Here is a 273,895-nt window from a genome sequence, read left to right on the forward strand (position 1 = left end):
CATCAAAAGAATGTGGTTGTTTTTATTCTGTCTGACGTCGGAGACCATTCTTCCGACGACTAATTTACGACAGGATGCATGACTCTAAGATGGATGGTTTAGATCTCAGAGACAGGTCGCATGTTAGCTTGATTACAATGTCTGGAAAAGATTCAAGATAGGTGTTGTGTGCGTGTATTTTTTAGAGGCGTTATTTAGTTGAGTACTAACAAGTGGAGTTGAATAAGATGGATAGAGCTATGTTCATATGTAATGTACATCACTCATAGCTTTACAGTTCATTAATAAATTCTATCTAGCATTACCATCATTGCCTCTATTCTTCTAATAAATAACCAACATCATAATTCAAAGGTCACCGTCATACACTGAATTTCAATATGCATTCTAAAACAATTGTGTTCAATTTTCATATAATTTCACATCTTTTCATTATTTCTCAGGTAGAATGATTACTTTAACTTTATTCATCCTAAACTCTTTCAAGTTTCACATCGATTTCTTCACAGATGTAAAGAGTAAGCCACCAAACCAAATCGTACAACATTGGAAGGACTGTAAATATTATAAGGTAGAGCCTCCTTTACTGAAAATATCAAAGTCAGTAAGAGCTACCTTCATTTTAGATTGGTGCGTATTTTTTCGAGAAAACTGTGATCGTTACATTTTCTTTTTCAAGGAAAATGTTTGAATTTATGAATTAAGGTAAAACAAAACAGTTTCATTTTCCTCCGTTTGTTATTGATTCTGAAGTTGCCCCAAATGTAACCGAAAATTAAGGAGTAATTATAGTTACATAATTAATCCTTATTCATAAAAAGATGCATGCAAAGTCTTTCATTTTTACTAGAAAAACTTGGTAAAGAGATTTTTTTCATTAAAAAGCGTGTATAAAGGGCATTTATATCAAGGAAACTCTCACTGTGCTTTTCTTTGACGTCACTTAAAAGAACATGCCCATCAAGAAAATACATTAATTTGTCACTACACTGTCACAAAAATGAACGTAAACTTCATTACTCAAAAAATTGCCCCCACCCCACCCCACCCCAAACACATTATGTTCGATCCCCAGATACTGTACATCTTAATATTTGAGCGCTATTGAAATGTTCGCGGATTCTGTATGCCTGACATCACACAATTTTCACAGATTCTGTATGCTTGACATCACACAATGTTCGCGGATTCTGTATACTTGACATCATACAGTGTACAGGGATTCGGTATGCTTGACATCACACAATGTTCGCGGATTCAGTATGCTTGACATCACACAATGTTCAGGGATTCTGTATGCTTGACATCACACAATGTTCACGGATTCTGTGTGCTTGACATCACACAATCTTCACGGATTCTGTATGCTTGACATCATACTATGTTCGCGGATTTTGTATGCTTTACATCACACAATATTCACGAATTCAGAATGCTTGACATCATACAATGTTCACGGATTCTGTATACTTGACATCATATCATATTCGCGGATTCACTATGCTTGACATGACACAATGTTCGCGGATTCTGTATGCTTGACATCACACAATGTTCAGGGATTCGGTATGCTTGACATCACACAATGTTCACGGATTCAGTATGCTTGACATCATACAATGTTCGCGGATTCAGTATGTTTGACATCACACAGTGTTCACGGATTCTGTATGCTTGACATCACACAATGTTCGCGGATTCAGTGTGCTTGACATCACACAATGTTCACCGATTATGTATGCTTGATATCATACAATGTTCGCGGATTCAGTATGCTTGACATCATACAGTGTTCGCGGATTCAGTGTGCTTGACATCACGCAGTGTTCAGGACTTCTGTATGCTTGACATCACACAATGTTCAGGGATTCGGTATGCTTGACATCACACAATGTGCGCGGATTCAGGATGCTTGACATCACACAATGTTCGCGGATTCTGTATGCTTGACATCACACAATGTTCGCGGATTCAGTATGCTTGACATCTCACAATGTTCACGGATTCTGCATGCTTGGGATTCTGTATGCTTGACATCATACAATGTTCAGGGATTCAGTATGCTTGACATCACACAATGTTCGCGGATTCTGTATGCTTGACATCATACAATGTTCGCGGATTCTGTATGTTTGACATCTCACAATGTTCAGGGATTCAGTATGCTTGACATCATACAATGCTCACGGATTCTGTATGCGTGACATCTCACAATGTTCGCGGATTCTGTATGCTTGACATCACACAATGTTCACGAATTATGTATGCTTGACATCGCACAATGTTCACGGATTCTGTATGCTTGACATCACACAATATTCACAGATTCTGTATGCTTGACATCAGACAATGCTCACAGATTCTGTATGCTTAACATCACACAATGTTCACGGATTCTGTATGCTTGACATCTCACAATGTTCACGGATTCAATATGCTTGACATCACACAATGTTCACGGATTCAGTACGCTTGACATCACACAATGTTCAGGGATTCTATATGCTTTACATCACACAATGCTCACGGGTTCTGTATGGTTGACATCACACAATGTTCACGGATTCTGTATGTGTGACATCATACAATATTCACGGATTCTGTATGCTTGACATCATACTATGTTCACGGATTCTGTATGATTGACATCATACGCGGATTCTGTATGCTTGACATCACACAATATTCGCGGATTCTGTATGCTTGACATCACACAATGTTCGCGGATTCTGTATGCTTGACATCGCACAATGTTCACGGATTCTGTATGCATGACATCATACAATGTTCGCGGATTCTATATACTTGACATCATACAATGCTCATGGATTCTGTATGCCTGACATCATACAATGTTCACGGATTCTGTATGCTTGACATCACATAATGTTCACGAATTATGTATGCTTGACATCATACAATGTTCACGGATTCTGTATGATAAAACATCATACAATATTCGCCATTAGTTTCTTTGCAACACAAATTATTCAGCTAACTGAGCAACAATTAGAGATGTTTTTTCTTTGTTTCTTACTGGCGAAAATTGTACGCTCGCGAAAATTGTATTATCGCCTTAATTATTCTTGTCATCGTCAGTGGAACTATTGGTATTATTATTAACTTAATAACATTTAGAAGTCTACCAAAAAATATACCCATAGGCAAGTCTCCCAAAAGATATACTCATAGGCAATTCTACTAAATAAATATACCCATAGGAAAGTCTACCAAAAAAACATACACATAGGCAAGTCCACCAGAAAAGCATACCCTTTGGCAAGTCTACCAAAATAACATACCCATCGGCAAGTCTACCAAAATAACATACCTATAGGCAAACCTACCGAAAAAAATACCCATAGGCAAGTCTACCCAAAAAAAACACCCACTGGCAAGTTTACCAATATTATCCTTTGTCTCACATGACCAAAGGAAAACTGCATAATGCATGAAATATAATGTTTTTAGATACGGGGGAAAACAGCGTCTGTATCATTTTCTTTTGAATGACGTCGTCGTAGTAATAGTATTAGTAGCAGGATTGGTGGTGGTAGTGAAGCTAGTAACGGAAGTAGTAGTAGTTCTCGTAATTGTTGTCGAGGTTGTTGATTCTGTTGTAGTTTCTCTTCAAAAATCAATTAGAGCATTTCGAGAAATCTCTGCCTTTCAACGTTACCAACCATTTGACAAATAGATTTCTATTTTTTTTTTTAAAATCACATTTTACAAATAGATTTCTTGTTAAGAAAAATTCCGCTGCATGAATAAATTCTGTTGTTAAACCGTATTTTCACCTATTAATTACATATGGTAATATTTATTTGGGGCATTACGGTTTCTAAGTGCCCCTTTTCAGCTGATTGAGCAGTAAATTGCTAACATGTGAACACATATAATAATAAATACAATATGGCCTACACGTTGGAAAGTAGGTAAATTACATAGATTGTATTTGATGTCGTTTAGGACACGTTAAGGATGTAGTCGTTAATTGGTTTTTATTGACCCGATAATTGAAAAATCTTTATAATAGCGCACTTATAAAAGTACCCACGCATTCCTCTGACATGACCGGAGGGATAATCTTTCATTTAAATAATGGCTGTTTTTGGTTAATCTGTAAGCTCCTGTTGACCATTAAACTGTACAAAACCCTGTCAATTTGGACTGTACAAAACCCTGTCAATTTGGGCTGTACAAACCCTGTCAATTTGGACTGTAAAACCCTGTCCATTTGGACTGTACAAAGCATTGTCAATTTGGACTGTACAAAGCAGTAAAAAATTTTACTGTACATAAATATGTCAATTTTTAAAACTTTCGTATGATGACCGTACACTATCATTATCCTGTATATACATCAAGATTATGAGGTACTTATTGTGCGTTTGTGCCTCTGTGTGTGTGTGTGTGTGTGTGTGTGTGTGTGTGTGTGTTTGATGCATCAACTCAACGGTTATGTCACGCCGAGATTCCATTTTTTTTATTGTGTATACACAAATCGATTTCTCGACAAATCAAAACAAATATACAGTATGTGTATACTGAGAAAAGCAGTTGAAAAAAGTTTAAAGCAACAAAAAAAATATCACATTTTTATGAAAGTTTTAAAAATACATACCTCTAATATAACCAGCACAGCGATACTTGTATTTTATCCTTGGTTTAATAGCATATGGTTGCTATGATCTGTCAAGTAAAGTTTAGACAAGTCGAGTGAAGTACCTTGTGCAGCGACACAGTGACTGGGTTTTAGATGAATTAATACTTGTGAAATTGTTCAAGCACAGTTTTAGTTATATCGACGCACATAGCTGGAATGGAATGCAAAAAAAAAAAATATGAATGAAATGGGTCGATTAAGAGTTCACAAATTAATTACGTTAAACATTGGTAGATAATTATATCGAGATATCACAGAAAACCCATTTAACCTTAACGTACTACGCAGACTTGAATCAGTTGTCTGAATGTAAGGGTCAATATGGGTAGATACGACCATACTCCATAGTGTCTGAATGTTATATGGGTAGATACGACCATACCCCATATTTTCTGAATGCAAGGTCAATATAGGTAGATATGACCATACTACATGGTGTCTGAATGTAATATGGGTAAATACGACCATACCCCATATTGTCTGAATGTAAGGTCAATATCGGTAGATATGACCATACTACATGGTGTCTGAATGTAATATGGGTAAATACGACCATACCCCATATTGTCTGAATGTAAGGTCAATATCGGTAGAGACGACCATACTCCATATTGTCTGAATGTTATATGGGTAGATACGACCATACCCCATATTGTCTGAATGTAAGGTCAATATAGGTAGATATGACCATACTACATGGTGTCTGAATGTAATATGGGTAGATACGACCATACCCCATATTGTCTGAATGCAAGGTCAATATAGGTAGATATGACCATACTACATGGTGTCTGAATGTAATATGGGTAGATACGACCATACCCCATATTGTCTGAATGTAAGGTCAATATCGGTAGAGACGACCATACTCCATATTGTCTAAATGTAAGGGTCAATATGGGTAGATGCGACCACACTCCATAGTGTCTAAACCTAAGGGTCAATATGGGTATATATAACTCTACTACATAGTGTCTGAATGTAAGGGGTCAGTAACGATAGATACGACCATACTCCATAGTGTCTAAATGTTAGGGTCCATATGGGTAGATGCGACCACACTCCATATTGTCTAAATGTAAGGGTCAATATGGGTATATATAACTCTACTACATAGTGTCTGAATGTAAGGGGTCAATAAGGATAGATACGACCATACTCCATAGTGTCTAAATGTTAGGGTCCATATGGGTAGATGCGACCACACTCCATAGTGTCTAAACCTAAGGGTCAATATGGGTATATATAACTCTACTACATAGTGTCTGAATGTAAGGGGTCAGTAAGGATAGATACGACCATACTCCATAGTGTCTAAATGTTAGGGTCCATATGGGTATACACAACTATACTCCAAAGTGTCTGAATGTAAGGGTCAATATGGATATATAAAACCATACTGCATAACACGAAAGAATGTCTCTATTATGAAAATAAAATTGAAATCATGTATGCGAATGTTGAACTTTTGAATTAAACCGTAAACTTTATTCCCTTAACAAACTGTATACCCTTTAGATGAGGATTTATTTATCTGCCCAACACAGCTGAAGTAAATGAACATTGAATTTAATATCTAAATATTAAATATACGTACTTAAACGTACAGAGTAACTCAAACAGGATTATAATGTATACTTCGATAAATAATGACTGATATAGCTCGTTTCTTCTGATGTATATTTTTTTCATTTCACTCAACATGTATTACCTTTATTTAAAATGTTACATGTGTTATGTAATTCGCGCAAGTGGCCAACACTTCCTTAATAAAGATAATGCATCACTACAGCCGATCCTGAATGATCCAATGGCAGGATTCGAACCAGCAATCTTCTGATCACGAGTCCCACACGCTAACCACCGAGCCCACTATGCTGTTAAATCCACTAATCATCGAATCGACTGGCACTCACATTTGAAACAAGTTCCTGTATGTACGTGTAGTGCATGTTAAGCTGAACGCTTTTTATTACAAATTGCTTGCATTCACTACATGGCTTGACAAGGATGTTCAATTATCACAGAGCATTACTTATTTTTTAAAAATGCTTTCAAAAATATGCAAACACCAGATGAATAGTAAATCATTTTTCATCCAAGAATAGGTTGATTACAGACAACCTATTATGGATAGATTCATTACTTATGTAGACCTAAGATTCCATTAAAAAGACTTTTACATGAAGATCAAATTCCTGACGAGGAAATTAATTAACATTTCCTTCGCTGCATAATTTAATAATATTGTCGATTAGTGTCAACACTAGTTCAGAATAAGCACAAACTACACGCACTGGTTTACCTTTACTGCTGGCTACCTCGACCTTGTTACGTATATCTGATTTAATTCATATTTATTTTAATTTTATTGTTTGTTTGTCAGCTTTAAAAAAAATGTATTTTTATTGTACATGCTATTATAATATAATCTTGTTTACGTGATTTGAATTTTTTCCAGAAAATCTGTTTGACCTAACTCTAATTGTAAACACCTAAGGCTGACCTGGTTCCCAACCTTAATTCAAAATTAGTAACAGGCACGTGAACAAGTTTTTTTTAATTTATTTTTATTGTGGGAATAATAAGAGTGAGATCGAGGCTGTGTTGGATACGTGACTCTCGACTTGTAAATAGTTTTTAGCGAAGTAAACAACTTTTTAAAAATTTTATTCTCAGAGTAAAATTATTGGCTTTTATCAAGGTCATACTGGGGCGACGTAATTTTTTTAATATGTAAACATGATAGTGTGACCCTCATACGGGCACCCATTCTGCGCCTCAGAATTACTGTATAATCATTGTTTTAGAGAAATAATCTCAGTCTGGGCTTAAAACACTTGATGTCAAGGTTTTCTTTTGTTGTGTCAGTCTGGAGTTATTTTAATGTCTATTTGAATTATTTGAATTCAAAAGAATAATTCTTTTTGTTCCTGGAAATATATGTGTGCTCTTTGAACAAAGACATTTCTTAAAAATTGTATTCGGATTTCCAACACCGGAGTGTTGTTTCTTGTGTTTCTTTAAGGAACTGTAGACAACAACACTGTACAGGATACATCATACGTCATCGTCTTCCATCTTTGATTCTTCGTCGGGACTTGAACTTGAATTCATTAGAACATTTCATTATTAGGACTTCTAAAATTGTATTCGTGGATTATTCTTAGATTAGTTTTGGATTTGATTCTTAAAAACCGTAAGTTCTTATTTTTTCATTTTTACAGTATTTGTCCAGGGAAATAAATAATTTGCTAATTTTTTCAAAGCTTGTTGTTTTCACTCTTTCTTGTGTTACTATTTATTCGAGCCTAAACACGTGGCATTATTCATATGCTTATATATTTTTTCTTCAAATTTTATCAAAATCAATGTGTTTTATTTTTTAAGTAACATTTCTCACATTAGCCAAGAATGTTAGTATTTTTCCGTGATTTATTCAGAAAACCCCTGCGAGCTCGGAGATATAGAGAGGGTCCAATCCGTCCTCCTACATGTCTCAAGAGGCGAGTGCTGAAAGCAAGTGTCGAGGTGGCTTGTGGGTAGCGTGTCACGCTTGTGATCGAAAGGTTGCAAGTTCGACTTAAATTCCCATATCAGCTCCTCGCCGGCTACAATGGGGTGTCCCTGAGCAAGGCACATTACTCCATTTGTCTTATCGCTGATTAATTTGATTGTGTTCATATGAAGTAAAACACCAAACTAAAACAAATTATCATATTTTTTTAAATGTCTCTCTTTGCTATGTTTTACATTGCAGTTCTTACCATTTCTTAATAGATCACCACTACTATCAACTACTATCAAAAGCCAGTTGCGATCTAATATTAGCTGACACACAGAGGCGCAAGCAGAATTGTTGTTGTTCTTTTTTTTTTGTTCTTTTTTTTGGACGGGGGGGGGGGACATGTAGTGGTCAACTTTTCAGTTTTATGGGTGTAGGCCATGTCATCTTTATAGATGAAATCCGGGGGTGGGGTGGATTTCCTTATTTTTAGGATGTCAATATTGTCATTAATAACAGTAGTAGTAGTAGTAATGGTAGTAGTAGCAGTAGGAGTAGTAGTACCCGGTTCTTAAGCTCAAGGCTGACGTTTTTAAAACCTGGCTACTCATGTCATAATAGATCAGTGTCAAAAGATCGATAACTACACATTAGTATCGATATCTATATAAAGTACACAAGAGAAATATGATCTGATGCATCGATTACGTCAGTCCTATTTATAGTCTTGTTAGCAATGTTGACAACTTTATTTTTAAGCTCTCAGTATAACTTTTAAAGATTTACGATAATAGGCGCCATGCATAATTTATATATTATGGTAGAGTAATAATAATAAAATTGCTGGTACTAGTAAAGGTTTTAGAGAACATTTTTTATGTAAAATCTTGAAATTTCATTATTAAATTCCTAAAACATCCAAGAACTGGACAAACTGAATTGAAAACAGCTTTCTCTGAAGCTGAAAAGGGTGGGGAGGATGGAAGAAATGTAAACGTATCATCTTTGGGAAGTCTGTAAATCGTGTACCTTTTGGTGCACCAATGAGAGAGAGAGAAAGACTAGAAAAATGTTAGTAACAGCTGCCTCGCATGGCGCTCAGTATTAAGCAATTTGTACTAGGACTGGTCAGCCTCGTTTCAGGATAATGTGACTGGGTGGGACATGATGCTACGTGTATATGGCATGATGCCCCAGTGCTATCCTGTGACTGAGTGGGATATAATGTTTCGTGTCTGCGGAAGGATGCCCCAGTGCTAGACACCACCATAAACTGACACACTGCAGACATCGTACCGATATGGCTGAAGTGTTCAAGATACGTTACATTTCCACCAAAATAGTAACACTCAAAATACCAGTAACATTACTTGTTTGTCTTCGCGGTCTTCTTTACCACTTGAAACAGTGAGTATTGTAATCTACAATTATTAGTGTTGACTCAGTTATTGTCTTCAACACATATTATCTTCCTGGATAAGCCAAACTCGAATGAAATACAAGTACAGATTGTTAGCATGTATTAAGGAGGCTTTGTTTGCACAAGCCAATGCTTCACCAGAGCTGCATATAGATTTAACATAACTTATAATAAATCCTACTGAAAGTTCGATATTCGAGAGAAATTCTATAGCATAAAGTTGACACAATGCCTACTTGATAGCTTGCTATATTTATTTAAAAAAGGCCGCTAACCAAGCTCCTCGAGGTGGTTAATTTCTGTCAACATTGGTCCTATAACGACCAATAACCAACAACAGAGAGAGAGAGAGAGAGAGAGAGAGAGATGTGCAAGCTAATCTGCGAATCGGCATAGATGATATGTATTATGATAGTGTCTGACATAATCATAAAAGACATTTTAATTCAGAAAAGGTTACTATATAAACAATATTTTAGAGAAAGGATAATCTCCGCAGATAAATCACCTCAGGTATTTATTATCACTGCTACATGTACGTTAGATCAATTTAACAACCGCATATTGCCATTACGAGCCATTAAGCACGCTGTGTTATGATAAATACGTGCCGTATATCTGATGACTTACCGCAAGGTAGTGAGCAAAACATTTATGGAGAGAAAAAAAATCACACAACTTTTATTTACTATATAGTATTTATTTATTTGACAATGTACTGTGGATGAAAATAATAAACTTCTTCCATCTACTCTATTTTATTTTATAACCATCTGATTTCCTTGTCCAATCTGTACTCATTTGATTGCAGGTTGTCCGCGCCTGTAGAGTGTTCCATAAACTCCAGATTTATCGCAAATTTTGTAAAGTAAAAGGTAATTTTGCCGAGTTATTTTTAAAAACATATCTATTACATTTTTTAAGAATCTATGCTAGTTTTTATTTAGTCTCTGTAAATTCACAAGTTTCAAATGTTTGTAACGAGTTAGAAGGGTGAATCTGATGTTTAAAATGTATGACCGAAGATAACAAGAAAGATCCTATGGAACGAGTTAATCTGTGTAATAGGTGGGTATGATTCTTGCAGTGATAATAGATGAGCTTGCCTTAATCTAATAATATAAACTTTTCATATGACAAATCAACATCTTTATGAAACATCTGCAATTGTCTGCATGAATGCAATATTGGAAATCTGAGACACACGAGACGATATTCTGCTCGACAATAATTACTAATATAAACTGAGAGATTCATCCAGTAGTTTGTACTTTCCTGGTATGTCTCTGGGATTAATGGTTATTTACCCAGCATATATCATCACATTATATGAATGAAAGTTTCACTTGTCCCAGTCCACCCAACCCCATTCGTACACAGCAAACACCAGACTTCTTGATTCGTATTTATTAATAAGTAGCAACATGGTTTTATATCAATACTTGTTTGTCTGATACTATTACATTATTTTATACACAATTTTCTTTGGATTGTTAATTAGATTAATCAGCATTGAAAATATGAAAATGCAGACTGAAATGCTGAATGTTGAATTTTCACTGGTGCTTTGATTTATATTAATCATATTTCTACAGCACATTCATTTAGGATCCGTATGTATGTATGTATGTATGTATGTATGTATGTATGTATGTATGTAAGTATGTATGTATGTATGTATGTATGTATGTGTGTCTGTATGTGTGTGTCTGTATGTCTGTCTGTCTGTGTGTATGTATGCATGTATGTATGTGTGTGTCTGTACGTCTGTCTGTCTGTGTGTGTATGTATGTATGCATGTATGTATGTATGTATGTATGTATGTATGTGTCTTTGTGCATCTTTATCAACAGTCCTGTCTGATCTAAGGCTTGCATACTACAGAGTCTGGCAATGTATATTCAGCACTGACTGAGAGCAAGGGATATGATTTTGATCCGCCAGTTTGCTTTCAATGATTCAAGAGTAATAATGGCGTGTATTCAGCACTTAAAAAAAACAAAACAATCCTGTTCTTGTGTTTGTGACCTTAATATCTATATCGAAAGCAATTTTGTTATCTGAGTTTGTGAAATACATAATTTTCTTCTCTGTAATGTGTTTTCGATGCTGAAATATATACATCCACCATGTGCAAATTATAGCGTCATATGTTTTGCCCATAACATCTGCTGAAATACCTATAAACCCTGCTGAAATACCTAAAAACAAGGCTGAAACGCTCCCACCCCAACCCTGCTGAAATGTAACATCATGTTAATGTAAAGCATGTGTAATATATATATATATATATATATATATATATATATATATATATATATATATATATATATATATATATATATATATATATATATATATATATGTGTGTGTGTGTGTGTGTGTGTGTGTGTAGCATTTGTCAACGTGTATGATATGGGTAGACTAAGAGACAAATGTGGCTATATGTCGTTATTTTTGGCGTGCAAAATATAAACAAACTCTCTCTCTCTCTCTCTCTCTCTCTCTCTCTCTCTCTCTCAATCACCACAGTAAACGAGATGCATTCAACAAAATGTTTTGACTTACCCATCTTCAGTGGTACTTGAAGAAAAATGGAGGGATCCGATGAGATACTGGTATAATGATGTTTTAAACGTCTTTAGTCTTCTTTGTAATTTTAGTTCTGGCTCAACAATACACTGCTTTATTTTGCTTCTGAATTCGGTTCAATTCGAACGTCAACATTTATCAACAGTCGTTCTGATTCCAATATCAGCAGATTGGTGTTAGTCATAGATGCCGATCTGAATTAAAAAATATATAAAAACTATTATCAGATGGAGTCGGTGATCGTGTGCTATCCTCTATACATGTGTCCTAATTTAAACAGGTAGCCTATCAAGAGGCTAGAACATTCTTGTCTATCACCCCGTGACCGTTTTACTCCGTTACCTTCACAACTATCATTTTCATTCACAGTTGGAAAATCTCAAGGCCCTCTGACACTTGTTCTTGATATGCTCATTTTTCTCTCATTTTTGACAATTATTACTTTGGCACAGTCTCTATGTTTCGCTTACTCTCAGAGTAATCAATTTCCCTGCTTTATTTATGATGATAACATCTACGGTATGATTTGACGCAGAGGATGAGATATTAATGTTTTATACTCTCTCAAATGTCATCACCAGTCCATTATTCCGTTTTGGCACGCACACAAGCAGTTAGCGGTATCGCTGAACACGGTCTCTCGCATCACGGACATAAATGACGAGTTCATAGGATTTAACTGGCCAGGTCACAGAGTCCTTTCAATCGAACGTTGTCCCACAAAACACTCCTAAGTCACAGGAAAGAAACTTGCCATAGTCACAATACTGTTTACTGATCCAGAGCATCAGCGGCCATTTTTATTTATATCAAACATCGTTGAAACTTTACACGGAAAGTAAACATTCGATGCACTTATTCTTTGTTACAGAAAGAAACAAAGATGAAAAGTTAATGTAAAATACTTTTTTTGTGTACTCCAAGTATATGAAAAAGTATTCCACAAATATGTACCACCCTTGATGCAAATGGAGGAAAATATCCCTACGAAAATTTGTCAAAATCATCTACGTGTAGTAAAAAAATGAAATTGAAAAGAGTATGACTTCTTTTGTCGAGACGAAATGGGAGGACTAACAAAGCGTATTTGTCTGAAATACCTCTGTAGCTTTACAACGATACTGCAAAGTATGTACGGAATCTGTCAGCTTATTCAGACGATAAAAATGAGCAGACGACAAAACCTGGAAAGCAGAAGATAAATTCTCAAATCAGTTTTTAAGTATACCAACACAAGCATGGTTGGATTATGTGCAACCGAGTTAAAAGTGCCAAAATGTCTAATCTCTTTACCTCACATTTAATGTCGTCTGCTTGAGGCATGTTTTATGTAACGTATGAATCACAAAGAAAAGTAGGCCCATGGGTAGGATATGTATTGAGAAGAATTAAAGACTTCAACATAAAGCAAACTTGACCATACATATTGTCAGTTTGTCCTCTTTAAATTCGTATGTCCTTGATAGTCATGAAAAAATGTCTCTTCTATTGAAGCCCGTTGAATAATATCTTTAGATGATGATAGACTAATCGATGACACTTTTCGGTTCCTTCGTGAGAAATAGTCTTCCTTTATGCCAAATTTTAATCTTCAGTCGCACAAATGAATTATCAAATTGGCAATAGATACTAATAGATCAATAAAGCAGAGAATGGACTCATTTGGGGAGAAAAAAATAACTTGTCACTCTTGAATTATATACAGTAGGGAGTCTTAAAACCTGCATGATATGATAATGATTGAATTTAACTATATATATATATATATATATATATATATATATATATATATATATATATATATATATATATACTGATTGCACGGCATGATAAACGTAAGGTATATACACAACAAACGGACGAGACAACCGTAATTCAAACACAATGCTTGAACAGGGTATACACATTGATAGCGTTCTAAATTTAAAATTTATATATGGGTAGAAGATTCAATGCCGCAATTAAGATTTTGGCTCCATACAAAGTATCTCGGATAACTCGTCATCTAACAAATACAAGAACAAGGCATCTTTTGTCCGCGATAAAACTCTCAGCGCATGTCTCCAGTTGCAGCATCCGTGTCTTACATTATTCTTAGTTATAGCTAAAAGTCTTTTTCTTTTTAAAAAAACAGTTAGGTTCTGATAGATTAGCATATGTTTTTACACATGAAATAAAAATGCTATTGACGCTGTCTGAATGCTACTTCATCAAATTTATTGAATCAGTTACAGGTTTTCATTTTAAGCATGCAACGATTTTGGAGCAAGAGAACGTATTAACATATTTTTTAAAAATCCACCCTTTTATATGTCTATTTGTTTTATACCGATATGATTTTGACGAGTATATCAGTATGATTGACGAGTATAAATCCATCGATCCATGCATCAGTTTGTTCATGCAATCTGTTCATCGCCGCTAAGTAAGCGCCTCTGCTAGCTAGCTAGCTATTCACTATTGTAGCAACTCTATGGTCGTAAGTTAAGTAAGAGAAGAGAGAGAGAGAGAGGAAACATGTTTTGTGAAATTCAACACATATTTGAATAGAAAATGGAAAATAAAAAATAACACAATATCGTGAATGAAATCCTAAATAATCCTAAAAGTTCTATCACTAGTTCAAAAGAATCAAGTAATGCAAATGAGTTCCAATGGTGTTCCAAATGATATCTAGTCGATTGTACTGGTGTGCCAATAGTCTTTATGTGTAACAAGGATACAATCCAAATGTCTGTAAAAGAAATCACAATAATTCCAAAAACAGCGGCCAAATTTGAGTGCTTTTTAATTCCAATGAATAATTTAAACAAATAAATTAACTCCACACGATTATTTGACTCCATTAAGACTGGCATTTATGTTTGGAATAACTTATTTTCAGTAAATCATCACTTGTATAAAAAAAAACTGAGACGTAATACCGAATGCCGAATAAGAGTAAAATAATCAATTCGAAATCACTCTAACTTGTCAACATTATCAAGTACTTTTAGGAGCTGGCCAATCAGGAAATAGGTCATCATGCTTTTTCTAGAAAACCCTTAACCTTGATTTATATCTCATCACTATGTTCACTTCTATCCTGAAACTATGTAATGTGTTTACTAAGATGACCTCATCTCAGAGTAAAAACCCAAAACTATAACAAAAATAGTATCTAATATGTTATTTACTAAATGACCCTTGCAATCTATGCTTATGAAAATTAACACACATAATATAGATATACATTACACTATACAGTTGTGGATATTATCCTAACGATTCCAAATACTTAGCTCCTTTCACGTATTATTTTTGATGACCGGCTAAGGTCAATCCAATATATACTCATTGGAGTACTTCAGTTGTTAAATATTCAGTTTCGGAGGTATGTAGATACTGCGCGTTGTCCGTCGCTTCAATTTAAACATTCGGAGAAAAATAAATCATGTATGTAGTCCACAGTCTCATACTATTGCCTAAATGGAAGCGATAAGTTTAGAACAACACTGAAACTTATAAACTTATAAATCCGACAGTTTCGCACCCATCTTTTCTCTCCTCCCATATATGTTACACCTCCAGGTCTTGAAATAAGTAAGAGAAAATGTGAAACCAGCAATGTAAGTAAAACCAAGAAGCAATTTATTGCTCATGGACAAAAGTTAAGTATACAAGTACACATACATAACATCATCCTTCCAATCAATATGGCCTGCGTTATTTTTTATCAATACTATGCAATGCATTATACATATTCTACTTTGAATGGAGCTACATAAGACGAAAATTTATTTCTATAAAAAAAAAATACATTGAACGACAGATTTGGATTTTTAAAGAGATGAAACGTCGTACTGTACACGTCTAATAGTTAAATCTCTCGGCAGTTAAATTGTTTGTGGTGTGGTTTGAGGTGGAGAAAACCATCAACCCTAATTGTAAGACAACTTAACACTGCAAGTCTCAAAATGCGGAATCAAACCTAGGAGTATATAGGTACAAAACGGAGATGTTACCATGGCACTAAAAAGACCCCAACTAATGCATAACATATTATTGTCAACTTCTAAGAGGATCATCCACGGCGATTTCTGTCTTAACTTGTTACGTGAAAATATAAATCATTGTCCTCTTGGTCCCGAGAAAACAAGAACAGTGTCACATAACGTGTTTCGTAAATTCTTCTAAAATTCACACATTTTTCCTGATTAAATGGAAGAAAATGTACTAAATCAAGGTCCGAAATTATCATTTGTCCACTCAATATTTTTAATGGCGGCTGAGGAAAGGCAAGTCACTTTTCCAAGGTGCTTGTTAGATTCGACGAGTGTCATTTTAAGCAGATCCAGTATTGTGTGCTGAGTAGACTGTTTAAAATTACCGTCTGTACTCGCTTGTAAGACGAGTCCAACTGCAAACTGCACAGACCCAAATCTGCGGTAGTATAATGCGGCGGCAGATCTGGATATGTGCAGTTAGTTAGGATTAATCTGTAAAACAAACAGCATAGACTCTGATCTGCAGGTTCATTATGCTATGGAAGATCAGGATCTTTGATATTTTCAATTTGACTCTCTTTATAAGCGAGTATATACGGTATGTCAAGTTCCAAGACACTTTAATTGCCTGATAAGTTATCCCTATCAATGCTCCCTTTTTACCAACTGGAAATAAATGTCCATGTTCCGCTAGTCCCCCAGATATCTAGAATGACTCTGCATCATACTGTATGCACCCGTATGCAGCGCGTACCCAACTGTATGCAGCTTACACCCAGATATGCCGTCCACATTTCACCGATTGTGAACATGTTTGACGTCGCATAATGCACCAACTGTGCACAGCTAAGATTCAATAACTCTGTTGTGTATAGTTTAGACCCGTGTCTGATGTCCCAAAACGCCAGGATTGTATATAATTTAGACCCGTATCTGATGTGCAATAATGCCGTGATCGTATACGGCTTGGATGCAGACATGTCGTCCAATAATGCCCAAATTATACCCAGATCAGACCCAGATCTGCTGTAGATAATACAGCGATTGTATAAAGCTTACACCCGTATATACTGTCGCACAATGTCCTGGTTGCATACAGCTTAGACCCAGGTGTGCCTCCGCATAATGTCTACATAAACCAGGATCTGCATTATTCTCTTGAAATCACTAGTGGAACGTACAAGTAGATTCCAACATGCTGGCATACTAGGATTTGCGCTAATCACAGGTGCTAGATATACACTGTAATGTAACTATTTTATTTCAAAATCGTTTCAGTCTAACGGCTATTAACACTTATATATGTACGGTCATTTTAGAGCTAAAATAAACAAAGGATTGAGGCTTATCCGGTGACTTGATTCAGGACTCAAAATCGCTTGCAAAGAAATCCATTATTTGTAGATCCGTTGGTAGATATAATAGGGATAACTACGTGTTTAAGCTGTCAGTGAGCAAGATCAGAGGTGCGATAGGAAATTTAGAATCTTGACAAGAAAGTTCATGGTTAAAGAAAAAGGAGCAGTTTATCTAAATGTGCTGATTTAGTCGATAAACGTCTGAAATCTATAAATCATGATCCAGTTACTTGACTGCTCTTCATAACATTAATTTTTCTGATAGGGGCCCCGAGTGGCCGAGTGGTCTAAAGCGCTCTCCGTTACGGATCACTGCCATCTCACCTCTGTCTGCGTGTGTTCGAGTCTCGGATTCAGCCAATGTGGGTATCTGAGAAAGCTTGCCAGTAGCTTCTCGTGGGTCGGTGGTTCTTTCTGGGGTTTTCCCGGGTTCTTCCTCTACCGTTAATACTGGCCGCCATGTATAGCCAATCGTGTGCTGAAAAATGGCGTCAAACCCCACAACAACAAATTCTTCTGATATTTTGCATTGAAAATATCATATTCTTAACTACTGTCACTGTTTTTCTCGGAGTAGCAATTTTCATGGATTTCGTGTTTGCTTTAGACCCCGAATTTGCAGGTCAATGAAAATCTGATTTTTATGAGGCAACAAAAGGACCTCATCCACTACCATGCATAAGTAATGACTTGCATGCGATGTTTTATACAACTGCAGAAATGGATCCACACGAAAATAAATGAATACCCTGTATGTTTGAATGAACACCCACCCACAACCTATCCATCCACCCACCCTCCCTCCCTCTCTCTCTCTCTCTCTCTCTCTCTCTCTCTCTCTCTCTGTCTGTCTATGTATGTATGTATGTATGTATGTATGTATGTATGTATGTATGTATGTATGTATGTATCTGTCTATCTATCTATTTATCTATCTATATATCTATCTATCCCCCTGCCAAAAATGGTTACTATAGTGATTTGATTATTCAATTTCAATAAAAGAATTTGTCAGATTATCATTCTAAATAGCTAGTTATGTAGTACTTATTTTATGTATTTATCCGTCTGTAATTAGTCTTTAACAATACTTCATACGTGTTGATGATAAATTCGTGTACACCAATTTTGAATAAACGACTACATATATCACGCTTATTTTATTTGTTGTGATCATAATCGTGCTTGTACGAAAAGCAAGGAGAAACATATGTAAAATGAAAACATGGAACTTTTGATTTCTGATGGTGATTAAACTACACAGCTTTCCTTACTTTCTTCTTCCTGCGAATGCTTTCATTAAAAGCAATGGAAATACTTGCAGCCCACAACCGGTCTATGAAATATAGGTACAAGATAAATGAATCGTTTTAAATATCACTTTAGAAAATATTGTATTATTCCTTTAGGAATGCGAGTTAAGGAATCTACATGTTTTGCGACATATACTAGGTGTATTGTCCAGACTAGCGTACTAACGCCAGGAATGCACTTTATGTGGTCATTTAAAAAGCGCCAGTGTGTGTACATTTTTGCTTTTAATTGTGCGTGCGTGTATATATTAAAATACGATCTTGTCAAATTGTGAGCAAGAAAAGCGTTGTGACAGTTTCTTTAATCGAGACTCAAGATGGTGTCAGGCATGTGCAGTTAAAAACTGGAGCATTACGTTTACAGTAGACACAGAACCACGTTTCACGTGCCTTTAAAATCGCTTTTTTTTTAAAAAAAAGTAGATGTCCATTATTACGGCTCTATGATCTTAAACTACGTAAGAGAAAAGAGGGTGAAACCAACAATTTTTGTACAATTCGATAAATATTTTTTCTAAAGAATTTGAAGCGAAAATTTAAATAGAACTTACGGAGTAGTGAATTATATCTCAAACAGTCTTAAAAGTTCTATCACAAAACCAAATGTATACAGTTCCAGATGAATTTCAGTGGTGTTATGATTAAATTTCGAATATTAATAAGCTGATGTGCCTATGGGCTTGAATGTGCTAATGTGTCTCGTCTAACTATATTGCTGTATCACAATGATATAATGCCAAATGTTCTTGAATAAATTCACAATAATCCCAAAATAGTGATTTTGTCAGAAAATCAAACAAGACTACTTTGTAATTCCAGCGATTAACTTAAAAAAAACCCAACAAATATTAACTGAAACACATCTAAAATTGGATCCTCTAAATACTGATGTTAAAAAAAGGGATGAATAATTTTGAAGTAAACAACATTGATATAAACAGACTATGACGCAGTAGCAGAACTAGGATGAGGGTCAACCTCCTTTGTAGAACATTAAAAGCTGTCAACAAGATCAGAAATTTCCAAGTGAAAAACTCATGGCCTAAGGTCAGACACAAGTAAACATGTCTACCTCCATTAATAATGATCTGACTATTTAATCTAAAATCACAGAGAAATATTATTTACGTATTGTGTTGTTTACAAAATAAATGTCACTAGTCAGGTAGGCTTTAAACTCGATTACTGACCGAAGTCAATCACACAATACAAATTAAATATATGTAACACTATTCTTTGCTTTCTTCGCGTACTAGCAGCTAAATAATAAAAAGCGAATCATAAGAACGAAGAAACTTGGATTAACCGAATACACAAAGAGGGTAAAGTTTAAAGCTGGAACTACTCTGCGACCGCAGGTTCGATTATTGATTTTGAACGGACAAGAGCAGGTGATCTCTCGCGCAAACTCGATAATTTCTTCCAGGTTTCATTGTTTCTTCCACGTCAGCTGGCAATCGATTTACTAAATTTATGAAATTTTCTCTTTGATTTCGGCGGTTTAAAATATTTTGCTTATATCATACTTCTAAAAATCTTTCAATTTTTCTCTTGGTGAGAAGACGAAGTACAAGTCAATACATTTTAACATCTGAAGATCTTCATAATCTTTATAAATGAGAGAAAGTTGACGAACTACTTAGATTTTTGACGTAGAATTGAATTTATAATGATTGCGTTCTAATCCTTGATGATTACTGAACGTTCAATGACAATTTGATTCTTGCCAATAACTTTACAAAACTACATCAATTTAATAAAGAATTGTGTAAAAGGGACCTGATCGTTATATCATTTTACAGATATTAGTGTACATTCGATGTACAGTAATCCGCATAACTTAAATACCCGCGTGTGTCGGCCATTCAATTCCGTACCATAGTTTTGCCTGTATGCGAATACGTACGGTAGTTGTCAGGAAAAAAGTATTAAAAAAATAAACAAAATCAAAATAAATAAAACTGAAAATACAAAAACGGTAGGGCTTTTCATTTCCAAGTTATTTTTTGTCTTCTTAGGAACAGATTGAAAGTTAAATCTGTACACAGAATGGAGTCTGACCTTCGAAATGTTGAACTAATTAACAGAAGCCAAATAAACTGTTACAACTGAGTATTGAATAAAAAAAATTAATGCAACACTTAGTCGTTATTTTAAAACGTTTCTTTCGAAGTCTAAAATAATTTTAGCACGGAATGTAAATTAACATAATTACGGCACTTAGGCAGGCAAGAAACATTGTTAAATATTGTTCACGTTGAAGGGGAGAGCAAGTGTCATTACGTCAAAGTTATCAGTATTTAATCTTATGGTAGGATTAAAACATAACGGGTAATGTCAAAAGAGTACTTGTGGTTTACAGGAAATTATATGATACAAACTGAGAAAAAATAATAGTTTTTATCTCCTTTTTAACTATATTTGGTAAAATAATACCAATTATGATTATGTTTAAATAAAGTTTGTTTGCGCGATGTTAGCATATAACGATGTCATCAATTACAGTGCTATGCCGATCCCACCATTGAATAATCCTTGCACATGGAAAAACACAAATGAAAGATTGCATACTTACGTACCAATATATGTACAATTTTTTTTTAAAAAAGACCGCAAGTGCCATAGTTATTCATTGTGTATTACTTGATCGTATTCATCTCACGAGTTAATAGATGTAGTTTTACTGCTGTTAGAAATTCTGACAAAACTTATCAGATTTGCCTGGTACAATAGCGTCAAAAAGCACACAAAGCAGTTTCTGTCGTATAAATCAATTATTTACTTCCTTTGCAATTTCTCCAATTTATTTAAATTGTCAACAGTGCCTGTTATTCCTATCGCTGATGGCTGTCACAACAATATTCATCAAAACAGATATTGATTAAATATAAATAAATAAATACTGTCTATAGCGGCGTTCAAGTCGGAACAAACTACAAACCGCTCCTGTAGATATAGGTCTATGAAGTTTGGTAGGAGTCTATACCTTTTGTTAGAAATAATCAGTAGAACAGCTCCTGGTCTGCCCACACACTGCACACGGCAGATCAAGGTCTATATTGTCAGCAGTGAGCGTAATTATTTGACACTCTAATCGGATGATTTTCGAACGTAATGTCGTCGACAACAGTGCTTTGAAAATGTAAATTTCGTCTTCCATTACAGTTATGAGATCCTAGGTCGCTATATTTGTTGTTGTTGTTGAAGGGTTTAGCGCCATTTTTCAGCACACGATAGGCTATACATGGCGGCCAGTATTAATGGTGGAGAAAGAACCCGGGAAAACCCCGGAAAGAACCACCGACCCACGAGAAGCTACTGGCAAGCTTTCTCACATAGGTCGCTATATAAATGTATCATATAGGATAATATTGGTGCAACTATTAAATAAATCTTTTGAAATCTTACTTGCTCTTTAGAAATCATACTTATAACACTGTCAGAATCAAACAAGTCATTTCTTCTTACCGTTACATTCGACTTGTGCAATAGCATATTGTACTAGAACGATAATTTAAAAAATAAATTAATATGTTGTATAGTACGAAAATTTGGAATCTGAACAGGAAATAGTCAACAAATGAACGAAACATTATATGGAATAATTAAGCCGCATAAAGTAACATATACTAACATACTTTATCCCAGATTTACAATGAAATACATCTTTTCAATTAGCAAAATGCATTTTTATAACTTCTTTTTACTTCATTTCAAAGTATTTGAAAATATTTTTGCCGAAAGATTGATTACATCAATATTGAACCATTCTGCTGCAGGTTAAACAGTTTTTACGCTACGTGCCAATCACTGACAAAAATTATCTGCAATCAGAAATTTGAAATTAGTTTATCTATTATTTATCGGTGAATTTCAGTCGTGTCAAAATTCAGACAATGCCACTTTTACACCAATGAGCGTAAATCCCAGTTTGGGCAGGTGGAGAGAGGGACGCGTTTAACGCGTTTGTTCTTGCACCAACAAGGTTTCAAAATAAGCTCCATCTGCGTGTTAATTATACAAATGATAGCTAAAATTCATCTCTTGAACTAAATATTTATCGGGTAATAAACCGAACTTGTTTTCCTTTTCTAATGTTTCAGTGGCCTGATATCGACACAGGGTGATGACTATAACCAGATGACTGCATGACACACACAAATCAATTTATGACCCGGAAAATTATTTTAAAGTATATAAATTAACGAGACATATTGCATTATGAAATCGTATTTGCGGCAGGCCCCAGTTCTAGACCACTACCAACTTCCACAAATGCAGACTTCGTAGTGATATGACTGAAAAACTGAAAATTACGTCAAAAATCTAATTCACACACACATACACACCTGTATATATACCGCACATACACATAGGCAAATGATCACCCTAGTTTGCATTCGAAATGGGAGTGTGCTATCCGTATTACAAGTTTCAGCAGCAGCAGTAGCAGCACCTTCGTAATCATCTTAATTTACCATCTAAATATTGTAATTTCAATATTATCGAAAGCAATTCGTGACTCCTTGACGGTTCATAACACGAGGTGACATAAGAGAGGCATATAATAAATTCTAAATATTTTGTTCTAACCTTTTTGCTTTTGCGAACCTGTCAATAAATTTAATACCCAATCGATAAACAAACATTCTTTAAAATAACCTGCAATCGCACATGCAGCACACCGGATAGTGGACTCTAACCCTAAACCCAAACATAAATGTCCAAATATCAAAAATGGGGTGGCATGGGTCAGAGGAAACTCGGACTAAATCGAAAGTTGGAACACATTATTTGACGACGTCACTGTTGTAAACATAAGAAGCCAATATCATGTTATGTCGCTATGTCGGATACGGTAGGTGATCCTTATATGATATATTCTCATTCTGCGTTTTATGTGATGCAGTACTCTGCTTAGCATTACGAATATTAATTCTTTAAAGGCATAACCGACGAACAAATGGGTTTGTCTTCAGCCCAAGTTTGCCCTTCGAAGTATTCATGCGCCAGAGTTTATCATCAATATAATGCACGCTTTTCTTCCCAGATCCACTTTAAAATAGCGGGTCTGCCCTTTTTCGTTCCCTTTCGAATCAATTTGTCCGCCACGTGCAATGTTGTTGTTATTAGATTAGTCACTATCAGAATTTGTCGAAGGTATCTCCACTTTGGGAACATTCCCGAAAACGAACGGAATTACAAGCAACTTCGGTGACTGAACCAATAAGTCTAAACTAAATATCAGAACGTCGTTTTAAGCTAGCATCTTAATTATTTCAAAGAACATTTGGGTCAAATAACTATTTTTTTAAACAAATAATTTCCTTCCTTCCAAATTTTAGTCAATTTGGAAGAATGGTGAAATTTATTAAAAACGGCGGCATTGGGGCTTTAGTTCGTCAGCTGTTTGTAACACATTGAATTGTTTGGAGCTCAGAAAGGTTTGTGCACGATGGGTCCAGCCAAATGTGAAAAGAGTGACCAAAGTCGTTTGAAAGAGAATGTCACAGGCAATTAAACATGGATTTACTTTTATAAACCCGATTCAAAAAAATTTAAAGGTTGCACTGGAAAAACGAGCAGAGAAAACAAAAAGCTCAACAAGTCGATCAAAAAAAGAGCGCTCTAAACGCATTAGTGTTTCTTTTGTCTCACTTAAAACATTCGTCCACACTTCGTACAGAAAATAGAACAGACAAGTCCTACTGGTTACAGCAGGTCCGCGGACAAGATTTGAAGGTCCTAGGAAAAGATCTCCAGTAGGCCCGTACAAGTTACAAATTGTGACGGCAGTGGCCCCCTGACCGTTGTGGGCCCAAGGAATTTCATCCTACCCTGTCCGTGACATTGGGTTACAGTCTACATGGCCTTGGATTCTGTACTCCTTTCAATCGGTTCTGCAAACATGGTTTCATGTTATCCAACTTTTGCATACTGCACATTCTTATCCACAGAGTCTACATCTATTTTCATCTTTCTGGCGACGTTTAGATCGTTTCTTGTGGACCAAAATATCCCTCTGGTTGCGTTGTCATTTGAAAGATGTAAGTGGTTGATTGGGTCGATTCATTGTAATCACCCTGACTGCAGGGGTGGTTTTAGGTGTTTCTTTAAAACAACGCATATTTGAATGTTGCGTGTAGTAATTTTTCTCTGTAGGCTTTTTCTTCTAGGGCTTTTAAGCAAATGCAGAAGGTCCATACGCTGAAAAGGAATGATTTCTGAAGACCTAAAGTGAACACGAACCACTCAAAGGGATTAATGCTCTACTGGCGTAAACTATAATCCAGGAATACACGGTGAGTCCTTCTTCTTTAATAGTTTATAAGTTACCTTAGGTGCAGTTTTAAGTAAATTATATTCTAAGAGAGAGAGAGAGAGAGAGAGAGAGAGAGAGAGAGAGAGAGAGATGTCATTGTGGCCATATTGTCATTAGGTTGGAACTATCTGCACTGACATCATAAAATGTTTTGAGGTGAAAATTTCATGTTGATACGACCTTGTGTTCACCAGCAGTAATACATTTTCAGGATTACTGCTAAGTGTCCATACTGACTGTAGGAACCAGTTTGTTTTAGGGCCAACGAGATATAAAAATCATTTACTGAAAAACACCATGTTGATATCATTTTGTATTCAGTTGTAGTGATATCAAGATTGTAAAGATATCTGCTGTCGTGGTCATACTGTATGTCCTAACAGCAACGTTTTCATTTAGACACAACTAGACATCATAGAAATCTTGAGGCGAAAACGCAATGTCAATATGACCTTTTGTACAGGAGGTGTAGCAATAGCAAAATTTTCAAGATGGCCTCTTTCGTGGCCACTTTGGATATCTGAGCTGGCCTACGATTATTTAGGACCAACGAGACCATGTGTGTGCGTGTGTGTGCGTGCGTGCGTATGTGTGTCAGTGTAAAGTTTCATTTTAATCCTTGAAGTAGTTCAGGCAGAGTAGCGATAACAAAACAAGTGTTACAGATGGACGGATGACAAACAGGTCATCCCATAAGCTATTCTGGTCTATAAACATTAGAACTAAAACTGACCACGTACCACTTGTAACGTTCCCAAAGAGACTACCAGTTATACATTATATTTTGAAGGCTTTCCACATCAGTTGTTAAGGAGGCCACTCTGTTGACAGAAGAGCTACCCCAGACACAATTTTCACAGACCAGGTCCCAAGAAAGTTTCCAAACAAGTTTTAAAAAAAACTTGCTCAAAGATTCTGTAGAAGCTAAACATTTATTTTCCACATAATTGCTTTAGAAACTCAGCGGGTGTTTGAGAACAAACTGGTCCTTTTGACACCGTCTCTACCGTACCTTTCTGAAGAAGGGTGGGCCCCTCTTCCCTTAGCCGCGCCAGATTTGAATTGTGGAAATGAATGGGGATCATTGACAGAGGAGATGTTCCCTAGAATGAAGCCAGTTTTCAGTTTTAGATGACCCATCAATCGTCCATTATGCTTAATCAGACCTCTGAAAAGAGAGCTAGCAGAGCACACACGCAAATTCTTGGAAGAGGAATGCACGACTGGAGAGGAAATGAGTCCGTATTGGTGCAGCCCCTTCCCGTTAGGGAGTGGGGCCCGCAAACGTCTTCCCTAGACTTTTCCTGCGACCTCGTCCAGCTGCAGAGGGATGAGAGTTAGGCTTGAGACCTCTGATTGGTTTCAAGGGGTTTTTAAACCATTTTTCAGCACATGAAAGACTATACATGACGGTCAGTATATTTGGTGGAGGAGGAACACGGGAATACCCTAGGAGAACCATCGTCCCATATCACTAATACGAGGTCAAAGCCTGGAAGTCCATTGCGTCATAGATAAAAAGGACAATTCACTTCCATGAAATGGATGCATCTACATCCCGCTGCTATTAACAAAGATCACAGGGAACTGAGGGTAGATGCCAAGCAATCCCGAACCAAAAAGGGTTTTAATTACCAGTGCCCAGTGCCTGACACCTAGAGAAGGGTCAGGCGTCTCTGATCTGATGGAGAAGCCCTCATCAAAACTTTGAGTGGGATTGTTGCTTTCCCCTTTCAGCAAACTCGTCATTATCGCCATCGTTGGGTTAAGGGATTTGAGAGAGTTGCTCCTCCATCATAATGGTGCGGTGTGGGAAGGAGGGTGATTACTTCTTCGTCATCACCGGCCTAAGGGCTGTGAAAGGGTGCTGCTACTCTTTCACGTGGGGGATGGGGGAGACTGGTTCTCTGCCTTAGTATTTTCTCATTTGAAAAGGGTTCCATATTCTCAAGGATCTAGTGTGCTCCTGAGATGGAGAGGAAGATAGTCCCTTTATCATATCTTTGTAAGCTGGTTTACTTTCAGCCATGTCCCATGTCTCTTCTAACAAAAACAACAGAATGGAATTTGTGCAAAACAGATATTTAGGTGTGTGTATCCCAAAGGGGATTCCAATGCCCATATTTAACTATACTCTGCGACATTTTGATCTTAAAAAATTTCCGAAACAGGAAACAACGAGTCCCTTGAAGGGACTGAATCTATAATGGGCTGAAAGAAATTCCTGGGATTTAAGACAACATTTCTTCCTTTTAACTGCTGGGTTTTGAACCATCCATGATATTCTTCAGCAATAACGAGATTTTTAAATTAGTTGATGTAGTCGACATATTGGATGTCAGACTGGCACCATTTTCATTTAGCACAAAGTAGACATCATCAGGAATCATTTGATGAAAACCCTTGTCAATCTGACCATTCATTCCGGGTCAGTAACAACAAAAATAATCTCAAGACGGCCATTGTGGCAGCTATACTGGATGACTGGCAGCATTTTCATTTAGGACCAACCAGATATAAGTATATCAGTCAATCTGCATTATTTTTCATTTATAACCAACAAGACAAGGTAAGATTTCTTCTGATCAAAACCCCATGTAGAAAACGATTTTCCATTTAAGAGAAGAAGCAAAAGGATTTTCGAGATGGCACCGTGGTGACCAACATACCATTTTAATTTCGGACCAAAAAAACAATGTAAAAAATTCTTCTGATCAAATCCCCATGTCAAAATGACTTGCCATTTAAGTGAAGAAGCAACAGTATTTTCGAGATGGTCACCATGGTGACCAAACTAGACGTCAGATCAGCATCGTTTTAATTTTAGACTAACAAGACTTCTAGTGAAAACCCCCAAGTTAATATGACCGTTTCTTCGAACAAACAATACAATTTTTACCAAGTCTGCCATGGTGGCCATACATACATATTTGCTGTGCATCATTTCCATTTTGGACCAAGCAGGCATCATATGACGTCTTTCCGTCAAAGCACGATATCAATATGATCAACCATCTAGAAGAAGTAGCGATATTAGGATTTAACAGAAGGCCATTGAGGTAATCGTACTGGTTGTCATATTGGCAAGATTTTCACTTATGACCGACTAGGCATCATAACAAGTCTTTCATTGAAAACGCCATGCTGACCTGATCGTTCATTCAGAAGTAGTGATAAAAACGATTTTCAAGATGCCACTGTGGTGGTCATACTGGATATCTGAACCTCACCATTTTCATGTAGGACCAACCAGACATCATAAGTTGTCTCTTAGTAAAAATCCGATGATAACATGACCATTTATTAGGAGGAAACAATAACAAGTTTATCAAAATGGCAGCAGTGGCAGCCAAAGCAGATATGCAAGTTGCATCAATTTCATTTAGGACAAAATACAGCAAGTACATAAAAACTTATTTTGTGACAATACTCATGTCACTAATACTTCTGTAAAAGACTTTTAAGATGGCTGTGGCAGCCATATTTGCATATTTGATATCAGATCAGAACTATTTTCATTAAGTACCAAGTAGAAGTCTTTCAATGAAAGCCACATGTTGATATAAACCATCCATTCAGAAGGATTAGTAATAACAAGATTTTCAAGATGGTGACTGTGTTGACCATATTACACATCGGATTGGCATCATTTTCATCTAGGGCCAAACAGATATCATAAGAAGTCTTCAAGTTAGATATCATAAGGAGTCTTCAATTTAGATATCATAAGGAGTCTTCAAGTTAGATATGGAGTCTTCAAGTTAGATATCATAAGGAGTCTTAAAATTAGATATCATAAGGAGTCTTCGAATTAAAACCCCATTTCAATATGACTTTCCAATCAGGAGGAGTAGTGGTAAGATTTTTAAGATGGCTGCAGTGGTTGCCATATTGGTTGTTCAAACAGGACCGTTTTCATTTAGGACCAACTAGACCATGAAATGAATGTGTGTGTGTAAAGTTTCAAAGCAATCCTCCAAGTGGTTTAGAAGAAGTAGTGATAACAAACTTGTGCAAATGGTCGGACAGACAACAATAAAAAAATTAATCCATACGCTCTTCTGATCTATAATCAGTACAGCTAATAAACCAAGCATATTTAAATAGTAATATAGTAATACTGAATGGTGTTAAGACCTCCATTTAACATATCTTTAACATGATCAATATATCAACTTTCAATATAGTATTAATGACCAGTGATGTGAAACCCACCAAAAGCCACTAATAAACAAAATGGCTATTTGATCATAATGAGTGCCTAATATTCATCATGTAATATTAGTCACAATACCATCAAACCACATATATCCAACATGTAAGTAGGCAATAATGGAAAGCCACACAAAATTGCAGAGATGAAAGGGAAGATGATGCATAACATATATGTTTGGGAACATTCCAATATAACTGAATTAAAGATAAAAATTGGAACACTTATGGGTTATGGCCTACCCTATTGCTGAAGGAGCAGGGTAACATAAAATGGCAATGCTGAAAATATTGGTACAAAAAATGCATCAAAGCTCTCAGGAGAGCTAATATGGTGATTAATTATACAATGGACTGAGGCTGTAAATACTCTAACAGTATGGAAAAACTGAACTGAATGCCAGAACACGTCTTGATACGACCGAGTAAAATATATATCTACCATGCATGGGCCAATGAAAAGGGGACAGACTGGGCTTGTTCTCCTTCTAATTCTGGACTTTCAAGATCTTTCCAACTAATGGAAAGATGAAATTTTTTCCTAAAGAGGATAATTTCAGTTCCGGAAAGGTGGGCAAAGCAACACAACAGTGATTGGTAATGTATTGTGGATATTTAAATTGGTATCCCATGAATTGTGAATTCATAATATTCTGCAAAAGATACAAATATCATTTTAAAGATATCAATATCTACAATGAATACACAATTTGTCTGAAAGCTAGACCAATGAAAAGTTAAAATTACTACCCACTGAAAAAGATAGGAGATTAAGATAGAGAGAGATGGATGTTGCTAGGTAAGATTGTTGATTTGATAGGCAAAGATTGTTGAAGGATATCTTTTAGAAGAAACAGAGGAAATAAGACACACTGAAAAAAGAAAGTTTTAAATAACTATAGTTAACTTACAAAAAAAGCATTGAATAAAACTTCAAGTATAAATATTATCTAATGTTACTGTATTAGAAGAATAAACTAGCTAGTAACATTTACACAAGTGTACAAGGTATTTTAATAATGCAAATGGCAACTAAACAAAACACTAATGCAACAAAAATACCTTAACATACAACTGAGAAATTTGATCACTACTGAGAAATTTGATATCTGAAAGATTCCAATAAACATTCAGTTACACATACTGCACCGTTGAGAAAATGGAATGGTCGGCAATTAACATTTACAGTGAGATGTTCTGGACAATTGTTTTATTGACAAGGTTTTAAAACTGTTGTACACCACAGGTGATGATTATTCATAATTATTTTAAATAACATTAAGGTAAAATTTGTCACACTGATTGCATAACATGCATGTGATTTTTAAATGAAAATACTAAATATTAAAAAAGTTAACCATGCTTTTCAAATTTTACGTCTAGTTTACACCAGTGTGATCCTCCCTCTATAAAGGCCATTTCTTAAATAAAGCCACTGATATAGAGATTTTAAAGACTTAGGCAGTTTGGGACAAGCACACAAATCTAGTTTATGGTCTTCTGCATACAACTTTACCTCACAAATCTATTAAAACTGGAAATGACACTCAAGGTTTTTCCTCCTTTGTTTAATCTCTTCAGAAATATATGCAATCAGTCATTTATAGAGGTGATGAAACAAGTTTTGCAAACGAATCATGGTTGTTTGTCATATTTACTCAAGCTAGTGCATTTATATAGTAGAATTGATCCATGCATGGTGATTCTGGTCATAAATGACAAGTGGCTGCACATGGCAAAGGTTACCCATATTTTACTGTATGACCAAACACAAAATTTATATAGAAGATATTTTCTGAAATTTTCTATAAAAAAAAAGATAATCAAAATTGGCCTATTGTCATTTTATTATTATTTTCCAGATGTGTAATGTGTACTATTCACATTATCTTTATAAACCAAACAATTGCTTGGGAGACCACAATAAAACTCAACTTGGGTAGAACAAATCCAGTGGCATATTTTAAGTCTTATTCAAAGTAACACACTTGCTTCTTTTTAAGATACGCAGAAATTATCAATGGAAGCACCTCAATGGAATAAACAACAATTTATCTAATATGACCTTAAACAGAGGGGTCTGTGTTGGAAATTCAAAGATAGGAGGAGACTGGCATTCAGAGGCCATAACTTCTTCAAATAACGATATCAACTAAATTAATCCAATGCTGCATCGACATTAAGTTGGGAGATAAATCTGGCTACATTCCAACATTCTTTAGTCAAGTAATGCTACACAAACCCAAGTTTGATGGACAGGCAATCTAAATAATGACACAGAAGTCTGATAATCAAATCTGTTGAGAACTTATCAATACAAAACTGCATACCAAGTTTGGTTAAAATCCCACATACTCAACCACACTAATGACAGATGTACAGTCTGACAGATGGACAAAGTAATTACTATAGGGTTCTGCTAACTTCACTGTGTGTGAACCTACAGGTTCGGCAATGGGGTTTTAGAGCACCTTTGAAAGTGGGAAACGTACAGGGCCAAGTTGCTTGCTGTATAGTGCTCACAATGTAGAGAAAGTTAACATCCATTAACACGTCTTTTATTTAAACTGGTATTTACTTTTTAGTACTATTAGGAAAACTATGTGATGGTCGAAGCAGACAGCTGATGAAAATGGCCACTTCTTTGTGGTGGAGAAATTTAGTCAAAATAGTTCCTGTTCTTGAAATATAGAAAAGAATTTTCAGTGTAGGTATTACAGTAACTAGTTTCTAAATGTGCACTTACAAAATCTTAAAATTAAAACATATTTTGGTATATCCTACTTTTCTATAATTTATCTCTGAGATGAGATTTATGTCTGGGGTATGAGATTCTATGAAATTTACATCTAGGGTATGAGATTCTATGAGATTCACATCTGAAGTTTTGATCAGTTGTATATTCTTAAGTTTAAATAAGCACCCACAATTCAGATATCAAAAAGAAGAAAATTGCACAATAAACTACCCTTAGGATATAGGTCTTATTTTCCATTTGTTTTTTCTAACAAGTATTATCAGGAGGTAAAGCTGAGAAAGACCTTTTCTTTTAATTCTGAACGTTTTACAAACATGCAAAGCTCAAAGAGAAACCAAACTTGAGATTTTTCTTTTGACTGCTATGGAAACAAAGCAGTTGGCATTTGTAAAGAAAACATAAAATGTTGTCAGTCCATACCTTAAGGAACAAATGAACAAAGTTCTATCAACATTCGCTCAGCAATATTAATGAAGATGAAAAAAGATATTCAAGTTTGATGGATGCACTGAAACACATTGGATATGTAAGTACAGACACAGGTCCAGTTACGCAAAAGAAAAAAAAAAAAAAATTAATATAATCATACTGGAATAAGGTCAGTGATTTAACTGAACTACAGTGAGCAATAACAACATAATTATTAAACTAAATTATTGTACATTTTGTACCCAAAATTAAACATAAAAAAAGTTTTTAAAAAGGATTTTTCAATGACCAGCTCAAGATGAAGGATGATGATGTTATAGTCATGCAAGAAGTATATATTAATGTAAAGCCAATACAAACACATATATACGCTGAGAAAACTTTTAACTCCTAAAGAATGACATGATAGTGTTTAAAAATTAAAAATTATACAAACTAAAGTTATAAAGAGTTGAAGGCAGCATGATTATACATTTATATGAGAAAATATAGCCACTAAAATGTAATTTAATTTTTGAGAAAATGTGTTCTGAGTTTAACGATCTTGATCTAATAAAAACTTTCTTGCATGTAATTGTCTGTTTGCCAATTTTATGCCCTCTCTGTTGTTTGACAGTATCAATCCATAACTATTATTATTTCTGTCTTTAAAAATTTCTTGAGAAGCTTGTATTTTTATTTTTGGGAAAAAATAGTACCTTTAAAGCAGCTTCAAAATTATATTTCCTCTTCAATTGTTTGTATACCTTCCCTCCAACTCCCCCCAAAAAGTGAAAAATGACAAATTACACAGTATTTATAACTTGTGGCATGTTAGTCATATTGCACAACATTATGGCCATACAGCTCCAACAGTAAGACATGATGCAAAGGATAATGGGAAATTACAATTTGCTGAACATCCAACATGAAACAGCACAGAGTCCATGACCTATCTTCTCTTAACATCCAACATGAAACAGCACAGAGCCCATGACCTATATTCTCTAAACCATCTGAGCAAATACTTCAAGCTCAAAGTCTCAAAACTTGTACAGTTTGGAAAATTAATTAGAATCTAGTTAGAATCATAGAACCTTCATGATTTTCTTCAGCTAAATCTCTTTCCTTCACTACTGCATTTCACTGATCTAATTATACCCAAGGTATCATTTCTGATGGGGGTGGGCTGACTTAAGTTTTGTGCTAAAATATTTAGCCAATAGGGCCACAGTTGCTGCCACATAATACCCTGGTAGATTGGAACTGACACAGTTTAGATAGAATGAACCTTGAGTAGACTGATCTCTTTCTGTATTATGGGACAGAAGATCTGATTCTATGTTATCTACAGATGGATGCAATCTATGTTATCTACAGTTGAATGCATTCTGTGTTATCTACAGTTGGATGCATTCTGTGTTATCTACAGTTGGATGCATTCTATGTTATCTACAGTTGGATGCATTCTGTGTTATCTACAGTTGAATACATTCTATGTTAAATACAGTTGGATGCATTCTATGTTATCTACAGTTGGATGCATTCTGTTGAAGAAAATATATTATAATGAAAGGCCAATAACAGTTTAACTCAATTAAGTTCTTATTGTAAGAAAGCAAACATAATGAAACCCAGTAAAAAAAACAAAAACAGGGAACCAGTAGCATAAATTGATTATTATCAAAGAAGCAAACATACTGATCATATAATAGTCTCCCTCAAAAAGAATGACCCTTTTATGTGAGAAAAAAATTTGCAGGAATTTAAAAAAAGTCTATTTCCCATCCCCTAAAATTATTCTTTTTCATTAGTAAGTATTGACAATATTTCAGATGTTCGCTAGAAATTCCAACATACCAGTTTTGGTAATAAAATTATTGTTTAAAATGTTGAACAGGTTTAAAAGGTAAATGCAGTACAAAATCATCATTATGGCCTGGAACTTGAAAATGATACAAAGTACAGAAGATCATTGAACTCATATACAAATGGTAAGTCTGGTTCACTCCAAATTGTTTATGTAATAAACTTTTTTTAAAAAAACAATTAAAAATGTGTTCTTCATGTTCAGCCCATAATCAAAGTATGGCTTTAAAATTAGTGACCCTAACCCCAAAGTCAAAAGGTTGTTGCAAAAATGAACTTACTTTCATAATGATTTTATTAAAAGTATGAATAAAATACATCAAGGGGTTTCCAGGATATAAGCAAATAAAAAACCTAGCATATTTTCTGATCCTGACCTTCACCCCAAGGTCAAAGAGATGACACTACATGTTGAAGAATGAATGGTTTTAGCTTCATGATATTTTAGGAAATGTAAACAAACACTTAAACCATAACCATAACACAAATTTTCTACAAATCTAACCTTGACCCTGGGATCAAAGGGGCAAACAAGAATGACAGAGAATTAACTGTTTTGGTGTCATAATGATTCATGCCAAAGATGATGAGAATCACTCAGAGGCTTTAAGAAACTTAGGCAAATAAAACACTTTAACCAAAATCTTAATGTGTTGATGCTGACACTGACCCTTAAAAGTGAATGCTACATCTTGCTTCCCACTAATGTGAAAATGTAAACATCCATTCATACTTGTTTGTGTTATCATACTCACATGACATTACAGATAAAATCCTGACTTAGGACTATGCAAGCTAGAACTTTGTACTTTAGCATCAGGAAAATTGCCTTAATTTATTTACATGCAGGTCTGCTGAATTTGCTTAAGTTGTCATCAAACAATTCTTTTAAACAGATCAGGTTAATTTTTAAGAACAATTCAAATGAAGTAAAACACAACTAGACTATTATATATTATATATAGAAATAGAAATAAAAAAGAAAATTGACTAAAAGGGTGTAGTATGTTTCTGAAATTAAATGCTTGATATACTTGTCTAGACACAGTGATAATAGTTAAAAGATTCAAGGTAAACTAGTTGGGTTGCATTTCAAAAGAAGCTTAAACCATGAATGTCATATTATAAAAAGGAGTATTACTAATAAATAAAATTTTCAATTTCAATATTTCCCAAAATTATAGTTGTTTAAGCATAGTACAGTTACCATCATATGAATATTAAAGCCCTTATAGACACAATCTAAAAAAACAAAATGGTAGAAAAATTCCCAAAAGAAATGAAAAAAAGTGTAATTACAATTTTCTACAACTGCTGTTTATTACATTACATGACAAGGCTAGGTGTACTATCTCAATGTCACACCAGTTTTATATATTTTTGTTATGACTCTTCAAGGAGAGTTGCAATTTTAGAAATGTTTAGTCCCACAGTAAAATTCCTTTTAATGTATCTAGTCAAGTATCCAAGCACCTTTAGGAAACCATTAATATACATCCTTGGTGAATTGCACTAAAAACATGCAGTAGAAATAGCTGGAAGAAAAAATTGGAATTATATGAAGCTAAGGATGGGTTGGCAGCTTGTTTGGAAGAATCCCTTTCATCTTGAAGTAATGGGTCACTTGTTGCGGTATTTCAGCCAGCACATGTCGGGCTAACTCCTGAGCTGAAACCTGAAAATAAAGTAAATAATTGTACTGTAAGGCAATTTTTTTAATGATTTCAAAATTTCCAAAAACTGAGCTGAATAGAAGAAGGTGAAAAAAGGCCATATTAGCTGATTATTTATCTGTAAAAATGTATGTTGCTAATATGTTGCATTAACTAAATTTGCAAATGATGCTGAAATATTAACACTAACCAAATTTTAACTGATCTACATGTCAAGCTTGACTGCAAGCTTTTAGTAAATTGATGTTGTGTGCAAAAACGATGTATAAACATACCAAGTAAGAAAATGACAACAGAACTTAAGTATTACAAACTTGAACACTTAGGTTAATCTGGGGTGTGGACAGACAGATGTAGAGACAAGCATGTGCACACCATAGTGATTGAAATGTCAAGCTTCAACAAAATCATAATAGAAAAATATTATTGCAACCCTGTTTAATAAATATGGATTCATTTAATTCTTTCATAGAAAAGAGTATTTATTTCAGTCCAGATTATAATATAATGTATGTATTATGGTTTATGATGAAAAGTATATACCCAAAACATTTTATGCCATCATCTCAGACTTTGTAAAATCGTGTTTTTTTAAATTACTCAGAATATCTGAGCATCCTTAGATTAAGTTACTGTATAAACTTTCTTAAAAGTTGGGACAAGCAGCAAGCAACATGGACCATGATCTGCCACTGCATAATACTCTGGCAGATTAGGGCCTATGTTTGTTCTAATGATTAGTCTTAACAAGCTCTATAGACCCAGATCTACTGACACATTATGCAACAGCAGATCTGGGTCTGTGCAGTTGGATCTGACATATGAGTGAATATATATGGCACAATAAAACTTGTCTTGAAAGATCATTGCTACATGAAACCACCTCTCTTGAGAGACCACAATCTTAATGCACAAATTTATTGATTACATAGCACACTGACCTGTTAAGAGAGACTACCTGTCTTCAGAGACCATAATTTCGTGACACAAGAGGCGTTCTTTCAAGATAGGTTCTACTGTATGTATAGTTTCCTAACTTCAGTGGTGAAACACTTCATAATCAGCTCAAGATAACAATCAAATTTAAAGATACTTATTAAACTACATGTATATCTAGACTCCTCGATTTTGACACACTCAAGCATTTACTTTCATGTACTGAGACATATACTTCCTTCATAGTGATAGCTCTCATTACTTTAAACATTAGTCATTTTACCAAAGCATGGATAACAAATGACAATGACATATACCCTCATATTCCTCTTAGCACACTTTCAAACAGATCCCTCGTCATAAAAATTGTGTATTACATCACTAATTTTGATGCACCGCAAAGAAGTCTTTCTTCCTGTGATACCAATGTACGTATGCTCCACTGCATTTAATAGACTGCAGAGCAGCATCAATAGCACATAGAAAACTAATCTTTATAGGAAAAATTAAATTAAGAAATTTAGAAATTTAGAATCCTAATGCTTTCTTATATTCAGCATAATTTTCATTTTGGAACAGACTTACCACAAAAGCTAAAATAATCAAACTGGGAAAAAACATTTTGGTTTTATGATAAAACTGTTTACTTGTGATAAAAAATATTAGATTTAGCATATGACTTTTTTCCAATACTTAAGTGGCAGTTTTGCATCCTTCATAAACTCATGCTTTTAAAAGGACAGATAATCACAGACAAAAATACAGAAAACAATGTTATAGAAGGTTTATTTTTCATTTAATGCAATTCTTACCATTATCAAGACAATTTTTTTTACAAATTGGTTAAATTAAGTTAAATATCAAGATCTTCTGAAAGGTGATTGAAAATCTAAGAAAAATTACTTATTATCAGTTACAAATTCCCACTACTATTTTTATTATAAAAACAAAGTATAGAGGATGCTGATTTTAATTATGAAATTATATCATAAAATTATGTTTCATGTAAGTTTTCCCACAATATAATAACAAACAAGCACCTCAGAATATCAGTAATGAAAGATGCAAATAAAACTTTATAACATTATATACAATTCTAAACCGTTACTGATGCAGTTATCTGCAGTGAGTCATGTGGCTAACATGTTTAGTTGCACACAAAATGCTTATTATGGTGGGCAGCTGATCTACCCCGTCAGAATATCTGATAAGAATTTGTATGAGGACTTAAAGATTGGAAAAAAGAGAATTGGTGGATTGCAGTTTTCTTCATCATAATCATCTTTGTCTCATTTCACAACTCCTGACAATACAAATTTTGACAATTATTTTGTGTGTGTGACTCGATTTTGATCAATGTAAACAAATGTTGTGGTTGTGATGTCATTGAGAGATGCATTCTCTTGAGAACTGTGAGTTTTTTATGACACTACATCAAAATGGGGTAGGTTCAAAATAGGGGGTGGGACGATAACACTTCCGCATATTCAGAATCTGCCAAAGTTATATGCTCAACAGAATTTTATGCTGATCAGCAACAAATAATTGTTCCACCACATTTTACAACTACAAAGTCTGCATGCTGGTGAAATAATAGAAATCAACTACAGTCAACAAGGTTGCATGCTTGTTAGTCACGTGTTGTTGAACCACTTCTTTTCACACTGACCCCTGGAACATTTTAGACACCCTTATTTCTTGCATCTCTTGAACATACTGTCAGCTGAATGGTCCTTGCAGTAAAATGTACAGAATATTTCTGAATCAGATCTTACGCTTGATGACTTTTGAAATCCATGTGGAAAAACACATCTCTATGTCCTGTGGCAATTTTGAAACATTTGGTTACAAATATCTGTTACCAAATACTGGCAAGTGTCCACATGGTACACTAGTGTGCTCAGGACAGATTTGTATTCAGAACAATTGCACATTTAAATGAAAAGGTGACATTAGACTCAAATTGTCCATCAGTATCAACACAGGTTTGAGGGGCTGATTTATCGGACTATGAGGAAGCAACCACACTAAAAACCTAACTCATTAAGTAACCAACTCTCTGTCCAATTGATTTGCTTCCTATGGGCAGTAACTCTTTATCCACAAGATACATCAACATACATGCCAATCCCAAGAAAGGCATAAGTATATTTATTACTAAAATAAGGGACAAAAACATATTCTGAGTACAAAAATTGTCATCTATGTATTACATGCCATAATTACAGAACACTGAATGAAAAATGTACATATAATTTTGCTAATAATTTGATCTTCAGTTGGTTAAAATCCTATCATAAAAGGGCAAAATCTTTGTGGATTAGTACCAGAATGCAAACACAGAATTGACTAATTATTTATATACAACATTCGCTTCAACCTGTCTAACTTTTGCTGAACAACCGTAAAGTCAAGTCCACAAATAAGCATAATGATGTGCTCCATCTGTGTACTTGTCTTGTTAAATCACTCTCATATTCTTCTTTTCAAATTGTAAAGTACTTTTGATTTGTCATTTTTCAGAGCTGACATGTTTTGACGTTTAAAACAATCCCTCTGCTCTAACATCTTTTAGTCGCACATACATGAATCACACTGATAAAGCCTGTTTTACTTAATATCTGGCACCATATTTTTAAGGTATAGACTGGTCCACTGCCTAAATATATTATCAATATAAATGAATCTTTGATGCTAAGTTTCATATTAGTGATACCCTTATGTTTTTTTGGAAATGTGTCATATACAGCTCATGTAAATAGAAAAATCAACAACACTTAGGTCTAGAATGGACAAATATACAATTATGCTATTCTTACACAGCAGTCTTCTGTTTACATAGAATATTTTCAAATTTATATGATGGGATTAAATTGTCCATTGTACCTACACTCTTCCACTGTCATCTCGAAAATAAAAACGATGAACACAATATTTTATTGCTTTATATTTTTTATAATTTTTTTTAATGTATCAAAAAAAGTGTAATCCACAGGTGATTGTAAGATGTAATTAGGTGAAAAAACTGCAATGATTACACCAAAAGCATAATGGTTAGCGTGTAAACATCAAGAAACATAAGATGAAAAATTATTAAGGTGAAAAAGAAGTGTAATGATTATGTCAAGAGTTTAATGGTTGGCATGTATGCATGTATGCATCAAGAAACAGATTTTTGTCACTTTGGGGTTCAAAATAAAGACTATATTTAGACTAGATGTAACAGGGTAAAAGATACATATTAAAAGCAGGTGGATGAAAATACAATCACTCAAGCATGAAAATTTGGTAAAAGTGACAGATTTTTTGCAGTGAATTACTCTTGCTGAAATGCATCAAAATATCAGTTTTCAAGAGTGTAGGTCCAAGAGTGTAGGTACAAGAGTGTAAGTCCAAGAGTGTAGGTACAAGAGTGTAGGTCCAAGAGTGTAGGTCGAAGAGTGTAGGTCGAAGAGTGTTGGTCCAAGAGTGTAGGCCCAAGCGTGTAGGTACAAGAGTGTAGGTACAAGAGTGTAGGTCCAAGAGTGTTGGTCCAAGAGTGTAGGCCCAAGAGTGCAGGTACAAGAGTGTAGGTCCAATAGTGTTGGTCCAAGATAATCAAGCATGACTATTTAGGTTGCAATGGCAGTGTTACTATTTTTAAGATGCATCCACAAACCAACTTTAAGAGTGTAACTAAGTTATATCCAAAATATGAAGGATGTAATGAACACATTGCTAAAAATACAGTAGTCAATCAACCATGAAAAACAGATCACAGTGATCTGTTGGTCTGAAAGAGTTAGTTACTCTCCACAAGATGCATCTACACGCTAAGTTTCACGAGACATGATATAAGATCAAAGATATGTATAGTAAAACAACTGAACAGCTGAAAAATGAAACATCACTTAAGTTTAAAACAAAGCGGTCTAAGTGACCTAAATATGGGGTGGTTGCCTCACTCTCCCTGAAATGCATCCACATACCAGGAGTGTATAAGTTCAAGATATTTAGGACTAAGATCTGTGCCTTCATGAGCATTAACAGACTAAGATCTGTGCCTTCATGAGCATTAACAGACTAAGATCTGTGCCTTCATGAGCATTAAAAGACTAAGATCTGTGCCTTCATGAGCATTAACAGACTAAGATCTGTGCCTTCATGAGCATTAACAGACTAAGATCTGTGCCTTCATGAGTATTAACAGACTAAGATCTGTGCCTTCATGAGCATTAACAGACAGATCTGTGCCTTCATGAGCATTAACAGACTAAGATCTGTGCCTTCATGAGCATTAACAGACTAAGATCTGTGCCTTCATGAGCATTAACAGACTAAGATCTGTGCCTTCATGAGCATTAACAGACTAAGATCTGTGCCTTCATGAGCATTAACAGACTAAGATCTGTGCCTTCATGAGCATTAACAGACTAAGATCTGTGCCTTCATGAGCATTAACAGACTAAGATCTGTGCCTTCATGAGCATTAACAGACTAAGATCTGTGCCTTCATGAGCATTAACAGACTAAGATCTGTGCCTTCATGAGCATTAACAGACTAAGATCTGTGCCTTCATGAGCATTAACAGACTAAGATCTGTGCCTTCATGAGCATTAACAGACTAAGATCTGTGCCTTCATGAGCATTAACAGACTAAGATCTGTGCCTTCATGAGCATTAACAGACTAAGATCTGTGCCTTCATGAGCATTAAAAGACTAAGATCTGTGCCTTCATGAGCATTAACAGACTAAGATCTGTGCCTTCATGAGCATTAACAGACTAAGATCTGTGCCTTCATGAGCATTAACAGACTAAGATCTGTGCCTTCATGAGCATTCTTATGAGGCTGTTAGATTTGTGAAATCAAAGTAAGTTATGATTGATTTCTCTGTGAAGAACTGGCATTAGCTCTAAATACTAAATAGCAATTTATAACTATGGTACAAATATTTGATGCCTGTCTACATAATGATCAATACCAAAGACAATATCTGGCACACACTGTTACATTTAAATTATTTTAGTAACTTTTTTTAACATGGTTAATCACTAATATTTCTGCAAATATAGTGAAAGTTAACATAAAATAAATATGCCAAAAAAACTTTACTTTTTCAGTTTCTAAGCCACAAGTTTCTAAAGTTCCAAATGTTCTGATCAATAGATATCATAGTGTCAGTTATTTTTGTGAGTCACAATTTTCATGGTTTGGGGAGAAGAAAAAATACATTTTTGTGGGTAATAAAATTCATGGTTTGGCCTGTCAAAATTTTCATCTTTGAAGGTAAATTAAATTTCATGAAGAAGAAAAAAGAGTTTAAAAAAACAAAACTATTTAAACAGACAACACATACTTCAATGGTTAAAATCATATTAATTACTACCTGTGTGTGCAAAAATCAAACACGTCTAACTCAACATCAAAGGAATCAATGCATCCAACAACATTAAATAGGTTTTTAAAGTACATGTGTATGTTCTCTTCTTTAATAGACTGTTAATAAAACTGCACCATCCATTACCGCTGACAAACTATGGCATTAACACAGTGACATAAGAATGGTAAAATTCAACTTGGTTGGATTCCCGATGGTTTGGATAATGTAATCATTCCACATATGAAATAAACACATGACTGATTGATCCTTGTTCCATGATGTGGATTTATCTTTATTCTCTCTAGAAATGAAACGCAGTAGGAAAATGGGGTGCGTCTTATCATATGTGGCTACTTTTTCATTGGTCTTTAAATTTTTGGTTTGAAGCAACAATGAAATCCATGAAAAATGTATTGACACTACAGTATACAAAGATCATTTTAAGACCTGATCCATCTAAAAGGAGAGTTAATAATAAAATTAATCACAGAGGATTGATCTTACTGTCAGGAAATAAAGAGGAATAAACAAAATCATGCGAGTCTTCTTACAGTTTTTGTTAGTTGAATGAAACAATCCTCTTACCCTTCATCAAATTAGGTCAAATAGGCATTAGTTATGCTGACGCCAATAAAATAATATATAATACTTACAGGTTGACTTACAGACTTAAAATCTCTGAAGGGAACAAACTGTACAATATCACGCTGAACTGGAGTCCCATTGGGAGCTCTCAATACACCATCATCCCCATCGAGGATTCGCATATCCGCAAAATCTGCCAGTCCCACTCCGACAATAATAATGGACATGGGGAGTGAAGAGGCATGCACAATGGCTTGTCGGGTGTTGTCCATATCTGTGATGACACCATCAGTCAAGAGCAACAATACAAAGTAACTCTGAAAACATAAGATTGTAATTTTTGTCAAGTCCTAAGAACAAATGGATAAAAATAATACATTACACGAACAAAGTTATCACAAAAAAAAGATTTTTTTAACCAAAGAGTAAGTTTGATGAGTAACAAAATGCCATAACATTTTCATCTCAACATAAAAGCCATACTTTCAATCTTTCTGATAACTGAAACCAGTTCCTATGTATAAAGTCTAAGACAAGCAGATGCATGAAGTCTAGACAGTGAGATTTTTTTCTTCTTTCTGTTACTATATTCACTATATCTGTGTTTGTAGCCTTTATTATATTTTTTACTTCTGGGCTATCAGAGCAGGCTGGAAAAAAGGAATCTGGCAATCGTGACAGGTAAGTAATACATCATTAAAATTAGACACTCCACCTGCAATTAATTTAAATGTCTGTAATATGTTACTTGTCACTATTGCATAGCAGAATTTGCCTGTGCAGGTGAAGGTTGATGGAATCAAAAGCTGGTAAAAAAAAAGGATACACTCAACCATTTGGTAGAAATGTCAACTACTGTTAAGTTGGTATCCACTTGGACCACTTTTTGTGCATGACAAAAGGCACTTAGGTAAATGCCACTGATCTGGTGATCCTAAGAATGAAGGCAGAAGGAGAAGTGTGTGGCCATCTTCTAAAGACAAATAAATTAGATAGGTCCATGACTTGAGCCTCAAGGGTTTTAATTTTCATGAATGAATGGTCCCTCTCAGTAAGGGACTGATAAACCTTCATGGCTGTTAGGATGATACACCTAGAAATAGCTTATGTCGAAATATCAGCAGAGATCTTTATAGGAAGGAAAATACACTACATACCCTTCCTTCTACCTTTAGACAAATAGAACTGTAAAGAACTAAATGGGCATAAGAGTTGATCTTTATCCTTTCCGTTATGAATATGACTAAGAATGGGTATCTCTATAAAGAGTGGAGCTACCAAAGATGCCTTTTTTTCTCTGAGAAAAACAAACTGGTTCTGAAAAGAGTGTGTGTGTGTGATTTGGATTGTTAACGTAACTTTAATCATTTTTCAATCATATCACTACAATGTCTACAGTGTGGAAGTTTATAATGATGCCTAGCACTGGGGCATCATGCTGCAAACACGTAGCAAGAGGTTCCACCAAATTAAATTATCCTGACTCCAGGCTGACCAGTCCTAACACTAACCTCTTAATGCTGAGCGCCTAGTGAGGCAGCTGTTAGTACCATTTTTTAAAGTCTTTGGTATGACTAAGTCAGGGATCGAACCAGCGATCTCCCACATCCAAGGCAGATGCTATAACACCACCAAAGTGGTCCACTTTTGAAAAGAGAACAATCAACTTGTAAACTAAAGCCGAAGCATGAACAGCCTTTTTCTACAGACTGGATATTAAGGTTGCTCCTTCATCTTGCAGAAACAAATGATAGCAGGAAAACAGACTTAAAGGGCTTTGTTGAACACCATAGCATGCGTTAGAGTGTGTGTGTGTGTGATTAGGATTTTTAACGTAGCTTTTACAATTTTTCATATCGCTATGACATCTGCAGTGTGGCAGTTTATAGTGATGTCTAGCACTGAGGCATCAAGCCTCAGACATGTAGCATGATGTCCCACCCAATCACATTATCCTGACACCAGGCCAACCAGTCCTAACACTAACCTCTTAATGTTGAGCGCCAAGTGAGGTAGCTGTTAGCACCATTTTAGTAAGTCTTTGGTATGACTCGGCCTGGGTTTGAAACCAGCATGTTTTAAAGATTCCATCTGGGCATTAGTGAGTGAGACATCAATTTCTGCAGCTCAAAATACCTAACAAGGTCAGGAATATGAGAATCAAAACCAATGGTCATCCCTGCTGGTCTAAAAATATTTCCCTCATTCCCAAATTGTTTATGTATAAGGTAGATTTGCTGACTTATTCATCTTCAAGTGGTGAACATAATATTTACCATGTTTTATGACAATCCGTCAAAAATTGGTATAATAAATAAACATAGTCTCTTGCTCATAGGTGATGTCATCCAAGATCTTGATATAATCGAATTTACATAGTTTTACAGAAATTGTTCTAATCTTTACATTTAGCCAGGTAACAAGGTCTGTCAATCAGATGCAATGTATCTCTGTGCTGATATCACTTACTTTAGGACCTGTATATGACAATGATAATATAAGTTTTGATATAAGATTACTTTTATTAATATCTGTATATGACAATGATAATATGAATTTTGATATAAGATTACCTCATTAATATCTGTATATGACCATGATAATATAAATTTTGATATAAGATTACCTCATTAATATCTGTAACGTTTGCTCTTAATTAAACTCATCCAAATCCTGACTATTTAACCAGTTTAATCAAAATCTGATCAGAAATGTAGTTGCAACACTGATGACAAACTCGTCAAACCAGAAGTCATTAAAATATTATGCATGAATTTCATCCATAATCATTTCAACCTAGATCTTGATGACAGGCCTCTTTACAAAGTAGTATCAAAATCCTATCAAAACCACTGGAGTGGTTAAAACACATCAGATACAAGGCCACTTCATAAATATATACACAGATCTTGGTCATAATGAAAATCACCAAACACCCTAACAATGTTAACCGATTTACCAATTATGCTTAAACTTGGGTCATAAATGAAGTCTCTCAAATTGTGTGCAAAATTACCTCATTTATATGCATTGATCTTACCCATAATATTTGCTGCATATATCTTGATGATAAAAGCCAAAATCAGATCATAATTGTGACATCCAGAGTGGTAATAAACTGGGCCAATCGGATGCAAAATCATTTCATTAATATGCATGGATCTTGGATCATTATTGGAACTCTCCAAGATCTTGAAGATAGAAGCATATATTCTAAATCTGTTCCAAACTGGGACACAAACATAACTTCCAGAGTGATAACAAGCTCAGCATGATTACAATATTAATATTCATGGATCATGCTGTTTGTCAAATGTATTCAAGATCTTGATGATACAAGCCCACACTTCAAGTTTGATCAAAACTAAATTAAAAAAAATGGAAACCAGCGTGTCAACAAGATCGGATAGATGACCATCATAATGACCTTACTGATTTAATATCATTTTAATTCAGCACTAACTAGACATCTTAAGAGGTCTTTTGGCGAAAACCCTGCATCAATGGGAGCATCCATTCAGGTGGAGTAGTGACAAGATTTTCAAGATGGCTGCCATGGTTTTCATGATGGCAGTCAGATTGGAACTATTTTCATTGGAAACAACAAACATTTTTGTTATTAGTCTTTTGGTTAATATGACTTTCTATTTATGAGGTAATAGTAATAACAAGATTTTCAAGCTGGCCACCATAACAGTCATGTTGGAGGTCAGATAATTACCTTTTTCATTTAGAACCAACTAGACAACATCAAATATTCTGCTAAATGCTCAATGCTGAAATGACTTTCCCAATCAGGAGAAGTAGCAATAACAATATTTTCAAGATGATTTATAACTAAACTTTGCAAGGCATGTTGGATGTAGGGTCAAACTATAAGCTCACTTGACTTTACAATATTTTCTGCTGTTCATTAACAGCTGGACAGTGGCTATCACAGCACATAATTCTTGAACAATATCATGAATGGTATCAAGTTTTGATCGTTGACAACAAGCACCACAAGTTTGGAAGTAATTTATCTCAAATCTCTCTTAGTCTATGGCAGAGTGAAGACAAGAGACCACTGTAAAGTAGTCTTGTTGTTTCATTATTGTGAACAAATATAATATTAACATCTGATCGCTGCACTAACCTATACCATCCATGGGCCTGTTGTACTAATCCAAAATGGACTGCAATTATCTGGATAGTCAATTGGAAGGTTCTTGGTTTCAATTCTTATAGTGTATCACTGATGAAAGTCCTTTACTATGTGTCACTTCCACAAAACACCACAGTTGAGCTCATGCATTCTTATAAAAAAAGTTTGGAAGTCATTTGATGTTTTCTTATCAAATAAACTTTATATAGAGAATCTATACTTATTGAGTGATCCACCCTTTTATTGTTATTTTTATCTGCAAGAATGAAGAACGAGTGATCTACATGATTGTGGTGGCCATATTTGATGTTAAATAGGTACCATTTTCACTAAGAACCAAGTAGACATCATAAGAAGTCTTTAAGTGAAATGCCATACTGATATGACCATCTGTTCTGCAGCAATAATGATAACAAAAGTTTTTCAAGAAGGCCACTGTGGTGGCCATATTGGATATCCAAGTAGCATCATTTTCATTTAGCACTAAACTAGGCTCTAGAATGAATGTGTGTTTAATGTTTTATGGCAATCCTCCAAGTATTTTACAGGAAGTAGCTATAATAACCTTGTGCTCCTGGAAAGAAGGACAATGGACAACCAGTCATCCCGTAAGTTCTTCTGGATCATCAATTCATGACCAGTATAGCCAAAATCTGGGGGAGCAAAGTGACTTGTTGATAAGCATGTCTTCAAATGATGACCATGTTATGTACAAAGCTTTTTACTGATTCATTGAAAACTGAGACATTAGCTCAAATGTTGTTGTTGTTATGGGTTTTAATGTAATTTTCAGCACATGACAAGGTATACATGGTGGCCAGTACATCTGGTGGAGAAAGAACTTTCAAAAACCTTGGGAAGAACCACCGAACCATGGAAAGCTATTGACAAGCTTTCCCACATACCCAAATTGGTTGAACCCAAGACTTAACACCTGGTCAGCAGTGAGATGTCAGTCAACTGTAAAGGCAAGTGCCTCAGACAACTCTGCCACCTGGGGCCCCCTAGTTCAAATGCATTTGTCAAACACTACATCTGGATCAGCATCGAAAAAGGCAAATACAACTCAAATAAATGTGCACACTGCCTGAGTCTTTTGGTAATCCAATGAAATCCATTAGCCTAGCTGTGTTACTGCATTCAATTACAAGTCAAAAAGGATTATAACAAAGAGTACTGTGAATGGCACATGTCCAAACTGTACTTAACAGTCCAATTTGTAGGAGCCAATAAGGCATGGTTTACTTTGGAGATTACCGACCTAAGGATTTGTTGTTGTGATAGGGTTTAACACCATCTTCCAGCATAAGATAGGCTATACATGGCAGCCAGTATTAATGGTGGAGGAAGAACCCGGGAAAGCCCCGGAAAGAACCACTGACCCACGAAAAGCTACTGGCAAGCTTTCTCTCATACCCACATTGGCTGAATCAGAGACTCGAACCCATGCAGACAGAGGTGAGATGGCAGTGATCTGTAATGGAGAGTGCTTTAGACCACTACGGGCCCCCTAAGGATCTCAATGACCAGAACATTTAATCAAGAAATGTGATCAGGAACTGAAGTTACTGTACAGAAGCCATTTGTTTTCTTATTAGCCAAACCATAACCATGCCTCCTACCTTTACGACCCAGAATCAATTGGTTTCTTTATTATCAAAACTATGACCTTAACCTCTGACCTTTTAACCACAAAATCAATAGGCTTCTTTCTCACCCAAGTCATCCACAAACTCTGATGAAGGTACATTATCAACCAACTTTAGCATCCAGAAACCAATTGTCTTCTCACACTCATAACAATCTTTGACCTGTTTAATCTCAAATCAACAGGCTTCAATTAACTTAAGAGTAAGCTATCCACAAAAGGTTAGTCCTGTTCCATTATGCAGAACTAATGTTGTTGTGCAGAAACCAATTTTCTTCTTTCAGTTACAGTGACCTTGACCACTACACATTAAAATTGTTATGGAAGTACAAGTCATCCACAAACTTTGGTCCAGGTCTGCAATGTAGAACTAACGTTTTTGTGCAGAAACCAGTTTTGCTTCCTTCAGTCACAGTGACCTTACCCTTGAACTTTGGACCCTAAAACTGATGGTCTTCTTCCCTACCATTAGCACAAAGCTATCCACAAAGTTTAGTAAAGGTAGATGCTGTAGAACTGAAGTTTTTGCATGTAAAAGGAAAAGCTGATCGATGAATGGATGGATAAGATAATAGCATATTACATTCTGTGAAAAGGCAGGCATTGAAAAATTGTTTGGGCAAAGAAATTTGTCAATATGTACTTCTTCTGGTGATGACCGTATGATTAACAAGTTACAAGACAATCAACAAGAACTGATGGACTAGTGCTATTGAGATTATGTAATGGATGGAAGGATGGATGGACTGATGGATGGAGACCAGGATTCCTATATACCCAGCATTAGTGTGGGTATAAAAACATGTGCAAGAAAATTGTTTGATTTTAAACAAAGTCAGCATCTCCATCATCAGTTTTTAATTATCTCCTATATCCTCTTTACATGATTATCTAGGTTTACAAGAATACTAAATAATGGTTCAAAGCCATGGTCCACTACTTAAGGTAAAAACAATCTAACAAAACATGAATTTGAACAAATCATACCGCTGCCCCCTTGGCTGCCTCCTGTTTCTGTGCTTCAGCTGCAAATCTGGCCACATGGTAGATGATTGGGGCAACATTAGTAGGGCCATACAATTTGACCTGTCTAATACAGTTTTGATAGGCCTGCAGAATACCATCAACACCTGCAAAATTCAATTGAAATTATTGATTCAGAGACGATCCCAGGATTTGTATCATAAGGAAGGATTTTACCTTTTGGCACCAAAATAAGGGAAGAGTAGAAAAAAAGGGGAGGAGGAAATGGATATAATTAGATATTTATATAACACTTAAATAGCCATCTCTCTTTCTTTCTGCTCCACTCTGTTTGGGTTCTATCAAAGTAAAAAAATCTTCAAACAGTCCCCTCAAGCTGTATAAGTATTATGGTGTTTATTTTTCTGAGCTTAAACTGTTCCTAAGCTGTGTGTAAATATTGATCTGTGCTGAGAACTACCATTCAAAGTCTGCTATGTATTGCTAGCTTAGCCAGTTTCAACAAGTTTGGTGATTGTTCTTTGCAAAAACAATCACCTCCATAGAAATGCTCCCATCTTTAAGAAAATGATATAACAAACAATAGAAGACCCTGCTGTTGCATTTACTTCTTTCATTTCAATGGTTACTAAGAAACAATGTTTCTACATCTGAAATGTCACTGAGAACATTGCCATAGACAAAAAGTTTTTTCTACATATATGTCTGGACTTTTATCAATAATTATTGTCACAAATTCACTTTCTTGAAGGTCTTTCTTGGTCTATGTAAGCCTGTATAACCTCAGGGCACACCTGTACAAATTCTTCTCCAGGCCTACATGACTTGTATGTGGTATTGTTATCGACTTTGAGAGGTGAAAGTGCATCACACCCATTTGCTTGTTGCAATTTCAATAGACAAGGGTGCATTGAAATTTGAAAGTTTTCAAGGCAGTAAAATACAATGTCCTCATCACACATACAACTATATTAGATTTTTCACACTCTATCTTTAAACTGCCAGAGGCAGCGGCTTCTAAGTTGGGCTTGAGTACATTAGCCTTTAATGCCTGTATGTGATCATGCAACTCAGCATGTCTTGTAAACATTTATTCCTAAAATTCACACAGCCAATATCCAATGTAAAAGGTTACTTTTCCCACAACTTCTGCAAATATCGCAGAATATACCTCCCAGCTTGGAGTTCTGTTGTAAACATTTGTACTCTGACAAACAAGATTTCTGAAACTTTGCAGCATATTTTGGTTTCTTTTTGGCAGTACATCTAACTCGGCACCCACATTGTTGTTGAAATATTGTCCTCTGTTTCATAGAAACCCCTCTACTTTCCTCATTCTCCCATTCACTTTCCACATTCCTGCCACCATGGACTCAAGTCCACTTGCCACATTCCTGCCACCATTAACTTGATGTTGACAATAATCATTAATTTTATGTCCCACCATGGTTGATTTCACTTTCCAGAAATAGACTGCAGTTCATGCTTGAGCATATAAAAGGAAAGGTATCAATAGCAGAACCCCTCTAGGTCACACATGTTTTGGTTATAAATAAAAGCTGGATTTCCAAGTATCCTTTTGTATTAAAGTAATCTGCAGACTATGGAATGGAAGAAGTACACCTCTCCCTCGATAACTCGTGCACAACGGGGTCCACAAACATAGACCACACTATAAGCGAGGTGCAAGTTACCGAGGGACCAATCACGTCAATAATAATTTTTAATAATGCACTTTTTCTAATGAAGTTGTTCGTTATTCTGATTAAATAACATTTTTTCCTCAAAATATCCAACATATGAAAGATCGTTCCACCTGGTTTGAACAACCATCAATTGTACGCAAAAAATCTGTGTATTACATCATTGCTTTTTGTTTTCTTGATGAGTCTGGTTCCCAAAGTGGTATTTAATAGTATCTTGCCAAATCAGTAGTCCACAATTTGGGAACTAGACTAACTGTTGATACATCACCAAACAAGATTCCTTTTTTTTCAAAAACGCATGACATTTATTTCGTGACATGTCTACGTCAAAACTCAATTTTTTATTGTTCAATTAGTACAATGTTAATGTCATGATTTCATTGGAAGTAATAATGAAATTTCTTATCATCCCTAAGGATATCTCTAGATGCCAGTTCAAGAATTCTCTGAAACTTGCTTGCCCACAACAGTCCATATCTGTGAAATCAACCTCTTTATTTTATGAAGTATTCTTTTCGCTTTGCTGCCTTGTTATCTTTGATCACAGTTATGAAAGAGTTGGTTAATTTAAGGTAGTTTCTGTTACATACACAATAATTACAGTGTTCGATTGATCAAATGAAGTGAGTTCACCCGACATACGACCGAGGCTGCTAGATTTTAGGTTAGTCCGATTTTTGTGCCTTTAAACTTTTCTTTTATTCCACCTCCTTTTTTTATTCAAAAGACATAATTAACATGATAATATAAAGGAGTCCAGCTTTTAATTCAGTGCAACAATACAACAAATACTTCCGCAAGTCAGTTATCACACCACAGTCGGCACTTAATTAGGTTCTCAGAGAAATGCTCGCAGACATAGCTGTTACAGTAGATTGACACATTTTATGTTTAATTACAAGAGAACACATTGCATTAATGACAATTACACTTAAAAGGAACTAAAAGATGGAACTAGAACACAAATTTCAATTGATGAAAAAATTATTTAATTTGTATTTATTTATTAAAGTACTGCCTCCACTCTGCGTAAGTGACATTTTCATTGATCGAAATTTCCTTACATATAGTTAATTGCGGTGTACTAGGAATGTCGTTTGGAAAGAAAATTATTTTTAAATTTGATATTTCATAGTGTGATTAAAATTTCCAGGTCCTGTCTACCGTTTTCAATGATAAAACGAGCGATACGTCAAAGTTTCCCTTATCAATTTGGATCACGATTTTCTTCAAGTTTAACAAATAGGGATAATATTTGGGGGTATTTTCGGGTTTGAAAAATGGGATCCATGCCTGACACTGCGTTATAAATGGGTTCGCGAGTTATCAGGGCACGAGTTATTGAGGGAGTGGTGTATGGTGATAAAATATAATATCCTTTTGAATTTATTTTTAAATTCTTATTTGTTCCATTTATCATAACAGAAATAAAATTTGTATACTGCTGCACAGAGTACATTTTTATAATGTGACTGTGAACTAATTTACAGTTCTCGCACATCACCGCTTTCCATGTGTGCGAATTTGTACATCTCTGCTGATTGTAATTATGGAATAAGCAAGAACAACACTTTTATGTATCATGAAATGAAACAAATCATAGTAAACAGGAAGCTTTTCATAAGTAAAAGCAATACTTTTATGCATTATAAAAAGAAACAAATCATAAACAGGAAATGTTTCATAACAGAATATTATTATCCATGAAGTAAAGAAAAGTAAATCATAAAAGCATCTTCAGGGAGACATTTAGTTGCAGATTTTCTGAAAATTTTAATGAAGCATAGCTATTGCCATATATATATATATATATATATATATATATATATATATATATATATATATATATATATATATAAAGATGTTGCTAAACCTTAAAAAATGCCAATCTAATTATCATATTCATTTCATCTGTTCTAGAATCCTTGATCCATGTCACTGCCAGAATAATTCCAAATAAAAATGTACAATCATCAAAAAGAGGTTTGATGTGATTCACTGAATAAGTGATTAAGTTTACACTGAAGCTGACACCCTGTAAAAGACATTGTGCTGACATTACAAAGCTTGTTGATAAAAATAGGAATGTGTTGACACAGAAGATTACAATTAACTAACTAATGATATAATAGGCAGGAAACAGAGAGGGATGATAACACTCAGTGCAAGGTGTATAACAGAGAGAGCCAGAAAACATAAAACACTGGCTCAACAATCAAAATAGTATTTAGTGGAGAAAATAAATTATGTAAAATTCAAACAGAAAACAACTGCACTCCTGGAAATCCAATGATACTTATTGGTCTTACAAAGGAAAACACACATACAGACACAAACAAACACACAAGAAAATGACATTTTATTTTTCTTTTTTTAAACCAGATGTTACACACACACACACACATGAAAAATGACATTTTATTTTTCTTTCTTTAAACCAAGATGTTTCAAAAAGTCTGGCTATGGCTCTCCTAAAATCCATGTTGGCATGATTGACTCTTTTCAAACAAGTGATTAAAGGTTTATAAATATAACTATTTTTATATTTTAAATTAATTTGTGAGAAATACAACTATTTTGTATTTAAAAAAACTGTTCAAACATGGAATTATTTTGTCACGAAAAATGAAAATGTTATTAAGAGCAATTAAATTTATAAGATTACTCCAGAAACCCCATACATTCCTTACTATTTGATACTACAGAAGTGAAAAAGAACCATGGTACGTATACTCATAAGAAAATATCACGGATAACTGGTATACTGGTAGTACTATGAATCTCAAGTGTCTAAACCATCTATTCTGTCATTATATGTCAGTAAAGCAACAGTCTGATAAACTGACACTGGATGAATAGTTATGAGCACATATCTAGAATGTAAAATGCATACAGAAAAAATAGTTACATAATAAAATGATGTGTCATCTTAAACTGTTTAAAAAAGAGGATTCAAACATACCTGCACAGAAGGGATTGCTGGGGTTGAAATTGATGGCAAATTCATGGGACACTTCCATCTTGGGAGGAATTCTAGCTCCAAATCCTAAGGCAGGAAACATCTTGTCCCTGATAATCAAATCAATTTCATCTCTCTTTTCAGCAAGAAATATATTGGAAATATCATGAACTACACATTTCATTCATTAAAGAAACATGTACAAATTAAACAGGGGCCTCGAGTGGCCAAGTGGCCTAAAGCACTCTCCATTACAGATCACTGCCATCTCACCTCTGTCTGCGTGGGTTCGAGTCTAGGATTCAGCCAATGTGGGTATGTGAGAAAGCTTGCCAGTAGCTTCTCGTGGGTCGGTGGTTCTTTCTGGGGTTTTCCCCAGGTTCTTCCTCCACCATTAATACTGGCCGCCATATATAGCCTATTGTGTGCTGAAAAATGGCGTTAAACCCTACAACAACAAATTAAACAGTACGTTGTTTCAAGAAAATTCTTACTATATGATGCTTTACTGGCACACAGTTTATTTATTCTATAACCAATCATATCTATTTATCTTGCAATCAATCATGTATATACAATTTTGCAAACAACTGTATTTTGCAGCAGCCTCAATCATAAACAGTTTACAACCAATCATTCATATATATAGAAATGCTGTGCAATTTTTCTTTTAAACATGTGGCAATGGGAGCATGCTATCTTCTTCCCTAACAAGTGGTAGAGTAGCTGACACAAAAAATCCTTGAATACAGAATGTCGGTCTTTCTTTAGTGTGTACACATATATACATTTTAAGAGCAAACCTGTTTACCCTTTCCTGGCTCCATCTAAAAGCAGTCTGTTCATAGTTTTCAACCACTGTCAGTAGTATAGCTATAAAACTATCAGTTCAGCAATATAAAAAAACTTCAAACTAGAAATATATTTATTGGCTTTAATGACAATTATAAGATGCATAATTAATGTTTCTTTTGCCAAGAAAAGAAACATCTTTTCCTAAAACTAGTATCACTCTTCTTTTTTTAACAATATTCTTAAATAGTTTACCTTTGCTGCTGTTATTTTGCTCTCAGTAAAATTTTTCTTTAAATCCCTGTTTAATGAATCAGGTCTGTTCAGTGCAAGTTATGATGTTTTACTACCCAAGATGCACAAGCCCAAGGTATCACTTGTCTTGAGAGTAATTCATTGGTTAACTTGGCTTTCTCAAAAGTTAATTTATAGGTTTAAAATTTCTTTTAAAATTTAAACTTTTACTATAAGCCTGTACAAATATTTTAAGCAGTTTTCCCATGTAAAACGTATTTGCTCTAAAAATTCATATAATTATGGATGATACAGCAATTATAGTGTCATTAAAATCATCCTGTCAAAACGTTGCACCTTGCTGAACAATAATATTACACAATTTGTAACATCAAAGTTGACAGAACTGTATAGATTGTTAAAACTGCCTGCAATGTAATGAAGACAGTGATACTTAAATTGTCACTAAATTGCATGTCTGTCAAGCACTTTTTAGTTACTTCCCTTGAGTCAATCTGCTTGCTATCTTAATACACCAACAACAACCAGTAAATCCATAAATAAGCGTTCAGGATTTTCATTTACTAAGGTAACTTAGTACGTGCAGAAAATTACAAAAGTCTGTCAGTTATGGCAATAGCAATGAATAGTTAGACATAAAACAGAAGGAAAATAACTGCTCTGAGGCTAAATATATATTTTGTTTCCAATCATACACAAATAATTTGTCACCGATCATATATACATATTTTGTGACCTATCATGTATTCATAATTTGTCACTGATCATGTATATATAATTTGTCATTGATCATGTATATATATTTTGTGACCAATTATGTATACATAATTTGTCACTGATCATGTATATATATTTTGTGACCAATCATGTATACATAATTTGTCATTGATCACATATACATATTTTGTTATCATACATATATAATTTGTCACTGATCATGCATATATATATTTTGTGACCAATCATGTATATATAATTTGTCATTGATCATGTATATATATTTTGTTATCAATCATACATGTATAATTTGTCACTAATCATATATACATATTTTGTGACTAATCATGTATTAATAATTTGTAACTGAACATGTATATATAATTTGTCATTGATCACGTACATATATTTTGTTAACAATCATACATATATAATTTGTCACTGATCATGCATATATATTTTGCGACCAATCATGTATATATAATTTGTCATTGATCATGTATATATATTTTGTTATCAATCATACATATATAATTTGTCACTGATCATGTATATATATCTTGTCACTGATCATCTATATATATATATATATATATATATATATATATATATATAGTGATCAATCATGCATATATAATTTGTCACTGATCATGTATATATATATATATATATATATATATATATATATATATATATATATATATATATATATATATATATATTTGTGATCAATCATGTATATATAATTTGTGACCAATCTGACTTCTTGCTCTTATGCTGGTAGGATTTGCATGCTTTTAATTTTTCTATTTATTCCAATCACCTTTATTTCGTTTGATACAAAAGACACAGTTAATGTGATAGTATAAAGCAGGTCTGCTTTTAACTGAGTGTAACAATACAATAAATACTTTTGCAAGTTGGAGATGAAAACCCATTCTACACTTAATAGGTTCTCACAGAAATGTTGCTACCAATAGGCATTAGTGACATCATTAATTTATTGAAATTTCATCAAATACTGTTATTTACAGTGTACCGAGAATGTTGCATGGAAAGGAAATGTAACAAAATATATGAATTCTTATTAAAAGTTGATAATTTCATGATGTTAACTAAAATTTTTGGGCACTAACCACCATCTGTCAAAACAAGCTCGATATCAAAGTTTCATTACCAATTTTGTTCAAAATCTTCAACACTTCAAACAACAGGGCAATGTTTTTTATTTCCTAATTGTAAAAAAGGGGATCCATGCCGGACTCTGCATTACAAACAGGATCATGAGTTATCCAGGTATGAGTCACCAAGGGAATGGTTTAGCTATTTCTTATAAAAATTCATGAATCAGTTGATACCTATATGGTCTTCATTTGCCAATTACATTCATAAGTGTTGCTGTACTAGAAGTATGCTGACATAAAGCTCTTCCTCCCCTTATGACCACCATATACTCATCTTATTGGTAATGGTTGATGTAGTGGAGGAATGTTGCCGACACTACACCTATGTGTCACAGTCCAACATTATGGCTCATACGTCCATTATGACCATCATGCACTTGCAAAGTTGGTAAGAACTGAATCGAAGAATGTTGCATACATACACCTATGTATTCACAGTCCTGACATACAGCTCCTACTTCCTGTATTGCCATCATGTATTCATTAGGTTGCAAAGAACTGATGCAATAAAGGATGCTACTGGCTCTATACCTACGTGTCATAATCCTGACATACAGCTCCTACTTCCTGTATTGCCATCATGTATTCATTAGGTTGCAAAGAACTGATGCAATAAAGGATGCTACTGGCTCTATACCTATGTGTCATAGTCCTGACATACAGCTCCTACTGCCTGTATTGCCATCATGTATTCATTAGGTTGCAGAGAACTGATGCAATAGAGGATGCTACTGGCTCTATACCTACGTGTCATAGTCCTGACATACAGCTCCTACTGCCTGTATTGCCATCATGTATTCATTTGGCTGGTAAGGGTTGATGTAGTGGAGGGATGATGAACCTTCTGGATCACCATTGGATGCTGTGAAATCTATACCGACCTGAAAGCAGTTATGTAGAAAACTTTAAACCTAACAGAAGGTATCTTTACTTGATTTACCTCCCTTTACCCTTTAACTATCTCAACTTACAATTAAAGGAAAAAACTGAAAGCAGTGTTAATTATTTTAATTTATATTTCTTGTATTTACAGAAATTTACTTTGTTAGAGGGTAAAAATGATCTTTTAAAAATAATGATTACCTACAAATATTGCATTGCTTACCTTTTAGGGTGAGGCCACTGAGTGGCCAAGTGGTTTAAAGTGCTCACCGTTCCGGATCACTGCCCTCTCACCTCTGTCTACGTGGATTTGAGTCTAAGGCTCAGATAACGTATGTAAGAAAGCTTGCCAGTAGCTTCTAATGGATCGGTGGTTCTTTCCCGGGTTTTCTAGGGTTCTTCCTATACCAGTTATACTGGCTGCCATGTATAGCCTATCTTGTGCTGAAAAATGGCATTAAACCCTACAACAACAACCTTCTAGGGTGCTATGTCCCATGTCCAAGCTAGATATATACATGGGTTCCTTCCTCCTAATAGGTTGAAAGGTTCTATAACAGAAGAAAAAAATCTGGCCCGGTCTGACATTTGTATCATGGCCCCATATCCTGTTAACTTCCTCTTTCCTTGGACCCAGAGGAAGGGCATCAAAGCATGCTAAGAAGAGGGAATCTTTGCAATATTGACAGGTATGTATTACATTGTTAAATTAGTTTACCCCCCCCCCAACCAGTACATTTTATCTGCAGTAATACAATACCTACCAATACCTGGCAATTAGGTGGAAGGCTGATGGCACCAACCTGTCATCAAAGACTGGAGGATGTGAATTCCTAGAGACCTTATGTGGACTGCATCTACCCCATCACCCTGGTAAAATCTCTGGGAGCAAAAGCAAGTTCAAATTAAAACTCTAAATTAGAATATATTATGGTCCATAGCAGAACTGGAGGTATCTCTCATTTGGCAGGAAGATAGAGGTGTGAAGAAACACATCTGAAGATTGACAGATAATGTTCAGTTGAATGGTCTTAAGCTGTCATCTGCATTTAGAAGAGGTTTTCATGAAGAGAATTATCTAAGGTGGAAAAGTCAATTATGCAGTTGAGACTTATTGCTTTTCTTAAAAACAGAATATTCCAGGAATAAAAAAGCCTGCTCATTTTTTACCCTCTCTATTACACCCCTCTGCAGAAGGAAGGGTGTGCACCTCTTCACATTAACTGAACCAGTTTGGACAGGTGAAAAAAGATGCAGATCCATCCATGGTAGTGGAGGGTGTTCCCACAACTGAAGTGACAGCCCTGCATCTAGGCACATGAGGCAAGATATTGTACCTGATGCTCAACCCTGGATTTTTCAAATAGGGTTAGATGAGGTGCTTCAGGTATTATGGGGAGAGTCAGGCACAGCCAGAGAGGGAGCAGGTCCAAAGGGATGGACACTATCTCTCCTTTTGGGAAGGGGGACGAGTCCATAAACTTTTTCCCTTGGCCTTTGTTCACCTCTAACGGATGGGCGAGGAGGAAGTTAAATCAAAATTGCTTCAGAGACTACTGTGGTTTTATCATTTTCTGTATGAAAATCTTGTGCGAAAGTTCCATGTGGTGATCTGCGTTAAGTGCTTCTTAGCCAGTTGTGATGGACCAGGTGCTGTAAGGGACCAGAGCTGTTTGGTCCTCTAAATCCTGAGACACCATGGAGGGGATGCATCCCCCATTAGGAGCATTTCCACCTACAACAATGCAAACCTGTGAAGATTCCTGCTATGATCCATTAAGACCTTGGAAGTCTTCAAAAGAACATTTCTGCAGAGAAAAGTAGCCCTACAGGGCATGCTACAGAGACTGATAAGACATGCCAGATAATAATAAACTGTGTTAAATAAGACATGCCAGATAATAATAAACTGTGTTATATAAGACATGATAGATAATAATAAACTGTGTTATATAAGACATGATAGATAATAATAAACTGTGTTATATAAGACATGATAGATAATAATAAACTGTGTTAAATAAGACATGCCAGATAATAATAAACTGTGTTAAATAAGACATGCCAGATAATAATAAACTGTGTTAAATAAGACATGCCAGATAATAATAAACTGTGTTATGACTCCAAGCAACAATGCCTTCCAGGTTTTAACCAGGGAGACAAGCCCCAGTTCTATGTGAAATCCTCCACTTATGACGTCCCGGTATCTAGGGGAAGTGGGTGGTTTGATGAGGCATGTCTACAAAGGAATTTAAAGCTGGCAGTCTAAACCAGCAGTCAAAACAGAGAAGGGGTGGGGGTGGCAACTGTACACCATTTCCACTGTCTAGCAAACTTGTCACCTCTTATATAACTTCTGTGAAAGTCCTTGACCCTCGAGGAATGTAAAAGCAGCAGAGACTCCTTGCATTAATGTGCTCCCAGGAGTTTCTACCACCATAGGTAATCCCCACCACCCCCTTTGTTTTTGGGGGGGGTTGGGGTTGGGTCAAGTCCACTGAGGGAGTGAAAGGGACAGCCCATTTTACAAGCAGACCCTTTTGGAAAAACAAGAACTCTCAAGATACCTAAGTTATCTAAAAGAGGGATGACCTACTGCCATCATTTTTGTTAATCTGCACAGGGAATATTACTTTGATTATTATCTACAGACTAATGATACAGCTCCATTAACTTGTACTAAAACACCTGTGGCCAAAGTCATGTTTAATTATTATGGTATTGTTTAAGATGTTTTAAGGGGAATATTTATGGACAGCTCCTAAATATTTGGTTAAATTCAAGGATAAATGCCAAAAAGTGATTTCTCCCAAAACTAAGAAACCACTGGCATTGAAATACTGCAAGTTCAATAATGCTTTGATTTCAGAATCAAATATTAAAAATATGGATAAAAAAATCCCACCAAAGTATTTTTATGTGTTCTATCAACACATAAGAGAATCCAGCTAGAACCAGTCTACTGACAGCCAAAAATGTTCCACCAATACAATGACTGGTACAAATCATTCACGTGTGGCATTGGATAAGAATTACTCAAGAACACCTGACCTGTACACAACAAGCTGTCAATTGATAACCATGTTGTTGGAATTCAGGGAGATTAAGGTCAAATGTGGCAAGTTTATTAAGGTATTATAAGTAATAAAGAAATATAAGGTGATCATGTCTTCTTAATCTCTGACGAAAATCGGCCAGCTTTTGGAAGAGGGGAGAGATCAGCCATTATGATTTCAGCAGACACACTAGTGTAAGTAGTTTAGTTTCTTCATGCTTAATTGTTATTCTACTGCTCAAGATGTTTAATGATTAATAAATGATTCAGGGGAAAATCTCCACCAGAAAACTATTAAAAGCCTGTGAAGTGTGAAGCTTAATAATCATAGTAGATGTCATCAGTGGTAACCAGACAGTGATCTTTTAAAGAAAATAAGAAATGCTGCTGGACATTTTTTTAAAAACAATGTTGCAGTGGCCATGTATGAACTGTAGTTTGGCCATGTTACTTTGCATCACAGAAGATATGCAATGCAACATGGACTTTGCATCACAGAAGATATGCAATGCAACATGGAACATTGCATCACAGAAAATATCAATTCAATATTGGTAGGTAATGTATTTTTGCTATTAAATTTCAGCTTCTTTTCTATTAACACATTAACCCCTGGAGCTTTTTGTCATTTTTGCCTGAAAATCAAGTAGGAAACACATTTTGAAAGCTATTTCTGAATAGACCTGAAAACACCCAATCCCCGGTGATCTTTCAATAACATACTGCCTAGTTGTGTAAGAAACATCATTTTTCATTGGCCATTTGACTCGCGCATGGGCAGAAGGGTAAAAGTTGGAGTTCTTTTCTTTCTTTTTTTTGCTACACGGAGCCATTATTTTTGTATGGAGACCACTCTTTATTCCAAATGCCCATCTTATCCTACTTTTTACAAAGGCTCATCTGTCTGTTTGCAGTTCATACCAGTTTGCCTTAGATCTGAGACCAAAAAGTCTAAAATCCAGACACAAAATCGGGTCCTAAAAATGAGTTTTTTTATCTGTATTTTGTAGTGCAACTAGATATTCCAAATTATTAAGTATCATTGTAGTGTATCATGCATGACCATGACACTACAGAGCTCAGCAGTAGGCTACTACCTCCTGCTCCGTTAAGTCGTCACTAGGGGTTAATGTGTTAACAGAACAGAGCCTTTGTTAGGCTAACAGCTCAAACATAAAAAATGAGAATAAAATTTCACTAAACTATATATATATATATATATATATATATATATATATATATATATATATATATATATATATATATATATATATATATATATATATATATATATATGTATGTATATATATATATATAGTGTGACCCCACTATAGCGCGCTCCGTTATAACACGATTTTGGATATAACACGGTTGTGGTGTGGCTCCCGAAATTTCATGTATTTTTCTTGTGGACAAGATTGCATATGAATAATACAAGATGATCGTGGCGTGGCTCCTGAAATTTTGTATGTATTTTTCTCGTACATGAAAAATTAGTTTTTTTTCTTAAAAGTACCAAAAACCCCGCATAAAAAGTTTATTCTGGGATCACGTAGGTCTTCGCCAATGTTGCAAACTTGGATTGTTTTTCCTTATTGGCGGCAAAACATACCATGTGGCAATTTTTTTTATATTGGCAACGTTGTTGGCTGTTTAAACTATTATATACAACCATTGGTTTGGAGTGCAGAAATTCAGAGACCCCATGAAAGGAAGCCACAAACTGGATATACAATGCACTGAAATTTATCTATTGTTACATAAACAAATTCTTTGTCCATATTGACAAACCATCTAAACAGTGCGTTGTTATATTATAATCCGCTTATCATTACATCTAGCATGAGTACTGTCTGTTGTGAAATATCTGCTTTTTTGTTGTTGACATTTCTGGTAATGGAGATCAGCCGGACAAGGTATTATCTTGTAATCTATCTTTCATTGGATTTTCGGCCGCTCGCTAGCAATTAATATATTTACAAAGACTGACATTTGTAGGTGGACGGTAAGTAAAATTCCTCTTCTTTTCACTCAGAATTAAATCCTTCAGAACACTCACATTTTCTGTAACAATCCCTGTCATCAAACCAGAACACCTGCGTCTCTATTGTCCGTTGACCCTTTGTTAATTTTTAGACGCATGCGTGGAAGGCAGCATCATATTGCTACCACAAATGTAAAACAAAATTAAAAAATTAAAATTAAAAAATACATCTTACTTATTGGTTTATTCAATAGGCATGGAGGGACAGTAACTAGAGTAGTCTAAACAATGGCCAATTCCTTTTGATAAATGTACCCAGATAAAATAGTTTGCTGAAATTTCAAAGAAAACAGATTACCTTTGAAGCACAGATTGTTATGAAAACGTACTCAGCAAATGGAGAAAACAGAAATCAGTCTCAATCATGCAATACAATTATTTGATGTTGCCACTGCAATAAGATATGGGTATTTGTTTGGTTCTCCAAAGCTGTCCTTTAGCGGTGACTTCAATAACACATGCACCCTTCATCAAAGAAAGCCGAGTACAATCTTTCAATAAAAACAAAGAAATTTTCATCAAAGGAAGTCCGTAATAAACTTAAATAAAAGTGATGGAATCTGATGGATGTTTGCATTTTCCAACGTGACTGGAACACGTTAACTGTGCCGTGAAAGTTTTCCTTTTGAAGGGAAAAAGTTTATGCTTATGAACGCTACCAACAGCGGCTTAAACGCAAACTAACTTTTACCGGCTTGGGACGTACTGAAAAGTAAATGTGCTTCGTCATTCATTAGGTGATTCTGCTATATTTTTCCACTGAATTCAGACCAATATGACCTGTGACAAAGTTATTGAATATTTTAAAGCTGTGTGTGTGCATATTTTCAATGGAATCACATGTATTGTGGATTTAATGTATATGATGAGGTTTGCGGGTGAGTACACGGTGTTCATACTATTCATGCTATACATTAGACATGTATTTATAAACAGTATTCATGTATATGTACCAATTCATGGTTCTCTAAATAAAGTAAACTATTATATATGTGTTCTCTGTTTTCACTACAGGTGTATTTCTCATTTAATATGCATCAATTTAAGATGGTAACTGTGCCAATGAAGCACGTATTTTACCGTCTGCATTTATTACCTACACCCCCTCCCCGCAATTATTTTTTGGGTACATGCATAATTTTCTTCAGCTAACTGACCTGGTTGCTTATAACACAGTTCGGTCAATAACGCGGTCGGGTTCTATGTTCCCAACTACCGTGTTATAGCGGGATCACACACACACACACACTATATATATATATATATATATATATATATATATATATATATATATATATATATATACACACACACACACATACATACATGCACATTTTTTTAATTTTACTGTGATGTTTTTAATGAACAGGAAACCATGAAACCAGATCAAAATATGGCTCCTGTAAAAATTGCTTTTCTTTAAGTACTTAGCATAGAATTCTCCTCAATAGCAAAAAAAAAACAGTGCAATAAATCAAAATGTGAAGAATGATGAATATATGATTTTGCCATATTTAAAATTCTTTTCTCCATCAATCTCCCCATCTACGCATACAAATACAGTACTTATTGTTATGCCACTTTCTCTCTCAGGACATATCAATTAGGAATACTCACGGTAAAGTTTATCTGCATTCCTCCATATATATACTCTAAGAAAGAAGCTTCTTTTGTAATCTGAAGAGAGAGAACATTTTGGGCAAGAGCTGAAAAATACATTTAATATGGCCCTTTTTCAAAGTTGACGAAACTTGAGAATACTGGGATGCTGACAAATTAAGTCACCTTATTGTGATCAGTGATGTGCATGTAAAAATTGCAAAAGCACTGAAATGAAGCTCAGGTTTACCTAATTCCCAACTAGAGTCCCGAGGTATAAAGGGTCATTAATTTTTACTGATACTTTTTTAAACCATTTTTTTCCCCAGAAATGACAACAAATAGATCTAACAATCTTTAGACATTAATAAATATTTAGTACTCACTTTAATCTCTTCAGAAAAAAAATATGCTGTGCTGTATATAGAGAATAAAGCACAAGCATTATCCAATTTAATGTGAGGAGAACCCACTCTTTGCATTAAACTGGATAATGCACATCCCTGTCCTCAATATGGCTTGAATTATGGGTCAGTGAAATTTTCAACCTCCAGCCATCCTTATATTAATAAATGTCTTAATGCCATCCACTATAATGACCAGCTGAACTTTAGGCATGAAATATGTGCTATTTATGTTGATTCCCACACTATCTATGACCAACATCACAGGAAGACATATTCACGTTACAAAAATTTATTCTGCATCATTAAAATGTCAACAACTGAGTTTGATATAACAGACAAAAACATTCATTCTATTATACTTTTTATTCACTCTTTTGGAATTCAAAAGAGTGTCATTTTCAAAAGGATGCAAAAAGTTTCAACACAATTTCATATATGACAAGATACCAAATTTGTTTTATTTTCTAATTAAACTTTAATTACTGACTGCATTTGTCACTGTCACTGTCTCTCTCTCAATGTATTTGTTTTAATCAATTATTACAAAGGTTATGAAATGTGTTTATGATAGCTGAAATACAGCTTTTAAATTAGTGTTCATCTGGATTCTCCCATCCCTCCAGTTTGTCGCTGGACAATGCTACTGTTATGGTTGTCTAAAACAACTTGGTTCTGACCAGGACTTTCACTTAGAATCCAGCATTGTAATCTGAACACCAGTACCATCCAGTCGCTAGTGAGTGTAGTGACACTTGCATTACTTTCAAACCCCCTAATGAGCTATACGAGTCCATAGTGAGTGTAGTGACACTTGCATTACTTTCAAACCCCCTAAAGAGCTATACGAGTCCATAATGAGTGTAGTGATACCTGCATTACTTTCAAACCCACTATATGAGTTGGATAGACCATCTAATTAAGCCTACATTTTGCAATCCAATGGATTTTAAAGACAGAAACTTGGTGTATGTCTTTATTTAACGTTAGCATGGTTGTGATTACATTAGTGCACATATGTATCTGTGTATGGTGATGATATCTGACAATATTAAGTCTAATAACTTTTTTTTTCTTCTTTGTAATAGTACTAAATGCTTTGAACACTCAAATTTGAATTTCCAATCCATTTCTATAGGCACTTTTTTGCACACACACACCCTGATAATATCCCCCCATCCACAGTCTGGGAATATGACATGTATGTATATATATGTAGACATACTAATGTGTCTGTACTTTATGTATACTGAATAAGAACAGGTGATAATAATTAAACAAATATAGCATCAAAGTCAACTATTAGTATGAATTTAATGCAGTAATTTAAAGGAGTTTCATGTACATGTTCATGATGTTTGTGATGTAAGAAGTAAGTAATAAGGAAATAATCAAATAATATGTATCAGGGGGCCTCAAAGGCAAATATTTGCACCTTAATAATTTTAACAAGTCTGATTCATCTCACATATTTATGTCACATTATACAAAATTATTACAAAATCACTGATCTGAATGTAAAATTACTGATCAGTGAATCTACTGAATGTAAAGTTACTGATCAGTGAATCTAATGAATGTAAAATTACTGATCAGTGAATATACTAAATGTAATATTACTGATCAGTGAATATACTAAATGTAATATTACAGATCAGTGAATACACTAAATGTAATATTACTGATCAGTGAATATACTAAATGTAAAATTACTGATCAGTGAATATACTAAATGTAATATTACTGATCAGTGAATATACTAAATGTAATATTACAGATCAGTGAATACACTAAATGTAATATTACTGATCAGTGAATATACTAAATGTAATATTACTGATCAGTGAATACACTAAATGTAATATTACTGATCAGTGAATATACTAAATGTAATATTACTGATCAGTGAATACACTAAATGTAATATTACTGATCAGTGAATATACTATATGTAATATTACTGATCAGTGAATATACTAAATGTAATATTACTGATCAGTGAAGATACTAAATGTAATATTACTGATCAGTGAATACACTAATGTAATATTACTGATCAGTGAAGATACTAAATGTAAAATTACTGATCAGTGAATATACTAAATGTAATATTACTGATCAGTGAATATACTAAATGTAATATTACAGATCAGTGAATACACTAAATGTAATATTACTGATCAGTGAATATACTAAATGTAATATTACTGATCAGTGAATACACTAAATGTAATATTACTGATCAGTGAATATACTAAATGTAATATTACTGATCAGTGAATACACTAAATGTAATATTACTGATCAGTGAATATACTATATGTAATATTACTGATCAGTGAATATACTAAATGTAATATTACTGATCAGTGAAGATACTAAATGTAATATTACTGATCAGTGAATACACTAATGTAATATTACTGATCAGTGAAGATACTAAATGTAAAATTACTGATCAGTGAATATACTAAATGTAATATTACTGATCAGTGAATATACTAAATGTAATATTACAGATCAGTGAATACACTAAATGTAATATTACTGATCAGTGAATATACTAAATGTAAAATTACTGATCAGTGAATATACTAAATGTAATATTACTGATCAGTGAATATACTAAATGTAATATTACAGATCAGTGAATACACTAAATGTAATATTACTGATCAGTGAATATACTAAATGTAATATTACTGATCAGTGAATACACTAAATGTAATATTACTGATCAGTGAATACACTAAATGTAATATTACTGATCAGTGAATATACTAAATGTAATATTACTGATCAGTGAATACACTAAATGTAATATTACTGATCAGTGAATATACTATATGTAATATTACTGATCAGTGAATATACTAAATGTAATATTACTGATCAGTGAAGATACTAAATGTAATATTACTGATCAGTGAATACACTAATGTAATATTACTGATCAGTGAAGATACTAAATGTAAAATTACTGATCAGTGAATATACTAAATGTAATATTACAGATCAGTGAATATATTAAATGTAATATTACACTAAATGTAATATTACTGATCAGTGAATATACTAAATGTAAAATTACTGATCAGTGAATATACTAAATGTAATATTACTGATCAGTGAATATACTAAATGTAATATTACTGATCAGTGAAGATACTAAATGTAATATTACTGATCAGTGAATACACTAATGTAATATTACTGATCAGTGAAGATACTAAATGTAAAATTACTGATCAGTGAATACACTAATGTAATATTACTGATCAGTGAAGATACTAAATGTAAAATTACTGATCAGTGAATATACTAAATGTAATATTACAGATCAGTGAATATATTAAATGTAATATTACTGATCAGTGAATACATTAAATGTAATATTACAGATCAGTGAATACACTAACTGTGATATTACTGATCAGTGAATATACTAAATGTAATATTACTGATCAATGAATATACTATATGTAAAATTACTAATCATTGAATATACTGAATGTAATATTACTGACCAGTGAATATATGAAATGTAAAATTACTGATCAGTGAATATACTGAATGTATACAGTGAATACAATTAGTGCAAAATTACTGACCAGCAAATGAATTTAAAATTACTGACAGTGAATATAGTGGAGTAAAAGTTAACTGACAAGTAAATATAAATATAATAAAGGTAAAAGTAATGACTAGTGAATATACTGATTTTATAATTAATGACCAGTGAATATGATAACCAGTGAATATAGTGAATGTAAAATTACTGCATCATCATATGTGTCTTTAGCTTGAGTATATTAAAAATTTCACTGACTTACTACATGCTTTAATATCAAATTCTGACACTGTAAATTAACTAGCGTTATTGGAATTTTTTTGATATAACTGTGGTTGATGCCAAAAATGGATTTAATAATACAACAAGGAATGGTTCATTTGTAGAAACAATACAAGAACAGGACCCATTGAAGAATCCCCCTCCTCCTATAATTTAAATACCACAGAACATTTGATTTTGTGCAAGAACACGCAAAATTCACACCAAGATCACAGACACTGAAATGAAGAATTATGCCAAGTAGCAAGAGCAAAATCCTGCCACCGAATAATTCTGTCACCATCATATACCAGGTGAATAAAGATTTCCATAATAATTTTGCTAGTTTTAATTTTCAGCACAAATTCCTTAAGATAGAATTTCCATTCTATGTATTACCTTGAAACTATCCAGAAACACCATGCCTGAATTTGTGTAGCTCTTCTTTGACTGCTTCTTTGGGTTAATACAAGGAAAGGATAGCTGAAAGAAAAGACTCAGTGTTAAAACTGCTGTTCAAGCTTGTAGCCATCAAGCCACCATAGTTGTTAGACACCCAACCTTCAACAGCAAACTATCTTACCATGCTAGTGTCTGATTAAGAAAATCCCAAACTGCAGTACTCCATCAGTATAACAATGCCCAATGGAGAAATAGAGTATATTAAGCCCAGCTTATAATAAAGGACATGACACATATAAAGTACTCCTTCACTATAATGCCATCTATAGGATCCAGTGTATGCTGCCGTATAGTGAGTCTACCTTATAATGATGTACATGATACAATAAAGTACTCCCTCATTCTGATGCTGTCCGTGTGATCTATACAGTATACTGCCTTATAGTGAGATCTTAAAATTAAGGATTCACTACTTCTAAAGTACTAAATCATTGTAAGATTGTCCATGAAGACCACTGAGTATTACAACTTATCGTGAGATAACCTTATATGAAGGGCATGATACATATACAGTACTCTTTGGTTATAACACTGTCCTTGGTAGCCATAGGGTATACCACCTTACAATGAGAATACCTTATAAGAGGACAAGATACATATCATTTTACTATCAGCTAATTAAATGTGAGTGACAACCATATTTGCAATATGATAGAAACAACATTATAATGAAGGATCTTACAGTGAAGGAGTGCTTTATCATTTCCAGATAAACAGATACCCCTACTGAACATCTTTCATTTTATACAACCAGTTTTTTTACCAGTCCTAGAAGTGGCCAATGAAAACATAACTGTTATATTAGTTTCTTTTTAAGGAAGCTTTAGAAGCTTAGTTAGTAAAAATTCAGATTCAACTCAAGGGTTGCAGGTTGTAAACCTGCCCAAGACAACCCAGTCTGGCTGTCTCAGTGTCTAATTGAAAATGGCAGTTAACTTTAGTTTTAAGGGTATGGTGTTGCCAATAGTTTTTCAATGTGCTGTTCAAACCAAGCAAAACTAAAACAACATTATTTTCATTTTGTCAACTGTGAAACAGCAGTATAAACAATTTTTTTCACAAAACACTGAACATGCAAATAAACTAATGAACACACCCTATGGTCCAGCACTCTCAACTTTTATACTACTAAGTTTAGTATCCATGGTATTATGCTTGATGCTACTTGTCCCCATTGTTAAAAAAAGTTTAAAAAAAACTTGCTCCATATCTGTACCAAGTATGGTAGAAATATCTTGAATGGTTTGTGAGTTATGCTTGTGAAATGAAAAGGTTTACAGAAAGAGATAAATACAGCAATAATTATATCAACCTGTATTATTATCAGGGGATTATATAAAAAAATTCATCTACATCCTCAGCTCCACCAAAATTTCAGCATGGGGACAAAGATTTCATACATAGAAAGTTTGTCAGATATTTCATATACATAAAGTTTGTATGAGCAAGTCATACAGGGAAGTGATGGGCATAAAGAAATTTGGTCCATCCATTATGGATGAATGATGAAAAGACAAATGGACAAAAACAGTAAAAATGGTGAAACATAAGAATTGAGAACAGCAGAAAGGAAATCTGCACCAGAAGTCCAATCTGTGTACTAGGTTTCAAATGGTTACCTTGAACAGTCTGAAAATTATGCTCAGTAAATGATAATGTTGATGGATATAGACATATGGATTATGAAAAGACATAAAAATACATATAGTGATAACTATATCCCCTCCCCCAATTATATACTGTAGACAGCAATACATGACAGCAAAGAAACTCCACGGAATAATTAACATGCCTGAGAGCATGAAGGAACTCGCTGTTCACTCTACACACTCATGACTTTCGTGATCTTGTGTACTTTTAAATTATTCAACATAACTGCAATACAAGTGAGCCTTATCCTCTATGTAATTTCAAAGAAAAAGTAAATGTATACATCATGCCTAATAGATATATCATTTGAAAAATTTAGCTGAGTAGCATTTGGACTTATTAAAATAGGGGCCATCCATTTAGTACATACACAAAAATGTGGCAAAGCTTGCCCCCTCCCCACCCATACCCATATGTACTTTTTTACAACCCCCCCACCTGTGTATGTACACTTGATCCCTCCAAATTCTATAGAATGTCCTATATTTAATCCATGCAGAAATGATCAAGGATTAATAATATTAATGTGTTTAATAAAACATAGTCCACCAACGGTGAATATCTGGCTGCATCAAAGAAATAAGCTGCATAACTTTAAAATGTTTGTACTAGTGTCAGCTAAAATTCAAACGCCCACTAAACCCAGTCAAATAGGTTTCATATTAGACAAATTATTATCGAGGTTTCACACACATACCCATTTCCTATGTGTACATGCATTTTGTGATGAAAGTTCCATTGCATATGGTGAGTATTAGATTTCATCTGTTGAATTTGACGGCACTGAGAAGTAGCACCCTTCTTTAAAAATAACCAAGTCTGTTCACAAAAGTGACCTCTAGCAAAGAAATTCACACTAATTCTCGACCTGTGAATGGTAACTTTCAAGCTGTAATGCATGAAATGTAATGACACCTCATAATTGAATACATGAATGATGTATCTTAATACACATGTACTCAATATTATTTCGAATTGTTAAAGTGGACATTGTGTAATGTCACTTTTAACACTAACACATCATTTCACCAGATAAAAATAGCAGTTCTGACAAGCGCAATAAAATGTCCAACCACTGCAGTGTAATTCCACAGATACAATCTAAAAACTCAACACAAGAAATGGAACTTTCAGCACAATCAATATGATTCAACATGTTAAAATGAAAGTCTCGACATATGACAACCGTCGTGTAATTCAGAAGATACAATCTAAAAACTCAACATTGGACATCAAATTTTCAACCAGCGCTTTGTAATTGAACAGATGAAATCTAAATACTCAACACATGAAATGGAACTTTCTACATAAACTCTTTGAACCAATAGGTAAATTAGGTCCTCTCGATGTATGACTTTGAAATTTATTTATGAAATGCCACAAACTCCTACTACTTATGGTACTCCCCTATTATCTAGGTACACTATTTAATAGTAGTTATGTCTACAACAGTACTGACTGTGATGTCTAGGTACATTATTTAATAGTAGTTATGTCTACAACAGTACTGACTGTGATGTCTAGGTACATTATTTAATAGTAGTTATGTCTACAACAGTACTGACTGTGATGTCTAGGTACATTATTTAGTAGTTGCTATATGTCTACAACAGTACTGACTGTGATGTCTAGGTACATTATTTAATAGTAACTATATGTATACAACAGTACTGACTGTGATGTCTAGGTACATTATTTAATAGTAGTTATGTCTACAACAGTACTGACTGTGATGTCTAGGTACATTATTTAGTAGTTGCTATATGTCTACAATAGTACTGACTGTGATGTCTAGGTACATTATTTAATAGTAGTTACATGTCTACAACAGTACTGACTGTGATGTCTAGGTACATTATTTAATAGTAGTTATATGTCTATAATAGTAATGAATGTGATGTCTAGGTACATTATTTAATAGTAGTTACATGTCTACAATAGTACTGACTGATGTCTAGGTACATTATTTAATAGTAGTTACATGTCTACAACAGTACTGACTGATGTCTAGGTACATTATTTAATAGTAACTATATGTATACAACAGTACTGACTGTGATGTCTAGGTACATTATTTAATAGTAGTTATGTCTACAACAGTACTGACTGTGACGTCTAGGTACATTATTTAATAGTTGCTATATGTCTACAATAGTACTGACTGTGATGTCTAGGTACATTATTTAGTAGTTGCTATATGTCTACAATAGTACTGACTGTGATGTCTAGGTACATTATTTAACAGTAGTTACATGTCTACAACAGTACTGACTGTGATGTCTAGGTACATTATTTAATAGTAGTTATATGTCTACAACAGTACTGACTGTGATGTCTAGGTACATTATTTAATAGTAGCTATATGTCTACAACAGTACTGACTGATGTCTAGATGTATTATTTAACAGTAGTTACATGTCTATAGCAGTACAGACTGAGCTATGTACATTATGTAATTGTAGTCCCTTAGTAAGGTGCATACTAATGAGATTGTTGTGCAACATGTTATAATCATAGAGTATTCTGAAAACAAGGGCAGAGAAACTGGTCATGGCTTGCATCAGTAGTTCATCTTAAAAACTGTCAGAATGTCAAAATCAGCAATCTGATCATCAACATTATAAAGCATTCTGTTATCATAGGAATATTTTCAGAAGCTGGCAGAAAACCCAGGAGCAACCATATAAAAAATATTTGTCTTTATGGTTATAAAATAATAATGTTATCGCTAGAAAAGGGTCATGAAACATGTTTGGACAGGGCTGCGGTTCTGTTTCCAACTAGAGATTGAAAACACCTAAACTATTCACTTTACTTTTCCAATCTGACAGCTAAGTCTTCTATTGCTACCTCTACCAGTTCCTGGGCTGCATCCAGAGTAGGATGCCATCATAGTCAGCCATTCATAAAACTTCAGATATTTGTACATGGCATAATCACAATCTTTTTATCACTGAGGATCAATAAAATAAAATAAATATAAAAAGTTATTTTAAAGTAATGATATTATTTTTGTTATTATTGCTATTTAAAACAATGATACATTTTTTATTCCTTTAATCGCTGACTTACTTCAACATTTTAAATGACACAATATTGACTGTACTTGTATACAGGTCAATTGAAATGGCAAACAACATAGACCCTAATCTTCTATTGCATAATACACTGGTCAATCATAGTCAAAGTTGTTTGTTCTACTGATTACTCCTAATAAACTGCACAGACCCTGATCTGCTGGTGCATAATGTGAGGCAGATCTGGATCCATGCAGTTTGCAGCTGAACCTAACTTATAAGTGAGCATATGCTGTTGTTACGTGTTTAGGCTCTTATAAAACGTAACAAGAAAAAAATGACAGTAAGCTTTGTAAAATTTAGCAAAAAATTTATTTCCCTAGAAAAACAAGGCATAAATGAGAAAAAGAACTTATGGTTCTATGAGTCAAATCCAAAAATAATCCAAGAATAATCCAAGAATTAAAAAAATAGAAGTCCTCATAAAACAAAGTCCTAATGAAAGTGAGTTTGAATCCCAATGAAATCAAAAATGGAAGGTTATGACATCTGCTGTGGTCAGCATCTTACTGATGTGTCAACAGTTCTTTGTTGAATCAAAGAAAATATTCTAGTGTTTGAATTCTGTGTAAATTTTGATAACTGTCTTTGTCCAAGAATTAATTTAGAGCACTAGAATTTCCAGGGAAAAGAATCACTTTTCTTTAAAATAAAATAAAATAATTAGCCCCAAAACTGGTTACAACATAAAATACATTAACTTCTCAAGTGTTAAAGCACTATATAATGACTATTCTTTCTCAAATCATCAATAATAAATCTTGCTACAACACAAAACAGATGCCTGGATGTGGGTCAATCCTTTGGAAAAACCTAATTGATACATGTTATTTGTCACATACTCTAAGTATGGCCTCGATTCCACTTTATGAATCTTCCTGAGAAAGAATTAAAAATATTAAAAAAGTTGTTAACTACAACTCTTCTCTAACTGGTTATGAATCAAGGTCAGGAACTAGGTCAGCATTAGATACAATGTCTCTATAAATTTGTTCATGACAAAAATATAAAAAAAAACATTCAGACCTGAACAATATCAAATCCAGTAAATAAAGTTACATTAAAATAGCATGTAATAGAATTTAAAAAATTAAAACTAACAAACAAACAATTAAACTAAATCAAATATAAATTAAATCAAATATACATAACACTGTACCTAACTTTCTACCTGATTTACATGCCCAAAATGAGTTATCTATGATGTGTAAATAGCATTACTTTGAAATACACAGAGTTATCAAAAGAACTTGTATGTAATTTGGTACACTGAAATAAAAAGTTGTGAAAACTTTACAGAAATGTATTACGCTATTATATTTCCCTGTGAATGTCATAGTTTCCGTGTGAATGAAGACACTTCATACTTTGTGACCTCCAACTATGCTGAATACTACAGATCTCAGATTACGTTTTCATACTTTTTTTTTTGATAGACCAAAGTCTGTAGTTATGGAGACTACAACAATATTGTATAAAGTCTGTAGTTACAGAGAATACAACAATGTTGTATATAGTAATTTTTTCTGACTTCCTTCTAATGAAATATGGGTAAAGTTGTGGTAGAAGTAGAAAGAAATGTTGTAACAAACAAGTACAAAGGATGCTGTGGAGGCCCTTTCAGAAAGTCCATTGTGAAGGGGAAAATATTTTCCTTAATTAACCTTTTAACCCAATTTTTTTCCACTCAGTTCTTGTTTCAGTAAACAGCATAAAAAAATTTTTAAAAGCAAATCACACTATTAAATATCTTGCATTAAATTAAATTTATTCAACATATAATTCAACCATAAAAACTGTTAACAACAATTCCCATACTTCAACCTTAATGCATAAATTTCAGAAATAGACAAAAATGAGCAAAAAAATATGACAATATTAAAAATAACCAAATAAGATACAACTATAATTTTTAATAATACAAATTAAAATATATTTTTAATAATGATCATTAATAATTTACCATACTCAGAGCATAAGGCAATTATCTTATGAGTTTCAAATTTTTGGCAATATTATACTGCCTTCATTGGCAACTAATGTTGATCATTATAATGGTCAGGTGATACGAGGAGACTGGTGTAGATGGGTGGTAGTTTAAGCCCCTGCTCCCTGTTTAGTGTGGACCTCTGCTGTCGTATTACAATCGCCTCTTTCACCTTCCTTCAAAGTGATGTCCTCTGATGTGATGACTTTGGTCTGATTGGGAATTATGAAATGTCCCATATTGCTACAATGTACATGACTGATGACCCCCTCTACCGATACCTTCAATAATCCTAGTTTCTAACACTCTGCTCGTTTCCCCAATGAAGTCATTCTGAATCACCTCATTTGATATACTAAACTGCACATTTTTTTTCAAATTTTGTTTTGTCCTTCACATGTGTAAGTTATCCTAAAGAGTTGTGTGGTTTGTGATATATGTTGATCCTTTATTGTTTGAATACTCTAGCGGGAACTTCTGATATACCATGGATAGATGGCATACCGATGCTTGATTCTATCTGGGGCACTTCTCGGTTTGTTTCGTGCTTTTTTCCTCTTTTCTGGAAGTCTGGTTTAAGCCATTTACCCTTAGTACAGTTTCACATGCTCTACTTGTTCTATTCAGTGACTATGGATGTTAGCTTGTGAATTAAAGATCTCACTAGTGACCTCTTGTGTTCCAGATGGTGACTGGAAAAAAAGTTGAGGTACTGGTTGGTTTTCTATACTGTGACCTTGGTTAATCCATCATCATTTACATGTATACTCTTGTCCAAGAATGACAGTTTGCCATCTTCTTCTTGTTCTGACCTGAACATAACATGTGTGTCAATGGAGTTCAGGTGATCAGATAACTCATAAACATGGTACTTGCTTAGTTCAGTCAAGGTATCGTTAAAATATCTGAACTACACAGCTAGTGGGTTCTTGGCTGATTCCAAGGTCTTTTTTAAAAAATAACTACTGGGGGACTGGAGACCCATTGCAGCTCCCTGTTTCTGTTGGTAAAATTGAAATTATAGACAAAATATGTGCTGTCCAAACAGTTTCAATGAGTTACAGATCTGTTCAATAAGGTCACATCTAGATTTCAGAGCACTGTCGCTTCTAATTTCTCTCTGATTACACTCAAGCTTTATCCACTGGTATCATGTTATCAACATTAGTCACTGATGAAGGCAGTGTAATATTGCTGAAAAATTTGAACTTTCAAGATATTTATGCCCTGATATGGGAAATTACTAATGATCATGAATTATCTAGAGCAAGGAAGCAACCTTTTAATATACCTTCAGTATACTTTTAGTATTTGAAAATTACTGAGATATAATTACTATGCCTCCCCTAAAAAATTTAGTTTTTTTCTCTATCTTTAACTGCTTCAATTACATTTTCAATCATGTAATTATGCTTAATTATGCTTAAAGTGATTAGCTACGGAATTGTTCCTTTGATCCTTGTTGGATTTCCGAGAGCATAGAACTCAAATGTGACTTGTTTATTACCCGCATTTATTTAATGAGCGGAGAAAATACAAAATTGCTAAATTTTATTTCAACCTCCCTTCACAAAAATAAATGCAAAGCAAGTTATCACAAAGAAACACGTTACCTAAATGATGATAACATCCGATAAATTGTAACTCCCATATTTATCAATAAAATGGCTGTGTGTGAAAGAGATCGAGCATCCCCTTGCAACACAGCAACTGAGCCCTAGTCCACTGGGTAGGTACACTGCTGTTGTTGTTTGGGATTTTAATGCCATTTCTGGATGCAAGGTAGGCTATATATGGTAGTCAATATAAATGGTGGAGGAAGAAACTGGGAAAGTCCTGGTAAGAACCACCGATCCACAGGAAGCTAGTGACAATCTTTCTCACATACACATATTGGCTGAGATCAAGACTCAAAACCATATGGACAGTGGTGAGATGACATTGATTTGTAAAGGTAACCACTTTAGACCACTTAGCCACCCGAGGCCAATCAGTAGGTACATGTATGCCCACAGTAATAGGATACCATTTATTTCATGGTAAAGGGTTCAATGACAAAACAAGTTTTGTTTTAAATTTCAGAATTATGTTATGTGCTTTAAGGAGTTTTACTATTGGTTTGCTATTAATCACTGGCAAATTTAGCACTTGTAACGAGATGCAACGGCTAGAACATTCAAAAATCACATTTTCCACAACTACATCCCATTTTGTGAGTTTGTGTTAAATATGAGCCATGCAACAACACTAACCTTTGACCTTTATACCTCATAGTCCACAGGTTACTTTCTTAACCCAAGTGCAAGCCAAAATTAAAGCAGACCTCAACCCAATTGTAATAAAACCTTTTCAGCTAGGCAGTCAATATTTTTGGCATGTCAGACCAATTTTGAGTATGGTGTAGTGCAATACGATGTACTGCTATTGTCAATGAGGAAGATATGTATTTCAAATATTCAGAAGTGTGATCTGATGCAGTGAAGGGTAACAGTATGTTTAACCAAAACAAGTTTGTGAAACACACTAATAACCTTCAATACAGTTTTTGTTGTTGTAGGGTTTAACGCCATTTTTCAGCACAAGATAGGCTATACATGGCGGCCAGTATAATTGGTGGAGGAAGAACCCTGGAATACCCCGGGAAGAACCACCGACCCACGAGAAGCTACTGGCAGGCTTTCTCACGTACCAATGTTAGCCGAGGCTGAGACTCGAACTCACGCAGACAGAGGTGAGATGGCAGTGATCCGTAACGGCGAGCGCTTTAGACCACTCGGGGCCCCTTTCAATACAGTTTCAGAAACTGCAGTTCCAAACCCATGTATGCCAGATCTCTCAACTAGAAGCAGTCTTCTTTTATTAAAATTGTATATGGTGGTGGCTGCAATTTTCTTTACCATTGAGAGAAATATTCAAATCAATATGACATCATATCCAAGAAATGTAATTTTCAACTCTGGCTTTTCCCCAATTTGAATATTTCTTTTTAAAGTTCTTTGCTGAGTGTTTTAACTTTTTAAGATGATGATTAACTCTTTCAAATTCATTTCTAGATATTGCTAAAATGTAAAAGCAAAAACTTGATGAAGTTAAGGCAATATTATGTTCAACCCAAAAAGTTATAAAACATGCTGATAACTTAATAGGGTGAAACGATACATCTGTGCTGCATATCGATACTATTCATAATACACACCCTACAATATGAGACATTATCGATGCACATAAAAACTTGAAGGTCTTTCCGTCTTTAGAAGTTCTCTCTGTACTAGGTGGTGCCCTTTTATGTGATTTATGTGATGTGATTTCCAGTGCACAGATTACAGACAGACATAATGTAATGTGTTGAATTTTGAATAAGTATTGAACATTAAAACTGAATACAATGAACATTAAAATTTTAGTAGTCAAGCCAGCAAGGTTTTATGTCAGTTGGGATATTTCGTTGGGGAGGAGGAGGCCAGCATCTATGGCTAATTTAGAATTGACCTGGGCATCACAAAGCTGTCTGGGGTAAGTAAACATTAAGATGCTGACCATATCCACTTAATGGGACGTCATGTCAAATAGTCATTTAATAAAAGGAAGTTGGTATGTGTCGTATTTCTCAGATTCGCCAAGCTGTCAAAATCTGATGGAAGAGGTAATTATCTTGGGGAAAAAATTAGGAATAGCTGATTACGATTGGTCAGTTTCACTTAAGGCGTATACCCTAGAAGAAATATTGAATTTAAAGTAACGACTTTTGGCAAATTTCCTCAGTTTGAGATTTTTCCTGCAAGAGGAGCAAGACTTGGTTGACTACTGGGAAAACTAAAAAGTAGTTCTTCCTCGTTAAGACAAGTAAGGGGACCAGGTGGCCATCTTGTAGGCAAAGACAGGCCTTTAGTGCTAGGATGCACATTTTCTTGGTAAGAACAGCATACCGGCACACAATTTGAATTTTTCATGCAATTTTCTGTTTTGTTTGTTTTGTTTTATGTAAATGTGTTTGATATGCCTAGGATCCATAATATGCATAGTTTATTTGATTTCATGAAAATCTGTTGATATGCTAGAGTTGTTTATGCAATTTATTTCTTCAATTTTATAGTTACTAGTTTATTGATAGAACTGACCGATTGCATGCGATCAAAATTTTCAGATGAGTATGATTTCATAAGTTTATAGAATTAATTTCATTCGTCTGTTAGGACAATATTGATTTAACGTGAGCTAACAATAATTGCATCTTCATATCTGATATTTTAATGCTTAAAGAATCTTGTAGGTTATGGATTGCCGTGAGCTAGAAGTTAGTGAGTCTTATGCAATAATAATCAATAGCATGTATCTTATTGAGTGGAACTGACTAGGTTGGATGTCTATGGTAGCATATACAGAGAGATACGGGAATGTTTGTCTATATGCACCGCTCACAATTTAATTTATGGTCAGCTGCTGAGAAGTGAGGGTGATGGCCTATCGAATTAGGTGTTGTTTGTAACTAGAGATAATGATTGTACCTTACTTAAAATACAGTCTAAATTTGTAAGGAACATTAACCATTAAGGTCATCTTATACAGTGTTTAGATAGCTATTTTATGCTTTCTGAGTAACGAAAGTGAGAGAATTTTATATACATATAGAAGGTGATACAAACTGAGACTGAGTGGTAATCTTGTCATTCGAAAGACGGAAGTCCAGCTAAGAGATCATGTAGTTAGGATAGAAGGTCAAGAAAGATCAAACGTATACATGTGAAGGTGGGAAGATGTGGGATACATGCAGATGAAGATGGGAAGCAACGCTAGGTGATGCAAATCAGGCATGGACATTGTGCTCATTTCACCACTCTCATTCTCATTATCATGATGAAATGAATCAATAATAGAACACTGCTATTGAAATTTTTTAACGTAAATTTGTTTGAATTGAACCTGACACTATTAGTTTATGTCAGTGATTAAACTGTTATTCTCTTGTCTAAAGGGGGCTCATATTGTCTCATTTGTTGTCAATAGTTATGCTTAGTTCTCTGTAGATGTTCTATCTATCCACTCACATCAGGCAATAAAATCACGGGAGGTCATCCTTTAGATAATGACAACTAAATCGAATTACCCCCCCCCCCACCACTCCCAAGAGGGAACATCATTACACATATAATTAGCACCTATTTATATGCCAATCTCATCCATGACTAGACAATACAAACAGGCTACCTGTCAGTGATTTGTATTCAACATTTTAGGCCATATAAGGCTGCTCCATCTGATCAGATGCAGGACTCACTTTAGCCACCAGACAGGTATTTTGATCAAAATATCTTTACTTTTAATTTCATTTTTCATTCTTATTTATTCAGTTTATCTTAACCCTGATTTTAAAATACAATTTTGTAGCACATGCTCATATTCTATCGATACGTATTTCATTACAACAAAAGAATCGATGTATCAATGAACTATTTTGCCCCTTTAATTTAATTTAATTCAGGTCACTTACTTGTTATTATTCAATAAAATACAATAGTATTTACAGGGTCTGAGACACCTGCTATGGTTACAAAATTTTATTATGTCATATGCAAATCTCAGTGAAGAAGCAAGTTCTAAAGTTTTCAATTCTAAGCCAAAAGACTTCACACCTGTTAACTCTGCAAAAAAAAAGAACCTCAAATAACGAAAAATGAATATGCAGTAGATCTTTACATGCACAGCAAAACACTTTTGATTCCCCAATACACAGAGACTGTCAGTCTGAGATCAGTCAACTACATGACACAATTAGTGAAATAAAAAGCCATTTCAAAATGCTCAATCCTCAACTAAGCATTATGCAGGAACAAAAGGGAAACTGGAAGGATACCTGTGTACAATGCCCAATACACATTCCACTGAGTCACAAAGAACACAATTCTTGCAATAAGGAAGAAAAAAAAAAAGAAAACACTGATGTAGAAACAAAAAACCAGTGCATGCTCCATAAACAATTAATGTATCTCCACTCAGGAGAAAAAAAGAGCAATTGCAGTCTAGTGTTTGGTTCAAGTCATAAACATGGAACGCAGTATTCAGAAAAGACACATCCTCACCATGATCAAACTGAAGGTGGAGGTATGCAATTCAGTAAACTCACCTCAGAGCAACAGGTTATATCCAAACCCCAAACCCCACATTACCGAAGAGGCAGAAGGTCACTAATGGCAGAAAGAATCTGCTTAATGGTTCATCACAACTAAAAGGAATTAAAAAAAAACTTGTGGTTTAAAAGACACTCAATACATGTTCGTATTCACAAAGGAGACAAAAATTAGAACAATTATGGTGGCTTTGACAAACACGGATTTAACTCCAGACGAAAAGGTGATAAAGACTGTCAGTGGCAATGATTACAGCTTTGGACACTCCAGTCTTACGGCAACCATGACACAAATCTGGTTTTTTCTGGACTACCACCTCATAGATATGCTGATTTTGGATATAGTCAATTCGCTTCTGCATACCATGTGCAAAAATATTGGGCTACTCAACATTAATCATAATACATGCAATGCCTTTCTCAACCTTGATGGTTCTCAACCTTGATGTTTGTGTACAATATGAGTACTAACACAGAGATCACATGGATCTAATCAGAAGGGTAATGCAGCTTTTTTCAAAGGCACTGGCAGTTACATTAATATTAAAAAAACACCAACTTAATGTTACTACTTCTGCTGTGGGGAAGAAGGATACAACACTCATGTCTGTAGGTATGGGAAAAGAATACAGAGCAACTGGTGTATCTGGTATGGCCATTAAAAAAATCAGTGCTTAATGTACATGAACTGATGACACAGCATCAAAGAAACTGCCTCCGATTTTGCTATTACAAGCTGTAATTCTGCATCTTATGTATGTTGTAATAGAATTCCTTTTTCTGTCATGAAGAGAGCACATTCCACCTGTAATGACTATCCATGTCATTATCATCCCTACACAAACTCATATGCACCAAATGAACATGGTTTTGTAGTCAGGACAAAACATTGGTAAATCTTATAACATACCAGAAGATGCAAAATTATTCTAGTGTAGTAATTAATTATTAAGATAGTAAAAGTATATAGTGTATCTACAGAGGCCAAATATATAGATGATGTATCGCTGGCAAAAGATGAGCATGCCTGTATTATGTCAAATAATGAGGTACAAATGGATTGGCTTGCGTTGTAATTGATGTTCGAATCAAGTTGACTCTGCTGACACTAGTAATACTGAAACTCTTGTGCCCGAGACCAATGGTCCATCCCATATACAGGTAGTGTGATTTTAGAAATGAATCCTCTATACCAACTGATACAAGAATATAACTTAAGTTCTGGTCAAGAAAAGACTTTACATGGCAAGTCTTAGTATTAGACACATCTTGCCAAAAAAAACACGTGTTAGGCTTATGTGAAACTTTTCTCTATATAGATGTACAAAATAATGAACTTGACATAGAGAGATATGAAACTGAGAAAAAAGACAAAATAAATTAATGACAAAGAGGGGGGATGTATATATAAATAGTCAGGTTTCTTATGAATGAAGAAAAGACCTGGAGATCAGTCAGCTCAAGACTATATGGATACAAATCTGTCTTGCTTCATCCAAGTCACTACCAGTATGTTATGTCTACAGGCGGGGCCCCGAGTGGCCGAGTGGTCTAAAGCGCTCTTCGTTACGGATCACTGCCATCTCACCTCTGTCTGCGGCGGTTTGAGTCTAAGATTCAGCCAATGTGGGCATGTGAGAAAGCTTGCCAGTAGCTTCTCGTGGGTCGGTGGTTCTTTCCGGGGTTTTCCGGGTTCTTCTTCCACCATTAATACTGGCCGCCATGTATAGCCTATCGTGCTGAAAAATGGCGTTAAACCCCACAACAACAACAACAACAACAATGTCTACAGGCCATCTGATTCACCTGTCTCTAAGGGAGAAAATTATGAAACTGTAGTCCATGATTACTGTGATTGGGAATTTCAAACTAGACTACTCAGGCTGTAAGAATGTAAGATGGCTAAGCATGATTGAATCTTTTGAGTTATCTCAACTTGTTACCTCACTTATAAGTTTCACTTAAATGTAGCCAAATTGATCATGTTTATAGTTGTTGTTGTTGTTGTAGGGTTTAATGCAATTTTTCAGCACGAGATATGCTATACATGGCGGCCAGTATTAATGGTGGAGGAAGAACCCAGGAAAACCCGGGGAAGAACTACGGACCCATGAGAAGCTACTGGCAAGCTTTCTCACATACCCACATCAGCCGAGCCTGAGACTGGAACCCACACACGTAGAGGTGAGATGGCAGTGATCTGGAATGGTGAGTGCTTTTAGACCACTTGGCCACTCTGGGCCCCCATGTTTATAGTAATAAATCAGAGAATATTATTTAAGTAAATTTTCCCTTATTTATCTGTAAGTGACCATCATCCAATCTGTATTACATGCAATGAAAAAAGGATGGATATATATGATGCAAATCATAATGTTATCTCCTACTGATGCTTTAAAAAATTTAAGTGTTGACAACTTTTCATCTGACTTAGCAAAAACCTTCCTATTTTGTGTAAAAAAGATAGAAGTCCCCACTGAAGCACTTGAAACCTGGTACAAGATTATTACCTCAGTTATAGATCAACATACCCCTTTAAAAACAAAATGAGTGAAACACTCAGAAACATACAAGACTCGACACAACATTTGCATCAGTCTAAAATAATAAAGTCAAGGATTGGCATAATTACAAACTATTGTGAAACAGATGTACTGCTATAATTCTTTCTGCTAAAAGACATTTTCTTGTATAAAACATCTGTTGAAAATGCAGAGGGTTGAACAGAAATGTGTAACATTTTGATTTTTTTTAAAACTCCAAATAGAAACAGTAAGATCCCAAATCAATTAATAATTGATGAGACATGAACTTTGATGATGTGCACTGTATTGTTAACAGATTCAATGTGCACTTCATTAATATAACAAGTTCCAATACATCAAATACTAATGCAAAAAATACAAACTTAGAATACTTTATTAATTCTAAAATCCCAGAAAATGTACAGTTCATTAGTCAACTTATGTCATGTGTAGATGTAGTATGTAAACTAAAACGTTAAATTCATAGAAATCAACTGAAGAGGATTAAAAATAGGTCCATTCATTTTTAATAATGTGCTGATAGTATTGCTCCATCTCTTACACAGCTATGCAAAGCATTACTAATTGAATCTGCCCATCTCAAATGAATCATCCACCATTATACCTGTTTATAAAAAGGGTTCAAACTCAAATCCATATCATAATACATATTTATGTATATTTATATCTATTCTACCAACCTTATCCAAACTGTTTCCAAACATTTCAATGTACTAATTAATCCACCCACCCCAATCAAGATTTACACTGAACCATCCATGTCAGTCTGTGTTAACTTCTTTTTACTTCTTTTTTTTAACACCATTTTTCAGCACACGATTGGCTATACATGGCGGCCAGTATTAACGGTGGAGGAAGAACCTGGGAAATCCCCAGAAAGAACCACTGACCCTCGAGAAGCTACTGGCAAGCTTTCTCACATACCCACATTGGCCGAATCCTAGACTTGAACCCACGCAGACAGAGGTGAGATGGCAATGATCCGTAACGGAGAGCGCTTTAGACCACTCGGCCACTCGGGGCCCCATCTGTGTTAACAAAACTTATTACTGACTGTTTGCTTACTATGGACACTGGTTTCCTTTTATTGTTGGTACTATGTATCTTGATTTGAAGAAGGCTGTTGATTTACTGGACTATAAATATACTTTTAAAAAAATCATACCTGTCCAACAGAGTCCAACAAGTTGTTATTAATACATAAAATCAGAGCTGATGTCAATTAACAAAGGAGTTCCACAAGGTTCTATTTTAAGGCCTGTATTATTCACATTATTTATAAATGACATGTTGTTGAATGTACATTTTAAAAAACTGAATTATATAATAATGTTATATGATTGCATAAATCCGATTATAATGTTTAAACAGTAATCAATTTGGTGAAGATTATATCAATTGGAATATTGGTGATCACTAAATAACATGTTGATGCCCTAGAAAACAATGCAGTTTTGATTGGAAGTAGGCAAAGATTATCAGTCCATCCAAATCTGTACATTGAAAATGTCAACAATAACTAATTTTTGGGACTTCATGCTGATAAGAATCTAGACTGGTGCAAGCAAGTGAAACACATTTACTCTGTAGTAGGCTCAAGAATGTATCTCTCAGAGAGGATGAAAACTTGTCTACCTCTCAACTATTGGAAATTATTTTACCATGCAATCATTCCTCCTCTTCTGGAATATTACTACACAATTTGGGAAAATACAACTGCTAGAAATATTGAAACAATCAACAAACTTCAAAAAAGGGCAGCAAAAATTTCCCTAAATGTACTGCTTGATACACCATCCAAAATTCTATTCTCTGGACTGAAGTGACTGAAATCTGAATACAGATTCACCTACCACAAGTCATTATTGATATTCAAAGTTAGGAATGAACATTGCCCTCAATATATGCAAGGTATGTTTCATTTCAAGTCAGAAGACCACCAAGGATTTCATGTAATTATTCATACATGAAAAAATATGTATTAATTTCAGTGTACAAAAAATTATATGTAAGATAAATAATTATCATTTTGTGGTACTGGCCATGTACAAAAAATAAAGGGATCTTTCTAACAAGTTCTACAAACACATGCTACTTGACCACCTAATGGTACAAATGTACAAAGTAAACATATAATTTCTGTCTCATTCGGCTCTCAACTCAAGAATATAATTACAATAAAAATAAAAGTACTCAAAAAGATTGTTGTTGTTATTACTAGAGAAAGAGAGAGAGAGAGGATTACGTCTCAGTGTGCAAGCTTATCTGCATTTAGAGTATATGTAGCTGTTATGTTGTGTAATGTTGGCAAAATGATTAAGATGGTTTGAACATGTATTTCATTATGGGTATTATTTATTGTTTGTTGTTGTTGTAGGGTTTAACACCATTTTTCAGCACATGATACATGGCAGCCAGTATAAATGGTGGAGGAAGAACCCGGGAAAACCCTGGAAAGAACCACCACCCCACAAAAAGCTACTGGCAAGCTTTCTCACATACCCAAATTGGCAGAGTCTGAGACTTGAACCCTCGCAGACAGAGGTGAGATGGCAATGATTTGTAATAGTGAGAGCATTAGACCACTCGGCCACTCTGGGCCCCTTATTTATTGGTAAATTATATGCAACTATACAAGTCCACATTGTCAAGAAATTAAGTGCAACTTGTATTTTTACAGCAACAATACTCTAATTATCAAATTGCAATAAAAAACATAAAGAACTTGAAATCACGTTTTAGTTAATGTGTGTGTGCAAGAGAGAAATGAAACAAAATTTTGTCAGTGTATTTATTCAGGACAGTTTTTATTTGTAGCTTTTGCAAAAAGAAAAATTAATATTTTCAGTTACCTGACGATTGTGATAATCCTCATGTATTACGACCATACAATATTCCATTATCAATAAACACCACTAAATCAACAATTCATTCTTGGTTTTCATTACGATATACATTGTCACAACAACCACATGGCTATGCAGTGTTATTTACATGGTAATTAAACATGCTTAGTGCTTTAGTTAATTATTTCCAAGTCAAAACAGAACAGGCACTTAAAAGATAGTATATGTATATATACAAATTGATTTAATGGAGTTTCAAATTTACAATAGAAAATGACAAGGTTTTTATATTTTATGTTTGTGTGACTATAATAAAACAATAAGACTAAGCTGACCAATGGTCTGTGGTCTTCACTTTAGCATGTACTGAGATGTAATTCTCTTTGGAAAAGAAAATATTAAAGGGTTTCTGAACTCAGTTGAAAATGCACATGGTGAATTGTTACAGTGATGGACTTAATAAGGAGAATCAATGATAATATTTAAAGGTATGTTCTGTGAAGTCCTGTGTCCATTTGCTAATATACATCAGTAGATATTGTAATGACAATAAGAGAACTTGTGCATCAATCATTGTATTTTCTCACCAACAATTAATTATTAATTTTTATAAAAACAATATGGCAATATGGTATTTTCGAACGTAAATCTTCTTAGAAGAAATTTTATGTCTGATAATTTAATGGATTTTTTCAAAGATACAAAGTGATATGCATGTAAAATTATGATACATTTAAATAATTATTATTTTGATGACTGGATTGTGTACGGAAAATTAAAGGGTACGAAAAAATACATGAAGTACGGTACAAATGATAAGTGCAGAATATAATTTATAAAAACAAACACTTTATGAAAATCATTTGCTTACTCTGGTAGATCGAAATGAGTTCAAAACAAAATTGTTTAGCTGTTACCTTGAAGGGTAGTTGTCATTTTAAATATTGAACTACATGCTCTCTAATTACCTGTTACTGCATATTATATTATACACTTTGTGCTTTTATTCTTAATGTATCCTGAGGGCCTTAGGGGAGAATATGTTATACAGATACTTAGTTTTCCTCAGAAAATAAAGTTATTATTATTATTATTATTATTATTATTATTCGTATTATTATTATTATTCTTCATGAAAAACATTAGATTCAAGTGTCTGAGGCACTCCCATAGTTATTTTGGTTCCCTGAACCAAATATGAACACATGCATCTGGAGCAAACCCAGAAGAGCCAATAAGTGGATCTGAGTCAGATAAGCCAATAAGCGGATCTGAGATAAGCTAATAAGTGGATCTGACTGAGTTAAACCAACAAACACATCTGACTGTGGCTCAAATAAGCCAATATGCAAATCTGACTGAGATAAGCCAATAAGCACATCTGACTGAGATAAGCCAATAAGTGGATCTGACTGAGTTAAACCAACAAGCACATCTGACAGAGATAAGCCATTATGCAAATCTGACTGAGATAAGCCAATAAGAAGGTGCTCACCAGTTATTATGTACTTTTGAGAGAGTGACAAATGTAAGGTGAAGTTGTTTGCATTTAAAACATGCACAATGGAGAGAATGTTGGCATACCTCTATGCTACATTAATGTAATGTGGATGATATTTCTTTGGATATTGTACTTTTGGAAACTGTATATGACCTTAGCACACTGCTAACTAAAATGACTGTTCCCTTGTGCTAAAAAAAATCAACCTGAATTAAGTACACTATCCGTAGCAGCTATTAAAATAGGGAAAATGAATTTTGCCAGATTTGACAATACCAGCTTCTGAAAGTGCAATGAATGAACTACTAAATATATAAAATGTAAAAAAAGGTTATTGGCTCTTTTTTATACAATTTACCACTGAAGTTCAGGAAGTGAAAATGACCAAGTGGAGCTAGCACTTTTTTGAAAGGTGCACATCTAGAGTAAGGCCAAGCTGTATACTCTATAACCCATATTACACCCATCAATCATACACCAAAATAATGGGAATTAAAGGTTCTTCAAACTATACCTAAGATATACAAGATCTTTTTTCTATAGCCAGTATAACCAGTGAAGAAAGCCGTGGAAATTCTTTTTCTTTAAAATTCTAACCCTATGCAAATTACGAAACTGTAGAGCACCACCTAAGCGCATCTGACTGAGATTAACCATTAAGCGCATCTGACTGCACTGATTGTCTTTTTAATGCTATTAATATATTCAAGTCCATAATTTAAGATTCATTTTTGTAATACTTATGGTCTAATCATACGGGTTGGCATGTATGATAAAGTCTGGTCCAGGTATGTGTATGTATAAATATATATATTCTACGTGTTGGTGTTGTTTATTTTATTATATATATATATATATATATATATATATATATATATATATATATATATATATATATATGTATTTATGTATGTATTAGTGTTCAACAGCACCTCAGCACAGTAATAGCTACATGGTACCAATTAAAACTTGACTTCCAAAAATAAAAAATAAAAAGTTCCAAAAATAAATTGTACTCAAACTTTAGGAAGATAACTCCTTCCAAATAAATATTAACATGAAATACTACTGGGTAAAATATAAAAATGAAAAATGTAACAATTTTGCAAAATAAAGAATAATGCAAAATATTTGTTATTCAAACTGCATTCCCTAAAAAATCTAATATTTAGTTTGGTACACTTTTATAACTGAATTCACATTAAAAAGGTTTCTGTCTAACACGGTGCAAGTCAAAACAATGGTGCTTGTACTTTTTACCTCTGTGAAACATCACACGCAGTGATATCAGTTTCTAAAAATAGACATTTGGACATGGCGAACTGGCATAATGGTGTTCAGTGTTCTTTTCTGTGTTATTGTTTTCATTATTGTTCTTACTGAAAACCATGTACCAGGCAATAAATTTGTTCATCTGAATATAGCATAATAAATTTAGTACCGTTGCTTAGCTCAAGCATTTGACTTTGTATGCCTGTCCAAAGTTTGGTTACTATCATACCTTTAATGAATCCCTGAACATTTTCCCATGCTTCCACTTGTCATTGCCATGACCGCGCACACTTAATATGCAGGTGCAATTGGCTGAATGGAATACTGCCTCTCATTGTCCAAAGGAAAATGATGTACTAAATCTATTTACAACCTGTTTTTGTAATATTGTATAGTACATATGTGACTGACAGTTAAAGTGGAAACAATGATACAAGCTACAGCGTTCATCATTAAACCTCTGTCAACTTTCCCTTTTTTTATTTATAGTATCTACATGAAACAGTCCCAAGAAAACAGATGGGTTTCTTGAGTGTGAAACCACATGTCACAGATTCATTCTATTTTGATACAACTCACTTAGCAGACCAGTCTAAACTGAAAATAAATAGCACCACATATTGTAATAAATGGGTTTCTGGATGTTATATGACTGATAAATGTTAGTGGAGAGAAAATTTGTTAAACATAAAAACATGTTGCATCTGGAAAAGGACAAATCAACAGCACTTTAAAAATTTTGAAATTATAATTCGACAGTAATGTAATACAAGTCTTCATTTGTGAACTTTCAGACTATTCATGAAAGTTACTGTAGACTAGTTAAAGTGAGCGTTATGCATAAATAATTTATCAATTTCTTTTGTGTCTATACTTTCAAACTAACTGCTAATCTCCATGGATTTAGCTGATCTGTCATTAACGTAAGAAGTAAAATAAAATGTATGTTTTCATACAGTTTTCTGTAATTATGGCATGTGATATATAAATTGCTCTTCCTATGCTCCGATTACGGTTTTTTGCCACTTATATTAGTAATAACTACACTTATACCTCTTTTGGGAGTTGACATGTGTGAACCTACAGCAAAGCAGTTCAATTTCACATGTAATACGATTTCCCTTTGACTGGGTACCTCGGTAACCAATCGTTAGGATTGACGCATACTCGGTAGAAATTTCCTTAAATTTTTACATCTCATGTATGTATGTAAGTACCCATAGGAAATTTTCCATATGGACTGGATATGGAATCCATACGTACTTTTACAGAAATATCCATATGGACTATAGATGAACCACTCTTATGGATTTCAGTGTATCCATTTGGAAATGTTATGGATTCCTTATGTACTTCTTATGGAAAATCCCATGGATTATGCAAATTAGTCCATGAGATCTGTTGATTGTCCATGTGGAATAAAATTAAAATTCCATATAGAATTTGTGAATAATCCATAAGGAATTTGTGAATAATCCACATGGAATCTGGCAATAGTCCATATGGAATTTGAGAATAGTCAATATGGAATTTGGAAATGGTACATATAGAATTTGTAAATAGTTCAATAGTCCATCCCATACGAAATTTTCCAGGTAGACTTAAGGTGGATTTCAGATGGGTTTTTATAAGTACTTTCTGCCTAAACCATAAAAAATCTGCTTTAGATTTCTACTAAACTGCCTAATGATTCTTATACATTATTGGGAATCAATGATAAATATTCACAATAATTTTTCAAATGGATCATACAGTGTTTCCCTTTACCCTCATTTGTACTTCAGAGACCCCAAATTTTTTATATGATCCCCAGTTCTGATACCAAAGTTTGTTTTTTACTCAGTCTGACCCCCAGTTTTGACACCAAGGAGAGTTTTGACTCTTAGTCTTGCACCCCTAGGGGAAACACTAATCATAAATTTTATTTTGATAAACATTATCAAATAAATTTAGCTTTTTCTTGTCATAATTTTCTTTCTTGCATACAAAACCTAATCCATGATGGCCCAGTGTATCCCCTAGGGGTGCAAGACTGAGAGTCAAAAACCTGATTGGTGTAAAAACTGGGGGTCAGACTGAGTAAATAACAAACTTTGGTATCAAAGCTGGGGGTCAAATTAAAAATTTGGGGGTCTCTGAAGCGCAAATGAGGGTAAAGGGAAACACTGATGGCATTACTTAAGTCTTTTTCATTTCACTGAAAGTTTGGTGAGATTCAATCACAAATATTTCAACCAAAGCATTCATTGAAACTGTGGTGAGATCTCACTAAAATTTCACTGAAATATTTGTGATGTTTCATAAAAATTTTGGATAAAACTTTCACTTAAATTTTGGCAAGATCTCTAAAATTTCCTTGAAAGTTTTGTGAAAGTTTACTTAAACTTTCGTGAGATTTCACTAAAATTGTGATTATATAGTATTTTACTGAAATTTCAGTAGTTTTTCAGACATTTCAAATGGTTTCAAATAAATAATGGATATGAATTAAACAGGACTTTATTAACCAATTATACAGATGTTGTAATTATATAACATCAAAGGCAAGAGATATGGGAGTTAATAATAATAATAATAATAATAATAATAATAATAATGTTGTTGTTGTAGGGTTTAACGCCATTTTTCAGCACACGATAGGCTATTCATGGCAGCCAGTATTAATGGTGGAGCAAGAACCCGGGAAAACCCCGGAAAGAACCACCGACCCACGAGAAGCTACTGGCAAGCTTTCTCACTTACCCACATTGGCTGAATCCGAGACTTGAACCCAAGCAGACAGAGGTGAGATGGCAGTGATCCGTAACGGACAGCGCTTTAGACCACTCGGCCACTCGGGGCCCCTTAATAATAGTAATACTAAAGACTATTCAGAGAAGGTAACTTAATTAGTTACAGAACTAATCTACCTTGAGGACTTCTTTCTGTGATGTACAGGTTATACAACATGATGTGAAGAATTTGGCCTAACACTAAATAATTAAGTGATTTTAAAAATCAAAGTATCAAGCCTGGAACATATATACAGGCATCTGTGAACACATAAACATATATAAAATATAAAATATCATCCTGCATGGAAAAATTCAACTGTGAAAATGATGCAAAATGAGAGAAAAGCATCAATTTCAGACACTGATTATGAAAATAAGAAATGCTAGGAGCCTGCCTGATGGCAGTGTTGTACTGCAGACTTGATTTTTGATTAATGTACAAACTATGATGATGTTGTGGTCTCTTGAACTAGTCCTTGTTCCATAAGCAGCCGTGACAAGCATTTATAATAATATAATTACTATTGTTTTACAATGAATTCTAACAAACCTAGAATATTTTGATATAATACACAATAATACCACTCACAATATTAAAGGATGATTCTACCTGCGGGTCAAGAAAACTCTGTAAAGATATGACTATCTTTGATAGACATTGGTATCTGGCAACAATTCCCACCAGTGATTTATACGTTTTCCCTCCTTAAATTCTGATAGTTAACCAGTTTGCCGTTATATAACTTTGAAATCATCCTGGTTCAATTCAATGTCATATTTTTTAGCATGTTAGCCACTACTGTAAAGCTCTTTATGGCACAAAAAGCAAAATGCTAGTCCTGGCGTTCAGTTTTCATACAGCTTGACCAATTACGTTCCCATCAAATTTGCATTCAAGCTTTTCTCATTGGTGCAAATTTTTCAAATGGTTATTCAAACTCGTATCCCACTCGAAAATTCGAATCGCCATGTTTACGTGATGATTCATTGGGCAAGTACAAAATTTTGACCAATCAGAAAGCACTTTACAGCGATCATGTGTTAAATAATATACGAAACATATACATATTAAAAAGCTCATTGTGGAATGGGACCGTTTTGAGCATTATTAAAAAATTAAGTTTCGGAGACGATATTTAAAAAAGGATCTGTATCGAGGAAAATCCTATTCAGATCATGAGAAAATAGAAATTCTGTTTTAAAACGGAAAACAAGAAAACTTGTTTGAGGGCAGTTAAATCCAAATGAAGTTAAACAAAAATACAACAACAACAAAAATTAGAGAAAGAAATATAACAAGGAAAGATGTGGAAAGAAGTTATTGTGCCCAAAATGAACAATAAAATTACAGCTATCAGAAACAGGAAATATAAATGTTGATGAAAATCATTTAAATTGTACAAGAAACAAAAAATAAATTTTATTATTTTATTATATCTTATTTATATTTTTTATTGAAATGTCGGTGATATTACAATCTCAAAATATCACTATATTTTCAGAAATTTTTACAAACTCTCAGTGAAATTTCAATCACAAATTCTCACTGATATTTTCAAAAATGTTGGCAGAGTCAATGATATTTCAATCACAAAATTTCACTGATATTTTCAGAAAGTTTGGTAAAATCTATTAAAATAAAATAATTTTTGTGTGAAAAAAAGGACATCTGAGTAAATGTAAAAAAAAATTCACTGTGATTTTGCTGAAATTTCAGTCACATTTTCACTAGGGTATGATTTTTGATCAAGCCCAAAATCCACCTTGCACCAAATTTTGAGTCCAAAAATTCATCTATGCTTGTACTACCAGATATTAATATTTTGATCATGTTTACATTTTCTCTACTTTTTTTGGCCATGTCTTTGCCTGTTTTTAAACATCTGTGGCAATAAATTAAAGAAAACTGATATGCACGTGTTTCTTCAAATTTATGAGTATATATTCATCCTTCCACATCAGCGACACTGACATACACAACTACTCAAACTCCCACCAATCTATTTGAATCAGATAGTTTAGGTCCTTAATTCTTCAGAGAGTATTTTCCATGATACTTTAACACAATTGAGCCTGCTTTCCATATGGAAAAAGTGCTTATGGATTAAAGTTGCAACTTTATTCCATATGGAATTTTTACTTGATATGAAATACTTATGGCATTTATACGGAATAAATTGTCTGATTCCATAAGTTTTACAGTCCATATCTCTTCCATACGGATTCCTGAAGTATTCCATATTTAATCCATGAGAAATTTCTGTCTATCTGTCTGTCTGTCTGTATGTATGTATGTATGCATGCATGCATGGAGCACAAATTGCCCTCCCCCATGAGGTCATACACAACACCACTGCTTGCACAAACTGATCAGAAGTTCAGTCTTATTTTTAAATGTCAGATGTGTTGATGTAACTATTCAGCTTTTTACTTATAGATCAATCCTAACTAAAGTTAATAGCATTAGATCTGCTGGCTAAAGCATTAAACTTTTAACACTTATATTTTCCTTAGCGTTTGACAAATTCTTTCTTAAGCAAGGTTTACATTTTTTAAAAAAAAATACTATCTGTGATTTTCTATCAATGTCATTAAATGAACTGTAATGCAAGGTAACTGACTGTGAAGAGTATAGTGACAGCACTGTCAAATGAACCTACAGCTCTATGGTAAATCACAATTTCAGAAATAAACTGTAATAGCAGAGTGAGCTACTGACAAAATAAAACTTGAGTTGACTTACCAAAACTAATGAAAAGCATGTAAAATTGAGACTAAAAGGTAGAGAAAATAAGGCCATGTTGGAAAAAGAATGGAAATAAAGAGTGTCAGATGAAAGGCAGGAAAAGCAGGACAAAATATGTCTGCTACCACCGAGAAATCTTAAAGGATTTTGGAGTTTTACTAAGGAAATGAAAGTGTACATATTGGAGGATGGATGGATGAATAAAACTAATGAAACTGAAGAAAATGAAAATAGCAAAAGGTACATCTAGACCATATGTCTAATAAGTAAACAAATTTTAAACTGATATCTTCAATGGCATGGGTATTAATCTCAAGATATCAAAAAGAGTAATGGATGGATCGATGAACAAATTAAAAGTAAAGAAATAATATTAAATAAATATGAACTGAAAAACTGTGAATAGCAAAAGGCACGTGTACGCCATTAGTTTAATATACTGTATATGCTTACATACACATCAGATGCAACTGTAAACTGCATAGACCCTGATCTGCCACTATATAATGTGCAAACAGATCTGGGAATCTGCCTGTGCATTATGCACAGATCAGTCAGACCCAACTTATAGGCAAGTACATACAGTAAATACCAAATTTAAAAGGAAAATATCATAAACAGTGATTTGATACAGTGCAAATGTGCATACAATATGGTCTTTCATAACAGGTTTTTTAAACAGCAGTCTTCATAACAGGTGTTTTTCCAAAGAGTGATCTTTATGACAACTGGTCTATCACAAGAAAGGTTATAATACATTATGTGCATCACATGTTTAAGGTTTAGGGTTTAAGGTTTATGGGAAAAATGCAACCACAGGGGAACTGATACAATATTTGCATGTATTTCGATATTTAAGAGAGACCACAGTTATGAGTCCAATGTTGATTGCTATTAACCGTCTCATTTATTGTAGTATTGTACAATTAATGTTTTACTATAATCTGGAACTCATGAGCTGAATGGTAAAGTCTTACATCCACAGCCAATAAGAGTGTGTATGGATTGTTGATTTGCTGTATCCCTCTTGCCAATATTTATTATAATACTTCAGTCAAACTGGTGGCTAACTAGTAGAACAATTTCATCAATTTCTGTTTTAAAAAAAAGCAAATTATTACCTACTCAGACTAGCCCTGGTTAGCCTCCTCAGTGTGTTCTTGGGAAAGACACCTGAGTTCCATTTCTTTAGCAAGATACATCCAATAATGTATTAAAAGTGCCACTAAAACCATTAACAGAAACAGCTTGCTCACAACATTGGTTTTTTTCTGTTTGCTTAATTTCCAATGTCAAAAATGTTTAAAATTATTACAAATCCAGTGCTCATTCCAGATGTGAAGAAAGTGTCAAAAGATGCATTCATTTAGAAACAAACAAGGGATGCAAATACCTGTATCTTGTTCTTATTTATTCAAGAAATTCAAATGCATATCATTATCACAGACACTTGCATCATGGATTTATTCATTTCTGCAAGAAATATTTACTTTTGCAGTATCTGATACATTTGTTGTTGTTAAATAAAAACACATCTGTCTGCAATTTCCTTGATGGATGAAATAACTGTCCATTGGTCATTTTTAACTAACAAGGAAACCAGCAAACTGAGCACCAGTATGACTCAACAGTGTCTGATTTCAAAGTAAAAAATGCTGGAAAAGTGAACATTTATTGCAGAAATTGATAAACGCATGATTAAGTGCCAGTGATTATTATCAGCCTAACCTCTCTCAAGTCTACAGTTTTCCCTTCCTGTACACAATTAAGGATCATGTGGTCTTAATTGGTGCCCATGTTTATCAAAATCAGCAACACATTTCTGTTAGCAAATGAAACTATCTTGTTTCCGTGGCAATGTGCACACTATGCTCAATTTATTTTAATGTAACAATCTGTAATCCTTATTTTCTTGGGGTGTACCAATTGGGCATCATGGAGGGAATTTTCTTGCACCAAATATGATGGAAGCTAGCACCTAAAATGAACCCTGCAAATCAACAAACAAGGAGCAAAAAGAGCCTGCTTACCCATTCACTACAACACTATATGGATCAATGGACAAGAAACACCCACCTCACATTTTCTGTCCCAAATAAATGCAATACAAGTTCTAAGATGGTATTTCCACAAACCATCTTATCTACTTTACATCTAAACCAGATCACATAACAATTTTTACAGCATGAAGTAACACTATAAAGACAGGACCTGTGTCCAGACAATATAGATGCTCTCAAATATATGTCACTGTTGAAGAAACCTTGGTTAAAGAAGTAAGGGTAAATTTATAAGCATGGCAGAAAGTAATAATTTAAGAATTTATTCAAACAGGGGCCACAACTAAGTCCAATGGTATATATAGCTTGTTGCAAGTACATGTATTGCTGCATGTATTATTCAAACAGTGTCAAAAATGTGTCTAATAAACATAAATCAAAAATTCTTTTTTTTTATCACATAACTAGAATGAGTTTTCCAAACTTGATAATCTTTTGAATGTGACATTGCAATTATGTTCAAAGTATGTCTTGCAATTTTATGGCATCAAGACTTGTGCAATAAATTATGGTAAAACAACTTATATAAATTAAAATTGTATATGTACTATGTGCAAGTAATATAAATCAAAGTCAAATGTTATGTCATAAAGACACCAAGTGCTCTTGATCAACCCACACTGATAAGAAATCTCACCCAACATACATACACTTATCCTATGGCCGTTGCTAAGTAAGATCATTTCATTTCATCACACAAACCAACACCTAGATATTTTATCTTCACTGCAAAGATATAGCCATAAAGATATCTAAAGTGTGCAGATAACTGGATGCCAGGTGATGACAACAAATGTTTATAGTCCCTTTTAGTGTCCCTGGCAATCAATATGGTGCAGCCAATTAGGAGCCTTGTTAGTGTAGCATACCAAAGATGAGTCGATAAGATGGACATGGAACAAACTGCTGACCAGATCACTCAAATGTCAGTCAAAGACAAAGACTATATCTAATGCCAATGACCATGAAGCCTGACCCGACCCAAGTATTCCGCAAAGATATCTGTCTTAATCAAACAGACATAGCCTGAAAATAAAATAACAACATACTAATAGCTTCATCCAAAAAACTAGGAAAATAAATCAAACATAAAGATAGATTAGCAAGTACTTAGCCCAACCCTAAACCCACACAAACAGAAACAAATAAACTGCAATAACCCGTAATCTAAATTTTTATATAAAACAAATTTCTTTTCTTGTATTTTTTCTTTCTTTAAACAAAATTTTAATTTATTATTTTTCTAGGGTATCACAATCCTACAAAATGAAATAAAGGACACTAACATCTTTTCCTACCGCAAAGTGACTGCAGATTATATGTAGTACAACAAACGCAACTGCACTAAGGCACAGTCTCTCCTTGAGGCACTAAAAACAATTAGAACGCATAGGTAAGACCCAAAAACTAGAATATATATAGTGGTCTAAAAAGACCAAGCCCATCAGGCCCCACTGCACAAGGCGGCAAAGTCTATCAAGGAAGGAAAACTTACTATAACTCCAAAATTAATACCTATAAGGTTGTCAAAACCCCAAGGACTATCAAGCCTGACTGCACAATGTTCCAACCAAATACCTAGCGACACTAGTTAGGACCCTAAACTTAAGAATATATAAGGTGATCTAAACCGCAAGGACCATCAGGCCCAGCTGCACAAAGCGATGCACCATTAACTCATTCAGCCCCAGACCCGTTATCAGTATCACTGCTGCTATGCCCCAGCAGCGCTAAGCTGCGTCTAGCTGCGTGTGCCCCAGAGTTTTTACCTGTTTGAAAAATTTTGTAAACATCGTGCACATGCATTCACTCTTACCTTAATTTCTCTGCTTATATCCAATTAAAATCCAAGAAAGTTTCACCATTTATCGCAAATGAATTTGTCTACACAGTGATGTATTTTTTTTCCTATTTGTCCAAGTCTTTCACGACTTATTTATACAGAATTTACAAAATTATGTGCAACGTTTATCCGCAAGAACTCGATCATCATCGCTGTCAGCATCCTCATCTTTGGACGATTCAATCTCAGAAACTTCTATGTCCGAATCAAAATCTCACAAAATATCCAACTGCCGAACATATCTTTCCTCAGCTTGCTCAGTATTTTAAAGATCAAACCTGAGAAACTCCTCATTTTTGCTCTCATCAAAAATCACTCTTACGTCCGCCATCATTTACGATTTTTCATGACCAGAACACGTGTAGTTAAACCGCTTTCAAAACAGGAGCCCTTAGCTTCTGAACAATTAAAATTTCCGCAAATGAAAGTAAAATCATTTCTGATTGGTTTAATAGTTGTTAGTTCTTGGAATAAACCCATTTCTAACCAATCAGAGACGTTGAATCTAACACACATTCATCACGCTTGGAGACGGGATCAGCCATTGAATGCAGTAAAAAAATCACGACTACAGGCGGGATCGGCCATTGAATGCAGAAACCGGATCACGCCTACGGACGGGATCGGGGCTTAAAGGGTTAAGCCTAGGAAAGTTTAAATAACCATACACAAAAGGGTGAACCCAAACCAAGAACAACCCCACCCAAATCAGACTCAATAGATAAAGTTTAAATAACCCTACAGACTATCACTAAGCGGTCACTGGTGCAGTGCTATCTTTTTAAAAAAAAAACGCCACAGAATATATCTCCAAATATCTGTCAAGATGACAATTCATTAACCTTTCGGCAAGGGAGTCAAAAACTGTTTACCCTGGATAAACCAAGGTGCCTTCCTAGTGAGCAGGCTCCTCCCTGACTGAACCTTCCTGCTTGCCACCACCGGACATTAAATTAATAAACGTGCATAGCACATATTAAATACATGAAGGGGATAGGCACTTTTTCCTCTCTTCATGAACAATTAATTAACCCTCCACATGGGAATAAAAACCTAGGTGTCCCGATGTGACGTCATAGTAGCGACCAATTGCTACTGGCATCACATACTGCTTGGTTGATACCTAGCACAGCTAATGCAGACTGAATTGCTACCTTTAACTCGAGTGTGTGCTGGGTCTATCCCCACTTGAGTATAGCCTTACATTCAGGTCGCTAGGGTCTATGAAGCCAGTCATATTGACCCAAGACCTGAAGGCTCCATTAAATAGTGCCTTTTATGCACAGTAATGCCTGGGGGATGAGGCTCTAATTCCTTCCCCTGGTATCAATTAAATAGTCCGCTTATGGACATTAACCAGATGTACATGCCTGTATGGGTGGAAACAAATATAATTTAAATGATGATGATGATGATGAAGCCTGACCTGTGAGTCATTATGTTGTTGTTGTTGTTGTTGTAGGGTTTAACGTCATTTTTCAGCACACGATAGGCTATACATGGTGGCCAGTATTAAGAGGAAGAACCCGGGAAATCCCCGGAAAGAACCACCTACCCTCGAGAAGCTACTGGCAAGCTTTCTCACATACCCACATTGGCCGATTCCGAGACTCGAACTCACGCAAACAGAGGTGAGATGGCAGTGATCGGTAATGGAGAGCGCTTTAGACCACTTGGCCACTTGGGTCCCCGAGTCATTATGTGATGGCACTGAAGAATGGTGCAAGGTTCAGGCCAGAAGGTCTTACACTCAACACACCATATATTACATACAAATTCTGAATGGTCCTCATTGCAATATTTCTCAGCTAATTTAACAAAATATTCAAAACAGGCACAAGATTAACTTTAAAAATCCAACACACACACACAACATATTTCACTAAAAGTCACAATAACCTTAACCTTTGACCCTTTGAATCCCAACTCAATAGGTCTGTACCTTATTCCATCTGCAAAACCATCCATAAAGTTTAGTCAAGGTTGCAATGTGGAGCTAAAGTTATAAAGTTGAAAGAATTCTTTCTTCTTTTCAGTCACAGTGCTCTTGACTGTTGACCTCTTGACCCCCAAATCAAAAAATTTCTTTCTTACCACAAATATAAGCCATTCACAATGTTTGGCCCAGGTCTGGATGTAAAACTATAGCATGGAAATCATTCCTCCTCTTTCAGTCAGTTACCTTAATTTTGAACATTTGACCCCAAAATCAATAGGTTTCTTCCTTGCCACATATGCAAGACGTTTTTTTAAAAACCATGTTGTAAATTGTGAAGAACCAAATTCATTGTGCAGAAATGAATTAGGGAACAGGCAGACAGAAGGAAGGATGTTATTATATTATTATATAACTAAACATACAGCAGGCATATAAAAGTTTAGGATTGTCTTATCATCATGCATGAGCTTATCGTCAGAGAAATATGATATTTGCTGACAGAAAATTGCCCCAGGTTACAAGGTAAGGCAATTATTTCTGGTATTCATCTTTGCATCCTATAAATACCCAGGTTCATCCAGTAAACAGTAAGAAATGTGAAATCAACATTGGAAAATGTATATTAAGGGAAATATTAAAAAAACTGAATACTGTGTTTACATTGCTCATTCTTTGATTCTGCTGAGTAAATAATTCCTCAAACTTTTGCAGCAGCTATATTTTAAGACAGTTCTTTCCAATTTACTAGCCATCATCAATCAAATGGTTACCTCCCCCAACAGAGCCTCAACTATAGCCCCAATAAATTATTCTACAAGAGTTCTACTCCTTGACTAGCAACCCTAACAACAATCCCAGCTGAAACTCAATATTTACTCCAGCCCCCATGGTGATGCTCACATAGTAATCTCCATACCTAATACAGACTGCAATTTGCTTTAGTTTGCTGACAGTACATTTTCACTAGCTAGGATCAACTTAGCATAAACCAGCTGAAAAGTCATATGAAAAGGAAGCCAAGCCAAAGGTTTAAACAAACAGCAGGAAAAGAGTGACCACTTTACTGGTCATTCAGCTTGTATTTGCCTTAGTAAATCCTGTGCTATTTCCATCTGTGATATACATCAGTTAGGGTTAACTGCTGAAAATAAAGGTTCATTCAACCCAACTCAGTACTGCAGTATATGAATCAATATACACCTGTGGTGTTGGCATTGGATTCAGAGTGAAAGCTGATGATATTTACTGCTTACCTAAGAAGGTACCTTGGCTGCATACCAATCAGGTGAGTGTCAATTTCACAATAAAGCTCTAATATCAATAATTTGTTAGCATCAGATGTTAAAATCAATTGAAATCTTCGATTTCTATCTTTTTTGCCTGTGTGCTTCTTAAAAAGTATTTATGCAGTGATAAAATGAATGTAAATACTTTATAAATCAACAGGAAGTGACAGTTATTGCTCACCAGTCATATAATTCATAAAAATGCACAACAGACAAACGTTGGTGAATATAAGCTGTTAAATAAGAGTAGATGCAAGAATAAAAATGAAAGTAAAAATGAACAATAAGTTAAGTTAAGAAAAGACAGAAATAGGAGAATTGCAAATATATGAATTTATGCACAAATGAGAATAAACAAAAGGATAATAAATGAAGACCACATTTCACAAAATGGACTTTATAATTGTACTGAAACCAGGGATGCAGACAAATGCCCACAATGAATGGATGTCACTATAGAATGGACTTTATAATTGTACTGAAACCAGGGATGCAGACAAATGCCCACAATGAATGGATGTCACTATAGAATGGACTTTATAATTGTACTGAAACCAGGGATGCAGACAAATGCCCACAATGAATGGATGTCACTATAGAATGGACTTTATAACTGTACTGAAACCAGGGATGCAGACAAATGCCCACAATGAATGGATGTCACTACAGAATGGACTGTATAATTGTACTGAAACCAGGGATGCAGACAAATGCCCACAATGAATGAATGTCACTATAGAATGGACTTTCTTATTTAATGCTTTATTTCTAATGAACAAAAAAAAACAAGTATCTTCTTGGCTGGTAATTCACTATTCTCACCAAAACAGAAACCTTTGAGACTATAAACAAGTCCTTATTTGTTGTACCTACGAAATTGTTTATATTTTTATTTCTGAGTTTTATTTTTGTACACACTGACATTAGAAAAGCAACAGAGTTCACATAATACAAGTCACAGTTCAGTGTAAGCATGATATTGTGTACTCTCCAATTTTGTTTTGTCTGTCAGTAAGAAATCTGGCAGTGGTCTTCTGGGCAAAGGACAGTTTAAATTTCAGCAAGCTCAAACAAATTCATTTATGGCAGCATATGTAAAGCAATACTTTAAAATATTACATTTCATCACCATTAAATTTCAATAAATTTTGCAAAGGTGCCATATGTCTGATATCAAATTTTTTACTGAATAAAATGATGGACATTATCTGAAATCATCAAATTTTACAAGTTTACAAATTACTTTTAAATTTCCAAAAATTTTGAATTTGCAAATTTGTTTGTCATATACAGAATTTGGAAACTGAATTAATAAAACTTCCCTATCTGAGGTGGAATAAACTTGAAAACAGAATAAATGGTTAAATACAAGCCTTACTGACACAAAATGGCTCTAAACAAATCTAATTGTTACAAAAACATCGGTACTTTTAACAGCAGGTAATGGTTACCTGATGCCAATTTCAATTTCTCCTCAAATTGAGATTTTGTATCATCTTGCTTACAATGGTTCAGAAAATATCAATAATTATGTCATAGGCCGAGATAATGTGAAAGATGCAAAAACAAATTGTTTTAAAATATATCATCTTTGGTGCAAGAAAACCGCCTCTATAGTACCCAGTGGGTGTATCAAAATTACTCCCCAAAAACACAAAGATTAAAAAAATCATTAAGACAGCCACAAGCTTACAGTACACTTATTGCCACACAAGCACAAGATGATCAATTTTATTTGCAGACAGAAATGTCTTACTGATTATAATAAGCATGGATGCAAATTGCATGATTACTGATATGGATAGAAAAATGAAAGCTTCAACAATAAAACTGCTGCATTTATTTCCAAAGTAAGCATACAAGGATAAAAAAATGTAGATGAAAGTGTCCCAAATCTTTTTTAAGCGTAACAGGTACTCAAGCATGAGAATTCAAATCATGATATGGAAGTGGCATGCCTCACACAGTAGGGGAGGCTGATACTCAAACATGAGGAATTCAAATCATGATATGGAAGTGGCATGGCTCACACAGTAGGGGAGGCTGATAAAGATGTGTTTGAATTTTCTTGAAAAAACAAAAAACTGGCATAGGTATTTGCTACCTGGTGTTTGTATACACTGACATGTCTTGGGGATACAGATTTTATTCCTTTTCTAGAATGACCACTGATTTAACACACAGAAACATTATTATTCTTGAAAAAAGAGCTTAGGAAGTTGTTAACATTTCCTCTGAGCAGGACTCCATTTGAGAAAATTAAACATCAAAAATCCCTATATTTAAAGCTCTCAATATTCAGCAAAAAGTAAGGTTTATATATGTACCTGATCTCACTCACCTGGCTAATATATATGTGATGTAACAGTGGACAATTTCACTCACCAGGTTTCTGTAGTAAAAACAACTATATCATCTCTCAAAATGATTTTACCTATTTTACTATATCCTGACAAAAATTCTTTGTAATGATAATGGTAATATCAATCTGAATAGTCTCATGTTCATAATCAAAGTCATCCAAGATCTTGACAATATAAACCCATTATGATCAGAAATTACATTAAACGTTTGACAATCTCAGCCAAAACAGATGCAATATCGTGTCATTAATATGTATGGAACCTGGTTACAACTGTACTCATACCTGACTTTGCTGAGTTAATAGCCTCTAGAGTTGCAGCAAGAGTACTTACTTCACAAATACCATCTGTACTCACTTAAAAGTCAAGTCAAACTGCAAACAACAAAGATCCTGATCTGCCATCATATGATGCATCAGCAGATTAGGGTCTATGTTGTTTGTTTTACTGATTACTCCGAACAAACTGCACAGACCTTGATCTGCCAGCACATTATGCAATGGTAGATCAAGGTCTACCATCACAAAATGGTAGACCTTGATCTACCATCAAGGTCTACCACTGAATTTCTAGATATTAGGTGATATCTAGAAATTCTTTTGATTTCTAGATATCACAAGAAAATTTCTGATTAAAATCTTCAGTGCTCAAAAAGTCTGATAGTCCGCATAATGCCAAGAGCCTGTGTTGATGTAAATGACTTTCTCATCAGAAGAAACAGTAATTTCCTGCAATGGGCTTAACATAAGTTTGTCTAGAGTAGTTGGAAGTTAAAATGTTCGTATGAATGTAGGCAATTTTGTGGCTCAGGAATTTTGCACTGGCATCAATATAAAGATCATAGCTCTGAACCAGCTGCCATGCAGTATTTCTCCCATAATAATACCTAATACATTTTTAAGAAACCAAGAGATAGGCTTATTATCAGGCATATATCTTTATTAAATATTTGCCACAATATTTTTGAAAAATGGGCTTGCGTGGGTTGAGCTGGTATTATGATCCAGTTTATAATAATAATAATAATAATAATAATGATGACTTTATTTAAAGAGGGTTACACAATTAATTGCATGGAACTAATCCTTCTTGTGGCCCTCTGCATATTTTCATAGAAACTACATGTACACAGCTGCACAAACAATAAAGAAAAATAATTTTAAAAAGCATTCATAATAAACTACATTTATATATGGTCATAATAAACAGAACATTTTTAAAGAACATGCTCCAACAACGTACATTGTGTATTTAGGGCTAAGAATTTATACTTTGAGTAGTAATATATTTGTCAAATCTAAAAGGTTCCACTCTTTGTCTATTGAATTAATTTATAATTATCTTTTTATTTCATATCTGTACTTTTTCCTTTATGATTCTGTTCCAAAATTAGCAACCCTGAATAATTAAAATGTTTCTTAAAGAGTTCTTTATTTGGTTTTGGAATGGAGGTGTTTAGCTAAAAATGATCTTACACTGGGAGTGTTGCCTTGTTTTATATCATGAAATAGTTCATCGGGACATAATGGGACTATATTGTTTTGAAACTGTGCACAAGTCTAGTCTGTCTTAAAATATTTGTTCACTTACTAATAGTTTAATATCATTCATTGCATTTGGGATGTTTTCAGCATCATCTAGGATGTCTGCATGCTTTTATTTGTGAGCAGAATAATGTGCAAATATTCCTGTCAGTAGTGCTTCCCCCAGATAACATTATAGTAGTCTATTTTCTAATATATTAACCTCTGTTCACTTGATAGATATGGCCTTATCTGGCTAGATAACCACAGGCATGAATTGACTTTGTGACATGACTTGAATATGTTCATTTCATCGCAAGTAACCATTTGTAGACAAATTTTATTTTGATTTAAGATCCAGAGTGCTATTTTCCAATTTTGCTCTCTTTTGTTAGGTCTTAATCATTAATGCTTTAGGCTTGCCTGTGATAACTTTCATATCATCAGATAAATAATGTAATAATGTACCTGTGAAACTATCACTTTGACAGCGTTCATATCAAATTCAGAGTTCACTGATTCTTAATATAAAGTTATAGAATTAAAGGTAGGTCTTTACCAATCATGCAGAAAAAAATGTAAAACTTTAGAATATATATGCAGCACAGCTCCAGGATCAAATACAACACTATTTAAATACCTGAGGACAACACTGATCTAATTTGGCTGTAACTGTATAGGCTGGCCAAACCTCTGGATATTGAAGTGTAATGGTAATAGTACTCAAACAGTACTTCCAAAACAACTTTAGCCTCTTGAAGACATAGGATAAAAGTTATCCAGAGGTAAGTTATACATACAATGTCATTTAATTCACAATGATTAGTATAATCATAAAACTTTGGACAAAGATTACCAGTAAATGTGATACACTGTTATTTATGTATATCTGTGGATACATATACCATTCAGGGTCTGTGCATAGAAAATGACACAAAGTGTGTCAATAATTAAATGTTGTTACCTGCCACAGAAAATATGACACCTATAGAAGGAAGACTGGGTAATGAACACCACCTACATGTATGATTTGTACTTTAGAAGATATCTTGTACATATTTAAAAAAGAAGTGTAAAATCAATTGCAAATAAGCGGAAACTTAAAGACAAATTTTTATTGTTCCACTTGCTAGCAGAATGAGATTATCAAAGTTAAAATCTCCAATTACAATATCTCCCTACCATATATACTTGTTTATAAATTTCGTCCAACAACAAAGACCCTTATCTGTCACTGCATTATGTGCTGGCAGATCAGGGTCTATTTGTTTGTTCTATTGATTACATTAAAAAAAAACTGCATAGACCCAGATCTGCCAGTGCATTATGAAACAGTTTTCAGCTGAATCTGACTTACATATGAGTATATACAGCAATTTGCACATTGTGAAAATTATTTATATTTATTTTTACAGTTATGAGCTGATAATGACAAGAATGTTTTTTCACCATCTTTTCTATCAAGATACCATAAAATTATCATTCATACCTGAAACCCCCACGCTCCATTATATTATATGCTCATTTTTTTTTTCTCTGCTGACTTTACAGTGTCAGAATCATGAAGTATTTTTCCATACTACACAGCTTCATACTGCATGACATGCAAACAAAGTCAAAGGTATGCTAACTCATAACAACCTAGTAGCATGGTGGGATGGTGGTTTTACAAGACAAAGTCACAAACGGTGACAAAGTCTCTCAAAAATTGAAGAAAATTGTAAAATAATGGATTCAACCTGCAGTAGAACAATAAATCAGCAAAATAAATCCAAAATGAACATTGGATGGGCCCATAGGAACACAAAAACAGCTGGATTGTTGGAGGATTAATTGTCGAATGTGTGGTCTGTACAACAGCAAAGCTAAAAACTAGCAACACCTGGTGGTGCCAAGGGGCAGTGATGGGCAAAAGTTATTGCCCTTTGTCTATTGATACAGATTTGGGAAAATGATTTTTCATCTTTTAGTAAGGCTGGATTTGCAGGGTAGCAGGCTAATATTCCTAATGTAATGTGACTGGGGAACATATTCGAAATAGAAACAATGTTACACTAGTGACAGAAGCCATAAAGGTCATAGCTGGGGTCCCTCTGACAAAAAACAATCAAGTGACAGTGCATAGACATATGTCTTCTTTAGCTGGTAATAAGAATGGCAATACACATACTTACATTTATGCATCGTTATATTCATCAGAATGTACTTTCTTAGTTCTGTAAAACTGAGTGACATGGTCCATGTCATTTGTTCCAAAACTTGATACACACTGTGAACTTTTACTGTAATTTCGACCAAATATCAGACTGAAATCACATTGTCCTTACTGCACTCAAAATGAAATGAATGTAATATTCTATGGCATCTTTTTGATAATTTCCTTAAAAGAATATGTTTCACACATTATGAATCCAAACAATCAATGATAAAACAGAAACAGAGGTGTGGTTGATTTCTGAACAAATACCATTATTATTATTATTATTATTATTATTATAAGATTGTTTCATTTGCACTGTTCAACACAATCATAATTATGGGTATACGTTGTTCTCTCCAAAATTTATGTTCCACACAAGATTGCTGTATCCTGATGACTTTAATTCATCCTATAAATGAAATCATCATTAACTATAAAATATACACTGCTGTTAGATTGTTCACATTATATAAACAATATCTGGATTAGTCAGTTGCTCAATTTGCCATGATCAAAAGACATTTTGTGAGAAACCTGTGATAAACAGAAAATCAAAAGAACATATGACTATTTGGCATGACCCATGAACTGAAACTTCACCTGCCTTTATAGACATGTTTTGAATATTGAATGACCATTGACACTAAAGAAAAGGAATGTAACTCATATCTCTTCTCAAAGACAAACTTTTTCTTCAGAGACAGCTTTAATTCACAAGCAAATAGATATCTAACTATACCTGTCACAATGCTGAAAAAAAATGGCTTCCATTTCTACTGTGATAACACGACAACTTTTCCCACCATCCAGCAAATGAATTGCTTCAACCCTCTACCCTAATTATAAAATGTGTCGTCTTCAAATTTGACATAATGACACCTCTGATTTGTACATCTACATGTTAAAAGTACTAGCAAGACATGAAATGTTGGCACATTGATTCACATTACATTCTTGTATTGAAACAATGCCTTCCTCATGAAGCAAAATTTCAGTTTGCATAGAATGAACAGTCAATGTAGATACACTTTTGTGACTACTTAAGTCAGTGAGAAATCACTGTTTCATTAGGAAACATCTGGCCACTGAACAATGAAGACAGATGACTTTTACATACAGGATTTTTATACAGAAAATTTTGCTGGGATGGATGAGTTTACAATTGCTATTGTGAACTTGAGATGGATGAATTAAGATGACTGTCACGACAGGTTTTGCTATAATTTGTTTTGTTTATTCACCCTTGTCCATACATGAAAATTCCATCCTCCCATGAGATGGAACATTCCAGAAGTTCTAAACCAGAAAGAAGGATGATTCAGTCTGTCTTCTCCACCTCACAATCACATGCTCAGTATCTGTCCTCTTTCTTAATGACACAGACTGATTGTGGGGCATCAGTGCAGGGTGAGATAAAGGAATCTGGCAATTGTGACAAGATCATTAAAATTAGTTCCCCCCCCCCCCCAAAAGAAGACCACATTTAATATTAGGAATACATTCCCATCACTACTGTGTTGCTGAATTTGCCAGTGTCGTGGGAGAAGGATGGCGGCCTCAAAAACTGGTATAAAGAAGGATATGCTCACCCTTACAGTAGGAATTTCCACTACTGAAATATCCACACGACCCTTAAGAGGAAGGAAAAGATGTTTTCCACCCTTCTTTTTCCCTTTCAAAGTGGACATGGAAAACCAAGAAGCCCTAACTGGGTATAAGAGTCAATTCTGATTATCCCCAGCACAGATACAACCAAGACTGGAGATCTCCATAGTGAATGGAGCTACTTAACAGAGCTCATTTTTTTCCTTTAAAAAACCCGGTTGACAAAGGAAAGAAACAGATTCATAATCGCCACTGAACTGCAAACAACATTTACTATTGAACAGGCATGAATCTTGGTCCTTATGTTAAGGAGATCTGGAAAACAGTTTTAGGAGTAAGGTTCTCTCAAGAAGTTTCACCTAATGATTTATATGGGAGTCTTGATAAAGGACATGACATGCACAAAAGATTCAATCTTGGAATTAGTGAGCAAGACCCTGGTCTCTGCAGTTCAGAATACCTAATAAGAATGGAAATATGAGGATCCAAATAAATTGGTATTCCTTTTGTAAACTAAAGCCTATTGGACTGAGCTGCCCTGTAGCCCATAAGTAGTGGAAACTCAGCATTCCGTCTCTTCAAACAGGTCAAGAAGTTTGTTGAGGCCACAAAGAGATTTTCAAAATGAGCTGAGCAGTGAAAATTCTTACTTTATGGAGGATTTGCAGAATCATTCTGAATTGTAGAAATGCATCAGAAAACAGAATCCCACTTAGACTGAAGTTGTCCACTGTCCAGGTCCTCTGATCATGGACTGGGGAGACAATTGCTGTTCAGTTTCATCACAAACATGTCCACCACAGTTTGAACAGTCTCAGTTATGGATTGGTCATAAGGCCATTCCATGATGACCACCTTCCTTCTCCTGGATAGACTATCCACCAAAATATTCTTCTTGCCAGGAAAAAGAACCTGTAGGGTAATCCCTTCCATAGGCAGCCCAGCAAAAGGGGTTCCAAACCTCCACACAGAGAGAAGGAGGATGTAGACCTCCTTGTCACCTGAGGCACATTACCCCAATATGTTGTTAGAGTAGACCATCACACAGCGACTCCTTACTCACACCCCTGTAAGGTTAAAAAGAGTCCTCATTTTCAGACTGTTCATGTTGTGGTGTGTTCCAGGGACCACAAACCATTAAGATTTAGCTCTTTTGGTCTCAATGTAAGCATCCCATCCTAAATCTGATGAGTCCATAGATAGATATGAGTGGCATTTGGGGCCTTGCATTGGGACTCCACTCATAAACTTCCCGATTTGCCAACCAACTCAAGTGGTGGTGAAATTCTGATCATAGAGAAATCTAAGGTATCTGGGGATCCCTGTACAGTTTCCAGTTTGCCTGAAAGAGAAAATGGAGGAGGTACAAGTGCAGTATTCCAAGGGAAAGCATGCTTGCCATGGAGTGCCTCTTCCTGAACCTACACCAGATTTGACTGGTGGAAAAAGAGAGTCCTTGCCAGAGGAGGATATTACCAGAACTGAAACTGGTATCCTTCTTTTATTATGGAGACGAACATCAACTTCTCTGTTAAACATAGCCAGGCTTTTGAAAAGAGGGCAAGTCAAGTACACACTGAAATCATTGGGAGTGGGATGCATAGCATGATAAGGAGTGTATCCTAAGGCTGCCTCCCACCTCTTTAGGAAAGGAAAAGGGCCTGCCAATTTCCTCCATCAGCCTCTTCAGCAACCACATCTAGCTCCAAAAGGGTGAGAGGAAGGCTTAAATGGAGATGTTTGCTGGACTAGATCTGCATCCCTTTAAAAGACTTTGCTTTAAGGACGTAAGCCATGATCAGGCTGGACACACTACCTGGCTGGTTTTGAAACGTCAGAAGCAAAAATAAGGGACAACGTGGTTTGTCCTTCAGATCCTGGGATGCAATGGAGGGGATAAGACCTCTGAAGATGGTTCCTGACTTCAAGGAAGCAGCCTTAATGTTTTTACTGTTTCCAGTAAGACTTCCTAAGTGTAAGGGACAACATCCCAACAGAGGATGAGGTGAGGGAATATTTATACACATGATTAGAATTGAAGGGATTGATCAGAACATGCCCTAATGCCTAAAAACAGTGAGACCAGTGCCTTCAGATAACTTTACCTCCTGAGAAGAGAGAGGTAAACAGGTAACTAACGTGGATTAATGATACAGAACAAGGAGGTACCAGCACTGACTATTACCCAAAGCCAATATCAGGGTTTAAACAGTTAAATGGCTTGGAATGTTATGAGAAACCAAACACCAACTCATCATTATAATCAAAGAGAGATGCTGAAACTGCTTGTTAAGAATGAATATGGGGAATATGTTGACATCTACAGTTTACTTTGAACTGAAAGGCAAAACTAAAATCTGATTGTTGATGATCTACAAGTAGTCCATTACTATCCCAAATTTTAATCTATATTATCGGCATTCTTTAGTGAATTCATACATAATAATTATGTGCTTAATCTACAGTATTTTATAGATATTCATCAAACAATATTATGGATTATGCCCCTTTTGTGGGATCAGTTATATCAATAAGATGTACCAGTAACATGCATGCCAACCCTTCAAGAGGTATAGGTGTATTTATTACTAAAATAAATGTTATTTGAACATAGAAAGTGTAATTTATACCGGAGATGCCATAGTTACAATAAACTGTGTGAAAAAATGAACATTTAGTGTTTCTCCTAACCTGATCTACAGCTGGTTAAAACTTTTGTCACAAATGGGCAAAACCCATGTGGATTAGTACCAGAGTATAACCAAAAATCATACTGACAAATTATTTATATACAATACTCACTTTAACTGGACTATATGTCTAACTTCCACTGAATGGCTTCAAGTCCACAAATTCTGCAATGAGCCTGATGTATCTTTTTAAATTTGTAAAGCAATACTGGTTTTTTCCTCTTACTGACCTGACATATTTTTAAGTTCAAAAGGATTCCTCAAACTTTTTCAGTCATAAAACATCCATGAGTCACATCAATAAAACCTGCTTTGCTTTACAGTTGGTGCCTTTTTTAAAAGTTCAGATTAGCTGCATCTCATTAATATAGCCTATATCTGTAACTTACTAAAATTAGATTAAAAAATAGCTTCAACAGTAGCGATGCGTAAACAAATTTATCAAAATATAATGGGTCTGTGAGACAAGCTTTCATTGAAGATGCTAGATGGGAGGGATGTTTCAAACACAACAGCTAGAAAAATAAAATAAGAAAAGTAATGCAAGTTTATGATGAACAAATGTAATATCCTATTCTTACACAGCAGTCATCTTTTTCAGAATATTTTCAAATTTGCAATGAATGGGATTAAACAGATGATAATTAAAATGACAAACACAACCTTTTATTACTTCATTTTTTTTCATGTACCAAAAAAGTGTAATCCATATATATGCAAGCAAAGATGTAATTAGGTGAGAAAAAAAAACAATGATTGCTCAAAAAGTGTCATAGCTGGCATATATGAAGTAATTACATGAGTGCAAATAAAGCAAATTCTGTTCATTTTCTTTTGTAGGAACAAATGATATGCTTTGCATAAATACACCACATTACAGAGCATAGACCATTTATACTAAGTGCCCCATGAATAGTGAATTCTTGTTTTATTTCATGTTGGTGAAATCAGAAATTACAAGCACATACAAATGCATACAAAATAATTCAAAAATATTAAATTCAGAAGTAGTCATATCAGTCTATTACAATTTACAGAAATGGTAATTGAACTAGAAATGATAAAGCTATATTACCCATTTTCAATTTTGCTGATTAGATCTCAAAATCATGACAATACTGGTATTTAAAGCAATTTCAATGACATAATACACATAAAATGAATTTGGAGTATAAGACAATGCCAAGACTTTCTGATCAAAAAGTAAAAACCAGTAATTATTATTTAGTCTATGGTTCATAATTAAATTCATCCAGGATCTTGATGATCTCAACCCATGTACTAAGTTTATGAAAAGTATATTAGAAATGTAAGTCTCTAGGTCTTGAGAGGTCAGCCAATCTGCTATATCACATCTCATTAATATAGCCTATATTTAAAGCTTAATCAAAATTTTATACAAAGAATTGTGGCTTCAATAGTGGCAAATACAAAGAATAGTGGCTTCAATGGCAAATACAAAGAATAGTGGCTTCAATAGTGGCAAATACAAAGAATAGTGGCTTCAAATGTGGCAAACACCTCAGCCAATGAGATGCAAGATAAGTTCAATAAAATACACAGATCCTGTTAACTAATGATATCGTCTAAGATCTTGATGAAATAAGTGTCATATTCTAATTCTGATCAAAATCAGATGTCTGGTTTTTTAATTGTAATGTACATATCCAGCAATAAAAGTAAATAATTTATAATCTGTAATAAAGCTGATGGTAATTTACAACTCAAAATCTGACTATCTAAATTAATTTCAAAATATATTCAGACCTCTACAATCAATATCTGAGTACTTTCTGTATATAAAGAATCATGATGCAAATGTTCGTGTCACTTTAGGATTTTATATTCTATTGAGAGAAAAAATCTAAAACTGCATAGCCTAAATAAAAACTTGGGGAAAAAGCCCCAATCTAATTTGCCAAGGAGATCTTTTAGGACTAAGACTCCCATTATATAAAATGAACCAAAATTATACTGATCTGGTTAACTGCCTACTGTTAGAAAAAATCCGACCATATATATGCAACTCTAATATCAGCTGACGCATCCATATTTGAGTGAGTCATTTTACTCCAATCTCAATAAAGTCATTATTTGTCTGCAAAAATATAATTTGTCCAAAATGTATAAAATATATAAAAGTGTAAAGTCAGATTTTGATGTCATATTTACAGACACTGAAAGTCAATTCTGGATTGCATGCTATTTGAAAATGGCTTTAAAGAGATCAGGCAGTTATGCAGATCCAGAAAAGGGGAGTACCAAAATAAGCAGTGAAGTAATCTTATAAACAGAACTGAAACTTTAATTTCTTAAAGAAACAATGATCCTATTTGGGATTAAATTTTTGCTGTCAGGGTCAACACATGTCAAAACTGTTCTAATCATTAGTATGTGAGGGCTGTTCCATTAAAACATACATGGGACCCAGGGAAGGCACTTTTAAAGTGGGGTACTCATCCATAGATGCAATTTAGAATTTTCATATCATTTTAATATGAACTTTATGAAATCAAAGTACCCTGGCATATATTTTTAAGAAACTGCCTTCCCTGGGTACCATGTATGTTTAAATGAAACAGCCCTAATGTATGAGCTAAAGAATGAGCCAGATTAATGGAGGCCATATTAACAAGAATCCCCTGCAGTTTTCATAATCTATTAAAGTGAATAAGCTCATCATTTATATAAAAAATTCCCAATGTGTGAATTTTAAGTGATCCTACAGAAAACAAGGGTATTAGTGACTGGCAAAATTGAGCAGTGATTTGAGAGTTTTAAAATTTAAAAAAAAAAACTGTAATTTAGGCTGATGCTCCTTTGTTTTCCTTTTCAGGAAGTAAAAACAGCAGAGTATCATGGGATTGGGTGAAGGTCAAGGTCAAGGCAGTGGGCAAGGTGGACTGTGTCCAGGATTACTATGGGCCATACTCTGGTTCCTGATTCTAATTTTCTTGGGCTGGCCAATAGCTTTCTTTGTAGCCTGGTGGTATATTTTCCTGCTTCCCTTCAGTGCATGTATAAGCCCCTTAAAGGGAGTTTGTGAAGCCCTCTTAAAAGTGGTACAGTTGCCACTCACATGTGCTGAGAATATGGTTGGAATGAAGCCGCTCTGTGGATAGCATCAATGTTAGCTTATAAACTAATTTGTGCTTAGAAAATGTAAAAATTGAACGTTTGATAGCATATAACAGAACATTATATTTTACACATAGTATGTGCCTGAGTATACCATATTACAACTTCACAAGCATCTTGCCACAATATTTATTATTATCTTTAATTCAACTATTTATTAATGATTCTTTGTTACTGTACGAACTATACTCTGGGGCTCACTAACCCTTATAACTTTATCATTTCATAATTTAAAACTATGTTCAAACACTCTGATGAAATATCTACTGTTTGTTTGTTTGTCTAGCATATGCAAGTTTGAATACAAAAGTTTAAGCTCTCAAAAGATTCTATGAAAAACTGTTATTAATGAAATTGAGTATAGTACATAGAAATACCTCTAAAAAAAACTTAACAAGCTCTGGATGTTAATTTTTTTTTTTTAAAAACTTTGTCAAACTCAGAGATCTTATGGATTAAATCAACATCATTACCAATATATACGTTTATCCATTTTTCATTTTTGAAATTTTGTCAAATGCAATTTTCATCTTGGATTTTACATCAATGAATTTATAAAGATGTAGCTTATTATTTGGGATCTTGGTTTACTCTTCCAAAGCTCTCAACTTAGCAATTTGCAAATGAGATGTCAAATTAGTAAATCAAGATCTCATATTAGCAACATGACAACTTGGATTACTAAACAAAACTGGATGGATTAGCAGATCAGGATCTCAGCTTAGTAAACCAAGATGTTTAATTAGTAAACAGATATCTCTGACTGGAAATGTATGTGAAGTGTTCTTTCTGGACTTATGTAATTCCCAGGTATCATGCTTCCATTATAACTCACTAACTTCCTTTAACAGGATTACTCCTTCCCTGAGGTGGCTGGTAACAAAAAAGTTGTATTTTATTTCATTGACAATGACCACAACAAATCTCAAATACATTACAACTTATTTCTTGAAGTGCTGATTTTCAGTCCAATCCCCATAATGAGTCAAACAGATTTAATTACAAAGCATTACATGCATTAGGATCTAATTTTAACCCTTAAAGTAGCAGATAGACAGACAGCCAACAGTTTTCATTGTATTAGTTCCAAGAGGTTCCACTCTATTAAGTATAAGAAGTTCCAATGTATTAGTGCTAAATTGGTGGCTACAATAATAAAGTTGGTAGAACACTGGGCTCACAATTCAAGGGATTGCAGATTCAATATCCCACCCATCCAAGACCAGGTCAGCTGATTGGTGTGTCCCTTGGAAAGGTTCTTAGCTTCCAGTTCCTCAGCATGTCATAGTTAATAATGTATAAAATGTGCTGCTATAACCAACAAAACAAAGATATTCAAGACAGCTGCTGTGGTGGCCATATTGGACATTAGACTGACACCATTTTCATTAATGACCAAACAGAAATTATAAGAAATTTTATAGCAAATACTTCATAATGAAATGACCATCCATTCAGTAGGTGTAGCAATAACAAAGATTTTCAGAATGAATGATGTGACGTCCATATTGGACATCAGATTGGCACCATTTTCATGTAGGACCAACAAGACATCATGGAAGTTTTTTTAAAGTGAAATCCTCAAGTTGAAATGACCCTACATTTAGGTGGAGTGGTAATAGCATGATTTTCAAGATGGCCATTGTGTGGTGGCTATATTAGATGTGACAACAGCATAATTTTCATTTAAAATCAACTTGTGATCAGCATAGGTCATTTTGTGCAAACCCAATGTCAATATGACATTCTGTTCAGGATGAGTTACAGTAAAAAGATTTATTTTCAAGCTGGCCATTGTGAGGTAGCTATATCTGATGTCACATCCGAATAATTTTCATTTAAAATCAACTGGTCATCATATATAGTCTTTTGGTGGCAACATGATGACAATATGATTTTCTGTTCAGGATGAGTTACTGTAACAAGATTTTCAAAATGGCTGCCTTGGCACTCATACTAGCTATCAGAAGGGTACTATTTAAATTTAGGATCAACTAGACACCACAAGAAGTCATTTAATGAAAACACTATGCTGATATAACCAGCAATGTAGGAGTTGTAGTGATTTTCAAGATGGCCACTGCAATGACCATATTAGATGCCAGATTGATATTATTTTCATTCATGACCAACAAGACATCATAAGAAGTCTTTTAGTGAAACTCCATGTTGATATGGCAACCACCCAATCAGGAAGAATAGTGATTACAAATTTTTAACATGGCTGCCATGGCAGCCATGATGATGTCCAAGCAGCACCATTTTAATTTAGGACCAACTTGATTGTGGGATGAATATGCATGGACAATGGATTAAAGACCATCTATGGGTGGTCCAATACCTGCAACACCATGGGCCACATGGATCAAAAATGTAAAGTTTATGTGCCATATATGATAATTTTATCTTTTACAATACTATAATTATAGAACTGACTTTTGTATGAGTGTGGGCTACAAAAAATGCCCATGGGCAAAATGTGGTCCACAGGCATGTACCTCTCTGCCATAAGCCATTTTGATCTATGGCCAGCAGAGTTAAAATGTAAAACAAAAAATGTTGAAATGGTTCAGCATTTATGTGAAATTAGACATAACAAAAGACCCTCAAAAGGTCTGGCCAAGACAATTTCCATAATCCGAATAAAACGCATTCCTTCTGTTCTTTAATTCCTCAATAGTTCTGAGAAAGTCCAACATTCCAAATTTGGTATCAAAAATATTTTCTTATATGTCAAAGTTAATATGTTCACATTAAATATGTTCATATCTGAAAATGCACAAACCCATTCTTTATCTTGGCCTTTGTCCTTCAACTAATATCATGATTAGAAAATCACCGACTTAGTCTCATTGTCAAAAAAAAGCCAGAAGCATGGCTTCACAAAAATCTATAAAAAGTATGATATGGAAACAAATAATGAAGTTATTTTAAGTGGTATCATTCAAGGTAGTCTTCTAATGTGTGATAAAAATATGTTCATACTTGTTTTGTGTCACGTTCACAAGCCTATAAAACAAACAACCTGAGTCAATGACCTTTGACCTCAAGATCAATGTCAGAGAGTGATGACTATCAACTTGATCACTGGAAAGCGACTAAATAAAATGTCAAGTAAATATTCACATGTCACTTTGCTCATAAACTCACTGAAGTATAAAAATGCAAGCAATGACCTATGACTTGACCTTGAAAGGTCCAACAGACATGGTGTTCAAAACCTTTCATATAAGGTTGGATATGTTGGTGGTTAGATCTGCAAAATTTTCATTGAGAACCAATGACTGGAGGTGTTGCAACAAAAAAAAAAAAGAATGTCAATGCCACTATTCATGCAAATGAATTAGTGACAATATCATTTTTGAGATGTTACTATGATACTATATTGGGAGTCAGGTAAAATACTCTTTTCATGCAGCCCAGGGTAACCAAGTGGTTGGGTTCTGCCAATGTGAGAAAGCTAACCTGTGAGTTTGCAGAAATGTTTCCAGGATTTTATCATAAGGGGGTTATTTCCCTCCTTATCACAAATATAAGGGAAGAGCAGAACAAAAATGTGAGAGAGAAGGAAATGGCCCTAGTCCAATATTTACACTACACCTGAATATCCATCTCTCATCATGATCCACTCTGTAAGACCCCTATTGAAATCAAAATCTTTAAAACATGTTGCCTCTACTTGTATAAGCATTAATCTGTTGATTGTTTCTGAGCTTAATCTTTCCTTATCTGTGTATGAATATTGTTCTGCTCTGAGAACCCCCTTTCACAGTATGCTGTCTGAAGCAACATATATATATAGCTGGCTTAGCCAGATGGAACAAGGTTGAATACTTTTCTTAATGGCGGGTGTGTACAATTTTCCACAGTTCACAGGAATTGTCTTTTGGATACTTCTGCTCCAAAATTAAGATTTTTCACCAACATAAGCTCTGCCAAAGTTTGACTTTCTTGAATTAGCACTCTACAGACTACTATGCAAGATTTACATTTCAATAATGCTGTTTAAGGATTTTAAGTCCATTAATGCTATAGTTTACTTTTTTTAATGTTTTTTTATGTTATAGGTGTTGTCTAATGTTGTAAAGCGCTTAGAGCTATATAAAGCTATAGAGCTAAAGATTAGGCGCTATACAAAGTACTTATTATTATTATTATTACTTGTTCAAACAGAAGTATTTTGATCAAATAAATAGTGTTAGTTCTTAATTTCATTTTTAGATTCTTATTTATTAGATTTATCATAACCTTTCTGCTAGGGTTTTGTAGCAGATGATCCCACAGGACTAGATTGTGATGAGAAAAGAAACAAAAAGTGAAATCTACCTTTAAATTGTCTATATTTTACTTTGGCTTGTTATTCTGCCTTTTTACATTTAATTTTAAAATACCTCTGAAATGTGGAGTTGACCATCATGCCATGTGTTTTTGTTCATCCAGCATGTACACTGGACTTGTATTTAATGCCATTTGTTCTGGTTCAAAATCACTCAGTGGTATGTCCGTTTTCACTTCCCAGCACCAATAAAATTTGATACACTTCTGTACTTTAAAAATAAGTTGCCTTCATCATTATGATCAGATAGTATTTGCCAAACAAATTCATCATCTAAAGATGAACCACAACTGGACTCGCCTATATTATAAATGCTCATTTGCAAAACTTTCTTTATGCAAGGTTCAAACTATGATAGAATGCTTGTTACAGGGCCCAATGTTCCTATCATGATGCAAGGTTCAATCTATGATAGAATGCTTGTTACAGGGCCCAATGTTCCTATCATGATGCAAGGTTCAAACTATGATAGAATGCTTGTTACAGGGCCCAATGTTTCAGTCAACTTTAGTTTAACAACCATTCATGTAAGGCCAAAGAAACAAGATGTATACAGTTACAAAAAAATACATGTCGTGACAAGTGCTACAATATTTCTACCAGCTGGCTTTTGTTGCAACAAACAATTTAAGGGTAAATGGCTAAATAAAATTGTATACTGTGCAGAGTACAATTTTATATGCTTGACTTGAAACAAATTTGTAAGAATTCTCATGGATAACCACTTTCCAAGTGCGTGATTCATATAAATTTTGTACAAGTCACACGATCATGTGCACTGGGAGCATCTCTGGGTTGTTGGTTCTTCCGGGGGTTTTCCCAGAGTTCTTCCTCTAACAAATATACTGGATGCCATGAATAACCTATCATGTGCTGAAAAATGGTGTTAAGCCAACAACAAGAACAACAACTATTTTTATCCTCAGTGTTTTGGTGATGTCATATTGTTCATCTTTATATAGCCCAAAGTCGTGCAGTGAAAAGTGTTTTAGTAAAAACTTCATTATACTATGACCATTTCCTTCAAAAGGACTAGAGATAACAAGACTTTCACAATGGCACCATGTTCAATGTCTGACACAAACTATCTTCATTCAACTGAGCTACTGCAGGCCCATACTTGGCAATGGATGGACAAAGAGGTCATCACATACAATGGTTGGAGTCATGACCAGCAGAGCTAATTAAATGGAAAATGTCTTCTTGGACCTACCATATCTTTTATACTTGCATAAAAGTCAAGTCCAACATCAAACTGCACAGACCCAGATTTGCTGCCACATTATATTACAGCAGATCAGGGTCTATGTTTTTTGTGGCTGGATCCAACTTTATATGTGAATCCAAAGACTGAAGAATGTAAGTTCACTGCCTACTAAAATGATTTTTGGCCCAGTGCATCAAAAATTAGTATAGACATGTGATATTCATCATATTGCCAGAACAATATGTTGATGAAAACATCAAATAAAACAACTAAATTCACACATGTACCACCATTCAAACAATACAAAAACCTTCTGATATTCTCAAGCAAAACTACTAAATGTGAGGGAGCTACAGGGCAATGCCATTACGATACTGCTGTGGTGATATTATTGAACAAAGAAGTCTCAGATATCTGAATTCTATACATATATTTCAGAATCCAATGATTATTTCTCTGAAAAAAATTCCTCCATGTTTATTTTTGGAAGATATTTATTAATCTGGATTTCCCATTTATCTGAACAAAAGATGTGTGAACAACAATGTTTGAATTAATACAGTTTCACTATATACACCATTATCTAAAAGTGAATGGTGGTACAACATATGTATTGTGTCTTACCTCCTTTCCAGCTCCTTCCAACAACTGTGTCAAACTGGTTGTGAATCCACCAATTAAATCATGTGATCCATCATTGTCCCAGTCATACACATCGAACTGAAATTGCATATAAACAAACACTGTACAAATGCTAAGATTTGGAATTGCAATGACAAGCTGTTAAAGAATAAATATCTATATCCTTTTATAATACATAAAAATTATGTTTTGATTGCTATAAACTAACATCAGTGAAAGATTTTGTGGATAAAAGCTAAATACCTTAATTTTTAAAACAAATTAAGACAATATATCAGATACAATGACAACATGGAATCTGTGGAATAATGTGTTTTGCCTACAAGTGGTGACATGATATTTTTTGCTAAGGCAGACAGTGATCCATGCATTCAGTAACAGGACATCAGTAACATCCCAAAGCTACAGCTGAACACAGCAACTTTTGTAAAGTAATATGACTTTCAAAAAGGAAAGTACTAAACACTTATTCAATAACGTTGGGAATTACTTCTGCTACCTACAAATCCAGTCCTCTTGCAGACTTGAAAAGACTGCTGATATTTTGTATAGACAAAGGGAATTAAGTCTTACAGACTATTTCCACTTACCTCATTAGGTGGCACTCTGTTCACCAAATATTGTCAGTCTTAACTCGAGCAATGTCTGAAACAGGATGCTCCCAATAAGTGGAGGGTTGTGAGTGATTTGTGGCAATGTGATTGAGTAAGTGATTTTATAGCAATGAGATTGGGTAAGTGTGTTAGGTATTTAAAGCAATGTGACTGGGTAAGTGTGTAAGTATTTAGAGCAAAGTAATTTGGTAAGTACTTTAGCAATGTGATTGCATAAGTAATTATAGTAATGTGATTGGCTAAGTATTTAATGCAATGTGATTGGGTAAGTATTTAATGCAATGTGATTGAGTAAGTATTTAAATTAATGTGACTGGATAAGTATTTACAGTGATGTGACTGGGTAAGTATTTATAGCAATTTAACTGGGTATGTGATGCGATTAGAATTTTGAATGTAGCTTTAACAATTTTTCAGTCATATCACTATGATGTCTGCAGTGGGGCAGTTTATAGTGATGTCTAGCACTGGGGCATCATGCCACAGACATGTAGCATGATGTCCCACCCAGCCACATTATCCTGACACCAGGCCGACCAATCCTAACATTAACCTCTTAATGCTGAAAACCTAGCAAGGCAGCTGTTAGTACCATTTTTGTAAGTCTTTCGTATGACTCGGCCTGAATGATCGAACCCATGACATCCCGCTTCCGAGGTGGATGCTCTAACCACAAGGCCACCGGAGCAGTTATGTAATTGGGTAAGTATTTTTTATGACTGTATAAGTGATTGGGGAAGTATCTGTAGTAATGTGACTGGGGGAGTATTTTCAGAGAAAACATAATTTACCATGAAGTTTCCTATCTTCACCAATTACATTAAAGGTAATACCATGTTACTTCTGTACTTGAAAATTAATTACAAAGAAAGGTTTTCTTGGGCAAATCCAGTGAAAGTTGATAGGTCCTATCTGAGGATGCAGTTGTGTCAGGACTGGTGTGGTCTGGTGACAGTAGACAAAGGCTTGATCTTCGAACGAATCTGAGACATGTCAAGACCCATGACAGATTCCACTTCAGGAACAAGGTCAGTGACTGAGGTCAGATAGATCAAAGTTGGTTAGTGAGTCTGAGATATCTTTGTTGTGACTAATGTCAAGTCATCCATGATTTCTAGATGTATTAGAAATCATGGAGCAATATCCCTAAATTGTTAGCAATGACAGCTTCTTGCTTTCAAAGGGCAAACAAAAGATGTCAGCCAGCTGGGGAATGGTGGCTGACCATTGAGTTACATCATTCACATGACACCAGTTAAAAACCACACCATTTCCCATTGTATATTTTTAGACCAGATTGCTGATGAGATCCTCTCCACACTAAAGTCTAAGTTTTTCTTTTGCAATGAATGCCAGACAAGAGCCAAGCATGAAAGAGATGTTTCTCCTGACATGGGTGACAGATTTGCAACATCAGCTGTTTGAAAAAGTCTGGGGTTGGCAGGATTTTTCTGGGAATGTCTGTTGCCAAGTTGAACATAAACTGGTGACTTATGACTGGTCCAATCAGAGATGGTCATTCAGAATTATCTTGTAATCTGTGCCCCTCATTTTCTGGATTAACTTTGGGATCAGAACTGCTGGTAGAAGGTATCTGCACAGATTCCCTCCCTTTCAATTGAAAGTGTGTCAACAGCCCATGCATTTAGTTCTGGAATCGGGAGATGAAGATGTGCAGCTTGTTGTTCCACCTTGCTGCAAGCAGGTCTATCATCAGTTAACCCAACAAGTTGTATACTCAATGGTTAAGTATTTATAGCAATGTGTTTGGGCAAGTATTTATAATAATATGATTGGGTAAATATTTATAGAATGGATGGAGGGACACTATGTGGTGCAGTTGTCCCCTCCTTGACAGATAATCAACCAGCCGATGTATTAAAAAAAAGTGAAAAAAAAGTGACTCAAGGTGTAGAATTAAGATTTAAAGCAAGGTGGTATGAGTGTGGTGAAAAAATCTAAATATTTCCTTAACCATGAAAAGAGAAATTACATAAACAAAACAATACAAGAGTTAATAATGGAAGATGGAGCATGGGTAACAGGTCAAAGAAATCACCAGAAAGATTTTTATAAAAAATTGTACAAAAGCAGAAACAAAAATAATTTACAAATTTGTAATCACTTTTTAGATCATGATACAAAAACTCTGAGATTTTGAAAGATGCTTGTATGAAGGTAAGCTAACTTTTGAGGAATGTGTTTTAGCAATGAAACAAATGAAAAATGGAACTAGCCCCGGTTCCCGTGGATTTACTGTTAAATTCTACAAATTCTTTTGGAAAGATCTAGGTGGCTTTGTCTTTAGGTCTCTAAATGCTGGATATGATATGCAACATTTTTCAGAATTTCAGTCTCAGGGAATTATTAATCGCATTCCAAGAAAGATAAAGACAAAAAATTCATTAAAAATTGGAGACCAATTTCACTACTTAATGTAGATTACAAGATTGCTTCTGCATCAATTGCTTCTAGGGTCAAGAAAGCCCCCCTGCCCTCATTATTATTAGTGACAGTCTAATTGCTTTATGAAATGGGAATTCACTGTTGAAAGTGCAAGAATTTTTTATGACCTAATGCAGTATCCTGATGAAAAAAATGAATCTTGTCTTCTCTCACCGAGAGACTTTGAAAAAGCTTTTGACTCAGTCGAAACGGACTTTCTGCAGAATGTCCTAAATTATTCTAACTTTGGGAATCTATTTGTCAGTGGTAAAGAGAATTTTGCAACAAATAAAAAAATTCATGTCATTAATAATGGACATTTATCGCCATTTTTCAATTTAAAGAGAGGCTGTCACCAGAGAGACCCTTTAGCATCCTACTCATTTATAAAAGGAATTGAATTTCTTGCAAAAGAACTAAAAAAGAACACAAATAGTACAGGCATTTTCTATGTTTGAATTAGGGCAGTATGCAGATGACATGTTTTTATTATTAGACAGTTCTCCTTTGCCCTTAAAAACAACCATGCAAGTTTTAAACGACCGTCTTGGCATCAGGTATGCATTTCAATGTCTTTAAATCAATAGCTACACCACTCCCTCGATAACTCGTGCAATGATAACTTGCAAACCCGTTTATAACACGGGGTCAGGCATGGATCCCACTTTTTAAAACCAGAAAATATCCCCCCAAAAATTGATCCCTATTTCTTGAACTTGAAAAAATTTGTGATCAAAATTGGTAACTAAAACGTTGATATATCGCTCGTTTAACAGTCGAAAACAGTAGATATGACATGGAAATTTTAATCAATATTATGAAATTATTTTGAAGTCAAATAGTTGGTTACATTTTCTTTCCAAACGACATTCTTAGTACACCATAATCCAAGATATTTAAGAAAATTTCAATCAATGAAAATGTCATTTACGTCGAGTGAAGGCAGTACAGTAATATTTAAATGCCAATTAAATAATTTTGATTAAGTGAAATTTGTGTTTTAATTCTATCTTTTAGTTCCTCTTAAGTATAATCATCATAAATGCAATGTGTATTTAAACATAAAATGTGTCAATCTACCATAACAGCCATGTCCGCAAGCATTTCTCTGAGAACCTAATTAAGTGCCAACTGTGTTTTGATAGCTGACTTGTGGAAGTATGTTTCATTGTAGCACTGAATTAAAAGCTGGCCTCCTTTGTATTATCACGTTAATTATGTCTTGAATCAATTAAACGAGGTGGAATATAAAAAGAAAAGTTAAAAAGCATGCAAATCCTACACACTTGAAATCTAGCGAACCCAGTCATGTCAGGTTAATGCACTTCAGTTGATCAATTGAACACTGTTATAAACGTTACTGTGTATGCAACATAAACTACCTTAAATTAACTAACTCATTCATAACTAAGATCAAAGATAGTAAAGCAACCAAGGAAAACGAATACTTCATAAAATAAAGAGCTTGGTTTCACCAATACGGACCATTGTGGGCAAGTAATTTTCTGAGAATTCCTGAACTAGCACTTAGAGATATCCTCAAGAATGATAAGAAGTTTCACTATTACTTTCAGTGAAATCACAACATCAATACTGTACTAATTGAACAATATAAAAATTGAGTTTCGACGTAGAAGATTGTCTCAAGAAGTAAATGTTTCTAAGTTTTTAAAAAAAGGAATCTTGTTTGGTGGTGTCTCAACAGTTAGTCTAGTTTTTTATAAAGATAATGAATAACTTCATTAGAAAAAGTGCATTATTAAAAATTATTATCAACGTGATTGTAAACCGATGATTCAGTCATTAAAGAGCCCAGTTCCTGCCCCCACCCCTTGCAGTTTTCTTGATGTATAAGCGGATTAGTTTCAATTTTTGGAGGTCCTTAGGTAGCTTGCGCCCTAACTTAAAGTGCGGTCTATGTTTGTGGACCTCGCTGTGTGCAAGTTATTGAGGGGGAGGTGTATTTGGATTGGCAATAAAAAAAATTATAATCAAAAGATGTCCTGAAATTGATATTAACTAGCCAATCACCAATTTTAGATTACTGGGAGAAGATTTCTCTTTGAATCTGGAGGACATGGTTAAACTTAATTATTTGATAAAGATGACAGAAGTATAGAAACTGCTTGGCTGGTAGAGAAGAAATTTGTCCCTTATTGGAAAAATTACTTTCATTAAAAAAACTTGATTTTGCCAAAATTTATTCATCATTTTGCCTCTCTACCAAGTCCTCCAACCCATATAGAAAATGAACTGAACACATTATTTTTCAACTTTAGTTGTGGTGGAAGAACATTGAGAGTAAAAAGAGATACTCTTATAGCTTCAATTAAGGAAGAGGAATTAAATATGATTCACTTGCACTCATTTATGTGTTTTATAAAACTTTCTTGGACTATGCACCTTATACTGAATGAAGATGGTTTATGGCAAAAACTGGTTTCCAAACAAATATTTGGAAAATTTGGAGGTATACTATTACGAAAATTAGGAAAAATCAAATTGAAAGAAATCTCTAAAACAATTAAACATATCTTTTGGAATGATGTTATTTATGCTTTATCTCAAAGAAAAATTAACCATCAATGTTCAGGAGTACTATTCTCAAGATATTGTTAATTTAGTAACTATAGACAATTTTAAATACACCAGGTCAAGAACAAACTGTGTTGTACTTACTATTAAACTCCTTTTGATGCAACAAGATGTCTTATAAGTTTTGATGAAATAAAACAAACGACACAAACTAATAATTTTATATAGTACTTTTCTCGTATCTCAAAGATATCAGTAAAGTGAAAAAAGAAAATTAGAATTTTTTAGGAAAGTGAAAACATTTTCTGTGTAATACTCGACAAAACTTTGCTCCTTAGGGTAAGAACAAAGAATAAATTTATTTATAGAGATCTAAGAACAACCAAGATGCAAAAGCCAAATGGTAAACATGAAACTTGGTCCAGGCAGTTAGGATGTGCAATTGGTGTAAATGAATGGACAAACTCTTTTGTCTGAGCTAAACTTTGTACAAAGACACAAAACTGATTAGCTTTAATTTTAGATTTCTACCTAGAAATAATGTCACAAACCAGGTTTTCAAAAAGAACAATTTAAGTGATAATGATAAATGCACCTTCTGTAAGGAGGGAACAAAACAAATTCAGCGCTTATTCTATGACTGCTCAGTTATTGAACATTTTTGGAAATTAATTGTGGAATGGATCCAAATTTATAACCCAAATGTTAAAATTACATAAAAAGATGTCTTCATAGGAAATAAAAACTTTGATAATCTTATCAACTTTCTAATTTGGCTTGCAAAAATTGTTATATACAGATCACGTTGTGCATCAAAATCCACAATCTCACGTATTATAAAAATTGTGTTTTATCATACAAAAGGATTGAAAAGTATGTCTCCAAAGAGAATAACAGAAATGATCGATTAAGGAAATGAGGACCCTTTTGTCAATGTCTAGGTTGATTTCTTAGGTTTCTTTCCTTTCTCATCAAACAAACAAACAAACAGTCAACATAAAACCCCTTTGGGTTTGTAAATAAGTGGTTCTTTTTTGTACAATATTTGTGACTGTATGTCTGTATGTGTTTGTTGTGTCTAAAAAAATAATGTTATATAATGCCCCACAACCTGATATTATGTTCAATAAAAAAAGAGAACCGACCAGGACATTGAGCGTGCCCGAAACATGTCATACCTGAATGTTTATTTTACATGAGGAACAATAATAAACTTTAAGGTAGTCCCATATTATCATACCTAGCTGCAGCAACTTTGTTCCACCATGTTTCTGAGGTAATGGTTCCAATGTGTTTCCAAAGGTAACTGTTCACCAATGAATTTTGTCCAACATTATTAGAACTGTTTTCAAATAAGACTGTCCTTTCATGCATTGTAGGCCTTCAGGATCACCTTCATTTCCAAGAGGTTAATATAAACAGTTCTCTATTGTTGGGTTCATTTGCCACTGACCATCTTGAAGCCTGGCAGCAAATGGGCCCCCAACCTGACCAGCCTGCATATGAGCAGATTGTTGCCCATGGTTGCAAGGTTTCCAAAGGAATTCCTGATGCTAGCCATTCTCTCCTCTCCCACTAAATCAGGAAGTGTTGATTTCGATTGAGATCTTTATATGCTTATTTAATGGATGAGAAACTGGTCACCACTGAGAGAGAAGGACCATTTGCAAAGGTTACATGTATAGATTCATGAGATCCACTGCTGCATTGAAGAGGCCAAAGAGTTGAAGAAACTACCTCTCAATGAAAAATTTCTGGGAAGAAGCTCTCTCCAACACCTGAACAATAAAGTCTGTGTTTGAGAGGAAGATGGTCTATGTTTATATTGGTGAGGAACTCCATACCCAAATGAATGAACTGTTGGAAATGGACAGCTGCTGACTTGGCCATATTTATTATCCATTATCAACTTCAAATGAGACAGAGAAGTTTGTTCATGTTATGAAATAAAGCCAAGTGCTTCTGTAGGATGTTGTCTCGGCACACTGACAACTTGGATGAGAATGTCGTCCGGAAGTGGGTGACGACGAGTCCAATGTTTGAGTAAATGCAAATGAGCTGAGGTTGAGGCTGAAAGGTAGGGCACAAAAATGAGACAGTGCTCCATTGTAGGCGATATGGGTATTTCCTATATGTTACATGGACAGAATGGCAAAAAATATGTTGAACAGGTCCATGCTTATCGTGTATTCATTGGGCTCTATAGAGAAATGGATGGAACTTGCCATTTCCACTTTAAACTTTGGTTTTTTTTATCAACACATTAAGGCTGCCTAAATCCTTAACTGTCAATTTCTCACTGGCTCTGATTTTTATAAGAACAGCCCTGAACAGAAACCTGAGGATGCTGGTTTACAAACAATTTCTACTAACCTTTTGTCTAGCACAGTTACTTCCCAAGATATGTAAGGGTTATGCTTCTGGGACCTCTACATATGTTAGTTTTACATAAGTTGGGTTTTACTAGGTTACATATGGCATTGACATCATGGTGATAGGTAACTTTAACAAAACACAATTAAAATCCTTAAGATTATGAAAAAATGTAACAGAAACGATTTACACATGTACACAAGAGGAGAAGAACTATATATTATGGGTAAACTCAATTTAAGGAGAAAAATCAGTGCGCTCATGTTTACAGTTCATTACATATCTGTGACTTTACCTTTACTGCAGCTTAAGTATCACAGGGAGTACCTATAATGCCTTCATCTCCTTATACCATATATCAGCCTTCATGGGGTCAGCTGAAGTCTCCTTCATAAATGTGTCTGACAAGAGAGGAGGGGGCTGCCTCAACGATACATGGAGCTCCTCCAAAACCAACTGTACCAACCACTCATTGTCTGGGAATAAATTGGTTAATGAACTGTGCAACAAAAGGAACCTGGCACCCATCGAAGGTTGCCAGTTGATGGTAAAGGAGGTAAGTCATTGTTTGAAACTGAGGGGTTTTGAGGAAGAGAAAACCTGTTTTCTGTCCTCTCCCAGCCAGTCAGCAAGATAAAGGGTGAGATTATCTACTGGACACTCAGCCTCTGTAATTTTACCACATCTAACTATAGCCTCTATCATATCTCTGACTCCTGTCATCCAGTTTCTGAGGCTTGTGATGAGGGTGAACCAAGAAAAGTTTTATCATTTCTTCTATATGTCCCTCCAACACTGGTCGAGACCCAAAAGGAAGAGAGCACAAATTTGCTATTTGGTGTAGTCTGAGTGATGCAGACCACAATATCCCTTCATCTTAGAGCTAGGTTAGAGGAGGCTGTTAGGGCATTAGCCATAGTCATATTAATAGATTCAACTGTATCAAAAGTATGATTATTCTTTGCCTTCTCTGCCAAGCGGTATGCTGCTAAAGACAGACCATTCCAAATGATGAAATAGAAACCTAATTCTACAATAGTTTTGAAGTGGCATTTGAAAATTTCTAAACCTGTAATACAGAGGGAATGACGAAATGACAGCACTGAAAAATCTTTGCAGATACATGGAAAATCAGTATAAAAGGTGTTACTGTGTGACCTGTAAAAAACATGGAGAAAAGGTGGTCAGAAGTTAAGCAACTGGCTCTTTCCACAATCTTCAAAGACTATGGATTAATATTATCTTGGTCCTTATCCACAGCTGCCTAGACTTTGTATGTTGTACTTGTATCTGGCAGTGGAGAATTCCTTAGAGGGTAGGATATGAAAAAATATTACATGGCAGCTTTGAAACAGAATTAAGTTCTTTCCATGGCAGGATCATGAAAATCTAAGTAGGAATGGTCGTCAACTGGGATTCTTCTGTCAACATCATTACTGATTTATGTATTTTCTCGTATGAAGTGGTAACAAATTCACAAAAATAACTTAAATTTCACCAAAATACACCAGATGTAGTATACAATATATTGTATGGTTGTTGGACTTAACTGTATCATCAATAAAGGCTGTGGGATGGCTAACAGAAAAATTAGAAATCCATATTCTAGAAGGTCTGTTGACAGTTTTCATTGAAAGTTACTGATGATATCCAGTATACAAAGTGCAACCTAGTGAGATAATGGGAGGTAATCTGTAAGAGTTACTGTCTATACAGAATACAGACAGACTTTTCAAGTCCATGGGTGGGCTGGATTCAGGATCTAGCAGAAGTAATTCCAAACATTGATGTGATTCGGTAATGTATTTGCTGGAGAAACTTGTACACAGAATTTAACAATGAAAATGATATTACATCTACTGCTGATGTTGGACATACCTACTACATGCAGGCTCATAGACAAATTATTGGGCAAATCTACTGCATGCAGGCTTCTTGACAGAAGGAAAAGTTACTGGACATATCTACTACAGGCAGGTTTGACAAAAAGGACAAGTTACTGAGCATATCTACTACATCCAGGCTTAACAGAAGGTCATATTATCAAGCAGAAACATATTTTTGAGCTATTTAAAGTCAAACTGGACTCCAGATCTCTACCACAGGACACTGCATTTGTCTCATGAACACTTCAGTATAATTTTGGAATGTAGAATTTTTGCCCATACATAATCCTAACATATATTTTTTTTAAATTGTAGCATAAAGACCAGATAAATAATGAAATATTTAGCTGCACATAATAAAAGAAAAGAACTTTTGTTACATCCTTTTAGAATTTTAAGATAGAATTACCTATAAATTATGGAACAATCATTTTTCACAGCTCTTACCTTGATCTGTGCTGACTTATCTCCACCACACAAACTCTGTACCGGTAAAACAAAGGACCTCCAGGTTGGGTTCAGGTTATTCTTTATCACCTACAATTTAGATTTCAATACCATACTGTCATTAACACTTTCACCCAACTTCTAAATCATACAAATGAACACAGTTAACTACAAAAGTTTCAAATCTATCATCTAACATGTAACAGATTAACACTTAAAACTCTAAAAGAAAATAATTTCAAAACCATCTCACTTATTTTACAATTGTATTTGTGGATTGTGCTTGCAAAATAACTACCAATTTATATAAGAACCCATGAAAACTGATCCAAATAAAAATACACCATGCCAGTACCATCCATGAATTTAAGTACAGTGCACATTATTTTGATGGTGTTTTTTTTTAATTACAAAACACAAACTATTACCATACTTAAAATAAATGATTATTTTAAATATGGCCATTTGGACTATTATATACCATGGTAAAGCGAGGTCAGAAATTTAGGAAAGTCATTTTTCCCTCTACTGGCTATGACAAAAGTTCTGAACTTAGAAGGAGACACATTTTGGGTAAGAAAATAATTTCCTATATACACTTTTATGTCAACAGTATATGTATTTGTGAATGCATTTGCAGATGCGTGTTGTGTGCCTGCAGATGACTGGTTAGATAAAAGTTTTAAAAATTGTTCACGACTCAGCCAGTCAGGTGTAAGGTAATATCATTAATATACACGCATTTCACTCATAAACATATGAAACCATGATGACAGAAGTCTATATATCAATTCTGATAATAACTGCTATAAAAAATACAGTTTCTATGGTATCATGAAAATCTCCATATCACTCTCTTTTCACTGAGGCATGACAAGCACTTTTCAGAAAATCAAGAGTATCAGTTGAACATAGACGAAATAAACCACAACTGCAAAGGACCTACTTCACTAAAGCCTTTCAACACTAGGGGGAAGTATTTCTTGTCTTTGAAAACACATACTTTCTCATTACTTCTTCAAAACTAAATACAATATAGTTTACAAACATAGTCCACCTTGGAAGGCTTAAAAGAAAATGAAGACTTCTATTATAAACAGTAACTAGTTTTACTTTCAAATATTCACTGAAGTTTGTCCACAGGAGCACAGTAAACTGCAGCAGTAAGATTTGACTAATCTAATTCTGATATTCAAAGAACAATTTCCAAATCTGTACACACAAATCTCGTCGTATCTTCATCATCTGAATGATTGGATTTTAAAATATGAATAACTGTTGACTTGTGTTAGAGCAAGGTCGTTAGGATGTGATGAGGAAGGAGATGGTAATGATTATCACTAACTATAGCACAAGTACTACGTAGAGACTAACTATAACATAAGTACTACATAAACACTAACTACTGCATAAGTGCAACTTGAACTACAGCACAGCACTAATTAAACACTAACAACAGCACATTACTAAAGTCATGTATATTTAATCTGCATTGTTTATTAGTTTGTTCTTTTTAAATTCATTATATGCCGTTTATAGTTTTGTATTTGACCTGGTCCAAAATTAAGTTTATTGTGTAAACAACATTGTTTATATTGACCCGAGTGAAGGATAATATTAGGATCATTATCTTAAGCTGGGTCAATAACATTGGTAATTTTCACAAAGGTTTTGGATATTTAACAAAGCTCTAAAAAAATTTCAGTCATATCACTACAATGTCTGCAGTGTGGCAGTTTATAGTGATGTCTAGGATCAGGGCATCATTCCAAAGAAATGTAGCAAAGAAATGTAGCATCATGTCCCACCCAGTCACATTATCCTGACACCAGGCTGACCAGTCCTAAAACTTACCTCTTAATGCTGAGTGCCAAGTGAGGCAGCTGCTAATATCATTTTTTAATAATAAGTCTTTGGTATGACTCAGTCAGGGTTTGAACCTGTGACCTCCTGCATCCAAGGTGGATGCTCTCACCACTTGGGACAATGGCACAGTCTTTCACATAAGTCAAACTGCTACATGTGATGTATGTCATGTGCTTCGCTGTGGTTTTGGTGACAGACCTTCTAATTATAACTTAAGATTGTTCTGGAACTAAAAACTTTTAACCCTCATCTGGGTTTTACATTTATGTCTTAGTTCTTTAAATATAAATCTTGTTAACTTGAAAATTAATCATTTGCGCAATAACATCTGAGCAGAATCAGTTGTATTATTGGTGTGCAGTATTTTGATTTGGGTGAAATTATTTAATTCAAATTTTCTTCCCTGGAAATTTGAAGTCATAGATGCCGATCCCTGAGTACAAAAATACTGTCAGACTGCTTATGCCAAAAATACTGATTTTTAAGAACGAATACTGATTTAAACAATTTAATACATATATGACTTTTAATGCATATTTAGAAGATCTACAATCATCAGTAAAGTAGGACAGTAACTTGGTTATTTAATGTCAAAGATGCATGTGTTGCACACTTGCACCTTGTTTTTTTTTCAATCATTATCAGTTCCAATATACTATCTTTCATTGATTATCTGAATTTTGTGTGATTTTCTAAGCGAACTGTCTTCATTATTGCATGCGAGTAATCCTTTGTGATTTGACTCTTTGTAAAAAGTGCGAAATAAAATGCAAGCAACTTTAGGAATGGAAAGAGGAAGATTCATTTGTAAAAGAAGTTTAGTAAACTGAACTTCGATCAAATTATATCAAGGCTCTCTGATATTTATAAACGTTGAAAGTTCAGGCTGAGTTGTTGATGAATGAGGCAGCAAGCTGATATTTATTAGCTTTTCATGCTGTTTTATGTCATGGGTGCCTTCTTGCCCAATAGCGAAAACACATTACACAATTTGCAAAACACAAAGTTTTCTCCTTTACTAGACGGTTTCACAAAATCTAAACAAGATGGCTAAATTGACCTTCTGGTCCTGTTTTCTTTGCTGGTGAAATTCTGAATCTTCTGCTTTCATTTTTGATATGACTAGAAGTTGAATATTACGAAGATGAGATACAGGGATGTTTATGCAATCCTATATGGTGGTTAAAGACTGGCATGGTAGCCTTGATTCTAAATGAATCAATTGTATTTTAGAACTGTATACATACATGTGATACATTTCTATCAGAATGGAACTGGGTGCCCATTTTAAACAGAAAATTGCAAGGAAAATTTTAATTTTATTTAGTTAAAAAAACAGATTTTTAACAAGAAAAGCATACACTCATATTCAAGTCCAAAATACGGGAAAACAGGACACTTGGCAGCTATATGAAGTGTTCAGTAATAATATTCTTGGACAGATAGACCTAGAATTATAGTGAAATAGAAACAAGGATGTGATGGATAATATTACTGATTTAACAATGATGATGGGACATCATTACAATTCATGACATTAGTATATTAGAGACTACAGGCCACTATGGACACATTAACACCTTCAGCCATATAAATTATTTGGAATACTACTAAAGTTTATTCAAAACTTTTTTCATTAGGACTTGTTTTAGTAATTTTAGGATTATTTGGAATTCAATTCACATTACCTTAAGTTCCTTTTATATTTTTCACTTTGAATTCGGGGAAATAAATTATTTGTTGAATTTTAAAAAGCATGTTGCATCTCACTCTTTTCTATTACTTACTGTAGGACCACAGAGTCAGAATACTAATTAAACACTAACAATGGCACAATACTAAATCTCAGACTCACAGATTTTTTTAAACAAAATCACAGAATAAACATAATCAAGTTTCCTGATAGAAAGATATTTTTGTTACATAAATGGTCCTGAAATTGCCAAATTACACAAGTCAAGTTTTCTCATAGCCACGGATAATTGGGTCCAATCTCAAAGACTTTTTATCATGAGCCATTTTCCTCCACTAAACCAAAAGGTCGACACAGACTGCTGACTGCACCGAACAAGTGGCAGTTGTTCATGTATTTGAAATGACAACAGGCCATCACATACACTCTTGTGGTGTATGACCAGTAGAGATACAAACAAAAAATTATAGGAAAATTCGAAGATAAATGCTTGGGTAAACCAATTGAGGAATATGTGTGACTGCACCCCAAAATGTACTCAACTGTGTTCTGAACTTCCATTTCCATCAGTGCATATGTAGGTACCAGCAAAAACATCAGAAAAGCAAAAGGACATCCATGTGTGATTGTACAAAAGGATCTCAAACTGAGATTTATGTGGAATGTCTTCATGAGTAACATAAATTCACGCACACAGCAAATATGATTTGGCTGTGGAAACATTGCATGGGTGTATACTGATGCAACAAGATGAGTTTGTCAACCCTTGACACCAAACAACAGATATTTCCCAATGGAATTACCACTGACAGGTATGATGCATTAGAGGATCAAAATAGATACTAATGGTAGTTTTGTATTTCCATGAATTTCTCTAACAAATGCTCTACTAGGGGGCTTTGCCCCTCCATAGAAAAGTCTCCCATGGTTGGTCTGAAATTGTAAATACATCACTGGATCATACCAGGTCAGTAGTGTGACATTGCCTGGCTTCTAACTCCCTTGATGCTTACTAATACCAAATAAAAATAAAGTTGTTTCTGAGTGGTTCTATGGAATCCAGTCATGGCCCCTTAATCCCACATCTCCACATGATTATATCTATGGATAAATAGAATCCGGACCATTACAAGAACCTGAACCACAACTAAAGCCCAAGAAGAGAACACAAGCAGAATCAGCAACCACACCAGAACCTATACATACACACCCATACCCACCAAAGACAATAAAGCACCCACACAAAAACCATACCAGACCAAGAGAGAAAAAGAGCTAACCTGTAAGTGTTGCTTCCCTTTGTCTATATTATATCTATAAAGACAGGGTGGATTCCACAGTAGCAAAGAAAGTTATTCCTAATGGATCAGGTAATGTATTTCATAGAGAAACTTTTGTCTGCGACAACCTGTCATGGGATCTGTGAATGACAGCAAGATTAAGATGCATACAATTTCACTGTCACAGACTTGTCTTGACTTTCCCAATCAAATACTAGGAGTCTAACACTTAGTGACTAGTCATGTAGGGGCCCCAGGTTGCTGAGTGGTCTAGAGCACTCACTTCTTTACAGATCACTGCCATCTCACTTCTGTCCATGTGGGTTTGAATCTCTGGCTTGGCCAATGTAGTTACGTGAGAAAGCTTGCCAGCTGCTTCCCATGAGATTATGGTTCTTACCGGTGGTTTCACAGATTCTTCCTCCAATAGTTATCGTGGCTACCATGTACAGCCTATCCTGTGCTCAAAAATGGTGTTAACCCCCCCCCCAAAAAAACCCAAACAAAACAAAACAATATAGTCAAATAACATGGAGAACATACTACTTTCTTGCAACTGACGATTTTCAAGGCTTTGTTCATATAAGACAATATACTGTAAATCCACAATTTTCCTCAAGCTTTTATTTTCACTGTAGTTCACACAGAAGCACACCCATAATAGTAAAAAGCAGTGAGTAAACATTTAAAAGAATTTAGGTAGATTAAGAGCGACAGGGTCACAAAACTGAACCACTTAAAAATTGTTTGATAGCTAGCAACCCAAAAATTTAGTAGCTAACAAAATATTGTAGCTTTGATCCATGTAGCAGCTTAAGATCTGACTTTAATCAGATAATGAGAACTTTACCTTTGGGTTCAAACTTTTCCCATATATTCTGGTCACTGGGTTTAGTAATTTTATGTAACCAACTGAGTATAAAACTGTACATTACACTACTAAAGTATTACCTCTGTTCTATGGACCACCTGCACACTTCCATCAGGGAGATGTCTTGAGATCTCCAGGTAAGGGTCACTTTTACCCAGAAAGTCCTGAAACAAAATTGCAAATAGAATAACTGAACTTCAGTTTGCTTAAATTCTATGAAAGAAATGAATCTTTAGTTACTGGATGTAATAAAGTAACCATGATCAACCAATGAAATATAAATTTCCACAGTAAAAAAAAACCTGCATGAAACAGGGTTGAGAATTTGATCATATAGAATTTCTTCAAATCTGCACTAATAACAACACAGACAACATTATATTTGGGATAAAGTAATTGTTTGCCTTTTTATTCTTTATGTTGAGAATTCATCTGAGACAGCTACCAATTCCATTCTTATTATTTCATCCTGTCAACATATACAGCCACTGATAATGTATATCAATGTAAAGGAGACATTGCAGATTTGTTCTTCATGTATGATTTAAATACTTTTCTGATCATTTAAAAACCACTTTTACGCAATGCTTCTCTATTGCTTCATATCTTGTCTACTTGGATTGAATCTAATGGCTACACTTCTGGTCTGTCACAATGTGAAATATATTGCATTCATTTCTGATTGGTGGTTGTCTCCAGGGCAAAACAGTAACCTCTAATCAGATCTCTGACTTATTTACTGTGTGAAACACCAACAGAAGAAATGCATCAAAACTCAATCCAAATAGATACAAAGCAACATATAAGCCTCATGAAAAAGTGGCTATTAAATGATCTACAAAGTACACAAGTCATACATGGGGAACAAGTTTGGAATGTCTCCAATTATGTCAATATATACAATTAGCAATAGCCTGTGCTTACAGGAAAAACGATTAGCACCTAATTGGCAGATTCCAAACCACGTAAGTTATAGTCACCTTCATGGTTTGGATCTGCAGTAAGTACACTGTGATGGCTCTGGTTGTTAGTCATATCTGCCCCCACACTTAGACTTATTCTAGGTATGTAATTTTCCTTATCTTATACAAGGAAATTTCACAATTTCTTTTGTTTTGGAGAAAAGTGCATAATGCCTTTAAAATTTAAGTGAAAACATGAAAAAAGATGATTAGAATTTTTCATTACTCAGAGCATAATTATCCTTGATTTCTTAGAGTTCAATTTTTTTTAGCAATATCACACTGCTTTCATCAGTGACTACTGTTGATCATGTGACTTATGATGGTCATGTGATACTAGACTGCTGTGGATGGGTCTTAAGCCCCTTGTCCCTGTTTAGTGTTGGCCTCCACTGCAGCACTTCAATTACCTTCTTCATCATCCTTTTTCCATGTGTTCTCCTCAGATGCTGTGTTGACCTTTGTCTGATTGGGAATGACGGAATGCGCCATTTGGCTAAGATATATGCTTTGAATCAGGGATAAAGTCTAATAATCACGAATTATCCAAAACAAGGAAGCAACCTTTTCATTTGTATCAAATAAGATATGTTTTACTGCATTTAGTGCAAAACAAAGGGCATAGTGACCAAGAGGAGTCCTGATCTAATCAAATGGAGCAGCCTGAAATGGCCTAAATGTCTGAATTAAAATCAAGGAACAGGTGGTCTGGTAAAATTTGTTTTCTTTAAAATCTTGTCAAAGATGACAATGACATATGAATAGATGATAAGTCTATTTCTATGTCTATCTGTAATCTGCATACTGGAAAGACAGCTCTCCCCCATTATAATGCACTTCATTATAGCATGATTCCAGATATAATGTAGTACTATGATAAATAAAAAGGGTTGAAAGCAAACAAAGTAAAACCTGGTTTTATACCTTCATTTTCTTTTCAAAACACCATCATTTACCAAATTTTGACAGTGCCTGCTATACCACAGTTCTGTATATTACACTATTCTCAATATATCACAGTTCAGTACATAATGCAGCTGGCAGTAATATATCTCAACCAAAGCATTAAAACATGGGATAGCTGTATATTCTAGATGTCAACACAAATAAAATGGCACCTTCATACCACTGACAGAACTTTGAAAGATGACAATACCATCAACATGTGTGTGTCAATAATGTACTATATCATAGGCTGTGTATTGTGACTTGAATCAATACACAGCACAGGTGTATCATTTTACACATACAGTATATGGTGCCCAAAGATAATACTTTGTAATCATTATGAAACAAATTTTTTAAATCTATACATTTACTGTGATGTACTTTTCTTTTTTTTCATTTTTCAAATATGAAAATGATATTATACAAATTGTTTATATCATGCATAGCTACATATGGACCTTTGATCCCATCAAGAAAGTCACTAATGCCATATAATAATCAATAAAAAACTGTATTATAATAGACGACATATGCTGAAAGGTGGAACAAACGTCCAATTATGCCCACTGACGCTAGCAAAAGCACTGTCCTGTCAATCTTGTTTTATAATGTTTAAGTACTATCCAAGATGCCAAATCTTGACATTCACAATTTAGGCCATTACAAACCCTCAATTTTCTCTTTGAGCTTTGTGTGTATATATAGCTTCTTTATGCATCCTAGCATCTTGCTATCAGTTTATGGGTAAATAACTCCAACTGCTATGAACTGACTGAGTCTTCTGCAATGTGATTGGATATAAACAGCCATGAGATACTAATCTAGCATTATGTGAAGCTTTGTCTATACAAATGCCATGTACCATATTAATAACATGCCCCACACCCCAACAACTGTGATTTCAGATCCAAATTTGCAACCCCTGAAAACACTGCACTGTTATTAAAGGGCAAAGTCATAAGATCTCACTAAAATGAACAGTCCTTCCTATAACTGAGTACTCAGTAACCAAACAAAAGACTTTATGAACACCCTATATTTATAAATTACTGCATCTTAGATCCAAAAATATATTTCAACCGCTGTTATTAAAAAAGGGCAAAGTGAGTGCAGGTGATCTCACTAAACTGGACATGATTTTGGTTTGAAAGACTGTAATGCATAGAAAGCAAGAACAATGAATGCTAAAACAGCACATGCTGGCACACTTAATATGAAAAAAAGCAACAGCCTGGTAAAAAAGAAACCCACACCAAGTGACAAAGTTTCTTAGATCTCTGCTATGAACTGTTGTGATACTCTACAATATATATAACTGTATCAATACCATCATCTATGGTATCCAACAGTAATTATGCTTTAATTCAAACTAGGATTAACTGACTTGGTATTCCTCATTATAGACGGTTTTTAGTTTGACAATAAATACAATCCTTCAATAGCGTTGCTTTTTTCCTTCTGGAGAAATGATCATTCCAAAACTAGTCAGGCTAGCATCTTTAATGTAACTATCCATTAGCTCAAGTGAACCAAATTTTTTCACCATCCAAAAATGAAGTTTAACCAATATGATGATATAATTAATGGTGTAAAGTGAACATTCTTAACGACCTGCTATAAATCTGGCAGTACAGAACTTACGACAGTGAACAAGATATTGAGGAAAAAAGAAAATAAAAACATATTTTTTTTATAGTTTTCTTTCTGTTTATTATTGATAAAAGTATTATGTTAGCTGTAGCATGTTCAAGACCACTTAAACACATGTAAACTCTGTACTAATCAGAAAAATTAGGATGAATACTTAATAAACAGAAGTCTGGGACCTGAAGCATTGCTGATAATTAGTTGGAGCACTTCTGCTTCAAAAAAGTCACATGGTTTGGTTGATTGGGCCTGATCTTCAAGTGCTAATGAAATTAATCTGCTTTAAGCAGAAATCATCCAAAGCCTGCATGGCAAAATCACATTGAGTTTAAAACCATCTTAACTCGTCTTCAGCTCAAAACAATGCTCAAGCCATCAGAATGAGAATTTATTCTTTACAGCCTTATCTATATCCTTAGCTCTTATTAACTCATTGTAAAAACAAAATACCCATTTTCCCTGAATGATTTTCTTTAATATTGTTCAGGCACCATTTCAAACACTGCAAGTGTTTGAAAAGTATTGTTTGACTGGCACACATTTTACTTTCAAACATGTTTACTGTTGATTGGTTAATCAAACAATCAGGATATTTTGGTCTTTTTTGGTAAAGAAATGTTTGCAAAACATGGTTAATTCATTGATGAAGTTTATTGCTGATGACAAATCACATCAATCTCTCTACCGGCACACAAATTTCTCCTCAAAATTTTGATCTCATAACTGGCCATGGAGACAATGAAATCCATGATGTGCGAAAAATTCTCATCCCCAAGTACTGAGAGCTACAAAATGCACAGAGATGAAGAGAGCAACTGCTTTTAACTCTCTTATTACAGCACTCAGCCAACTAAAGCTAGTACAGATGAGTGCATCGCAAGGGTCCTGCTTACTACCAATTAACCGGCAGGGTCTTAAACAGGAACTTGTGCTGAAGAAGGTTAAAAGTTTAGGCAATTAGGGGACATAACTATTCTAATCAATTATGTAGATGCTGGAAACCCAACTCACTCTAGGAGCATGATAAATTTGGCTTAAATCCAAAATTCCTAATAAATGTTATGCAAAGAAAATCAAAAGGGGTTGGAGATGGAAAGAAAACAGGTAATAAGGGGCTATAATTTCAAACTGATGACATGGAATGCTGGAAATCAGCATAAAAATTCATGCCAAATATCCAAAACCCTATTTGGACAATCAGGAAACATAATAACCCCTGCCTCAATTACATCCTATTACTTATCTACAATGGCAGTAGCACCTTGTTCTCCAATTTTTTCGCTCGAATGGTGAAATTTGCAACCTCTCCTCCTGTCTTTATTTCTTGCGTTCGAATCTGAAATAGTGCCAAAGCCAGTCGTATTAAAAAAATAATGAAATAAACTCAGTTCTTAAAAATAAGAATTAACTAGATTTGAGAATATTTTCACACAGCACTGAAATAATAAAATAGCACCATTTGGAACATATAGAAATGAATAAAATCTAATTAATTTCAAATCTGTCTTGATTTCTAATTTATACAGTAAAGGTTTGCATGGAATTTAACATAAATCAGAAATGTATTTTGTCAGCCATCAGCAGCACAATTTTTGTTTCCTGAAGATAGACGTTACTACAGTAAAATGTTTTATTGGGTTAACTTTATTTCTGCATGTACATGACATTTTAATGAAATAAAAGATCTGAAAAGTTTCTACTACACACCTCCCTACAGTATCTGCGTTACATCAGGTAAGAACAATGTACGACAATAATGAGGTAACTTATGCCTATGAAAAATACTTTTTACCAAAGAACAATGAAATAAAATGGAAAAATTACAGATGAACTGAAAAGTTATACAGAATACTGTAAGTGATAAAAAAGATAAGTTAGTTGCAATTATTTTATTAGGTCTGAGAAATTAATATAATAAGCAGTATTAAATGTATTCCAGAGTTCCCATTTAAACAAAATTTTAATAAAACTACTAATATTTTCCTACTTGGATGCAGAAAAATGACATTACAGGAGAGCGGAATATGGAAGTTAATTGTCATCATTTTCCAGCTTCAAGTACAAATTTTGTATTTCATTAATTTGAACAAGAAACATCAGTGACAGTATTGCAGGCTCAATAATGATGTTTGTATATTTCTTGACATCGGCATGAAAATCCAATACTAAATGAGTATTCACTAAACAGTGTTATCTGAAGAAAAAAAACTTCAAAGTAATGAAGTAACCACAAGCTTCACATTAAAAACTTACAATTATGATGGACTTTTCAAATTGCTTGCCATCTGTCCTGGTCAGTGGTTTCTTGTATGGATTACCAGCAACAAGCTGAAAAGTTATTTAAATACTTTACATTTCTCTTGTTCTTCAAGAGATACATTGTCTATAATCTGACTGCATTTAGACAGTCTCTGTGTCTATTCAGGCTATGAAAATCAGTGAGAAAAAATATAGCGTTGATAATGAACTAGATTCATCCTACACAGCAATAAGAAATCCCTACTATGACATGGATGGAGCTTCCAAGTTCAATCTAACATTTAATGGACTGACACTGCACTAGATTTTTCATTAATAATATAGAAAAACATAAAATATTAAAATAGTAGGATCATTAACAAAGCTCTGAAGAAAAACATGTTTTATAATATAAAGAAATGGAGACTTTCACAACTAAGCTATTCATAAGATGTACACTAAAAACACAGGGACTGATGACTGAATGAATACACTGATACATTGGCAGAATACATTAATACTAATCATCAGATGTTTCCTACAACTTTGACTGTATTTTGGTGGAGCTCTTATCAGAAAAATGTAACACCTTAGTCACCGGATGGTCCGTTAGATGTGATATTTGTGACGTGATGAGAACATAAAGCAAGATCAGAGAAGCAGAGCTCTATGAGCTACCATGTTACTATTTTCGTGGGCGAACAAGACTGTTTCTTCCTCGCTACCATTAATTCTTTTCCAGGACAGTCACCTCTTGATAGAATACCAAATCACACTCTGGATGTGGGTCCTTCACAAAACTCAGTCAAACAGTATTGGATTTCAAATAGTGTTTTGAAAACCTTTGCAAATATTTTATGAAAAAATAATACTTCCATATTATGGTAAAAGTGGAATAAATACAGATGTCTTTTCATATAAAAACAACTTAAAAGTCCATATCATTTACTATTCTGTGTCTAGATGGGTCTTTAGTGGTTTAATGAGTACTTCTAGCAAAGAATTGGTAAAAGCAATGTTTATTCCAGTAAGAAACTATTGTTCAATTCCTGAGAAAGTTCAAAAACATTTATAAAATACAACATCTGATCTGCCTTACAAGTCCTAAATTCTGATATTAATGCTGGAAATGACCGAAACAGGAACCATAGAAAAAAAAACACGTGTTTTCTACAGACCATGAAAAGAGCAAGGTGTCTTTCTGCCTTGATTAGCATCTGCAATTCTCAGATGAAAGGTTTTAAACATATAGATTGGAAATGGAATCAACTGAAGGATAAACTAGTTCCACAATTCAGTGGTCAGTATCTAAAATTATACATACAATTAATTAATATCAGGATATTTATTTATAACAGCTAAGATCAAATGTAAAATAAAACAGAAACAAGTAAATTTAAATAAAATATATGCAATTCTTAAGGATCAGATGTGGGGTTTTTTTTTAAATTGCATTGAAATCTGAAGATTTTATTTTTAAAAATTCTCCCTTTTAAGGCACTCAATTTCACTTGTTTGCATTTTAGTGAAAAAGGCAGATTGTTAACTTAATGTCTGTCAAATAGTGTTATTTATACACTTTGAATTGGTTTGGTTAGGTGCTTTCAACATAGCAACAAAAGTAGCTACTCAGGGCTGAGGTAACCAGAGTAAAGCGCCTTGCCCAAGGACACACACTTTTGAACTGAATTAATTACATGAAAATTGGATTGTAAAAGGATAACAACAATTTGAAATGACCTTGATGCTATTTAATGGCACAGTAATAGTGGGTCATGGCAAAGTCCCCAGCTAAAATGACCTTTAAATAACACTAAAATCATGTGGTTGACTTTTCGCTAGGTTCTTGCACCTGTCCAAGAGTACACTCTATCTGTCCCAGAAAATCATCATCGGACAGAGTTGGTGATGTATTATCCAAATCATACACTGCAACTTTGACCTTCTGAACTTCCTCAAAAAAGTAATCAACCACAAAACTCTTGGCAAATTTAGGATCCAAACAGTTCTTGACATTCTCTGTTCTACCAATCTGAAAAGTAGAGAAAATTATTAAAATTGTTCACAAATTATGTAAAAACATTTTCATGCAACACTGAATACAGCAATGTAAAGATGCATCGGAGAATCATTTTCATAGAATTTTAAATATCTACAAAACTGAGTAACAAATAAAATTTGTCATATACAAAAGGTGTTTCACCAAGGATGGCAGTGGACATAAAATGTTTCCCATTCTCTAAATCTGAAGGACACAACATTTTAAAGGAAAAGATGTACGCTAAAGAAAAACAATAGGAAATTTTTCCTGACAAAAAGGGGGCACATGGGACAAATTATGCAGGATGCATAGGACAAAAATGGCAGAAGACCCACATTCCAGTCCTCAAGGTGGAACACTGTCCCTGAGTATGATCCTACAGCTGATGTCACTAAAGTAGGTTATCATGGAAATTAACTCAGAGCAACAGTTCATATCTTTGTGGCAAGTGAAAATCAGTAGAAAATTGCAATATTACTTTCTTTTCCAATATATGTTAACTTTATATTTGTATCCTATTTTGCCCAATCATTTATATGCAAGTTGCCCTACAAGAAAAGTATGATTGTCAAGCACCTAAGTAATAATATCAAGCACCTGTCAAATATAAGAGTTATTACTAATACAATATAATCTGTATAATTCAGTCTTTTAGTATTCTGTCTAAGGTGGTCTATATCTGTCCCCCAACTAAATAACACAGTATTCCAGCTTGCTGCCCAATACAGTATTAATTATAGTCCTCTTCACAGCTAGGTTAAACAGTCCAACACAAATGCAGTTAATGTTTTCGTTGTCAACATCATCATCCTGTGTATGTATGTATATAGGTATGCATCTATTCATAGTAGATGAAGCAGCACAATAATGGTCACATGATGCCAATTCAAAAGTAGTACTCTGTGTAATAATGACAGAAATGCACAACAACTTTTGGAAGATAAACCCTTCCCAATAAATGTAACCATGAACTACAACATAATAAAATCTAAAAAGTCAATATGTTAAAATTCTGTAAAAGATACAAAATTTAAGGTAAAACATGAAAAGTCCTCACAACATATGTTCCATTAAAGAAAATGTTTTTGATGATGTGAATGCAAGAATATTGGTAGGATTTTATGGTTTATAAGTAAATGAAATATTTCATCGGGATAAAATTTTGTTGGAACACACAGTTTACATAACACCCGAGATGGATTTAATTTTTTGGAGATTCATTACCCAAACCCACAAATATTTTACAAAATTATCTAATATTTCTGATTTTAATAGTTATCCTATGCCGACAATCAGTGATTCAAAGTGAATAAACTTATTCAATTATATTAATCCAATCTACAGGAGAGTTATATCAAATACTGAAGCAATAATTGGAAAATACAGTTGTACCTCATCCCAGTGGCCAGCCCTATAGATGTACATGACTGCACAAGGATCTGACTTGGACAGTGTGTCCTTGTTGACCAGATGCTGACACTCAATCCAAATCTCCACCTTTGACATTGGGGTACGCTGAGCTAACCCTGGCATAGTGGGATCCATCTTCAAAATATGCTGTCAGTAACCAGCTGAAAGAAAGAAATTGGTAAAATCTTTCAAAATTGCTTGACAATGACAGACAATTGTTTAAAGAAACATGACCGCATGATAGAATATTTAGTATATTTAGTATCATGCAATGGAAGTAATAAGCCTTGCCAAAGAAACACAGTGCCAGCTGGGGAGGATGCAAGCCAATAACCCACTGTATATCAATCCACAAAGCTACTACATGTATGATGAAATACATATAAAGTGGCCCTATATCAATTAGATGGCCATTCACACACACACACACACACACACTATCAAGAACTTAACTGAACAATGCTTTATGACAAATTCTTTAAACAGATCATGAGTTTGTCACACAGTGAAGGAATACTGTACGGATCCCTTCTGTTGAAGAATATTCATTTTCGACTGCAAAAACAAACTTAAAGACCTAATAATGTTCCCTACCTTAAATATTTTCTGCATGTTTTTTATGTTTTTTAATTTCATGGTGTTTGTTTTTTGTAATAATGTCAGTATACATGTATATGTTCTTTTATGTTATAGGTGTTGTCTAATGTTGTAAAGCATTTAGAGCTTCTAAAGATTAGGTGCTATACAAAGTCCTCATTATTATTATTGTTATTATTATCTAGCCTTACCAAGATGGTATAAATGGCTGCCATAACATGCAATTCTTGTGTAAGAGAAACCAATTTTTGCTAGTAAAGTATGTTTCTTTAATAATACTTACTGATCATAATACCTTAGAGGAACTGCTACTACTACTACCTCAAAAATCCACCCCTTCCAGAATATAAAATGCTGGGGCAGAGTGCAGTCTCCAATGGATGTAACTGGGGGAGCTTTGGTGGATGTATGTGTATTATGACTGAAGAAACATATTTTACTAAAATAAATTGGTTTCTTCTTCAAACATATTAACCGATCATAATACTTTAGGAGAACAGGTAAAAGATGGAGGGAGTTACATCCTTTATTTGGGGCCCCAAGTGGCTGAGTGGTCTAGAGCGCTCTCCGTTACGGTTCACTGTCATCTCACCTCTGTCTGTGTGGGTTCGAGTCTAGGATTCGGCTAACGTGGGTATGTGAGAAAGCTCACCAGTAGCTTCTTGTGGGTCAGTGGTTCTTCCCGTAGTTTTCCCGGGTTCTTCCTCCACCATTAATACTGGCTGCCATGCATAGCCTATCGTGTGCTGAAATATGGCGTTAAACCCCACAACAACAACAACATCCTTTATCTGGTAGAGGCTATCCCCAGAACCCTGAGGTATACAAGGCAGCTTTTAGAAAGATTACCTCAGCTGAAGGAATGATTCCTTACGTTGGGGTGCAGCTTCAGTATGGGAAACCTTTCCCTCTTGCAAATCCAGCTTAAGGTATAATGGTACCAATTGCGCAAGTCCAGGTGGGCGGAGCTTAAGGTGTATGGAACATTGTATTCAGAATTAAAGAACAACACTAGCTGTGATTGGTGCATTATGTAAGAGTTGTACTTTCTGTTTGGCTTAAAAAAATGTTGAGCCTCTTGGCAACATGTGAGTTTGTGTTAATTTCTATCTAGATCATATTTTGTATTTTTTATGATTTTTTTAAAATATGGTACACATGGCTGAAAATGTGCTTGTTGTGACTAGATAACTCTTACCCCTGTCTAGTTCCAGTAGAGTTATCTCTCTTAAATGCAATGGAGTACCTGGTTATGTCATTGTCAAATTGACAATCTAGCATTGTTCTATATGACAGTGTGTGACATGCATGCCCAAGTAGGACAGAAAGTATATTTATTTCACAAAACATCAGCATTGAGGTATATGGAAAAACAATTGGTACCGTGATACCTAAAGTCAGTAAGCAGAGTCCCTAGAAAGCTGCCAAACCAACCAGGAAGGTAACCTGCTGTGCAGCCGCACTTGGCCCCACCAGGCCTAGCTGTGCTTTCTAGGATAATGGGTCTTGGAGGTAAAATCAGGAGAACGTAAACTCTGGCCTCAATCCCACAGCTTGTGTAATGTCAGCTAGGGATCAGCTGCACTCAAATACAATGCTTGTTGCGAATGCACTAGCTTCACGAGTCAAGATGTGTAGCAAGTTCATTTAATCAGGGATTAATTTCTAATATGCAGACTGGATAACCCATTTAATCTAGGATTGGAATTCCAGCACTAAAATGACATCCTAGCTCATTCTTAAAGAGATCTGAAAGTGAGGGATCTCCCTCAATGCACCAGCTTGTATCTTTTCATAGCTATCATTGGGTGTGGTAAATGACCATGAGATGAAGTATCCAGGGCAGATGGGTTGCACCACAAATGTCTATTTTCTCATAAGCGGAAGCCTGCTCTTGGCAATAAAAGCAGAATCATTGTGAATTACAATGACCCATCCAGTCAGAACTGCAAAAAATTCTGGTCAACTGAGGCCTACAAAAATGTGTGTTTTCTATTGCACTGTTTTTAAAATTAGGGCAGGTAGGTAGGTTTTTAAAAAAAACACACATAATGATTAGCATATATATAAAGTACTAAGCACTTTAAGTACTTGGCTAAACAAAGCTCAATTAGATGGGTAAATCAATGTAAATAAATTTCTGAATTTTATTTTTACATGGGGAGGGGAGAGTACTAGGGTCAGCAACACAAAACAGGGACAGTCAACTGGCCAGTAATACACATTTTTGGGGGAAGATGTCTAATAAAGCATGTATCTCACTGATTCTGCCTGCCGTCGCTAGTGCAAGTAAGAAGCATGTCTTACATAAGGGGTGAACCAATGAAGCTCATAAGAGGTACAAATGGCCCCTTATTCAGCCGGATGAGCACCCATGATAGTTTTGACTTGTCTCCAAAATGTCAGAGATCAAGTAATGGTAGCCTTTTATCATGATTGGAGCTGTTTATCATCAAAGAGCCGAAGGAGTAAGTTAGCTATCTGAAGTATTGATGTGTACAGCAGCACCATTGATACCACTGGATGAAAATTCTCCATTTTCCTTCTCAAAATTTCAAGTGGAGAACCATCTTAACCATGCGATTCTCTCCACACCTTGTGCAGAGAACTATTGTTCTTACGGGCTTGTGAGGGATTTGATGAGGTCGTTGATCCATGAATTTCCACACTTCACTGCAGTAATCAAAGTAAGGAAACACTCTGATTCTACTTCCTTCTGTATCACTGTCAACATCAGAATCAGAGGTTTTGGATGGTAAGCATATACATCCAAATCATTCTAATCTATGAAAACAGACAAGCCTTCAAATCTGGGACTGGTCAAACAAGGGTTGGAGGTTTTGCATTAATCCCATAGGGCACATATATGGGTGAAAACCATGGGATAAAGCAACTATTCCATTTGTATGATTTGACTGCAGAACAGCAAGTCTGTTAATATGTTTAGTTGGCCTGGATCATGGCGAACTTGTATGTGGATTTGCGATGTTAGATACCAAACAAGAACATACCAAATACATGTATATTGGGACATGATAAAATAATTTTAAAAATTCCTGTCTCAGAACTATGGTGAAAGTTCTTGTCAGCTAGATCACATGTCCTAGACAAACAAAACACTTACTTGATAATAAAATGAAAGAAACAAACATTGTATTGTTATAATTTATTCCACTTATTTTTCATCATTAGCATTAAAGAAAAAATATATCCACAAACTCTATATATATATATATATATATATATATATATATATATATATATATATACTGCATTGTGTATCGCTTATATCAGATAACACGACCCATTTATCACTGACATCAATATAGAGAAACAAATCATGTTTGGTTGTTCTCAAAGGCTTGAATATATCAGACTGAAAAACTGGATCCAACTAAATTGCAACTGAGAGAGAGAGAGAGAGAGAGAGAGAGAGAGAGAGAGAGAAAATATGAACCAACTGCTGAAGGCACCTGCCATTCATGCATGACAAAGTGTAAGGTGCACAAAAAAAAACAAGACTGCATTATATTCAGTTCAACTATATCTCACAAATAAAAATCATTATTTAAAAACACATTTACTCTGAGTATACAATTTACCCTGCAAGCCTCATTCCCATTTGCATCAATTATGATTCAAGATGGCAAGCAAATAAAAGCCAGGTGGTGAACTGGAAGCAAGCAATAAACTCACTGTTTGAACTTATGGACAGGATATCAAATACAAAGGTTATTTTATTACAAAGCAAGTTGGCCTCAAAAACCAACTTTGGATTCTTTTAAGTGTGTGATTTTTTTAAATATATTAAAGTTGGCTGACATAGGAAAGCCAAGTTTGGTTCCTTTTTACCAGCATTCATGGGAATTGTAGAAAAAACTGAAACAATGGAACAGTCTTTAAAGCAGCACAATCTAGTGCTTCATGCATGGACATCAATGATCCAGCATCTCCCAGAAGATTTGGAGGGGAAAGAAGAAAAAAAACTCCATGAATTTGTGCAGGCCAGAAGAGAAGATGATTTCGCCAACAACATGGACGAAACTGTCGATAAGTGGGTTAAAAGTGTGAGAATTCATACAAATGGTACAGATAAAAAAAAGTTAAAGAAATAATCATATTTTGTAGATATGCTGTGACATTGTATTTTCGAAAGGTATATACATGAATAAGAACTTTATTTACATGATTCTTCATTCTTTACGTGTTTCAATCATTATACAGTCAAAACTGTATTAGTGATCATGGTACAAAATAAAATCAATACTGTACATAATTACACATATGCATAATTTAACTTCTACAACAAAGGCTGGTTCATGTTAACAATTCCACCAATCATTTGCAGCAAGTATTTTTGCATGCATTCTTTGCTTTTAAAAACGTTATCAGCATTAGTCCTGCCACAATCTTCAAATCTTTAATTCTCCAGATACCTTGTTCAACGTGAATATGTGCTCTAGACATTTATCTTGATTCTTCATCTTGAGAACTGTATTTATCACTGATACACAGTGGAATACAACAATGTGTTCTACTCATACCAACAAATATATTTCTTTACATCCTGGTTTACGTAGCTAATAGGAAGTGTCTTGCCAAAGACTCATTTGTGATGGTGAGACCTAAAGAATAGACCAACAAATTTAGAGTCCACACCAACTAGCCAACTTTAAAAAACAGACAAACACACACACACACACACACACACACACACACATATATATATATATATATATATATATATATATATATATATATATATATATATATACACACACACACACACACAGTATGGGTAGAAGTCATTGTTTTATTACATATTATCGAAAATATACTAATATATTTTAAGAAAGGAATGGCTTATTATAACACTGGGCAATGATAAGCATAGTGAACTGATTCCTAGTTTTGCACAGCATCAAGAATATCTGCATCTTTCTCACTGAATTTTCAGGCAAGCATCTCAAAATGTTACTAAAAGTACCAAAGTAATTTTATTCATGAATGAATTAACTTAATTTATACTTACAAACAGTGCAACACCATTCATTCAATACATGCTGAAAAAAATGGTCTGTCTATATATAACCTACTGTTTGTCACCAGTGCTGGAAGAGTCCATGTTTGATACTGCAAAGAAATCAATTGGAGGCAACTAGACTATGGCCAAACAGGAAAGCTGCTCACTCCTAAATAAACATATCGACTCTTCCGTTCATGGCGGCATCGAAAAATTTGATGTCAACAGACCACCCTGTTTAGCATTTATTACATGTGTTACGCTCCATTTGAATTCGAACGATGTGAAATCGAGCGCGAAACGAAAGCAGTTTTCCATATATTTAATAACGCCAATCTGATAATTCACAGTTTCAAATCACAGAGGCTCGTATCGTTGCTTAAAATTTACCTGTCAAACGTGTACTATATGTATGACAGGTCAACTGTAAGTAACGATACGAGCCCCTGTGCTACAGATGCGGATATCATTCGTAATTGGCACCAGATATAATTCATCATAGTGGAGTTGTCGGGTAGAATGAGGATGCCCTAACCCTGTGACCTCCTCCTGCCAGAAGGGTAATGCTTTCCGTATTGCTTTCATCTCGAGATGTTGATATGCAAAAAGACAGATCCTGATTGGACGACACTCCACTGGCCTCATGGAATGATGGAAGCTGACCATACTATAAAGCTATCGTCCATCAACTCTTCCTTCTGTAGAGACCTATTAAATTTTAATGTTTTGTATTTACTGACACGATCTGAAAACTTACCTTGATGTAAAGATAATAATACTTCGCGTCTGCTTGAAGTTTTAGGCGGACAAGAAGAAATTGTCTCGGCTCAAACAACAGCGTTTTGCAGCGCAGAGTAACAAGACCCGGAAGTCCACAACGGTGGCGCTCACCAGATATGTACTTTTGAGAGAGTGACGTACGCAAGGTGAAGTAGTTCGCATTTAAAACATGCACAGTGGAGAGAATGTTTGCATACCTCTATACTACATTAATGTAATGTGGATGATATTTCTTTTGGATATTGTACTTTTGGAAATTTTACATGATTTAAGCACACTGCTGACTAAAATGACTGCTCCCTTGTGTTAAAAAATCAGTCTAAATTAGTCTAAAGTACACTATACATAGCAGCTATTAAAATAGAGAAAATGAATTTTGCCAGACTAGACAATACCAGCTTCTGAAAGTGCAATGAATGAATTACCAAATATATAAAATGTAAAAAAAAGTTATCGGCTCTTTTTTATACCACTGACCTCTGAAGTTCAGGAAGTGAAAATGACCAAGTAGAGCTAGCACATTTTTGAAAGATGCACATTTGAAGTAAGGCCAAGCTGTATACTCTATAACCCATAGTACACCCATCAATCATACACCAAAATAAAGGGAATTAAAGGTTCTTTGCATTATACCTAAGATATACAAGGTCTTTTTTAAATAGCCAGTATAACCAGTGAGGAAAGCCTGGGACATTCTTTTTCTTTAAAATCCTAACCTATGCAAAATGCGAAACTCTATAGCGCCACCAACAGCACATAGTCAACTCAAGAGTAATTTCCCTTTATAGACACTTGTACAAAACAATAATTGAAGTAATAAATACGTTACCACTGCCTCACAAAGGAAAGTGTAATATCCTCTAAAACCAAGCTGAAAAAGAACTGTTATTGGTATGTGTGTAAAATCTAAAGAACTATTAGAAATAAATATATAATGTACAGTATGTGTTGATAGTTTTATAGTTAGAGTACACGGCAAAGACATTGCAAAGACGGACAAATACACGCAAGACAGGGCAAACTCGACTCAGAGACGTTTTAAACTGACAATTCTGGTAAATACTGAATGTTGATTCAATTAAAAAATGCATAAATGTTTATATTGTCAATATATTGTTCTTATTTTAAATTGTTATTTGCACTCAAGAGTTGTAATGAACTATGGTAAAAATTTCTGAATTTTTTTTGTCAACAAAAATGGAATGTTCTTATAATTATTTGTAACATATTTTATCTCATTTAAAAATGATGAGTAAATTCCATTACGACATTTTAAAAAGAAATTATTTAACCAAAAATTGACTGTTATTGGAAGTGTTTTATCTAACATATATATATATATATATATATATATATATATATATATATATATATATATATATATATATATATATATATATATATATATATATATATATATATATATATATATATATATATATATATATATATATATATATAATGTATGTGTTGATAGTTGAAGATTTTTAGAGTACACCGCGAAGACCGGCAAACACAGGACAAAGACTGGCAAAGATGATCAGAGACTCGCAAAGAGAGTTCAAAAACGTAATTGAATTGTATTTTACTGACTATTTTCTAAGTATAGTTTGTTAAATATTTGCTGTACATTTGTCTGAGGATGCTTGTAGTTGCTTCAACAATACCTTCTTTCTACCATTCTCTCGTTTTTAATTATAAAAAGATGTTATACTTTATTACTACCATTTGTGCTGTTCTACATATTCTCAAATAAAATGCGTCTGGACTCCGTGCGGTTTGGTAATATCCCACGCACCGCAGCCATCAAAGAATCTTTTTTTCTTCTTTTTTTTCTTTCTTTTTTTATTTCTTACTTGAGTTTTAATTCATAGCTATGGTTGATAGATGGTTTGATATTCTGCACCATCACCGCTATAAAAGTTCGTTTGGAAAAACACTGGAACTTGTGAAGTTTGATGGTTTTGGTTATTTACAGTCGGTCTTACTAAAGACTGCAAAGCCGTTTAAATAATGCATTTTGTCAAAACAATGGAATCTTCTCATCATTATTTATAAGATATTTTATCTCATTTAAAACAGATGAGGAAAGTTCCTCGTGAATAGATATGTTATAGATACATATAGAAATTATTGAAATGAAAGTGAAGTGCACATAGTGCATCAAAGTTATATACTTACAATACTGGAATTTTTTTAATGTTGACAAAAATGTATATAAATAAATGTATAAAAATTAGAAATGTATGCATCACGCAAAGACAGAAAAATGACAGAGCAAAGACAAGCAAAGACGGACAAAGACAAAAAGAGGCGTTATTTACTAACAATTTTGGAAAATATTTACTTTTGATACAAAACTTATGTACATAATTATACATGAATTAGAAATATTTGCTTTGTCTCTGTGTCGATCGTTCTTTCTTTAAACAATTCAGTAATCTGATATGGGAGGTATTTCTACTCTCTCAATTTCTTGTTGCTCATGAACTGTCTTCGTGTACATTTCTAAAAATTAGTATTTACTTTAAATGTTGACAGAAGAAATAATTTATGCAATGAGAGATCAAAGACAGGGCGATGTCATATTCTTACAATACTGAAAAATATTTAATGTTGATACAAAATTATAACCTTAAATATTTATGAATCAGAGATGTTTGCTTTGTCCATGTGTTGTTCGTGCTTTTTTTTTATACATAATTCAATATTTTGATGTATAGAAGCTCCTTCTATCTCTTTTTCGTATTGACCTTATAACGGCCTCATATCAATTTACGTCAATATTTCGTTGCGGTAAATGCTGAAAGAAGGAATAAGACGCGCAAAGACAGAAAAAAAGACAGGGTAAATACTTACAATACTGGAAAATATTTACGTTTGATGCAAAATTTATATAAATAAATATATGCAAATTAAATACGTTTGTTTTGTCTGTGTTGATCGTTCTTTTTCTATATATCTATTTAAGTCAATTAATATAGCGGCAGTACAAGAACACAGACATTTGTAAACTTACAGTAAAGGCAATTAATCCCTGTTGATATAAAGTATGACAGTGAAGTGGATACTGTAATCGATTAACGCGTGTCAATGAATGTTTTTTTTTATGACAGGTAGCAGAGTAGACACGCGTTACCTTTAACTCGGTTAATATGGAGGCAGCACAAGGACAGTTTTAAAATATTGATTACACAATATTATATTAGTTTATTAATCTGTGATTAGACTTTTTCGCTTTATTTCTAATGCATCCTCAACTGTGTTTTTTATATATTGTATAAATACTGATCACCACAATTTCTACATTACAACGTCTCGGTAATGAATCAAAAGAGATAATTTTCCAGTAAACTGTATACATGTATTCACAACTCAGGAATGGTATAACCATAGTATAATATAAATGATTATAGATATGTGGCCGTCAAATTAAGTCGGCTAAAGATCAAATACTATTACCGTTAAAACTTCGATAATATTTTGTTAATTAAGTCGGTAAAAGATCAAATACTAAAACCGTTAAAACTTCGATAATATTTTGTTAATTAAGTCGGCTAAAGATCTAATACTATTACCGTTAAAACTTCGATAATATTTTGTTAATTAAGTCGGCAAAAGGAGATGGTAACGTATTCATCATCTACAAACTTTGAAATTCTTTGATAATCGATATCAGACAGTCTTTGGTCTGTGCTCTATAAAATCTGTCCCTTCATGGACACATTAAATATACTTTTAAAGTATTATTTATCAGTCGATTTATGTTCGAGCTCGTATTAGCTATCGATATCTGGATTATGTATGTTTCATATATATATATATATATATATATATATATATATATATATATATATATATATATTGGATATAACTTTAATATAGCTTATCCCGCTTGTAAAGTATAAAAAGGTTGATATAAAGCTGTTTTAGCATAATCATGCCAGTCCGAGTCCGTAAAAAGGCCAGGGTTGAATCATGGGCATGTGAAATTGGTCAGAAAAGTTCTACAGAAAGTGTGACCATGAAGCGCAGCTGTTGACTCATTCTCACGTGACACAAAACAAAAAGATCAAAAATCCAGCTGATTCTAAAGTGGACAAAGATGGGCATTCCTTGCCTCAAAACATGAATATCAAATCATTTTGTTCCACTGACTGGATTGAATGACAATACATAAAACAGGTTGGGAGAACAAACCATTTGCAGGAAAGTCCATTTAAGAAAACTAAAACTTCATACGAAAAAAATGAAAATATAAGGTCAATAACGTCAAACCGAAACCTCTAACCGAAACCGAGAGTTTCTCTAATTGGGTTAGCTCATTTTGTTACTTTATCTTTGTCGTTCGTGTTTTTCAAAAAAAATGTATATTTTGTTTACCTTTACTCATTTGTGGTCGCACCTAGTCCGATAAATTAACCCCACAAATCTGTGTTGATACTGATGTAATCAATAGCACCACGGGTGAAGGGCTGATTTATCGGCCTAGGTCGCATCCTCCCTGCTGCTGTATTGTGTGACTAATTAAATCATTATTGTATCAGTCTCTCAACCAAATATTTTATCAAGACCTATTCGATATCGTGATCGAGGATCATGTAAATTTATCGTAATAAATCAGTGTGGAGTAGATTGTGTTTCTGAAAAGAAGTTTTTGGACATAATCATATCTGTATCCCCTGAACACCAAGTCTGATGAATGTTTCGCAGAGTATGTGTATCGACTCCATTAAACATATATAACCAGACAGAACTGAGTTACAATAGTCCAGTCTTGAAAGTACTAACGATCACACGAGTGTTTTAGTGGCATCAACTGAAAGATATTTGCGAATGGAGCTGATGCGTCTCAGCTCAAGATATGCAGCCTTGCACTGGTTCATGATATGTTGGTGCAATATGAGAGTACTGTCCAGAGTAACACCTAGGTTTCGTACTGATTGTGTGAATTTAATGTTGGTGTTGCTGATATTTATTGTTTGAGGTAGAGGATGTGAATGAGAAAATCTTTGTGTTGTAATCAGAATAGTCTCGATTTTATCATCATTCATCTGCAGCTTGTTACATTTCATCCATGATTTCACATCAGAAATGCACATCTCTTCACCTTGGATGGTAGCATCAACTTCAGTTGGGTGGCTAGATTTGTATATTTGGGTGTCATCAGCGTACAATTGGTGAGACACTGGATGATGATCTATGACACTTGAGAGCGAGTGAGTATAGAATGAAGAGAACAGGTCCAAGAACAGACCCCTGTGGAACAACACAACATAGATCAACTGGGCTGGAGTGTATTCCATTTGCAGACACAATTTGTGTCCTATTGACCAAGTAGAACTTGAACACAGTAAGGTTGTATCACGAATGCCAAAAACATGTTGGAGACGGTAAAGTAATATATTATGGTCTATTGTGTCAAAAGCTGCAGACAAATCAATTGAACCACAGTAAGGTTGTATCATGAATGCCAAATACATGCTGGAGACCGTGAAGTAATATATCATGGTCTATCGTGTCAAATGCTGCAGACAAATCAAGGAGGGTGAGGACAGTAATCTTTCCTCTATCCAAAGCAGAGAGAATGGCATTAACTACTTTTAGAAGAGTAGTTTCAGTACTGTGGCAAGGGCGATATGCAGATTGTACATTGCTAAAAAGACCGTTTGAAATCAGATTAGATACAAGCTGGGATTGAACAACCTTTTCTAAGATTTCTGATATGAACGGGAGATTAGAAACTGGGCGGTAGTTCTTTAAATCGTTATGGTCTAGTGTTGGTTTCTTCAGCAGATGCTTTACAATGGCAGTTTTGAAAAATGATGGGAATTTCCCTGATGAGAGAGAGGTATTAATAACATCAGTTAGTGAAGGCAATACTGGATCTAAGTACTCAAGCAGCAGTGATGTTGGAATTTGATCAAGTTAACATGACTTTGGTGCACTCTTCGTCAGGATTGTACGTACAAAATCCATAGAGACAGGTTAAAATGATGCTAATGGTTGCCGCTCAAATTCTGTATCCCAATTGTATGGTGACGACGAGTCAATTGAAATAAGTAGGTGGTAGTTTAGCGACTAATTCAAGACACCAGTAGTACAACAAACCTAATATTTTTTCTTCTAGTTCCACAACAATTATTTCCTCGTCGTTTTGCTCCAACACCACTAACATATTTCCCGAGGATACAGTTAGTGGATAACGCCGTGAAATTGTGGTAGATATCCTAAATGTCGTAGTACAGATTATTGAGAATATGTATATACCGGTAACCTCAGATCGATGTATGATGGATTTCTTAATGGTGTCCGTAATGATGATTCAGATGCCGCTGTATACACTGAACTGTCGTTTTTTTTTTTTATTTATGTCTGAGAGTTCAATACCGGTAACTACTGGTTTTCCAAAGAAATCATCAGCAATTCCATTTATTCTTTTGCGATAATTCAAAAATGTGTTCACGTGAGCAGTATAATCAGATGTAAATGTGGCCATGTCATTATTAATTGAAACATCATTGGGAGGTTTATATTGTCGATGTATTTTTTTCTGGTTCTCCAAGATCAGTAATTTTATTATCAGCCATATTGAGGGAACCAGTCATTGTATCACCGGTAGATTGGAAACGATAAGCAACTCTTTTACCATCTCTAGTCGCATAATTCGACAAATCAATATCATCTTTTCTTTTTGATAGAAAATCTTCAATAAATATCAGCCATTATATGATTAGTAATTATTTAAAACAAAACTCGTGTATGCATGTACAACTTTATGAGGTGCATCAGAAGATTTTGACACAGCGTCGAGAACGGCAATTACTTCACAGCCACATATTTTCGGATCGGTTATTGTCTGTGTTGGTAATGTTGAATACCAGACGGGAGTGTTTTGAAGATGAGTGCTTTGCACTATGCCGACATGTTTTAAAAATTCTTTTGGTGGTGCCAACCCATAGGAATCAAAATAAACAATTCCACGAGGATCAATTGCGATGCAACCCAATTAGGACATGGACCAGAACTTCCATCGAGATTAATGATACCGGTTTAAACACGGTTTGGTTGTTTTGGTAATTGATCACGCATAAAATCACCTCTGAAGTTTTTTACATTTAATTTTTAAACAGCATCAATTAAGTCAAATTTGAACATAGGAAGGAGACGATTTGCGTTTAACGAAGTGTCCTGAGAAGTCTCATACCTTTTCCGTACCACGATAGGAGAGTTCCTGGCAATCTTGGACCTTTTCCGTTTTTTTAGAAGTTTTTATTCCTTTTCCTGCTGTTTTCTTTAATGCCATCCCAGCAGCAGTTCCAACATCACCAAGTGAAACTGCTTTTACAACAGCTGGGGATTCAGCGGCTATTAACGCTGGTATTTCTGCAAGAAGTGGAAATATACCACCCGTCTTGACTGCGTCTTTAATTGCACCGCAGAAAGATTAAATTTAACACCGATTTTTTTTCTTTAACTTTAGTGAAGTGCCTGAGTTACTTCTGCAGCTGGTGACGCTGATGTTGAAAGTTTATTCTTTGTAAACGCAAATTTTAATCTGGGATTCGCAGCACGTAAAAATTAAATTGATGCTCTCAAACGAAGACTTTTGTCAATTTCAATACTCGGTCAAAGTCCTACGCTGGCTACATTACACGGATGTCCCATCTGTTACCCTCAACGTGGTACTAAAAATCAGTTTTTACAACATACCATGGAAGACTTGTACCAGGCCACTTGTCAATGGCGCTTGAAGTTAGAACAGCCAGGATACCAAGTGGAGGAAATGTGGGAACACGAGTACGATCACCGTTTGAAAACCGATCCCGAGTTGAAACGTATCGTGGAAAGTTACAAGCTGGTGTACTCTCTGAACGTGTGTTCGCTGTATCTTTACGTGTGTAAACATTGTCAGTTTCCCGCATGACACCCGCAATTGCTGACGGAACACATCGACGTGGAAAACATTCGACAATACGAATGATTGATTAAATGTAAAGTCTTGCCTCTCACGGACTTGTACCTTCCTGTTTTACCTCACCATTGCCAAGAAAAACTTAATGTTTCCCTTGTACCTTACTTGTGTCGAAACGTGCAACCAAAACCAACAGTAGTGAATAGGGATACCCTAGGGACTAGGGCACTTCCATGTTAAATTAGAGAGTTGTACCCTGGGGACTATGTAAAATTTAACATTAGAGAAAAAAGTTTGTACCCTAGGGGCAATGGGAATTGGGGAATAGAGCGTGGGACTGTCTAGGGACAAGGGGAAAGTTAACATGGGGAATAAATCGTGGGACTGTCTAGGGACAATGGGAATTCAACATGGGATTTTTTTTTAAAAATAAAAAAAATAAAAACGGGTAGGCAATTGAAAGTCTATCTCTTTTCGAGAGATTGGAGTGGCCCTGAAAAGGGCCTTTGGTTTTATGTTAATATTAAGGTATATTAACATAAAGGGCATCTGTGACTTCTTCTTGTCCTTAGGCTTCGCCCAACTGTAGGACCATAGACTAAAACTCTTTTGAGGCATCCTTGCCTCTCCACATAGATCCTACGTATCCATAGGCTGGTGTCTGTCCTATGGACAACTGCCCACTTGGATCGAACATACACAGGTATGTCCGTCCGGAACATAATCGAAGGCACAAGCGTGGAAGATTGTACGTCGGTCCACATGTTGAGGCGCCGAGAACAGGCGAAGGAATGCAGTGAACTGCACTTATTTATAGGGAGAGGAAGGATTGAAACGGATTGAGTTCGTTGACCAATCCAAACACGCGTTGCAAAATTCAGTCAGCCCACATCCAATCCGAAGAGAGCAGTCTCTGACGTCACGTGGTCTATATAGATTTGCTAGCGCCTGTGCGCAGTCAATTCATGCGACAGTTTTTTCAACATGACGGAAACTCAAAAAACAATAAATTGGGGTGCACCAGCCGTGGAGACCACCCAGGGGAATCCGGACTTACTTTCAGAAGAGATGAATTGAGATTTTGTGGATTTTCTTACCTCGAAAGAATTTGTTCCGGAACCTTCGTCACCTTCTCCTTCATTACCGCACGGGGAGAATTTTAGACAGAGACAGAAAGAAGAATTGGAGAAATTTATACAACAGCAAAAGGAAGCGGAACAAGCTTTTCTCCTACAGCAACAACAGCAAGAAGAAGAGGTAAGAAAAAAACAACAACAAGAAGAATCAGCAGCAAAGAAACAAGGGTGTGAAAATCAAACGGTCACGGTACTGTTAGACATTTTAGCGGAGTTAAGAAGTCTGAAACAAATGTATCAGATTTCTTTATTACGACCGAAGAGAATACGACCTTCCCGAGCTAAACACTCCAACCCTGTGACTAAGCCTACCGTGCCACCCTTAGTGATTTCAACCAAATCATCATCATCATCAACAGTACGCAGTCCAGAAGTAGGCCTTGGCCGTGGCAAAGGCTTAAGACAGTTAAAGTTGATTGCTTAAACTCACCCCTACACCAAAAAAGGCCCTTTTCAGGGCCACCCACGTCTATCGAAAAGAGATCGACTTTCAATTGCCAACATCCATTCAAACTTAAACAACCCATTTTACCCCTATAGTACGTGTGTATGAGTGTGTGAGTGTAGGTTATTTTAAAATCAAAACCCAAAGACACTTACCTTTTTATACCTAATTTATTCTTTTATAAATATTTACAATCCAATTCACAATTCACAACAGATCACTTTAAAAAGTTCATAAACTTCTTCTGTCTCATTGTTCACTCTCTCTGTTTTTTCAATTTCTTCACCGTTATAGTCTTTACCTCCTCTTCCTCCTCACTTTCTTCCCTTCTTTTTTTCTCCTGTTTCTTTTTCTTCACCTGTCTGCTTTCTTCCTCTGAATAATCCCTCTCTTCTTCTGACTCTTCTTCAGAATCCCTCTCTTCTTCTGACGCCTCTTGTTTCTTTTTTGGGCAATCTGGAGACCAATGTCCTTTTTCTTGACAATAATAACAGGTATCTTGACTTCTGTCTTTTCTAACCCCTTTTTTTCTTTTTTGACGGTCTGGACACTCTGAAGACCAATGCCCTTTCTTCTGACATATATAGCAAGTATCTTGACTTTTATCTCGAAAGGAAGGTGAGTAGTCCGACGACTGGTCTGAAGAGAATTTTCGGATGACCCCTCGCAAAGCTCTGATGAAACGTTTGATTTGTGTAGTCTCTTCCATCGTTGTGCTCGGTTTGAGAGTGAAATGAATAGTGGAAGGACAAGACACACATCCTTTATATACGCTGGTCTGCTATGACTATAAATTAGTCCATGGTGTTTAAACTTTAGTCATTTGACTTTTTGCTATCAAGATGAAACGATCCAATTCATTTGAGAAGAAAGAAGAAGAAAGTAAGAGGCAGAAACGTGATCTATCGCCTCGTACCAGGGCTGAAGTCTTGGCACAAATTCATGCCAGTGATTTTGAAGAGGACATGAGTGAACCAGAATCCAAACCCTCTAAACAAAGTTCACCACCCTTAGTCAACCCTGAAAAGTACTATGACATTCGAGAGACGGAAAAGCGTCCCTCTAGAAAATTTAGAACCACCGCTTACAAATACACGGTGAAGTTTAAAGATTTCAAGTCCGAAATACCGTTAGAGAAAGCAGAAGGGTTCATCATCGAAATGTGGGATTATTTGCTCACCACACTCAAAAGACAATGTCAACCCAAAGAAGACGATCGCTTGAGACATTCCATACAACAAGACGGTTTGAAATCCCATGTTTGGATCGAGTTTAGCAGCCCTTCAGAATTGACCGCTTCCAAAGTCATGGACAAAATTCAACACGTACAACAATCCAATGACCAGTTTGACATCACCGATGGAAAAGCCACACTGGACATGACCCACGTCTCTCCTCCTCAAGGGACTGGACGCATAAAGATGTTATTGGTGGACGACCTTCGCAGCACCAAAACAAGTCTCGTCCGAATTAACAACCCTCAAGACCAGATGTGTTTAACCAGGGCTATCGTGGTGGGACGAACCTATGTCGACAAAAACGACACGGTAGAATGGAAAAGAGCATGGGAGAACATTCGAAAATCGGACCGAGCCAAACAAGGAAGCGAAGCAGAACTCCTGTTGCAACAAGCCGACTTGCCCAAAGACAAACCCTGTGGCATTCCTGAGATGCAAAAATTGCAAGATATCCTAGCTCCACGCTACACCTTGAAAGTGTACCCTCAAGAAGTGCGCGGACCTCTGTTGTTTCGAGGCCAAGACTTTAAAGATGGAAAATACATTCACCTCTATCATCACGATGACCATTTCGATACCATTACCAGTATCACCTCATTCCTGGGATACGGTTATTACTGTGAGAAATGTGACTATGGTTATAATAATCGAGAGCAACACAAACATTGCAGATCGAAATGCTCAGGATGTTTGGCCTCTCAACCCTGTCTGAGCGAAGGGCAAGAACCAGTGCATTGTCCACCTTATCTGCGCACGTTTGTCAGCCCTGCCTGTTACCAACAACATCTGAAGACGCAAGGTTCACAGAAGAAATGTGCTTGTCCACTGCTGAGATTGTACCCTACGTGTGGACAAGGTCTATGTACCAACAGTACCAAGGCACACGTATGTCGAGGAAAGAAAAAATGTCACATTTGTCACCGAATCGTGGACTTGGAACACCAATGCTACGTGCAAAAATACCAATCTCAACCAGAGAAAGAGGATGGTCACAAGAAGAAGAAAGGCAATTTCATCTTTTTCGATTTCGAATGCATGCAAGAGACCGGTATTCACATTCCTAATTTCTGCGTGGCTCATCGAGCGTGCGAGAAGTGCATTCACTGCCCTCACTGCAGCAAGATTCCTGGAGGACGTGAAAAAATCTTCCGGGGACCGAACAAGCTAGCCGATCTTGCACAATGGGTCTTAGACCCCATCGACAAGACGTGGAGCCAAGAGGACATCGAACGTTACCGAGATTATCATCGTCATGCCACGGTGATGGCTCACAATTTCTCCGGATACGATGGACAGTTTCTTTTGAGATACTATACGGAACATGGCACCGAGCGTCCTAAAGTCAATTTGAACGGAGCCAAAATCATTTTCATGCAAGTGGGACAAGTGCAGTTTAAAGATTCGATGAGCTACTTGGCCATGATTTGAGTCGAATGCCTAGAACGTTTGGAATGACAGAAATGGCTAAAAGGTACTTTCCACACTTTTTCAATACGGAAGCCAATCAACACGCCGTTATACCCCATTTGCCTGAGGCTCACTATTACAACCCTGACAACATGCGTACCGAACAACGAGAAGCTTTCTACGCTTGGTACCAGGCTCACGCCTCGGACCCTTTCGACTTTCAGGAAGAAATGCTAAAGTATTGTCGTTCCGACGTGGACATTTTACGTCGATGCTGTGGAATATTTCGAGAACTGTTCATGGAACACGGAAGGGTCGATCCTTTGAGAGAAGCTTGCACCATTGCCAAAGCGTGTTCGTTAGTGTACCGGCAACGATTCATGCCAGAAAACACCGTGGCTGTCATCAGTCCTCAAACGACCAACTATGTCAAACGTCAATACGCGTTCAAAGCCCTACGCTGGTTACATTACTTGTGCGACAAGGAAGACAAATGGATTCAGCATGCCCGCAACGGAGGGGGCGAAAAGACCATTCGAACGCATTCGGTCGATGGCTGGGACTTAGAAAACCCCAAGATCGTGTACGAGTTTAACGGTTGCTTATTTCACTGATGCCCCGTCTGTTACCCTGATCGTGGCACTAAAAATCAGTTTTTACAACGAACCATGGAAGACTTGTACCAGGCCACTTGTCCGCGACGCCTAAAGTTAGAACAGGAAGGATACCAAGTGGTGGAAATGTGGGAACACGAGAATGATCACCGTTTGAAAACCGATCCCGAGTTTAAACATCTCGTGGAAAGTTACCAGTTCATAGACCCCCTGAACCCGAGGGATAGTTTGTACGGAGGAAGGACTAATGCCACCTGTTTGCTGTACCAAGCTGACGAAGAGAAAGGAGAAGAAATCAAATACTTGGACGTGTGTTCGCTGTATCCCTACGTGTGCAAATATTGTCACTTTCCTGCAGGACACCCACAATTGCTAACGGAACACATCGACCTGAAAAACATTCGACAATACGAAGGCTTGATCAAGTGCAAAGTTTTGCCTCCCACGGACTTGTACCATCCCGTCTTACCTCATTATTGTCAAGGCAAACTGATGTTTCCCTTGTGCCGTACTTGTGCTGAAACGTGCAACCAAGATCAACCTTGTCATCACACCCAGGAAGAACGGTCCTTGACGGGGACGTGGGTCAGCGTAGAATTGTTCAAAGCTATGGACATTGGATACCAACTGTTAGAAATATACGAAATTTGCCACTTTCCCAAGACACAACAATACCACAAGGGAGACCTCACGCAGAAAGGCATTTTCGCCGACTACGTGGATGCCTTTTTGAAACTGAAGCAAGAAGCCAGTGGCTATCCTTCCTGGTGTCACACTCCCGGAGATCAAATACAGTTCAAAGAGAAATACTGGGCACAAGAAGGCATTACTTTAGATCACATCGTGAAAAACGAGGGCAGGCGATAGTTTGCCAAAGTGATGTTAAATTGTTTGTGGGGTAAAATGGCACAACGACCGTGTTTACCCAAGACGGAATATTTGACAGAACCTTCCCGCTACTTCCAGATGATTCACGACAAAACCAAATTCATGAAACACGTGGACGTCGTTCGCGAGAATTTGATCTTGGTCAATTACGAAGAAGATCTGCACTTTGTACAAGACGACCCCTTTGGAAATGTCATAATTGCGGCTTACGTGACAGCTCATGCTCGCTTAAAATTGTACGAAGCTTTAGAACTGTTAGGGGAACGTGTCCTGTACTTTGACACGGACAGTTGCATTTACATCCATCACCCGAGTCAACAGCACCCTAACATCGAAGGAGACCGTTTAGGAGCCTGGACAGACGAGCACCCCGACGACAAGATTCTAAGTTTCGTCAGTGGTAGTCCAAAAAATTACGGCTACGAATACCGGGACAAACAAGGAGAAGTGCACACGAAGTGTAAAGTGAAAGGATTGACTCTGAATTACGGTTCCAGTCGAGTGGTGAACTTTGACGTATTGAAAGAAGCTTTGCAGTCTAGAGAAGATGAACACTTTAAAGTGACCACCTATCAACCCAACAAGATTGTACGTTTACCCACTCACCACATCGTCAGTCGACCCTTGGAAAAAGTCTATCAAATCGTGTACCAGAAGCGAGTGCGACTTCCCAGTCATTTCACCTTACAGTATGGACACGTCGGTATTGGTCTGTATATAAAAAGGAACCCTAGGCAAGATCGATAGTTCATTGTGACTACCAAGACCAAGCGAACAAGATGAATACTTTCAGAGAAACACAAAACAAGTTCAACAGGCACAATTCAAGTTTGGGGCCTCTGAAGTGGAATGCGATTGTGAGCCTTGCGATGGGAACGATGTTGTACGTTGTGACCTTAGCGATGCCGTAAAGCATGATGGGAACTTTAGTGTCACTACTCCAATCATGGAAAGTGATGCTGTGCGTGTCAAACCTGAGGGATGCGAAAGCGATGCCGCTCGTCCTCTTGGACACTTTACTGGGTTTCGTTTTAAATGTGGATGTCAACCTTCACGTCTACCCCCCAAAGGATGTCATCCAGCCCTGAGCAAACTCCTGTCCATGTCACCCAACCCTCATCGAAACGAACCTGTGAAAGACGAATATTCGTTTCCTGTGCGTTTGTCGGAATACTGCGACTTTGAAAATCGTCTTCAATCGTTCAAAGGAAAATGGCCTAAGTATCTGGGAGGACCGACCCCTGAAGAATTAGCCAGAGCCGGATTTTTCTACTTGGGCGAAGGGGATAAAGTTAAGTGTTTCAGTTGCGGTGTGTCACTTCACCACTGGGAACCACAAGATTCGGCCTACCTAGAACATGCTCGATGGTCACCGAATTGTCATTACTTACCCTTAGTGGGACCGAGACATTGAAGTAATTTACCATGTCGTTGAAGAAGAAACCAGATTAGTTAGGAGTTAAATGTTGGAATCACCGAGACCAGTATTTAAACTCCCTTTCAAAAACGATATCGAATCATTACCTAAAGAACTGTAAGATAAGATTTACAAGGAAGTTTGGCAGGGGCTTGCCAGAGTGAAATCTCAATGGGTAACTGTAGAACTTTTGTGTCGAGAAATTCATAAGAAAGTGAAAAAAGTCAACCAGTGTGTTAGATTTCTCTGGGTCAAGGGCGCATTTATCCTATTATATTGCTTTAGACCGTTTACATCAAAAGAGTTCAATGAGATTCTTGGACGTTACCCTGAATGGCAGTGGTCAGAAATTACTCACTATGTGGATTACTTTTGCTCTAGGAGAAGATTGTGAATTGTACGGACTGACCTATGCATGGATACTTTGCTAGAGAACATTCGTGGCTTGCCTGTGGAGTTGAGAGAAAGGATTTACCGAGAACTGGTCAAAATACAAGTGAAACGTAAAGAACAGTTGCATCCGTTACGTCACCGGTGGTTGAACCACTGGTACCTGAATGCTATACAAGGACTGATTCAGTTGAAAGTGTTCCATTGGACAGACATTGATCAACGACCCCCTGGTTTTAAAAAGGATTGGTTTGCTATTGATGCTTCTATCTACTACATTGTAAACTTACTGCATTGAATTACAGAGGAAGAGTTAACGAATTACCAACATCTTTTACACAATGTCAACTTAGTGAAAGAGGAAACTTCTGAACGAATTGTAATGTGTAAATTAGTGATTAAACGATTTAGATTCGACAATGAATTAAAACCATGTCTGTGCAAACGGTACATTTCTTGTTTCAGAAAGAGGATTTAGTATGACATATTCATGGATACTTTACAAGAGAACATTCGTGCTTTGCCTGTGGAGTTGAGAGAACGCATTTACCGAGAACTAGTCAAAATACAAGTGAAACGTAAATAACAATTGCATCCGTTGCGTCACCAGATGTTTAACCACTGGTACCTGAATGGTATAAGAGGACTGATTCGTCAGAAATTGTTTCAGTTGTCAGACCTTGTTCAACACTTTGAGTTAGTGAATGAACGAAATGTTAATAATTTTGGTTACTTCGAGATTCACCTAGAGCAACGCATTGAGGAAGACGAGTTAAAGGATTACCAACATATTTTACGTGGAATCTGCTTAGCGGAAGAGGGAACTTCTAAACGAACTCTGAAGTGTAGGTTACAGTATGCAAGATTTAGATTCCCCACTGGAGAACGAAGATCTCTAGTTAGAAAGTACCTTTATTCCTTCCGAAATAAAGAGACTATAAAATCAGGAATCCATGCCACGGCTTATGTCACAAGTGATTGAACATATTCCGTGGAAGGAACTCATTGACCATATTCAAACCGTGGATCATTACCATCACTTATTACAAGAACTGTATCCATTCAATTTGGGACGACGCATAGTGTGTGTCTTAGTGACTTGTTTTCTGGGATTTCGTTTACCAGCCGATTCCTTGTGGACTCTTTATGAACAGTACTTACCACCCAAATGGCCTTAAATGGTCACGAAAGACTCCTTTTGCTCAAAGCCTTGCGTTTTCATCTGGATACTTCTCGACCTCTACGGGACAAAAAAGATTCGTCAACTTTTAGCTACCGAAGACGTGTATGACGATGTGTGTGTAGCTTGTGACTTACACGTTCATTGGACAGATGTCCGTGACTGGATAAAAGGGGGGTTTGAGGCATGGACCCAAGAAGTGGCCCAGTATGCACGAGAGTTGTTGAAGGAAAAAAGTTACTTTTCAACCAGTGTTAGTGACCGTGCCAGAAGAAGAACCCGTCACCCTGGACAGGACTGTCGCGGACATACCTGAAAGACCCTTTCGGGAGGACACTTCTGTGACCTTCCTCCTATAGAACTGGTCAGAACATTACCCAAAACATGTTGTACAGACACTTGTTTTTATTCCACGTTGATGATTTTCATGTGCCTTTCATCGTTGTACTTAAGCCTTTGCCTTTTATGTATTTTTGTCTTTCGTGTTCATGTTGAAAACATTCAATAAACGTGTCCTGAAAAAAGTATATAAACTCTTGTCTTGTTTGTTTTCGTGTCACAAGTGACATTCCTAACACTATGGCTACCTCTGCTGTCTCTGCTCCCTCTTCCTCTACTGTCAAAAATCATCGACGAACACTTAGATCGGGCCATTTGGAAGGCTTTGTATCTTCGCCATCCCTTTAACCTGCTCACTGCTGGACCTAGCGGTTCAGGCAAAACCGAATTTGTCAAGCGTTTGATTGAACATAAACATCATTTGATCGATCGACCACCTCAGCGCATCGTGTGGTGTTACAAAGAGTGGCAATCGGCGTACAGCCTCTTGCGAGAAAGTCAAGGCGATTCCATCGTGTTTCTGGAAGGCATTCCTAAAGAAGACGACGGCATCGTCTCTGACTCCCGTTAAACCCATTTGGTCATTTTCGACGACATGTTAGGAGAAGACGAAGAAGAAATTAAACTGTGGTTCACGCGCAAAGGGCATCATCGTAATGCCAGTGTCGTTTACATCACTCAAAATTTGTTTGAACAAAGTAAAGCCCATTGCACCAACAGTCTCAATGCGCATTACGTGGTCTTGTTTAAAAGCCGTCGAGATAAATCGCAAGTGCAAGTCTTAGCCAAACAGTTAGGGACGCCTTCGCTGACTCAGGCGTACGACGATGCCACTCAAACTCCACACGCCTATTTACTCGTCGATTTGATGTTGTTGTTGTGGGATTTAACGCCATTTTTCAGCACACGATAGGCTATGCATGGCGGCCGGTATTAATTGTGGAGGAAGAACCCGGGAAAACCCCGGAGAGAACCACCGACCCACGAGAAGCTACCCGCAAGCTTTCTCACATACCCACACTGGCTGAATACGAGACTCGAACCGGCGCAGACAGAGGTGAGATGGCAGTGATCCGTAACGGAGAGCGCTTTAGACCACTCGGCCACTCGGGCCTCCCACGTCGATTTGAAACCTACGACCCCCGATGATTTGCGATTTCGTACCCAATTGTTTCACCACTGGTGCCAAGACGGAGGGCCTGTCCTGTACACGTCTCCGTCCTCGATTTAATTTCACTCAACAAAAAAATCTATAAAAACCTCAGACACTTTTCGTCTGTCTCACACAGTTTGAACATGACGTCCCTTCAGTCGCATCTTCCCGTCAAATTGATTCGTGCCTTGTATGGCATCAGTCGAGAAAAAAATCCACAAATACGGGCTCGTGTCTTAGAAGCTAGTCTCAAAGAAGTCTTACGATGGTTCACGGTGACAGAACGTCAATTACTACAAGGGATCATTCAGATTCCTCATCAAACCAAACGCTTTTTTGATCGAAACAAAGTCGCTTTGACCCAACTGGCCGATCCCCGCATCGAGACTCAAACCAAAAAACAAATCATTTTGAAGCCTGGAGGGAGCGGTACTCTAGGAGGGGTCATCATTCGCTCTCTCTTAAGATGGGATCCTAATGCTCCCAAACTTCTCACCAAGAAAAAAGTCAAACGAAGCTCCAAGAAGAAGAAAAAGAGCCACGGTGTCAAGACCAAGTCCCCAAGCAGACCCGTGTCTCCAAGAACTTCTCCAGTGGCTGGACCCTCCTCTTACCAGTCACCACTCCGGAAAAAGAAAAGCCCCCAGAAAAAGAAGCAGAGAAAAAGTCCCCAGAAAAAGAAAAGCCCACAGAAAACTAGTCGCAAGAGAGGCACTTCGCCCAGGACGCAACCTTACACTCGCAAACAACGACCTGCAACGGCGGTGACCACGTCTCCTGTAGTCTCAGGTTCATTCACTTCTCCGTTGATGACACCAAGAACTGAAAAGTACTTGGAGACGTTGATCACACCAAGAACTTCCCCGTTGATGACCCCAAGAACTTCCCCAGTGGCAGGACCCTCCAATTTAGCGGCAGTGGCCGCTGCTCACAAAGTACCTTCTCCCAAAATCAAAGTCCAAGAGACATCGGGCATGTTACAAAGTTTACTGGATATGTCCAAGCAAGAACTGGCTCGATTTAGTCCGTTGCGTACCCCTGCACGACGTGTCATGAGCGTCCTGAAGTTGATACGACGTTAAGACAATCAGTGGCGACGTGTTCCAGTATAAAAAAGGCCTGTGAATAAGTAGGGGTATTAGTGTTTTTGGTGCTGAAGACTCAAAGATGTCACCCTCCAGAAAACATCCCTCTTCTAAACCCCAAGGAAAGCAAAGGAAAGGACTGCCTCCTCGTTTAGTCAAACATGGGGACATGTTATCTGTCCTGTCCAAAGCTTCTCCACCTCTATGAAAAAAACTCATTCAAATAGCCCCCAAAGAGGTCATCGATACCGTGTGCGAATGTTGTTTGAACGTGTTGAAAGGCACGATCCCTTTGTCCAAACACCAGAAACAATGCTTAGGCAAACATCGTCACGTTCTTCGCCAAATGGTTCAAAAGAAAATTCCCATTCGTCAAAAGAAGATGTTGGTCCAACGTGGAGGAATTTTACACCTCTTGCTAGGCCCATTGTTGAAAGGAGTCTTGGGAACCATGTTGGGAGGACTGGTGGGAGCAAGATAAAAAGGCCCTCTGAAGTCCCAAGATCTCAGAATTGACCCTTGACAACCCCATGGAAGGACGAAAACTAGCTTTAGTGCCTTACAAACGATGGATGGAATACCATCGTTGGCAAGAACAACACACCCCGCATTTACCTCCCAGTCCCAATTTGAGCGAGATGTCCCAGTTACAACACGAATTGCAGTCCTTGATGGATCGCCAAGATTTGTCCGAAACAGAAAAATCGCAAAAGTACGGTCAACTCTTGCAACGACTGCAACTCTTTCACCAGAAAGCCCCAGACGAAACAGCTCTTCCCACTCTGAAAGATTTTAAGACCTCGATGAAAAGTCCAGCACCATCATCACTACCACCACCACCACTACCAGTGACCAAGACAGAAAAAAGAGAAGAAGAAGAAGGGTTTCAAACTCCACCAGAAGAAGTACGCAAGTTAACAACACCACGTACCTGCAGAATTGGATGGATTAAAAAGATGATGACCACCCCTTCTTCATCAGAAGAGAAAAAGAAGGTGAAGACAGAAGTGAAACAAGAAAACATATCCCCTGTTCAAACATCCTCCTCTGCGACACATATTGCCGGTCGCACACGCAAAGCATTGCAATCCAAGAAAATACCCCAAGAGAAAAAGAGTAGCATCCTCCAAGAGTGGGTGCCTTATTAACAAACAAACATAAAATGGAAAAAGTGTTAGCCAGCATTTACTACGATCCCTCCCATCCTGCAGGTTGCGCAGGAGTTAAAAAATTGTATCGTGCTGCCAAAACTCGACCGAAAAGTCTCCGTTTACCTCAAGTGCAACGATGGTTACAAGAACAAGCTACCTACACTTTACACAAACCCATTCGACGCAAGTTTTCCAGAAGTCGCACCCGAGTGGAAGGCATCGATCATCAATGGCAAGCCGATTTAGCCGATGTCTCTCATTTGGCCAGCTACAATCGTGGCTACAAATATTTGTTTTGTGTCATCGACGTCGTTTCCAAATTCGCCTGGGTCGTACCCTTGACTTCCAAATCGAGCAGTGAGTTAGTGCGAGCCCTGCAACGGGTGTTGAAACAAAGCGGTCGTCACCCTCTTCGATGGCAAACGGACAAAGGCACCGAATTTCAGAACCAAGATTTCCAAAAAGAATTAAAGAAAAGCAACATTCATTTTTTTACCACTGAGAATCCTGAAACCAAAGCCAGCATCGTGGAACGTTTTCAACGCACTTTGAAAGAACGCATGTGGAAATATTGTACGCATCACCACACTCTTAAGTACATCGACATCTTACCGCACCTGGTGCAAGCGTACAACCAATCTTACCATCGAAGCATTGGACGTGCCCCGCAAGAGGTGACTCCCGAGAACGAAGTGCTGGTGTTTGAGCGCCTGTTTGGTACGTCCCCGACGAGGGCTGTCCCCAAGAAAAGTGGAGTGTTGGTCGTAGGAGATTGGGTACACATTGGCAAAACCAAACGCACTTTCGACAAAGGTTATTTACCTAACTGGACGACCGAATTGTTTCGTGTCACTGAACGAGTGCATGGCCGTCATCCTGCCGACTATAAATTGGAAGACATGAACGGAGAAGTGCTCAAAGGAACGTTTTATTTGCCCGAGTTACAACGTGTCACCAAAAAAGAAGACGTGTACGACATCGAAAGAATTCTCGAACGCAGAACCCGTAAAGTAGGCAAACGACGTGTCAAAGAAGTCAAAGTACGTTGGAAAGGATATCCACCCAGTTTTGATTCTTGGATCGACGCATCGCAAGTCATCGACTATAAAAAGAAGTGACCATCATGCCCTTTCACACAGACGCAGCTACTACTGCTACCACTCCTTCACCCAGTTCTTCTCTGCAAGATTTACAGAAACAACCCTTGTGGGTGTGGTGTGGAGAACGTGTGCCTAAAACGCAAATCGTCTTTTTCTGCCAAATCTTCGTAGTGTATTGTGTCATCGGGGCAGCCATTGCCAATTTGAGTTTGCAATAAGGAGACAAACAATTGTGGACCATTTTATTAAGCAGTTGCATCGGTTACCTGCTTCCCAAACCCTCCCTGAAATTCTCTTCCAACGGGAACAACGGGAACCTTGTGTCCAGTGCCAGTATCAGTCACCATTCCAACAACAATAACCCCATTTTGGGCGGAGACACGCCTCTGACTTCCAGTAACCCCTCGGACAGCCACAGAACTCTGGAATTATGAGTCAACAAAACCAATTTTACTTAACCTTACCCAGTGACAGTTCTATGGAGGTGTTTCCCAAGAACACGTTGTGCTGTTACACGGCCAAATTACCTCAGGCCGTCCAATTAGATCACGAAGCCCATTCGGAAGTGGTTTTGGTAGAAATGATTTACCCAACACAAATTAAAAACATCACTGAAACTCAAAACACTTTTGGCGTCGAAATTCTGGACCCAACAGTGCAGCAAATCATGATTACCACTAATCAACATCGATCACTTCCGAAGACCCCAGTACCCCGTAGCAACAGTGACACTTCTCCTCTTTTTTACGTTTATCACTTTAAAATTAACTCAGGCCATTATTTTAGTGGTCAACATCTGGTGGAGGCAATCGCTGACAAATTCCATGCAGCATTTGACAAAGTTCTGACCGCACTAAAAAAACGTGTCACCATTGAGTACCATAATCTGTCTCACCGTCTACTAATCAAATTTGAAAGTGAGGAAAAAAGTATACGTATTAAATTTTGCCCTGAATTGTATGACATTTTGGGTGGAGACCTCAATATTATCACCGATAAGTACACCAAAAAGATTCACAGCCCAGACATGGACAACAACGGGCATTTTGCGAGGTATTTTCGTTTCCCTGTAGAACTGAACCAGGGACTGAATTTGATCTTCGTGTACTCCGATGTGGTGGAGTACAACGTGGTGGGACACACCTCCGTCCCGTTACTGTGTGTCATTCCTTTCAAAGTGAATTCTCCTACGGCCGCTGACGAGGAAGGTGGAAACACTTATCACGTTCACCGCGAATTTGTACATCCTCAATATTTGCCTGTCAGCAAGTCGTATTTGGACGCGGTCAACATTGCTATAAAAGGAGATTTGGGACAAAATATTCCATTCACCAAAGGAAAAGTCACGGTGAAACTCCATTTCCGAAAACGGTTCTCTCACGACTCGTAAGTCATGTATCCAGTGTACCGAGGGGTTGCTCAACAGCGAGGACACGGTTTAGGAGATATGTTGCAATCAGCCTTTCGTTCGGTGGCTCCAGTGTTGAAACCGATGGTGACACGCGGATTGCATGCCTTGAAAGATGCCGCACTGACGCAAGGCAAAGAATTTCTCCAAAATGTCATCGTCGACAAACAAAATTCCAAAGAAACCTTCTTGAGGGCAGGCAAAAATGTCTTGTTGCAAACAGGCAAAGACATTCTGGGCCGACGAGAAACACCTAAAAATGTCCTGCACGCTACCGAGTAAGCATTCCCGCTTCCCTGAAGCCACAGCAAGGACAAGGCAGAAAGAGACGACGAAGAAAACACCCTTTTACCAGACTTCACACGTCTAAAGCTAGAAAGACTAAGAAAAGAAGAACCGTTCGAGACTTAGACGTTTTTGATTATTTAAAAACAGCAAATGATGCACCGAGAGTCTTGTGCTTGTTCCAAGTTGGAACTGGATCTGTTTGCCATGCCCCCCACGATGATGATCATGCAAGAATCCCAATGGGTTGAATTTCATCCCGTCTCCTCATTGACAGATTCCGCTCCCATCGAGTTTGAAATCAAAGGACAACCCGAAGATTACATCGATCTGAATAGCTGTTACTTGTACTTGAAAGTCAAAGTTCTAGATATGGGAGGAGATACTATAGTAGACGAGAAAGTAGCTCCCGTCAACAATTTCATGCATTCCTTGTTCAGCTCAGTGGATTTGTACTTGAATAACAAACTGGTCAGCAGCAGCATGGATACTTATCCTTACCGTGCCAACCTGGAAAATCTCTTGATGTACGGAATAGATGCCAAGAATGCTCATCTCAATGCCTGTGTGTTATGGGAACTTGACGATGCGGGCGAGTTTAACGAAACCGAACCTGATTCAAGCAAAACACCACACAATGCGGGATTTGTAGAACGAAGAGAAAAAATATTAAATGGACAGAGTCTAGAACTGATGGATCGGTTGCATTCGGACATGTGGTTGCAAGAAAAATATTTGCTCAACGGTGTAAATGTCCGATTGAGACTGAATCGTAGCAGTACCGCTTTCCATTTGTTGGCTGATACTACTGCTACTACTGGTGGCAATCCCAAAAGCAAAATCGAGGAGACCAAACTCTACATACGACGCGTGGAAGGGTTACCTAAAGTGGGAAATGACATCAGTCACACTTTGAGCAGAACGACCGCCAAGTATCCAATACGACGCGTGGAAGTGAAAACGTTCACCATTCCCGCTAACCATCATTCCATGATCGAAGATCATCTGTTTCAAGGACAGTTACCCAAGCGTTTAATCCTTGGTATGGTCAAGAATTCAGCCTTCAACGGAGACTTCGATGAAAATCCTTTTGAGTTTCAACACTTCAACGTGAAGAAAATCGAAGTCAGTCGCGATGGCAAGACCTTGTGTACCCGACCCTTTTAGCCTGACTTTGACAAGAAGAATTACTTGAGGTCGTACTTGTCCTTGTACGAAGCTACCGGTCAGTTAGGAACCAACACCAGTCACGGTATTACGTACGAAGATTATGCAGGATGCTACGCTTTGTGGGCTTTTCATTTCACTCCAGACCAAGGCAGCGACGAGGGACATTTCCACCCTATAAAATCCGGCCAGATTCGTGTGGAACTTCAGTTTGCAGACCCACTTCCAAACCACACGGTGAACGTCATCCTGTATGCAGAATTTGATAATACCATAGAAATCAACAGTTTGAGAGAAGTCATTCTAGACTATTAGAAGCTATGGAAGACTGTTATCCCTCTTTACCTAGTGGAGAAACTTTGGACATGGAATTTGAGGAGACTGTGGAAGAAGAAGTTATCATGATGAAGTCGAGATGGACAGAACAAGAAGCCTATTTAGTCTCCTGTTTTGCCAAACACTTCGTCGAAAAAATTACGGAATTGATCAAGAAAGATTGCGATGGATGTCAAAACGATCATCCCAGTCAAATTCAACACGATAAATGCCTGGTGCTGAGTCAAGAAGAAAAATTGGACGAGTATCTGGACGAAGCTTGGAGTCTCATCGCGGACGAAGTCGTGTTGCATCAGTGGTATAAAGACTTGCGTGAACATTCTTGTCCACCATTAACCACTCAAGAGATCCATCGTATCGAAGTTCTCCTGAATCAGAGTGGGGAGACGAAGCAAAGAAACGGTTATTTTTCAGACATTTTCAAGCAAAAAGTCAGGATAGAATTGATCACTTATTATTACCTGTGAAGAAGAAAAAGAAAAAAACCACACAAATAAATGGATACTTGGGAACTTTATTACCTTTTATACTACAGTTCGTACACGGCTTCTTGGAATCCTGTCGTATGTGCTAAAAATGAACTCCCTCATTGCAAACCTCAAGACCATCAAGCTTATGTGATCAACACGGACGACAGTCATCTCCCAGGAACCCACTGGGTAGCCGTCTACTTTCCTCAAGAAGGATGTGTGGAATATTTCGATTCCTATGGATTACCTCCTTTGGAAGACGATATCATTGACTTTATGAGAAGAAATGCTCAGACCACCCGATTCAATAATGTGAAATTACAAGGCACAGATTCCTTGGTGTGTGGACAATATTGTGTGTATTTTCTGCATCATCGCAGCCTGGGCTATTCCTGAGAACATTTAGTGACTCATTTTGATCCTCGTTCTTCTTCTAGAAACGATGTGAAAGTTGATCTATGGTTTTGTGACCATTATGCTTATCTTTTGTCTCAAGCTAGGAAACGTAGTGTCCATCAATGGCCTAATGACTTCCAACAGTGGAAATCACAATTTCATTCACAACGTTGTCAGCCCTGTCCAAAATAATGTGTTAGTTGAAAAAAATGTTTGTCATTAGAAAAATAATGTTTGATGTTTTATTGTTGGATTATTGTTAAAAATGTTATAGTTGTTTGTTAGTGTTAAGTGATTTTGAATAAAAAAAATGTGTTTTGAAAAAAGATGCCTTTGTCTTTTGTTTGGCTATGAATCTTAATTCATGCTCTTTGACTTCGCTCTATCCCTCTCATGACACTCATTGAACGGTCCGACTCGAAAACCGTGTAGGGATGTTTTCTTTCACGTCCGCGCTTTGACTTTAAAGCCGGGGGTAGCCTCCAGTCTAACCATCCATTATCGACTCATCCTCCTAAGAAGATGTGCTCCAGACTAGCTAAGCTAAACGAAGCCTACGTGAATTTGCATAGGGTCAGACACAGTTTGATACCGAAGCCAGAAGAGATAGAGAATGTGAGAATGTTAAAAGTCACTGAAGACCTGATAGAAGAGCTCTTCAGAGAAGAAATGAACAGGGAGAAAGAAGAATGGACAGAGAAGTACAGACTTCAGAAACAACAGAGAGAGCAGCAACAGCAACAACAACAGCAGTCGCAGTAACAACCTGAACCTGACAGAGGCTTCGTCGATTGTCGTATCGACACCAAAGAGTTCTTCTTCTCTTTCCGAAGAAGCAGACCTATCGTCAGAAAGTCTATCGTCAGAGGACGTCGCATTCTTAGAATATAAAAGAGCGCCCTAGCTTCAACTTCGCACATAAAAAAACAGCCCTTTTCAGGGCTACCCCAATCTCTAGAATAGAAATAACAATCGATTGCCTATAATAAGTTAAAAAATAGAAGTGCGTGTATAAGCACATGAATTGTTTTTGTTAGTTAAAAATGTGTGTGTGTGTGTGATTGTAAGCGCTCACGTACGTTTGTGTGGATAGTAGATTATGATAATGTTTTATTGTTGTTAGAAGTGTTTTTTAGAATAGTGATGGGTAGTTTAAAAAAGTGAGTGAGTGTTTTTTTTAGGTCCGCTCGTTGTTTGGTCATGAAATAGGTAATATAAGTTTTGTTTTAGGGGATGTTTTCCTTCACGTCCGCGCTTTTAGTATAAATTGAAAACTAATCGTCAGTTGGGCTACCCATCGTCGACCTGTTAACAGCAAGACAATGAATACAAGGATTGTGAAACTTCTAGAACTCCAGATGCACCTGGAATATGCCAGGCGTATAGTGAATGAGCTGGCTGCAGAGGCCATAGTCGAAGAGGGAAGGATAAAGAAGGAAGAGGAGGAGAGAAGACAGAGGGAAGAGGAGGAAAAGAAAATAGGAGAGAGGATGACTTACAATATACCAGAGACAGAGGATTGGGGTGCTGAAGCCAATCATCCTCCCTCTGCGCTCCCAGTCAAAAGAAGAGTGAAAGGAGATTGGAGTAGAAGATGTGTGTGTGGTGCCAGGCCTGGAAGGTGCCATCATTAACCAGGTGCCCTGGAGTTCAAAATAAACAGCACTTTTCAGGGCTACCCAAACCTTTAGAAAAGATATAGCAATCCATTTGCCAATGTGTGCATGTAGAGTAGTGTGAATATAAACACTGACTCTTTTTTCCTAGTGTGAGTGTATGTGTTAATGTATATGATTGTGTGTTTATAAGCGCTAGCATAGGTTAGTGTGGATAGTAGATTATTGGGATTTAATTGTAATGCTTTGTGTGTGTGTGTGTGTGTGTGTGTGTGTGTATGGTAGATTTTGGGTTTGTTTATTGCTGCTTCGCGTATGTGGATAGTAGATAATATGAGAAGAGAAAAGTAGGGGATGTTTTCCTTCACGTCCGCGCGTTTGAAGTGATGATCTAGGTAATATAAGATTCGGGTCTTAGGGGATGTTTTCCTTCACGTCCGCGCTTTAACTATAAGAACCCACAACGTTCGTCATTCACACCATTCTACGGAATAATGGAAAGAAAATGGTAGCTGTATCTGACCTCTTCAACTACTTAAAGGAAACATACTACTGGATGATAGACAGTGAATATGTAGTGGAAAGAATTTAAAGAAAATGGAGGATAAGAAACAGTCTGGACTTTGCTAACAAACTAAAAGTAGCCAGGGAGAAGATAGAGGAGTTAATAGAAGAAGAAGTGAAGAAGTTGAGAGGGTTTATTAATCATCAATATGTCAAAATTGGAATGTTAAAAGAGGCCTTGGATAATGTTGTAGAAGTAAGGTATTTTTTTGGAAGGAAAGGTGAAATGGTTAGATTGGCCCTTTGTCAAAAGAGGTCTGGAAAAGCTGAAGAAAGCTGAAGAATTAATCAGAAAAGTGATGGTGGAAGAAGTAAAGAAGATAAAGGAGACATGGAGTAAAGAAAGAAAGGATGAGGAAAACAAAAAGAAACAGGCAGAGTTTGAGAGGCTGAATCAGAATTGGATAAAAGTTCAGGAAAAGTTCAGAGCTCTAGGCCATCCTGACTGGATGCCAGAAAAGGAGAAAAAGAAGACAGGAATAGTGGCAAAAGTGAGAAGATGGTTCAAGAAGTGGAGGAGTTAGAAAAGGAGGAAACCCTAAGGCCCTTTTCAGGGCCACTCCAATCTCTCGAAAAGAGATAGACTTTCAATTGCCTACCCGTTTTTATTTTTTTTATTTTTTAAAAAAAAATCCCATGTTAAATTCCCATTGTCCCTAGACAGTCCCACGATTTATTCCCCATGTGAAATTTCCCCTTGTCCCTAGACAGTCCCACGAACTATTCCCCCATGTTAACTTCCCATTGTCCCTAGACAGTCCCACGAGCTATTCCCCAATGTTAATTCCCATTGTCCCTAGGGTACAAACATTTTTCTCTAATGTTAAATTTTACATAGTCCCCAGGGTACAACTCTCTAATTTAACATGGAAGTGCCCTAGTCCCTAGGGTATCCCTGTTCACTACTACCAACTTTGTCAGCACACCCAGGACGAACGCGCCTTGACAGGAATATGGGTCAGCGTGGAATTATTTAAAGCTCTGGACCTGGGATACCAATTGTTAGAAGTGTACGAAATTTACCACTTTCCAAAGACAGGAAAATACCACAAGGGTAACGAGACTCACAAAGGCATTTTCGCAGACTACGTGGATGCCTTTATGAAAGTGCCACACTCCCGAAGACCCAATAAATTCAAAGAGAAATAATTGGAGTAGGAAGGCATCCCTTTAGACCATATGGAGAAAGCGAAGGAATGCAATCGTTTGCCAAAGTGATGTTACAATGTTTGTGGGGCAAAATGGCACAAAATCGAAGGAGAGACTCAAGTCTAATGAGAAACTGTACCAAACGATCACATCACCAATTCAGTACCACATCTTAGTTGTTTATTTACTAACGCCATGGAAAACTATGTACAACTAGTGCAACTTTCAGACTACAAGACTTTACCTTATGGACACGCTGATATCAGCCAGTATAAAATGGAGACGACTTCGAAGAACGACAATTCGAGGACAAGCGCCGAGAAAGATGAATTACTCCACGCAAATGAAAAAAGAGAATAAACAAACATCATTGGCCTCTTTCATCACCACCACACCATCACAGCAAATTGCATCCAAAAAGGAAAAGGATTCAGTACACCTAAAGGAGTATTTTAGCATCCAAATGACTCAGACAGCGACTTCGAGAAAATTTAAGACGACAACTTACTCCTACACGGTTACATTTAAAGACTTCGCGTCTGACATTCCACCGAGGAAGCATTAGCTTTCATTACGGGCTTATTTGACTCACTGATCGAGGAACTCAAACGTCAGTGCCAAGTCGAAGATCGAGGTCGTTTGAGCCTATCTATGTGTCACGACAGTTTGAACTCTGTTGTATGTCTCGGGTTTAGTACACCTGCAGAATTTACTTCTTCCAAACTTTTGAGGGCTATTGACAACGTGCAAACAATGAGAGAAATTTTAACATCACCGATGGAAAAGTGAACATTCATATGGCATACGTTGTACCTCCATGGGAACAAGATGATGACTGCACTTGATCTGCTTACCGATAAGTGCACGCAGCACAATGGACATAACAGCAGATCTATGAATGAAAGGGAGGAGTAAGGGAAAACATCTACGCTGGGACACAAGTGGTAGCTGACCAGATTTTAAACGTGTGTGACGGATATAGAGAGAAACATGAACGTTGTCCTATTTGATCGTTTGTTTCTTGTTTTAGCTTTTTCTTAAAAATGAACAATTAATGTAGCGTGAAAGAAAATTTCATTCTTTTATGAAATGTAAATATGTTGTATATTAAATGTTTTTTGAAGGCATGAACTTTAATTTTATGAAGTAGTTTACTAGAACCAAGAACTAAATAACTTGTAAATAAGTTTGTTTAATGTCCAAATGTTTATGTATTAATGGATAGTGCTAAGACCATAGCACATGCCAGAGAGTCCATATATATATTTTAATAAATATTTTGTAACCATACAATAGACTTTTCTTATTGGAGTCTCTAATTTATCTATGAGTCTTTTATTTTAACATCTCTGTCCTCTTTTCTGTGTGTTTCCATCTTCTTTGTTTGGATGTGTATTTGTTTATTTCTGTATGTCTTTCTTTGTCCCTACCAACCTTTGTCCCTATAAATGCATTTTCATCCTATAAATAGTTTCGACCCTATAAACCTCAAGACGTCACAGGTGTTCAATTTCCATTGACCCCAGGGACCATTCCCATGTTAAATTCCCATTGTCGCCAAAGTGCAAGCCCCCTATTTTAACGTTAAGGTCTCATTGTCGCTAAAGTGGCCCTGTATATCCCATGTTAAAGTCAAATTGTCGCCAAAGTGCCGGCCCTGTATTCCTTATATTAAAGTCCCATCGTCGCCAATTTTGATATACCCAAATTTAACACTAAAGTTCCATTGAGGCTAAGATGGCTTTGTATTCCCATGTTAAAGTCCCCTTGACGCTAAAGTGCCCCAAATCCCTTGTCTCTATGTTCAAGTCACTATTCACTCCATGTTAAATTTCCCCTTGTTAAATTCACATTGTCGCCAAGGTGACCCACGAACTTTTTGACTGGGATTTCCATTGAGGCTAAAGTGTCCCAGTCCCTTGTCGCCATGTTCAATTCCCCATTCACTCCATGTTAAATTTCCCCATGTTAAATTCGCCTTGAGGCGATAATTTTTTTTTACAAGTGTTTAACTGTAACTGGGTCATAACAGTCTGATGGCAAAATAGTAGTAGGATGTGACACCCTAGGGCAAGAAAATGGCACTATGACGTCAGTGGTATTTAAAATTACGGTCGCCATCTTGAAAGTATGACCATTTGGCGTCAATGGGAACTCGATGTTAAAACGTCCACATGTTTAACATTAATGTGGATCTATTGCAACAATGGGAACGCTGATGCTAAAAATGATGATAATATTTTTCCTTGTCGATATAAATGGTTTTGGGTACAAAAAGAACACTATGCCGACAAGAGACAACGTAATGTTAAATTTGCCATCACATTTCCTCTTGTCGTTTTAAATTCTTTTGGATGGTTTAATATGTGTACTAGGAAAAACGTAAAATGAACATGACATTTCTCTTTGTCGATGTGAATTCTTCTAGATAGATTGTATGGTGACAAGCGGAAGTTAATATTAAAAACGTACATATGTTTAACCCACACTCATTCTGACCAACACCTAGTCATATACTATCTGTTACCCAAACACATGTATAGAGGTTTTCAAATGGGTTAGGATTCAATACAAAATTTATGAAACGAGTTGAATAATGTCCAGATTTTGCGAGCCATTGAACTAAGAATAAGTTGTGTTTTCTGCTTTCAGATATATTGGTGTTTTTTTTTATACTTACGTTTATAATTTGTACATTTACCAAGACCTCTAAATTGAACACATAGGTAACAGAAATAACCAATAACCAGTTACAACATAAATAAAAATAGACCACTTTCCCATCATATGCCAGCGTTGTTTCATTCATGCACAAACACAAGATGAACGGAACGGGGCAGTAATCTGACCTTATCACTGGGCAATATAAAATATCAACAAATAAAATGTGTAGAGACTGAAAACAAACAAAGCCGTTGAGTTTTCTTCTGCCAGAGTGTAGGACGCGAATAAAGGCCTTTCTATTCATACTAGGACTAGTTAATAAGGATTCTTTCCATTTTTCTGTTCTTTCTGTTTCGATTGTTCAGTAAATACGATTAAACGTGAATAGTAGTTTTCCTCGTTTAATAACTTTTTATTCGTATTGCTCGATATACAATGGAAAATACTTCTATTATCATAGGCACTAATTCTCCCGCTGTTTTTAATATACTGATAAATCATCTTAAGCTCAGAAAGGATTGTGCAAGATGGGTCCCACATTTGTTGACGGCTTATCAAAAACAGACTCAATATTAAATCGCCAAATATCTACTCGCCTATTATAAAAAGAGTGACTAGAGACCTTTGAATAATATTGTCACATATACGAATATATTTTTAAAATCTGAATCAGCTGAAAGCAGTCAAGAGTGGATTGGAGAAAAAAAGCAAGGACCAACAATATCAGCAGAGAGGGCGAATCCCACAAACTATTTCGCTTAACAGAGCCTTCTATCGAGAACATTTTAGATAGAGTGATTCTTTTCATAAAATAAACCCTCCGTTCAGAAAACATGACAAAATAGGCTTTCTCTGCTGACTTGAAGGGTTATCTCATGAAAATATCTACCTATACAACTATTTCTGTTAATACAAGGGTATATCTTGCGAAAACACTCTGTGGTGTTCCGCCCTCTCTGCTGCTCTGTGTTAAAAATTGTCAGCTGTTATTGTCGTCTCTGATCGTTTTTGGTATTTGTGTGTTACATAAATCACGTCTGCCCCTGGAAAATATCCTGGCAGGGTTTGCCTGTAGTCGCCCTTCTCTGCTGCTCTCCAGTTAAAAATTGTATCTAACCCAACTCCATACCGAGTTCTAGGAACATGTAAATTTATCGTTACAAATCCGTGTGGTTTTGCCTGAGCACGACTAAAGAAATGTTTAAACTTATTTATATCCATATCGCCGCTGCACCAAGTCTGATGTATATTTCGTAACGTGTGTGTGTCAACGCCGTTAAACAGCGCAAGAATGTTACAGTTGTCCCTGATCACTTTCGGGATTTGTGTATATCGTTGAGTTACATAAATCACATCCACGTTTTTATGTCTGCCGCGTGAAATTATCCTGGCAGGATTTCATTGTTTGTCCAACATCACATCGTCGTACACAACTAAATTGTTAATTCTACCATCAATATCATCAATACTTGGTGATTCATCAATACTAGTAATAAATTCAACAACATCATCGCCGTCGGTTAGCGACTTTACACTTTCATTAAAATCTTTTAACACGCTGTAGCATCGCTGATCGTCCACAGATGGAGCTACCAAATACAACTTATCCCACTTCATCCACTTCATTATTAAATTAAGTAACAACTGCGTCTTACCGCTTCCAGATGGACCTAAAATAATCATTCGGACAGAGTTTGGTAGCACCGAGTTATGTTTGATTGGCTCTCGTCGTTTTGTAGCGGAAAAGTCAGTGATCTCCATTAGATATATTATAAAAAGAATATGGATTTATATTATGTGAAATGCAGAACACGTACCCCAACTGCGAACATAACAACCACCACAACAAAAAATAATCGATCTGCGCTTACAGACAAGTGTGAACGATGCGGTACAAAAAAATTTAAATTTATTCCGTCGAGTAAAAAAAAAAGGAGGTGATATTGCAGCCAAGTTAACAAAGTTACCAGGGGCTCCATGGGGAAAATAACCAGGAGAAAAACATCTTCCAGGATATAATTACTGTGGTCCTGGAATCCGACTTGATATCAGACTAGATGCCTTAGATCAGCCCAATCCAGGCGAGTATCCGATAAACGCTATTGATAAGGCGTGTCATGCGCATGATGTAGCTTACCGAAGTAAGGATTTGCAACAGCGCCATCTCGCGGATGTGAAATTAATTCACGCGTTAAATGCCATCACTGATAAATCTTTCAAAGAAAGGTTAGCTAGCTGGTTAATAAAATCTGCAATGAAATCTAAACTTGTATTAGGTGCTGGTAATTAATTATAATGGAGTCGATTTATTATTCCCCAAAAGGATATTGGAGAGGTAACGCAGCAATTAGTAAACTCGCTGAAGCAGCAGCGGTTACGCGAGTTACTGCTAAAAATTGGTTATCCAGGCAGGCAACATGGCAAATTTATCTACCGCGTCCTAAACAAATTCACTTTGCACATTTCGATGTTAATGTGCCAAATGAAGTTCATCAGGCTGATATATTATTTCTGCCACATGATACTATTAAAATCCGAAGACGTCCAAACACATACAAGTACGCGTTAACTGTAGTTGATGTTGCAAGTACATATAAAGATGCGGAGCCGTTAGCGACTAAAACAGCATCTGAGGTTGCTTCTGCGTTTGAACGAATTTATCAACGAGGTGGTGGACCACAAAGTGGTCTGCGATGGCCACAGCTGCTACAAGCTGATCCTGGCAAAGAGTTTTAGGGTGCAGTATCATCGCTGATGAAGCAACATAACGTTACCATCAGACGAGGGCATACTGAAATTCATCGTGATCAGGCAATTGTTGAACGATTTAATCGAACACTTGCTGAGCGGTTATTTGGATATCAGTACGCGAAAGAATTTATTCAAGATAAAAGATCGCGCGAATGGGTTGCAAGATTACCAAGCGTGATAGCTGCGCTAAATAATGAAATAACTCGAACAACCAACATGAAACCTGCCATCGCGATCACAAAATAATATATGCCCGTACAACGACGTGATATTTCAACACAGCCAATATTAGGTGATGTCGCTGTGAGATATTTATATGAACCAGGTGAACTTGAAGGTGGTAGCGCGAGAGTGACTGATCCTATCTGGAGTGTTACTACACATAAGATATCTAACATAACGAGATCCACTGGTAGACCAGCAATCTACAGGCTGGATTCGACTGCTCCTCAACGTGGATTCACACGTGAACAATTACAAATAATTCCCGAGGACACACAATTACCACCCCGATCACTTAACTAGCACCAAGGGTGCCTGTACCCCGACGTCGATTACATTCAAGACAGGTCACCATCGTATTTTCTCGTGTATGACCGCGACTGTTATCTTTTCTATCTACGGTGAATTGTCTTGGATTATTACTCGAATACTGCCACAACATTATACAATTACAGCTCGCACAGTGATTATTCTGTTGTTGTTTTAGTGTCATGATAAATTCAACATCAAGATCAAAATCGCGATTTTTTTTTGTCACTCTGTTTGTAAACGGCTAGTTTTCTTTTTATTATGTCGCTGTTGTTTTCATTGTCCGCGTTTGACTGTTCCAAGACAATTCTTCGCAGTTGAGATATTCTTCTAACTCTGGACACAGCTAAGTAAACTAAGTTTGACCATTCGATTCGATCATCAACGATCCAGACAGTTTTATCACTGATAGTCAATCCTTGAGATGAATGAATTGTCATTGCGTATCCTAGTGTCCACGGGGATTTGTTCATTTTTAGTGCGTCTTTGACAGCATCAATGTCAACTAGCACAATATCATTCAATACTAAATTCTGTTTCTCTGTTTTCCAAGGAATATCAACATCTATATTCTGTAACCGAGTATCAGCTGGTCTATAACATAACGGCACTGGCAACATTGGAAATTTCTCCCGTTGTAATTGAAATAACTGCTGTTGAAGTGTGTCTCTAACTATCTTTCTACTTGCCACTGTCAAATCGTCTGGTTTCCATGTATTCCAAAAGTCGCTCATTGAAGTTTCAGGAATCATCTCGCGCATGATTTCACATGGAATTTTATTCGGTTGTAATCTGATTAATGTTTTAAATTCCTTCAACGTTGCATCAAGTGCTCTATGATCATCAGACACTTATTCATAATAATCAACAAAATCTTTTAACCAATCATGTGGAGATGGACCAACAAGCGGAGGTGGCTGACCGTGATCGCCGCACATTATCACTGCAGTATTCGCTGTTAGCAGCCAATCCAGGAACAATTTTAATGTATCTAACGGTACCGTACATATCTCATCCCAAATTATTTTCCCGGGAATATATTTTGTTCCCATTCGATCTGGAGTCCATACACCAGCGCTGTATTTGAAAAAGCTGTGCCAAGTACAAGAATTGACTCCTCGTTGTTTCATCTCCCTGGCGAGTCTGTGTGTAGGTGTTAGCACAATCATATCTGAATCGAAAATCTTCGATTTTCCACGAAATAATTCAATCGCTCGAGTTGTCTTACCGGACCCCCTGGTCCATTCAAATAAACAGTTTTGTGTGTAGTGATTGGATCATACACAGATGGTGCGTTCGACATTTCTGATAATTCTGATTTACATTAATCATCCTTAATCGTAACATCAGCGGATTCACAATATCCATGTAACATCTCCGCTTTTATTCTCCAAGAACTCCATGATTCATCGTTGCTTGTAAAACGAGCCAGTGATTCTGAGTATCTTTTATTGATATAAAATGAATCCGTTGCAACTCTAACTGCAGTGTCAGGAAATCGATTTATCATTGATAGCAAATTTATAGAAACATAAGCCAGCATCGAAGATCTTAAATGTGTGTATTGAGGAGATTCTTCGTCGATATAACTTACAATTGTGCCCAACTTTTCCCCGTCGGACAAGCGCGCGTCCTCCCGACTACAAAATATATTTCTCGCGGTGGCATCAGCAATTATAAAATCCAATTCAGCATCATCGATAATCAATCGACAGTGATGTAGTTTATGATCATATGCGCCACCTTGAGTAAATTTACTGATTATTCTTCGTCCGAGATCTTTTGCTGTTTTTTCACTATTGCTGAGTTTGATCTCGAGAACTTTAGGAGCCTCACCGACAATGACATTCATGGGAGTATTTGGACTCTCTCATGCATACTCGCCAATGACATCGTCTACACTGATACGCTTCGGTGTTGGCAATCAAACTAAAGTCTGCGGTTGATATATGATTGCTTCACTGACAGTCAACGATACCAGTATTCGGCTGTCAAGCATATATCGCAATAACACTATTGGTGCCCAACGCTTTTCACTAAAGTGTCTGCCAAACCAAACATAACAGCACGGATGAAGCTTTTCAGCAAATTCAAACGAAGTTGCACGAGCAAATCCTGTCTAGTCAAAGTCGGGTAAAGGACCGTTTATAGCAACTCGTGTCATCGAGTTCGTGGGATGTCCAAATCGCTTAAAATATTCGCGGCACTCGCCCATCCCGAGAAAGCTTCCCGGGTAGCACGCAATCATATCCAGGGAAATTATCTCGCGGTAGTCATACCAGGTATTCCACAGTCCGCCATGTCCATACTAGACACAACTCAATTGTATATCCGAGAGAAACTCACTTCGGGTTGGTCTCCACGAATTTCTTTCTCTTGCAGCGTGGGCGACAACAATCGGAACTGTAAAACAATTAGTTAATAACTGCTCAGTGTTTTTAAAATCTTCGATTTTCACATATTTCTCTGCGAGTTTTTTCATTTGTTGTTGCAGAGACTCCGTCCGGTATAAGTCGCCGTTGGGTTTTACAAATTGATCATACTCGCCATCTTCGGAACTTTTAAACAACCACATCGACACAGGGTCGGTTTTACTTAACTGTTTAATAAAATCAAATATGTTCCCGCGATAATATTTCACAACACGATCCCGCGGAAATATCGTAACTGCGTTAGTCCAAGCGTGAGCGTTATGATCAATGATATTTATTGGAGCCCCGTATCGATTATATTTCGATTTGTATAATATTTCCTCTGTAATCGTCGTTACGGTTATGGGAAATCTTAATGCTTTTTCTAGCTCGGCGACATCGTTCATTGACGCTCCTGTGTGTTTGACCCGCTCAGCCCACGCTGTTATTTTGGACTGTCTTAACGCAGTCAGACCGTTTCCCCGTATCGCATTTTTAAAATGTTCCATTACTCGCTCGGCTACACAATTCAGCCCCAATGACGTAGTCATTGACGAAGTCGTCAATGACGAAGTCGTCCTCATCGGGGTGAGTTTATCAATTTTTGTTTTTTTTATCGAATAGATTCCATAAATGACCGCGGTCACAGGATACGCTCGAGCGTAATATGGTTTATCAATCCCAGTCAGTATTCCTGGTTTGGAATCTTTACTTAACAGAATGGTCTTTCCGCTAGCAAGGACAGGGTCGAGTTTATCACGGATAATCCAAGTATCGGAATCCGCCTGCACAATAAATTTTATTCTGAAAAAATATTTCCGACTGCCTTGATATCCATCAAAGAGGTAATCAACAATTGTTTTCGCTCGTGTATCATTCATTGTAGCATTGATAACACCTTCGGTGTCGCGGATAATTTTAAATGACGACCATACGTGAGATGCGCCGTCGTCGCGGAATTCTTTTTTGGCATTCCTGATAATATCAAACAGATCAGATAGGGAACGTCGTCGCGAGTCAGGGGTTAGTCTGTCAAGATCGAATCTCCAGGTGCCAATGGTAGATAATCTTTCAAATTCCTCCAAATTATATTGAAGACAAATATTTAAATAAGAAAATATTATATACAGAATGAATAAATGCAAGTGGCTTGGTACAAAATCATCAATTCATTGTAATAAATCCTGCAGAGGTGAATTCTGCGGGGGACATTCCCAAAGCGTCCGAAGGGGGACTTTAGGGCCAATACCGTGCCGGCGATGTGGTGTTGGGGTCAGGGGTAAAACACAGTTATGTGCAAATTTCGGAGGAAAACGATACCGTGAACTCAAACGATATTACAATAAAAAAAAATAACGACGTTGCGTTGAAATGCGAGCGTGATTATTTAAATAAGTTTTCAGACAAATTATAAATTAGACAAATATATTATTATATAAATGAGCCAAGAATTTATCCCACATCCAACCATTAAAAATTATGAAGCATCTCGCGAGGTAATAGTCAGAAATAGCAGGCTGAAAAAAACCAGTTGGTGCTGTTAATAATTCTGGTTATTTAATGTTTACTGTTGGAAAGAAAAATTTTCTCTGTCATAGGATCGCGTTCGAGTGTTTCTTTGGAATGATCAAAGACGGTCTTGTAATTAATCACATTGATGGACAAAGACTTAATAATAATTTATCCAATCTAAGGGCTGTCACACAACGCCAAAATGTTGCACGTGGGAATGCTGGGGGGAAGAGAGAGTCTAGGACAGTTGTATCCATAAATTTAGATACGAATGAAGAAATAATATTTCCATCTATGAACTCAGCTGGCAAGTATTTTGAAATTTGCGTACCCTCGGTACGAAAAGTCGCAGAAAATATAACTAAATACGCTTTGTCAAAAAATATAATAAGCAGAAAATTGTTTTTCATTATCACTAAAATCCTCGGATTTCGAAACGGAGATAACTCCGTTAAGCATATCTCATGCAATTAGTTCCCTCCCTTTGTCAGTGTGATTGTGCAATACTCCTTGAGATGTCATTGTAGGTAAATTTATCCAGCGCGACTTAGCGGTATACAATTATCATTTACAGCTGGTCTATAACACTTCCGCGTTCACATGTATTTTTCAAATCCAGCTCAGAATTTAAATTAACGATATACACCACAGACGGGTAAAAGGTTAACCGTGTACAGGTAACACGACATCTAATTACTTCCCCTTTATCAAAGTGATCTTATCAAAGTGACTTCGTCAAGGTGACTTTGTCAACACCCGCGGGTGTATAATATTTTTTTTACAGATAAAATATTTATTTTATTACACTTGTTCGGGGTTATGGTTCATCTGTACTTTCCACACGATCACATTTAAGAAAAAAACAATAAAACATTTTAAACAAGTCAAGCCCATCGCGTGAGCTATTTTTTGAACTTCCAAGTATCAGTCGGTTTATATACGATACTATCTTATTAGAAGACGGAGTCTTCGAAGTTCAACAGTAATCAATACCATCTCGTCATATCCGCTCATGGCGGATGCTTTTTGCGTCATCCAGCGGCTGATTTTGGGGGCATGGTATACCCGCTGTTGAATGTAGAAAATGACTCCGTTAGGATAAGTCGTCTTACTGTAAATACTATATATTGTGCCGTCCTAAAATAAGTTAGAATTAAGTTATATATACTCGTTGAACCGTCTGCTCACATGGGATTGTAAATACTATATGTTGTGCTGTCCTTAGCTACTACTGTGTCCTACTGTAAGCTTGCTAAAATGCGGTGGCAATTTAGGAACTTTACAAATGTAAATAATGTAAAGACTATATGTTGTGTTGTCCCTATATGAACCTTGCTAGCATATCATTCAGATAAGCTAGGGGTTCAAATGGGGAATGACTCGTCGCTCTCAAACACACCCTCTGGGCTCTCTAGACTGTTATTTGACAGGTTAGGGGCTCAGATGGGGGTCGTGTTTCCGCTCCTGAGTTTGGTAGCCTATCATTTGATAAGCTAGAGACCATTTTTTCTTTTAAATATATAATATTATATATATGAATTACGAAAATATCAATAATGTGATTGCTGCTATTAAAAAATTAGAAGAGCGCGGATTTAATATATCACTATATTCTGAAACAATTATGTCTGATTTTGAATCATTACATGAAGCTAAATGCGCAGGGCGTTATATTCTTCCTGCTCAGTATCGATTCATAAAAAAAATTCAAAATAATTTGGATAAATCGCTGGCTACAGTAGAAGAAGCACAAATAAATGAATTTGTTTCATTGTCTCGTGCAATTGAAAAGATTAGGTTGGCATTGGCTCAAGAGTATGAAATGAAAAAGATAATAAATACTCGGTTTAGAAAATTAAAAAATTGTATGACCCTTGACGAAGTCAGGGATGACAAAGTCAACGACAAAGTCAGCGCTGATTTCATCAAGGATGAAATCGAGGAAATAAATATCTTACCTTGATGAAGTCAAGTACTTGGAAGTGAAACCGAAAGTAAAAAACAATATCACTTTTTTTTTACTTCCTCGTCAGCGAGATAGTATTTTTCTTAGTCGGTGGGGTTTAATACAGGAATGTGCATAACTGAGAATTTGATCTCTGTCACATACAATTGAAATAATATGCTCGCGTCTGAGATTATCTAACTGTTGCTGAGTTAGTAGGAAATCTTCGTCTCCGTATTCATCAATAATGAATTTAACGTTAATTTCTTCTTGTGCAAGTGCAGCCCTAACTGCTTGCTCGAGCGCTTGTTTGTCATACTCGAAAACATCGGTGTGGTGGTACATATTTGAGATTTATAGATTTATATAAATCTAATCTAAGATCTAAATACGCGTATATATTTGAGGATTTGATGTATACTACAATGCGCGATCATAACATGATCTTTTATCAATACTTGCAGTTGCGCATCAGTCAGTATAAAATCGTCATTACCGTATATATCAACCATTATTTTTTCCGGGGTAACTTTTCCTCCGTTGACAACTTTATCAAGAAGTTTTTTATCATGTATGAAACATTTCACGCGATGATACATTATATAATACTTGCTTGATTAATTGTGGAAATCTTCTGCGATTTTTCGGTATTTTTTTACTTTTTACTAAATTCGCATGATTTTTACTAGTAAATACCCTATCAAAATTAGCAAATTGGACGATTTCTGTGATTTTTACTAGTAAATTACCTTTCCAAATTAGCAAATTGGACGATTTCTGTGATTTTTACTAGTAATTACCCTATAAATTTCAGTGAATTTGTCAGTGTTGCAGAAACTATATATAAAATAAAATATTTTTACTGTTGCTTGCACAAAAAATACTTGCTTGTGAATTTCAGTCGATTTAAGTGATTTTTACTAGTAAACACCCTATCAAAATTAGCAAATCGGACGATTTCTGTGATTTTACTAGTAAACACCCTATCAAAATTAGCAAATCGGACGATTTCTGTGATTTTTACTAGTAAACACCCTATCAAAATTAGCAAATCGGACGATTTCTGCAATTTTGACTAGTAAATACCCTATAAATTTCAGTGAATTTGTCAGTGTGTACAAAATATATATAAAATAAAATATTTTTACTGGAAAGTTCTCGAAAATCGAAGATTTTTAGAATTGGAAATCTCGAAAATCGAAGATTTTTAGAATTGGAATAGTTTTAGGATGAAAGTCCTTAGGACTTTACCAGGAGACTAATATGTAGTGTTTCAGTCCGTAAATCAAGAGGATTCCCACGCTGGTCTGTCAGCGCGAAATTTATTCTGGTCAGCCACGGATTATGACATCGTTGATAGACCGGATTGATTGGCTCTTGCATAATGAGAAATCCAGGTGGTTCTTTCGGAGTAAATGAATAAGGAATAAATCCCTGCTGGGTTCGATTTGATACTGTCGTGTCCGTGCTATAACTGCCATCAATGACATCACACACAAGATTGACCGCGACCACTTCGGTTATATTTAAGATGCCCGGGGATACATGCCGGCCTTTCCCTTCGGGGTTATTGTTGTGTCTGAGGACAGTTGGCTCCAGTAGTGTTTTTCTGTGTTGTGTGAGTATGTCGTCGAAGGACTGATTGATGAAGTCGATGACGGATTTTTTCAAATCGGGAACATTATACCCAGGAGTTCTAAAATTTGGCAGCGTGGCTTCCGTCAGTGAATAATGGTCTAGAAATTTTCGCTTACCATGATATACATCATCAGGGGCATCAATTACTGCCTGAATTGATTATTGATTAAAATATTCCATGTCGCGGCAAGCTGATTTAATATTTTAATCCGCGTAATAATTTCGCTGCGTGAACTTGTTATATCAAAAAGATGCTCTTCAAAGCTCTGCCGTAGCCGCTTTAGTTGTGTCTATGTAACTCCTTAATTTCTCTAAAAATTGAATTAATACTGTCTAGGTCAACAGGATGGGAGGTAGTAACTCCTCCTCCTCTGGGATTTCGGTAATTAAACCACCACTGAATATGGTCCTTGCTGAAGAAGACAAATCTGCTTCTAACGTTTGCTCTTTTTACAGCATCCAAACTTTCTTTATATGGCGGGGTAATTTCATGATATGACTGCGCGTCAGTGACATAGTCAGACTTTTTAGGTGTTGGTGGTATTGGTGGCGTCGGTGGAGCGACTTCAGGCCATCCTAACACTGTTCTGATCGAACTATTGTATATATCCACGGCGTAGTGTGCAGTGTTTATTTCGATCGCTGAAGACAGCGTTGGCTCATGAACGGTTATTTCTATTTTGGATTCCTTTGTTGTGATATTTTAAATTCGACGTTGTAATTCCTCATTAATTTCTTCGATTTGATAAGACCCGGTTGGTAACCCAATGACGTTCCAGTCTAGTGTACCATCGGGTTTATTTTTGTATGCAAATACCAGTGAATTATTTGCCGGCAATCCACCAAACGATTTTAATCTGATATTGGGCCAACTGTGATATATTCGTAATTGTGATAACGCGATCTCGCTTGCTGGAATCGCAGTTGAAAAATTAATATTGAATTTTGAGTTAGTTGAGGTTGCTGTTAACAAAGATGTTCGCGCCGGGCTTGTATTTGCGACTATCTGCTAAAGTAATTCTGTTGACATTGTTGTTATTTATCTGCTGTCGTTTCAAATCGAAGTACTTTATACGTTGAGTATAATCGTTGCACACCTTTGCCATTTGCGCGAATTCGGAATCTGATATTGTGGTATCATCGAGACTGGATGATATCAACGACGACAATTTCAAGCAGGTGCTTGTGGCCGCGCTGTTTAACTTTTCATACTCGTGCAATTTTGTTAGCGCACACGAGGATATTTTTTTCGCAATAATATTAGTAACTCCTGCAATTGTCGCTGATGTTGAAACTGTAACTGTGACCGCGATTGCAGTTGTCACTGGTGTCAGCGCTGATAATAATACTCCCGTAGATGCAACTACCGCTGACACCGAATATACTATTGTGTCTAACACGGTTGCACGCCGCTTGTATTTTTTTACCTTTGCTGTGTATTTGTTAATAGTATTTTTTAACTCTGACTACCATTCGCGTACTTGATCATAGTTGTATTGTTGCGCAGTTGACTTCGTCGTTGACTTCGTCGATGATGCCATTTTATTATTTTACGCAGTAACCAATTGAGGCGTTTCAGCTACAAATTCCAAACACCACCAGTAAGATGTTGTGGTTAATTTCTTGTCGGCGGATTCTAGTATAAATGTTTCTTCGGCTCCGCTATTTAATATGATAGTCACAACCCCGGAATACTTGTCGGTGGAATGTCTCCAGGGATATGTTGTAAAGATTTCAAATTTAGCGGCACTGAACACAGACAATCTGTGCACTCCAGTGGCTGTTGCTGTATATTTGATAGTATTATTTTGCCGAGACCATGTTGCAAATCCAGATGATACCATGTATACTATGTTGGTGAAATGCCCGGGAGTAACTCCAGTGCGGATTTTAATCAAACTGGTTTTGTTAACGATCTCAGGAATCTCCGCTACGATGTTTTGCTGTGTTTGTTTGATCGTGTCAATGTTGGTCTTGATATCAACAAGTTTTATGTCGATGACGGGAGGGGTTCCAAAGAACTTATTCGTGGCATCATCGGTTTTTTGAAAGTTTCTTCGAAGTCTTGTAAACGCGTTTACATGAACATCATACTCAGCCCGCAACGTGGTTAGTTTACCGTCAATGGCGCTAGTGCCTGTGTCAACATATTGTTTATTTGCGGCATCTTCCGACGATGTTGGATCCGCTAACATGGTTATTTTGTTACCGTTGAGACTGAGTTCACCTGTCATTGTATCACCGGTCTTTTTTGCACGTTCCCCTGCAGCTTTTACGTACCATCTCGCAACGCCGCGATAGATATCAACGAATCTCTGATTTTTCCGCTATCATTGAACACAGGGATGTTACCCGGAGTAGCTCCAATAACCCTACGAATTATTTCATGCCATTTAATATCGCTGATTTTTAGTTTTCCATGTCGGTCCTGAAAAATAACAACCTCATCTGGGTCTATCCCGGTCAGACTTAAAAGATTATCGATTTCATCTTTGGTCGCATATTTTGATAAATCCACGTCGGCGCTTTTTTTTTTTGTCTTTGTTTCGATAAGAGATCTTCCGTAAATATCAACCATTATTTGATAGGAAACTAGTAGTATAGTGAAATAGCGGTTCTGGCTCACTAATGAAAACTCAATGGGAGTAAAAAATCATGATCTGTCAGATTGAGAAATTGACAAAATCAAAGACTAAAAATAACTTGATCCGGAATCGGGATTCTGGGACCAGGATGACGAACTGGGATCGGAATTGTGATCGGAATTGGGAAAGAAATGTAGAAAATGAGCTGAAAAAGAGATTGGGAAAGGACAACTGATGATATTAGAAATCTGGTAGTTTGGAAATTTTGAAGAAATTTCTATCCTGGCTCAGTATACCTAAAAGTGAGAGAGAAAAACTGGGTCAAAAAGCAATCATAACAAGGTTAGATTGTGATTCTGTGAGATCTGTTGTTGACGAGATCTTGATCCGGAGTTCATGAATCGGGGTTTGGAATGGGAATGATTCTGGAATTGTGAGGGAATCGTGCAATGAAGAGAAATGATGGGGACTTCTACTGCAGAGATGACAGAAAGACATTTTGATGGAATCGGCGAAGTACCAAAATCATATATATATATTGATAACTGGTACTTCGCCGAAAGGTTTTTATTGCTAATCTGTGGTCTTCTACTGGTAATATTGATAAAGTAGAAAGTAATTAGAGAATGGAAATAACATATATAGTATAATGAAGTTGCATCATTCAAAGATGTTTAGAATTTTCAGAAGAAAAGCTGATGCAATAAACTATTTGACCGTAAACGGGGTTTTTCATTGGCAACCAATTATCCAATCGATGTTTGAATTTCATGTTTGGGAAAACAACGACGATCACATAGAAGAATTTTATCGAGGAAAACAATTCGTCAATGAAATCATACCTGACTGTTGCCAACGAAAACTTTTATTTGATATTGATAAGAAAACCGGTATAATCATCAATGAAATCAGGAAATATTTCTCGGAGAAGTTCAACAGCAGAATAACAATCGCAGAAACTGACAAAGGATTTCATGTAACCGCCGACGACAAATTTGTGTCGCGGACAGAACACCAGGAAATCATTAAAAATGTTATTTCAGATAAACCTGATTGGGGTGTCGATAAACAAGCTGGAATTGATTCAATCAAGTTGATGGGAACAAGATCCAGTCGAGATAACAGTAAGATAAAAACGTCATTAGATGGTATTTCTGTTTTTGATTCAGTGATTTGTTGTCGTGAAGATGCTGTACGAAAATCCAAAGATTCTGAAAGTATTGGAAACGCTTTCATTTCTAACAAAGATCTGACAGCGATATCTACTGCGTTGACTGGGCAACCAGATAAGATTACTTGTCAAGTTTGTACTTTCGATAACATAATGACATTCCAAAAAGTACCAGGGCATTTCTGTAACATCTGTCAGCGACGACATGGATATAATTACGCCGGTGGTTACGTTGATGATAAATGCGATAACTGCCTCATCTACGACTACGACGATCATTATAAAGTTGTTTGTGGAAGATCACTTGGAAAACATATCATTGTTGACAAAGACAGTTTAGAAATAAGAATTAAAAATTACTTGTCAGGAGAATTTGATTCCAACATTGACGCGGTTGCAAGAAATCTTCCAGCGGACCAAAGAAAACCTGATTATATAAAACACTTATTGTCGTTACGACGCAAAAATAACACTGGTGAATTTCCAGCAAGAAATCCCGAAATTATTTATACAGAACAACCAGTTCATATTGTAGATGATAACGGTGTTTCAGGACGTGGTTGCCATCGAGATGAACTGCGTTTTCAAGATTATCTTGACGGGTCATACTGTGGAATGGGTAAGTCAGAAGCAGCATGGGATTCTGTTCCTGAAGATTTATCAGTGTTGTACATCAGTTACAGAAAAACATTATCTTCGAAGACTTCCGCGGACTACAAAACTAAACTATACTCGCAGATTCCTGGAAAGATTGTTTTCAAACCCGGTGATAGACAACGTGTGGTTGTACAGTTTGATTCGTTGAAACGAGTCGAAGGAATTCCAGATGTTGTTATCGTTGATGAATGGCATGGTATTCTCCGACAATGCTTCGGAAATAAAAAGCGAAGTAGACAATTATGGGAAGCTTTTGAAGGACTTATAACATCAACGAAACGTGTAATAGCGTTAGACGCCGATGCCAATGATGATGATCTGAGAATATTCAGAATGATGCAACGGAATATAAGTTTTGTTGTCAACGATTACAAACCTGATATTGGAAAAGTCCTTATCGTGGAAAACAGCCACCAAGACAACTACGAGAAGATGTGGAAATATCTAGCTGATAACCCTGCGGCGAAGATTGCAGTTTTCACTCACAACAAGATCGACGGGAAATATTCTGTTGAAGAACTTGCCAAAGAAGCACAACGACGAGGATATCCAGTGAAGTGGTATCATGCTGATACTGATCGGATTACCAAACACAATGATTTCTCTGATCCAGCAAACGCGTTCAAAGATGTTCGGATTGTAATTTACAATCACACGCTGGAAGTTGGAGTTAGTATCATCAATGAGAATTTCACTGCCATGTTTGTGTTTTCCAACGAAATGGGATCAGTTGAGGCGACCAAACAAGCAATTCACCGGTTCAGAAATATCAAAGAAGTTCACTACTCGGTGAAACGAAATTCTAATCCAGAAAGTAATCTTATTGTTTCCCGGGATAAACTTGTTCAGAAAATTATTGACAACGAGAGAAACTTTACTGACACTGAAAAGGAAAAAATGCTACCAAGTATTGCTGAACTAAATTCAGCCTTCGGTCAAGCTTATCTCAGTTATACCATTGAAAACAACAACTCCAGAAGATATTTCACTTCAAGATTCATTGAAGCAATGAGAAGAACCGGTTACTCCGTAGTTGAAACCCCACCTGACAGTTATCAGGTTTTCAAGGATAAAAAAAAGAAAGTAAACTAGCCAAGACAATCGGAGTCTACGAAGACAATTCCAATGTTGGTTCAGCGCTGCTAACAACTGTAGGTGAACGAATGAAAAACGCTATACAAAGCATTTCAACACCACAGAAAGCAGAACAAGATGAAGAGATTGATCTAGATGATCTATTGAAAAATTACACACCAAGCCAACCAACGATAAGATACTACAAATACAATTCTGAAGATTACGACGTTGATCCGTATCAGAAGAAGGTAAACTACACAAACAGTGTGTTTATCAATGTGATATTACCAAACTAACCCCTGAAGAGATTGAATCCGCTTATGATGGAATTGGAACATTCGAACATGAGTATCGAGAAAAGATAGCTGATCACGCCGGTGATCAAATATATCAACAAGAAGATTTTAGAAGCGAGAAAGTCTCACCAAGACAACGCCGCGAATATACCAAAACAGTAATTGCTCAAGGAAATCTTCCGCCGGTTGTTGGTTACATTGAACATACTCCAATAGACCTTAACGGCGCTGCAGAAATAATATTGAAAGACCCGGCGAATTTTCAAAGATTAATCGAGAACAGAATAATTCGATCAAGAACAAAAAAATCCAAATCTAAGATCAGTTAAAGAAGGCCTTAAACAGATTTATAAATACTACGAGGCAGAAGTAAGATCTGATGAAAAACATACCAGACAACACAAGAAATGTGGCAATTACATGTTATATTATCCACGGCGACCAAAACCTGACTGTTTCTACAGCGAAGACTGGCGAAAAACAATAGTACAATTTTCAGGAATCGGAGGTAAAGATATTCTTGCAACCGACGATGCCAGTGCCTGGCTGAAGTTTTATATTTGGAAAGCCAATGGCTGGTTTAGCCGATATGATATGTCTTAAATGAACCTTTCAAGGACAAACACATACTAGAAACCTTCAGATTTCTGTTTCTGAAGTCCTATCAAAATGTCGGGAAGTGGCAAAATCATATAATATAATATTGATAGCTGCCACTTCCCGACTTTTCATTCGCGTGTTTTGGATGGTTCAACGAAGGTTTCTTTCGGTCGTCGGAGGGCTTCTTCTGGTCGATTTTGTATCGCCGAGAATCCAGAAAAGTATTAGAAATCTGATGACATATTAGAGATTGCGTAGAAGGTATATATAATGTCACAAGCAAAGGACTATCCGACGCTGCCTTATTCAACTAAGTATCTTGTTTCACCTGAGGGTGAAGTTGCAATTTGCAGTAATCACAACTATTGGTATTTTTGCTTTCTTGGAGATACTGCAACAAAAACAAAAGAACAAATTGCTCTGCGAGATGATGTCAGGTATAAATACGTTGATATGTGCCTGGAATATTTAAACGTTCCAAAACCACTGCGATAGATATACTCGAGGGTAAAGTTTGATTTTATAATTGATATAAATAAAGATTATTCAGCTGCAATAATACCACGTGAATTGGAACCTTTTGATGCTCATGTGTTTGGGAAATTTCCATCAGAATCTCCTGCTTATCATGAAGCTCAAATCGGTAAAGATTGTAAACACAAGAATTGTGCGAAGAAAAATCGACTCAGAAATAAGAGGAATTAGAGAAGAGCGTTTTAACGCAGTTATTTGGTAGGATTTCTCAGGTCAATAGTTCGCAATGCTGCGTTTTCTTCGGTCAATCGTTGTAGTTCTTCGACGAGATCATCGACGGATTTTAACACTTGTTCGTTGGCTTTGATCTCTTCAAGTTGTTCTTGTATTATTTTAGAAAGCGTTTCACATTTTTTACACTCATCGTCATTTTCTTTGTTAGTTCCAGAAATGCTTGCATTTCCCTTCCATATTTGATAGATTCTGTCAAAACTGATCTTGTACTTCCTGGCTATTTCAGCGACTGGAATTTTGTTTTTACTTTCTATTATGTCTTGAATGTCATCTTCGCCAAGTAAAACCTTGCGTGGCATTGTTACAATTGTTATAGCAATTGCAATTACAACAACAATTGCAATTATAGTAATAATCAACTATTATCTGTGACATTTTCTGTTGATTTCAGCTTTTCTTTGATCAACTCGATTAAATCCTGAATAATAAACTCTATGCTCTCGATTCTGTTGGTTAAATCTTGAATATCTGCCTCAATCCTACATTGAACTGTTTCAATCTCACCACGGAATTCTTCAATGTCCATTGAAAATATCTTTGATATTTTTCCAATTAATTTTATTGTTGGTTTTGTTCGGCGTATATTTCATCAAGTTCAGCTTGTAACCGCTTAATAATTCCATCTTTGAATGTAATCTCTCGTTGAAGTTTCTCCTCGGTATCATCGCTGATATTTATTTGATCCGTCATTCGATTGATGAGATCCAGACGTTCTTGAGAAACACTTTTTAATTCCTCATTTGATTCCTGTAACTCTGCAATTGTTTTGTCGCGTTCTTCGCATTTTTGCTGAAGCTCTGATATTGATAGTGCTCCTCCAATCTTTTTTTGTCGCTCTGAAATCGCTGCTTCAAGTTCAGCCTCGTGATTCTGAAACTTCTTTTGTTCGCTGACAAGTTCTAGAAGTTTTCTATGTTGGAGTATGTTTTCTTCGTGTATCTTCTTGTTCATCGCGGTAACTTCAGCAAGTCGATCTCGTTCTTTGTCAACTTTTAGTTGTTCTCGGCGGGTCTTTTCTTTTATGTTTTCGATGTATTTTGTGAGCCTCTTTCCGCGTTCAGTTCCAGCATAACCGCCAATAAACTTCTCATTGGGATATGCGGCCTTCCAAATCTTGTATAGTCGTGGTAGTCCAATGTGATACTCTGCGTCGGTCTTCGCTGGTGATTGTTTTCCTCGGAGGTTTATAATGTTAAGTTATTCAGCTGCTGTTAAATATCTGGCCTTCGCGGGCATATATTAAATGTGTAAAAAATTAAGACAGAAAATAATATCAGGAAAATCCTTTAGTTAGCGAAAATAACATTTGATAATCACGCGTGAGAAAAAAATATCAAAAATAATATTCACTGAAATATTTACAAATATTAGTATTTTTACTGGGTTTTTTGATCGGTTATTTTGTTATTTTTTGTCGCTGTAATTTCTGATATGATGTTTTTCGAACAATATTATCGTTGTTAGATTCTCTATCTGAGAATTGCATCGAGGATGCAAGTGAATAATAATATCGTTGTAACAATATCAATAATCATGCAGCGAGAAATATCGTCGGAAATAATATTCACTGAAATATTTTGAAATACCTGTATTTTTTACTGGGTTTTTTTATTGGTTATTTTGCTATTTTTATTGTTGTAATATCTGATATGATGTTTTTTGAACAATATTTATCATTGTAGATTCTCTATCTGAGGCTTCCAGATGGATAACAATATCATTGTAACAACATCAACAATCACGTGAAGAGAAATAATATCAATAAAATCACACAGGACATCGCCACGGAAAACCTGAAAATTTCAGGTTTCACTGTTGAATATTCAGCGTTATTTGATTGTATTTTTTTTCTGTCATGATTTCCCGGACATGATTATTCGTGTCCGATGATCCATTGGAAGGTTAATTTTTTGAAATTGATGTCCGGAAATAATGCCAGGAAAATCGATTTACGCGATAAAGATGTCTCAGAAATCCCTGTAGAAATTGTAAATCACAGGTTTTCTGTGGGCGATAACAGATATTATTTGATTGTATCCTTTCCCAATATTATTTTCCTGCGCGTGATTATCGACGATCTTTTCACTGATATTATTATTTTTACAGGACCAAAAAAGAAGATTTCTATCTGTTGGATTTCTAATTTATTTCTGATTTCCTGGGTATATCTAGACTAACTGATAGTCATCGCGGATAGTCAAAAGAAACCTTCGTTGGACCATCTAAAACACACCTATGAAAATCGGCGAAGTGGCACTTATCAATATATATATATGATTTTGGTACTTCGCCGAAACCATTAAAATGTCCTGTTAACGTTTCTATGATTTTAGATCCGATAATGACCAAGAGCAAGCGTGTAAATACCATCTTGGGAATATCTTTTATCGTCGAAGTTGCTTAATCCAGTCTTGCGAATCTCATCAGTAAATACTTCATGTCGGTATGATCTAAATCCTCTAGTTGTTACAGTTGGTAACCTGCAACATGGTGTTCTGTATAACGCAGCAAGATAATCATCAAATGTTAGTTTGTTCTTCACGTAATTGTTATTAACGCCTTTAGCTTTCTTGACAGTTACATCATCTTCAGTGATCAATGAATACATTTTAGATCGAAGTCCAACAAATTCTCTGACTGGTCTGAAAGCAAACTCATCTTTGAACTTTCCAATGACTTTCTTGTTGGTGTTGTCGTGGAAAACGCTAGCGTTTTTACCTCCAACATCTGACAGATCAAATAATTCTCGGTGATCATAAATATCTTGATAAAGATCATCACACGGGACCTCATAAACCAGCGATTCAGTATCTGACATTAATAATTCTGCTGCTGGAAACTGTTTCTTGAAGAAACCGTAGTGAAAGTCATACATGATAGTCTTTGACAGATCTAACACTGCAGCACCAACATAGATAGGTTTATTCAGCTTCAGTGTTGTTTGTTTCCTGGTTATCAGTACAAGGTTATCATTGATTTGTTTCTCGTTCTTGAAACAGTTTCCACGGACTAATCTATTCCTGCGACCAACATTATTAACAATATCAACGTGAACGCGTTTACGAACGTTTTCCATGGTCTTGTCAAATACTGAATTATTCATCAACTTGAAGAAGTCCTTCTGGAAGTCTGACTTTGCTGCGGTTCTTCTTGTTGTATTCGCGCTGATATAAGTTTTCAACCAACAGCTGTGATTGAATTTCAATACTCTGTGGACGCTTCTCAGTACAAGACCAGCATCAAGAGCTTGTTTGAGCAGCGCATAATGACAAATATAACCGCGTTTGTTAAACAGACTTGGAACTAGTTTGTGAAACGAGCAAGGATTATTTGTTCTCAGCGATAACTGTTCCCGTGATATCATATCATCAGTTATTACGATATGTTCTGGTAGATACGGATAATCGTTATGAGAATCATGTAACCACGTTGGATAATCAACGTCAACTTCAACAAAGTAACTAACATTGGAATCCATTTCAGTAGTTACATTTGATGTTTCAGCGAGAAATTCTTCTGCGGAGATCCATTTAAAACCACCGTATGGCATCGGCATTGACATTGCAGCACCATAAAGATTATTATCGTCTAAGTAACAAATATATTTACTGGGTTCTTCAGGATTATAATCATGTAGATATTTATTGTTTGCTTGTGAATATTTCTTTGTTATAACACTGATTCCGCCGCGTGTTCCTTTCTCGATAAACAAATACATATCAGCGTCAGTTAACAATTCCAGTTTGATCTGAGAATGCTTTAACGCTGCGTCCCAAGAAAGTCCAGGAGCACTGAAATAATGAGCTGGATCAAGACCATATTCTGTCAACGAGGTATTTCTGAATTCTTCGAAAACATCAGATAACAACAGCACATCTAACCGCAGATAATGATCATGATAATCACCAAAGTTCTCACAACGAAGTGTATTCCAGTTATTGATTGCTTGCTGATATTGTTTCGCAGTGATGTCACTGTCATACAACGTTGAGTAGAATGCTTCTTTTGGTGGTAACGATGATTCATCGAAAACTTCTGGACCAGTGAAATACTCATAAGGAAATATTCCTTTGGAAATCTGAGGATACACTGGATAGTATTTTTTTGTCATTCGAAGATCGTTACAGTTCTTCACAAGACTATCCAGCGAAGCACTCAGAAACTGTATACTGTCAATGAATCTCAACCGTCCGATAGTCAACGATAACAGGTTCTCTGAGTTGCTGGGAATACAATTAATATTAATTCTGTTGTCGTTGCAGTATTTGACAATTTCAGGATGACCTAACGCCTGTAGTACAAAATGACCGTCATATCCTCGCAGGTTGTGAAATACAACTGGAATAAACTTCTGAAATTGTCTACAGTTTTCATGGACTGCTCCAATATATTTATTTGCAATTGGATCGCCAAATGGAACCTTTCGAAATGTTGAATCACTTCGTGTTTCCCCATTGAAAATCTTCTTGCAAACATAACATTTGATAGCTGATTTATACGACGGCAAATTTGTAAATGATCTTCCGTAATCTTCCAACATTTGTTGAATACGAGCTTGTTCAGCAAATAGGTATTTCAGCATACGAACTTCTGGCGGCAATGATTGAAAATCGCTACGATAAACCTGAGATAATTTCGAATATCTGTCGTCGATACAAACAGTATTCAGACAATAACTAGCAGGAACATGTTTCTGAACTTTTGTTGTTTTTGTGCCCCGGAAATACGATTTAACGGAGACGAGAAATGATTCAAAATCACCGTAGATGATAAATGGCATTTTACTCCTTCTTTCGTGTTTGCTGAAACATAAAATATTCTTTTCAGGTGTTATCATTGCAGTGTTCTCGTAACAGTATTTATTATGATCCGTCAATTTCTGCTGAGTAGTAAAACCAGTCAGACAACTGTAACAGAAATACATTTTATGTTCATGTGCGGTTATTGATGATCTTGCAAATCGACTGAAATCTTTTATCCAGCAATAATGATTGTTGTACCACAGCAAATTAATAACTGAATTATCTGTACAATGTTTGGACTCCGGCGAGATGTGCATTGGAAAAGGTTTCAGTGAATCATTGGAATCCAACGAAAACACATTAATCCCGTTTGGAAACAATGTTGGATTTTGCTGGACAATCTGCGATATTTGCTTGACAGGAGTTGGAAATTTAATTCCAGTCAAATTCAGATATTTCTGATACTTCTCGTATTTACTGACTCGGTTAGCGTTTTTGCCAGCTGGAAACAACACAGACAATAACGCCCACATCACACACTTGTTATCGCTGTTCTTCACGTTTATACAGGATTTAGTTGCTATAACACTGTCAGGAAGTACAACATAAGATCCGCCAGAAGTCATTGTAAATTCATGTGTAGTGATTTTAATGTGATTAATGCTTGATATTACCCAACCGGATCCAGATGATGTGAATTTGTCAACCGCGGCAGCAATATCTTGATAAGCGCTATCAGCGACGGAATTAAGATCAGTAGTTGAATAAACAACTTTAGTCTTCGAGTTAATATCTGTTAGTTGTTTCTTTGCTGGATCCGTTGCCAATTGCATATTAATACTGTAAGTGATAACTAACTTCAGTGCTGGCTGTATTCGAAGAATCGGAACAAGTACAACGTTGATTATCGATCGTAGATCTTCAGCAAGAAAACGATTATAACTTGCAGTTCTTGGAGTGAAAGTAATAAATTTATCACGACCGTGGAATGCTTGTTTCATTGAGAACTTACTTAAACGTGTTTCCCATCGATGTTGCAGTTGTTGCATTACTTGACGATTCTTCTTGAGAAAATCAATCTTTGCTAACATTTCAGCAAGTTCAACATTTGATCTTGGCCATTTAGGCTTTCCAGGGATTGGTTTAGCTAGTTCATCAACAGCTCCACGACGTCGTTGTTGTGATGTCTTTGACAGGGACATTCTAGTATATATATTATACTATTCTTCAAATACGTTTACATCAAATTAGAAATCTTCAGTAGATCAACCAACGAAGGTTTTCAAGGAATATCTTGCATTTTCAATGACAGCACAAAGTCATAGATATATAACAGTTTAAACTTTACAAGAGAAAACCTCCACAATCACAATAACATCTACAACATTTGCCTGAGTTTTATCCAACGTATATTTTATACCATATTTCTTATTAAATATATGTATTAAATATATGTATGGTTGTTTGTGGGAACAAAAGTCACATGTGAGAAACCTTGTGTTGGAGAATACTGCGCTGTACACGCATACGCGATGAGGCATCGTCCTGGAGCAGGCGCTAAACCATGTCTGCAATGTGGAATTGGAATACGCGGTAAAATACCAATTTGTAAGGATTGTGGAGGTTGCGCTTATCGAGCAATGCTTACTTATTACAATAACAGAAAAATAAGATCCCTTGGCTGGTCTACAAGAACACCAACCATCGAAGAGTTTATGGCCAATTACCAACCAAAAAAATATAAAACGGATTTAAAAACACAATCTGAAAATATACAAGTAAATTTGCAAGCAAATCCAGAAATATCGGAGCTGATTCATTCGCAATAAAGTAATTGCGAATTTATAAGCAATTTCAGATATTCCACCAATTTCTCTGTCGGCGTTATTATAAAACTTTTTTTTAGACTACAAACTTCACTTCTTGTCGTTTCAGGAATATCAACTATAGTCAAAAATCGGTCAAGAAATATAAAATATTCAATCTTCCACATTTCACGCAACGACCGAGGATACCAATGCGGATAATCATAAAGCGCAAAATGAATTGTCCCGTCGTCAAGTTCACTAACATCAAATCGGAAAAATGTCATTAATTTATCCACGGGGATAGTATTTCTGTAATCGCTAGCGTTTCCAGAAATGCTGCTAAGTTTCTTCACATAATTTTTCCAAGCCAGGTTTTCTCTAGCCGCAGCATTTCTGTCAGGTTGCATGGTAAATTTAAACTTGACTCCGTTTGGAGATTTAGTAGAAGCACTAACTAATCCACTGGAATCACATTTCATCTTCAAGATCGATCCAAACTGAATATTATTATGTTGTTGTTGTATCGCAGCGATAACACGATACGAATAAAAATTGGGCATTATAAATACCTTCTACGCTATCTCTAATATGTCATCAGATTTCTAATACTTTTCTGGATTCTCGGCGATACAAAATCGACCAGAAGAAGCCCTCCGACGACCGAAAGAAACCTTCGTTGAACCATCCAAAACACGCGAATGAAAAGTCGGGAAGTGGCAGCTATCAATATTATATTATATGATTTTGCCACTTCCCGACATTTTGATAGGACTTCAGAAACAGAAATCTGAAGGTTTCTAGTATGTGTTTGTCCTTGAAAGGTTCATTTAAGACATATCATATCGGCTAAACCAGCCATTGGCTTTCCAAATATAAAACTTCAGCCAGGCACTGGCATCGTCGGTTGCAAGAATATCTTTACCTCCGATTCCTGAAAATTGTACTATTGTTTTTCGCCAGTCTTCGCTGTAGAAACAGTCAGGTTTTGGTCGCCGTGGATAATATAACATGTAATTGCCACATTTCTTGTGTTGTCTGGTATGTTTTTCATCAGATCTTACTTCTGCCTCGTAGTATTTATAAATCTGTTTAAGGCCTTCTTTAACTGATCTTAGATTTGGATTTTTTTGTTCTTGATCGAATTATTCTGTTCTCGATTACCCTTTGAAAATTCGCCGGGTCTTTCAATATTATTTCTGCAGCGCCGTTAAGGTCTATTGGAGTATGTTCAATGTAACCAACAACCGGCGGAAGATTTCCTTGAGCAATTACTGTTTTGGTATATTCGCGGCGTTGTCTTGGTGAGACTTTCTCGCTTCTAAAATCTTCTTGTTGATATATTTGATCACCGGCGTGATCAGCTATCTTTTCTCGATACTCATGTTCGAATGTTCCAATTCCATCATAAGCGGATTCAATCTCTTCAGGGGTTAGTTTGGTAATATCACATTGATAAACACACTGTTTGTGTAGTTTACCTTCTTCTGATACGGATCAACGTCGTAATCTTCAGAATTGTATTTGTAGTATCTTATCGTTGGTTGGCTTGGTGTGTAATTTTTCAATAGATCATCTAGATCAATCTCTTCATCTTGTTCTGCTTTCTGTGGTGTTGAAATGCTTTGTATAGCGTTTTTCATTCGTTCACCTACAGTTGTTAGCAGCGCTGAACCAACATTGGAATTGTCTTCGTAGACTCCGATTGTCTTGGCTAGTTTACTTTCTTTTTTTTATCCTTGAAAACCTGATAACTGTCAGGTGGGGTTTCAACTACGGAGTAACCGGTTCTTCTCATTGCTTCAATGAATCTTGAAGTGAAATATCTTCTGGAGTTGTTGTTTTCAATGGTATAACTGAGATAAGCTTGACCGAAGGCTGAATTTAGTTCAGCAATACTTGGTAGCATTTTTTCCTTTTCAGTGTCAGTAAAGTTTCTCTCGTTGTCAATAATTTTCTGAACAAGTTTATCCCGGGAAACAATAAGATTACTTTCTGGATTAGAATTTCGTTTCACCGAGTAGTGAACTTCTTTGATATTTCTGAACCGGTGAATTGCTTGTTTGGTCGCCTCAACTGATCCCATTTCGTTGGAAAACACAAACATGGCAGTGAAATTCTCATTGATGATACTAACTCCAACTTCCAGCGTGTGATTGTAAATTACAATCCGAACATCTTTGAACGCGTTTGCTGGATCAGAGAAATCATTGTGTTTGGTAATCCGATCAGTATCAGCATGATACCACTTCACTGGATATCCTCGTCGTTGTGCTTCTTTGGCAAGTTCTTCAACAGAATATTTCCCGTCGATCTTGTTGTGAGTGAAAACTGCAATCTTCGCCGCAGGGTTATCAGCTAGGTATTTCCACATCTTCTCGTAGTTGTCTTGGTGACTGTTTTCCACGATAAGGACTTTTCCAATATCAGGTTTGTAATCGTTGACAACAAAACTTATATTCCGTTGCATCATTCTGAATATTCTCAGATCATCATCACTGGCATCGGCGTCTAACGCTATTACACGTTTCGTTGATGTTATAAGTCCTTCAAAAGCTTCCCATAATTGTCTACTTCGCTTTTTATTTCCGAAGCATTGTCGGAGAATACCATGCCATTCATCAACGATAACAACATCTGGAATTCCTTCGACTCGTTTCAACGAATCAAACTGTACAACCACACGTTGTCTATCACCGGGTTTGAAAACAATCTTTCCAGGAATCTGCGAGTATAGTTTAGTTTTGTAGTCCGCGGAAGTCTTCGAAGATAATGTTTTTCTGTAACTGATGTACAACACTGATAAATCTTCAGGAACAGAATCCCATGCTGCTTCTGACTTACCCATTCCACAGTATGACCCGTCAAGATAATCTTGAAAACGCAGTTCATCTCGATGGCAACCACGTCCTGAAACACCGTTATCATCTACAACATGAACTGGTTGTTCTGTATAAATAATTTCGGGATTTCTTGCTGGAAATTCACCAGTGTTATTTTTGCGTCGTAACGACAATAAGTGTTTTATATAATCAGGTTTTCTTTGGTCCGCTGGAAGATTTCTTGCAACCGCGTCAATGTTGGAATCAAATTCTCCTGACAAGTAATTTTTAATTCTTATTTCTAAACTGTCTTTGTCAACAATGATATGTTTTCCAAGTGATCTTCCACAAACAACTTTATAATGATCGTCGTAGTCGTAGATGAGGCAGTTATCGCATTTATCATCAACGTAACCACCGGCGTAATTATATCCATGTCGTCGCTGACAGATGTTACAGAAATGCCCTGGTACTTTTTGGAATGTCATTATGTTATCGAAAGTACAAACTTGACAAGTAATCTTATCTGGTTGCCCAGTCAACGCAGTAGATATCGCTGTCAGATCTTTGTTAGAAATGAAAGCGTTTCCAATACTTTCAGAATCTTTGGATTTTCGTACAGCATCTTCACGACAACAAATCACTGAATCAAAAACAGAAATACCATCTAATGACGTTTTTATCTTACTGTTATCTCGACTGGATCTTGTTCCCATCAACTTGATTGAATCAATTCCAGCTTGTTTATCGACACCCCAATCAGGTTTATCTGAAATAACATTTTTAATGATTTCCTGGTGTTCTGTCCGCGACACAAATTTGTCGTCGGCGGTTACATGAAATCCTTTGTCAGTTTCTGCGATTGTTATTCTGCTGTTGAACTTCTCCGAGAAATATTTCCTGATTTCATTGATGATTATACCGGTTTTCTTATCAATATCAAATAAAAGTTTTCGTTGGCAACAGTCAGGTATGATTTCATTGACGAATTGTTTTCCTCGATAAAATTCTTCTATGTGATCGTCGTTGTTTTCCCAAACATGAAATTCAAACATCGATTGGATAATTGGTTGCCAATGAAAAACCCCGTTTACGGTCAAATAGTTTATTGCATCAGCTTTTCTTCTGAAAATTCTAAACATCTTTGAATGATGCAACTTCATTATACTATATATGTTATTTCCATTCTCTAATTACTTTCTACTTTATCAATATTACCAGTAGAAGACCACAGATTAGCAATAAAAACCTTTCGGCGAAGTACCAGTTATCAATATATATATATGATTTTGGTACTTCGCCGATTCCATCAAAATGTCTTTCTGTCATCTCTGCAGTAGAAGTCCCCATCATTTCTCTTCATTGCACGATTCCCTCACAATTCCAGAATCATTCCCATTCCAAACCCCGATTCATGAACTCCGGATCAAGATCTCGTCAACAACAGATCTCACAGAATCACAATCTAACCTTGTTATGATTGCTTTTTGACCCAGTTTTTCTCTCTCACTTTTAGGTATACTGAGCCAGGATAGAAATTTCTTCAAAATTTCCAAACTACCAGATTTCTAATATCATCAGTTGTCCTTTCCCAATCTCTTTTTCAGCTCATTTTCTACATTTCTTTCCCAATTCCGATCACAATTCCGATCCCAGTTCGTCATCCTGGTCCCAGAATCCCGATTCCGGATCAAGTTATTTTTAGTCTTTGATTTTGTCAATTTCTCAATCTGACAGATCATGATTTTTTACTCCCATTGAGTTTTCATTAGTGAGCCAGAACCGCTATTTCACTATACTACTAAACTGTTTAAATTGACCCATGGTATACTCGTGCACGACTTTGTGAGGTGGTTTGGTTGACGCTGATATCGCATCAAGAACATTCAATAGTTGCTGTCCACATATCGGAGGATCGGTCAGTGTTTGTGTTGGCAGCGTTGAGTACCAAACTTTCGCCGTTGTCTTTGACCCTGACAAAGTCGGGGGGGGGGGGGGGGCGTCTTTTGTATATTTTAGAAATTCAACTGGCGGTGCTAACCCATACGAATCAAAATAGATAATTCCACGTGGATCGATCGCGTAAGCAACCCAGTGAGTTCCTGGACCATCACTGTTATCAAGATTAATAATTCCCGTTTCTGGATTATTCGGTTGTCGTGGCAATTGATCTCGCATAAAGAAGCCTCTGAAATTTTTTATATTTAATTGTTTAACAGCATCGAACAAATCAAAATTTGACATCGGTGTGAAAATGCTAGCATTTTTTAAAACACTTTGTGTTTTTAAAACCTTTTTGGGTACCATGATGGCGGAGTTCCTGGAAGTCTTAGCCCTCGTCCCTTTTTTTTGTATCCTTTCCCTGTCGCCTTTCTCAGTGCCATTCCAGCAGCGGTTCCAACAGCTCCTAACGCGGCGGCTTTAGCGACTGTGCGAGCAGCAGTGGCTATCAACGCTGGTATTGCTGCGAGAAGTGGAGATATACCACCGGTTTTAACCATATCTTTGACAGCGGCTGGAGAGAAATCAAGTTGAGTTCCAGTTTTCGCCTGCTTTGCTTTACTGAAATGTTTTAGTTGGGTTTTAGTCAGCGATAACTTGTTTGGACCACCATTAGCGATTTGATCGTGCTTTAGTGTTATTTTTGTCCCACATGTGCTCGCGTTCTTCGATTGTAATTTCTTAGCCTGACCAGTAGTCAGAGTGACATTAACGTGACTGTATGACATTTTATTTAGTACGAGATTGACCTAATTGTTTACATATTGCTTTTAGCAATGCTACATATTTTCCACTGGTGCATCAACGACTCTCATTCGACCACTAATACCTTCAAGCAACATTGCTTTATCAGAAAGTATAACAGCGATTGCTCTGTAATCCCCGTGAACACCTGCCGCACCAACAGGATCAGGAACTGGTAACTCGCCGACACGAGCTCGGAAGTGAATATCAACAACAGACTGCTTGGACAAGTCAAGATGCTCCAGCAAAAAGTAATAAATCGGATACAAGCTTGTAAAGTCAAGCTGTGATATTTGTGTGCCAGTATCTATATTCAGGTTACGCGCCAGAAATGTCAACCAGCGATGATATGCGCGCGCCACATGGTTATTTGTATAACTCAGTGATATATCTTCAGATGGTTCTTGCTGGCCGTTTCTTCTCAGCGAAACCTCAGTAACATTAAGTTTGTCAAATATCATATGTGACTTTAGTTGATTATTTGTCCGGGAAACATCCTGCAGCGCAATAAAGATATGTCGCGGCGCAGAAACCCCCTGTTGTGATGCTATATGGCAAGTAAACACATCCCTGACTCGACTTGAGACGGTGTCTGTGGTTACTGTGAGCCATGACATCAATGATTTACCACCTTGATTCATAAAAGAAAGCAGTCGCGGCTCTTCTGTAACCGATGGAATTAGCACTGGCATCCACAGTGAAAGTTTTGTTAGTGTTACCATACCAGCATCAGCAGCACCAGCTCCTCGCCAGATCGCATCATTGTCGTGGCCTTTTCTGTGAAGCATAACTGTGTGCTTAGCTCCAAAGATGACCTTTCGGTAATCTCTGCAAAATCCAAAGATGTGATTGAGTGGAATCGCGCATGAAAAATTTCTGGTATCTCCTGACAGCGTTGCTCGACGTGTTGCAAATCCCAAATTGTAAGTCGCGCTAATACCCTTTATAACTTCAAAGGGATCAGCTGGTCTAGCTTCACGGTCGGGGTTGGCAGCTTGTAATTGATCAGCAACTACAGTAGCTACTGGCGTAAGTAACTTAATATACTGAATATGATTGGCGTTGTCGGTGACATCCTTGGCAAACATCATTGATGGCCCGGATGACCTTGTAAAGTCGTCAGAATATCTCGCCAGACCAATTATTGCTGTGGCAACATCGAGGTCGTTTTGAATTATTTCGATATTTTCCCCATCGATCATGTACGCGGCGCTATCAAACAATGCCATGATTCCATTGTTAACAAAACCAACTCGGTCATTGGCGCCGTAGTTAGTACCATCTGCCTTTGTAAGTTTACCTTCTACTTCAATAAACGCCTCAGATGGCAGGAAATATCTGCTTGTGTCGTGAACTTGAAGTTCAATACGCCCCTTTTGATTTGGATCTCGTGCATCGTAGGAATAAAATTGACGATCACGCACCGATTTGTCTCGCTCGACCGGCTCATCTATATTGAATGCTGGATCGGATATCAGTTTAAACATTTTATACTACTGCATGTGATTTCAAATGGACGATCCCGCTATCAAATTTGCTGTAATATTTCGCTGCATGTCGGATTCCATTGCAGCTAGTTTTTGATTTGCAACTTGATTTATTATTTTACTAACATCCGCGGGCATGGTTTCGGTGGTTGGTAATTTCACCGGCACACTTTGAGGTTTACGTCTCATTAGTCGCGCTATTCTCTCTTTGATTGCCGAGAGTGCTTTGCCAGCAGCGCCAACAACTGCACCGGGGGCTTTTTCGCCAACAATATTAATGGCTTTCATAGATAGCTGTTTTGCAAGAGGACCCAACTTTGGTGCCAATCCTGCAAATAATCTCTGAGCTGTATCGCCAAGTCCGTCTCCGTAAGTTGCTCTACAGATTGGTAATCGTGAGTTTACTGCGCGGATCTGCGCGGTTGTGTGTCTGTTATATATGACCATGTTATGCTATTGTCATGTGTCTAATCGCGGTAACCTTAGTCAAGGTGACCCTAGTCACGGTGATCTAAATCACTGTCAACGAGCTCATCGACGAGTTCTTGATACACATGAGCATCCGTGATGCCACCTTGAAATAATCTCCGGCAAATATCAGAAGCCTCATTGGCTATTTCCGGCGAGTTGTTTCCGGCACGTCTTCCTCCGATGAGAACTTCTAGCCGAGACACATCATTGAAAATATTATCAGGGCAAAGGAATTCCATAACCACTGCCAGTGGGTGGTAGCTGATATTTTTTTACTCATCTCTTCAATTAATTGTTCAACAGATTCATCCAGTTCAGAATTAGCTTTTAATAATCCTGAAACATCAGATGTTGGCGACGGAGATGGATCAGGCACATCTGCATGTGGCATTGTTATCCACTGCGATGGTTTCTTGGGTCTTCCCCGTCGCTTTTTCTCTGTCTGTTGCAACGGTGCAGGAAGTGAAAGGTCTATTTCAGGCTATCGCACAGGGGAAGGTTGAAGTCGTTTTGCTTGTTTTTGCTCTCGTATTATTTTTTGCTGTTCTCGTTTTTCCACCAGTTGCTGTTGACGCATTATTTTTTGCTGTTCTCGTTTTTCCACCAGTTACTGTTTTTGCTGTTCTCGTTTTTCCACCAGTTGCTGTTTTTGCTGTTCTTGTTGTTCTTTATTGTAGTCGCTTATTCCATTAGCAAAAAATGGATAACCAACATCTTTTCTGTCTATGGTGTAGTCGTTTGTAGCTATTTTATACAACCAATCACCCCAAGTATCTTTTTTTGCACTTTTAACATACTCCGGTTTTAAATATTGATCTCGTCGCGGAAAATTTTCGGCAGCAAACCTACCAAAATCATAACTACTATGAGCATCTGTCAAGGAAAATTCCTCAATTCGCTTTATACCCTCAGGAGTAAATCTCGATTTGAGATCAATTATTTTTAGTCTAGCAGGTTGCAGCGCGGATTCTTCTCGCAATACTTGAATAAGACTTTTTCCTTCTTCTGGTCCCCCAATAGCAGTTAAAACCTTTTCAGTGATTGCAGTAACAGGCTTAAATAATTCCTTTGCTTCAGCTGCGTATTCAACTTGTGCTTGTTGTTGTAATTGCACATCCTTTTTAAAGTTTTCCTTCACCGGTATATATATTTTTAAGTGCTTCTGCTCGCTCCCTAGACAACCTGGCTGTGTAAGATTCTGAGTGTACCATTATTTGGTATAAGTAATTTTTAATTTATATCCTCGAGTTGGCTTAGATACAATTTTTAACTAGAGAGCAGCTGAGAAGGGCGACTACAGGCAAACCCTGCCAGGATATTTTCCAGGGGCAGACGTGATTTATGTAACACACAAATACCAAACACGATCAGAGACGACAATAACAGCTGACAATTTTTAACACAGAGCAGCAGAGAGGGCGGAACACCACAGAGTGTTTTCGCTAGATAGACCCTTGTATTAACAGAAATAGTTGTATAGGTAGATATTTTCATGAGATAACCCTTCAAGTCAGCAGAGAAAGCCTATTTTGTCATGTTTTCTCAATGGAGGGTTTATTTTATGAAAAGAATCACTCTATCTAAAATGTTCTCGATAGAAGGCTCTGTTAAGCGAAATAGTTTGTGGGATTCGCCCTCTCTACTGCTATAATCATTCGGTGTCGTCAGACCGTCAAGAGTGTTTTATGTGCATTTTTTCGATCGCCAAAAGTTGTAGAACATTTTAAAACCATCCGACTTATATAACACGTCAAACTCCATACAGATTTGATTTAGCTCCAAGTGATTTTTGTCTGAATCCCGTTATCAAAGATTCGCTGAGAAGCAGTCGATTTGAAAGTCGATATGAACAGTATACCAATGTTTGAATGCAAAATGATATTTAATACTTGGATAGTCAGACCGGGAAAGCGTGGAGAGGTGTACGGGAATACTTTAAGAGTATGCATTAACATACTTCTAACAAAAAAGAACTTTACTGTACAGCGCAATTATATTTAGAACGTTTAAAATACCCCCTCGTATGTCGTCATTATACTCACCACGTTTTAAATACCCCCTCGTTTGTCGTCATTATACTCACCACATTTTAAATACCCCCTCGTATGTCGTCATTATACTCACCACGTTTTAAATACCCCCTCGTATGTCGCCATTATACTCACCACGTTTCAAATACCCCCTCGTATTCGTCATTATACTCACCACGTTTCAAATACCCCCTCGTATTCGTCATTATACTCACCACGTTTTAAATACCCCCTCGTATGTCGTCATTATACTCACCACGTTTTAAATACCCCCTCGTATATCGTCATTATACTCAACACGTTATAAATACCCCCTCGTATTCGTCATTATACTCACCACGTTTTAAATACCCCCTCGTATTCGTCATTATACTCACCACGTTTTAAATACCCCCTCGTATTCGTCATTATACTCACCACGTTTTAAATACCCCCTCGTATTCGTCATTATACTCACCGCGTTTTTAATACCCCCTTGTATGTCGTCATTATACTCACCACGTTTTTAATATCCCCTCGTATGTCGTCATTATACTCACCACATTTTAAATACTCCCTCGTATGTCGCCATTGCTTTCTCCACATTTTAAATACCCCCTGTTATGTCATTATACTCACCACGTTTTAAATACCCCCTCGTATGTCGCCATTATACTCACCACGTTTCAAATACCCCCTCGTATTCGTCATTATACTCACCACGTTTTAAATACCCCCTCGTATATCGTCATTATACTCACCACGTTTTAAATACCCCCTTGTATGTCGCCATTATACTCACCACGTTTAAAATACCCCTCGTATGTCGTCATTATACTCACCACGTTTTAAATACCCCCTCGTATTCGTCATTATACTCACCGCGTTTTAAATACCCCCTCGTATGTCGCCATTATACTCACCACGTTTTAAATACCCCCTCGTATTCGTCATTATACTCACCGCGTTTTAAATACCCCCTCGTATGTCGCCATCATACTCACCACGTTTTAAATACCTTTTGTATGTCGTCATTATACTCACCACGTTTTAAATACCCCCTCGTATGTCGCCACTATAGGTGGTACCAGTGAGTTTCCCATTAAATGGAGGTGGAGTGTGATCATACTATATTTGGGGGGTGGGGTGGGGTGGCATCAGCGAAGAGTTTTGCGATATATGTGAATACCTCTTGGAGATAATTTATGAAATTCAGGAACAATTATGGTCCTAAAATGACTCCCTGTGGTATTTTTAATCAAAGCCCTAACGATGTACACGTACTGGCGATAACAAGTCACTGCTTTCTTTCGTTAAGAGAGCTTTGAATCAAATATCAACTTTTTCTGTAATTCCGCATCATTTTTGTTTTACTAGAAGCCAATTGTCGGACATCATATCACACTTAAAAAAAAATAAATTCTCCAAATATATCACGTTCACTGTATTTTGATTACCCAAGACACTAAACCAGTCTTCCAAACTTCTAAAAGGTTTGCTATGCAGTATCTCTCCTTTCTAAATCAATGTTGACACTTGCAGAATAATTAAAGTTGTCACCATATGATGTACAAGTTTACCTCTGATAATGGATCCAATAATTTACTCGTCGCAAATGTTAAACATTTTATTTTATTTTTAAATTTCTGCATTTCTGCCTTTTTTTTGTTATATTGTTTTCTCTTTTGTAATAACAGTGTCACGTTTAATTGTTTCCAAACTAGGTTATATTGTTTTATTCTAATTATTTATTTAGCGAAATAATTCTCATTGCTTTAATGATTCAAATAATTTGTTGCGAAGGATCTGACCAGGCCCTTGCGATTTGTAATATTGATTTTTTTTTCTTGTTTTTTTTTCCTTCTTTTTATTTCTTCAACACACGAAGCCGTAATTCTGCCTGTGTTCAGGGTGAAATCGTATTCTCTCTGTTTAAAATCTGGAATATTGTCTACATTTTATGTTAAAACATATCTTAAAGATATTATTAAACATGTCTGCCACATTCTTTATTAAAAAAAAAAAAAAAAAACTCCAGCTCACCACTGTTTTCCAAATTTTAAAAAGACATAAAATTTGTACTAAGTGACTCTTTAACACCAGCACAAACGCATACAATTACTCCGACACAAAGATGACTGCATAAACTCTCCTTTTTCTTGAGCGTACTTAATTATATTAACTGGTTTGCACGGGCTTTCGTATTCCATCGACACTTTTACCTCGGTATTGCTATCGTAATTAATCTATTATTAATATTATAAAGAAAGATAACTCTAAGCGCACAAATATTGAACGTTTGCTCTTAATCGCTACTTTTCATATAAGACGACAGTATATCGTCAAAGAAGAACATGCTGAATTATATTTTGAATGCACTGGTGCATTGGACAAGCTGTGTATCCATTTAAGGGAGGAATACATGGCAAGAATACCAGAAATTACATTTCTGAGTTGGTGAGTCTGGTTTCAAGTCAAAGGTTAGCCACCCCATCCCCCAACCTGGTCAGTATGTTCAATTAGCTACGATGTCGTAGCCTCAACTTGACCTATCCACGCGGTAGGAGTAAGGGTACAAATATTAGTACCAACTTACAACTCAGAAAACATGGACACAGTAATTTAAGTACACTGACTTAATTTGGTATTTTTTATACCACTTCATCACCAATCAACGTTGAGGTATTGATGATGATTAATGATATTCTTTTCTAATCAACAAATCATGAAAGTGCAGGATATTCTTAAAACTATGATATAAAGATGTATTTGCCTATTTCTCGCCCTGATGCTTTCTACGCATCGAATAGCTCCAAAGGTATGTGGTCATTCAGAGTAAAATAGTCTTCTTATTTTAGGAATTTTGATGGTTAAACATAAATGATGCAGATTTTATAGATGAGTTATATGAAAATTTGTCTACTTACAACTTAGAAAACAAATCTTTTCAAGATTTTGAAAGTATAAACATTGTAGAAAAACTAGTATCAACTAAGAGATGTTTTGTTGTTTAGCAATGTAGAACAAAGAGAACAATTAAGAAAATCTTTCTTCATAAAAACACTTGTGAATTGGAATCATCTGATTGACTGTTAGTGTACATGCAACCAGTGGAGAACTTCAAGACAGCTCTTGAACAATATTACTAACTTTCTAGTTGGTTCCCTCTTCTGGTGCAAATTATGCCGTAACTGGCCCAGTACTGTAAACATTCAGATTCAGATTCAGGCTGTAAATTGATACCAACGAGATATGTGAATTTTTTCTTACATTTATTTTTTGATGAACGGATAGTCCTACTATGTAAGACATAGCACGTTTTTGTTTTAGTGCTATGTCTTACTACCCAAATAATGGCCTTGTATAGCCTGTTCCAATGTGTTGACATTGGAATGAGTAGTCAACGTTTCAGAAATATCTCACACACTTCGCTGCCTATATCGACACTCTTCCACTAATTCATGTGTAACTAATATACTTGCTGTGTGTCTTTATCCTGGTGGAATGAAAATATGACACTAGCAAATGGATGCATTTTTATGTTCAGAAGGCATACATTTGAATTTGTTGCAATCCTACGGTAGTCGAGGTATGCAGAAGTATGTTTAAGTATGTTCATGTGGGGGATATGTTTCTTGAATGAAACGAAATATTGCTTAGTTCCAATAGGCATAATATATTTTTATTCTTTTCATTAAAGAATAATATTTCAACTTAACCTGATTTTGGCATTCCCGGCTTTCATCCATTTCCAGCCAACTTAAATGTAGGCCAATGAAACTTGAAAACAGGTCCATTTCTTTTGTGAGAATTTGAATTTATTAGAGAAAAGACATCAGAGTAATTAAAGTCTGGGAGAAACATAACTTTACTTTGAAGAAAAGCATCGTTATTGTTTGCCAATTGTGTGTGATATTCCTGAAAATTTGACTTTTGTTACACTGTTAGTTGACATCAAAACATGCTACACAGTGCCGTTATTTAGGCAGTAAGATTCATCCCCCCCAAAACAAAAATATCAGGTGATGTGTCTTATGTTGTAGGACTAATGAATGGATACCACATTGAGGAAAATGTAATTCTATCCCTGTATGACCCATGACCTTATGCAAAGGGACATTAACCAAATACACCAAATTATATCTCAAATGTACCTTTGCTATAGGTACCATAATGTATAAAGGTTTCTTTAGGTATCATTTATTACATGAAAATATCAGATAATTTGCTTAGTTAAGATTTTCCTTGTATCATATAACATAGTTCTGATGAACATTTATTTTAACATGATCATGTGTGGTACACATAAACTGTCTTTATTTTTTTAATTTGTTTAATAATAATATAAAGTTTCATCATTTTTTTCACGTTTGTATGATACCAAATAACAAGTACCTTATTTATATAGCATATGTGTATCATAAATTATTATTAAAAGTATATTTGTGTGTAATTTCAAAACATACATCAGATACACCCGAATTTGCATTACCGTACTTCATGTTAATTTTCTTACACAAAAAAATTATTATTAATTTCAGTGTACGAAAAATTATATGTAAAATAAATAATTATCATTTGGTGGAACTGGCTGTGTACGAAAAATAAAAGAATCATACCTGAACAAGTTCTACGGAACACATTCTACTCGCCACCCTCACGGTACAAACGTACAACGTAAACATATATTTTCTGTCTCATTCTGCTTTCAACTCAAGAATCTAATTACAATAAAAATAAAAGTACTCAAAGATTTTTGTTGTTATTAGTAAACAAGAAAGAGAGAGGATTATGTCTCAGTGTGCAGGCTCGTCTACATTTAGAGCATATGTAGCTGTTACATTGTGTAATGTTATCAAAATTATTAAGATGGTTTGAACATGTATTAGTTATGGGTATTATTTATTGGCAAATTGTATGCAACGATACGAGACCACATTGTCAAGAAATTAAGAGCAACTTGTATTTTTACAGCAACAGTAATCTCATTATCAAATTGCAGTAAAAAAATAAAAAACTTGAAATCACATTTTGAATTAATGCCAGCACACGCACGTGAGTGTGTGTGTGAGAGAGAGAGGAGAGAGAGAGAGATGAAACAAAATCTTGTTTGTTTACAAGACAGTATTTATTCAGGGTGGTTTTTATTTGTAGCTTTTGCAAAGAGAAAAAAGACTTACCTGACAATTGTGATAAATCCTCATGTATTATGACCTTACTATGTTCCATTATCAATAAACACTGCTAAATCAACAATTCATTCTTGTTTTAATTATGATGTACATTGTCAAAACAACCACATGGCTATGCAGTGTTATTTACATGGTAATTAAACATGCTTAGTGCTTTGGTTATTCCAGTTGAAACCAGATTGAGTGCAAGAATCAACAGAAGACGTAAAATCAGCGAGGCTGCCAGTAGGGAAATGAGGCTGCTTTTAGGAAAATGAAAATCTATGAATGTGCTATTGAAGCCATTGTCCATACAGCAAATGTTGTAAGGACAAGCGATCATATGCACTACTTGATATTCGAAATCGCCAATAAAAGATAGTAGTGGTGGTTTATCATAGAATTGATTTGCAGTAAAATATTAATTATATCCAAGTCAAAACAGAACAAGCACTTAAAAGATAGTATATGTATAGATACAAATCGATTTAACCGAGTCCGTGACTTTCATATTTATGATAGAAAATGACTAGGTTTTTATATTTTATGTTTGTATTACTATAATGAAACAATAAGACTAGTTGACCAATGGTCTGTGGTCTTCACTTTAGCATGTACTGAGATGTCATTTTTGTTGGATAAGAAAAGATCAAAGGTCTTCTGAACACATTTTAAAATGCACATGGTGTTTTATTATGGTGACAGACTTAATAAGAAGAACTAATTAATGACAATATTTAAAGGTATGGTCTGTGAGGTCCTTTGTCCATTTGTTAATAAACACCAGTACATATTGTAATAACAATAGGAGAGTTTATGCACATGGGTGCTCACAGGATTCTTTGCAGGAGGGGGTCAGTCAGTCACGGCCAGGAGAGTTAGTATAGTAAGCAGTCTGAAACTAAAGCTAATATTTACTAAGCATTTTGAACAGAATCTTGTGACATATTTTCAGCTTCATTTGCATGATTAAACTTGTAGGAATATATATGAGTTCTGGGGGGGTCATGATACCTACTTGACCTATGCTATGGGCGCCCATGCTTATGCATCAATTATTGTATTTTCTCACCAACAATTAATTATTAATTTTTGTAAAATCAAAATGGCAATACACTATTTTCAATCTTTTTTGCAAACAGAAATCTTCTTAGTAGACATTTTATGTCTGATAATTTAATGGATTTTTTCGAAAAATACAAAGTGTTATGCACGAAAAATTATGATACATTTAAATATTTATTATTTTGATAACTGGATTGTGTACAAAAAATAAAAGGGTATGAAAAAAGACATGAAATATGGTACATACAATGTAATATTCTTTGGGTAGGATGTATTTGATAAAAATATAAGAAAAGTTGATACTATAGTTCAGATTTGTGTACCTAGATTAACCCAATAACCAACATGTATTGATGTTCTTTCCAGCTGGTGGATTTGGGTATGTTTGTTTTCCATTAACCCCTCATTGATGGTATACTACACTGTAATTTTGATCCTATATATGTATATATATATATATATATATATATATATATATATATATATATATATATATATATATATATATATATGTATGTATGTATATCTCATTGGAGCAGCCAGTTATAAATTCACATGAGTTTGTTAAGGCTACATCATGGTTAGGTGAAAGCAACAAAGTTATTAAATTATTTTATATAATTCATACATTTTTAAAGATCTTTGTATGCCCGAATTGGAGTAGATTCATTAAGTAATTTTGATCTGTGATTTACTGCATAGCTTGTTTGTAGTTAACACCAACCTAACCCCCATAACTTTAGTTGTATGCCCCAGGTCTAGAAAGCACCTTTCATGAATTTAAAAGGATGACAGAGTCCTTAACCTTCATACTAGATATTGCACTGAAACAAAACTTGCAATATACCCTTGATAGGTTACCATATGTTAGATATAAAAAAAAATAACAGCTTTAGTCATACATGCAAGTCTGCTTGTATTGTTTAAATTGTGAAGGAGACAATTTGTTGACATTGTGCTTGGCATGATTTTATGAATGAAAAGAACAAAAATGGATTGGAAAATGGTTGCGTTATGAATGAAATTTGATGATTTACCTAAATGTGTACATTTAAGGAAACTCCCAAGATTTTGTTTTTACCATGAGTATTTCCTCCAGTTGTTAATCTTGACATTTATGTAAACCTTTTTAGTACACATAATATATTTACATAAGGGCCATCTAGATGTGACGCATGGGTGCTTAGAAATGCTCGTATGCAGCAATAATAGGCATGATATGGTAATTTTTGTTTTGTTGTTATGGGGTTTAATGCCATGTTTCAGCAAAAGATTGACTATACATGTTGGCCAGTATAACTGGCAGAGGAATAACCCGTTAAAACCCTGGAAAAGAACCACAGACCCATGGGAAGCTACTGGCAAGCTTTCTTTTATACCCACGTATGCTGAGCCAGAGACTTGAACCCATGCAGATAGAAGTGAAATGGCAATGATCGATAATGGTGAGTGCTTTAGACCACTTGGCAGCTTGGGACCCTGTTTGGTTATAGTAATTCATGTACAGAACAGTGGCAGATTCCAAATGTTTTGCCTTTAGTAGCTTTAGGGTTGTTTATTTAAAAGGCCTTTTTGAAATCTATGAACACATTTTTTTAATATTGTACTTTATATATCCCTTAATCACTCTCTCTGCATCCATCCTTCTTTGGGAGATGATGGTGTATCTTTAAGTTGTTGGGTGTCCTATCTGCACCTTTGTGATTGGCTGAAGAGTCCAACCTAGAGTGACAGCCTCTTTTGCACTTGCTGCAGGTGAATGTTAATGCTTGTTGAGGCTGTTGTTGTTTCGCCTTCCTCCTGGCTCTCTTTGCAGCAAGGTTTGTGTTTCTCGCTTCCTCAGCTTTCTGAACACTCTGTCTGACAGCTAGACGCCAGGTCCATTCATCAGCACAGCTCTCCCAGTCATTGGTGTTGGCCAAAATATCTCTTAATGGACAAAAAGATATCACTGAATAATCTTGCATGCACTTTAGTTATAGCCATAATCTTGTTCTTTCTTAAGCACAGCAGCTTCCTGAAAATGATGAATACTGATAGCTGTGCCAAGACAGGTCATGTGTTGTACACATCATATAATTGTAATTCTTATTAGGTCTAAATTTACCAGGTCATTACTAGACATCGACTATGGTAAAGACAAACAGACATTGAATGTGCTATTTTAAAATTTGCATCACTTGCTATTTAGCATCTTTCTGGATGATATCCGATATTAAAGACTATCATATAGATTATTAAATGAGTATAAAAGATTTTTTGATGAATTGTTGGTGAAATATTTTTAAGTATCTTTTTGAAACTGGTAAAGCAGGAGTCATCTATAGACTCTCCCCCTTCAGGGGGGCCCCGAGTGGCTGAGTGGTCTAAAGTGCTCTCCGTTACGGATAACTGCCATCTCACCTCTGTCTGCATGGGTTCGAGTCTCGGATTCAGTCAATGTGGGTATGTGAGAAAGTTTGCCAGTAGCTTCTCGTGGGTTGGTGGTTCTTTCCAGGGTTTTCCCGGGTTCTTCCTCCACCATTAATACTGGCCGCCATGTATAGCCTATCATGTGCTGAAAAATGGCGTTACGCCCCACAACAACAGCAACCCCTGCAGTACATTAATGAAATTTTTGAGCATGTGTAATTCATTCAAGTAAACTAAATTACTCTCAAAATACTAAAAAGTTTGTTCAGTAACTGGTACCATGAGGCAAGGGAAAAAAGTAAACCAACTAGTTCTTCTACGCCACTGCTTTTTGAATTTTCTGACATGACTTACCTTTAGAGGCAACAAGATAACATTCTGGATATCAGGTGATCTGCAATAAACAAATTCATTATTTGGAATGACTTTAAGTCCAGACAGCAAGTCTGATTCTACTTCCATTCATCCATTGTTTGAAATTTAAAAAATGCTCTCATATTTTTGGCAGTTCCTCGTTGAATTGACCTCCGGTTAGTTTAGTGGCTGTTGAACTTACGTGCCAACTGCAACATATGATTGTAGACTGTCCATTATTTAATTTGTTGCTGTGCTGTAGATTACAGAATGAAAATGGTCTCTATCTGATTCTGAATATGGCCACCAGAGTGACCATCAGAAAATATTGTTATCATTACTCCTTGTGAATGAATAGTTGTACAAACACGTGGGTTTTACTGAACAACTGTTTACAGTATGGCATCTGGTTGGTCCTAATGGTGCTATTCAGACATTCAATATGCCTGCCATATTGGCCATCTAAAAAATCTTGTTTACACTACTGTTTCCCCTGAATCAATGGTCCTATCAGCATGGTGTTTTCTCAGAAAGATATTGATGTCTAGTTGGTCACAAATGAAAATGGTGCTGATTATATGACTGACAAATTATGGCCATCTGAAAATCTTTTTATCACTACTCCTAGGTGACTGGTTATACTGACATTGTGCTTTCACCCAAAGACTTCTTTTGATATCTTGTTGGAACTAAATAAAATTGATGCCAATCTGATATCAAATATGGCCACCATGGCATCCATTGTAAAAATCACATTACTGTTGCTCTTTAGAAATGGAAAGTCATATCAACATGACATTCATGGATTGAAGTGCATAAATATCATCTAATCTCTGCAAGTGATTTGAATAAGCAAAAATGTAGGTGTGGCCACTGAATTTTCTGAAAAAAAGTGAATAGATAGGTGGGGCAGATTAATTTTCTTAAAGAATTGAATGAAGAGAAAAAAAATGTTATCAGCCCTGTACAACAGTCAGTGCTTTTTACTTTACAAAGGAAGCGACCCTAAAATTGTCCTTGAAAATGTTAAAATTGAGATCATTTGTTTCAATTAAAGCCCCTTGCTTCATATGAATGTTCAAAGCAAGGTATGAAAACATGGAGCAAATACTTTGTGATCTTACATTATTGAAAATCAGCTATAGTCTTTAACCTGTACCTTCTATAAATGCAGAACAAGTACTGCAAGTAAACTTTAGAATTGTATTTGAATATTGAAAGCTCTATGTGTACTACTTTAAGTTTGTTTATTTTGACACATTGTAAATACATGTAGTGTGATTTTATATGACAATGACTGACCAAGGGAACATCTAATTTCAAGGTCAGTGCAAGTTCAAGGTCACATAAATTTTAAAAAATACTTACAGTGACCACTAAATATCTGTGATGCGTGTCTTTTGGAGCTTTATTGCACCATGAACCAAATATCATAGTAGACAATATAAAACTTTTTTTGTGTCATTTATCTAACTTGTCTAATATTACTTACATATTTTAATGCTCAAACAGCTGCGCTGTCTCTAAGGTAATGACAGGAATCATTTGTTTTTCTATTTTAGATGGGTGATTAAAACAGTAAATCTGAAACAGCCAATATGCCTCTGTCTCCAAAGAAACATCGTCTGACCCACAGTGTGGAGAGAGTAGAAGAAGACCAGGAGTCATCCATGATGTCTTTAGCAGCCAAAAACCATTGCTGCAAGGTACTGCGCGGTCTTCAGGAGTTCCACAAGACTGAAACATTTTGTGACTACTGTCTGGTTGCAGAAGGTCAAGAGTTGAATGTTCATCGTGTGGTGATGGCTTCATGTAGTGATTACTTCAAAGCGATGCTGACAGGGGAGATGCGTGAAAGTAGAGAAGGTCGAGTAGAATTGAAGGGTGTGACAGCTGGAGGTTTGAGAGTTGTAGTTGATTTTGCATACACAGGAATACTTGAACTTACAATGGAAAATGTTGAGGAAGTACTTGCTGCTGCCTCCCATCTTCAGATAACTGATGCTGTGGATTTGTGTATTAAGTACCTTGAAGAAGCAATTACTGTAGATAATTGTGTGGATATTTTGAATCTTGTAGAATTATATGCTCTGAATGTAGATCAGAGTAAATTTGCCCTTGACTTTATGCTAATTAATTTTGAAATTGTTGCTGAATCAAGTCAATTTTTCACACTCTCACACACCCAACTATCATCCATGCTTAGAGAAAACAGCTTGATTGTTATGTCTGAATATAGGCTCTTTCAATTTGTGCTGAGATGGATTGAATATGATAAAGCTCAAAGAGTTATGTATGTCCCAGATCTTATGAAAAATGTTAGACTACCATTGTTAACTGGGGAGGAGCTAGTTGAAAAAGTAAGTGTCAAGGACATTATGAAAGAAAATAAGTATTGTAGTACCCTCCTGACTGAAGCAAAGGACTATCACATTGTTGTGAGTAAACAACCCCTACTTCAAAACAGTTGTACACAGGTGAGATCAAACTCAAAAAGTTTGGTCATGTGCCACAGAGAGACATTAGAATATTACAACCTTTCTAATCGGAGACATGGTTTTCTACGTGATGCTGTCATTCCACTATACAATCCATGTGTTGTGGTAGTTGACAACTTTATGTATGCTTGTGGAGGTAAATACGATCTCAATGAAAATAATGAGATTGCGACAGCTCGTTTTTTTCGATATGACCCACGCTTTGACACATGGTATGAACTAACATCCATGACTGAAGCTAGGAAAGATTTTGTGATGGTTGCTGTTGGCAAAAAATTGTATGCCGTTGCTGGTCAGGATGAAAATCTGGTCATGTGCACAGTTGAAAGGTTTGATATTGCAACTAATGAATGGGATGCGAGAGCCTCGATGAATTATTCTGTTTATGGTCATGCAGGTGCTGTTTGTAATGGCAAAATTTATGTGTCTGGAGGTCAGCGTTTTGATGGATGCTGCAATGACCTTGAAGTGTTTGACCCAGAAATGGATATGTGGGAGAAACTTCCACCAATGTCCCACACGCGTCTGAACCATAACATGGTTGCAGTTAGCAATAAATTGTATGTTGTAGGTGGCAATATTGAAGATAGCTATGGATTTCCTGTGCCCGTAATTGCTATAGAGTGCTTCAATCCCCAAACAAGACAGTGGTCAAATTGTCAGAAAACTCTCAACATTCGTGAGGCAGGTGCTTGCAATCTGAATTCCAAGATCTTTGTAGTGGGAGGAATCAATGGAGAGCACTATTACTCAGATCTTGTCCAATCCTATGATCCAGAAAAGGATGAACTGGAAATTGTTGAAAAATTCCCCACAAGAATATATGGCAAATCATGTTGTATTTTAACATTACCTCAGTATTTATAGAGTCATGAGGCAAAGCATGATGTGAAATGTTGTGAAATTCCTCCAATGAAAGTTTTACTGCTTAAGATAAGAATTTCTTAAAAAGTTGAATTATTAAGACTCGGATTGCATCTCGAGTTTAACTGAGATGTGTTAATACATGACACATCCCATGCCTGTTTAGCACAGAAGTTGAACTTGAGATCAGTTAACTCCAAAATTAAAAACCATACTTAAGAATATATAGCAAATCTATAATATTGTGAATTCTAACAATATTCTGAGTAAATATATTGAAATATATTGAAATTGTTTCACAATTTGCTTCTTATTTGGAATATAATGTCATCTTATTGTTTTTTCTCTGGACCACCCCTGTCCCAGGATTTAGACTGAGGGGAGGTTCTGTGGGGCCAAGAATTACAATGGGGACACATTTTGGTTAATGTTTTTCTTCATCACTTACATTTTTATAAATGTCTTTACCAGTTCCCTTTATGTTTGGAGTATAAGATCATTCCATACTGATCTTAATACCACTCCTGGCCCTGCAGTGGGGGTCAAACTTGTATTGCGGACACATTTTGGTTAAACTTTTGGTGAATGTGTATCTTCATTATAATTCTTGAACCCATGGCCCCAATCCAGAAGCAGAAGTGCTAACTACAGGAGGGAGCATGTGATATATTTTAAAAATTAAATGAAACAGGCAAAGGCATTGCAGAAATAAAAGCCATGAATTATAATGGCAATACATTTTGGTTAAACTTTTTGGTTCACATTTTTTTCTTCACTTATACTATAACAATTCATGTTTAGAATGTCATAAAAGGACCCTACGTATTTTCTTTTTACTCTACCAATGAATCAAGTTCCCTATTTGGTCTATGGGGTTAGCATATTAGGCATCTTTTGGGTCAGGTTATGACTATATCATTTTTATATTTTTATATGATACACAACAAATTTGGAATATTATACAATCACAAATATTCTTTCTCCCTGTACTATACTCCTTGGTTAAATAACTAGAATTGGTCATTGGGTCAACAAAAAAAAAGAACACCATGTGATTTATTATCTTGACTGGTCATAGACCAGAAGAGTGGTCATTGACCAAAAGAGCTTATGGGATGCCTGTTATCTGTCAGCACAAGTTAGTTATCACTACTACTCCTAAATTACTTTGTGAATTGCCATGAAAACTACTACTCCTAAATTACTTTGTGGATTGCCAGGAAACATTGCACACACATTTCATTACAAGGTCTAGCTGGTCCTAAATTAAACTGGTGCCCTTTGAACATCAAATATGGCTGCCACAGTGACCATCATGAAAAACTTGTTATTGCTACTCCTCCAGGATGGCTGGTCATTTTATTATGGAGTTTTCACTGAAAGACATTTTATGGTGTCTAGTTAGTCCTAAATGATCAGACTTCTAATATGGCCACCATGGCAGCTATCTTGAAAATCTTGTCACTATTTCTCCTAAATGGAAAGTTATGTCAACATGGGGTTTTCACAAGAAGATTTCTTATGATGTCTAACCACCAATATGGCCTCAGTGGTGGCCATCTTGAAAATCTTACTGCTATGCTTTCTGAGTGGATGGCCATACCAACATATCAATAAAAGACTTATGATATCTAGTTGGTCTTGAATGAAAATCATGCTGCTAATCTTACGTTTTACATGGCTTCCATGATGGTCATATTGAAAAAATTTTGTTATCACTCTTTTGCCAGACTGGCTGGTCATACTGACATGAGTGAGGCCATGGGTTCACTTCAAGAGTTATTCTTAATATTAATCTTTAAAGAGTTATCCAAGTCAATGAATATTTGGAATGTGATATCATTACATTACTACCTATGAACTTGTACCATGCCTGATCCCTGATATGTCTTTAGTGGGGACCATTGGATCAAAATGTATACTTGTTGGGCTATAGGTTTTTGGCATTCAAATTACACCTTATTTGTAATACATATATATATATATATATATATATATATATATATATATATATATATATATATATATATATATATATATATATAAAACATTTTATACTTTTTATGGCATTTCTGTCATGGGTCATACCCTTGGCTGAGTCCTTTGGGGTATTGTATGTATTGTGGTGCTTAATTATCTTCATACAATTTTTTATGCAGTTCTTCAGTTTTACATTCTTTGAACTTTCCTTTAAATTGGTATCATATATGCTTGACCTTTAATGGCTGTTTTGTGCTAACGTGCTGTCCGATGCTAATACCTCTATACATACATGCCATTAATGTATAGACCACTTATATCTGGGGCATATTGTGTTTCTTAAAACACAATTCTTGTTTTTGTCTTCTTTTTAAATTACATGGTTGTAAGACCATATGAGCTTATAGTATGTCCCTTCATCCACCACGGATCATACAGTCATCAGCAACATGCCACCATAATATCGCCACCATTACTAAAAATAGCAAAAACTCTTTAAATGAATTTTTCTAAATAACTGTTAACAAGAGTTTGATCACATCTAAAATAAAACAAGCAGGAAAATCATTCACCTTCAAATCTAGCTACTCTGACTTAAAATAGAAGTAGGTACTAAAAATTCAAACAACTTTAAACAACTTCTCCAAAATCGCGGAATACAGTTTGACCAAACTTTATAGAAAAAATCCTGTCATAAATACCTTTCAGTTTTGCACATATAATGCTAATCTGCTATCAGTAATGGCAGCTGCTAAAAAAAGTAAGAAAAAACTTTAAAAGATTTTTTTTAAAAACACTACAGAATTTGAGCAAATTTGATGGCAAGCATTTTGTTTTTAAATTTGCACAAATGTTGCTGATCTGATACCAAATATAGCCACCATTACTAAAAACAAAAACTTTTAAACAATGGCTTGAAAAATGTTGAATCGAATCAGGCCATGTTAGTAAGCATCCAGGCATAATGCTCTTTAAAATGTGCACAAATGATACTGATCCTCAAACAAATAAAGAAGTTTAAAAAAATTAAATGACTTTTCAAAATATGCTTTCTAGAATTAGGTGAAACTGGATAGAAAGCAACCTGACATCAATACCTTTCAGATTATATAAAAGATGTCAATTCACCATAAAAAATGACCAACACTACTAAAACTAGAAAAAAAAATTAAACAACTTTTTTCAGATTTATCAAAACCCACTCAACTGAATTGGACTAAATTTAAAAGCATCCATCACAAAGGGATTTTAACAAAATTACTCCAGGCCTCCAATAGAAGTACAAAAAATATTTACACAACTGTATCTGAAAAAATGTTTAATAGAATTTGACCAAGTTTGACACCGAGTTGTGATATAGGGACCTGGTAGTGTTGGACAAATAAATAAAATGCTGATCTGCTATTAAATGTGGATTGTTGCAACTATATTTTCTTTAACTATGCAACAGAAAAAGCAGAACCAACTAGTGAAATTAACAAATAATTTATTTGACTAGAACACAAAATGAAAATTTAAAAGGCACTTTCATTATTGTGAATTAAATCCCAAGTAATCCTAAAAGTTCTATCACAAGTTCAAAAGTATAGAGTATACCGAATGAATTCCATTGGTTTTTGAATGAGTTCCAATCTTGAATTTATTTATGTACCAAGAGTCTTTACTGCGGATGTGCTACAAGTCTTAATGTATCACAGTGAGCTTTGAATAAATTCACAATAATCCCAAAAGAATGATTTAGTCCAAAATTCAATGAGCACTTTGTAATTCCAAGGAATAATTTAAATAAATCCTCTTAAATTATAACTGAACACAAGTAAAGTTGAATCCACAATAACTGATATTAAGATATGAATAAATAATTATGTTGATCATAACCTTTATAAAAAACCTAAGACACAATAAGAGGACCAGGATGAGGGTCAGTTCCCCATCAAATTCACAAACAAGGTCAGGTCTGTTTACTTCAGTTTTAACAACTCCCCTGACATAAATCAGGTAGACCATAGAATTTCCAAGTGGAAAGCCAATCTCCTGAACTCGGATCCAAGTAAACATGTTATCAAATATTATCTTAAAATTTAGTCTACAATCATGGACAAAAGTTAGTGATGTAACATGCTCTATATATTTACTTGGAATGTTGCTTGTAACCAGCACAGCAAAGAACCATTCAACATATTCTGATGCAATTTGATGTGAACATCATTTCACATAACCAGTGGTACTCTGTTTTGTCTACTCAATTGTGGATTGGGTTATGGCCCATCAATCAATTTCATATCTTCAGATCACATTTGGTTGTCTTAATAAGATCCGGATGGAAACAGATTTCAAGAATTCACGTCATCGTTGCCCATTTTCTCCTAACTTTGGTTTCCCAGTCCAGTTTCCTGTTTAAGACCTAATGGAGCAAACTGTGTGAAAGGGGCCCTTCATCATGCATCCATCACTAGTTATGTCAGTTTAGCTAACCATCACAGTAATCTACCAAAATCCCCAAAAGCTGCACCCCCCCCCCCCAACTTATAACTTTATAAATTTAAATATAAAACTGGTTAACCAAGAGCAACTATTATCAACATTATTAATACTGAGTACACCAAATACAGATTTAAAAAAAGTATGGTTTCAAAGGCTAATTAAGAGCACTTTATTTTTACTACAAAGCTATATACCAACTTTCTTGATGTGTTACACTGACATAATCCAGAATGTCTTTGAATGGATTCAGAATAATCCAAAAATAATGTTTTAGTCTAAAACAGTCAGTTAGCACTTTTTAATTCCAGTGAATAACTGAACACACCAGTGCATGATTCAAGATGGATATTAAAAGCAGCAATGAATAATCTTGTTGATTTCATCCTTATGTTGAAGGAAGCAAATTCCAGCAATAGATAAATAAATCCTCTCAAATTATAAATTAACACAACTAAAAGACTGATACCACTAGACAGATGTTAAAACAGGAATAAAGTAATTTTGTTAATCACTATCTTCATACAAAAAAAGAGAAATAGGTTGACGGTCAAAAATTAAATTCCTTAAACATTCTAAGTTTTAAACAAGGTCAGATCTTTTATTTAAATTTGAGTAAAGAACATGACAAATATTGGATAGACCAGGAATTTCCAAGGGGAAAACCAATGTCTGGAACTCAGATCGAAGTAAACTTGTTTTTAAAAAAATGACATTAGTCAGGTAGTGCCAAACTCTTACCCTCAATTGTGGACAAAGTTCAATCATACAATACAGATTAAATATACATAACAATATACATCCCCATTTAATCTATGTTGCAATAAACCTTTTGGAAAAAAACTATCATGTTAATGGAAAATTACCCCAGACTGTAAACAAATTCATTTCTAGAACCTTCTAAGGTCATAACATACTTGTCAACTGTCCCAATTTTTGTGGGAGACTCCCAAAATCCAACCGTTTATCGCATACTCTTGCATTTTAATTTTTTCTCCTGGACAAATTTAGTCATCCCCACTCCCCCCAAAAAATCAGGATAAAGATTTGTTTTGTTTAAAGAAAAAAAACAATTTAAAACTCCCCCAGCGAGTAAGACCAGAATTGCACTGAAGTTCTTTAAAGTGTGTTAAAGTTGTTGCAAAGTTTAAACTTTATGTTTGGAGACATATTTTTCAAGTCCATGCCAGGAACAGTAAGTCAGTCTTATACAGCATTTGCAAGAGGTGCAATTTCAGTTTCATTATGATGATCTTCCCTGAAATAATTTGAAATCTCCCTGAAAATATTTCAAAATTTCCCTCCATGGTATCATTGTGGTTGGCATGTCCGTCATAAACAAGGTTAGGTCTTGAACTCAAACCCAAAACTCTATCCTCAAAGGTCATGCACACAAAATAAAATAAATATACATGACACTTTTTTCAATTATTGTGAATTCATTTTTTTTTATGGTATGAATTACTACTGTTTTGTAAAAAGAAAAAGGGTTTTAATGTCTCAACAAATGAGTATTTCATTGCTTTTTTTTAAATTTGTGGTTTGTAACAACCACAGAATCCAGAACCTAATAGTACCCAATGAATAATAGTAGCTTCACAGCATCTGAAAATGTTTCCATTACTTAAAGTAAAATCAAAACAGAAGTAAAGTTTCAAGCAGTGAATGGTTTGGATCAAATATTAATAATGATCAAGTATAAAATGTCGGATTATACTGGTGTATAACTTTACAAGATAAATGTATTTATATCAAATCCTAATGCTATGTCCAGCTGTCTGTATATACTGTACAGATCTGAAAGTCATGTTGGTTGTTATGTCCCAATAATAATTCAACCGCAGTCATATATCATATTAGCATTTATTTTCCATGTCTGTATATTTTCCACCAAATTAAATGAAACTGAATCACTATTGGAATGTTGGTAGTGACAGCTAGATTTGCTTATTAAAAAAATTAGAACATGACCTCCAGTGCAATTATAATATACATCAATCTACTGCTAGACAAGACATTCAGTGTGCAGCTATATAAACCTTGTCTAATTTTGTATTGAAGTTCTTTCCATAAAAGGGTACTTCCTTTTATGACCTTTTTGTTTTTTATTTTTTATCTGTAACTGTATACAGAAGTCTATCAATAAATGTTTCTGTTGAAGTCTTTTTTATAGTCTTTTCATGTTAATTGATGTGAAATTTGTTTTTCAGATTTGTTAGGCACATGAAGTTAAAGGTGTCATGCTCTAATCATTCATTATGGCCAACATTTAAAATGATGTATAGTTTGTGGTTCAAACACGAAATAAATTTATTTCAGTAATTTAGGTCACTGGCCCATGAATATAATTCAGTTTTTGATGTACAAAATTAGAATGCCACATTTTCTTTAATACAGCTGAGTTGTGATGTTTTGATATATGCTTGTGTCCAAATAGTGATACATTTTCACAGGATTTTATTTGGAGGGAGACAAAAGAGACTCAAAACAATTGATTTGTAAAAGTAGTGTGATAAAATTGACAGTGTCACTACATCACTGTTAGATATAATCCATCCCAATTTTTCAATGCTGGGCTGTTTATAATATACTGTACTGACATCTCACGCTTCTCCATGTGGGTTTTAGTTTCAGCCTGGCCAACATGGATATGTGAAAAAGCTTGCCAATAGCTTCCCACGGGTCAGTGGTTCTTCCTTCACCAAATTTGTTGGCTGCCATTTATAGCACATGTCTAGCACACATTGGTTTTGTGGGTTTAATGTATACACATGCTGAAAAATGGTGTTAAACCCACAAAACCAACCAGTTAATTGACATGTACAGATGGATGTTATTGATGAAACTAATGCATACAGTACTGTTATTTGATATATTTTGTGGTATTCACAAAAAATAATATTTTCTTTGGTACTTTAATCAGTGGATATGCCTTGATGGGTGGGGAGATTATATTAACCTGTTGAGGGTAATCTGTCACATTATTAGGTCATGAGCGAAATACAAACAGTTATCATAATTTAGCTAAATAACTGGACCCTCCAGTTGTCCTGATACTGTATTTTCAAAATTTGTTATAATTTAAATAGGACAAAAAATATGGAAGAACACCATGCAAGTTTTTTTTAAGCCAACAAAAACTGAAAGATTAACAGTTGAATATTGACTGAGGAACATTTTTTGCCTGTATTAAAACACTGGTGATCGAATGTTTGGCCAGGAAACCACTTTGATTACCCTTAATCATAAGGGCATTAACTGAAGGTGTTGTTAATAAGCATTAATAAAAACAGGTCACATGCTCAACAACTTGAGATCAAGCATTTCCCTAAACAAAAACAGTAGCTAAAGTTATTAAAGGTAATGATAAAGGAAACTCTACATTTTATCTCAAAACATTGTGCAGAATTGCTAAATGAATTACTTTGTGAACTGTAAAATCAATAGGTCTTCAATGTACATTATTGAATTTTTTATTTTTCACCACTCGGTGGCCTAAATGGTTATAGTGTCTGTCTCAGATGTGGGAGGTCATGGGTTCAAACCCTGGCTGAGTCATTCCAAAGACTAATAAAAATGGTACTAGCTGCCTTGTTTGGTACTCAGCATTAAGAGGTTAGTTTTAGGACTGGTTGGACTGGTATCAGGATAATGTGACTTGGTGGGATGTGATGCCATATGTCTGCAGCATGATGCCCCAGCGCTAGACATCTCTATAAGCTGCCACACTGCAGACATCTTAGTGATATGACTCAAATTTTTCAAGCTACATCAAATTCCCAAATCACACACAAACACACACACACACACTCACACAAACACAAAGAAAATTTTTCTGCTGGAGAGCATACAAAAGGGGACAAAATAGCCATGAACATCAAATTGGAAAATTGTTGAGTACTGTCAAATTAAACCATTAACAAATATTGCTAATAAATTGTTTTGGCTATAAATCTGTATTTATGTTCAAAGTGGTATGGCTCTGTGTAATGCATACTATTTTGTGCCTCTTCTGTCCATGCCAGTAGCTTCCTGTGGGAGTGTGGTTCTTGCCATGGATTACCAGGGTTCTTCCTCCAAGAGTTATACTGGCCTCCATGTATAACCTATAATGTGCTGAAAAATGGTGTTAAACCCAAAACAATATCGACTTGTTACCACTCTAGAACCCATATTTCTGATCCAATTTCAATCTCCAAATGAGTTTGATAATAGATGAGACCCATTTGTATTAATGAGGTGATCATACATCTGACTAGTTAACCTTGTTATCTGGAGGCCATATTTCTGATTTGTATCATTACAATCTCAGAAGACTAGGTAATGAGCAAAATACACACAGAAGGTGAGCTTCAACCTGATTGGCTGAGCTTGTTACCACTCTAGTGGCTGCATTTCTGATCTAAACTGTATCAAACTTGGAATAAGCACTTATATCATTAAGATCTTGGGCAAGTTCATTAATGAGCAAGCTCCATGCATAATATTGAGCTAATCTTGAAATTCTTGTTTATAGCAACTTCACTTCAATGATCATATAAAGATGGGGTTTTTGCTTTACGACTAATTTTGATGTCTTGTTTTTCCTAACTGAAAATGGTGCCAAATGACACTCAGTATGGTCACCATGGTGGCCATCTTGAAAATCTTGTTATTGCTACTCACCTCATGGGAAACATATTGACAAGACGATTTTACCACAATAATTATGATGTTTAGCCTGAATGAAAATGGCTCAAATATGGCTGCCACAATTCACATATTGAAAATCATGTAGCTAATTCTCCTGATTGGATGGTCCCATCAACTGAACATGGATTTTTCTCCAAAAAAAACTTCTAATGGTATCTAATCTTGCTGAATTTATATGGTGCTGATCTGAAATCTAATATGGCTGCCACAGTGGCTGATTTGAAAATCTTGTTGCTTAAGAATATTAGAAATGGTTTCACAGTGCTTAGCAGTCAAAATGATAATATGGTCTTATTTTTGATTTCTGGAAATTCTTTTCAGATAGTACAGATTTCATAAACCCTGAACATAGTAGAACAGTTTCACACGATTGGCTTCAGGGTAAATTTTCTAATATTAGAGGTATAGATAGTTTATTCCCTGGTATCTACATCATTATTAGCATGAATGTATTGGCATTTTCATGCCAGGCCTTGTGGAACATCAGTTTACTTTGTGCCAGTTGTGTTTGAGATTAGGTCAAGGTCATAGTTATGGATGGCTGTCTATCTTGGACTAACCCTGCCGAGTCCCAAGTTGTGACAAGCTAAGCTGATCAGGTACAAGTTTACGTCATAAATATGCATAGATCTTGCTCATAATCACTCATCCAACGCCTTGATAATATACAAAATCACACTAGAAATAGTGTTACATTAGAGTGTTGAAATCTGATAGAAATAGTGTTACAAGAGTGTTGACAAGCTCAGTCAGTCAGATGTGAAGCCACATCATTAATACACAGTATTTTCAACAGTATTTGATGATGATGATTATTATTATTATTATTAATTATTATCATTATTATTATTAACAGATTTAGTTTAGTGTACTACTCAACAAATTAAAAAATAAATGTGTTGTTCTCAACCTAAAATAAAAGTCAACATAAGATTAGTATATCTTGAAATCCTAGTCTGATTCATCACTGATAACTTAAAATAAATTTCACTGACATTTGTTTTGTGCACCACAACAAAGCATTCACTACTGTTACTATGTAACTGAGGACTCTGTCGTTGTTATGCCAGCATTCACTACTGTTACTGTGTAACTAAGGACTCATTATTTGTTAGGCCAGCACTCACTACTGTTACTGTGTAACTGAGGACTCATTCTTTTTTATGCTAGCATTCACTACTGTTACTGTGTAACTGAGGACTCTGTCTTTGTTATGCCATTTTGTATAATTAGGCTTAGAAATAGCTGTTCATAGTTCAAACAATATCTGGATCAACCAGTTACTCAGCTCACTGATGAAAAGACAGTGTACTAATGCAAGAGGCCTGGGATGAGTAGGAGATGAAAAGAAACACATGAATCAAAACTCACCTTCCTTTACATGTGTTTTGTTAATAATGAATGACCCCCCTACCCCCTGACCCTATTTGACAAGTGATGCAGTTTGTAAAGAATTATTTTTGAAAAATGTTGATTTGTGTTTTTAAAGTGCGTCATTTGATGTTTAGATGTGGAAAAATCTAAGGTTCTCATGGAATGGAGCCCCATGGTTAAAAAAATACATCAGAAATACTTGTACTAAAGTGAAACATGTAACTTTTCAAAACAGATTTATGTCAAAAGAAAAAACTTCCATAATAAGAGTTCTGATCTACACATACAACAATTTCAAGATATGTGAAAAAAAGAGTGGTTTTGATGGTAGTGACACAGTCCTGAATTATTTGCTAAGAAACCCCCCGAAAGTTGTTAATAATCCATCTCCTTGGACATGTACCATTGGTTATGTCTGTAAGTGCTATGTGTTACTGGTACCTTTTTCTTTTGTTAACATGTGTCCACTGTTCTATACATTGTTATCCACCTATTCATTGGGGCAAAGTGTATAATGGGATGGGTGGTGCATGGTTGGAAGGAAGGATGGATGTATGGATTGGTTGGTGGGTAGATGAATGCCATTTGTTAGAATAAAAGATAAACAGTATGAAAATATGAAAATATTCGTTACCAAACCTCCAGTGATCTTGGAGAAAACATTTCAAATTTATGAACAAGAAATAAATATATTGATGATGTTTCTCATTAGCCTTCTTTGCTCATTGAGTTGAAGAAATAAAAAAGAATCAAGTGAGTCAGATATTGAGATAAAATTTGATTTAGGTCTGTGTAGTACTTAAAAAGTTGTTGAGGGCAGTGAAGTATTTAAAAAGTTGTTGAAGGCAGTGAAGTATTTAAAAAGGTTTTGGGGGCAGTGACGTATTTAAAAAGTTGAAGGCAGTTCAGTACTTAAAAAGTTGTTGAGGGCAGTGAAGTACTTAAAAAATGTAATGAGGCAGTGAAGTACACAAAATGTTATTGAGGGCCGTATAGTACTTAAGTTATTAAGGAAGTGAAGTACTGTAGTATCATTTATTTTCATTGGGCTAAATTTTCACGGTTTTGTAATAAAGAAATCATTTTCACGAGTACTTAAATTTGTGGTTTTGCCTGTTAAAGTTTGCATATTAGTAGGTATTTAATTTCATGGTTTAACCTCTGCAAATACCCAAAACAAAGAATACAAAAGAATAAAACTATGCCGACGCAAATGGCGGTCACTTTTATTGTTTAAACATAACTACCACCTGTATGAGCATAAATCAGAGACCTGGCAAGTTCAATACTTACATCGTGTTTTCAACCAAATGAATGACATCAGTCAAAGCTGACGCAGCCAATGACACTAAAACAATACTTCCATCTATATGAGCAAAAATAAAATACCTGTCAAGATTAATCACTTTCATCATGCTTTTGTTCGAGTGCTCAATATGAAAGAAAGCCGACGCAGCCAACAACACTAGGCCAATTGGTTATTAAAGTATATATGAATGATCTGTTACTTAAACCACTGTCCATCAAGTTGCACCATCAGTATTTTCTGATGATCATGGCGTTAACACAGTGTCTTAAGAGTGTTAAAATTCAACTTAGACCCCCCCCCTTGCTGAATGGATAATTGCAGCTCATGCGATAATGGGTGAAATATCGGACCTAATTATCAGTGTTTTTGAAAAAGCTGGACTTGTTTAATTCAACAGTTTTGGGATTATTTACCTGAGAAGCATTTGCGAGTACCACGAGACTTGATTGACACATTGATACAGTGGATTTGTCCAAAAATCTGTGAAATGTGAGCTTTAATACTCTACTGTAATTAGTGTATATACAAAGTGTTTCATTAATAATAGTGTTTCAAGAAATATTTATAGTATTTTACAGGATTGTTGTTCTTTCAGATTAAAAATGCATGGATAAAATTACATGTGCTTTCAAAAGGATTTAAATGTTTCAACAAGAGTTGTACTCGAATGAAGGATTGATTTGAATAAGAATTGAATTTCATTTTCATATACTGTTATTTTATATTATTCTTTCTTTCATTTTCAGTATTACTATTGTTTGAATACCTCATGCTTTTTCTCTATTTTCTCTCTATCCTTACTTACCTTCCATATTGATTCAACAGTGGGTGTAAAATTCCAGTTATCGGATACCATTTTGAACGTGTGCATTGAAACAATATAAAACGATTTATTATTCTTGTTTCAAAGGTTAAAATAAAAAATAAAACAACATATGTAAAATCTAATATTTAATTACCAGATTACAGTATTGGCCTTGATTATCTGTGTTAATCTCTAAGAATGAAGCACTGTAAGAAAACGGGGGGGGGGGTGCATCATCCTATGTGGCTCATTTTTCGATGGGGATTTAAATTCGTGGTTTGTGGCAACAACGAAAACCACGAAAATTGGTCCCCCATGAAAATTGATGATACCACAGTATTTAAAAAGTTATTGAGGGTGGTGAAGTATTTAAAAAGTTTTAGAGGGCAGTTATGTATTTAAAAAGTTATTGAGGGCAGTGAAGTATTTAAAAAGTTATTGAGGGCATTGAAGTATGTAAATTCCTGTGTATTAATGATGTGGCTTCACAACTGACTGACTGTGCTGTTGAAACTACTGATTACTTGTCAACAGAAACGGGGGTATATCTTGCAAACTCCAACTCAGTTGTTATGCTTCACATAACTGAATACAGATACACACAGAATGAACATTTGTTGGCTGCAGGTTACTAGGCATCAGAAGTAAAGCACAGACACCTTCTTTAAGTAATATTTTTACTCCTAGAATAAAGGTCATTCCAACTTAGTTTTGATGTTATAAAAAAGCTTTCAAATGCACTCAAGTTTGGTTGCAGTGATTGAAAAAGTATTGGAATTTGAGCACAGACACCAGTGTAGCATCAAGTCCAACCCGGTCACATTATCCTGACACCAGGCTGACTAGTCCTAACACTAACTGCTAGCACAGTTGTTATAAGTCCTTGGTATGACTTGACTGGAGTTCAGATCTGTGACTGTCCACACAATCTAACAACTTAACACAGGTTGTGGTTCATGGCTTCTATAATACACATAAACTTACAACCTACTTGTAGATTGCTTGGCAATTGCTTGTGGCTCCTGAAAGTTAGACACTAATAAACACAAAGAGAATGCATGTAAAAAAAAATTTATTTCTTTTTTTTAAAAAATCATTCAGGCTGGTATGAGGTTTATTGGTTAATAAAACTTAATATATACTCAGCGTACATCAATCAATTTTGACGATTCTTCAAATTCAGCATATCTGCTTGCGATTTACCACATGGTATAATATACAAACTGACCATTTATATTTTACCTACATAGATGTCTCACTAACATCACAACAGTTTATGCCTGCCAATTTTTTTATATATAGAGTAAGTATATCATCTCCTTATCTCTATGACTTTTAAGGATTTTCATCTACAATTGGAAGTGAAATTTATAGTGGGCAATTTCACATGCCATGGCTAAATGCATTATTAGCTGCAAGTCAAAATTAACTGCTGCTTTGAAAATTCCTACAAGCCAATAGAATAAATTGCATCATAATTTAATGTAAAAATATAAGCACTCATAAGATACATTCAACAAATAATTAATATAAAATAATTAATATAAAATCAGAGAGTCATCTCTTGGACAATGTGTGTAAGTAACACATGAAATAACGAGTCACTCAAAGGGACTGACACTCTACTGGAATTCAAGATAAGACCATTTCTTCTTTTTAACAGCTGAAACCTCCTCTGATATTCTTCAGTGATAACAGGATTTTCAAATTAGTTGCTGTGCACCTGGCATCATTTTCATCTTGGGCCAGCTAGGTATCATAAAAAGTCTATTGATGAAAACTCCATGTTGGCATTTATAGCCACCATAGTGACCATATTAAGGTTTGACCATTTTCATCAAGGACATGCTTGACACCACAAGAACTCTTTGATGAAAACACTATGTCAAGATGACTTTGCAATTATGAGTAGTGAAAACAAAATTTTCAAGATGGTCTTGTATTGCAGGTCAGATCAGCACAATTTTAATGTAGAATCAAAAATCACTCTGAGAAGTGTTTATATTTGAAAACCCATGACCATATTAGCATTCATTTACTGAGGATATATTTTCAAGATGGCCACTGTGGTAGATATATTAAACATGAAATTGGCACCAATTTTATTTAGGACTAATGAGTCATGATATGACATCTTCTGGTAAAAGCACCATGTCAATATGACTTTTCATTATGAAGGAGTAGTGATTACAAGGTTTTCAAGATGGCTCCTGCGACATATACATTGGACCATGCACATTTTCATTTAAGACCAAGTTAATACCATATAATGTCTTTTGGTCATTTCCTTATGACTTTTGGTGAAATCCTCATTTCCATATGACTTTTGGTGAAATCCTCATTTCCATATGACTCTCCATTCAAGAGACTAGTAATAACAGATTTTCAAGCTGTCAATGTCAGATCAGCACCATTTTCATTTATGACCAATTTGACATCAAAAGTCTGGTTTTTAAAAAAACATGCTGATACGATCATCCATTTAGGAGGAGTAACAATATGATTTTCAAAAGTGCTACCACAGTGGCCTTATTGGACTTGAGCATAGCTGCCAACCCTCCAGGCTCGCAGTTAGTGAAAATAGGGATAAAAATTAGTGAATTTTGACATGAATTCATGAAGCGATCTTCGAGTCCAGGAATATTTGTTGGAACAAATGTTTAGTATGGTCTCCAGCTGGTAAAGGTAGATTGTGTTCAACAAGAAAACTCACAAACAATGCTTCAGCATTGGTAGCTTGCAGGTCTTCAGTCAAGAGCTGAAATCTGCTGCGAGTTCTTAATTTTCCCAACCTATATGTGCTTTTTACTACCAATGTGCTTCCTCACATCGTCTCTTCCACCATGCCCAATGCTAAAATTTGTGGCATAATGCGTGCAAAAAGAATGATGTATATAGGTGTTTGATGGCAGAATGCATGGACAATGTTTGGTATATTCCAAACTAAACTTCACTTTTTGTGCAATACATTTCTTTTTCCTTCTTGGTGAAGACATTTTCAAGATGAGGTGCCGAATGGTAATTCAAATCAGTGTTTGCGGCGCATGCGCAGAACATGTGCAGAACAAAACTCCGGTTAGACCCCAGTTTCTCTCAAAAACATTTGTAAAACTACTCTTTTACATATAGATTAATATACTCTAAAATGCCTGCTACCGGGCCAACTGTACCAATCAGCTATAGTTCCACTAATATCGCAACTAGCAGTACCAGACCGTTTCAGCAACTGCTGATATCACAAATAGCGCTTAACAGGAAATGGTTATTTTATTAAAGATTTAAAATAATTGAGAATTGGGGAATTCATGATTTTTTTGGCATGCAGCGTGAATCCGTGAATTGCTGCAAAAGTTGTGAAATTCACACCAAAATCGTGAGGGTTGGCAGCTATGCTTAAGATTGACAACATTTTCATTTAGGACCAACTAGACATCGTAAGAATCTTTTAGTGAAAACCCTGTGTTAAAATTACCATCCATATAGGAATAGTAGTGATAAAATGATTTTCAAGATGGCAACACTGGATATCAGATGGGCATGATTTTTATTTTGGACCAAGTAAACATACTATATCTTTCTATGAAAACTATGTGTTGATATGATGATCTCTGAACATCCAGTCAGGAAGCATTGCAATAATAACACTTTAAAGATGGCTGATGTGGTGGCCATATTGGATGTCAGATTGGTACCATGTACACTTAGGACAAACACGACATCATAAAAAGTCTTTCAGTGAAACCCCATGTTGATAAGACCATCCATTTAGGAGAAGTGCTAACAAGATTTTCAATGATAGCTGCCATACTGACCATAGTGAATATCAGATTGTTACTATTTACATTGAGGACCAACCAGACGTCATAAGAAGTCTTTCAGAGAAAACTCCATGTTGAAATGACCATCCATTTAGAAGAAGAGGTAACAAGATTTTCAAGATGGCCATTTTGTTCACCATATTAAATGTCTGAGTAACTCCATTGTCTGACCAGCTTGACCACAAGATGAATGTGTATGTCAAGTTACACCACAATTCAGTTTAGGAGGAATAGCAATAACAATCATTTGCTAATGAATGTACCAATGACAGAAAACAGACAAAACACCATCCCATGATCTGTGACAAAAAGAGTGAAATGACTGACAGACATTATTTATAGAGTCAGTTGTAGATGCTTTCTTAAATCATCTGATGCTATTGGATAATAATGTACGAAGTTTTCTGAATGTGTCATCTGTCGCTGGCACTCTAACAATGTCCCCCTTGTTGTTGCTTGGATATGCACATTTCTCAAGTATGTCTATTAACTCAAGTTTGAAATCATGTGGGGGTGAATGCAGAAGTCCTGCATAGAATTGTGGCAGTATCCCATAGAAAACATCCTGACATACACTCTGAAATTACAAAAAAAAAGAATAACAATAAAACAAAACTTATAAACATTAGTCCCTCTAAAGGTTTAGTGTTCTACTCAGAAATCCATGACCATTTCTTCTTTTTAACTGTTGACTGTTAAAACAATCTCTGATGTTCTTGAGTGATACCAAGATTTTCAAGATGGCTGCTATGATCAGCATCATTTTGTTTAGGACCAACTAAACCTAAACATGATATGAAGTCTTTATTCAAGCTATCAATAAACAAAAGCAATAAATATGACTCAGATATTCACTGATCTAATCACAGATGGGTGAATTCTATTCAATAAACATGTACATTATGAACAAAAGAAAGGACCATAACTCTATTCTTCTTCTTCTTCTTATCATTATTAATATTACTGTAATTTTATATATATATATATATATATATATATATATATATATATATATATATATATATATATATGTACACTGTATTGATGCCAAAGGGGAAATGTAACCTTTAAACAAATGCTTTTATAAAAACTACAGTGGTTATTGACACACTATGTTCAAGATTTAAGGTTTTGCTATTTTTGTTCTTTGGGTATACAATAGCTTTACAAGATGATAGTAGAGATGATGATAGTTAACTGTAGTAATAGTAAGGACTAGTTCATCACTGTCATCATCCTCATCATCATTATTCTAAAGTGGAACACATACATTACCTGGAGATTGTTATTGGCTCTCCTCTGCAAGCACTTTCCTGTTGTGGTGTCACAGAGACCTCGACAGTCAAAAAAGTCACACTCTGCATGGTTTTTACATTGGCCATTTGAGATGTCTTTCTCAAATTTGTCCCTAAAGAAGACAGTGTCTGCATCAAGTAAAACAACTCTACCATTTTCACCAATACCAAAATTATCTCCCTTTACATCACATATCTCAAGTGGCTGATGAAGCCCTGTATTAAAAGTTTCTACAAGATTCAAGATACTAATAGCAATGTTTGCCCTTTGATTCCATGATGATCCTGGCCGATGTAAAAAAGATGTTTCTAGTTCACTACCCGATGGTGTATATTCCGTAATGTAGATAGGTCCACAAGTTCCATATATTTTTGGAACAAATGTATATGCCTGATGAAGCTTCATAAATGCATATTCATCTTGCTTAAACAGGGACCAGATACTCTGCACAGCAACCCATGATGCATCTGGATATGGAAGACCTGATATTTTAATATAGTCTTCAATTCTACCAAACCATATTTCTGACAAAACATCCTCAATGAAACTTATATCAATTCCAAAGTCTGATAGAACTGAATCTCTCAATATCTTATTGGAAAGATTTAAAAATGTTTGAGAGGATAAGATGTCATTTGGCTTAGGTATATCCAATTTCTCCCTGTTCAGCAAGTCTGATTTTGTCTTTAACACGGCTTTAACTGATGCAGGAGGTTCACATACATCACACTCTACAAACAGAACCTTTTTTCCATGTTTATAATTTGTACAGGAGCCAAAACGAATTAGATTATCTTCACAAATAGCTTGGCACAAGTTCCCCACTACTTCTCTTTTGCGATACAGGTTGCACTGAAAAACAGATATGTCCATTGTGAGTGAAAGAGATACTAAGGTCCAAGTTCAATTAAGATGTAAAAAAAATCATCTCAAGAAGATGAATATTAGAATTGTATTTTTCACTTTTTACTCAAAATACAAAACTCTGATGTTATGCAGACAACAGTCTCTTTCAAATGCCTTTACTTATAGAATATTCTTCAGGATTGTTTTAAATTGATTCAATACAAAATTTAATTGCATTCACACATAAAAGCGATTGCAAAATTATGTACATATGTTTATGTACACATTTTACCAAAACATTTTGGTACAGTAACTGTGTTACACCTGACTTGAAAGACTACTGTTTTGGGAGACCACTTGTCATTAAAACCAGATCACTAATGCACAAATCAGTTTTGTCAAATAATGCTATGAGTTCTTTTGAGAAAACACTTTTTTCAACGTATAATTATTTTGGGTTCAAAGAACGGCTGGTCTCTGAAGACAGGTTTAACTGTATTAAATCTTGTTCATTATTATAAGTACTACATGTTTTCATTTATGTTCTACATGTCAACGTCCTGCATGTCAACTCTTTTCATTTATGTTCTACATGTGAATGTCCCACATATCAACTGTTTTCATTTATGTTCTACATGTCAATGTCCCACATATCAACTGTTTTCATCTATGTTCTACATGTGAATGTCCTGCACATCAACTTTTTTCATTTATATCATTTAATACTGTTTAGACCAGAGCTATTAGTGATGGGTGCATCATAAAAGATTGTTCAGTACAGTTTGATCCAAACAGGCTTAAATAGAGGAACTTGAGCTGGGAAACCAAAAACAGGAGATGGGCATTCAGAGGCATAACTCCTCTATAACTGATCAAGGATTTTGTTGTTGTATGGTTTAACGCCATTTTTCAGCACACGGTAGGCTATGCATGGCAGCCAGTATTAATGGTGGAGGAAGAACCCGGGAAGAACCACCAACCCACGAGAAGCACTACTGGCATACTTTCTCACATACCCACATTGACCGAATCCTAGACTCGAACCCATGCAGACAGAGGTGAGATGGCAGTGATCCATAACAGAGAGCACTTTAGACCACTTGGCCACTCGGGGCCCCTAACTGATGAAGGACTCATGAATACAAGAAACCACCAATGTAAAGACAAGATGCTAATCAACATGAGCCATAACTCTGCTCAAACTGGAGCACACATGCTCAAACTGGAGCACACAAGACAAAACCCATAAGGTCTGCAAAACAATAACAATATTCACATTGAATCATGTCAGAATATGTTGAATGGTTCTCAAGTTATCCTGATTACAAGCAGCATCTCATATAAAGACAGGAAGTTATTGTCAATTACCGTAATTCTATCCACAATCATGTAAATCAAACAAAACTCATTAAAGGTACATATAAGTTTAAAAGACAATGATTATTCTAAACAGCATCAGAATATTTTTAATGGTTCTTGAGCTACGTCAGCTACAAGAAACATCCAAAGTGAAGATATTAGCTAATTGTCGAGGACTATAACTCTATCCAAAATAGAGCTGATGAGACAAAACTAATCAAAGGCATATCTGGGTCTGTTAAAAAAGTTCATACCAAATCGCATCAGAATATGTTCAATGGTTCTTGTGCTTTGCTAGTTATGAGTAAATAACATCCCATGTGAAGATATTAAAGTCACATGTAGATGTTAAAGGTCATAACTCAATAAAAAATGGAGGTGACAAAAACCAAACCTATAAAATGGCACATCTCTTAGGCACATCTCTCTTAGGTCTATAAGCTGATGTTCATACCAGATTATATCAAAATAATTTTAATGGTTCTTGAGCTTTCCTAGTTAAAAGCAACATCCATATAAAGATGGAGCCCTGGATGACTGAATGGTCTAAGTCACTTTCCTTTCAATTGAGTATGTAAGAAAGCTTGCTTTTATTTGGGTCATTGGTTCTTCTCAGGGGTTTCCCCCATGTTCTTTACTGACCTGGTGACATACATAGATTATTAATATGTGGTGACAAATGGTGTTAAACCACACAAAACCATTACAAAACCCATATAAAGAAATGAAGTTAATTGTTAAAGGCTTCATGACTATCTAAAATGGAATTGACGAGACAAAATCCATAAAAGGTACATCTCGATCTGCATACATTAAATTGCAATGAAATATGTAGAATGGTTACAAAGCTATGCTTGTTACAAGGATCTGCTGTCACAGTAGTAGAAATTTAAAATAAATGGAAAAGGGCAACAACTCCATCAAAACTGCACTCATAAAAATGTGTGTGTGTGTGTGTGTGTGTGTGTGATTTGGGTCTTTAACGTAGCTTTAGCAATTTTTCAGTCATATTGCTGCGATATCTGCAGTGTAACAGTTTATAGTGATGTCTAGTACTGGGGCATCATGCTGCAGACATTTAGCATGATGTCCCATCCTGTCACATTATCCTGACACCAGGCCGACCAGTCTTAACACTAACCTCTTAATGCTGAGCGCTTAGTGAGGCTGCTGTTAGTACCATTTTTATAAGTATTTGATATGACTCAGCCAGGGATCTAATCCACAACCTCCTGCATCCGAGGCAGACACTCTTACCATGAGGCAGGCGATCTAACCACTAGGCCACTGGAGCGATCTCTCATAAAGATAAAACCTTAAAATAGCACACCTATCTCTTCCCAAACGACATCCAGTTATATGTAAGGGTTGAAGAGCTTTGGTGTTACAAGAAGCATAAAGAGATGGACAGACAGAAAAAGTGACTGCTAAAGAGCTGCATCTCTATGTGTAGCTCTAATTATTGACTGAATATAAAATGCAGAAAAATAAGATGGACAGCAAAAACAATGATGAACTTCTTAGATACTCATAAATTATCAATAATTTGTAATGACTTTAAACACACAGTAGCAAGTAAATTAATAAAGATACTCTTCGTAAGTAAACAGATACAACATCCATGACTGTCCACGCATCCAATGAAGATCATATAATTTGGTATTAAACAGCATCTTACCAGATCTTCTAGCAATTTCTTAGAACTCTCAACACTGCACATGCTATGGTGGATAAAATAGTACATATTGGCTGCCATAATCACAAAAAGAAGCAGTAGAAATATTTTCCAGATACGATGCCGTCGTATCCATCTTATGATCACCATTCTTGGGATGCAACTTTTGACTTTGAATGCCTGTCACTTTATGACTGACTGAAACATAAGAAGTTATGTATGAAATTATTCAGTATAAAATACAGAACATTGATATTAAGTTAAATATTGTCAAGGATATTAAAGAACCATAAATTGTTTTGTACAAGTTGTATCTGATACTGAATGCACACATAATGACTGCAACAATAACACTATGCACACAGTGACTGCAACAATAACACTATGCACACAGTGACTGCAACAATAACACTATGCACACAGTGACTGCAACAATAACTATGCACACAGTGACTGCAACAATAACAGTATCCACACATAATGAATGCAACAATAACACTATCCACCCATAGTGACTGCGACAATAACATTATGCACACATAGTGAATGCGACAATAACACTATAACAAACATATTGACTGTGACAATAACACCATGCACACATAGTGACTGCAACAATAACTATGCACACATAGTGACTGCAAAAATAACACTATCCACACATAATGAATGCAAAAATAACACAATGTACACATAGTGACTGCAACAATAACATTATGCACACATAGTGAATGCAACAATAACTCATTGTACACATAAGCTAAAGCATTTCAAATACTTGAGTACCTCCAAGTTCAATCACTGTTTAAATAAATGAAATGTTGGTCAATTAAGTCACCATATAAATATATTTTCAAACCATTGTATCACAAAAGATAACCAACTGAAGGATTATTTTCAATTCTACCAAAGCTTTTATCACAATTTGATATTTTAAGACAACTTTGAACTCTCACACCTAGCAAATTTGACCAATCAAAGACCCTGTATAAATGCATTAGGCCCAGCTAGCAAGGTCCACATTATCATTAGGGTATAGTAATGAAGGCATTCATTCCAGTCATAACAGTAGTTTTGTCCTGTGTTAATTTCCTTTTTGAGTGAGTAAACTAATGATTATTTATGATATTGTAATACCTAACTCAACAAACCAAAATACTTGGCACTATTAAGAACTACATTACTTTTCCAATAGTACTACTAATAACGATAATGTAAACACATGAAACCAAGTCAGAAAAACACGAGGCAGTTCACTATGTTGTAATACCTTAATGGTATTGTGAATGGAGTTTTGCATGCACAAACATTGTCCAATTAATGTGTGACAATTATTTGATGTTAAACATTGAGATTTGAGATGATGTTTGACCTACAAGACTTTGGTATATTTGACCATGTCATTTTTATCTGTCACTGAAAACATCTACCATGTGTGAATTACTTCTTCCATTCCTGAACATGTGCCACCCACCCACCATTGTTTAGACTGCCATCTACATCTCTTATACATGTGTACTCTGTGTTTTATACTAAATGTGAGTATAAAACCTTGCTCTGGTAATATCACGCTGTTGTCACGAGTATTAATGAATTCATCAAGGAATTCATCTAAAGACATCAACAATTCTACAAGCCCTGGGACATCAACATTACGTGGAAAGAAGTTCGCATGTTATCAGTTATTATGCCATATTCATTTTCATGACGGTCCATGCATGTGTCGTACTGGAATTTCAATGAATAGTTTAGGAAATGAATCATCTTACCTTCCATTATTTTGGAATATCAAGGCATTAATTTTTATATTAGTCCATAAATTAGTGACTTCAAACATCCGGTGGAGTTTTGTTACCAAAACAGCGGAGAGGCAGGATAGTGATGAAATCAATGTGCCCAGCCAAAGAATCACATTTCTCTTGTCAGACTTTTGTTGAACAACAAGTTAGAACTGTGTTGTGTTATAAGGAATTTTTAACGTAGCTTTAAAAAAAATTCAGTAAATTAGAACTAATGTTACTGTTCATTATTGTAAGTTCTTGGTTATGTAGAACTTGTTATTTTACCTTAATGTGCAAAATAGTATGCATTTGATAGGGACTATTTCTAATTGTATTATGACTCAATGCATCATTAGTATGTTGTACTCTTGCTCAATTCGCATTGAAATTCACTTGTATGTTTTGTTCAGTTCTACTTGATCATACATATGAATATATAAATAAGATTAAAAGTAAAAATGCACCCCACGGACATTGAGAGGACAACTTAATTTTGTCTACATTTTGTGTTCAGAGGGATTTTTACATGCTGTTTAAAAAGTTGACTTGGTTACCACCATGGCTAACCCTGAGAAAGACAAACATTGATTGGCTAACTAAGGTCATGTGATGTGAATAGGAGTCTATAAGTATGAGTGCAGACAGTGCACTGACAGATAGGTGTCAGAGCGGCAAAGTATGAAGATCTAAGTAGAAAAGAACTTTGGCCATGTATTCTAAAACCATCAATTATATATTTTACATAACCAATACTAACTTTGGCACTTTAAAATCCCAAAACTGAAGCAAATTGTTATGAGAAATTTTAAATAGATTTATTACATGATTGGTATTGAATTTAAATGCTTTATAATTATTATATAATTCTTTATAAAGCCGCTGCTATCTCCCACTACACTGCTCAAGTACACTAGTACTTAAAAAAAAAAATCATTGAGATCATGCTATGTCAGAATGTGTTACAGTCAATCTAATAAATTTAGCTGTTAATATACACATGAATTTAAATAATATAATTAATTTCACCATAATATGGTGTATTATAATGTTGTCTTTTGGCATTTAGACAAACAATTCTGGTCTGTATTATCAGAAGTTGATATTGTTGCGACAAACACTGTTGATGTAGAGTCACTATGCAATACTGAAAGGCACATTCTATCTTACTTTTAATATTTATATAAAGCATTCTTGAACCCTGGTCTTTTCGATACAGAACACACGAGGTGAAACAATATACAGTAAATTTATCATATTTTTATTAGTTTTATATGGGTATTAAGAAGGAATGACTGATAATACTAAAAGATATCAAGTTTGGTGGATTAATATTTACAGAACTACATGCAGTGAAAAAAACAGGACAAGAAAGTAAAATCTACATAAATGAATAACTCAGTTAATTATGACTTCTATTCATAGGACTGTGTTGATAATGAAGAAGACCATATGGCAGCCTCAATTACATCCCATCGGGATATTTGCCACATGCAGATATACATAAACTGTAATGCTTAATGAACCTTGTTTACTATTTATGCAACACCACAATTACAATGCAATCTCTGAATTCTCTGTGCTATCTATGGCACGTAAATGAAATATCAAACTGCTGACTTCAGCTCTTATGATAAATATTTCTACAAATCAGATGGTTCATGCAGATTCCATTTCCACTTACTGGGTTCTTTACATTATATTCTGCAATACCACACCCACCCACCAATGAAGCCTGCTGGTATCACTAATAGCTCTAGAACCTGATCATCCATCCGATAATGGAATTTTCCACCTGGTCCTGGCCACCTTCAGTCTTTTAACATCATAAATCCAGTTTTTACTGTTACTGTTGTCCTGTAAACAAAACAAAACAGGACTTTAATCTCACAGGCCTTTACTCAACTCGGACAATACTCAGTTCTAATGGATGCAATTATGGAAGATGATGATGACAATGATGATAATTTGGTCAATGTTTCTACCACTTTTTTCATGACATGGTTGGCATCAAAAAAAAGAAAGAAAAAAAGGTGGAGAACAACTTGCTGGTCTATAGTATTTGTATACACACCCATATGTTTTTACCCACTAAAGTACTGATTTTAAAAAAAAAGAAGCATGAACAAGGATACAATAAATGTTTTTACACTCATCAATTTACTATTCTATATAATTTTCACAAGTGGGGTCCCTAAATATTGTCATCTTCTGCATGTTTCAAACCAAACTGAAGTTTCTTTACTAAAATACCAGCACATATTAATTATATCCATTAAGCTCTAAATAATTTCTTAAATTTATGTAACTTAGGGAGTTAGATCCCATACAACACATATGTAAGAGTCATACATTTTTTTATTCTATTTAATTCTTTTAAGAAAGATTAAAACTAAACACTGCTGATATTGGATGCACACAACAATTCTTCCTGAAAATGGAATGTTCTATAAACCAAAAAAGGAGAATGTTGTTGTTGTTTTGCTCTTAATGCCAATTTTCAGCACATGATAGGCTATACATGACCTTCAGTATATCTAGTAGAGGTAGAACCTTAAAAAAACCCAGAAAGAACCAACAACCCACTGACAACCTTTCTCACATACTCGATACTCACACAGTGGTGAAATATCAATGGTCTGTAAAGGAGAGCACATTAGATCACTGGGCCAACCAAGGCCCTGAAAAAAGACAATAAGCAGTCTGTCTCTTATTTACAATGACAGCATCCATTTGGTTTGAAACCTGAACAAGATGACAATGTTTGGGGCAATCTGGTGACAAACAGGTTATAAACTGCAAGGTGATGAATGAAACAACTCAGTTTGGTACATTTTTTTTAATATCCTTATGCTTTTTGTTCTTTAAAATTGGTGGAGGGGGACGTACAAGGAGTCAGATCATATGATTCCATGTTTGTCAAGAAGCAAGAGATTAAAACTGTGGTAGCAAAAAAGAAATATGAAGGATGTTGATGCTGTTTTCTGGTGGCTTTCACAATTGACAGGTGCTGACGTGTACTTTCATGCTCATGTTATCGTGCCCATTCTCACCACAATCCTTTAGTTCTACAGCGTAAGACATATCGCGTATTTTGATTTGGTGCCCTCTCTTATTGCCTATATAACGGTCATGTAGCGTGTCTGCAAGATGACCGACAGGAGAATGAGGTAACATATTCATGAATATCTCACACACTTGGCAGCCCATTTTGACACTATTCCAAAAACTTAAATCCAATTGATTATACTTTCTTTGTTGTATTTATCTTGATGTAATCAAAATCTGACATGGCAAATTGGTAAAGTTTCATTCAGCTGGTTGGAATGCAATGCAAGCTGGGAATACCAAAATCAGATTAGGTTGAAAATTGTTTCTTTAATGAATAAAAATTATACCAATATTGAAGAAAGTGTTTAAATAGCTTTGTTTTGTTCAAGATATTTATAATTCTTTCAACCAATTTTGGCATTCCTGGCTTCCACTGCATTCCAACCAACTTAAATAAAGGTAAAAAAAAAAACTTAAAAACATATCCATTTGATTGTGTGAGAATTTGAATGTATTAGAAAAAATATATCACAGTAAAGGCTGTCTGAGATATTCTTCAAAAATTGGCATGCTTGTTATGATGTTAGTTAACATCAGCGACCTAAAAAAAAAAAAATAAGACTACGCCCCTTGCAAGACCTGAAATTTATATAGCATCTGTTTATTGTTTCCCACAATCATCTGATTTAAAATATGAATTAAATGTATGTTAAGATATAGCAAAGTACACCAAAAATACATATACAATATCTTGAAGGTCGGTTATCTTTATTTATTCGCCGATCGCTAGCTTTCAAGACTGCGATACTACAGAACTTCATTACTAAAAACAATGTGCTCTATGGCGTTTTAATTATAATTGCTGTCAACGATTTCACTACTATCCCAAAAATATAATTAGTTTGTGAAATTTTTTATGACCAGAAAGCTGTAGCCTGCAGACTATAGTCTATGTTACTTAGTGAATACATTTCATTACCGTAACAAGTAAAACAGTGCATGCGTCATTTGGAGTTATTGACCCTGCAAATTTTCAGGGAAGATATAATGCTTAAGTAAAACAACAATCCCGAGAAGAAATGTTGGTCTTCAATGAAACCCGCAACAGCTATTGACTAGCGGATGTTGTTGTTGTTGTCGTTGGTGGTGGTGGTGGTAGTAGTAGTGTTGATGGTGATGATGGTGCATTTTACTTTTACTTTTATTGGACGTTTCAAATTTATGTGAATTAATTGGTAAAAATCGGTTGTTATTATTTTATTATTATTATTATTATTATTATTATATATTATTACGACAAAAGATTATATAATGTATGTTTAAAAAAACAAAAAACATTTATACGATTTGGGGCTTTTTGCTTTTCTTGAAAATAATAATAAACTGAATTTTTGTATGAAATGATAAAAGGAAGTTTTTACTCTTTCTTTAGGCAGTCTGGAATGGTCATTTTATTTGTTTGTAGAACTATCTCTTGTGCAGTGGACAAAAAGATAAAAGACAATAAATTGTGTGTTGCTTAGGTTGGAATATAATTATATGGTGGAAAATCAATTTATAAAAAATAAAAAATTCGAATCTGAAACGTTGTTTTGCTCAAAATTAGATGCCAATTATACTTTCCTTAAATATACATCATCATGAATAATTATTTCACAAGAACCATATACATGTCATAACACGTAAGATATTTCGCGCAGGTTTTATGCAGTTATATCAGTTTCTGTTTTGCTGTGTGTCTTAATTAGTATTAATGATATATAAGTTTTAATTAATTTCAATTAGTACAAACCTAGTCAAGCCTTCGTGTTTTAATCTATTCAGGCAAATCCATGTATGAACTTCCTTTAAGTGTTTATACTTACCTTTGGTCAATACTAAATATTTAAGCCTATCAAACATTCACACTGTACAGTCACGTATTTCCTGTCCATATTTGGTATGTACAATAACAAACATACCTTCAATTATGGTATCCATGTCAGCTCAATATAAAATATTTATAGGTTTTGTTCTGAGGTACAATTTGTACATTCAACATTTGTTCTTTTTTTGTCCGCCGTATCATAAGTCTGATTCTTAAATTTACTCGAGCATCACAGAACAATACTGTCGTTTCTGTCTAATGGTGATCTTTAAATAGTCCAATATCATTTTGAAGAATTCTTCTACTTAAAATTGCATGTTACCAGAGATCGTATGACTAGTTTAGCTGAACTGGAATAAGGATTGTCTCTGGTTCGGTCAATGCTGAATGAAGACCTGGTGTAGGCAATAGTGTCGTCTATTAGAGAAACCTTGCATAAGTATACTATATAGGGGGCGTTCCATGGTGGTCCTACGTAGATTGGTGCTTTCTGTGGCCATCCCAGCACGGTTCTGATCGACGATTTATATATGTCGATAGCGTAATTAGTGTTTGCTCGTGTACCTTATAGCGATCTTCGATTCTTTAACTGTTATAGATTTAATTCTAAGTTGAAGTTCATCACTGATTTGCTAGATTTGATATGATCCTGTTGGGACGGTAGCGACTTCACAGACGTGGGATGTTCTAGCGCTGTGGTTTCGTAAGAATATCAGCGAATTATGAGCGTCTAATCCACCACATGATTTTTCTCTGATGCTTGGCCAGCTATGATAAAGTCGTAATTGTGCTTGTGCGATTTCAAGTGATCGACCATTAGGAGCTTTTATTGGAGTTGAAAAATCAGTATCAAATTCCGGCTGTGCTGATGTTGCTGATATTATTGTGGTCGTTAGCGGCATTGTGTTAGTGATGATCTGTTGCAGTCGCGTCGTTATTTCTGCGATCATTATTATCTATACGACGGATTCTAAACGTGGCGTTGGCAACGTTTCAATGGTGTGATGGTGTTGTGATATCGATCATAAACATCCCTAATTTTTACTGGTACATGTAGATAATTTTTCGCGATAATATTGAGTATACTAGCAACTTCAACAACAACAGAGACACAAAATCCAACCACGGACGGTATCATGTGTGACGCTGATAATTTCCCGATTAACGTCGTTGTTTCAGAGACCAGAGAGGAAACCGAGTATAAAACATTGTCATTGACAATGGTTCGTCTGCGATATCTTTTTCTTTGTTTTATAATATGCACGTCTATGAATTCTTCCAGTGATGAATTATACGCAAATGCTTGATTATACGGAAAGGATTGTGTGGGATTCATTATGGCATATACTAAGTTACCAAATGAGATGTTTTTGCGACGAATTACAGACACAGGCAACACGTCGCTGCAGTTCAATTTTTGTCTTCCTGATCCACTATGAATGCTTCCTCGACACCTTTAACACTACTGAGACGATCCCGGAAAGTTCATTGGAGGAATGATGCAAGATATGTGTCCCAATTATATTAAATTTATAGCCGCTGAACATGGAGAACCCGTACACCCCGGTGACATCAGCGGTAAATCTGATAATGCTATTTATCGGTGGCCATATTGCTGATCCAATCGCTACTGTGTATACCCTGTTGATGAGCGGCGTTGTGTAAATTAACCATTGGCAATCTTTTTGATTTTATCGTGTTCAGTGTTTATCGAGTTGATTCTTGAGTTGATATTGGTGAACTCATTGTTAATAATTTTGATTGTTGTTTTCAGAGAGCTTGGTGTTGATGACTGTTGGATTTCAAAAGAAATTATCTATGGTTCTATTTGTTTCCACGAAAATTTGCAAACGCGGTTACATCAATGATGTATTCAGATCTGAACGTAGTAATTCTATCGTTGATTGTCATTGTCGTTAAGTCAGGTTCTCTCAGATAAGTAACGCTATTTCCGCTCATGTTGAGATCGCTAGTCATTGTATTACCGATTTTAGCAACGCATTTACTGATCTCAGTTCTGATCGTGGTGGAGTTGCTGTCCACGTATTTGTTTTGGTTGCCACTTCATATTCTGATTTTGATCCTTTCACATTGATAATTGTATTTCTGCTCATGTTCAGATTGCCATACATTATATCTCCGATTCTTCTAACACGTCCAGTAATCTCTCCCATGATTGTTAGAATTGATTCCTCCTACTACTAAGTTATCTTCGGTCGCCCTGGGAACTCACAGAATAATATTTGTCAGTGGGTTACTGCTTGTCTTTAACTGTCCTTGCTGATCCTGAAAAACAGCAAACTCATTTGTGTCAAAATCAGCGAGACCCAGAAGATCAGCATGTTCATCTACTGGGGCTTGCCTTTAACAGATCTTCCATAAATATCTACCATTATAAACTATTAACCTGTTTAAAAATGACGTCGGACGGCTATGCCGTCGGGTGATATACGCATACAACACTTTATGAGGCGGTGCTGATGACCTTGACACAGCATTAAGTACAGCAAATACTTTTGAACCGCATATTAGGGGGTCCGTTAATGTCTGTGTTGGTAATGTTGCATATTAGATGGTAAGTCACCGGCCAAACCACTATACCGTGAAAATTCTTTTAGTGGCAAAAATCCATACGAATCAAAATAAACAACTCCTCATGGATCAACTGCATATGCAACCCAATGAGTACATGAAACAGGACGTCCATCGAGATTAATAACACCGGTTTCTGCAAGATTTGGTTTTTCCAGTAATTGATCACGTATGAAAACATTTCTATAGTTTGTTTATATTTAATCGCCGAGCTGCATCTAGTAAATCAAAATTGGACACGGGGAGTTTTCATAATGCATCCCCGACAGTCTCAGACATTGCCCATACCGCGTTCCTGGTAATCTTAGACCATGTTACTTTTTTTAAAGGTGTTCAGGATGTGTCCTGTTGCTTTTTCAGTGCCATGGCAGCAGCTGTTTGAACATCTCCAACTGCAACTGCTTTGTCAACAGCTGGGGCCACTGCTGAAATTAGCGCTGGTAACGCTGCCAGAAACAGAAATATACTTCCGGTTTTTATTGTGTCGCTGATCGTATTCACAGAAAGATCAAGTTGAACAACAGTTTTTGATTTCTTGGCGCCATTCTAGTGTTTGAGCTGACGTTCTGTCAACAATAATTTGTTTGGGCCCCGAGTTATTTTGTCCCAGAATTCTTCTTCAATGAGTATTTGCAGTTCAGAGTAATACTGACATGATGATATGACATTATGTCATGTTTACCCCGACCCAGGGTAGCCCAGTTTGAAACATGTATAATCAAGGTAATTCTGACGGGTCATTGTTTGATGTCGAACATTGCCGAAGGCTAGCACTAATCCGTTACGTAAGATTGTTGTGGCTAGAATCGAAGGACCGGACATTGGAGTTGCACACAGCCAATTATCACCTAGGTGTCGAAATGTTTCCAAGATCAAAAGAAATTGCCTGAAGAAGTGGGAGTGTCCTAACTTCTTTCCCCTGCAAACAGACAGACAGGTTGAACTGGCCGCTAAGACGATTGGACAGGGGCACAGCGCCACCCAATCAGAATCGAGATAGGGGGGAGACCTTGATTTGGGTAGAATGATATCCCTGCGTTTTCCGGCAAGAGTTAGTTCGCTGAGAGAAATTACCCAGAGAAGAGGTTAGCGTAACTCCGAATAGCCATTCGTTATTGGCGGGAAAATCTTAGAGCGGGAAGGTCTAAGTACAGAAAGCTTCAAAAGGCCAGTAGATATTTGTTCGGTCTTTGTGGAATGCGACTGCATTTTAATTGTAGGTCGTATGTATACTTTATTATTACTAGAATCGTAGTACGAAGAATTACTTTGTTTTGTTAATATGTTTGCATATTTTGAAGAAATGAGTTGATATTTGTAAAGAATTATATAGCTTGCCAGCCGCCGTAAGAGTTAATATTGTAATTTACTATGTGGGTATTTTATAGTAGACTAACACATATGTTCATATGATTATAGATTTTGCCATTGTTGAATATTTGTAATGTACAGACATGCGTCTGATTTTGTCAGATTGTAGTACGATGAGATTAAATATATATGTGTATATACTGACGTGACGCAATGTATTGATGTCTGTATAACAATTCGCTGATACTGTGTTATTACGCCATTTTTACCCTGCAAGAAGTGTGTGGGAATTTCGATGTGTATACATGCGTGGCCGAAACAGTGACAGCTATCTGATGGTTAATTGTCGATATAGTGTGAGGTGAGGTTCGATAAAACATTTGTTAACGCCTTGTGGTTTTTCACAGGAAGCTTTGAGGGACAGACCAGTTAAAGTTTGGTCCCGTAGTCTCGGATAGAGAGACGGAGGAAAGGAGAAGAAAGGAGAGAAGAAAGGTGGAGTTAAGTCTGGAGCGAAGTTGGAGGAGATAATAGAGAGGGAAAGGAGAAGTTGAAGTCTGGAGCGAAGCTGGAGGAGATAGTAGAGAGGAAACAGAGACAAAGAAGGAGTTAGAGGAACGGAAAGAAGGAAGAATCAGTGGGAAGAAATAGATGAGTAGATGCAAGGACAGGGGGAAAATCGAACTCACACTGTAAATCACGGGAATGAATTAGGCTGTCACTTGGTCGAGGGAAAGACGAGTGATTGGAAGTTATCGTTCTAAATTATCACATTTATTAAATTGTTGTTTATTGAATTTCATCTTCGTGTTCTCTATAATTTAACCGTCGGCATTGCTGACTGGGGGCTCAGAGCTGTAAATCTACATCATCACTAATTTAACTTTCTAACCTAACGAGCCAGGGTGGAACTTTCAATTTAATTTAATTAAATTATATTGGGAGAACCCCACCCCAATACGACAGAACGTCACACATTATAACATCATAAATGATCTAATTACAGATTGCTTGTGATCCAATTACATGTTTTGAAAGCACGTTTTCTACGGGCGCATCAATGACTCTCATGCGTCCACCAAAGCCTTTAAGCAACATTGTTTTGTCTGACAGAATAACAGCGATTGCTCTGTAACCACCAGGAGCAGCCTATTCAAACTCGGAAGTGTATGTCGACGACAGATTGCCGAAATAAATTTCGGTGTTCCAGTGAAAAATAAGAGATCAGATATAGCATCGTGAAGTCCCGTTAAGATATCTGCAAAAAAGAATCAACATTCTGATCACGCCCCATGATTGTCATCAATGATAATACGTATGTGCAACATGATTGTAGTTGAAATTCACCAGCACGTCCTCAGATGGTTCTTGATGTCCCTTTATTCTTAGAGAAACTTCACTAACCCCGAGTGTGTCATACCTTTAGGTTTCGTTCTTGTGAACCTACTCTTACGTTAACCTCAAACGCTATGAATATGTCTTGGCGCAGAAACTCCCTGCTATGATGATATCTGCCATGTGAATAACCCACTAACGTTGCTTTCGACGCTGGATGTGGTAATCGTCAACCATGACAGCGTTGAATACTTCCGTAATTCATGAAATAGAGCATCCGTTGTTCTTCAAGAAATGACGGTGTCGTCGTTGGCATCCACAACGAAAGCCTTGTCAATTTCACTTTACCATCATCAACACCATAAGGATGCCAGATTGCATCGTTGTCCATGACTTTTCGAACTAGTGCTATTTTTTGTTTAGTACCGAAAATAACTTTTCTGACATTTCTAAAAAAAATTCCAAAGATATGTGAGAGTGGAATTAAACATGAAACTTCTTCATTGTCATTTAACATCGATTGACATTATGCGAATCACATATTAAATGACACATTCATCAATGTTACTACATCTCCAGCAAAGTTCGTTATTACGTTGCGACCGTCGGGGTGACCACTGGTATCCATGGCGAACATCATTGATGGACCGGCGAACCGTGAATAATCATCGGAATATCTTGCGAGGCCGAGTATTGTTGTGTAAACCTCAACGCTTTCGAGACATGATTCAATGTTTTTTTCCGTCATTAATGTATGTGACACTATTAAACAATGCCATAACACAATTGTTAACAAAACCAACTAGATCGAAAAATCCGTATACTGTATCATCTTCTTTTAAAAGCAGGAAATATATGCTTACATATTGCAGTGGTCGTTCGATTCGTCCACGTGCGTCAGGTACACGTGTATCATAAGAATCTTACTGATAATCCGCACTGATTCATCTTAGAGGACTGTGCGTCCATGTCAAATGCAGGATCAGATACACACTTGAACATTTTTATTTATTTTCGCTGTTGTCTAAAACGACCGTCGAGCCAGACCACTTCCCGCTATTAGACTTACTATAATATTTGTTTTTCTCATTGCAGCTACTTGTTGTTATGTCGGTGATGGCATTCAAGTTAATTCTTTCAACCGCTCATTCGAAACTCGATTTATTATTTTGCTGACACTTGGTTGCATCACTTCGGTGCTGGGCATTTTTATTGGAATGCTTGTGTAAAGTTTTCTTGATGCACATAAGGTCAACGTTTTAATTGCAAAAATAAGTTTGTCCCAACCATAGTAGAAGTAGGATGCGAATTGTACAAGCCGGAGCTTAAGAAGAATAAATCTATATGTATGGTAAGTCTAGACCAAGGATTTCATTATGTTCTATATTAGCTATGAGAACCTCATGCCTATACCTTTGACTGCCTAGTGAAAGTTCAAGCCAGCATTTTCCTAAGAAAGGTCTCCTATCTCCAGTTGCAGTAACCAAATTTTATTTCACAGGTTCAATCTGAAGTTTCTCCATACTGCCTAATTTCTCTTTAAATGTATGGTTAAAGATAGTAACACTGGCATCAGTATCACCAAGCAAAGGTACTTGAAAATTTTGTATTTTAGCACAAACAATGAACCCATGATTACTGTCATTTACATTGCTGATCATAATATCAGTGTGCCTTTCTTTCATTTCTGCCGACTTCTGACCCTTAAATTCAGCATTAACTAGTTTTCCTCTGTCTGTCTGCTCTTTGATTGGCTATTTCTGTATGTATATGGCTGAGTCTGTGTATTATCCCTACCCTGGAAGCTTTGGTTGTCATTTCTGTATCGGTTGTACCTTTGGCTTCCATTATGATTATGTTGGTTCATTTTACTGTGACTTGGATTACCATTCCATTTATTTGTTTGTGTGTTGGAGAATCTGTTCTGTCCAGAGTTACCCGCCTTTAGATTTTATATTGGCTGTTTACCTGTGCTGTTCAGGGCTTTGATTGATTCATTAAGGGTTTTAATGTCAATTTCCTCCTTTTTTATCAGTTTTACAAAGTTTCATGATTAAAAAAGGGACACAGTTACCTCATTTGCTACATATAAGCAAAAGAAAGAAGAAAATGATCGAATAGAGTCAACGAAGCTAGTTAGAAAAGAACTTTCACACATATAGAAGACAAATTGAAGAAAAGAAACAAAATCAGCTCCAAAGTTTAAGAAAGGATAGACTACAAAGGTATGTGATAAGGTGTAGATCACCATGGATTGTGGAGGATGAGATACCATCGAAATGTTTTTGTGACTTAGTAAGTAGAAACTTTTACCTCCACTCAGAATCATAAGATATCTTAGATGTTGATTTGTTATTTAGAGAGATTAATGCCCCAAGAAAAGCTACAAATCTGATTCTTTTTGAAAGAGAAATACAACTTGATGAACTACCTAGAATACTTAAAAAGATGAACAATGACAACTCTCCAGAATCTGATTTAAGGTGGAACTTTGTAAAACTTTGGGGAATGCTTTAAAATATTTTTTCATGAGATCAATCAGCAAAACGTATGATAAACAATGATTTGCAATCATACAGAGACATGGTTGAATTCTTTGTCTACCAGTACAAAAGAAATAAGCATTTTTCAACAAAAAACACATTTGGTGTCCTAATACCCTTTACAATCTGGTCTATCAGTTAGAATCTAGGTGTAAAGCTCAAAAGACAAAAATGGCTTTGAACAGGATTCATTAAAAGCGGATACAAAGGTGATAATATCAGATTAATATATGGTTTAATGTACTGTTCATAAACTTTTATTGATTTTGAAGATACATTTAGTACAGTGTGATGACTATTCTGATTAAGCTAATTTTGGGATTTCTGTGAAAAAAATGGATTATGATTTTAATAACATTTATAACTACAGCAATTATTAAAAACAATTTGATATCATAATTCTTTTTTCCTCTTATTCCTCACTTTCTTCTCTTTCTCTTTTCTTCTTTTTTCTCTCTCTTTCTTTACGTTTCTGTGTTCTTCCCTTGGGAAGGGTACCTCTTCTTCCTGTTCGGAACTCCTCTCTTCCTCTTGCTCCTGTTGTTTCTTAATGCATTCTAAAGACCAAAGTGAAACGACAATGTGACGCGAAATAAGACGATCGCCTGAGACTTTTCATTCATCACGACAGTTTGAAATCCCCTATTTGGATCGAGTTTAGCAGCCCGGCAGAACTGTCACCTTCCAAAGTCATCAACAAAATTCAACATGTACAACAATCCAACGACAAGTTTCACATCACCGATGGAAAAGCGACACTGTTCATGACCCACGTTTCTCTTCCCAAAGGGACAGGACAACGCAGTAAAGTGTTATTGATGGACGAAATTCATAGCATCAAGTGTAGCCTCGTCGAAATTAACAACCCTCAAGACCATATCTGTTTAGCCCATGCCATCGTGGTGGAACGAACGTAGGCCAACAAGAACGACACGGCAGAATGGAAACGAGCCTGGCAAACTATTCAACATCGAACTGTGCCAAACAACGAAAAGAAGCAGAACTCGTGTTACAGCAAGCGGGCCTATCAAAAGACACACCTTGTGGCATTCCTGAAAGGCAAAAATTGCAATAAGTGCGTGGACTTCTGTTGTTTCAAGGCAAATATTTAAAAGACGGAAAATACATTCACCTGTGTTGTCACGATGAACATTTCGATGCCATTAAAAGTATCACCGCATTCCTGGGATACGGTCATTGTGAGAAATGTGACTATGGCTATAACAATCGAGAGCAACACAAGCATTGTGAATCGAAATGCTCAAGATATTTGGCCTCTCATCCCTGTCTTGATGAAGGACAACCATGAGTGCATTGCCCTGCTTGTCAGCGTAGTTTTGTCAGCTCTGCCTGTTATCAGCAGCATCTGAAGACACAAGGTTCACATAAGAAAAGTGCTTGTCAACTCTTGAGATTGTGACCTACTTGTGGACAAGGCATACGTACCAATAATACCAAGGTACATGTATGTTCAAAAAAGAAACGATGTCACATTTGTTGCCAAATCGTGGGCTTAGAACTTGAATGCCGCATTTAAAAAAAAAATCCAAACAAGAAGAGGAGGATGACCACAAGAAAGGGAATTTCATATTTTTCAATTTCGAATGCATGCAAGAAACTGTCATTCACATTCCTAATTTCTGTGCAGCTCATCAAGCGTGCGAGAAGTGTATCCAAGAGCATATCTTTAGTCATTGCCCTCACTCACTGCAGCAAGATTCCTGGAGGACGTGAAATAATCTTTCGGGGACCCAACACACTAGCCAATTTCACCCAATGGATCTTAGACCCCATCGACACGACTTGGGGCCAAGAGGACATCGAACGTTATGGAGATTGTCAAAACCATGCCACGGTTTTGGCTCAGAATTTCTCGGGATACGATAGACAGTTTCTTTTGAGATACTATATGAAACAAAGTACCGAACGTCCTAAAGTGACTTTGAACGGAGCCAAAATCCTTTCCATGCAAGTGGGACAAATGCAGTTTAAAGATTTGTTGAGTTACTTGGCTATGCCTTTAAGTCGAATGCCTAAAACGTTTGGAATGACACATATTGCCAAAGGCTGATTTCCGTACTTTTTCAATACCGAACCACTCAACACTCCAATCTACAGCATTTGCCTGAGGCTCACTCTTACAACCCCGACAACATGTATACCGAACAACAAGAAGCTTTCTACGGTTTGTACCAGACTCACGCCTCGGAGACCCCTTCGACTTTTAGGAAGAAATGTTAAAATATTGTCGTTTGGATGTTGACATTTTATTGCTTTGCTGTGGAATTTTTTTAGAACTGTTTATGTAGCATGGAGGGATCGATCCTTTGAAAGAATCCTGCACCATTGCGAAAGTTTGTTCCTTACTGTACCGCCAACGATTCATGCCCGAAAACACACTGCCTGTCATCAGCCTTCAAATGACCAACTTCGTCAAACGTCGATACTCTGTCAAAGCCCTACGCTGGGTACATTGCTTGTGCGACAAGGAAGACAAATGGATTCAACATGTCCGAAACGGAGGAGGCGAAAAGACCATCCGACCGTATTCGGTGGGTGGCTGGGACCCCAAGATAGTGTATGAGTTTAACGGATGCTTATTTCATGGATGTCCCCTTTGCTACCCTCAATTTGACACTAAAAATCAGTTTCCCTTGTGCCGTATTTTTGCTGAAACGTGCAACCAATACCGACCTTGTCAGCACACCCAGGAAGATCGCGCCTTGACGGGAACGTGGGTCAGCGTGGAATTGTTTAAAGCTCTGGACCTTGGATACTATTTGTTAGAAGTGTACAAAATTTACCGCTTTTCCATGACAGAAAAATACAACAAGGGTGACCAAACTCAGAAAGGCATTTTCGCAGACTACGTGGATGCATTTTTGAAACTGAAACAATAAGACAGCGACTATCCTTCCTGAAGCCACACTCCCACAGGCCAAAATAAATTCACAGAGAAATACTGGGAGCAGGAAGGCATCGCTTTAGACCATGTGGAGAAAAATGAAGGAAGGCGAACGTTTGCCAAAGTGATCTTACATTGCTTGTGGGGTAAAATAGCACAACGACCGTGTTTACCCGAGACGAAGTATTTGACAGAACCTTCCCGCTACTTCCAGATGATTCACGACAAAACTAAATACATAAAACACGTGGACGTCCTTTGTGAGTACTTGATTTTAGTCAATTACAAAAAAAGAACTGGACTTTGTAGAAGCCGTTGAATTTGGAAATGTCATCATTGCGACTTACGTGACAGCCTATGCTCGCTTAAAATTGTACAAAGTTTTAGAACTATTAGTAGATTGCGTCCTGTACTTTGACACGGACAGTTGTATCTACATCGATCGCCTGGGTGATTGTTACCCTAAAATCGAAGGAGACCTTTTAAGAGCCTGGACGGACATGTACCCCGATGACAAGATTCTAAGTTTTGCTAGTGGCGTTCCCAAATATCATGGCTACAAATACCGGAACAAATAAGGAGAAGTGCACACCAAGTGTAAATTGAAAGGATTTACTCTCAATTATCGCACCAGTTGAGTGGTGAACTTTGGCGTGCTGAAAGAAGCTCTGCGGTCTGGAAAGGATGGAAACTTTAAAGTGCCTACCTACGAACCGCACAAGATTGTACGTCATGCACACACCAAATTTTCAGGCGGCCTTTGGAAATGTGTATCAAATCATGTACCAGAAGCGAGTGCGGCTTCCCAACCAATTCACTTTGCCATACGGACATGTCGTTATTGGCCAGTTTATAAAAAGGGACAAAACCCAAGAACAATAGTTCATTGTAACTACCAAGACCAAGTGAAAAGATTAATACTTTTAAACAGACATCATTTAAGTTCGGTGATTTTCAAGTGGAGTGCGATGCTGTGCCTTGTGATGAGAGCGATGCCGTAAGCTCTGACTCATGGATTCAGTACCACATCATAGGTACCTTGCTATGACTACTACTAATACATCTACCATGGAAAATGATGATGTGCATGTCAAACCTGATGGATGCGAAAGCGAGGCCACTCATTATCGTGGACTCTTTGCTGGTTTTCATGGTGGATGTCATCCTCCATGTGAAACCATGCAGCTACCACCCTACAGATGTTATATCAAAATCAACAACCTCCTACGCATTTCGCCGTACCTTCATCGAAATGAACCTGTCAAAGACGAATATTCGTTCCCTGTGTGTTCGCCTGAATACTGCGACTTTGAAAGTCGATTCCAAACATTCCAAGGAAAATGGCCTAAATATCTGGGAGGACCTACCCCAAAAGAATTAGCCAGAGCCGGATGTTTCTACTTGGGCACAGGGGATAAAGTCAAGTGCTTTTTTGCGGTATGTCACTTCACGAGTGGGAGCAGAAAGGTTCAGTTTACATGGAACATGGTTGATGGTCTCTGCATTGCCACTCCCTACCTTTAGTGGGACCCTAGTCATTGAAGCGGCATACCATGTCGTTTAAGAAACCAGCTTGGCTATGGGTCAAATGTTGGACAACACCTAGACAAGTATTTAAACCCCTTTTAAAAAGTAATATTCAAGGATCACCAAACTAACTGCAAGAGAAGATCTAGAAGGGGGACTTGTCAGAGCAAAGTCTCAATTGATGACTGTATAACTTTGATGTTGAGAAATTCACAAGAGGAAAGTGAAAAAGTCAACAAACTCTTCAGATTTCTCTGGATCAACTCTGCATTCAGCCGATTATTCTGCTATCGACTGTTTACGTTGGAAGATTTTATTGCTATTCTTGACCGTAACCCTGAATGGCAGTGATAATAAATTACTCACTATGTCCATTACTTTCGCTCTAGGAGAAGATTTTGAATAAAATAAGGCTGACTGACATAATCATGGATACTTTGCAAGAGAACATTCGTGGTTTGCCTGTGGAGCTGATAGAACGCATTTACCGAGAGCTGGTCAAAATACAAGTGAAATGCAAAGAACAATTGCATCCGTCACGTCACCGATGTTTAAACCACTAGTAGTGAATGCTATAAGAGGACTGATTCAGATGAAAGTGTTCCAGTGTTCAGACATTGATCGACTACTCGTGGGCGAGAAGGATTCGTTTCTTACTGATTGTATGTACCACAAGGTATACAAACTGCAACGAATTCCAGAGGAAGAGTTAGAGGGTTACTATAATCTTTTACACAACGTAAATTTAGTTCAAGAGGAAACTTCATAACGGTGTGTTGTGATGAGCGAGTTAATGTCTAAACT

At 35.9% G+C, this 273,895-nt stretch overlaps 4 protein-coding genes and 1 long non-coding RNA gene across 10 annotated transcripts; 2 read left to right on the plus strand and 3 right to left on the minus strand.

The window, feature by feature from the left end:
- Nucleotides 1–30,247: 30,247 nt before the first annotated feature.
- LOC149770047 (copine-3-like) lies at nt 30,248–154,743 on the minus strand. Of its 2 annotated transcripts, none has more exons than XM_089949469.1 (15): nt 154,625–154,743; nt 148,230–148,408; nt 146,649–146,828; nt 144,812–144,886; nt 143,820–143,894; nt 139,082–139,165; nt 133,292–133,381; nt 122,974–123,069; nt 69,574–69,657; nt 64,957–65,016; nt 58,103–58,236; nt 54,411–54,517; nt 49,746–49,888; nt 43,047–43,283; nt 30,248–36,084 (listed from the first exon to the last, which is right to left on the minus strand). In XM_089949469.1, exons 2-15 carry the CDS (start codon nt 148,380–148,382, stop codon nt 35,974–35,976), a joined length of 1,629 nt encoding a protein of 542 aa, XP_089805595.1. In that variant the 5' UTR covers nt 148,383–148,408; nt 154,625–154,743; the 3' UTR covers nt 30,248–35,973. The 2 variants fall into 2 exon arrangements, with proteins under 2 accessions (XP_089805595.1, XP_089805593.1); XM_089949467.1 differs by having other exon boundaries at nt 43,035–43,283.
- LOC149770048 (uncharacterized) lies at nt 102,861–117,284 on the plus strand. The gene is made up of 2 exons (XR_016418977.1): nt 102,861–103,286; nt 116,505–117,284. It is a non-coding gene; the product is annotated as an uncharacterized LOC149770048 (long non-coding RNA).
- Nucleotides 154,744–206,431: 51,688 nt separating the features above from the next.
- LOC149770049 (uncharacterized) lies at nt 206,432–212,292 on the minus strand. The gene is made up of 2 exons (XM_089949478.1): nt 212,131–212,292; nt 206,432–208,726 (listed from the first exon to the last, which is right to left on the minus strand). The coding sequence occupies exons 1-2, from the start codon at nt 212,290–212,292 to the stop codon at nt 206,432–206,434; spliced, it is 2,457 nt and encodes an 818-aa protein (XP_089805604.1).
- A 10,168-nt stretch (nt 212,293–222,460) lies between these two features.
- LOC149770050 (kelch-like protein 9) lies at nt 222,461–239,162 on the plus strand. The gene is made up of 2 exons (XM_089949471.1): nt 222,461–222,640; nt 230,748–239,162. Exon 2 carries the CDS (start codon nt 230,784–230,786, stop codon nt 232,548–232,550), a length of 1,767 nt encoding a protein of 588 aa, XP_089805597.1. The 5' UTR covers nt 222,461–222,640; nt 230,748–230,783; the 3' UTR covers nt 232,551–239,162.
- A 7,083-nt stretch (nt 239,163–246,245) lies between these two features.
- LOC149770051 (divergent protein kinase domain 1C-like) lies at nt 246,246–260,083 on the minus strand. 5 transcript variants are annotated; one of them, XM_089949474.1, is made up of 5 exons: nt 259,991–260,083; nt 257,724–257,817; nt 254,186–254,380; nt 250,282–251,154; nt 246,246–249,583 (listed from the first exon to the last, which is right to left on the minus strand). In XM_089949474.1, the coding sequence occupies exons 3-5, from the start codon at nt 254,330–254,332 to the stop codon at nt 249,374–249,376; spliced, it is 1,230 nt and encodes a 409-aa protein (XP_089805600.1). In that variant the 5' UTR covers nt 254,333–254,380; nt 257,724–257,817; nt 259,991–260,083; the 3' UTR covers nt 246,246–249,373. The 5 variants fall into 5 exon arrangements, with proteins under 5 accessions (XP_089805600.1, XP_089805601.1, XP_089805598.1 ...); XM_089949475.1 differs by having other exon boundaries at nt 257,687–257,817; XM_089949472.1 differs by having other exon boundaries at nt 257,645–257,817.
- Nucleotides 260,084–273,895: the final 13,812 nt, after the last annotated feature.

Source organism: Sinohyriopsis cumingii, unplaced genomic scaffold, assembly GCF_028554795.1.
Source record: "Sinohyriopsis cumingii isolate HCF-2022 unplaced genomic scaffold, ASM2855479v2 utg002809l, whole genome shotgun sequence".
Lineage (NCBI taxonomy): Eukaryota > Metazoa > Mollusca > Bivalvia > Unionida > Unionidae > Sinohyriopsis > Sinohyriopsis cumingii.

What these genes read in the sequence shown, in the direction of transcription:
- LOC149770049 (XM_089949478.1), bottom strand. Translation starts at nt 212,292, where the DNA reads ATGAAAAACGCTATACAAAGCATTTCAACACCACAGAAAGCAGAACAA. An exon ending in TTGATCCGTATCAGAAGAAG is followed by an intron (nt 208,727 to 212,130) that starts GTAAACTACACA and finishes AAATTATCTCAG; the next exon opens with GTTTATCGTAGCGATTTTCA.
- LOC149770047 (XM_089949467.1), bottom strand. Translation starts at nt 148,382, where the DNA reads ATGGATCCCACTATGCCAGGGTTAGCTCAGCGTACCCCAATGTCAAAG. An exon ending in TAGAGTGTACTCTTGGACAG is followed by an intron (nt 144,887 to 146,648) that starts GTGCAAGAACCT and finishes ATAACTTTTCAG; the next exon opens with CTTGTTGCTGGTAATCCATA. An exon ending in TGGAAGGAGCTGGAAAGGAG is followed by an intron (nt 69,658 to 122,973) that starts GTAAGACACAAT and finishes CTTTTCTTTCAG; the next exon opens with CTATCCTTTCCTTGTATTAA.
- LOC149770051 (XM_089949474.1), bottom strand. Translation starts at nt 254,332, where the DNA reads ATGGTGATCATAAGATGGATACGACGGCATCGTATCTGGAAAATATTT. An exon ending in AGAAATTGCTAGAAGATCTG is followed by an intron (nt 251,155 to 254,185) that starts GTAAGATGCTGT and finishes TCTGTTTTTCAG; the next exon opens with TGCAACCTGTATCGCAAAAG. An exon ending in GAGCCAATAACAATCTCCAG is followed by an intron (nt 249,584 to 250,281) that starts GTAATGTATGTG and finishes TTGTAATTTCAG; the next exon opens with AGTGTATGTCAGGATGTTTT.
- LOC149770050 (XM_089949471.1), top strand. Translation starts at nt 230,784, where the DNA reads ATGCCTCTGTCTCCAAAGAAACATCGTCTGACCCACAGTGTGGAGAGA.